Source organism: Schistocerca americana, chromosome X, assembly GCF_021461395.2.
Source record: "Schistocerca americana isolate TAMUIC-IGC-003095 chromosome X, iqSchAmer2.1, whole genome shotgun sequence".
NCBI classification, from domain to species: domain Eukaryota; kingdom Metazoa; phylum Arthropoda; class Insecta; order Orthoptera; family Acrididae; genus Schistocerca; species Schistocerca americana.
In genome coordinates, this window is record NC_060130.1 from 880,657,517 (window position 1) to 880,945,874 (window position 288,358).

The 288,358-nt window shown below is 44.4% G+C and overlaps 1 protein-coding gene across 1 annotated transcript; it reads left to right on the forward strand.

Moving 5' to 3' along the window:
- Positions 1–86,034: 86,034 nt before the first annotated feature.
- On the forward strand, positions 86,035–173,040 carry LOC124556368 (ice-structuring glycoprotein-like). Its single transcript, XM_047130332.1, has 3 exons — positions 86,035–86,140; positions 88,580–88,771; positions 172,556–173,040. Exons 1-3 carry the CDS (start codon positions 86,035–86,037, stop codon positions 173,038–173,040), a joined length of 783 nt encoding a protein of 260 aa, XP_046986288.1.
- Positions 173,041–288,358: the final 115,318 nt, after the last annotated feature.

Below are 288,358 nucleotides of genomic sequence, written 5' to 3' on the forward strand. Positions count from 1 at the left end.
GCTAAAGTAGTGAGGCAGTCAGTCGAGCCTGAGTAAGCCTGCAGGGTAGGTGGAAGGTGCTCACGTTACGCGCGTAAATGTGAATTAGCTTTGTGAACAGATTAATTGGTGACATGATATCGCTTCAGGGTTAAGTGAGTTATTTGGAGTCCCGTCTGAGCCTTCTTAAAGAGACAATCGCGAGACTTCGCCGATTTCAGTTTTAACCATCTCAAAACGTATGGAATATTAGTACAACAGAAACCAACCAATGTTGCAAATGTTACTTTTTTATTTACTTGATGATGAGTTCCGGGGCGGGACCCATTTTCAAATCATCCAGGTAGTCAAACTTGATTTTCCAAAAATACAATGCATGCAGATAACAGTTATCTGTATGCACTGTGACTGTTCATATGCACTTCGTGGCAATAAGGAAGCGTCCGATTCCACGCGTCTGCTTTGCCCCTTGACGTCACCAATATGGCGGAAACTACCATTCTCAAAGTTTGCAAAATGGCACCTATGACGTCATTACATAAACGACAACAAACACTAACATGCATATAGAACCAAGACAATCATCTCTCTCCAAAAATGCAATCAGACTAACGAGACCAGCGCGGGAAATTGGGGGTTTTTGGGTGGCGACAAACTAAATATAAACACATACAGACACACCACGATCACAAATCACACAAAACGACGACATAAAAACACCACAACATTCCCAAGGTCTGCTACACTTACAATATCGACAGGAATCGGTCACTTCCCTTCATCTACATAGCTCAACCGCAATTGTCGATACCACAAAATAAAAACCAACACCTAAAGCAACCTATATAGGTCAACAGCAACTGACCATACCAAAACACGTCAACAGCAACTCACGATACTAAAACACGTCAACAGCAACTCACGATACCAAAACACACAAGGCTACGACCACACATTGGAATCGAACACTTTCCTTGATCTATATAGGTCAACAACAGCTCACAATACCAAAACACACATAGCTACGACAACAAATTGCAGTCGGTCACTTCCCATGACGTATGCAGCTCAAATCCAACTGATGATACCAAAAAAATTGGAATCCAGTACTTCCCTTTAAGATACATAAATCAAACACAAGTGCCGATACCAAAACATCAACCACCAACACATGCAGTAAATAACACCGACCCAACAACACATAAAAACCCCATCGAACATCATAGCACGTGAACAATAGACCCAAAAACGACTACTTACCATAAAAAACTTCCGGCGCCACACACTACCCCCAACTCGCATATTCTGCTTGCATACACCGCATTTCACTATCTCCATCACAAGCTCAAAAAGTTACAGAAACTTAATGTTGGACAACATGTCGTGCCCCATTTCAGCCCGCAGACGCGCACTATTAAACTTAGAAGCCATATCCATATCTATCAAAAGAAGCCACAAATTGAATTAAACGACTTACCGTGTGACAAACAGCAAACCAGTAACATCAAACGACACCGCAATAACATAAACGCAACGGAAACTTAATTCTTAACTCACTGAAACTAATTTCCGTTCTTCTATAACACTCACGACCGATAAATGTACACTGCAAGCTACTACACCCAAATGAACAAAATACACCACCAGAGGACACCACCAACCGCAAGAAGACGACATCTACAAACATGGCACACTCATAAACTAAACTCCACACCGTCATGACGTCACACAACACAACACCCTTACGTCACTGCCCAAAGCCGACGGGTAGTATCGGACGCCTCCGTTGACCCCACTTTGAAAATGGATCTCATCTCGAAACTAGTCATCAAGTAAATAAATTAAAAAAGTGAAATTTACGACTTTGGCTGGTTTCAGTTGTACTGATTAATGGAAGTTGCTGACCTGCAATTATTCCAGCATGCTGGAAGTTCGTAAATATGGAATATTGTACTATCGCTTTCACCGGCGGACCACAAGCCATCCTCAAAATCCTTTACCGAGAGAATAACAAGAAAGGAATTGTTGTAATTCCTTCCTGAGAAGATTCAGGTAACAGTTATAAGGGCTTCTATCTGTTCCATTTATGTATGCAGCATGGAAGAATGACTGACTGAATGCGTCCGTTCGTGACGCAATTAATCTAGTCTTTTCATCACGATCCCTATGGGAGCAATAGGTAGGGGCTTGTGATGTATTCCCAGAGAAATATTTTATAGCCTGTTCTTGAAACTTTGTAAGTAGGCTTTCGCGGAATAGTTTGCATCTGTTTTCAAGTGTCTGCCAGGTCAGTTACTTCAGAGTTTCTGTGACACTCTCCCAAGAGTCAAATAAACCTGTGACCATTGATGCTGCCCTTTTCTGTATAAATTCAGTATCCACTGTTAGTCCCGTTTGTTACAGGTCCCATTCTTTTGAGCAATATTCTGGACTGGGTCGCATGAGTGATTTGTAAGGTATATCCTTTGTAGACTGATTGCATTTCCCTGGTATTCTACAATTAAAGCGAAGTCTGCCACTTGCTTTATCTGCGGGTGAGCTATATTTGATGATTTCGTTTTATATTGCTTAAAATTATTACGTCAAGGTATTTGTATGAGTTGACTGATCCAACCATAACTTGTTGATACCGCAGTCATAGAATACTATGTCTTTTCATTTTGTGAAGAGCACAATTTTACATTTTTGAATACTTAAAGCAAGTTGTTAGTATTTGCATCACTTTGGAATATCATTATAATCTGACTGACTATTTGTGCAGTTTTTTTTTTTCAGACGGTACTTCATTATAGATAACTGCATCATCTGTGAAAAGAGTGAGGTTAGTAGTAATATTGTCTGCAAGATCGTTATTACACGACATGAATGGAAAGGGCCCCAATGCAATTTCCTGGACGACGCTCGAAGTTACTGCTACATCTGTTGTTGACTCTCCACCCAACATGACGCACTGTGCCCTCCCTACAAATAAATCATCAAGCCAGTCACAAATTTCGCTTGATACCCCTTACAATCTTACATTTGATAAATAATCATGAATAGAAAAAATGAGGAGCATGGTACAATATGCTTTAAACAAGCACGTTCCAAGCACGGTCTTAAGGGATGGGAAAGACCTACCATATATTGTCTGTAAGATCGTTAATACACAACATGAAAAGCAATGGCCCCAATGCAATCGCCTGGGGCGCATTCGAAGTTATTGTTACATCCGTCGTTGACTCTCCATCCAACATAACATGCTCCCTACCAAGAAACCAATACACTAACAAGGGAACCTCCCCATCGCACCCCCCTCAGATTTAGTTATAACTTGGCACAGTGGATAGGCCTTGATAAACCGAACACAGATCAATTGAGAAAACAGGAAGAAGTTGTGTGAAACTGTGAAAAAATAAGCAAAATATACAAACTGAGTAGTCCATGGGCTACATAGGCAACATCAAGGAGCACGCGAGCTCAGGGACGCCGTGGTCTCGTGGTAGCGTGAGCAGCTGCAGGAGGAGAGGTCCTTGGTTCAAGTCTTCGCACAAGCGAATATTTTACTTTCATTATTTTTGAATAGTTATATCTGTCCGTTCGTTCATTGACGTCTCTGTTCACTGTAATAAGTTTAGTATCTGTGTTTTGCGACCGCATCGCAAAACCGTGCGATTAGTAGACGAAAGGACGTGCTTCTCCAATCGGAACCGAAAACATTTGATCGAAAGGTCATAGGTCAACCGATTCCTCCACAGGAAAACACATCTGATATATTCTATAGGACACTGGTGACGGCATGTGCGTCACATGACAGGAATATGTTGTCGACCCACCTAACTTGTACACTTGGCGAATGGGTAAAAAAGATTCTTCTACCTTGCCCGATTTAGGTTTTCTTGTGGATGTGATAAAATACGCGCTCATCTGGAGATAGATTGGTCGAAATCTGACGAAGGGTAGTGGTTTGAACGGCAGAGGAAAAAAAGTGCCAAGGCAAGGGCCAAGGGAAAAAAACCTCTGCGAAAGTTAGGTCGGGCGGCAAGAGCAGTAGCAGTTGTCTTGCTGCCTGCGATAGGTTGTGTAAGGATAGGCTTTGTTAGTAGTGGGTATCATGCTTGTCGATACCTTGACGTTGTGCGTTTGTGCTGCTCGGCGGCTGGCGCTGGGTGCTGGTACAGAGTCCTCGTTCAGCGTCAGCATCCTGCAACAGTTAGGTTTGTTATCGATCTTGTGTCTGATAGGTCATATACCGGAGGCACAGTGTGAGGGAATGTTGGCAGATTGTTTGCGCGTCTGTGGGCGAGCTCGTCGGTGTCCCTGCTGTGGCCTGTTGGTCGGCACTAATAGTAGCTGGTAGTTGCCAGTCAGTGTTGCTGATATGCAGGGGCTTGCCGACGTTTGTCGCTGTTTGCGTATGTTAGTTAACCAACCGTAGGTGGCTATGCCCTAGCTAGCAGTGTCTTTGGCCGCTTGTGTTTCCACCTGTGGTTGTGATCGTAGTTTCCCAGAGTGAGGATGAAAGGATTGTTCGAGTGTCTCGAGTTCCTGTATAGTCGTGTGGCGTGTTTTTTGAATACTTCCTTGAGGGTATCAAGGCGGTATTCATGGTGAAGATCCACGGTGCGTGTGTAGCGTGGAGCATCGCTAATGATTCGTAGCACCTTGTTCTGTGTGATCTGCAGGCGGCGCAGTCGTGTGGGAGCTGCATATCCACAGACGGGAGCTGCGTACGTCATCAGAGGTCTAATCAGTGTCATGTATAAGGACCTCGACACCCTCCTATTCAGTGTGCTTTCCCTGTTGAGCATTGGGTAGAGCTGTTTGAGCCTCGCGTGCGCTCGGTTGTCAACGTATTCGATGTGGTCCCCCCATGTAAGTTTCCGGTCCAGCCAGACACCAAGGTACCTGACTTTCTCTCGGAAACGTATTGGGCGTGTATGTAGTGTTATTGGTCTACAGTGTTGGTGTTTGCGCAGTAGTTTCAGTCTGCGTGTGAACAGATATGCTTCGCACTTGTCGACGTTTACTTTAATACGCCATCGCTCTAACCAAGGCTCAGCTGTTCTGAGTGCTGTCTGTATTCGTGAATTGATGTTCGACACTTTCCAGTCTTGCGCGAGGATGGCTGTGTCATCTGCGTAGACGGCTAACGTCGTGTTTTGTGTCGCTGGGAAGTCATTAATGTACAGGTTAAACAAGATGGGCCCTAGGATGCTCCCTTGGGGTACTCCAGCTTGGATACCGTGTTGTGTTGATTGTTTATCCTGCACGTTAGTGTTGAAACATCTGTTCGTGAGATATGAGTGTATGATACGTACGAGTCCGTCTGGGAATCCAGCTTCGCTTAGTTTGCGTATGAGTCCGTTGTGCCAGAGACGATCGAAAGCCTTTTCGATGTCTAGGAACACGGCCCCTGTGGCTTTGCTCATGTCGTAGCCGTGTGTTATATGTTCGACTACGCGGAGGAGTTGTTGTGTTGTCGAGTGGTGGTTCCTAAAGTCGAATTGCTCCGGTCTTAGGGTGTCGTTGGCGATGCAATGCCTAGTGATACATTTCAGTCTTACCTTCTCAACAATCTTGCTGAGCGAACACAGCAGACTGATGGGTTGGTAATTTTGTGGGAGGGAGTGGTTTTTCCCTGGCTTCCTGAACATCAGGACCTTGGCTGCCTTCCAAAAGTCAGGGAAGTGTTGGTGTGTCAGGATGGCATTCGTTAAGTGTGTGTGCAAAAAATGGTCAGAACAAATTTATCAGGAGTGGGTAACTGTTTTGCAGGGTATGAAAAGGAAATGCAAATTCAAATGTGCTTGTGGTGATATATATTCAGACGTTATGTTGCGTGATGCGATCATGTACAATGTGCCTGACGTCAAAATCAGAGAACGGATTTTGAAACAGTCAGGTCCATCATTTCAGCAGGTAGTACAAGTACTAGATCAGTACGATTCTGGTGCCTTGTCAGCTCATACATTTGAGCGGCCAGCTACTTGTCAGGTTGAGTTCCTTACTTGCGATCGCCCCATTACGCACCGACAGCGTGCGTTAGCCGTGCCAACTAAACAACGTTCCACGCCGCATAAGGAGTTTGCTAAACAGACAGCTATACAGGGTAACAAAATTAAGTCTTGCCCTAGGTGTTACGGCACAAACGCCAAGACTGCCCCTCCTGACAAGCTTAGTGTTACGCTTGTGGTAGGAAAGGACATGTACAATCCGTATTTGCAATGGAACAAACATAAGAATTCAGACTACTCACAAAACTCTTGCCACAAGGCCTATGTCATTAATGCAGTACACTCCAAGACTGCAACTAGCAAGCATGCATTTCGTTAGTGATACGCCAGTCAAAAAATGGTTCAAATGGCTCTGAGCACTATGGGACTTAACTTCTGAGGTCATCAGCCCCCTAGAACTTAGAACTACTTAAACCTAACTAACCTAAGGACATCACACACATCCATGCCCGAGGCAGGATTCGAACCTGCGACCGTGATACGCCAGTCAAACGAACTTTTTGCTCATTTACTCATTTGTGGCAAATTTCAATTGGACATGGGTGCCTCTGTCACATTGCTAAATCGTCACACATATGAACTGTTAGGCTCCCCAGGCCTGTCTAAAACCAGCACGCAACTGACGGCTTGTAATGGACAAAACCTTCCCGTTCTCAGAACATGTAATTTGCCTGCTATGTATCGCTCGCATACGCAAACAGTGCCTTTTACAGAGCTAAAATCACGCAAGTGTGAGAACATATTTGGTCTTGATTCATTTAATTTGTTTGGCTTTAACATTCAGGACAATGTTTTGTCAGTATCCACATGCAGTGCAATAGACAGTGTAGCTAGCTTGCTAAAAGGATTCCCAGAACTCTTTTCTGAAGGTTTAGGCAGAGCTAACAATTTTGTTGTCCATATTACTATGAAACACAATGATCAGCCGAAATTTTGCCGGGCCAGAACTGTTCCCATCGCATTACGGGACAAAGTCGCTGCTGAACTGAAAAGAATAGCAAGATTGTGGGGTTATTGCGCTCATACAAGCTAGTCAATGGGCAAGTCCACTGGGTTTGCTCCCCAAACCTTCAGGTCGCATTCACCTCTGTGTTGACTTCAAGTCTACAGTCAACCCACAAACAGTTATTGATACTTATCCATTGCCACACCCAGAAGATCTCATGGACAAATTAGGCGCTGGACGCTACTTTTCAAAAACTGATTTGCGTGACGCATATCTTCAGATACCACTCGATGAAGAATCTCAAAAAGTGTGTCTAGTAAATACTCATTTGGACTTGTTTAAATATTTGCATTTGCCTTTTGGCAGTGCTTGCACACCCGCCATTTTCCCAATGATATTTGGAACAGCTGACTGCACAAGTGCCAAACTGTTCAAACTTGGACGATATTGTAGTAGCAGGTCGGACACCTGAAGAACATATTGCAAATTTATGTGCTTTGTTTCGTGTGTTATCTGATGCCTGACTGAAGTGTAGACTGGACAAGTGCGATTTTTGTAAACCTAAGTTGCAGTATCTTGCTCATGTCATAAACAGTCAAGGTATGCATCCTTTTCAGTTGCATTGTTAGCCATACAAGACTTGCCAGTTCCTTGCAATGTCACAGAATTGCAGTCAGTCTTAGGGAAAATGAACAATTATATTCGGTTCATACCGAATGCTGCACAAATCATAGCTCCTCGCTTGCGCGACAAGTATGTCCCCTTTGTTTGGACAGATGAGTGCCAAGTAGCTTTTCAGAAACTTAAAGATACATTGTTCAGTGATTGATGCTTAGTTCACTTTGATCCTGACAAACCCGTTGTATTAAAAGCTGACGCTTCCTCTTAAGGAATCGGTGCAGTGCTTTCGCACAGAATTGGTGATAAAAACATGCCTATTGCTTTCCCATCAAAAGTGTTGTCCAAAGCTTGACGTAACTATTCACAAATTGAAAAAGAGGCATTGGCTATTGTGTATGGTGTCATCAAATTCCACCACTATTTGTACGGCAGAAAATTCTAGTTAGTAACGGATCACAAGACTTTGCAGTCCTTGTTTCATCCAACGAAACCGGTTCCTGTACAAACTGTCCAAAAAGTGCAAAGACGGGCTTTCTTCTTGTCTCAATACCAGTGTGATATTGTGTATCGTCCGACAGCTCAACATACTAATGCGGGCGCACTTTCACATCTTTTGATTGGCCCTGTCTTTGACGCTTCTGCTGCATCTTGATGTCACATCGATGCTCAGGATTCTGAATTGCTTCGGTCGTTTCCGCTGAAGTATAACAAAATTGCACAGGCCACGGACGCTGATTCAGATTTGAACATTTTGCTCAATTATAATCGCACATCTTGGCCTCACTCGTTGAATAGCATAAAAAGCTCTGTAGTGCGACTATACTTTGTACGTCAGCACAGCCTCGCTGAACAGAAAGGTGTGAATCTTGTTCAAAATGATAGTGGACAGTCATGTGTGTTGATCCCTAAAGCTTTGCAAAAAGAAGTGTTGCAGTTACTCCACCAAGGACACTGGGGGATTGTTTGTACGAAACAGTTGGTGCGTCGACACTGTACTTGGCAGGGTATGGACGTCCAAATAGAACAGATTACGTCACAGTGTCACGCATGTGCGGAAAATCAGTCCGCTCTGCCACAAAAATTCTCTGCTTCACCTAAGTGGCAATCGCCATGGTAACATGTGCACACAGACTTTGTGGCACCTTTTTGGAACACACGCTGGTTGACTGTGGTTGACTCATATAGCAAGTTTCCTTTTTCTGTCTCAACGAACTCGACAACGTCACGTAGCACAGTTCAGGTGTTATCATCGATTTCTTTTTTTTGCCTAGAACGTTTACCTGAAGTAATAGTGACAGGCAACGGCCCTCAGTTCAGGTGCAATGAATTTGAAACATCCTGTGAACGCAATGGCATACAGCATCTCACTAATGCACCATTCCATCCACAGTGAAACGGTGATGCGGATCGTTTTGTTAGAACCTTCAAGCAGCAGATGACCAAACTTCGCTCCGCTCACACTAGGGATCAAGCATTGCAACTGTTTCTTGCCTCATATCGTTCGTACCCACGAGATGGACCATCGCCAGTGGAATTGCTTCACGGCCGCCACCATCGGATACTGCTCCACCCTCCTCAGCATCTGAAGGAAGGTCGCAAGTATTGCTTCGCGCCGCATGATATTGTCTTTCACAGGGTTTTTAGCGGTAGCAGACGGTGGGCGCGAGGCGATATCGTCCGTCGACTTGGCGCTTACAAGTATCTTCTTTCAGGTCCCGATGGCTTGCAGTGCTACCATCAAAATAAACTTCGCCTCTGTCGTATACATGATGGTCTTTCAGTCCATCTTCCTCCAGATTCACAGGTCCAGAGGACAGCGCGGCCACAGCAGGTGCTAGAGGGTGTCATCACGACACCGAGGGACGACCACATTGAGATGGGGTATTCTCCTCCTCTGCGTCCTCTCGTCCTACCAATGGAGCCGGACCCACCCACACCGCAGCAGTCGCCGCCATCTTCATCTGCTTCATGGCAGCAGAAGGTGGACGCGTACCCTTCTGGTCGTTTTCCGGGGGACATTTCCGCCAGAGCGCAGGACAGATGGCGGGGTATGGCTGGAAGCTTGACCCCTGAGCCACAGCTTCTGGCCCAACGATGTGTCCACACTCCTGCCTCCCCCACCGTGGTCGCACTCCCTACACAACGATGGGCCATCGCTTTGGGGGGAAAGAATGTTCTGGCGTAACCACAAGCGCCGGAACGAAGAGGAAGAATGTAAGACCATAGAAGGCGGTGAGGCGACGTCAGCCAATTGCCCACTCACAAAGACCGGCCATGCCAGGGCCGACCTCTGCAAGAAGTAAATATAAGCGCTGCTCCTGCCAGCCGCAGGCTGACATTAGTGGAGTATTAGCTTCGCCTCGCAGAGAGTGCTATGAGAACAGTTATCAGTGATCCACAAACTGCGTGTCAAACTTGCAGGAACATTGCATATAGCCAGGGACTCTGAATTATATTGCCTGTCGTCCATCGCTTGTGACAACATGTAGTACATTCAAGTTAAGTATTGTCAAATCTGCTGTTTAGAAAAAAAAACTACTAATGGTATTTGCTTGAATTGTGGTATAGCATTCCGAGAATGCAGCATCCCTTTGGCACCCGATACGAGATGAGTGGGCAAGGCCCAATGGTTTTGGTCTTATGTAAAAACAGTAAGCGGTTCAAAACCATCTATTCAGTCACTTAGTGACAATATTGGCGACGAAACGTAATATAACAGACAGAAGGCTGAAATACTTAATTTGGTCTTTCAAAATTTTCACAGTGGGAGATTGTAATACGGGCCATCATACTAAGGCCTATATTGCTGACGTCAGTCTTTGGTTGAATTATGGAACATGTTTTATGTCAAAGAATTATGAAGTTTTTGCAGAACAAAAATCTCCTATATAGGAATCAAGAGAAGTGTGCAAACAAAGATTTTGTGAAACTCAGTTCGCTCTGTTCCTCCACGAGATACATAGTGCTGCGACATTTGCGACTGGTTTCAAGACTTCCTTGCAGATAGATCTCGACACGTCACTCTTAACGGAAGAAATCGACAGATGTACAAGCATTTTTGGTAGTACCCCAAGGACGTGTGATAGGACCGTTACTATTTACGATGCATGTAAATGATCTATTAAAAAGTGTTTGAAGCTTTTTAAGACCGTTCACAGGTGATGCGGTTCTCAACAAGAATTTAGCAACGCCAGTAGACAGTACCGATTTGTAGAACCACCTATAGATGATTGACAAATGACTCTGAATGTAAATAAATGTAACATATTTTGCATATATAGGAAAATAAATCCACTGCTGTAAAACTACACTATTGATGACAACTTGCTGGAAAAAGTATCTACAGTAACATATCTAGGGGTAAATATCCAGGGCAACTTTAAGTGGAATGACCACATAAAACAAATGGTAGGATCCTGATGCTAGAGTGAGATTCATAGGAAGAATCTATGTAACTCATCCACGAAGGGAGTGGCTAACAATGCGCTAGTTCGACTGATTGTAGAGTACTGTTTATCAGTTTGGGATACTTTTCAGATAGGAATGATAGAAGAGATAGAGAAGATCCAACGAGGACTGGTGGGTGTATCATGGGATTGTCTAGTCGGCAGATGCTCAACAAACTCCAGTGCAGACATTAAAAGAGAGGTGGTGTGCATCATGGAGAGGTTTACGAGTGAAATTTCGAGACAATACTCTCTGAGAAGAGTCGGACAACATACAATGAGGTGACGAAAGTCATGGACACCTCCTAATATCGGTTTGGGCCTCCCCTTGCCCAGCGTAGGACAGCAACTCGACATGGCATGGACTCAACACGTCGTTGATAGTCCCCTGTAGAAATACTGAGCCATCCTGCCTCTATTGTCATCCACAATGCGATAGCGTTGCTGGTGAGAGATTTAGTGCACAAATTGATCTCTCGATTATGTCACAAAAATGTTCGATGGGATTCATGTCAGGCGATCTGGGTGGCCAAACCATTCACTTAAAATTGTCCAGCATGTTGTTCAAACCAATTGCAAACAACTGTGGGCTGGTGACATGGTGGATTGTCATCCATAAAAATTCCCACCATTGTTTGGGAACACGACGTCCATGAATGGCTTCAAATGATATCCAAGTAGTTGAACAGAACCATTTCCAGTCAACAGTCAGTTCATCTGGATCAGAGGACGCAGTCGATTCCATGTAAACACAGCCCACACCATTATGGAGCCACTACCAGCTTGCGCACTGCCTTGCTGACAACTTGGGTCCATGGCTTTGTGGGGTCTGTGCCACACTCGAACTCTACAATGAGTTCTTACCAACTGAAATCAGGACTTATCTGACCAGGCCAGGGTTTTCCAGTCGCCTAGGGTCCAACATATATATAGTCACAAGCCTAGGAAAGGCGCTACAGCCGATGTCGTGCTATTACCAAAGGCACTCACATCAATCACCTGCTGCCATACCCCATTAACGCCAAATTTCGCTGCACTGTCCTAAAGGATGTGATCGTCATGTGCCCCATGTTGATTTTTGCTGTTACTGGCGCAGTGTTGATTGTCTGTTTACACTGACAACTCTAGGCAAATGCCGCTACTCTGTCATTAAGTGAAGGCTGTCGGCCACTGCGTTGTCTGTGGTGAAGGGTAATACCTGAAATTTGGTATTCTTGATACATTCTTGAAACTGTGTATCTCAGAATATTGAATTTGTTAATGAATGTCCCATGTGTCTAGCTCCAACTACCATTTCACGTTCAGAGTCTGTTTGTTCCTGTCGTGTGGTCATAGTCATGTCGATAACAATTCACTTGAAGCACTTGAGTGCAAATGACAGCTCTGTCAATGCACTACCCTTTAATGCTTCCTGTACACGATACTACTGCCATCTCCATGCAGCTGTCCCATGACTTTAGTCACCTCAGAGTATTACTTCCACTCAAATACATGTCACAAATGACCACGAGGAGAAAATTTGAAAAACTAGAGCTAATAATACAGGGGCTTACTGACAATCATTCTTCCCACATGCCATTTGCAAGTGAAATAGGGAAGGAGGCATCACAAGTACCCTCCACCACACACTGTTTTGTGCTGGAGTATGATGTAGATGTGCTATGGAGTCAAATACATTTCTGAAATATACTGCATTTACTTGACTGCGTTGATAAGTGGGTTTCAGCATGTCATGTTGGAAAAGTGCGAGTTGGGTTTCACATGATTGATGTTTTCGGAATCTATGCTGGTTGGCATGGAGGCAGCCATTCTGTTTGAGGTACCTCATTATGTTCTAAGAATCTAAAGCAAATGGATGATAAGGATACTAGATGGCACCATCACTTTAACTACTACTATTGTAGACAGGTGTGACCTGCGCTATCTTCCAACTACTGGGCAGAGTTTTTTTGTTCGAGGGACCTATACTAGATTATAGTTAAAAGAGGAGCTAGATCAGGCACAAATTTGATAGAGGATCCGATAGGGATTCCATTGGGGCCTGGAGCTTTGTTCAATTTTAGCGATTTCAGCTGTTTATCAACACTACTGATACTAACATCTATATCATTTATCTTTGCAGATGAGCGAGAACTAAATTACGGCAGTACCTATTGATTTTCATTTGCGAAGGAGCATTTGAAATGCGAGTTTCTGCTTTTGCTTTGCTAACCTCTATATCAATCCCCGTTTCATCCACGAGTATCTAGACATTAACTTTCATACTACTAACAGCCTAACAGCCTTTACACATGACCAAAATTTCGTGGGGTTTTGTGACAGATAATAATAAGCTACAGTAGTTGTTCAAGGTTTCACACATTGCCTCTAGAGTGCCAAACGTGTATCATTCAACATCTCCTTATCTCTAACCCTATGGTCTGTTTTATATCTATTGTATAGTAGTCTGTTTCTTTACAGAGACTGTATGCCATGGAGGGTCTCTCGCATCATGAACTATTCTGCTGGGTGCATATCTATCAAATGTACAGTGAACTACTCTTGTAAACCTGTACCATGTTCCTCTTACATGCTCCTCTCTGGAGCTAAATGTTTCAAGTTATTACTGAGGTACTACATTACTACATGCCCCTTTTACCTAGTTTGTTGAAAATATAACCCTTCTACTTGTGTTAGTTGCCCTGTGTACTTTAGTAATCATTGTAGCTACAGTTGTCTCATGGCCACTGGTACCAGTTTCTTTGTAGACATCCTCAAAGGGTTCAGGTCTATTGGTTGCTGTTAGATATTTCCATCATAAGTGGACTTCCGAGAAATCTGTTCTAGGTAGTTCTCAGAGAATCCATTTTATAGTGTTTTGCAGGATGTCTTGTCACAGCCACAATTGAAGTCTCCTCAATAACAATATGATTGGGAAACTTATGTACTACTGAAATTTGTTTTATTTTCTAAAGTTTTTGGATACATTTGGAGGTGCATCTGGAGGTCATTAGAAGGATCCAATTATGAGTTTATGCCCACTTGAGTGTAAACAAATCATCAGATGCTTTCCGTACTGTTTCTATGGTCAAAAGTATGTTTTTGAAATTATTTATTGTCTGGGAAAAGAAATACAGTCATTGTCAAAATTACACTTCTTTGTCTTTGGCTATCTACCCACTGCAGCCACATATCTATTATTAATGCAACATGGCACTCTTTTTGTGGTAGGCCTCTTGCAAGACGAGTTTTTAGGTTTCTTGTTTTTTCATTGCTTCTTTTTTATCTTGGCGATGTTTACCATGTGACTGTCAATATTTACCTATATTACTCACCTGGAAAGCAGATTTCTACGAATAATTACAGTTATTACAGGCAGTTTTTCCATTAATATCATTTCCGTGAAGTGACATATATCCTATGTACCAGTGTAAGTCATATTCCTCCATCAACTTTGTACCCTCATTACCACTACTCCCACATTCTGCGAGAGAGAACCTATGGTAGTAGTGTTCTGAAACTAAGAGTGGAATCAACAGTATCAACGAAAATTTGAAAAGCAGCGAATCTGGCTCTGAGTCTCTTCTGACACAAATTTTCATTAGTAATAACATATGCAGTTCTTTTTAGCTTTATCCATTATTAGTGGTAGCAGCTGTGTATGAGGTTAATGGCAATTTTAATATTCAATACAACCAAACCTTTGAGCTACAAAAATATTAAAAATGATGTCTCTCATCCTCAGGTATACAGTTCAGTACAACTAAGACTCCATGACTACATTACCCTGCATACTGTTGTGGGGCAGATACATACGTTTCACACCTGAACATTGCAGATGTAAACCAATTGAATGATGTCACAATCATATTTGGTGACCTCATGAGCAGGTCTTATGTGCTATTCTGCCAAGCCATAGTGCATCATACCACTCTATCAGTTCTGGCTCAAAGCAGACACAGGGACTGGGTGAGTTATACTGTCCTGGCATTCAGCTTGCACACAGGGATCATATCAGTGTTAAGAGAATTTTAGCAATGGAGTGGTCGTAGCATTAAATTTTATTCATGAAAATGGATTGTATACACCCTAACCACATAAAGTGTATGTTTTATTTATTTATTTTCTGATTGAAACAGACATTTGTATTCAATATATGAAACTTTTTTGATAAAGTGAATCTTGATATGGAATCTGATTCAGTCTAATCAGGTGAACGTTCTTGTCTTGTTCCCAGCTTTTGTGAAGGACTGAGACTTTAAAAAAAAATAAACACTGTTTTGACTCGTAACATTTCACTTTTAAGGTGATGTGGAAATTCTAATGAATTGCTAATACCCTGAGGCTTTTATTTTCTTATCGAAGGACCCCCAAGGTTTTATGCTCCATGAAATGCACATTGATATTTCAAAGCTTGTTACCACTTGCAGAGAGTGGCTGCAGGGTGTATATGGGGACAAGGAAAAACCATTCCCGGATTTCTCCCGGATATCCCGTTTAAAAAATATGCTTTTTCGCGGGCGAAAATACACTTTTTCTGTCCTAAGTGACAGTAGGTTTTCCGTAGATTTTCCCTCGGAACTGTAAAACTTATCAATCCTTTGAATGGTTAACGTTTTATACAATAGCTTAGAACTTCCCGGAAAAAAAGGAAAAGACGGGGCAAAGAAGTTTTGGAGAGACTTAAGAAGAAAAAAAAAAAAAAAAGGGAGAGAAGTTTTGGAAAGACCTTTGATTTGCAGCAACATATACGCTGCATATTTTCGTATTACGAAACTATAAATTCGAATTGCACCAAACACTGCGCGTTAGTTTCCGGAGCATTGAAACCGAGGTTCCGATGTCCTTTTGTAAGCGAGTCATATCTCAAGCCACGAGATCTCGTCAGCCGATGACAGCAGCTATTCAGAGCATAGGACACGTGTTATAGTCAGCCAATAGCAAGATCACTGGTTACATAGCACGAGCACGCAAGAGGAAAAGTTAACGATTTACATTAATGTACACAGTACCGTATATCTACAAGAAAAGCTAAGCTTTCACATACGTTAGTCTCTAAGACTAACACGCTACAACAGACGCTACGCTTTCACATGTAATATTTATCTTTTTTGCGTGTGTTATACTTTAAGACACATCACACAAATGTGCCAGTAAATTTAAAATTATGACATAAATGTCTCGGCTCGAAATTCTTGTAAGTGGCTGGTCCTCAAACTGTTCAGTTTCGAACGCTCTGTGATTTAGATATCCATCCCACTTTCTCACTCGTAACATAACTCATCTTGCGTAAAAAGAAATTTACTTTGAAAGTAACGCTTTTCTAACCACCATTCGCAATACTATCCGGAGACTGTTAGAAATAGGTTCAATTTACCGGTTGCCAGAGAGAGCCAGAAAACATGCATTATTGTGCGTGTGCAACTGCAGTGGTGTATGAAGCCCATATGTTCGTGTGTATAAAGCACTAAGAAAGCTTACATTACACAATAAAAGGAGCAGTGCATCAGAGGATACTCCAAAGAGGATCGGAATTTCGTAAAACATACTAAAATGCATAATTCGGCTTGAAGTGCAAATTGGCTTTTTCCAGAGTCACAATGAAGTCGGTCCCATCTGATATTAAGCTTTTCAGTGTGGTTTTTGGGATGGACATTTTCTTGGAGTACCAGTACTCTAGGATCTCATTTTTGGTTCTTTATTATGGCATAATGCCATATGTGGCAGAAGATGATAACGTGCACTTGAAATTCAGCGAACAGTTGGAACTAGCCAATGCTGTTGAATGAAACACTTCGTTTCAAATAAAATGATTGCCTCGGCGGAAAGATTAATAAAGCCAAATTTCTTTAGCAAACTTGCAAAAATAACTTCACTGTTCCGCAAGGCGATTTATGCTTGACTGCTACTAACTTGGAAATAAAATAAAATCAGAAAACTGAAATTAATAATATATTTTTGCCCTCCCTAATTATGTGGATGTATTTTAATTCACTTGACAGCTCCCGGCCACAGAAATCCGTTTTGTTTTCATTTGACGTGGGAGCTGCACACGAAGAGAAGCAGCGAAATCACTGAACGTAAACACGGGTCACGTGGAGGTTAACCCCCTCCCCACTACAACTCAGACAACTATGTGCAAGCGTGAATCTGCCAGCTATGGCGCGCGAGAAAAATTTTTCTCGTTTGCATCTGGCTGCTTGCTGCTACTACCGATACAGCTAACAGCCAAACTTCAAGTAGCGGGAGAAGGTACTGCTCATACGCGAGTCAAATGCGCATGCGCAACAGACCGCTGACAATTGGTCAAACGAACCTTATGTGAACAGTTGTGACGTCATGCTCATGGCAAGCAGTTTATTGTTACGAAGACATTTGACATATTTTTGCTATTTGCAGACGCTTGTGCGTGCACGGTTTTTTGTTGTTGTAAATTGCATATTTCCTTTTCCACTAAAGTTTTATTTTTTTTCCCTCTTATGTATGTTTTATTGCTTCAGTATCATTCTCCACTAGCAGAATACAATAACATTCTTTGCTAGAGAATCAATTCTGCAGTCAAAATTACAAACATTTAACTGAAAGCTAAAACAATGAAAAATTCCCGGAATTCCGAAAAATTCCCGGGTTTTTCCCGGTTTTCTCCCGGGTGAAACAATTCCCGGTTGTCCTGTGTCGTATGCACCCTGGGCTGTGACAGTTTCAGATTTCCCCATAATACACAATATATGATATGCTAGAACTGAAGGAAAAAAGGTAGGCTTCAGCCTGTATAAAGGCAGAACTACCACAGCATCATCAAGGTCCACGAACACTGGTCCCAGTAAGTCTACCTAGGTCATTAGCCTCAGGTTACTGACACAAGGCAAAGATATAAAATATCAAATTCTACAGGGCAACTAGTTTTTGTATGTAGTACGTTTAATATTCATCCCAGAATTTCACAAATAAGACTATGTTGTTATTTGAAATGTATGCCACCAGAAATTCTATCAATGCCACATCAAAATGTTAAACAAATATCTTTTACTAAGTGATTTCCTGTGAGTATTCAATTTCTCAAATGCCTGTTGTCACAAATATGTGATATACCTGATTATATCTGAGAGGTACAACACATCTTACATTTGACCTTATGTACTCTGTAATATTTCATTACTGGTTACAAAATATGATTTTTGATTTTTCTTTCTGGTAGCAATTTATTCAGGTATTAAGGGGCTGTTTCCAGAACTCAGGAAAAACACTTGTGGTCAAGGAGTGTTTGAAGATATCTGTTATAGTGGACAGTCATGGGTCAATAATAATATTCATCATTTGTACTGTGATGCCATCATGTCCTGTAGATGCTGGTCTGACATGCATGACAGTATTGCAAGAAACATGCTTCAGATAGAATTTTTTGTTGCTACAGTCATTTAACCTCATGAAGTAATCAATGGACCGATGACTGTAGCAGTCTGGTCCCTTAAATCCCACAAAACCACAAGTAATCAACATGTGTCTATTTCGTATGTGGTTCAATTGTGACTGTAGGTAACATGAAGTACTGCTTCAGTTCAACTGCGACAATGGGATCAGCTGCAGCTTTTACTTTGCCTGTACCAAGACCATGCAGGTTTTTCCACAGGACAGCTGGGCTATTTCTGTTCTTGATTAATGTATGGGAATACACTATTGCTTGTAAGCAATATGATTTTCAGATGCGGGACTTAGTTTGTATGTCCAATATGCAGGACCTCTGAGAATCAAAAGCTGGTTTAGTTATTCAGTTAACCAAGGTGCATGTTTCTTTCTTATTTTTCTGCTCGTCAGGGGAGCCTACTTGTCATATAGTTGAGTAAGTTTGTAAGTAGACCCATGGAGTTTTTTTTATGACTGAGAGAGGAATAGAGGATGTCCCCCAAACTATTTATTGTACCTTACTTGCAAGAACAGACGAATTAATGAGTCTGAAAACTCTAAAACTAAATTCCTCCCAAACAGGCCATGAAGGCCCAAGGTACTGACCAGCTGCCAAGTCATCCTCAGCTCATAGGCATCACTGGATGTGGATATGGATGATGATGATGATGATGATGATTGGTTTGTAGGGCACTCAACTGCTAAGTTATCAGCGCCCATACAAATTCCCAACCTTTACTCAGTCCAATCTTACCACTTTCATGAATGATAAGGACAACACAAACGTCCAGTCATCTTGAGGCAGGTGGAATTCCTTGACTCCGCCGAGAATTGAACCCGAGACCCACACCGCTCTCCCAGCTGTATGTCAGTTTGAGAGACCGGAACCGCTACTTCTCAATCAAGTAGCTCCTCTGTTTGCCTCACAGTCTGAAATCTTGGTAAGTAGTAAATTGCAGTCTCTTTCTGGACATTCTAGAGAGTATGTCATGGCTGGACATGCCAGGTGCAGATATTTGAGACATATGAATTACTCAGCCTGGGGATTTCATTGCAAATGTATCTATGAGAGCATGACTACTGTTCGTATGATGGATAGGAACAGGCTGAAGTAGCGACACATTTTAAGAAGAAAGCATTGGCTTAAATTTCATACTGAAAGGACTATTGTATAGAAAATTTGTTAGTGTCAACAGGTATAATTCTATGCTCATGCTTCAGTTTGAGACTTGAAAGACCAGTTTTGAACTTTAGGAAGTTTGTAGAGGACACGCATTAGGCACTTTCTATTAAGGGATTTGACCTCTATGAACATATATTCCACTTGCTTATTTTCATTATTGTTGGATGTGTAACACAGTACGTGATAAATCAAGGCATATGTAAACCCCTACTCCACCTCCTCATCTTTCGTGCCTAACAAAGATGTAACCGTCTAGATTTATTGAACTTGTGGGAATACTTGGTTTGAGCCAGGTGTCCGACAGAAGTCGACACCTGGCCAGATGATTTGCCAGAGACTGGACATTTGGGTGTGTAATATGGAGCTTAGTGTGCTCACTTGCAAAGCTTGCAAGGATGCCACTGCAGGGCTGGGCTGGGCTAGTGAGGGTGGGGGGACACTGCATCGCGGGGCACTCTGCAAAGGGGAACAAAGGTTCCCAGAAGTGAAAGGAGCATGTCTATTAAGGGAGAGGGGAGGCCAAGGCCAGTAGACTTTGGCAGTGGTCATTTAACAGCTGACTGGTATCAGGAACAGAACCTCACTAAACAGAGCTAGAATAATCTGTATGCAACAGTATGGTAAAGACGATAAACAAAATAAAAACAAAGTGTACATTTTGAATGGTTCGAGTGATGAGTAAAAACAGTGATTTGATAATAAGCTGCTAAATAGAACAGAAATAAGACAGTAAAATTAATCAGCTGAGTTAGAGCCCTGTCAGAAAAGTGAAGTAATGGTGAAATGATGAATTATATTGCTATTGGAAGTATGAAAATTGAACAGAAACTTTATAATTAGTAGTAAAAGTGAACCTAAACAGTCAATGATAACTGTTTAAGGAAAGTATTACAAAAATTTTTTCTTTACAAAATACACAAAAATAAACACACACACTTTAGGCATGTCTTTTAGCCTCTAAGGCACAGGCATTCAAGAGTTCATTGGCAATGCAGACTGAGCTTTATATACTAATTATTATGTTAACATCTGGTTTCCTTATCAGTGAAAACGTAGACAAAACTACGTGTTTTTATTAGCAGAAAAAACTTAGAGCAAAAATAGTTACAAAAAGTATATAAAACAACAATGAATCAAAAATTGAAGTTTCCAGTATGTTATATCTATGTAATTTTATTTACATATTATGATTTTGTATCAAATAAAAATGTTTTTGGTGAAGTTAACATTTTTCATAAAAGAAAGATGATTTACCTAATGAATAAAAAATTACAGTTTGCAACAATGCAAACAGAATTTCAAGATTTTGTAAGTATACATGGTATTTGTTGTTAATTGAGCAACTTAAATTATCAAGCTTACATTATTTTTGGCAACAATTTCTCTTCAAAACTATGTTCCCATTACCATTCTCTATTTTTAAAGTGAAACTGATAGGATGACTATTTTTCTGGGATTTTATGTTCACAAGTTGTAGCTTACAAAAATGTTCTCATTAGTTTCAAATAAGAAAAATATAATAGCTGAAAATGCTCCAGTGTATCAAATTCTTCCACAAAACCCATACATTGCATATTGTAAAATTAAGTTGGAACAAATACTTCACTAGTAAAAGTGAGATCAAACAGTCCACTTTTTCTAACTGGTCGAAATCTTGGTTCTTTACAAACTCTGATCGTACAGCTTCAGCTTTACCTCTGCCAGTACCTCTCCTCTACTTCCCAAACTTCACAGAAGCTCTCCTGCATACCATTTTGAATGAGCACTTAAGGAAGTAAGAGTTTCAAAAGTTGGGGGGAGGGACTGGAAGTAGTGAAGCTTTGAAGGACAGACTGTGAGTCATGCTCAGATAACTCAACTGGTAAGAACACTGCCTGTAAAAGCAGAGTTTTTGGATTGAGTTCCAGTCTGGTACAGGACTTGAATCTGCCTGGAAGTTACAAATGGCTCTGAGCACTATGGGACTTAACTTCTGAGGTCATCAGTCCTGGAAGTTACAGATCTAGTCTTACCATCAGACTGCTTTCGTTAGTTAGATACACGTGTATGTCTAGTAGCAGTGTTCCCTTCATACCATCACTCTCTCCAATCTTTCACACTTCCTAAATGTAATACAGATCCACATCCACTCTTCTGACCGAAGCTGGTATGAGGGCACCTACACTCCTTGTCAGCAGATTTTCATGTCAATATCATTGTTAACAATGGCAGTACATACCTGAATGAAAACTGAATGACTGTGTCATTAACTTCTTCATAATCTACCCCAAGTGAATCATTAATATAATGATCTTGCCTTCTGCTACCATTTACTCATTAACAGTATGCCTTGGAATTTGCGTGTATAACAATCTCCAACAATGATAAAAAATGTACACAGTATCTACGTCAATACAGTTAAATGTACTGCTGTTTTCCAGATGTCAATACTCTCAGTCTACGATTTGAAAAAAATTCTCTTCCAAAAGAAATGTAGTCACATCACCACTATGTTAAACAGAAAGAAGTGTACAATGAGTGCAGCGAAATACCTGTAATGTTATGACTAGGTCACTTATACTTCCAAGTTACAACAGAGCAGATTGAAACATTCTCAGGTGAATCATTGCGGCAACCTTTTAAAATATTTGGACTTCAGACCGATTTGTTATCATCAGTTAAGTTGTGGACTGATGCCAGCAGGCTAGCGCAGTTACGAACCAGCATTCTGTCGAATGTTCATATTCCAGCTCTTGGATCCTAACTGTTTCTATATATGTATTGTTGGTTGAAATTTGCTTTTTTTACTCTCATATTCTGGTATTAAGTTGATTTTTAATTTTTTTTTAAGGAGACCGTGGTCAGCATCACAATCTTTACTGACACTGTCTGTAAATCCTAAACTTACGTGCTGCTCATGTCCAGTGCAATATTTTTCCACAATTCAGATAGTTTACCATGTGTATGACAGACTGCATTGGCCAGAGATGTAGTAAAATTCTGACTTGCAGAAGCCCAAATCAGTTTTTACATTGCCCTCAAACAATCTAAAGCAGAATATGAGTTCACTGTATCATTTTCCTTAATACAGTCGATCCTAACAGGACACCAGTATATCGAAGAAAGGCTGTTGTTTCTCTGCAAAGGTTAAACAAAGAAATGAACATATGATGCTGGGGGTGTTGGATGGAGTTGTAATCGGCACAGTATTGTCCGCAGGCAGTGAATCTAGGTATGTAGATATTGCAGGTTTGTTGTGCAATACGAATATCTCCCCCCCCCCCCCCCCCCCCTGAGATGTTTATTAAGAGCTGGGTGTTCTTTGTTACCAGAATTAATAAAGAAGTTATTCATTTCATCGGGTGTGATACTGGTCATATCATATGCAGTTCTGTTAGTATTACCAAGATGATTTGATAATGTTCCAAGCAGCCTTGCATTTGTTTTGTGATTGCTGCATACAATTATCATTTTCCATCTGTCTCTGTTTTATAATTTCTGATCTGTACCTCTTCTATAGTTGAAAGTACTGAAGTACATCTTTTTCACTGTTCTTTGATCTGTTATAAAGATTAATGACGTGTTCTTAATTTTTTGAGGTCAGGTGTGTACCATTGATGTAAACTTCTATGATCACTTTTGATTGGTTTCCCCTTGTATCTTTTTAATATTTTGAATGCACTTATTACATGCAGTGGAAAGAAGATTGACAAAGGACATTTTTTAGCTTTAATTAATCCTGTCTAGTCCACCTTTTACATCAAACACAACATCTGGAGGAGAATGCAAACACTCATATTGGTCATCCCCCCAATAGTACTTCTCCGAAAGAGCTGCCTGGTGCCATGACTTCTTGTAGCATGGTACCTGGCCTGGGAGACTATCTAAAGCAAATAGAGAGTCAAGGGAAATTCCGTAACCCCAAATGAATGTAGTAGGCACAACTTAAGTGTGTCCTGTGTAACTCCCTTACAGTCCACTTTATGCAGATTAGGAAATCTCAACACATCAGGTGCAAGACTCAAAGTAAGCAACTCTATCTGACAAGGCTCTGGGAAACTCAAATGCCGGATTTTGCATTGCAGGACTGTCTATCAGGTAAGACTCAAAAAGCAAATAAAACTCCTGCCCCTACTAAAATCTGAATCTCATAACTATTCCTCTGGACCTTCATCCAAACATGTTCAGAAAAGATATGCTATGATCATTCAAATATTTACTGAAACAAAAAGCAAATTAACTTACAGTATGGTGGTATGACCACCTCTTGCACTTACACTAAACATTATTTTCAACTGACTCTTCTTGATTAATTTAATATCTTGTTCACAAGCAGTGATATTCATATAAATTTCTGAATAACTGAAAATAGTATCACTCAACATATTTCATCATACAGACTCCTAAGTCACTTGTACAACTTATTATTGAAATTTAATCAGTTTGACACAACAAATTAAGTAAGGTAAACTGTTTCCAGAAGAATTTAGGTAATTACAACCAAACAGTGCACATTAAATTTAAGTAGAATCCAACAATTAATAAACAAGTTTTAATTAGAGCTTTTCTTGTACTTCCTGCTACAAGTACGACACCATTTTTCTTTGGAATATTTTGAGTGTACACTTAATTTTAAATTTCTCACTATTTCTGCATGTTATATAAATTACATGACTTTCAAGTGATGGTGGCTCTACCAAACAAACTCAAGTTCAAATTACAGTTATACCTAATTAACAAATGAAAATAAAACAAAATAATGTACTGGACAATATGTCGTTTCATTGCCTGAAAGCACATCAGTTTTGACAAAAATTATCAGTTGATGACTTCTAAATGTGACACTTTACAACGTGAGCATTGTCCAAACCACTAATATTTTTGGAATTAGATTTTTTTCTTTTTCTTAAAAGCTGATGTCCAATGACAAAACAGTGGAAATATATCACAGAACTGCTGCTAAATTCTCATGTTTCTTCCCTACAACAGAAATGAACCATAAAGATTAAAAAAATTTACGTAAAAAGCATACAAAGTACTAAAAATTCTAAATCCAATGCAGCAAAACAGGTCAACTATCAAAAACCTGAGATGTTGAGAGGCATAAATGTTTCCCTTATCATTTGTAAAATATAACAATGAAACAGAAGACAAATATGTCAAATAATAGTTTAAACATTGAAAAGCTACAGAGAACATAAAACATTCATGGAACTAGGAAGACTATATAATGTAATACTGAAAATAATAAACATGGCCCCACACACGCTTGTATTTATAAAACCATGTTCACTGTGCAAGAGCTACTATTTCAGTTTATCTCAAATAGTGATAAACTCACATACGGTACACAATCCTACTTGCTGTCTCACTTGGGGATCCAGAGAGTAAATGCCTGTCCACAGAACTTTAAAGTTTGATCTCTGGTCATTTCTAGAAACACCTCCCAACAATATGAAGGCTAATACAATGTGTCATTAAGAGCAACAATTCACTTCATGCCTATTTTACTTTGAGTTGCTGTCTAAAGCTGCATATAACATAGAAAAATAGTAGGGAATCTGCTAGTATTATTGTGTGGTTGTAGAAGGATGATTTGCTAGTATTTACTATGTGCTATAAAAACAGAGATGAGGTCACATAAATCATTTACCCACTTATGATATTTAACTAACTAATGTATAAAATTTCCTTGCCCAACACTTAAAACACAACATATGCTAAAATAAAAATGTAAATAAAGACCATAAAATATTCTGCTTTATGTATTTACATAAGTACAGTTTTCCTAAAAGACTAAAGAGGTCCACCTTAAGTAAACTTAACGCATGGTATACTTTGCCAGCTACACCAGCATGCACATTTTTTTGAAATATAATGACACAGCAACACCAAAATCAAACACATTTGACACGAGAGGGAAAAATTTATTTGGATAAGGAACTATTGAAAATTCTGGTTTGTTTTGCACAAAGGAAAGGAAAGGCTGAAAAATAAAAATAACAGCAGAAATAGACAAATAATGAACTTCTGATATGTGTAGTTTTTCTCGGCTCACAAGGGGTATTTTTTCCTCTAGGCAAGATAATAACATAGATGAGAAAAACATGGGGAGATGTGCTGATATAGAAGCATTTAGAGACATAATATACCGTATAAGAATATTTGGAATAGCACTTATAAGAGCTTTAATTAAAAAAACAGAGAATACATAAATGACAACTTTCAGTACCATCAATCCTATTTTGGATTATGGTTACCAGCTTTATGACATTACAGAATTCCACAGTTACATGACCATGTAAATTCCTGAACATAATTATGACTCTTATTCCATATTTCATTATCTCTGCATTTATACGATGCAGAACTGGGCTTGTTCATGTCTCTTGTTGGACTTAGAGGCTCAAAACAGCCATTTATTTCAAATTTTGTGCCACTGACAGTAAATTAAGTCATACTCATAGAATTTCATCATACAGTGCCAGAAATTTAGGTATGAGGAACTTCACAGAAACTCTCCTCTTCCCAGAAAAGCTTCTGTGAAGTTTGGAAGTTAGGAGACGAGGTACTGGTGGAATTAAAGCTGTGAGGATGGGGCGTGAGTCATGCTTGGATAGCTCAGTCAGTAGAGCACTTGCCCGCGAAAGGCAAAGGTCCCGAGTTCGAGTCTCAGTCCGGCACACAGTTTTAATCTGCCAGGAAGTTTCATATCAGCGCACACTGCACTGCAGAGTGAAAATTTCATTCTAGAAACATCCCCAGGCTGTGGCTAAGCCGTGTCTCCGAAATATCCTTTCTTCCAGGAGTGCTAGTTCTGCAAGGTTCGCAGGAGAGCTTCTGTCAAGTTTGGAAGGTAGAAGATGAGGTACTGGCGGAATTAAAGCTGTGAGGACGGGGTGTAAGTCATGCTTGGGTAGCTCAGTCAGTAGAGCACTTGCCCGCGTAAGGCAAAGGTCCCGAGTTCGAGTCTCGGTCCGGCACATAGTTTTAATCTGCCAGGAAGTCTCAAAACGAGACTTGTTCAGGCAACAACTGGTAAGCAAACAAAATGACTTTTGCATAAAAAATTTAAGCAATTTATCCAGCAATTTATTGTGCAGAAACAGGACCCTTGTCAGTGATGGCTGATGCAGTGCATCTCAATTGTCCTACTCACCAATAATGCTGGATGTTACTGAAAAACTCTTCATGCTTTTGTGAAAGACCAATGAGGAAAAGTGTATGGCACTGTCAATTACAAGTACTTCAAATGAATAAGAGCACTACTCCCAGAGTAAAAAAACAGCTGTGTGTGCAGTTGGCATCACACTCGCCAACTGCCCAAACAGCGGTGAATAGACACAGAAACAAACTGGGTGATAACTAGTGAAAAATTGCTAGTAAGTCACGTAAATATTATGCTCAAAGAGAAAATTATTAATACATCCTCAAAGTATTCTTTATTACAACAACAATTTACTATCCATTACAGCAAGATCGTACTATGGAACACTGCAAGACAAAGTCAAAGAAAAAACCCTAACACTGGAGCACAAACTGAGCTCTTTCACCAAACATATCATGTGGCTAATCAGCTGTACGGGGGAGGGGCAGAGGGGGAAGCTTTACACATGTCCAAATCAAATATCCCAGTAGGTTCCTTGACCACTGAACTGTTTAGCACAACTGGAAATCACTTGTCAATATTCAAAGAAAAGATAAGTTCACAACGAATCAGGTAGCTAACGATTACCAAACGTAACAAAACAAAATCAGGTATCTCTTCTGTCCTACTCTCTGCAAGTACAACACAGTTTAAGATAACACACTGATGGTAACATGGAGGTCGTCACAACAAAAATGACTGTTCCAGAAACAAATGACAGCAGAGATCGCGAAGTACGTCCAGAGTGTAGCAAAGTCCTCTTAAGTGTATACAACAATCCAGAGAGCAATCCAAATCATGAATGTATATCAGCCAAGGTAAAAAGTCTACTATTCCATGGCACATGACTATAGGTTTCAGTGACTAAGTGAGAGACAGGTCAGCAATAGCCAGGCTGCAGTGTGTGCCGGTTAACACTTGTCAGAGGGTGGCAGCATCTTACATGCTTGCCATTCACATGGGTGAAATTCATGGCTGCTTTCTGGAGCCCAAGTATATCTGACATGTTCTTGCTATCGATACTCAGGCCAGGTGGGGTATCTGAATCACACCGGATACTAAAGTATCAAATTCTGAAAATGAAAATTGTCTATGAGGATTATAGTGCAAATATTACAGTCTGTTTCAGATAATAATATATTATTGTAAGAGATTAATAATACAATCCAGAGGAGAAGGATTTTTTAATAAATCCTTTTTATGAATTTAAGTTGGAGTGAACAAAATGAACAGTGAGAGGAAAAGTTTAGTGACACAAAGAACAGTATCAATTCCACAATTTTAGTTAGTTTTATAAACACAAAGTCTTTGGAAATCCGGTTCGAAAACATGTAGAGATTTTATGCAAATCCCTAAACTGATACATACAGACCCGGCAATGCACATATGCATATGAAGTATGCACCACATTACTGCATTGCTCAACATATAAAGCTTGAAAATCACTGTACTATGCATACCATAGAGTACTTTTTATTGTGTGTGTATTCAGGTTTCTTTTTGTCCCATTCCTAAGTGGGGGATGGAAAGACTGACTTTTTGTAAACCAGTCTCTACATGACAGAAACATAAGAGGGCAGAATGATATTAACACATCTGAAACAGGTTTTGGTATGCTCCTTCTAAGTGTTGACCAGCACAGATTATTAGCACACACATGAAATTTATCAATTGAAGACATGAAGTTTATAAATGAGGCCACAATCATGTTTGGCACTTTATTCATAAATTATTTACTGGCGATGGTAACTGGTTTTGATCCAAATGTGACCATCTTCAGACCATGTTACACCATTATGGCCTGCGTTGGTGAATGGAGCAGGTATCGTGGATCCACAATACCTGCTACGTGCACCACCTGCCATCATGGCGTAATATGAATTATTCGTAAATGTTCATCTTGATTGCACATTATTATAGAGTCTACAATGACCAGTTTCAGCTTGCTGACATCATCAGATCATTAAAAGTATACTGTCATGAGTATCAGTGTCACATAATTTGCACATGCAGGTACATGAGCACTTGCAACTCGTAAATAATGTTGTTTCATGTTCTAAGATAAAGATAAATTTACTTTCTTTGACATTTAGAGCTCGAGTCAATTTCTGCAATAGATTGATCTTTTCGGGGTGGGGTGGGGGAAGGGGTTTTGTAGGGGGGATGTTTAGATGGCACTTCCAAATGCAACGATAAGCCAAAACATTCTGACCACTTGCTTAATAGCATGTTGATCTACTTTTGGATGCAATACAGCAGTGATTATTCATGGTATGGATTTGAAAAGTCCTTGGTAGGTTTTTGGAGGTATGCAGCACTTGATGTCTACACACATCATGCAATTCCAGTAAATTACAGACCAGTGGTTTGTGGACAAGGATCTGGCACTCGATAGTATCCGGGATATGTTCCATAGGGTTCAAGTCAGGTGAAATTGGTGGACAAAACCTCAATGCGTGTTCACTATCTTGCTCCTCAAACCAATGTAGCATAATTCTGGCCTTGTGGTTTCAACAATTATACTGATGGAAGACGTCATTGCCATTGGAGAAGACATCATGCATGAAGGGGTGTAGATGGTCCACAATAATGTCTACATAGTCTACAGCCTTCATGATGAAACCAATTAGTACTGCAGGTTCCATGGGAGCCCAAATGAATGTCCCCCATAGTGTAATATTGCCACCTTTGGCCTCTATACATGGCTCTGTATATTGCGAGCACTCATTCACACAGATGACAGTGTATCCATACACAACTGTCAACCTGGAGAAACAATAATGTAATTCATCTTGTCAAGCGACACATTTCCACTGATTCATGGTCTCATCTTGATGCTCTCATGCCTACTGTAATCTTAACTGGCAATACCAATGGGTCAACATGGGAAAATGTAGAGGGGTCATCTGCTGTGGAGCCCCATGTTCAAGAATGTGCACTGAATGGTGTGCTCGTGTGCTCTAAAACATTTGTGCTTGCACCAGCATTGTATTCTGTCTTCAGATTTGCAACAGAGCACCATATACCCTGTTTTACAGAGTGGGCAAGCCCCTGATCTCCATGCCTCAGCACAGAACGAGGTGGTCAGAGGCCTGCACATCCTGTGATGAGGTGTGGACGACCAACATCTTGTTACGTAATTGTAGTTTCACTATCAACAACTTCCTGTGCATGTTCACAACAGTAGCAAACTAACAGCTGACAAGCTTTGCCATTACCGAGATGCTCATTCCAAGCTGTTGGGCCATAAAAATTTAGTCTTTGTCAAAGTCGCTTATGTCAGAGGATTTCACCATTTGTCACCATATCATCACAACAAAGATTGCCCATTCATCTCCGCTCCACTTACATAATTTTCTTACCACGTTATGTGCTCGAAACACCAACAGGTGGCATTCACTCTCCCATTGCGCAGCGGTCACAATAGACTGACTCACCACAGCATCTAATCAAAATAAGTAATAAGAGCTCTTGGAATCTATTCATGTGCAATAAAAGAGGTCATCGGGCACAATACAGTTCCTAAGATATCACTTCAGAAAATGTTCTAGATTCTACTATGGGCAGCAACATAACTGATGATGGCCAAGGTAGGGAGAATATAAAATGCAGACTGGCAATAGCAAGAAGAGCATTTCTGAGAAAGAGAAATCTGTTATTAAAAATAAAATAGAAACAGTCTAGACTCATAAAATATTTTATTTTAAAAACAGAGCAGTTGTTCTTCACACTAGACAACAGCAGTTAGTGTTCCACACCACCAGCTCCAGCAGTCAGTATGGAGTATGTAACGGTCTGAGTATGGTCAGATATTAGTTGAAACTGGTCACCCTTTTTTTAAAATAAAATGTTTTATGTAGTATAGACTGTGTTATGTTTTTAATCATTTTTATGACCACTGACATTTCCTAAAAATATGTTTCATGAAATTTGCTACCATCGAACTTAAATCTAAGTGTTTGGAAGTCTTTTCTGAAGGAAGAAAGGAGGAAAGATTAGAGTTTAACACACTGTCAAGGTCAAGGTCACTGGGAAAGAAATTGGCCATGCCATTACAAAGGAACCATGTTGGCATTTACTTGGGGCAATTTGGGGAAATCACCGAAAACCTAAATCTGAATGGCAGGAAACAGATTTGAACCATCATCCTCCCAAATGCAAGTTGTGTGTGCTAACCATTGTACCACTTGACTCAGTCTTTTCTGAAAGTATTTGTCTGGAGGATAGCCTTGCACTGAAGAGAATTATGGACAATCAACATTTCAGACAAGAGATCAGAAGCTTTTGAAATGTGGTGCTACAGAAAGATGCTGAAGAATAACTGGTAAATCAAATAACGAACGAGAATAGAGAGAAACTGGACCAACCACAGTATAATTTAAATTTACTGCAGGATCCTTCAATTGTCTTCTTATAGAAGCTGAGATTGAATGAGAAGCTACATCAGACTGATGATACAACAGTGGAAGTAGTGTATAAGACAATTGTGAGAGCTACTCATGATGCTGCCTTTGAAAGTCTTGGAGTACCTGAGAACATGTCTGGCAAATTTGAAATGATTGGTGGGATGATTATACCGCTGCAAAAGTGAAGGAGTATATGGAGGCCTATAACAGATGGCTTACAAGCAATAAGACTGATTATAGAAGCAGGTATGTAACACTGACATGAGGGGCAAAGAAAGCAGTAATCAGACAAAAAAATGCTGTGTGGGACTTTAAATGTATAGAAATTAATAACTGGACAGGAAGTTAAAAGTACAAATAAGTAAAGAAGATGATCAGACAGCTATGAATAAAGGACAGAAGTAGTATAAACTTACAGCTGATGAGTATAGATGGAGGGAAGACATACTACAAAGAACTGTTTTAGAAGATTGATCCAAATTTCATGATATATGCCCCTTTGCAGGCAATGTACATGACACAGAAATCCAGGAGATAACAACACTGGAAGTACAGGATACAGTTAAACAATTCAAAAATGACAAAGCACCAGGTTCTGGAGCTGTATATATGGAGTTATTGAAGACTAGGCCGAACATGTTGTTTGAACATCTTGCAAAGCTATTTAATCTCTGTCTTAGTGGAGAGGAAATCCCTATCAAGTTTAAAGAAGGGTTCATCACAAATGTATTTAAGAAGGGAAGCATCAATGATCGCTTTACTGAGGCATCACAGTTCTCAATTCTATACAGCCTCTATATGGTAATACCCTTTCAACTAGAAGTAAGAAAGAAACTGAGGATGTAGAAGAAAAGAGTGGCTTTCAGGCATGAAGGTTTTGTATCAATAATATCTGCGCCATTAGACAGGTGACTGGCGAGCAACTGGCCCGTGACTTGGAGAGAGATGGTTTTTACAGACTTGCAGAAGGCCTACAACAATGTACCACTTTGTAGAATGTGGGAAGCAAGGAACAACCAGAACATTCATAAATCTTATGTACAATGCTTTAGAAAGCTTACTTGTTGTGTTAAAGTTGGGAAGTTACTCTCACAGAAACTTAAGGTTAGCAAGAGATGCTGCTTAGTGCCTACCCTCTTTAAAATACAGGGTGTACATAAAGTCCAGGAACACTTTCAATTATTTTTTGCACAAGAACTAAACACTGTACAGATGTCATACAGATTGCATTTTGAAAAGAAACTCTGAAAGTTTTTTTTACAAACATTCGATATGCAAACCATGAGTGATTCGGCACACGTCAATAAGGTAACCGAATTCTTGCCATAGCCATGCCGGCATGGCATCATCGACTGTGACAGTCGCTTCCTGTATTCTCTCCTGGAGCTCTGCTACATCACGTGGTAGAGGCAGTACATACACCAGATTTTTAATGTGTCCCCACAGAAAAAAGTCACACAGAGTGAGATCTGGTGATCGGGGAGCCCATTTCGTGAAACAGCTGTCCCCTTCTGTAGCACGGCCGATCCATCGATGCGGCAGCTCCGTGTTCAGGTACCCACGAACTTCACATGCAGGACTTTCACACTGTCATTGGAACCATTTCGAGTTCACAGGATGCACAACACACCGATTTCTTTGGACTCCTTATGAATGTCCCTCCACATTCACTTCAGTCACACTGGGACATCCGCTTCTCTTTGCCGGGCACAAGCAACCTGACGTAATGAATTTGTTGTGCCAGTGGTAAATGGCCTTCCTTGTTGGTGGCTTCTTACCGTACTTGGTTCTCAATATCTGATGAACAGCTGTAGTATACTTTTTTTTGTCGAACTCCAACACACAGAAAGCTCGATCCACACCTGAACTCGCCATGTTTCCGCCAACAGTAAAATTTGGAGACAGTGGTGTTATGGTGTAGTCGCTCATTATTGGAAAATTACCAAACTAGTCTGTGGCAGTATACATGAAAAAAAAACTTTTCAGGGTTTCTTTTCAAAATGACATATGTATGCTATATGTATAATGTTTGGTTCTTGTGCAATAAATAATTGAAAGTGTTCCCGGACTTTATTTACTCCCTGTATTTTTGAAAATTGGATAAGAAAGTGCAAAAACATGGGAATTGAGTAGGTGATGACATCCTTTTCTCCCCATATTTCGCCGACAATCATGTCACTTTTGCTAAGGAAGATGAGGATGTGTCATACATGTTAAGAAAGCTTAAAGAAGAATATGAGCAGTGGGGCATGAAAATTAACTTTACAAAGACAGAATACTTCGTTGTCGGAGGCACAGGAAGGGATCTTGTTATGGATGATGGATCCACAGTAAAGTTTGGTCAATCATATAAATAATTATGGACAATCATTTTGGATAAAGGTGGAATCAATAAAGAAATAAAGCATAGAATAGGAAAGGGAAAGGTGTGAATTAAGCTGCTAAACTCTATTATTTGGAATCAAATTTTTTTTTTTTTTTTACTTTATTGTAAGTTTGATACCTGAACAACCAGGCAGGCTGGCAGCAGCACAATACGCCGCTCTTCAGCCGAAGAGAGTACATGGAGCTAAACAAAGAAGAGACATCACATAGAAAAATGGCGGGAAAGAATAGGAGACACAAGAATATAAAAGCACAAGAAGCCGTTCACACTTGAGGACAATCCACACTATGAACTGGAGACCCGACGCACAAACACTGAAGAAGACGATGTCACTGGTGAACAATGGAGCGTGACGGCGAAACTGAACACTAAACATGACGGCACACACGATACACTGATGGCGGTGATCTCCGGCGCGCGAATGTCCACTGAGCGTGTGCGAGTCCGGGGACCTGCCAAGAGGGGAACAGGGGTGAGGAGGGGGAGAGGGGAGGAAAAGAGGATGCCACGGCATAGGAGATAGGGACAGGAGGATAGGGACAGGGGAGGGGAGGCCCGGAGGACGAGGGATGAGAAAAGGAGGAGGGAGGGAAAAGGGAGAGAAGGGAGGGAGGGTGCCCAGTGGAGTAAGTACAGGAGGAGGTTGGGAGGATCAAAGTTGGTAGGAAGGGTAGATGGAGGGGAGGAGGGCATCATCAGGGAGAGGGAGCTGGCGGAAGCCACCTTGGGAGAGGGTAAGGAGGGTGGAGAGATGGAGACCGGGCGGGACGTGGGAATACAGGCGCGGCAGCGGGCGGGGGTGGGAGAGGAGCGGGGAGACGAGCGGGTGAGGAGGATCAAGTTAACGGGAGGTGTACAGGATCCGTATCCTTTCAAGGAAAAGGAGGAGGTGGGGGAAGGGGATGAGATCATACAGGATCCGTGTGGGGGAGGGGAGACGGATGCGGTAGGCGAGGCGGAGAGCATGGCGTTCCAGGATTTGGAGGGATTTATAAAAGGTAGGGGGAGTGGAGATCCACGCTGGATGGGCATAACAAAGGATAGGGCGGATGAGGGATTTATAGGTATGGGGGATGGTGGAGGGGTCCAGACCCCACGTGCGGCCGGAAAGGAGCTTGAGGAGACGGAGGCGGGAACGTGCCTTGGCTTGGATTGTCTGGAGATGGGGAGTCCAGGAGAGGCGACGGTCGAGGGTGACGCCAAGGTACTTAAGGGTGGGAGTGAGGGCGATGGGACGGCCATAGACGGTGAGATAGAAATCAAGGAGGCGGAAGGAAGGGGTGGTTTTGCCTACAAAGATCGCCTGGGTTTTGGAAGGATTGACCTTGAGCAACCACTGGTTGCACCAAGCGGTGAACCGGTCAAGATGGGATTGGAGAAGGCGTTGAGAGCGTTGCAGGGTGGGGGCAAGGGCAAGGAAGGCGGTGTCATCGGCAAACTGGAGAAGGTGGATGGGGGGTGATGGCGGTGGCATGTCCGCCGTGTACAACAGGTACAGAAGGGGGGAGAGGACGGAGCCTTGGGGCACACCGGCGGAGGGGAAAAAGGTGTAGGAATCAGTGTTATGGATGGTGACATAGGAAGGACGGCGGGAGAGAAAGGAACCGATCAGACGGACGTAGTTGATGGGAAGGGCAAAGGTTTGGAGCTTGAAGAGGAGACCGGAATGCCATACGCGGTCATAAGCGCGTTCGAGGTCAAGAGAGAGAAAGATTGCGGAGCGACGGGAATTGAGCTATTCGGAAAGGAGATGAGTGAGTTGAAGGAGAAGATCGGCGGAAGAGAAGGACGGCCGAAAGCCACACTGGGTAACGGGAAGGAGACGGTGCTGGCGGAGATGCTGGTGGATGCGGAGGGTGAGGATAGATTACAGGACCTTGCTGAAGACCGAGGTAAGGCTGATGGGACGGTAGGAGGAGACGGCGGACGGCGGTTTGCCTGGTTTAAGGAACATAAGGATACGAGATGTTTTCCACAGGTCGGGGTAGTAACCGGTGGACAGGACTACATTGTAGAGCCTGGCCAGGGTGGAGAGAAAAGAGACAGGAGCTTCACGAAGGTGACGGTAGGTGACACGATCGTGACCAGGAGCGGTGTTGCGTTTTGTGCGGAGTGTAGCAATGAGATCCTGTGTAGTGATAGGAGTATTGAGGTCCGTGTGTGCAATGTTGTCCAAGTACTGGAAACCAGGAGCGAGGGGAGGGACAGAGGTGTCAGTTCGATCTCGGATATCCGGGAAGAGGGAGTAGTCGAACTGGGGATCATCGGGGATGGAAAACACATCGGACAGGTAGGAGGCAAAGTGGTTAGCCTTACTAAGGGCGTCAGGGAAGGGGTGATCATCATGGAGAAGAGGATAGTAGGGGGAGGGCTTAGTTCCGGTAAGGCGACAGAAGGCGGACCAGAACTTGGACGAGTTTATAGGGAGGGTAGCATTTAAACGGGTGCATGTCTGTCGCCAGTCCCGGCGTTTCTTAGCCGCGAGCAAATTACGAATGTGTTGCTGGAGTTGCCGGTGGCGTCGTAGTGTGTCCGGGTCACGCGTGCCGAGGAAGGCACGGTAGAGACGACGGGATTCACGAAGGAGGAGGACGGCCTGTGGGGGTAAGGTAGGACGGTGGGGGTGGATGACAACAGTAGGGACGTGGGCCTCCACGGCCTCAGACAAGGTCTGCTGGAGAAAGGAGGCGGCACGGGTGACATCATCGGGAAGGCGATAGGTGAGAGGGTGGCTATCGACCTGGGTGGAGAGGGCATCCCGGTAGGCATTCCAGTTGGCACGGGAATAGTCATGGATGTACTTAGGGGGAGGGTCATTACGAGGGTCAGGGTGGGGGCGACGACCGCCTGAAACGGTGAGGAGGACAGGGAGATGGTCGCTACCAATAGGCTCCAGGACATCCACCGTAATGCGACCAAGGAGGTTGGGGGAAGAGAGAAGAACATCGGGAGTGGAGTTGGATTCGGGTCGGGTGTGCTGGGGGATGGGGATGAGGTCGCCTTGAAGGGAGGAGAGGAACCGATGCCACCGCCGTAACTGGGCAGCGGAGCGACTATGGATGTTGAGGTCGGCGGCAATCACGTAGGAGGAGAAGGTACGGTCGATGTGGGAGAGGAAGTCGAAAGGAAGAGGGGCATTGGGGCGGACATAGATGGTGGCACAGGTAATGGGAAGGCCGGGGAAGAAGAGACTAAGGATCAGGTGTTCGGTGGGGTCGGGAAGGAGAGGTTGGAGCCGAACGGGGATCTGGCGGTGGTGACCAATGGCCACTCCGCCACGCGCAACTGGGAGGGGATTATCGGAGCGGTGGAGGAGATAGGGGGATGTGTGGATGGAGTGGTGGGGTTGGAGGAAGGTTTCGTTGAGGAGGAAGGCATCCACACGGTGGGTAGCAAGGGTGTGCAGGAAGAGGTTCTTGTTGGCGGGAAGGGAGCGGATGTTGTTGAAAAGGATACGGTGCTGTCGCGCAATGACAGGGATTTAGGCGAGGGTGTCAAGACGGGAGAAGGTGAAATGGGCCTGGTTGTTGGAATAGGTGGCGTACATTTTAAGGTGAAAAATGGAACGGGCGGCGAGGGAGATTTGTTGGAGGGTGTGGGGGCGCTGAAAGGGATGAACATTCTGGAGGACGATGGTGAGGAACCTAATGATGTCCTCAGCAGTGGGTGGGGGACGAAGGGAATTGCCAGGAGGGGTGGGGGCGTCCAGAGGACGGACAGGTACGGTGAGTTCAGGAGTGGTTGGAGGGGGTCGGGCCTTACACTTTTGGGAGTAGGTGGGATGAGGGAGATTGCAAGTATTACAGGAGGGAGGGGATTGGAGGTTAGGGCACTGCCGGAGGAAGTGCGCCTGCCGACAATGCGGGAAGGTGGGGGCCTCGCGGCACTCAGCTGTGGGTTGCGCATTATAGCGCAGACACCTCTGGCAGCGCAGGGATTGAGGAGGGGAACGGGAGGGGTCGACCTTGTACCACTGGTGGAAGAGGAGGGCACCCTCCTTCAGGAGATGGTCAATGGAGGGGGCGTCCTCAGAGAAAACCCGCATAAGGCGGGTGGGGCCGGCCGAGTTGAAAATGCAGCGGACCGCCCGCACCTCCAGCGTGGGATGGGCCTTGAGCTCCGCCAACACCTCCTCCTCCGTGATCGACGGACTGAGCCACGTGATCACGGCGGTGAGGGTCGGCGGGCGACGCGGGGGTTGGGGTTGGCGGGTAGGAGATGGAGAAGGAGCAGGGGTAAGGGAGGCGTTGGGACCAAAACGGGTGATGGGGAGACGGGAGAGGATGTCAGAATGGAGGGTTGGGCTGGGGGAGGAGATGAGAACAGAATCCCGTCTGGGAGTAAGGAGAGAGATGGGGGCACCAGGGAAATGTTGGCGGAGGAGGAGGGAGAGGTTCCGGGCCTCGAGAAAGGAAGGATCGGGATGGGACAGGAGATATTTGTATAAACTGGGGGGGGAGGAGGAGGAGGAGGAGGAGGAGGTGGGAGCAGTGCCCGGCGGGGAGACATCCATGGCACCCTGGGGGGGGGATGGAGGTCGGGGCGGGGCCTTTTTGGGAGCGGAGGAGGTGGGGGTGCCACTAGGGCGTTTGACGGCGGCAGAAGGGCGGGTGGTGACCTGAGGGACGGGAGCGATGGGGAGGTGGTGGGAAGGGACAGGTCCCGGCGTGGACGCAGCAGTCTGCGCTGGAGACGGTGACGGTGAAGGCGATGGTGACGGCGACGATGATGACGGTGGTGGCGGTGATGGCGAAGGCGACGGGGAGAGCTGGGCGTGGACAGTGGCCCGACGGGCCACCACCCTAGCCGGAGCTGCAGTGACAGGCTGGGGGAGTGGGGGGAAAGGGTCAGAACGAGATGAGCGAGAGGAGGTGGGGGTGCCACTAGGGCGTTTGACGGCGGCAGAAGGGCGGGTGGTGACCTGAGGGACGGGAGCGATGGGGAGGTGGTGGGAAGGGACAGGTCCCGGCGTGGACGCAGCAGTCGGCGCTGGAGACGGTGACGGTGAAGGCGATGGTGACGGCGACGATGATGACGGTGGTGGCGGTGATGGCGAAGGCGACGGGGAGAGCTGGGCGTGGACAGTGGCCCGACGGGCCACCACCCTAGCCGGAGCTGCAGTGACAGGCTGGGGGAGTGGGGGGAAAGGGTCAGAACGAGATGAGCGAGAGGAAGACAGGGGGAGGGGGCGACAAACAGCGAGGGCGAAGGGAGAGTGAGGAGAGGTGGGATGGAAGGAGGGGGGTGTGACTGAGCACACCAAGTTATAGTAGTGGAGGCGGCGGAAGGTGAGGTATAGACGATGGCGGTGGTGGTAGTGGTGGCGGTGGTGGTGGGGGCGGACATGACGACAGGGAGAAAAAACGCACAGCACGAAAAGGGAAGGACACAATCTGGGAATAGACGAAGACGCAGACGAACGAAGACCAGGGTCGGACGACCAGGGTCGGACGGCGACGGCGACGGCGACGGCGACGGCGGGCGGCAGGAACGCCGCAGCTGCTGCTGCCGAGGACGGGACCGGGGCTGCTGCTGCTGCTGCTGCTGCTGCTGCTGCCACAGGAGGAGGACTGGCCGGCTGGCTGGGACGGCTGCTGCAGGCCGGGACCGGGAATGGGACGGCTGCTGCTGCTGCTGATGCTGATGCTGATGCTGCTGCTGCTGCTGCTGCTGCTACTACTGGACCGCGGCGGCTCTGCTGGCTGGCTGGCTGGCTGGCTGGCTGGCTGGCTGGCTGGCTGGCTGGCTGGCTGGCTGGCTGGCTGGCTGGCTGGCACCTGGATCACCTAGCACTTCGATAAGCGCGGGAATTGCACTATCGAAGGGCGGCAACCTTTCGGTGTACCGCCGGAGAGATGTTGGAATCAAACAACACCAAATAATTTGAAAAGTGGGATATACAAAACTATAGTTGAGAACATTGCTTTCTATGGTGCTCAACTGTGGAAAGTTTCCAGGATAAATGAGAAGAAATTACAAGAAATGGAAGTGGAGTATTGGTGATGAAGTTGTGAAGTACACTATGTGATCAAAAGTATCCGGACACCCACAAAAACATAAGTTTTTCATATTAGGTGCATTGTGCTGCCACCTACTGCCAGGTACTCCATATCAGTGATGTCAGTAGTCATTAGACTTAATGAGAGAGCAGAATGGGGCGCTCCGCGGAACTCACAGACTTCGAACGTCGTCACGCGTGATTGGGTGTCACTTGTGTCATACATCTGTATGTGACATTTCCACACCCCTAAGCATCCCTAGGTCGTTTCCAGTGTGATAGTGAAGTGGAAATGAGAAGGGACATGTACAGCACAAAAGCGTAAAGGCTGACACCATCTGTTGACTGACAGAGACCGCCGACAGTTGAAGGCGGTCACAATGTGTAATAGGCAGACATCTATCCAGACCATTCACACAGGAATTTCGAACTGCATCAGGATCCTATGACAGTTAGGCAGGAGATGAGAAAACTTGGATTTCATGGTTGAGTGGCTGCTCATAAGGCACACATCATACTGGCAAATGCCAAACAACACCTCACTTAGCGTAAGGAGCGTAAACATTGGATGACTGAACAGTGGAAAAGCATTGTGTGGAGTGACAAATGACAGTACACAATGTGGCGATCTGACAGCAGGGTGTGGGTTTGGCGAATGCTTGGTGAATGTCATCTGCCAGTGTGTGTAGTGCCAACAGTAAAATTTGGAGGCAGTGGTGTTATGATGTAGTTGCATTTTCCATGGAGGGGGCTTCCACCCCTTGTTGTTTTGTGTGGCATTATCACAGCACAGGCCTACATTGATGTTGTAAGTACCTTCTTGCTTCCCACTGTTGAAGAGCAATTCGAGGATGGCAATTGCACCTTTCAACACGATCGAGTACCTGTTCATAATGCACGGCCTGTGGGGGAGTGGTTACACGACCATAACATCCCTGTAATGGACTGGCCTGCAAAGAGTCCAGACCTGAATCCTATTGAACACCTTTGGGATATTTTGGAATGCCGACTTTGTGCCAAGCCTCACTGACCAACATTGACACCCTCTCCTCAGTGCAGAATTCCACGAAGAATGGGCTGTCATTCCCCAAGAAACCTTCCAGCACCTGATTGAATGTATGCCTGTGACAGTGGAAGCTGTCATCAAGGCTAAGGGTGGGTCAACAGCATATTGAATTCCAGAATTACCGATGGAGGGCGCCATGAACTTTTAAGTCATTTTCAGACAGGTATCCAGATACTTCTGCTCACATAGTGTAACAAGAAGTGGCAAAATAAGAAATGAAGTGTTACCAGAACAGATCAGAGTTACAACGGGTATTGTACAGACAAGTGAAAATAAATGGTTAACATGGTATGGACATCTTAGAAGGATGTCCAAGGAAAGATGGCCATCTAAAATATGGCACTGGAGACCTCCATGATGACAATAATGCCCACTTTACTCTTTACTCTCAGTCTGCATTTGGCTCTGTCTGGTTCTGTCTCAGGTTTGTTTTTCTGGCAGTGTTAGTTGTACGTGAACAGTGATTCACAGCAGTAGGGATATGTTTACTGAACTTTGTGAATGGGTTCACTGAACAAAATAGAAGAGTGCACGCAGATACTATGCTCAGCTGTTCCTACAGTGATGGCAACCAAATTTTAAAGTTTTTGCATCTTCATGTAGATGCCTATGAGAAACTTGAGTTTTGTATTGTTTATTTTAGTGAATTCATACTGTAGGCTTTTTTAATGTTATGAAGTTATTTCTGCAGAAACAAAAGTAAATGGGGTGACAAACAAAATACATCATAATTACATTATTACTCAGTAATGAGCTATCAAACATTGTGGATCCCTTATGAAAAAATGCTCAGAAAATATCCCTTAACAACTTACAAAATTTTGTTAGTAAAGTTGGGTTCATCATGTACAATTACAATGCTGAGCAATATAGGGTGTAGTTCCATGGGAGTGGTATTTAGTGTTTCCAGTCTCTGCCCAATGGATTTGTGGGTAATCATAGTTAAGGGCAAAGCTAATAACACACACAAATTTGGTACAGTACGAACTGCTAAGAACACATACAAATCTGGTACAGTAATAGCTTACAGATAGTTGTGAGTGATAACAGGCTGCTGGTTCTGTGGATTTGTTCTGTTGTCTCTATACAATTATTATTATTTCTTTTTCCTGTCTCAGACGTTATGTCTGGTTAAAAATGGAAAGTGACGCGGACCTTGATCAAGTGTGACTTCCTTTTAACTGTACGGTATATGATACATTGCATTTAGGAACTTTCGGGTAATTGAACATGTATCAATAATTACAGATTTCTGTAGTTGCATACATATGTTTGGATGAAGCTGTATCGCGTTGATGTACTGGTGGATACTGTGCGGTATGACTCCAGTAGTTGATAGTATAATTGGTACAATGTCAACTTTATCCTGATGCCACATGTCCTTGACTTACTCAGCCAGTTGGATGTATTTTTCAATTTTTTCTCCTGTTTTCTTCTCTATATTTGTCGTATCGGATATGGATATTTCGATTAGTTGTGTTAATGTCTTCTTTTTATTGGTGAGTATGATGTCAGGTTTGTTATGTGGTGTTGTTTTATCTGTTATAATGGTTCTGTTCCAGTATAATTTGTATTCATCATTCTCCAGTACATTATGTGGTGCATACTTGTATGTGGGAACATGTTGTTTTATTAGTTTATGTTGTATGGCAAGCTGTTGATATATTATTTTTGCTACACTGTCATGTCTTTTGGGGTATTCTGTACTTGCTAGTTTTGTACATCTGCTTGTGACGTGGTCTACTGTTTCTATTTGTTGTTTGCAAAGTCTGCATTTATCTGTTGTGGTATTGGGATCTTTAATAATATGCTTGCTGTAATATCTGGTGTTTATTGTTTGATCCTGTATTGCAATCATGAATCCTTCCATCTCACTGTATATATTGCCTTTTCTTAGCCATGCGTTGGATGCGTCTTGATCGCTGTGTGGCTGTGTTAGATGATACGGGTGCTTGCCATGTAGTGTTTTCTTTTTCCAATTTACTTTCTTCGTATCAGTTGATGTTATGTGATCTAAAGGGTTGTAGAAGTGGTTATGAAATTTCAGTGGTGTAGCTGATGTATTTATATGAGTGATTGCTTTGTGTATTTTGCTAGTTTCTGCTCGTTCTAGAAAGAATTTTCTTAAATTGTCTACCTGTCCATAATGTAGGTTTTTTATGTCGATGAATCCCCTTTCTCCTTCCTTTCTGCTTAATGTGAATCTTTCTGTTGATGAATGTATGTGATGTGTTCTATATTTGTGGCATTGTGAACGTGTAAGTGTATTGAGTGCTTCTAGGTCTGTGTTACTCCATTTTACTACTCCAAATGAGTAGGTCAATAGTGGTATAGCATAAGTATTTATAGCTTTTGTCTTGTTTCTTGCTGTCAATTCTGTTTTCAGTATTTTTGTTAGTCTTTGTCTATATTTTTCTTTTAGTTCTTCTTTAACATTTGTGTTATCTATTCCTATTTTTTGTCTGTATCCTAGTTATTTATAGGCATCTGTTTTTTCCATCGCTTCTATGGAGCCACTGTGGTTATTCAATATGTAATCTTCTTGTTTAATGTGTTTTCCCTTGATTATGCTATTTTTCTTACATTTTTCTGTTCCAAAAGCCATATTTATATCATTGCTGAATACTTCTGTTATCTTTAGTAATTGGTTGAGTTGTTGATTTGTTGCTGCCAGTAGTTTTAGATCATCCATGTATAGCAAATGTGTGATTTTGTGTGGGTATGTTCCAGTAATATTATAGCCATAATTTGTATTATTTAGCATGTTGGATAGTGGGTTCAGACAAGACAGAACCAGAAAGGCCTTAATGAGTCTCCTTGGTATATTCCACGCCTAATCTGTATTGGCTGTGACGTAATATTATCTGAATTTGTTTGGATATTAAGTGTGGTTTTCCAGTTTTTCATTACTATGTTTAGGAACTGTATCAATTTAGGATCTACTTTGTATATTTCCAATATCTGTAGTAACCATGAGTGAGGTACACTATCAGAAGCTTTTTGGTAATCAATGTATGCGTAGTGTAGCGACCTTTGTTTAGTTTTAGCTTGATATGTCACCTCTGTATCTATTATCAGTTGCTCATTACATCCTCACGCTCCTTTGCAGCAGCCTTTTTGTTCTTCATTTATAATTTTGTTCTGTGTTGTATGTGTCATTAAATTCTGTGTAATGACTGAAGTTAATATTTTGTAGATTGTTGGTAGGCATGTTATGGGGCGATATTTAGCTGGGTTTGCTGTGTTTGCTTGATCTTTAGGTTTCAGATAGGTGATTCCATGTGTAAGTGTATCAGGGACTGTGTATGGGTCTGCAACGTAACTGTTAAATAATTTAGTTCGATGTGAATGTGTTGAGGTGAACTTCTTTAGCCAGAAATTTGCTATTTTATCATTTCCAGGGGCTTTCCAATTGTGCGTAGAATTAATTGCTCGGGTGACTTCATGTTGCAAAATTATCACTTCAGGCATTTGTGGTATCATATTGTATGAGCCAGTTTCTGGTTGTATCCACCGTGCATGCCTGTTATGTTGTACCGGGTTTGACCATATGTTGCTCCAGAAGTTTTCCATGTCTGTTACGTTTGATGGATTGTCTATTTTAATGTGTGTGTTATCTATTGTTTGGTAAAATCTCTTTTGGTTTGTGTTGAATGTTTGGTTTTGTATCCTTCTATTTTCACTTTTCTTGTATCTTCTAAGTCGTTTGGCCAATACTTGTAATTTCTGCTTCTTTTCATCTAATTGCTCAATCGCTTCTTGTTGTGAGGTTTTACCTAACCTTTTTCGTTTTTTTCTGACATTTCATTTCTTATAAATTGTGTTAGCTGTCCGATGTCTTTTCTCAGTTTTTCTATTCTGATCTGTAGCCTGTGTTGCCGTGCTGGTTTTGTGGGTTTCTTCTGTGTGTTGGTTGGTTCTGATCTCTGCCTAGTGTGTATATTTAGTGTAGTGAGTGCTCCTATATAAACCAGTAGTTGTAACGCTTCCATAGTTGTTTTTTCATTTATTTTGCTGTGTATGATTGTGTTGATAGTTTTTATTGTTGTTTCGACTTGTGGGTTATTTGGTGGTCTATGCAAGAATGGTCTAATGTCTGTATTTGTGTCTTTGTATTCTATATATGTCAGCTGAAATTTTTTCTTCTATATCTAACCTGAGTGTCACTTCGTGTTCTATTTGTGCTTGTTCTGGTGGCTGTCTTAACATTTTGTTTTCCTCTGGTTGTTTAATTGACGCGTTTTGTTCTTTGTTTTTTTTCTCTGGGATGTTTGAGTCCACTACTGTATTTTCTTCTTCTTCTAATTGCACATTATTTTGTTCCACTATTTGTTGTACTTGTTGTTTTATGTTCTCTAATTCTGACTGGGATATCCCGTTACTTTTTATTATTACACGGATCTGATCAGCTAGTGGTAATAAATGTTGTGTATACTTGTGATCTGTATCCAGTTGAGTTGGTTCCTAGGTTTGTTGCTTGGTAATAACAGAACATGAGGTGTCGATTAACTTCATCTGACCATCTCATCCTCTGTCTTTGTTTTCCTTCTAGGGTTGTTGCAGGAAGCATATCCTGCAAAACACCTCTATTTGGATTTAAATCATTTTTCAGTTGGCTAGCAGTGTCGTTACCATTGTGGGCGGGCATAGGGTTCAAGCGTCGTCCCCGACCATGACGGCGCTTGTCCGAGGCTTCTTTAGTTCTGTCCTGAACCAAGTAATCACACTAAAAGGGGGGTTAGCCCTATTAGTGGTTTGTTCTTTTCGTCGCCTTTTACGACTGGCAGAACATACCGGAGGCCAATTCTTTTCTCGGGCCTCCACAGGAATTATTATTATTATTATTATTATTACTTCTTTCAGTCAGGGTAACACGTCCTCTCTATCAGTCAATGAAAATTACACACAGTATTTGACTTGGATTTGTCTGACTTGAAGACCCTGTCAAGTTTAACCAGAAGCAGAATTCTGTTTTCAACTAATATTTATCTGGTGTCAGTTTTGGACAAGTTTTAAAATATTAGATTTTATAATATAGTCAGACTTAAAAATGCTTTATGGTTTTGTGAGAGATTTGACAATAGAAGTCTGAAGACTAGACATTGCCCTTCTGGTAGCCATTTTTAGATCTGTCTGCAGTTCTACATTTTACTTTACATGGCATGTGCAAAAGGCATTATTTTATGGTATATCTTCATAATACTGTTTGTATACCTGTGGGATGGGGGATCCACTTAACTGTTTTGCTAGGTGTATGTTTCTGTAGAGTCTCATCAATTTTTACTTCATCCCAAGTTCCTTTACATTACTGACATGGTTAAAATCTCTTCTGATAGTAATATCTAGCCTGTGGAAACTATACATTATTGTACTGAGGTTTTCCTTCAAGTTATCCGTTACTTCTGAAGGTGTGTCTTGTGACTGGTTGAAATATTCAATTAAAACTACTAGTTTTTTTATTAAAGTTAATTTTGCTCCATTATTATTATTATTATTATTATTATTATTAAACAGTGGCATGTGAACAGTAATGAAGAATTCTCAGATCACCAATATTTTATTATTCTTAAATGTTTCAGAAGCCAGAGCCATTCCTTATCAGTGGGCTAAGGGCAGAAGACACTGACACTGAGTTTCCAGGTTCCAATCAATTTTATTATGACAGCCAATGGAAGTGAACCTCAATGGTTTCTATCAAACAGCATCATTGCAACTAGCCTCAGAAACCATGTACACAGGTTTTATCCAAAATCCTGGCCACCGGCTGCTAGAGGTGATCACTTTAAGTCAACAATTAACTTTCACAATTACGTCCTGCTTCCACATAAGCTGCAGACAGCAGCAGTCTGTACAGTTCTCTACCATCTGAACAGTGCACTGACATGACAAAAGTCATGGGAGAGTGATGTGCACATATACAGATGGCAGTAGTATCGCGTACACAAGGTATGAAAGGGTGAAGTAGTCATTTGCACTCAGGTGATTCATATGAAAAGGTTCCGATGTGGTGGTGGTGGTGGTGGTGGTGGTGGTGGTGGTGGTCAGTGTTTAACGTCCCGTCGACAACGAGGTCATTAGAGATGGAGCGCAAGCTCGGGTTAGGGAAGGATTGGGAAGGAAATCGGCCGTGCCCTTTCAAAGGAACCATCCCGGCATTTGCCTGAAATGATTTAGGGAAATCACGGAAAACCTAAATCAGGATGGCCGGAGACGGGATTGAACCGTCGTCCTCCCGAATGTGAGTCCAGTGTGCTAACCACTGCGCCACCTCGCTCGGTCGGTTCCGATGTGATTATAGCCACACGACAAGACTTAACAGAAGCTGAACGTGGAATGGTAGTTGGAGTTAGGTGCATGGGACATTCCATTTTGGAAATCGTTAGAGACTTCAATAGTCTGAAATCCACAGAATCAAGACTGTGTCAAGACTTCCAAATTTCATGCATTACCTATCACCACAGACAACGCAGTGGCCGATGGGCTTCACTTCACGACCATGAGCAGCAAGATATGTGTGGAGCTGTCAGTGTTAACAGATGAGACACACTGTGTGAAATAAACACAGAAATCAATGTGGGATGCGCGAAGAATGTATCCGTTAGGGCAGCACGGCCAAATTTGGCGTTAATGGGCTACGGCAGCAGACTGCCTTTGCTAAGGCAGCAGACTGATGCAAGTGCCTTTGCTAACAGCACATCGCCTGCAGTGCCTCTCCTGGGCTCATTACCATATTGGTTGGACCCAAGATGACTGGAAAGCCATAGCCTGGTCAGATGAGTCCCGAGTGCAGTTGGTACGAGCTGATGGCAGGGTTCAAGTGTGGTGCAGACCCCATGAAGCTATGGACCCAATTTGTCAGCAAGACACTGTGCAAGCTGGCGGTGGCTCCATAATGGGCTATGTTTACATGGAACGAACCAATCATTGACTGGAAATGGTTTTCATCTACTTGGAGACCATTTGCAGCCATTCAGAGACTTCATGTTCCCAAACAAGGATGGAATTTTTATGGATGACAATGCGCCATGTCACTGGCCCACAACTGTTTGCGATTGGTTTGAAGAAAATTCTGAACAATCTGAGAAAATGGTTTGGCCACCCAGATCACCCGATTTAAATCCCATCAAACATGTATGGGACATTATCGAGGGATCAGTTCAGTGCACAAAATCCTGCACTAGCTGCACTTTGGCTACACTCAGGATGGCTCAATATTACTGCAGGGGATTTCCAGTAACTTTGTGAGTCCATGCCATGTTGAGTTGCTGCACTACATTGGGCAAAAGGAAGACCAACACAACATTTGGGTGTACCCCATGACTTTTATCACCTCAGTGTATGCTATTGTGTATGTCAGTGATCTAGCAGTAAATGGAGTGTAGTATTAAACTTTCAAACCCAGTTTTTAAGACTGTTCATTCTTTAATGTTTTTGTGATGCAGTAGATCTGTTTGGAGTATCTCACTAAAGCAATGAAATAATTTACTTAACTTTTCGGCATGCTAACACTTCTGTCCAAAAACATTTTTGCAACAAAGGAAATAACTAGCTATCCATCTTGAGACAAGTTATGCACCAGAGCTGTTTGGGACATCCATCAACAATGTCATGCTCTTTGCATCACAGTAAATGCCTCTGATTCCTGCTTTTTTGTTGGGTGATTGTCTATGGAAAATCTATACTATAAACAGAATGAAGACTGTGTGGAGTGGAACACATGCAATAGAAATGATAATACATCATTAATGTTTGAGGTGTATGATTGAGTTCTTAAAGAAGTGGTATACCAGTGTTTCAAAAGTGGTATACCAGTATTTTCCCAGAACTGGAAGTTACCTCATGTGGAAATATCCAAGAACTTAGTGGCTGCTAATACCACCAATGTGACAACTTCCTATACAGGGCATGGCAGGAGAGATCTTAAAGTATAAAATCAGTTGTCAGATTCAACTTTACCTGAAATTCTAATGAATTACAGATTAACCATTATTAGCTTATATTGTAAATAACTGCGAAAGAAGCTTACCGCAAATGTCACAATGCAGTGAGATGTTGTGCAATTTTTATGTTGAAACAGACTGTGTTCAAATGCAATTTTGCATCATATATGAGTACCAGTTTAGATCATCTGTGCCAGTGAGGAAACATGGTGGCAGGAGAAAATGTATATTTCAACCTAATTAAAAATTATCTGATGCCACACCATAATCAATCAAAATGCACATTAAAAAAGAAACAAACAAAGAGACAGGTAATTACATCAATTGTTGCAGATATGAGCTAATTTCCACATTTTTTACTGCTTAATCTACTGAAAATAAGTGATATAAATCAGCATATTAATTGCTTTGTAATTTTTTATCACACCTTGTTTGTAATTGTCAAAGGAATTCAAAATTCTTGTCACTGATGTTATCGTATGACTTTATTTTAGCAAACTAGTTTTTACACATGAATCTTCATCTATACTCCACACAATCACTTTGAAGCACATGGCAGTAGGTACTTTTCATTGTATCGTACATTAAGGTATCTTCCTGTTTCATTCGTAGATAGAGCATGGGAGGAATGCCTGCTTGTAAACTTCTGTATGAGCTGATAGTTATTTAATTTCATCTGCATAATATCTTAGGGAAGTTTCAGAACATTCATAATTTCTACTCTGAAAGATGGTAGGTGAAGTTTTCTATGTATGGTTTGTAAGAGACCTTTCTTTTTCAAGCGTTTGTCAGTTATGATTTTTCATCAATTGTGTTACACACTCTTCCCAGTCAAATGAATTGACACAAGGTATAGCAATGTGCAATCAGATAAAAATACGTATTTTAGATTAAAGAAACACACTTGGTTTTGCCAAAAGCAGATACCTATGACTATGCCTAGCAGATACTGAATTGAGGTAGCCAGAAGACTTATGAATCATACTGGAAATTGAATGTTACAGTAGGAAAATACTTAGTATAGCACTTAGCTATTCTACTAGTTACTGTACCCAGTAACATGCAGCTAAGAAGAGTCCTCAAACTATAAAAACGAAGAACTTTTCATCTGTCTGCATTATTTCAACAGTTAAATTGACACAACAGTTGATGAAATCCACAGGACACTCAACATTCACAGTAGTTAGGAATTTATTCAGTATGTCATTAGTGGACTAACTGAAATTAATATTAGCATTCCCAATCTAAATCTACATCTACACTCCACAAGCCTCCTTAAGATGTGTGGCGTGGCTGAGGGTACTTTGTGTACCAGTGTCACTTCCCCCTTTTCCTGTTCCTGTTGCGTACAGTTTGTGGGAAGATAAATTGGTGGTATGCCTCCGTGTGGACTTGAATCTCTCCAATTTTACCTTGATGGATTTTTCGCGATATATACATAGGAGACAGCAATATGCTGACTGACTCTTCTAAGAATGTATGCACTCAGTACTTTAACAGCAGACAATACTGTGATGCAGAAAGCCTCACTTGCAGCATCTGCCACTGAAGTTGGCTGAGCATCTCCATGATGTTTCCACACTTGCTAAATGAATATGTAATGAAACATACTGCTCTTCTTTGATTGTGGTAATGGTCATGATGATGATGATGATGATGATGATGATGATGAATGGTGTTTGGGGCGCTCAACTGCGCGGTCATCAGACCCCGTACAAAGTCCCAATTTTTACACAGTCTGATCTAGCCACTGTCATGAAAGATGATGATGATGATGAAATGATGAGGACAACACAAGGACCCAGTTCCTGGGCAGAGAAAATCCCCAACCCAGCTGGGAATCGAACCCGGGACCCCGTGATTCAGAGGCAGCAACGCTAGCCGCTAGACCACAAACTGCAGGGGCCCTTCTTTGGGTCTCCTATGTTTCCTCTATCAGTCCAATCTGGTACGGGTTGCATATTGATGCTACTTCCTTTGTTGATGGACATTTCCTGAGGATTTTTCCAGTGACTCTCATTCTGGCATCTACCTTATGTGTGATTAATTTTATCATCACTTCCACTTCAAATTGCTCTGTAGCACTCTCCTAGGCTTTTAATGGAAGTAACTGCTTCCAGTGACTGTTCTCCAGTTTTGTAATCACACAATAAAGGATATTTCTGTCTATGTATTCACAATATGTTACATTTGTTGATGTCAAGGACCAATTTTCTACCATCGTGACTTTTTACACAAGAGTATCATCTGTGAAAAGCCTCATGGAACTTCCAATTATATACTAGGTCATTTATATATATTGTGAAAAGCAGTGGTCCTATAACACTGCTTTAGGGCACATCAAAAGTGCTTTTAGGTCTGAAGACTTCTCTCATTCGAAATGACATGATGTGTTCTGTTAGTTAAAAACCCTTCAACCCAATAACACACCAGGTCTGATTTCCATATGCTCGTATTTTGTTCATTTGGCAACAGTGTGGAACAGTATTAAATGCCTTCCAGAAGTTGAGGAACACGGCATCTACCTGGACATCTGTGTCTACTGTTTTCTGGGTCTCTTGGATGAACAAAGCAACTTGGGTTTCACTCGATCATTTTTGGAACCCATGTTGGTTCCTATAGAGGAGACTTTGGTTCCCAGAAATTTCACTTGTAGATGGAGTATGTTAGCAGTCAGTTCTAAGAATTACACCTCCTTGATAATTCTATGTAAATGTTCTGATAATCTACAAGACATTATTAATGTGAAACTATCAGAAACTAAATTAAGAATAAACTGAGCCTGCTGTGGGTTGCTGTATAGAAACCACAGGCCTTGTTCAGTTTGGTAAACCACCATCTCTTAATTTATGATGTAGGTTGCCATCAATGCATCTGAACATTATGTCTAGCCAGCTTTAGCCTCTTTTGTTATTTTGACACTCTTTCTTTTTTATGTTTGACTATCCCTCATCTCTGAGGACTGGACAACAATGGGCTATTCTTAGCAGCACAAGACTTCCGGATCTGCTCAATTACAATAGGTTGGCTATGGGAAGACATTCTCCCTGTTGTCAATGTAGTCAAGATATGGCAACATCCCACAAAAATTTAGAAACCCAATTGTCATTTCCTGTAGCGAACCTGATTTACCCAGACAAATTCATTTGAAATTTTGTTTGTTAACAATCTGTACTAATAATAAAACTGTAAAACAGTCATGTCTAACTGTCTGGACACACTTGTTTCCAAAACTATTAACTATACAAATTTTCATGGGGTAACTTGAATGTAGCTTCGGGCACTTAGGCTTTAGTTTAATCAAAATCAGATCACAGAAAAAAAAGATATTGTAATTTAAAATTTTATCCAAAACCATCACATCTTTCCATTTGAACATGCCAATTTCTGAAACTACTGGACAAATTTTCATGAGTTTTTCACAGGTGACTTGAGCATAGCTTGGGCAACATATAGGCTTTCTTTCATCAAAATCAGATCACAGAAAAACAAAAGATATCATAATTTAACATTTTACATAAAATTATTGACTCAGCTTAGTAGTACAGATGTTTAATCATCATAGATGGCACTGTTAGTTTTTTTTAAACTTAGTGACAGACACATTGTTGGAAGTTTATGTCAGTGATAGACTTAAGCACTGCAATCTGATTTTTATGAATAAAAACTAACAGAGAATTTACTCTGTTAGGATATATAGATTTACTGATTTGGCTTTGTGAATTAAAAACTCAATGATATTGCCTTATTTTCTTTGGTAGTTTTATTTGTATTTGACATCTTTCTTAGTGAGGGTTTTTTACTGCCCCGGGTAGCTGAGTGGTCAGTGTGACTGACTGTCAATCCTCAAGGCCCGGGTTCGATTCCCGGCTGGGTTGGAGATTTTCTCCGCTCAGGGACTGGGTGTTGTGTTGTCCTAATCATCATCATTTTAACCCCATCGATGCGCAAGTCGCCAAAGTGGCATCAAATCGAAAGACTTGCACCTGGCAAACGGTCTACCCAACAGGAGGCCCTAGTCACATGACATTTACATTTACCACAGTGGTAGAAGCATTTTCTGAAGTTTACGTCAGTGGCAGAATTAAGCACTGCAGTCTTATCTTTATGAATACAAACAAATATTGAATTTACTTGTCTAGGATGTACGGATTTACTGATTTCACTTTATATATTAAAAACTTGATGACACTGCTTTGTTTTGTTTGATAGGTTTTATTTATATTTTTTGCTAGAAAAAAATGAATTTATTAACTTTGCTCTGTGATTTGGGTGCCTACTCATTAGATTTTCATTGCTAAAAAAAAAATGCCTAGAAAACAGTCAAGTCTCTCTGAATGCCTCAGAACAGCTAAAAGACTGAGGACTATTTGGTCTCAAGAACTCAATGAAGACCCTGAGGCATGACCTTCTGTGGCTCGAGAACATCAGGCTTTAAACTGCTTTGGAAACTCCTTCTGAAATTGAGGCACAACATAACTCTGGTTGAGAGCATAAGGCATTTTTCACTCCTCAAAACACTTCACTCAGTGAGCTTATGTGATGCCATGACCATAAACAAAGCAAACGGCCAGATGCTGTGTGGTGTGGGCACAGGTCTTAGGGTCAGCCAGTTGCTGTTCGCATGGTCAGCTCTACATAGCTCTCTCCTCTGTCAGTGAAGCAAACAATTTCTTTGTTCGTGGCCCCACTCATACTACTCCAAATTTCATATACAAAGAAGCTTTACAAATCAAAAATAAATTCCATGCATTTGAAGTCTTGAGCACAGCTATAAATAAATACCTGGACAACACTGGGTTTCTCTGCTAGTTCACAAATAAGATTTGAAACTGAGCCTATAAATTTTAAATTTCTGACTCAAGGAAGATGGTCACATATGCACATTTCAAATGACTTTAAATCTCAGTTTATGAGCTATCTGCCTTAACCACCATTACAGTAAAATGAATATCTGCAACAGCAGTATCCTGTTAGCCATGTGGTACAATGTTTTCTCCACATATGATGGGTACTGTAATAGTCACTTCAAATATTGCTGCAGAACCAATATATTTAAGTCAGATATTTTCTCTTTCTGTAATCAAGCTGCAAAACGACCGAATGGAATTCAGTAACGAAATCATAGAAAAAAATCTTTTGTGTTATTATTGCTGCTGTTGCATAAACTGAATATCATCTTTTGGAAACCATCAACCTTTTGCTTAACTGTAATGAAATTCATATATTGTTAGTATATTATTCTTATTATAATTTCATTATTTTTTCCATATGCTGGAGCCACCTCACATTGGTTGTCTAACAGCAGAAATAGCTGCCAGTGAACTGCTAGACTGTTGCCAGTTTTACAAAAAGCTGTCAACAGAAATGAGCCTCCTCAATTTGTAGCCAACTTACCATTGCCTCTAGTGTTGGAAATTAAGTGTACATTATGGTATAAAAGGAATGTGTTCCACATAATGAGACATATTTGAGAAGCAGGGGCTATCTGCTTATACTTAAATACTGCCACCCCGGAACAAAGTATAATGAATGCAGTGCTCTCTACCAACTGTTTACAATGTCACAGAAGTCATTGTTTAGATTCAATGGTTGTTTGACATAGGGTGAAAGCAAAAAACAATGGCTTCAAAAATTGTTGTTCAAACAAGTTGTGAAATACGGGTGGCAATCTGATTTTTGCATGCAAAAGAAACTACAGACCAAATTCATCCAAAGTTCTGACTACTTTATAGGTCTACAATAATGAATGAAGAAAAGATAAGACAAAGGAACTAAGACTTAAAAAGTGGTGGTAAAAATGTGGATCATGAATAGCAGAGTGACAGGTTCAGTATCTAGACCGATGAAATCATTCAACACGTGAGCCAAATACTGCAGTTTGATTGATGAGTCACAATTGGTGCTCTGCCTGATGAGTATCCTTGTGTTGCACACACTCCTGTTTACGAGACTGTCAAGGGACTGCCTCAGATATTGCAAATTGTGTGCAGGATTAGTACCAAAAATGTTTAACCGACACAAAGGTCAAAGCATATCACGAGGGCAGGTGTTTTTGGAACACTATTGACAAGATGGAGATGATTTGTTTTCCACACAGTTGTGGGTAACAATATATGGATATCCTAAACCATTGCATAGTTGAAACAACAGGCAATGGAGTGGTGCCATTAAGCTTCACCAAAGCCAAAAAACTTAAAGTAATCCGCATACTCAAGAAATTATGGATAGTGTTTTTGGGATGAAAAGGACACTTCTTTGGTTGATTTCATATAACATGGGTTAATAGTTGTTGACACGTATTGCGAAGTGCTCACAAAGTTGAGATGTGCCATCAAAGATTGATGGTGTGGGAAACTGTCATCTGAGATAGGCCTTCTCCTTGATGTGTGTGCACACACTGTCCATATAACGGTAAAGATCCGGCATTTATGTTGGAGACTTTTCAAACAACCACTCTACAGTTCTGACCCACATCCAGCAATTACTAGCTCTTCTTGCACTTGGAACAATTGTTTGAAGATGATGAGGATCTCAAGATGGATATTGTCAACTGGTTCAATTTCCAGGCAAAGAACTTCTATGCAGAGGAGATGAAGAAGCTAGTAGAGCATTACAAAAAGTGCTTAGAAGTGGACAGTGTTTACATGGAGAAGTAGAGAAGATTTGTGGGAAATTAAAGCAAGCAACAAACACCAAACACTTTTTCTAATGAATACACATATTTTTATGAGCAAACAGCCCTTACTTCTGAATTTGCCTCATATTATTGTGGAAGATGTCAGACACAGTGGACTGTCAAAGGAAAGGAATGTGTGTCATAAGGAAAAATCAGGGAATCAAAATGGGAGTTGAACCTGCACTCCAATCAGCAGAAATTAATGATGTTATCCATTTAACTGAAAAGACCACCATCAGTAGCTATGTAGAGTATTTTTCTACAGTGACACTATATTCTGTTTACAGTTTTTTTTTAATAGAATATACAGGTCTAGAATAGTGACAGGACCAGTTTTCCATAATATTCCAAGCCATTTTTCCTCTTTAGAGTGGCCTCAAAATAAACTGAAAATGAAATGAGGTGACTTTAACCTTTGGAGATGACTAGTGACCTTGATATCAAAATAAACTGTGCAATTCACAGTCTTGGAAACATTTTAATTTTACTATATTTGAACAGATGACAAGTTTTGGAATTCCAGCAACTTGCACATCCTTGATGTCCTCACCTTATAAGATATGCTTCTAAAATATGATCAGTTCTATAATTTATAAAGTGAAAATGTGACATGCTTCATTTTGTTGTGGCAGTATCATACAGGACTTCACCTCTGGCCATAATTTCCTGTGGCCAGTTTTGGTGTTGTTAAGTGTACATGGTCACTCAACCACAGATAGTCCATCTATAAAGGTTATGTTGGATTATGATTTTATTGCCATCTTTTAGTTGTTGTTGTTGTTGTTGTTGTTGTTGTTGTCTTCAGTCTGAATACTGGTTTGTTGCATCTCTCCATGCTACCCTATACTGTCCGAGGTTCTTCATCCCCAATAACTACTGCAACATACATCCTTCTTAAACTGCTTACTGGGTCTCCCTCTACGATTTTTACTCCCCAAACTTTTGTCCAATTCTAAACTGGTGATCCCTTGATGTCACAGAATGTGTCCTATCAACCAATCCCATCCTTTGGTCAAGCTGTGCTACAAATTTCTTTTCTCATCAACTCCATTCAGTACCTCCTTAGTTACATGATTGACCCATCTAATCTTCAACATTCTTCTGCAGCACCACATTTCAAAAGCTTCTATCTCTTTTTGACTAAAGTGTTTATCGAACATGTTTCATTTCCATACATGGATGCACTCCAGACAAATACCTTTGGAAAAGTCTTTCTAACACTTAAATCTATATTCAATGTTAACACATTTCTCTTCTTCAGGAATGCTTTTCTCACCACTGCCAGTCTATCTTTTATATCCTCTCTACTTCTGACATCATCAGTTACTTTGCTGCACAGGTAGCAAAACTCATCTATTACTTTAAGCGTCCCATTTCCTAATCTAATCCTATTAGCATCATCTGATTTAATTCAACTACTCTCCTTTATCCATTTCACTTTTGTTGATGTTTACCGTATTTACTCGAATCAAAGCCGCACTCGAATCTAAGACGCACCTGAAAAATGAGACTGGAAATCAAGGGAAAAATAATTTCCAGAAACTAAGCTGCACCTGAAATTTGAGACTCGAAATTCAAGGGGAGAGAAATGTTTTAGACCGCACCTCCAAACTGAAACAAAGTTGGTCCATTGTAACATGATACACAACTGAAGTCGGAAGGATGAAGATACAGCTACAGTAGTTTGGCTCGAGTCATAAGTTTAACAGTTAAGCTTTACCAAGCAGCCATTGCTATGTGTCAGGTGCTCCGTCCGTATTTATACGGGTACCCTTCCTTTTTGACGTGCTTCGTCTGGTTAGAATTGGTTGCTTATTTTGATCTGATAAGTGCCGTTTTCTTTGTTATGGGTTTTTACATCACTCTAAGCGGAAAATGCATTATTGTACTGTGTCATGCATTGTTTGTTTACGACCTGTCGCTGCTCGCGGCATGGCTTGCTTTTGTGTGCGCTACTGCGGCTTACAATTAAAAAAAAAAAGAGAGAGAGGACATGTCTAATAAGCGAAACAATGGCAAGAGACTGCTATTTGTTGATACCAACACTGTTGCTTTCTTTGATAATGAGCAACAAGCACCGAATAATAGACTGCGTATTATAGATGATGTTCTGAACGAGAGTTTAGAGAAAATTTTTCTCCATTTGAAAATCTTTGGAGACGCCTCTTTAGTACATTACATTCTGCACAGAAATCAGATTCATCTTAGATTTAAAAATCTAGTCAATTGCCATGCTTCATTTCTGACTGTATCACTATTCAGCATAAGAATAATATAAATATAAACATGATTTGATATGTATATTTTTCTGCTTTTGCTGTTGTCTCGCTCTAGTTTCGTAGTTCATTAGGCAGGCAGGATTTAAATGAGATAGCAGCAAACACAAAAGAATACATGGCATAATGTTTACATTCTTCTACCCTTTCTTTTAATTTATTTACTGACACAGAGGTTTGGTGTGTCAGTACTTATCTTTGTGCCTGGAAAGCATGCCTGTATAGTGCTACATATAATTCGATGGCAGAAGTTAGTTGTTGTGGCACCTACCAACATTTTTCAGAAATTGTTCAAATGGCTCTGAGCATTATGGGACTCAACTGCTGAGGTCATTAGTCCCCTAGAACTTAGAACTAGTTAAACCTAACTAACCTAAGGACATCACAAACATCCATGCCCGAGGCAGGATTCGAACCTGCGACCGTAGCGGTCTTGCGGTTCCAGACTGCAGCGCCTTTAACCGCACGGCCACTTCGGCCGGCATTTTTCAGAACTTCCGCTTACTTTGCACTCGATTCTAAGCCACAGGCGGTTTTCTGCATTACAAAAACCAGAAAAAAAGTGCAGCTTAGATTCGAGTAAATACGTATTACATCCTCCATTCACGGCACTATCCATTCCATTTAACTGCTTTCCCAAGTCCTTTGCTCTCCCTGAGAGAATTATAAAGTCAGCAGGAAACCTCAAAGTTTTTATTTCTTCTCCCTAAAATGTAACTGCTACTCCACATTTTTTTTTGTTTCTTTTACTGTTTGTTCAATGTACAGATTGAAAACACTGAGGATAGGCTAAAACCCTTGTAGCGGTTCCACCTGCTTTTTTTTCTTTGTTTGTTGATTGTCCTTGGTGTTGACGTACTGTGTTGCTACACTGGCTGAAAAATGGGATCTGCAATTTGGATGCTGACTACGGTAAATAATGTAGCTGACAGATGCACAGTTCCTTTTCACTGACTTTTACTTTCACTTTGCACTATCCCCCAGTAACACACAGTTATATATGTATAGCCAGTGCACTACTGTTTAAACTTTCATAAACCTCATTAATAGTTTGCAGGCGAACCTCCACATACTGCTACAATAGTTTACTGTTGAACATCTACGAGCAGTAAAAACATAACCACATAATTCACACAGTTCTTGAAGAATAAATAGGTTCATATGGAAAGCAGACACTGTCATTGTTTTTACACACAGTCTAATTGTTTAACACTTATTCTACAGTTAACTTGAAGCATTGTTGTCATTCTAACCAACACAGGTTTCTCATCTGAAACTCAGCTGTGGACTGTCTCATGACCAAAAATGAGGCCCTTATATATCATCACAATAATAGGTACTGAAACTACACATTGTTTAAAGTTAAATATACAGAAATTGCAATTAAAACTTAACTCATTAAATTAACTGAATACATCAAAAGATTCATTTCTTTTAACAGTTTCTCCTACTACAGGGGTTAAGCCGAACTGTTTAAATCATGAAGACAACAAATATAGTTACACAAACAATACTTTTGATAAAACTGTTAATTACTTTGGAATTAATTCAGGGCTGGATTTGCTAATATGTTTTTGAAGAGAGCCAAATAGATACTTTAAGATTACTCGCATTTGTCTTCCAAATGTTACATTACATAATTGATATTTGTTTATACGTCAACAATAGAATTTAAGTCACAAAACAATTACTGATTTTTCCCTATAATGAAAGATACTAACTAGGAATAGTCAAAATTAGATCTGGTGTTATATTCTTTAAGACTAAGGGCCAACATTTCTCTTTTATGAAAATGCAATTTTTTTCGCTTATGTTAACGGTAACTAGTTAAAAGTGGAAAAATGAATTTAAGTAGGCAGATGGCAAAAAAAGAGGGTAATTAAAATTATCCCAGCTTGCTTTGTCACAACCTGTTTCATTGTCTTCTCAACTACTGCTTCCCTTTCATGCCCCTTGACTATTATAACTGCAGCCTGGTTTCTGGACAAGCTGTAAACAGCCTTTTGCTCCCTGTATTTTATTCCTGTTACCTTCAGAATTTCAAAGAGAGCATTCCAGTCCAATTTTAGTATAAAAGGAAAAACTTGAACACTTACATGAACAATTACCAATAAAAGCATTAATGAAACAAATATACTGTGGTAATAAGAAAAATAATCCAGTGCTTGAATCTCGAAAACAGCAAAATGTGTGTCTCTACCTCTTTAAAAAAGAAGTAGCGTGATGTCAGTGATTCATGTTTTATGCTTGTTAACAAAAGAAAGCAAAATGAAATCTAGCTTAGCATTTGCCTAGGCAAGTTGGAAAAATCTCAAAATGATTAACGTCAAATTTACATGTGTTCAACTAGATGTGCGTACCAGTTTGACAATGAAACCATGTAACACCTTCGCAACGTCAAGAAAAGTTGATATATATGAACAAACTGAAAAATGGATGGAGACACAACAGTCCATGACAAGTCACTCACATAACAGCCACAGTGAATAATCCACGTGCTCCAGAGGATAATAAGAAAGATGATAAAAAAAAGAAAGAAATGCAACAACCTCGAGACTTTGACTAAGTGAAACCCCTCTTTTACACAATTCCAGGAACTTGCAAAAAAATTGTGTGAATTGTGGGAAAATGTAAAAGACGGAAATAATATTTTAAGTGGTAAAAGTCACATATAGGACCCCCCCCCCCCCCCAACCATGGTACATTTCCGTAGTTTATGTATATTAAATGTACATAATATGCATGAAAATATTCATTGCAGATTTGTTTAATATCTAATAAATGTATTCTGAATTTGGTACTACGTTCAGCTGCTGATGTGACATTTCCCACCACTTCAACACAACAAGCTGTACTAAGAGTGAGTCATTTTGGTGAGAAGCAGATGGCAGTAAACCATGAAACCACCATATTTAAGTGTTTGCAAAGATAAAGCACTGTATTTGGCAATTTTCATATTTATATTATCATGCTACAAAAATATGCACTGCAAGTGTTACATTGGATTAAAGATCTCTCTAAAATGCATCCATTTGTCCTGCTACAATGTTGAGGAAAGTGACACCACTGGCTGTTTTACATTTTACAATGGAAAGTGAGACATACTGCAAAGAGCTTTAAATATGGTGTGCAAACATAGAGATTAGGCTGCACTACTGATCAGTCTGTCACCACAGCCTTTAATTCATATTCACATTCATTGGCTTCACAAACTCACAACCAAATTGTCACGTTGAAAACTAAGATACACCTTGGGCTACAATACAGATCAGTCTGCCAGCACTACCAAGATTCTGGGGGCTGTGGGTGGGTGGGTTACCAAATCTCTCTTTACCCTCTTACGTTGATGCTTTATAAAAGATAAATAAGCCATTTTGTTTATCACACTGACTTTTAATTTGAATGGTCTTACATAAATGTGGCATAATGAAAAAACAGGTTCAGCAGTCCCTACTTTTTAAGGAAAAAAATCTGAAATTGTAGATTGCTTTAATTTTTTGGTGAATTGTTACAATTTTCAGTTCATAAACACAATGAACAGCTCTGACATCTACATCTGCAGCAAAAATCAATTTTTTATTGTCCTCACTGCCGCATTTAGGAGGGGTACAGTCGGTGAGAGGCGAGGGGAAGGTAGCGTCAGCTGCTTCCTGCAGTGCTCACATCATTACCAGCGACTATTTGTGGAGTTATACTTCGTGTCTACGGGTAAGCTACCGTTGGCAGTGCTTGCAGACAAATGAATATTAAAATACAAACGAAGAGGCTGGCTGTGTGAGCACGCACAGCCAACATGAAAATAAAATGCTTACCTTGTGAGTCTGGAACTGAAGCATGCGTGGAATCCACGCTTGAAAGATTATCGTTCATGTAGGAATGTTTATCTCGTACACATTATTGAAAAAATTACACTAAATGTCAATTTGAGGATTGTCCTAATTAAATTTTTTAAAAAATACACATATATATTTATGAATAAACATCAACGGATTTGGTGAATCTTCAGAGATTTCCGTTTAAAAACATAATTTGTTCCACTTTTTTCCCTGTCAGGCGATTTCTTCTGTCAGTTATAAGGTGTCCTGCCTTCGAGAACACTCTTTCACACGGCGTGGAGGTTGCGACAATACACAGTCGTATTTTTGCAAGTTCAAAGAGCGAGAGGTATACTGACAGTCGTTCAGACCACCACTGAAGTGGATTGCCTTGTCTCTGTAGCAGGGGCTCTTGTAAATATTTGTCCACTTCCACTATTGCAGCAGCTCTCGGGTGTGGATTACTCTGCAGCCTGGAAAACACTTCATCAAATTCGAGCCAGAGACTGGAAGTTGATTCAGTGGTTGCAACTGAGATTGTTGCAGTAGCAGTGGATGTGTTCGTCACAAATTTCTCACAGTGCCTGATCAGGTTTAATGTCACCTTCTCAGCAGAATTTTTATCAGAAAAACCATGTTTTTGAACCGGGGATCCAATGCAGTTGCTTCTGCGAAAATGGAATTTTCCTCTATATTTCTAAATCGTCGTTTTAGGTCTTCAGCTAACTTTTCGGCCATCTGTTGCACGTCTACATGAATTCCAGTGTTATTAACAAACCGGCAACACCATTTTTTCAACGAGCGACTAAGTAGCATAACATTAGAAGCAGTGACAACATTTTCACTTGACATTTCCTCAGTGCAGTCTTTGAAAACTTTCAACAGGTCACAGGCTTGTGTTACACTTGCAATGTCCTCTGCAGTCAGATTTGGAAGATCTGGATAATTCAGAGTGATAACTGTCATTAGGGAATTCTTAACCTCGATTATTCTTCGCAGGATATCATAGGTTGAATTCCATCTTGTAACAGTGTCCTGTTTTAGTGTCAGAACTGGCTCTTTTAACTGTTCCTGCATCTTTTTCAGTTTCGTGCAAGCATGCGAACTTCTTTTAAAAAATTCAACATTTTTTTTTTACTTTATTCAGAATGGGTTGAATGTGCGGAAGCCCATTCTGAACAATTAAATTGAGTGTGTGCGCAAAGCAGGGGATGTGTTTCCAGGCTGTGAGTCTTATAGCTGCCACAATGTTAGCAGCGTTGTTGCTGACAACACAGACGACTTTTTCTTGAATGCCCCATTCCCTTGTGACACGTAGCAGTTCTTCCGAGAGTTTTTCTGACGTGTGCCTTTCGTCGTATTTAAAGCACTCTAGGAGGGAAGACGCCAGCTCCAGGTCTTTAACGTAGTGTGCTGTCACCGACAAATAACTCTCATTTGTAGTTGAGGTCCACCCATCCATTGTCAGCACAACCGCTTCCGCAGAATTAATTTTGGTTCTCACAATTTCTTTCATCATGGCGTACTGTTGCTGTAGCAGCGTATTGGAAATGGTCTTCCGAGATGGCATTCTATAAGCACCATTCAGTTTGCCTAAAAAACTTTGGAAATGTTTACTTTCCACTATGTTGAAGGGCAAATAATCCTTTACAACAGTCTGCAGAAGTGCGAAATCTATCTCCTGATTTCTTTTGTTAGAAAGAGGTTTCGGAAAATACATGGGTAATGTTCCGTGATATGGAGGTCTGCTTTCTGATACTGAAGTGGTACTGTTATTTTCTGGCACCAACTGCTGTTCGCTTCTGGCATTTGCTGATGTTAGTTCCGGATTGTGCGGGTTTTTTATCCAAGAAATATCGGAAGATGCAGGAGCAGGGGGCGCTAAGCGTCTGACTGACAATGGCACTGTTGGATGCAGCACTCGAACATGACGCGCTAGGTTAAATGTATTTCCTCCTTTATATGAAATACACTTAGAACAATAATTGCACTTTGCTTTCCCATCACCTAAATCGGCGAAGAAACCCCAAATTTCACTACTTTTACGCGATCGCGAGTTGCTAGCCATTGTATAAGAGTGAACAGACACAAAAACTGCTTTCCAAAGAAAATAAAGAGGGATTTTATCTGAAATCGTACCAATGACTACAGGTGACAGTTTACGTTTTGAATTTGGAGGGTTATTATTCTCAACAAAAATAAAATCTACAGGAAAACTTCTGAATAATTACTTAACGTAGGTATATAGACTTTGTAACAGTGGTAAACATACTCATTCTATTTTGGTTTAAATTTTAAAAGGAACAAAATTGGACTGCATTTCGTTGGTAGCCCTAGTTTTCAGTCCATGAATACAACAAATAAGGTTTCACTTGGCGGATAAAGACTTTTTTGGGCGCTTCATGAGAAAATGTCGAGCAAGATTAAATGTAATCCCTTCTTTATATGTGACAGATTTCTCTGTTTATCTTTCCGTTGTCCCCTTTGACCATGCTCTATTTAACTCTCAGACACTGTAAGAGCGTAATGACGACAATTCACTATCGTTTAAATTCAATGTATGAGAGGATCTTTCATCCTCTCTCCAAAAATTGTTTTCCAAATAGCTTTCCCAAACAAAACGTTCGGGTTTAGCTGGATGTCACTTTTACACCCATTCAACCGCTGAATCCGATCCCTTTTTTTTTTTTTTTTTTTTTTATTATTTATTGAATTTCAATTCCCCCCGAAGGGGGCGGGCTGGCAGCAGCTTAGTATGCCGCTCTTCAGCCGACAGATTTTGTGACAAAGATCAAGAGAACAAATAATAAAAAACAGGCAATAAAATCGGAGACTTAGAGAGTAACAAGGCGAAAAGAAAACGTGGAACTTAAAACAACAACACATGGATGATGACGCTAATAAAAATACATACGAAGCAGACAGGGAAAACAATAGACAATTAAAAAAAACACGGCGACAGTATGGATTCTGTTCGCAAAGGACATAAAATTCACACCTAGCGACAGCATGTTTTCTGTTCGCAACACGAGAAAGACAAACAACACTGAATAGTCACTGGAACACTGCACTAAAAAGTTGGCAAATGTGACACCACAGTCGAGAGCAGGTGGGGGGAAACTGGACAGAAGATGGGAAAACAAAAAAGGGGGGAAAGGAGAGTAAAAGTGAAGGGGGGAGCCGGGAAAGGAGCTGAAGGAGGATGAGGACCCATAAGAGGGGTGGGGGGCAGACACGACAGGGAGTGGGGTAGGCAGAGGAGGGGAGTACAACAGGACTGGGGGGAGAAGGGAGGTAGGGAGAGGTTTAGTGGGGAGAAAACAGGACGGAAGGGGGGGGGGGAAGAGGGAGCCCAGGGAAAGGACAGAGGAAAGGAGGGGGATTGAGGATCAGAGTTGATAGGAAGTATAAATGGAGGGAGAGAGGGCATCATCCGGGAGGGGGAGTTGACGGAAGCCACCTTGGGAAAGGAGATGGAGGGTGTAGAGATGGAGGGTAGGGGGGACACAACGGTGAAGACGTGGCAGGGGGCGGGGATGGGAGAGGAGAGGAGCAACCAGGGGGTGAAGGGGTTCAAGACGGCGGGAGGTGTAGAGGATGCGGGCTGGCAGCAGCATATGCGCTGCTCTTCAGCCGAAAGACATAGAACAAAACAATAGAAGACATTCAAAAACAGCAAAGGAGAGAAGAAGGCGAACATAGATATAAAAAGGGAGAACATCATGGAAGGCAATAGACAAAGAAAAACACGGGGTGACTGTAAAATGGAGATAAAAAACTGTTTAAAAGTAGCACACACAAAAAGCCACACACTGCGACGATTAAAAGAACACAAGGCACAGTATGACTGGAGCATAAAGGTGTTGACGGATGGCATAGCACACAACGTAACACTGACGGCGAACCTCAAGGCAGTACACAATTAAAATCACACCTCTTGACGCACACGAGAAACAGCACTAAACACAACACTGATGTGGCACACGGATGAGGATCAATACAGAGGATCTGCCAGGTTCAAGGAGATGAGGGAGACCTGAAGAAGGGAGGGAGGGGAAGAGATGGGGGAGGGGAATGGGGGGCGCGCGGAAGAGGGCCAGGTAAGGAGGGATGTGGGAAGGAGAGAGGCAAGTATGTGGTGCAGGGTCTCAGGGGGGGGGGATGGAGGAAAATCCGCTCTGGGAGAAGGAGGAAAGAGGAGAAGTGGGGCCCTGGGGAGGGGGGCGGGGAACAAGGCCGGGTTATAGTTGGAAGGAAGGGTATATGTCACGGCGAAGTTCGTCATCCGGGAGGGGGAGGCGTTGGAAATTGCCCTGATGAAGGAGATGGAGGGTGTGGAGGTGGAGAGAGGGAGGGATACAGCGAAAGAGGCGCGGCAACGGGCGGGGGGTGGAGAGGAAGGAGGAAACCAGAGGGTGGGGGGGATCAACCCTGCGAACAATGTAAAGGATGCGGGGATGTTGGAGGAACAAGAGGAGGTGGGGGAAGGGGATCAGTTCATACAGGAGCCGTGTGGGGGATGGAAGGCGGATATGGAAGGCAAGGCGGAGCGCATGGCGTTCAAGGATTTGGAGGGCCGTGTAAAAGCGGGTGGGGGCGGAGATCCAGGCGACGCTGGCATAACAGAGGATAGGACGGATGAGGGATTTGTAGGTGTGGAGGATGGTAGAAGGATGCAATCCCCATTTCCGGCCGGACAGGAGTTTCAGCAGGCGGAGGCGGGAATGGGCTTTCTGCTGGATGGTCAGGAGATGAGGGGTCCAGGTGAGGTGTCGGTCAAGGGTGAGGCCAAGGTATTTCAGGGTGGGGGTGAGTTGGATAGGACGACCATAAAGGGTGAGGTAGAAATCATGGAGGCGAAAGGAGCGAGTGGTGTGGCCTATGATGATTGCCTGGGTTTTGGAGGGGTTGAGACGGAGGAGCCACTGGTTACACCAAGTGGTGAACTGGTTAAGGTAGGTTTGGAGGGTGCATTGAGACCGTTGAAGGGTAGGATAGAGAGCCAGGAAGGCGGTGTCATCAGCATATTGGAGAAGGTGGAATGGTGGGGGTGGCTTGGGCATATCAGCTGTATACAAGAGATAAAGGAGAGGGGAGAGGACAGAACCCTGGGGGACACCAGCCGTGGGATAAAAGATACGGGAGTTGGTGTTGTGGAGGGTGACATAGGAAGGACGGTGCGAGAGGAAGGAAGCGACCAGACGGACAAAATTGATAGGTGGGGCGTAGGTTTGGAGTTTAAAGAGGAGACCGGGATGCCATACACAGTCATAGGCATTTTGGAGGTCAAGGGAAACAAAAATGGCGGAGCGACGGGAGTTGAGCTGGAGGGACAGAAGGTGAACAAGGTTGAGGAGTTGGTCGTCAGCAGGAGAAGGAGGGTCGGAAGCCACACTGGGTAAGGGGGAGGAGGTGGTGTTGAGCAAGGTGCTGATGGATACGGTGGGAGAGGATGGATTCAAAGACCTTACTGAAGACGGAGGTGAGGTAGATGGGACGATAGGAAGAGGCGGCAGAAAGGGGTTTGTTGGGTTTGAGGAATAGGAGGACGCGGGAGGTCTTCCACAGGTCAGGGTAGAAGCCTGTAGAGAGGATGACATTATAGAGATGGGCGAGGACAGTTAGGAAGGAATAGGGGCTTTCTCGAAGGTGACGGTAGGTGACACAGTCGTGACCAGGGGCCGTGTTGCGTTTGGACTGGAGGAGAAGTTTAATGTCTTGTGCTGTGATGGGAGTGTTGACGTCGGAGGGGGGCAACTGCCCCAAGTACTGGAGACTAGGAGCAAGTGGAGCGACTGAGGTATCAGCACGTTCCATGACGGTGGGGAAAACAGAATAATCAAAGTGGGGATCATCGGGGATGGAGAAGACCTCGGAAAGGTGGGAAGCGAAGTGGTTGGCCTTACTGAGGTTGTCTGGAAGGGGGCGATCGTTATGGAGAAGGGGGTAGTGGGGAGCGGAAAGGGAACCAGTAAGACGATGGAAGGTGGACCAGTACTTGGAGGAGTTGATAGGGAGGGTGGCATTGAGTCGTGTGCAGGTCTGGCGCCAGTCCCGGCGTTTCGTTGCTGTAATAAGGTTCCGTACGTGTCGCTGTATTTGCCGGTGGCGTTGGAGTGTATCCCTGTCACGAGTGCGGAGGAAGGAGCGATAGAGGCGGCGTGATTCGCGGAGGAGGAGGACAGCCCGCGGAGGGAGAGTGGGACAGTGTGGGTGAATGGTTTTAGTAGGAACATGGGCCTCCACGGCGTCAGTAATTACCGTCTGAAGGATGGACGAGGCGCGGATGATGTCGTCAGGATGGTGATAGGTAAGAGGGTGGCTTTCGACCTGGGTGGAGATGGAGTCCCGGTAGGCATCCCAGTTGGCACGGCGATAGTCATGGACGACCTTGGGAGGGGGTGCAGGTTGCGGAGCCGGAGGGGGGCGGTTTGCAGACGTTATGGTGAGAAGGACATGGAGGTGATCGCTACCTGTGGGGTCAAGGACGGCGACAGTGATACGCCCAAGGAGGTTGGCAGAGGCAATGACAACATCGGGGGTGGTGTTACTTTCGGGTCGGGTGTGCTGGGGAATGGGAACAAGGTCACCCTGGATTGTGGAGAGGAACTGATGCCACCGCCGAAGGGCAGCAGGAGTGCGGCTATGGATGTTGAGGTCGGCGGCAATCACATAGGTGGAGAAGGTGTGGTCAATGTGTGAGATGAAGTCATAAGGAAGAGGAGCAGTGGAGCGGACATAGATGGTGGCACAGGTAATGGTGAGGGAGGGGAAGAAGACGCTAAGGATAAGGTGTTCAGTGGGGTCATTGAGGAGAGGTTGTGGCCGGACGGGGATATGCTTAAGGTGGCCAATCGCGACTCCACCCTGCGCACGAGGACCAGGAGCATCAGTGCGGTGGAGGATATAGGGGGAGGTGCGGATAGAATGGTGGGGCTGGAGAAAAGTTTCGTTCAAGAGGAAGGTGTCGACCTGGTGGTGGGAGAGGGTGTGCATGAGGAGGTATTTGTTGGAGCGGAAGGAGCGAATGTTCTGGAAGAGGATGCGAGACTCGTGCCGCGCCATGACGGGAAGGAGGGGGGGGAAGAGGGGGAAGGGAAGAGACTTAAACTAGGGTGTCGAGGCGGGTGAAGGTGAAGTGGGCGTGGTTGTGGGAGTGAGTGGCGAAGGTGTTCAGGTGGAAAACAGAGCGAGCAGCAAGGGATATTTGCTGGAAGGTGTGCGGGCGCTGAAAAGGGTGAATGTTTTGGAGTACAACGGTAATGAACCGGATGATGTCCTCGGCCATGGGAGGTGGACGGAGGGAATTGTTAGGATGGACAGGAGGATCGACGGGACGAACTGGGACTGTAAGTTCAGGGGTGGCTGGAGGGGGTTTAGCTTTACACTTGTGAGAGTATGTGGGATGGGGGCCATTGCAGGTATTACAGGAAGGAGGAGCAGCGAGGTTGGGGCAGTTCCTGAGAAAGTGGGATGCCTTGCAATGGGGACAGGTGGGGGGGTTTTTGCAGTTGGGAGTCAGGTGGTCATTGTACATCAGGCACCGCTGGCAACGGTAGGATTGGGGAGGGGATTTGGAGGATTCAACACGGTGGCGACGGTGGTATATCAGGGCACCCTGGGTGAGGAGATGGTCTATGGATGGGGCGGACTCTGAGAATACCCGCATGAGGTAGGTGGGACCAGAGGCATTGTGGATACGGCGGGCAGAGCGGATTTCCAAGTCCGGGTGGGAGTTCAGTTCTACCAACACTTCATCCTCTGTGATCACCGGGCTGAGCTTGGTGATGACAGCGGTGTAGGTGGGGGGGCGACGGGGAGGCTGGGGCTGACGAGGAGTGGAAGCGGAAAGGAAGGGTGTCAGAGAGGCGTGGGGGCCAAACATAACTCGTGGGAGTTTTCGCAGGAGGTGTGTGTGAAAGGATGGGGACGGGGACTTGATAAGGACTGAGTCCCTGCGGGGAATGAGTTGGGAGATGGGAGCACCAGGTAAGTACTTTCGTATTTCCTTGGTGAGGGTACGAGCATCGAGGAACTTAGGATCGGGAGTTGACAGGACAAAGGTGTGGAGGGTGGGGGGCAAGGTACGGGTGGCAGGAGGAGGGGTGGTGTCCGTGGTGACGGCAGGGGGAGGGGGAGGTGGCGTTGATTTTTTGTGGGAAGTGGCGGGAGCAGAGTCGGTAAGGACGCGCTTTTGGGGTTTTTTGGATACTGGAGGCTGGGAGGAGGGGAGAGGGACGGGGAGGAGAGGGAGGTGGCGGGTGGCAGATCCCTGTGGCGTAGTGGAGGCACCGGGAGAAGCAGCTGGTTCAGTGGTGGCGATGGTGGCTCAGCGTGACGTGATGCGTGCGGGAGATGCAGAAGACGAAGCGACGGGGTCGGTGAGAGAGGGGAAGTCAACCACCTGAGGGGCGGCAGCAGAGGCGGCAACAGAGGCGTACGTGAGGGCGAGGATAGTAGTGGGAGCTGTTGAGGGTGTGGAGGCTGGAGGAAGGGTGTAGAGGTGTGGGTATACAGCAGGGGATGAGATAGGGGGGTGGGTAAGTGGGGGAAGGGAAGGGGAGGTGGAAGGAGGGAGGCCAGAGGCGGCACTCCAGGAAGTGACTGTGGGAGAGGGGGAGGGGGAGGTGTAGATGACGGTGGAGGTGGGAGTACTCATTGCAGACGAACGGCGTCGGCGTCGGCGATGGGCAGCGGAGAAACGGACGGACGAACAGCAGGCGGCGTCGGCGTCGGCGGCGAACAGACGGACGAACAGCAGGCGGCGGCGGCGGCGGCGGCGGCAGCGGCAGCGGTTACGACGACGGCGATGGACAGCCAGCAGGCGGACCCAGGCTTTGCAATCTGACGCTTTCGAAGGAGGGGATCCAACCCTCTAGATGGTGAATCCGATTTTTTTTTTTTTTCTTTATTGTATTTCAATTCCCCATCAGGGCGGGCTGGCAGCAGCATATGCGCTGCTCTTCAGCCGAAAGACATAGAACAAAACAATAGAAGACATTTAAAAACAGCAAAGGAGAGAATAAGGCGAACATAGATATAAAAAAGGGGGAACAACATGGAAGGCATTAGACAAAAAATGGGGTGACTAAAATGGAGATAAGAAACTGTTTAAAAGTAGCACACACAAAAAGCCACACACTGCGACGATTAAAAGAACACAAGGCACAATATGACTGGAGCATAAAGGTGTTGACGGGTGGCATAGCACATAACGTAACACTGACGGCGAACCTCAAGGCAGTACACAATTAAAATCACACCTCTTGACGCACACGAGAAACAGCACGAAACACAACACTGATGTGGCACACTGATGATGATCAATACAGAGGATCTGCCAGGTTCTAGGAGATGAGGGAGACCTGAAGAAGCGAGGGAGGGAAGAGATGGGGGAGGGGAATGGGGGGTGCGCGGAAGAGGGCCAGGTAGGGAGGGATGTGGGAAGGAGAGAGGCAAGTATGGGGTGCAGGGTCTTAGGGGAGGGGGGGATGGAGGAAAATCCGCTCTGGGAGAAGGAGGAAAGAGGAGAAGGGGGCCCTGGGGACGGGGGGGGGGGGGAACAAGCCGGGTTATAGTTGGAAGGAAGGGTATATGTCACGGCGAAGTTCGTCATCCGGGAGGGGGAGGCGTTGGAAATTGCCCTGATGAAGGAGATGGAGGGTGTGGAGGTGGAGAGAGGGAGGGATACAGCGATAGAGGCGCGGCAACGGGCGGGGGGTGGAGAGGAAGGAGGAAACCAGAGGGTGGGGGGGATCAACCCTGCGAACAATGTAAAGGATGTGGAGATGTTGGAGGAACAAGAGGAGGTGGGGGAAGGGGATCAGTTCATACAGGAGCCGTGTGGGGGAAGGAAGGCGGATACGGAAGGCAAGGCGGAGCGCATGGCGTTCAAGGATTTGGAGGGCCTTGTAAAAGCGGGTGGGGGCGGAGATCCAGGCGACGCTGGCATAACAGAGGATAGGATGGATGAGGGATTTGTAGGTGTGGAGGATGGTAGAAGGATGCAATCCCCATGTCCGGCCGGACAGGTGTTTCAGCAGGCGGAGGCGGGAATGGGCTTTCTGCTGGATGGTCAGGAGATGAGGGGTCCAGGTGAGGTGTCGGTCAAGGGTGAGGCCAAGGTATTTCAGGGTGGGGGTGAGTTGGATAGGACGACCATAAAGGGTGAGGTAGAAATCTTGGAGGCGAAAGGAGCGAGTGGTACGGCCAATGATGATTGCCTGGGTTTTGGAGGGGTTGAGACGGAGGAGCCACTGGTTACACCAAGTGGTGAACTGGTTAAGGTGGGTTTGGAGGGTACGTTGAGACCGTTGAAGGGTAGGGTAGAGAGCCAGGAAGGCGGTGTCATCAGCATATTGGAGAAGGTGAACTGGTGGGGGTGGCTTGGGCATATCAGCTGTATACAAGAGATAAAGGAGAGGGGAGAGGACAGAACCCTGGGGGACGCGCGCCGTGGGATAAAAGAGACGGGAGTTGGTGTTGTGGAGGGTGACATAGGAAGGACGGTGCGAGAGGAAGGAAGCGACCAGACGGACAAAATTGATAGGCAGGGCGTAGGTTTGGAGTTTAAAGAGGAGACCGGGATGCCATACACGGTCAAAGGCATTTTGGAGGTCAAGGGAAACAAAAATGACGGAGCGACGGGAGTTGAGCTGTATTTGCCGGTGGCGTTGAAGTGTATCCCTGTCACGAGTGCGGAGGAAGGAGCCATAGAGGCGGCGGGAATCACGGAGGAGGTGGACAGCCCGCGGAGGGATGAATCCGATTTTTTTTTTTTTTTCCTTTATTGTAATTTTCAGCACCTCATACAAGGCGGGCTGGCAGCAGCTTAATACGCCGCTCTTTAGCCTTATGGGGTACAATAATATGAGATAGGTGACACAGAAAATACAAAAAATGGCGGGCAAAGAAAGTAGTTACAAAAAAACAAAAAACAAGAAGCCGTTCACGTTGGACGATAAAAACACTAACACTCGTTGACACGGCGCACAAAACACGGAGAACTGCGACGGCACATGTGAACAGTTGAGTTGTAACGGCACGAAACACAAAACGAAGCACACACACTAGACACTGACGGCGATGATCTCCGGCGCGCGAATGTTCACTATGCGTGTGCGAGTCCGGGGACCTGCCAAGAGAGGAGGATGAGGAAGGGGAGTGGGAGAGGGAGAGGGGAGAGCAGAGATGCCACGGGCAGGGGAGAAAGGGGGGGTGGAAGGGGGAGGGGAAGCCCTGGGGGGGGGGAAGAGTGATGGAGGGAGGGGACGTTGGAAAAGGAAAGAGAAGGGGTGGGAAGGAAAGAGAAGGGAGTGAGGGAGGGTGCCTAAAGGAAAGGACACCGGAAGTGGGGGGGGCAGGGTCAAACTGATAGGAGGGGTAGATGGAGGGGAGGAGGACATCATCAGGGAGGGGGAGCTGGCGGAGGCCACCTTGGGAGAGAGTAAGGAGGGTGGAGAGATGGAGACCGGGCGGGACGTGGGAATACAGGCGCGGCAGCGGGCACAGGCGCGGCAGGGCACAGGCGCGGCAGCGGGCGGGGATGGGAGAGGATCGGGCATACGAGCAGGTGAGGAGGGTAAAGTTTACGGGAGGTGTACAGGATCCGTATCCTTTCAAGGAAAAGGAGGAGGTGGGGGAAGGGGATGAGATCATACAGGATCCGCGTGGGGGAGGGGAGACGGATGCGATGAATCCGTTTTTTTTTTTTTTTTTCTTTTATTGAATTTCAATTCCCCCCGAAGGGGGCGGGCTGGCTGCAGCTTAGTACGCCGCTCTTCAGCCGACAGATTTTGTGACAAAGAGCAAGAGCACAAATAATAAAAAAAAAACAGGCGATAAAATCGGAGACTTAGAGAGTAACAAGGCGAAAAGAAATCGTGGAACTTAAAACAACAACACAGGAATGATGACGCTAATAAAGATACATACGAAGTAGACCGGGAAAACAATAGACAATAAAAAAACACGGCGACAGTCTGGATTCTGTTCGCAACACGAGAAAGAAAAACAACACTGAATAGTCACTGGAACACTGCACTAAAAAGTTGGCAAATGTGACACCACAGTCGAGAGCAAGTGGGGGGAAACTGGACAGAAGATGGGAAAACGAAAAGGGGGGGGGGGGGAAAGGAGAGTAAAAGCGATGGGGGGAGCCGGGAAAGGAGCTGAAGGAGGATGAGGACCCATAAGATGGGTGGGGGGGCAGACGTGACAGGGAGTGGGGTAGGCAGAGGAGGGGAATACAAAAGGACTGGGGGGGAGAAGGGAGGTAGGGAGTGGTTTAGTGGGGAGAAAAACAGGACAGAAGGGGGGGGGGGGAGAGGGAGCCCAGGGAAAGGACAGAAGACAGGAGGGGGATGGAGGATCAGAGTTGATAGGAAGGATAAATGGAGGGAGAGAGGGCATCATCCGGGAGGGGGAGTTGACGGAAGCCACCTTGGGAAAGGAGATGGAGGGTGTACAGATGGAGGGTAGGGGGGACACAACGGTGAAGACGTGGCAGGGAGTGGAGACGGGAGAGGAGAGGAGCAACCAGGGGGTGAGGGGGTTCAAGACGGCGGGAGGTGTAGAGGATGCGGATATGTTCGAGGAATAGGAGCAGATGGGGGAAAGGAATGAGATCATAGAGGATCCGCGTGGGGGACGGTAGGTGGATACGGAAGGCGAGGCGGAGAGCATGACGCTCAAGGATCTGGAGGGACTGATAGAGTTTGGGGGCGGGCAGATATCCAGGCAGGACTGGCATAACAGAGGATGGGACAGATGAAGGATTTGTAGGTGTGGAGGATGGTAGAGGGGTGCAACCCCCATGTCCGGCCAGAGAGGAGTTTGAGGTGTCGGAGGCGGTTGTGGGCTTTGGATTGGATGGAGCGGAGATGAGGTATCCGGGTGAGGTGACGGTCAATGGTGAGGCCAAGGTAGGTGAGGGTGGGGGTGAGGCGAACAGGACGTGCGCAGACAGTAAGGGAGAAATCCAGGAGGCGGAAGGAGCGAGTGGTACGACCTACGATGATTGCCTGGGTCTTGGAAGGATTGAGTTTCAGGAGCCATTGGTTACACCATGCAGCAAAAAGGTCAAGGTGATTCTGGAGAAGGCGTTGGGACCGTTGGAGGGTAGGAGCGAGGGCGAGGAATGCGGTGTCATCAGCATATTGCAAGAGATGTACTGGAGGGGGGGGTTGGGGCATATCTGCCGTGTACAGGAGGTAGAGGAGAGGGGAGAGGACAGAGCCCTGGGGCACACCGGCAGAGGGGTAGCAGGTGTGGGAATTGGCATGATGGACGGTAACATAGGAGGGGCGGTGGGAGAGGAAGGAGGCCACCAGACGGATGTAGTTGATAGGAAGGGCGTAGGTTTGGAGTTTAAACAGGAGACCGGGATGCCAGACACGGTCGTAGGCCTTTTCGAGGTCAAGTGAGACAAAAATGGCTGAGCGACGGGAGTTAAGCTGGAGGGAGAGGAGATGAGTGAGGCGGAGGAGTTGGTCATCAGCAGAGAAGGAGGGTCGAAAGCCACATTGGGTGTTTGGGAGGAGGTGGTTTTGGTGGAGGTGGAGATGGATGCGCCGGGAAAGGATGGATTCCAAGAGCTTGCTAAACACCGATGTGAGACAGATAGGACGATAGGAAGAGGCATCAGATGGAGGCTTATTGGGTTTGGAGAACATCAGGATACGGGAGGTTTTCCACAGGTCGGGATAGAAGCCAGTGGCAAGGATGACATTGTAGAGGGTGGCAAGGAGGGAAAGGAAGGAGGGAGGGCAGTGTTTGAGGTGGCGGTAGGTAACGCAGTCGTGGCCGGGAGCAGTGTTGCGTTTAGTGCGGAGTGTGAGGCTGATGTCCTGTGTAGTGATGGGAGTGTTAAGTGCAGAAGGTGGGGTGTTGCCCAAGTACTGGAAGCTAGGAGCAAGGGGAGGAACAGAGGTATTCGTACGGTCCATGACATCAGGGAAGAGGGAATAATCAAAGTGGGGATCATCTGGGATGGAAAAAACATCAGAGAGGTGGGAGGCAAAGTGGTTGGCCTTACTGAGGTTGTCAGGAAAGGGACGGTCATTAAGGAGGAGAGGGTACTGGGGGGTGGGGCGGTTCCCAGTAAGGCGGTGGAAGGCAGACCAATACTTGGAAGAGTTGATGGGGAGTGTGGTGTTGAGTCGTGTACATGTCTGGCGCCAGGCTCGGCGTTTCTTCGCAACAAGCAGGTTGCGGATGTGTCGCTGTAATTGCCGGTGGCGGGTAAGTGTATCCCGGTCACGAGTGTGGAGAAAAGAGCGGTAGAGGCGGCGGGACTCTCGAAGGAGAAGGACGGCCTGTGGAGGCAGGGCGGGGCAGTGAGGGTGGATGGCTTTGGTGGGGATATGGGTGGCGACGGCGTCAGACAATGTCTGGTGCAGGAAGGCAGCAGCGCGAGCGATGTCATCAGGAGACTGGAGGGTAGGGTCGTGGCCGTCAACCTGGGTGTGAATGGAATCCCGGTAGGCATCGCAGTTGGCACGGGAGTAATCATGGACAAGTTATGAATCCGATTTTTTTTTTCTTTATTGTGATTTTAACACCTTATACAAAGGCGGGCTAGCAGCAGCACAATACGACGCTCTTCAGCCTTGAGTGTTACAACAAGTAGACAGTAAAAACGGTGGGCAAAAAAATGTAGACACTAAAAATCGAAAAAACATGTAGCCGTTCACGCTGGACGAGAAACATCACTAACACTGGGCGACACGATGCACAGAACATGGATGATGGCGACGGCACGTGAACGGTGGGGGCGTGACGGCGAACAACACCACACACAAACGAGGGCACACACACGAAACACTGACGGCGATGATCTCCGGCGCGCGAATGTTCACTATGCGTGTATGAGTCTGGGGACCTGCCACTAGAGGAGGTGGAGGAGGAGGAATGGGAAGGGGAATGGGAGAGGGGGGAGCAGAGATGCCATGGGCAAAGGAGAGAGGGGGAGGGTGGGAGGGGGAGGGGAAGCCTGGTGGAGAGGAGAGGAGGGAGGGGGGAAAGGAAAGAGGAGGGAAGGGAAGGGAGTGAGGGAGGGTGCCTGAAGGAGAGGACACAGGAGGTGGGGGGGGAGGATCAAAGTTGATAAGAGGGGTAGATGGAGGGGACGAGGACATCATCAGGGAGGGGGAGCTGGCGGAAGCCACCTTGGGAGAGGGTAAGGAGGGTGGAGAGATGGAGACCGGGCGGGACGTGGGAATACAGGCGCGGCAGCGGGCGGGGATGGGAGAGGATCGGGGATACGAGCAGGTGAGGAGGATCAAGTTTACGGGAGGTGTACAGGATCCGTATCCTTTCAAGGAAAAGGAGGAGGTGGGGGAAGGGGATGAGATCATACAGGATCCGCGTGGGGGAGGGGAGACGGATGCGATATGGCGAGGCGGAGAGCATGGCGTTCAAGGATTTGGAGGGATTTATAAAAGGTAGGGGGGGCGGAGATCCAGGCTGGATGGGCATAACAAAGGATAGGGCGGATGAGGGATTTATAGGTGTGGAGGATTGTGGAGGGGTCCAGACCCCACGTACGGCCGGAAAGGAGCTTGAGGAGACGGAGTCAGGAACGTGCCTTGGCTTTGAATTGAACGCAGATGGGGAGTCCAGGAGAGGCGACGGTCGAGGGTGACGCCAAGGTACTTAAGGGTGGGAGAGAGGGCGATAGGACGGCCATAGACGGTGAGATAGAAATCAAGGAGGCGGAAGGAAGGGGTGGTTTTGCCTACAATGATCGCCTGGGTTTTGGAGGGATTGACCTTGAGCAACCACTGGTTGCACCAAGCGGTGAACCGGTCAAGATGGGATTGGAGAAGGCGTTGGGAGCGTTGCAGGGTGGGGGCAAGGGCGAGGAACGCGGTGTCATCGGCAAACTGGAGGAGGTGGACGGGGGGCGACGGCGGCGGCATGTCCGCCGTGTACAAAAGGTACAGATGGGGGGAGAGGACGGAGCCTTGGGGCACACCGGCGGAGGGGAAAAAGGTGTAGGAATCGGTGTTATGGATGGTGACATAGGAAGGACGGCGGGAGAGAAAGGAACCGATCAGACGGACGTAGTTAATGGGAAGGGCAAAGGTTTGGAGCTTGAAGAGGAGACCGGAATGCCAGACGCGGGCATAAGCGCGTTCGAGGTCAAGGGAGAGGAAGACTGCGGATCGACGGGAATTAAGCTGTTCGGAAAGGAGATGAGTGAGGTGAAGGAGAAGATCGTCGGAAGAGAAGGATGGCCGAAAGCCACACTGGGTGACGGGAAGGAGGCGGTGCTGGCGGAGATGCTGGTGGATGCGGCGGGTGAGGATAGATTCCAGGACCTTGCTGAAGACCGAGGTAAGGCTGATGGGACGGTAGGAGGAGACGGCGGACGGCGGTTTGCCAGGTTTAAGGAACATGAGGATACGGGAGGTTTTCCACAGGTCGGGGTAGTAACCGGTGGACAGGACTTCATTGTAGAGCCTGGCAAGGGTGGAGAGGAAAGAGACAGGAGCTTCATGAAGGTGACGGTAGGTGGCACGATCGTGACCAGGAGCGGTGTTGCGTTTGGTGCGGAGTGTATCAATGAGATCCTGGGTAGTGATAGGGGCATTGAGTTCCGTGTGTGTAATGTTGTCCAAGTACTGGAAACCAGGAGCGAGGGGAGGGACAGAGGTGTCAGTTCGATCGCGGATATCCGGGAAGAGGGAGTAATCGAACTGGGGATCATCGAGGATGGAGAAAACATCGGAGAGGTAGGAGGCAAAGTGGTTGGCCTTACTAAGGGTGTCAGGGAAGGGGTGATCATCGTGGAGAAGAGGATAGTAGGGGGATGGTTTAGTTCCGGTAAGGCGACGGAAGGCCGACCAGAACTTGGACGAGTTGATTGGTAGGGTTGCATTTAAATGGGTGCATGTCTGTCGCCAGTCCCGGCGTTTCTTAGCTGCGAGCAAATTACGAACGTGTCGCTGGAGTTGCCGGTGGCGTCGTAGTGTGTCCGGGTCACGCGTGCGGAGGAAGGCACGGTAGAGACGACGGGATTCATGGAGGAGGAGAACGGCCTGTGGGGGTAAGGTAGGACGGTGGGGGTGGATGGCGACAGTAGGAGCGTGGGCCTCCATGGCCTCAGACAAGGTCTGCTGGAGAAAGGAGGCGGCATGGGTGACATCGTCAGGGTGGTGGTAGGTGAGAGGGTGGCTATCGACCTGGGTGGAAAGGGTATCCCGGTAGGCATTCCAGTCGGCTCGGGAATAGTCGTGGACATACTTAGGGGGAGGATCCGTACGAGGATCGGGACGAGGGCGACGACCGTCTGAAATGGTGAGGAGGAGAGGGAGATGGTCGCTACCAATAGGTTCCAGGACATCCACCGTTATGCGGCCAAGGAGGTTGGGGGAGGAGAGGATAACATCAGGAGTGGAGTTGGATTCGGGACGGGTATGCTGGGGGATGGGGACCAGGTCGCTTTGAAGGGTGGAGAGGAACCGATGCTACCGCCGTAACTGGGCAGCGGAACGACTATGGATGTTGAGGTCGGCAGCGATCACGTAGGAGGAAAAGGTACGATCGACGTGGGAGAGGAAGTCGAAGGGAATAGGAGCGTTGGGGCGGACATAGATGGTGGCGCAGGTGACGGTAAGGCCGGGGAAGAAGAGACTAAGGATCAGGTGTTCGGTGGGGTCGGGAAGGAGAGGTTGGAGCCGAACGGGGATCTGGCGGTGGTGACCAATGGCAACTCCGCCACGCGCAATTGGGAGGGGATTATCGGAGCGGTGGAGGAGGTAGGGCGAAGTGTGAACGGTATGGTGGGGTTGGAGGAAGGTTTCATTAAGGAGGAAGGCATCCACGCGGTGGGTGGCAAGGGTGTGCAGGAAGAGGTTCCTGTTGGCGGGTAGGGAGCGGATGTTGTTGAAAAGGATACGTTGCTGGCGCGCCATGATAGGAATTTAGACGAGGGTGTCAAGGCGGGAGAAGGTGAAATGGGCCTGGTTGTTGGAGTAGGTGGCGTACATCTTGAGTTGGAAGATGGAACGGGCAGCGAGGGAGATCTGCTGGAGGGTGTGAGGGCGCTGAAAGGGATGAACATTCTGGAGGACGATGGTAAGGAACCTGATGACGTCCTCAGCGGTGGGGGGGGGGGGACAAAGGGAATTGCCAGGAGGGGTGGGGGCGTCTAGGGGACGGACAGGGACGGTGAGTTCAGGAGTGGTTGGAGGGGGTCGGGCTTTACACTTTTGGGAGTAGGTGGGATGGGGGAGATTTCAGGTATTGCAGGAAGGAGGGGATTGGAGGTTAGGGCACTGCCTGAGGAAGTGCGCTTGCCGACAATGCGGGCAGGTGGGGGCCTCGCGGCACTCAGCTGTGGGGTGCGCGTTATAGCGCAGACACCTCTGGCAGCGCAGGGATTGAGGAGGGGAACGGGAGGGGTCGACCTTGTACCGCTGGTTAAAAAGGAGGGTACCCTCCTTCAGGAGATGGTCAATGGAGGGGCGTGCTCAGAAAAAACGCGCATAAGGCGGGTGGGGCCGGCAGCGTTATGTATGCGGCGAACTGCACGCAGCTCCAAATGGGGATGCGCCTTGGGCTCCGCCAACACTTCCTCCTCCGTGATCACTGGACTAAGCCGAGTGATCACGGCGGTGAGAGATGGCGGGCGACGCGGTGGTTGGGGTTGGCGGGAGGGAGGTGGTGAAGGAGCAGGAGTGAGAGAGGCATGAGAGCCAAAGCGGGTGACAGGGATGCGGGAAAGGAGGTATGTGTGGAGGGTTGGGCTGGGGGAGGTGATGAGGACCGAATCACGGCGAGGAGTGAGGAGGGAGATGGGGGCACCAGGACAATGCTGGCGAAGGAAGAGGGTGAGGTTCCGGGCTTCAAGGAGAGAGGGATCAGGACGGGAGAGGAGGTAGCGGTAGGAGGAGGGGGTAGAGGAGGTGGATGAGGGGGTAGGGAGGGGCGAGGAGACATCCATGGCATCATGGGTGGGGGAAGGAGGACGAGGCGGAGCCTTTTTGGAAGCAGAGGAAGCAGGGGTGCCACTGGGGCGCTTGACGGCGGTGGAGGAGGTGTGCGGGATGGGAACAATGGGAATGTGGCGGGGAGGGGCAGGTCCCGGGGCCGGAGTCGGCGCCGGAGATGGTGACGGTGACGGTGAAGGCGAAGGCGACGGCGACGATGACGATGACGGTGGCAGTGGCGGTGGTGATGGTGATGGCGAAGGTGACGGCGAGAGCTGGGCGTGGACAGTGGCCCGACGGGCCACCACCCGAGCCGGAGTTGCAGTGACAGGCTGGGGGAGTGGGGGGAAAGGATCAGAACGAGAGGAGCGAGAGGAAGAAGCGGGAGAGGGGGCGACAAAGATAGAGGGTGAAGGGAGAGTGAGGAGAGGTGGGATGGAAGGAGGGGGGTGGGACTGGGCACACCAAGTTATAGTGGTGGAGGCGGCGGAAGGGGATGTATAGACGATGGCGGTGGTGGTAGTAGTGACTGTGGTGGTGGGGGCGGACATGACGACAGGAAGAAAAAATCGCGCGGCACGAAAAGGAAAGGACACAAACTGGGAAACGGCGAAGACGCAGACGGACGAGGACCGGCGAAGACGCAGACGGACGCAGACCAGGGTTGGACGACCAGGGCGGACGGCGGCGGCGACGGCAGCGGCGATGGCGAGCACCGGCTGGTGGCGGCGGCGACGGCGGCGGCGACGGTGGCGGCGGCGAGCACCGGTTGGCGGCGGCGGCGGCAGCGGCGGCGGCAGCGGCGGCGAACACCGGCTGGCGGCGGCGGCGGCGGCGGCGGCGGCGGCGAACAGACGGACGGACGGACGGACGGACGGACAGCAGGCGGCGGCGGCGAACAGACGGACGGACGGACGGAGGGACGGACAGCAGGCGGCGGCGGCGAACAGACGGACAGCGAGCAGGCGGCCGGCAGGCGGACGGACGGACGGACGGACGAACAGCTACAACAGTAAGCGGCGGGCAGACAGACAGACAGACAGACAGACACAATCTTCGAACGCGAAGATTCCAACCAGGGAGTAGCCCAGGCCTTGGAAACTGGCGCCTTCGAATGAGGGAATCCAACCCTCTGATGGAATCCGATTTTTTTTTTCATTTATTGAATTTCAATTCCCCCCGAAGGGGGCGGGCTGGCAGCAGCGTAGTACGCCGCTCTTCAGCCGACAGATTTTGTGACAAAGATCAAGAGAACAAATAATAAAAAAACAGGCGATAAAATCGGAGACTTAGAGAGTAACAAGGCGAAAAGAAATCGTGGAACTTAAAACAACAACACAGGGATGATGACGCTAATAAAAATACATACGAAGTAGACAGGGAAAACAATAGACAATAAAAAAAACACGGGGGCAGTCTGGATTCTGTTCGCAAAGGAAATAAAATTCACACCGAGCGACAGCATGGTTTCTGTTCGCAACACGAGAAAGACAAACAACACTGAATAGTCACTGGAACACTGCACTAAAAAGTTGGCAAATGTGACACCACAGTCGAGAGCAGGTGGGGGGGAAACTGGACAGAAGATGGGAAAACAAAAAAGGGGGGGAAAGGAGAGTAAAAGCGAAGGGGGGAGCCGGGAAAGGGGCTGAAGGAGGATGAGGACCCATAAGAGGGGTGGGGGGCAGACGCGACAGGGAGTGGGGTAGGCAGAGGAGGGGAATACAAAAGGACTGGGGGGGAGAAGGGAGGTAGGGAGAGGTTTAGTGGGAAGAAAAACAGGACAGAAGGGGGGGGGAGGGAGCCCAGGGAAAGGACAGAGGAAAGGAGGGGGATTGAGGATCAGAGTTGATAGGAAGGATAAATGGAGGGAGAGAGGGCATCATCCGGGAGGGGGAGGTGACGGAAGCCACCTTGGGAAAGGAGATGGAGGGTGTAGAGATGGAGGGTAGGGGGGACACAACGGTGAAGACGTGGCAGGGGGCGGGGACGGGAGAGGAGAGGAGCAACCAAGGGGTGAGGGGGTTCAAGACGGCGGGAGGTGTAGAGGATGCAGATATGTTCGAGGAATAGGAGCAGATGGGGGAAAGGAATGAGATCATAGAGGATCCGCGTGGTGGACGGGAGGCGGATACGGAAGGCGAGGCGGAGTGCATGATGCTCAAGGATCTGGAGGGACTGATAGAATTTGGGGGGGGGCAGATATCCAGGCAGGACTGGCATAACAGAGGATGGGATGGATGAAGGATTTGTAGGTGTGGAGGATGGTAGAGGGGTGCAACCCCCATGTCCGGCCAGAGAGGAGTTTGAGGAGTCGGAGGCGGTTGTGGGCTTTGGATTGGATGGAGCGGAGATGAGGTATCCAGGTGAGGTGACGGTCAATGGTGAGGCCAAGGTAGGTGAGGGTGGGGGTGAGGCGGACAGGATGTGCGCAGACAGTAAGTGAGAAATCCAGGAGCCGGTAGGAGCGAGTGGTACGACCTACGATGATTGCCTGGGTCTTGGAAGGGTTGAGTTTCAGGAGCCATTGGTTACACCATGCAGCAAAAAGGTCAAGGTGATTCTGGAGAAGGCGTTGGGACCGTTGGAGGGTAGGAGCGAGGGCGAGGAATGCGGTGTCATCAGCATATTGCAAGAGGTGTACTGGAGGGGGGGGGGGTTGGGGCATATCTGCCGTGTACAGGAGGTAGAGGAGAGGGGAGAGGACAGAGCCCTGGGGCACACCGGCAGAGGGGTAGAAGGTGTGGGAATTGGCATGATGGACGGTAACATAGGAGGGGCGGTGGGAGAGGAAGGAGGCCACCAGACGGATGTAGTTGATAGGAAGGGCGTAGGTTTGGAGTTTAAACAGGAGACCGGGATGCCAGACACGGTCGTAGGCCTTTTCGAGGTCAAGTGAGACAAAAATGGCTGAGCGACGGGAGTTAAGCTGGAGGGAGAGGAGATGAGTGAGGCGGAGGAGTTGGTCATCAGCAGAGAAGGAGGGTCGAAAGCCATATTGGGTGTTTGGGAGGAGGTGGTTTTGGTGGAGGTGGAGATGGATGCGCCGGGAAAGGATGGATTCCAAGAGCTTGCTGAACACTGATGTGAGACAGATAGGTCGATAGGAAGAGGCATCAGAAGGAGGCTTATTGGGTTTGGAGAACATCAGGATACGGGAGGTTTTCCACAGGTCGGGATAGAAGCCAGTGGCAAGGATGACATTGTAGAGGGTGGCAAGGAGGGAAAGGAAGGAGGGAGGGCAGTGTTTGAGGTGGCGGTAGGTAACGCAGTCGTGGCCGGGAGCAGTGTTGCGTTTAGTGCGGAGTGTGAGGCTGATGTCCTGTGTAGTGATGGGAGTGTTAAGTGCAGAAGGTGGGGTGTGGCCCAAGTACTGGAAGCTAGGAGCAAGGGGAGGAACAGAGGTATTCGTACGGTCCATGACATCAGGGAAGAGGGAATAATCAAAGTGGGGATCATCTGGGATGGAAAAAACATCAGAGAGGTGGGAGGCAAAGTGGTTGGCCTTACTGAGGTTGTCAGGAAAGGGACGGTCATTTAGAAGGAGAGGGTACTGGGGTGTGGGGCGGTTCCCAGTAAGGCGGTGGAAAGCAGACCAATACTTGGAAGAGTTGATGGGGAGTGTGGTGTTGAGTCGTGTGCATGTCTGGCGCCAGGCTCGGCGTTTCTTCGCAACAAGCAGGTTGCGGATGTGTCGCTGTAATTGCCGGTGGCGGGTAAGTGTATCCCGGTCACGAGTGTGGAGAAAAGAGCGGTAGAGGCTGCGGGACTCTCGAAGGAGAAGGACGGCCTGTGGAGGCAGGGCACGGCGGTGAGGGTGGATGGCTTTGGTGGGGATATGGGTGGCGACGGCGTCAGACAATGTCTGGTGCAGGAAGGCAGCAGCGCGAGCGATGTCATCAGGAGACTGGAGGGTAAGGTCGTGGCCATCAACCCGGGTGTGAATGGAATCCCGGTAGGCATCCCAGTTGGCACGGGAGTAATCATGGACAAGTTTATGAGGGACGTCAGGGCGAGGAGCGTGGCGGGGATGGCGACCGTTAGAGATAGTGAGGAGGACAGGAGCATGGTCACTGCCAATGAGGTCAAGGACATCCGCGGTGATGCGCCCAAGGAGGTTTGGAGAGGCAAGGACCACATCAGGAGTGGTGTTGGATTCGGGCCGGGTGTGCTGAGGCAGGGGAACCAGGTCTCCCTGGAGAGTGGTGAGAAACTGATGCCACCGCCGGAGGTCGGCAGGATCACGGCTGTGGATATTGAGGTCGGCGGCAATCACGTAGGTGGAGAACGTGCGGTCAATGTGGGCCAGGAAATCGTACGGGATGGGGGTGCGAGGGCGGACATAAATGGTGGCACAGGTGATGGTAAGGGTGGGGAAGAAGAGGCTGAGGGTGAGATGCTCGGCAGGATTGTTAAGGAGAGGTTGGGGCCGGCCAGGGAGGTGCTTGAGGTGGCCTATAGCAACTCCGCCACGCGCGAGAGGGTACGGGTTATCGGTGCAGTGTAGAGTATAAGGAGCCGTGGAGACGGAGAGACAGGGTTGAAGGAAGGTTTCATTTAGGACGAAGGCATCCACGCGGTGCTGACGTAGGGTGTGGAGGAAGAGGAGTTTGTGGGTGGGCAGGGAGCGAATGTTGTGGTACAGGATACGGTACGGTTGTTGTGCCATGGGAGTGGAGAGTTAGACAAGGGTGGTGGGGGGGGTGAAGGTGAAGTGGGCCTGGTTGTGGGAGTATGTGGCGTAGGTGGTAAGATGGAAGATGGAACGGGCAGCGAGGGCGATCTGGGAAAGAGTGTGTGAGCGCTGGAAGGGGTGGATGTTTTGGAGCACAATGGTGGTGAAACGGATGATGTCCTCAGCAGTAGGGGGAGGGTGGAGCGAGTTGTTGGGGTGGATGGGGTCATCAACAGGACGGACAGGCACGGTGAGCTCAGGGGTTACTGGTGGAGGTTTCGCTTTACACTTCGAGGAGTAGGTAGGATGTGGTTCGTTGCAAGTGTTGCAGGAGGGGGGAGAGGTGAGGTTGGGGCAATGCTTGAGGAAGTGGGAAGCTTTGCAGTGGGGACAAGTAGGGGGGTTCCTGCAGGCAGAGGTAACGTGGTCGTTGTAGGTGAGACAGCGTTGGCAGCGGTAGGATTGGACGGGGGAACGGGAGGGGTCCACCTTATGGCGCTGATTGTAGATGAGGGCTCCCTCGGTGAGGAGGCGGTCAATGGAGGAGGAGGATTCGGTGAATATCCGCATGAGAAAAGTCGGCCCGGCATCATTGAAGATGCGACGGGCCGAGCGGATTTCAATGTCGGGCCGGGAGTTGAGTTCCGCCAACACCTCAGCCTCCGTGATCACGGGGCTAAGCTTCGTGATCACAGCGGTGAAGGTTGGCGGACGCCGGGGAGGTTGAGGCTGACGGGGAGAGGACGGGGTGTGGTAGGGGGTGAGGGTTGCACGTTGGCCAAATTGGATACGGGGGATGCGGGAGAGGAGATCGGTGTGGAGGGAAGCACTGGGGGATTTGATGAGGACCGAGTCCTTGCGAGGAATCAGTTGGGAGATGGGAGCATTGGGGTAGTATTTCCGGATGGCGAGGGTGAGGGAGCGGGCATCAAGGAATTGAGGGTCAGGATTGGAGAGGACAAAGGTGTGGGTGGCAGGCGGGGTGGGGGCGGGGGTCGGAGCCGCGTCCATGGGGGTGGGTGGGTCACGGGGGCTGGGGGTTTTTTTGGAGGAGACTGCAGGGGAAGGGTCAACATTCGGGCGCTTTGAAGGTTTCGTGGGCACGACTGGGTGGAGAGGGGGCAGGGGTACGGGTTGCAGGGGGAGATGGCGGGGGGCAGGACCACCCTGAGCAGCGGATGACGCAGACGGAGGGGGCGTGGGTGTCACTGAGACTGTGGAACGTCGAGCAGAGATCCTTGCTGGCTTGGAGCCTGTCGGAGGCGGTGCGGGGAGCGGCGGAAAGTCAGTAGCTGTCGATGGGGCGACAGTGATAGGGGAGGAGGAGTTGGGGGTGGTTACAAGCGAAAGTGGTGCAGGGGTGGGGTGGACAGGGAGGGAAGGAAGGACGGGAAGTGGGGTGGAGGAGGAGCTCCATGTGATGGTGGTTGGAGCAGCGGAGGGAGAGGTGAAAATGATAGTGGTGGTGGTGGTGGGTTGGGACATGGCGGCGGCGCGCGAGAAGGGCGGCGGTGGCGACCAGACGGCGGCGGCGGCGACCAGACGGCGACGGCGGCGACCGGCAGGCGGCGGCGGCGGCGGCGGCAGGCGACGGCGGCGGCGAGCCCCGGCGGGCGGCGACGGCGGCGGCGGCGGCGGCGGCGGCGAGGACCGGCGGGCGGCGACCAGGCGGCGGCGGCGGCGAGGACCGGAAGGCGGCGACCAAGCGGCGGCGGTGGTGGCGGCGAGCACCGGCAGGCAGTATGGACGGCAAGCAGACGACACGGCAGGGAAACGGCGGGAATCTTCCACGTCGAAGGTGCACCCTGAGAGTAACCTAGGCAGTAAAACTCTTCGATGAAGAAGAGAGGGAATCCAACCCTCGAATGTGGTGAATCCGATTTTTTTTTTTTACTTTATTGTTATTTTAAAACCTGTACAACAGGCAGGCTGTCAGCAGCACACTACGCTGCTCTTCAGCCATAGAAGACACAAGCAGCAAAAACAGGGAGAAGACACATAAGTCACAGAGCGGCGGGCAATAAAACAGGAGACACATAGAGACAATCACGGAGCCGTTCACACTCGTCGATAATCCACACTGCTAGCTGATGAGACGACGCACAACCACTGAAGATGATGATGGCACTGGTGAACGATGGAGGGGACGGTGACCACTAAACACTAAACACTAAACACACAAAACACTGATGGCGGCGACCTCCGGCGCGCGAATGTCCACGTAACGTGTGCGAGTCCGGGGACCTGCCAAGAGGGGTAGAAGGGGGAGGTGGGGGAGAGGAGAGAAAAAGGATGCCAATGGCTGAGGAGTCGGGGGCAGGAGGAGAGGAACAGGGGAGGGGAGGCCCGGGGGAGGAGGGCGGGAGAGAAGGAGGAGGGAGGGAAAAGGGAGAGGAGGGAGGGAGGGTGCCCGGGGGAAGAAGTACAGGAGGAGGGCGGGAGGATCAAAGTTGGTAGGAGGGGTAGATGGAAGGGAGGAGGGCATCATCAGGGAGGGGGAGCTGGCGGAAGCCACCTTGGGAGAGGGTAAGGAGGGTGGAGAGGTGGAGACCGGGTGGGACATGCGAATACAGGCGCGGCAGCGGGCGGGGGTGGGAGAGGATCGGGGACACGAGCGGGTGAGGAGGATCGAGTTTGCGGGAAGTGTACAGGATCCGTATCCTTTCAAGGAAAAGGAGGAGGTGGGGGAAGGGGATGAGATCGTAGAGGATCCGCGTGGGGGAGGGGAGACGGATGCGATAGGCGAGGCGGAGAGCATGGCGTTCAAGGATGTGGAGGGATTTATAAAAGGTAGGGGGAGCGGAGATCCATGCTGGATGGGCATAACAAAGGATAGGGCGGATGAGGGATTTATAGGTGTGGAGGATGGTGGAGGGGTCCAGACCCCACGTACGGCCGGAAAGGAGCTTGAGGAGATGGAGGCGGGAACGTGCCTTGGCTTGGATTGTCTGGAGATGGGGAGTCCAGGAGAGGCGACGGTCGAGGGTGATGAATCCGATTTTTTTTTTTTCTTTATTGAATATCAATTCCCCCCAAAGGGGGCGGGCTGGCAGCAGCTTAGGACGCCGCTCTGCAGCCTACAGATTTTCTGACAAAGAGCAGGAGAATAAATAATAATAAAAAAACAGGCTATAAAATCGGGGACTTAGTGAGTAACAAGGTGAAAAGAAAATGGGGAAATTAAAACAAGCAACAGAGGGATGATGAAGCGAATAAAAATACATACGGAGCAGACAGGGAAAACAATAGACAGTTAAAAAAACACGGCGACAGTCTGGATTCTGTTCGCAAAGTATATAAAAGTCACACCCAGCGACAGCATGGTTTCTGCTGTCGCTGTTTGTTCGTCCGTTCGTCCGTCCGTCCGTCTGCTGGCTGTCCATCGCCGTCGTCGCAACCGCTGCCGCCGCCGCCGCCGCCGCCGCCTGCTGTTCGTCCGTCTGTTCGCCGCCGACGCCGACGCCGACGCCGCCTGCTGTTCGCCGCTGCCCATCGCCGACGCCGACGCCGCCTGCTGCACGTCCGTCTGTCCGTCGCCGTTCGTCTGCAATGAGTATTCCCACCTCCACCGTCATCTACACCTCCCCCTCCCCCTCTCCCACAGTCACTTCCTGGAGTGCCGCCTCTGGCCCCCTCCTTCCACCTCCCCTTCCCTTCCTCCACTTACCCACCCCCCTATCTCCTCCCCTGCTGTATACCTACACCTCTACACCCTTCCTCCAGCCTCCACACCCTCAACAGCTCCCACTACTACCCCCGCCCTCACGTACGCCTCTGTTGCCGCCTCTGCTGCCGCCCCTCAGGTAGTTGGCTTCCCCTCTCTCACCGACCCCGTCACGTCGTCTTCTGCATCTCCCGCACGCATCACGTTGCGCCGAGCCACCATCGCCACCACTGAACCAGCTGCTTCCCCCGGTGCTTCCACTACGCCACAGGGATCTGCCACCCGCCACCTCCCTCTCCTCCCCGTCCCTCTCCCCTCCTCCCAGCCTCCAGTCTCCAAAAAACCCCAAAAGCGCGTCCTTACCGACTCTGCTCCCGCCACTTCCCACAAAAAATCAACGCCACCTCCCCCTCCCCCTGCCGTCACCATGGACACCACCCCTCCTCCTGCCACCCCTACCTTGGCCCCCACCCTCCACACCTTTGTCCTGTCAACTCCCGATCCTAAGTTCCTCGACGCTCGTACCCTCACCAAGGAAATACTAAAGTATTTACCTGGTGCTCCCATCTCCCAACTCATTCCCCGCAGGGACTCAGTCCATATCAAGTCCCCGTCCCCATCATTTCACACAGACCTCCTGCAAAAACTCCCACGAGTTATGTTTGGCCCCCACGCCTCTCTGACACCCTTCCTTTCCGCTTCCACTCCTCGTCAGACCCAGCCTCCCCGTCGCCACCCCACCTACACCGCTGTCATCACCAAGCTCAGCCCGGTGATCACAGAGGATGAAGTGTTGGTAGAACTGAACTCCCACCCGGACTTGGAAATCCGCTCTGCCCGCCGTATCCACAATGCCTCTGGTCCCACCTACCTCATGCGGGTATTCTCAGAGTCCGCCCCGTCCATAGACCATCTCCTCACCCAGGGTGCCCTGATATACCACCATCTCCACCCTGTTGAATCCTCCAAATCCCCTCCCCAATCCTACCGTTGCCAACGGTGCCTGATGTACAATGACCACCTGACTCCCAACTGCAAAAACCCCCCCACCTGTCCCCATTGCAAGGCCTCCTACTTTCTCAGGAACTGCCCCAACCTCGCTGCTCCTCCTTCCTGTAATACCTGCAATGGCCCCCATCCCACATACTCCCACAAGTGTAAAGCTAAACCCCCTCCAGCCACCCCTGAACTTACAGTCCCAGTTCGTCCCGTCGATCCTCCTGTCCATCCTAACAATTCCCTCCGTCCACCCCCCTCGGCCGAGGACATCATCCGGTTCATTACCGTTGTACTCCAAAACATTCAGGCTTTTCAGCGCCCGCACACCTTCCAGCAAATATCCCTTGCTGCTCGCTCTGTTTTCCACCTGAACACCTTCGCCACTCACTCCCACAACCACGCCCACTTCACCTTCACCCGCCTCGACACCCTAGTTTAAGTCTCTTCCCTTCCCTCTCTTCACCCACTCCTTCCCGTCATGGCGCAGCACGAGTCTTGCATCCTCTTCCAGAACATTCGCTCCTTCCAATCCAACAAATACCTCCTCATGCACACCCTCTCCCACCACCAGGTCGACACCTTCCTCTTGAACGAAACCTTTCTCCAGCCCCACCATTCTATCCGCACCTCCCCCTATATCCTCCACCGCACTGATGCTCCTGGTCATCGTGCGCAGGGTGGAGTCGCGATTGGCCACCTTAAGCATATCACCGTCCGGCCACAACCTCTCCTCAATGACCCCACTGAACACCTTATCCTTAGCGTCTTCTTCCCCTCCCTCACCATTACCTGTGCCACCATCTATGTCCGCTCCACTGCTCCTCTTCCTTATGACTTCATCTCACACATTGACCACATCTTCTCCACCTATGTGATTGCCGCCGACCTCAACATCCATAGCCGCACTCCTGCTGCCCTTCGGCGGTGGCATCAGTTCCTCTCCACAATCCAGGGTGACCTTGTTCCCATTCCCCAGCACACCCGACCCGAAAGTAACACCACCCCCGATGTTGTCATTGCCTCCGCCAACCTCCTTGGGCGTATCATTGTCGCCGTCCTTGACCCCACAGGTAGCGATCACCTCCCTGTCCTTCTCACCATAACGTCTGCAAACCGCCCCCCTCCGGCTCCGCAACCAGCACCCCCTCCCAAGGTCGTCCATGACTATCGCCGTGCCAACTGGGATGCCTACCGGGACTCCATCTCCACCCAGGTCGAAAGCCACCCTCTTACCTATCGCCATCCTGACGACATCATCCGCGCCTCGTCCTTCCTTCAGACAGTAATTACTGACGCCGTGGAGGCCCATGATCCTACTAAAACCATCCACCCAAACCGTCCCACTCTCCCTCCGCGGGCTGTCCTCCACCTCCGTGAATCCCGCCGCCTCTATCGCTCCTTCCTCCGCACTCGTGACAGGGATACACTCCAACGCCACCGGCAAATACAGCGACACGTACGGAACCTTATTACAGCAACGAAACGCCGGGACTGGCGCCAGACCTGCACACGACTCAATGCCACCCTCCCTATCAACTCCTCCAAGTACTGGTCTGCCTTCCATCGTCTTACTGGTTCCCTTTCCGCTCCCCACTACCCCCTTCTCCATAACGATCGCCCCCTTCCAGACAACCTCAGTAAGGCCAACCACTTCGCTTCCCACCTTTCCGAGGTCTTCTCCATCCCCGATGATCCCCACTTTGATTATTCTCTTTTCCCCACCGTCATGGGACGTGCTGATACCTCAGTCGCTCCACTTGCTCCTAGTCTCCAGTACTTGGGGCAGTTGCCCCCCTCCGACGTCAACACTCCCATCACAGCACAAGACATTAAACTTCTCCTCCAGTCCAAACGCAACACGGCCCCTGGTCACGACTGTGTCACCTACTGTCACCTTCGAGAAAGCCCCTATTCCTTCCCAACTGTCCTCACCCATCTCTATAATGTCATCCTCTCTACTGGCTTCTACCCTGACCTGTGGAAGACCTCCCGCGTCCTCCTCTTCCTCAAACCCAACAAACCCCCTTCTGCCGCCTCTTCCTATCGTCCCATCTGCCTCACCTCCATCTTCAGTAAGGTCCTTGAATCCATCCTCTCCCACCGTATCCATCGGCACCTTGCTCAACACCACCTCCTCCCCCTTACCCAGTGTGGCTACCGACCCTCCTTCTCTGCTGACGACCAACTCCTCAACCTTGTTCACCTTCTGTCCCTCCAGCTCAACTCCCGTCGCTCCGCCATTTTTGTTTCCCTTGACCTCCAAAATGCCTATGACCGTGTATGGCATCCCGGTCTCCTCTTTAAACTCCAAACCTACGCCCTGCCTCTCAATTTTGTCCGACTGGTCGCTTCCTTCCTCTCGCACCGTCCTTCCTATGTCACGCTCCACAACACCAACTCCCGTATCTTTTATCCCACGGCTGGCGTCCCCCAGGGTTCTGTCCTCTCCCCTCTCCTTTATCTCTTGTATACAGCTCATATGCCCAAGCCACCCCCACCAGTTCACCTTCTCCAATATGCTGATGACACCGCCTTCCTGGCTCTCTATCCTACCCTTCAACGGTCTCAACGTACCCTCCAAACCCACCTTAGCCAGTTCACCACTTGGTGTAACCAGTGGCTCCTCCATCTCAACCCCTCCAAAACCCAGGCAATCATCATAGGCCGTACCACTCGCTCCTTTCGCCTCCAAGATTTCTACCTCACCCTTTGTGGTCGTCCTATCCAACTCACCCCCACCCTGAAGTACCTTGGCCTCACCCTTGACCGACACCTCACCTGGACCCCTCATCTCCTGACCATCCAGCAGAAAGCCCATTCCCGCCTCCGCCTGCTAAAACTCCTGTCCGGCCGGACATGGGGATTGCATCCTTCTACCATCCTCCACACCTACAAATCCCTCATCCGTCCTATCCTCTGTTATGCCAGCGTCGCCTGGATCTCCGCCCCCACCCGCTTTTACAAGGCCCTCCATATCCTTGAACGCCATGCGCTCCGCCTTGCCTTCCGTATCCGCCTTCCTTACCCCACACGGCTCCTGTATGAACTGATCCCCTTCCCCCACCTCCTCTTGTTCCTCCAACATCTCCGCATCCTTTACATTGTTCGCAGGGTTGATCCCCCCCACCCTCTGGTTTCCTCCTTCCTCTCCACCCCCAGCCCGTTGCCGCGCCTCTATCGCTGTATCCCTCCCTCTCTCCACCTCCACACCCTCCATCTCCTTCATCAGGGCAATTTCCAACGCCTCCCCCTCCCGGATGACGAACTTCGCCGTGACATATACCCTTCCTTCCAACTATAACCCGGCCTTGTTCCCCCCCCCCCTCCCCAGGGCCCCCTTCTCCTCTTTCCTCCTTCTCCCAGAGCGGATTTTCCTCCATCCCCCCCTCCCCTGAGACCCTGCACCCCATACTTGCCTCTCTCCTTCCCACATCCCTCCCTACCTGGCCCTCTTCCGAGCGCCCCCCATTCCCCTCCCCCATCTCTTCCCCTCCCTCCCTTCTTCAGGTCTCCCTCATCTCCTTGAACCTGGCAGATCCTCTGTATTGATCATCATCAGTGTGCCACGTCAGTGTTGTGTTTCGTGCTGTTTCTCGTGTGCGTCAAGAGGTGTGATTTTAATTGTGTACTGCCTTGAGGTTCGCCGTCAGTGTTACATTGTGTGCTATGCCATCCGTCAACACCTTTATGCTCCAGTCATACTGTGCCTTGTGTTCTTTTAATCGTCGCAGTGTGTGGCTTTTTGTGTGTGCTACTTTTAAACAGTTTTTTATCTCCATTTTACAGTCACCCCGTTTATTTGTATATTGCCTTCCATGATGTTCTCCCTTTTTTATATCTATGTTCGCCTTCTTCTCTCCTTTGCTGTTTTTAAATGTCTTCTATTGTTTTGTTCTATGTCTTTCGGCTGAAGAGCAGCGCATATGCTGCTGCCAGCCCGCCCCGATGGGGAATTGAAATACAATAAAGAAAAAAAGAAAAAAAAAAATTGAAACTACGATACGTTTCTGTTACTTAATTTTACTGATTCACGGTGTTCTACATCATCGACGACAATTCACTAACGCTTAAATTACATATATGAGAGGATCTTTCGTCCTCACACTCAGACTTATTTTACTATGTACTCAGCAAATTATTATAAACTGCATTACAGAGCAGGGGGAGAAGAGTGTGTTGGAGAGAAACTGTTGTGTGTTTTAATACTGATGCAACCCTCGAGTTCGCAAGTGCAATAACATGTTGCTTCGGCATTGAAACTACAATACGTTTCTGTTACTTCGTTTTACTAATTCACGGTGTTCTACACCATCGACTAGTGATGGGGAGCTCGTGAATGAGTCGTTCAAATGAACGCTTCACTCCAGTGAAGTGTGAATTAACCACTCAATTTCAATGAACTGGTACTTCAAACTCTTCACAGATAGCACACTCCACACTTTTTTCTAGTTCACTCACTCTCTTCCCCTCTCCCTCCCCCAGTACATCGGCGCTACGTCACTCATTCTCCCTTGGTTCCTTCACTTCAGTCCTCCCTCTACTGTCGACTTCGACGAATCGCGCGGTGTTTCTGGGGAACGATAGGGTTAGGAGGGGTACAGTCGATGAGGGGCGAGGGGAAGGTAGCGTCAGCTGCTTCCTGCAGTGCTCACATCATTACCAGCGACTATTTGTGGAGTTATACATCGCGTCTACGGGTAAGCTACCGTTGGCAGTGCTTGCAGACAAATGAATATTAAAATACAAACGAAGAGGCTGGCTGTGTGAGCACGCACAGCCAACATGAAAATAAAATGCTTACCTTGTGAGTCTGGAACTGAAGCATGCGTGGAATCCACGCTTGAAAGATAATCGTTCATGTAGGAATGTTTATCTCGTACACATTATTGAAAAAATTACACTAAATGTCAATTTGAGGATTGTCCTGAATAAATTTTTTAAAAAATACACATATATATTTATGAATAAACATCAACGGATTTGGTGAATCTTCAGAGATTTCCGTTTAAAAACATAATTTGTTCCACTTTTTTCCCTGTCAGGCGATTTCTTCTGTCAGTTATAAGGTGTCCTGCCTTCGAGAACACTCTTTCACACGGCGTGGAGGTTGCGACAATACACAGTCGTATTTTTGCAAGTTCAAAGAGCGAGGGGTATACTGACAGTCGTTCAGACCACCACTGAAGTGGATTGCCTTGTCTCTGTAGCAGGGGCTCTTGTAAATATTTGTCCACTTCCACTATTGCAGCAGCTCTCGGGTGTGGATTACTCTGCAGCCTGGAAAACACTTCATTAAATTCGAGCCAGAGACTGGAAGTTGATTCAGTGGTTGCAACTGAGATTGTTGCAGTAGCAGTGGATGTGTTCGTCACAAATTTCTCACAGTGCCTGATCAGGTTTAATTTCACCTTCTCAGCAGAATTTTTATCAGAAAAACCATGTAATTTGAACCGGGAATCCAATGCAGTTGCTTCCGCGAAAATGGAATTTTCCTCTATATTTCTAAATCGTCGTTTTAGATCTTCAGCTAACTTTTCGGCCATCTGTTGCACGTCTACATGAGTTTCAGTGTTATTAACAAACCTGCAACACCATTTTTTCAACGAGCGACTAAGTAGCATAACTTTAGAAGCAGTGACAACATTTTCACTTGACATTTCCTCAGTGCAGTCTTTGAAAACTTTCAACAGGTCACAGGCTTGTGTTACACTTGCAATGTCCTCTGCAGTCAGATTTGGAAGATCTGGATAATTCAGAGTGATAACTGTCATTAGGGAATTCTTAACCTCGATTATTCTTCGCAGGATATCATAGGTTGAATTCCATCTTGTAACAGTGTCCTGTTTTAGTGTCAGAACTGGCCCTTTTAACTGTTCCTGCATCTTTTTCAGTTTCGTGCAGGCATGCGAACTTCTTTTAAAAAATTCAACATTTTTTTCTACTTTATTCAGAATGGGTTGAATGTGCGGAAGCCCATTCTGAACAATTACATTGAGTGTGTGCGCAAAGCAGGGGATGTGTTTCCAGGCTGTGAGTCTTATAGCTGCCACAATGTTAGCAGCATTGTTGCTGACAACACAGACGACTTTTTCTTGAATGCCCCATTCCCTTGTGACACGTAGCAGTTCTTCCGAGAGTTTTTCTGACGTGTGCCTTTCGTCGTATTTAAAACACTCTAGGAGGGAAGACGACAGCTCCAGGTCTTTAACGTAGTGTGCTGTCACCGACAAATAACTCTCATTTGTAGTTGAGGTCCACCCATCCATTGTCAGCACAACCGCTTCCGCAGAATTAATTTTGGCTCTCACAATTTCTTTCATCATGGCGTACTGTTGCTGTAGCAGCGTATTGGAAATGGTCTTCCGAGATGGCATTCTGTAAGCACCATTCAGTTTGCCTAAAAAACTTTGGAAATGTTTACTTTCCACTATGTTGAAGGGCAAATAATCCTTTACAACAGTCTGCAGAAGTGCGAAATCTATCTCCTGATTTCTTTTGTTAGAAAGAGGTTTCGGAAAATACATGGGTAATGTTCCGTGATATGGAGGTCTGCTTTCTGATACTGAAGTGGTACTGTTGTTTTCTGGCACCAACTGCTGTTCGCTTCTGGCATTTGCTGATGTTAGTTCCGGATTGTGCGGGTTTTTTATCCAAGAAATATCGGAAGATGCAGGAGCAGAGGGCGCTAAGTGTCTGACTGACAATGGCACTGTTGGATGCAGCACTCGAACATGACGCGCTAGATTAAATGTATTTCCTCTTTTATATGAAATACTCTTAGAACAATAATTGCACTTTGCTTTCCCATCACCTAAATCGGCGAAGAAACCCCAAATTTCACTACTTTTACGCGATTGCGAGTTGCTAGCCATTGTATAAGAGTGAACAGACACAAAAACTGCTTTCCAAAGAAAATAAAGAGGGATTTTACCTGAAATCGTACCAATGACTACAGGTGACAGTTTACGTTTTGAATTTGGAGGGTTATTATTCTCAACAAAAATAAAATCTACAGGAAAACTTCTGAATAATTACTTAACGTAGGTATATAGACTTTGTAACAGTGGTAAACATACTCATTCTATTTTGGTTTAAATTTTAAAAGGAACAAAATTGGACTGCATTTCGTTGGTAGCCCTAGTTTTCAGTCCATGAATACAACAAATAAGGTTTCACTTGGCGGATAAAGACTTTTTTGGGCGCTTCATGAGAAAATGTCGAGCAAGATTAAATGTAATCCCTTCTTTATATGTGACAGATTTCTCTGTTTATCTTTCCTTTGTCCCCTTCGACCATGCTCTATTTAACTTTCAGACACTGTAAGAGCGTAAAGACGACAATTCACTATCGATTAAATTCAATGTATGAGAGGATCTTTCATCCTCTCTCCAAAAATTGTCATCCAAATAGCTTTCCCAAACAAAACGTTCGGGTTTAGCAGCAAGCCACGTTTACGTCCCATCCGCTGAATCCGATTTTAGGAAAGTGGTACTTGATAGGCGTATTTGTACGTACCCATTGTGAGAACACTCATATTTTTGCCAATTTTGAGGAAAATCATCTACTTTTCCTTGTTACGGGTGTAACTTTAAGTAAATTTAATTTGTTTTTAATAGTATAACAATCCTTCGTTTCTGAAATTTATATCCAGAAGTCAAATAGCGCAGTTCAGGGTGACAGCTGTCGGCAGGTAAGTTAACCGCCAACCTACTCTACCACATGATCGGCAGACGTTTGAAGCTGACATCTGTCGGCAGCTAAGTGTACCGCCAACCTGTTTTACCGCATAATCAGCAGATGGCAGTGTGAACACTTGTTGCATGATGTCTGCTGCTTTAAACGTGTTCCATTGCGATCAGTGCCGGACAAAGTATCACACTCAGACCTATTTTAATATGTACTCATCAAATTATTATAAACTGCATTACAGAGCAGGGGGAGAAGAGTGTGTCAGAGAGAAACCGTTGTGTGTTTTCATACTGGTGCAACCCTTGAGTTCGCAAGTGCAATAAAATGTTGCTTCGGCATTGAAACTACACAATTTCGAGGGTTGGATTCCCTCTCCTCTTCATCGAAGAGTTTCACTGCCTGGGCTACTCTCAGGGTGCGCCTTCGACGTGGAAGATCCCTGCCGTGTCGTCTGCTTGCCGTCACCGCCGCCGCCGCTTGGTCGCCGCCTTCCGGTCCTTGCAGCCGCCGCAGCCGTCGCCGCCTGCTGGGGCTCGCCGCCCCCGCCTGGTCGCCGCCTGCCGGTGCTTGCCGCCGCCGCCGCCGCCGCCGCCGCCGCCGCCTGCCGGGGCTCGCCGCCAACGCCGCCGCCGCCGCTGCCGCCGCCGCCGCCGGTGCCCGCCGCCGCCGTCCGGTGCCGCCGTCCTGACCCTGGTCTACGGCCGTCTTCGTCTTCATCCGTCTTCGTCTTTGTCTGTCCCCACTTTCTGTCCTCTCCTCTTCGTTCTGTTCATTGTTGTTTCTCTCTCCCGTCATGTCCACCCCCACCACCACTGTCACTACTACCACCACCGCCATTGTCTATACCTCCCCTTCCGCCGCCTCCACCACTATAACTTGGTGTGCCCAGTCCCACCCCCCTCCTTCCATTCCACCTCTCCTCACTCTCCCTTCACCCTCTATCTTTGTCGCCCCCTCTCCCGCTTCTTCCTCCCGCTCCTCTCGTTCTGATCCCTTCCCCCCACTCCCCCAGCCTGTCACTGCAGCTCCAGCTCGGGTGATGGCCCGTCGGGCCACTGCCCACGCCCAGCTCTCCCCGTCACCTTCGCCATCACCGCCGCCACTGCCACCGTCATCGTCATCGTCGCCGTCGCCTTCACCGTCACCGTCACCATCTCCGGCGCCGACTCCGGCCCCGGGACCTGCCCCTCCCCGCCACATTCCCGTTGTTCCCATCCCCCACACCTCCTCCACCGCCGTCAAGCGCCCCGGTGGCACCCCTGCTTCCTCTGCTTCCAAAAAGGCTGCGCCTCGTCCTCCTTCCCCCACCCATGATGCCATGGAAGTCTCCCCGCCTGTCCCTGCCCCCTCATCCTCCTCCTCTCCCCCTTCCTCCTACCGCTACCTCCTCTCCCGTCCTGATCCCTCTCTCCTTGAAGCCCGGAACCTCACCCTCTTCCTTCGCCAGCATTGTCCTGGTGCCCCCATCTCCCTCCTCACTCCTCGCCGAGATTCTGTTCTCATCTCCTCCCCCAGCCCAACCCTCCATACTGACATCCTCTCCCGTCTCCCCATCACCCGTTTTGGTCCCAACCCCTCCCTTACCCATGCTCCTTCTCCATCTCCTACCCGCCAACCCCAACCCCCGCGTCGCCCGCCGACCCTCACCGCCGTGATCACACGGCTCAGTCCGTCGATCACGGAGGAGGAGGTGTTGGCGGAGCTCCAGGCCCATCCCACGCTGGAGGTGCAGGCGGTCCGCCGCATTTTCAACTCGGCCGGCCCCACCCGCCTTATGCGGGTTTTCTCTGAGGACGCCCCCTCCATTGACCGTCTCCTGAAGGAGGGTGCCCTCCTCTTCCACCAGCGGTACAAGGTCGACCCTTCCCGTTCCCCTCCTCAATCCCTGCGCTGCCAGAGGTGTCTGCGCTATAATGCGCACCCCACAGCTGAGTGCCGCGAGGCCCCCACCTGCCCGCATTGTCGGCAGGCGCACTTCCTCCGGCAGTGCCCAAACCTCCAATCCCCTCCCTCCTGTAATACCTGCAATCTCCCTCATCCCACCTACTCCCAAAAGTGTAAAACCTGACCCCCTCCAACCACTCCTGAACTCACTGTACCTGTCCGTCCTCTGGACGCCCCCACCCCTCCTGGCAATTCCCTTCGTCCCCCACCCACCGCTGAGGACATCATCAGGTTCCTCACCATCGTCCTCCAGAATGTTCATCCCTTTCAGCGCCCTCACACCCTCCAGCAGATCTCCCTTGCTGCCCGTTCCATCTTCCAACTCAAGATCTACGCCACCTACTCCAACAACCAGGCCCATTACACCTTCTCCCGTCTTGACACCCTCGTTTAAATCCCAGTCATGGCGCGACAGCAACGTATCCTTTTCAACAACATCCGCTCCCTTCCCGCCAACAAAAACCTCTTCCTGCACACCCTTGCCACCCACCGCGTGGATGCCTTCCTCTTCAATGAAACCTTCCTGCAACCCCACCACACAGTCCACACTTCGCCCTACCTCCTTCACCGCTTCGATAATCCCCTCCCGATTGCGCGTGGCGGAGTTGCCATTGGTCACCACCGCCAGATCCCCGTTCGGCTCCAACCTCTCCTTCCCGACCCCACCGAACACCTGATCCTTAGTCTCTTCTTCCCCGGCCTTACCGTTACTTGCGCCACCATCTATGTCCGCCACAACGCTCCTATTCCCTTCGACTTCCTCTCCCACGTCGATCGTACCTTTTCCTCCTACGTGATCGCCGCCGACCTCAACATCCATAGTCGTTCCGCTGCCCAGTTACGGCGATGGCATCGGTTCCTCTCCACCCTTCAAGGTGACCTCGTCCCCATCCCCCGGCATACCCGTCCTGAATCCAACTCCACTCCTGATGTTATCCTCTCCTCCCCCAACCTCCTTGGCCGCATAACGGTGGATGTCCTGGAGCCTATTGGTAGCGACCATCTCCCTGTCCTCCTCACCGTTTCAGACGGTCGTCGCCCTCGCCCCGACCCTCGTACTGACCCTCCCCCTAAGTATGTCCACGACTATTCCCGAGCCGACTGGAATGCCTACCGGGATACCCTTTCCACCCAGGTCGATAGCCACCCTCTCACCTACCACCACCCTGACGATGTCACCCATGCTGCCTCCTTTCTCCAGCGGACCTTGTCTGAGGCCGTGGAGGCCCACGTTCCTACTGTCGCCATCCACCCCCACCGTCCTACCTTACCCCCACAGGCCGTTCTCCTCCTCCGTGAATCCCGTCGTCTCTACCGTGCCTTCCTCCGCACGCGTGACCCGGACACACTACGACGCCACCGGCAACTCCAGCGACACGTTCGTAATTTGCTCGCGGCTAAGAAACGCCGGGACTGGCGACAGACATGCACCCGTTTAAATGCAACCCTACCAATCAACTCGTCCAAGTTCTGGTCGGCCTTCCGTCGCCTTACCGGAACTAAACCCTCCCCCTATTATCCTCTTCTCCATGATGATCACCCTTTCCCTGACTCCCTTAGTAAGGCCAATCACTTTGCCTCCTACCTGTCCGATGTATTTTCCGTCCCCGATGATCCCCAGTTCGATTACTCCCTCTTCCCGGATATCCGCGATCGAACTGACACCTCTTCCCCTCCCCTCGCTCCTGGCTTCCGGTACTTGGACAACATTACACACACAGAACTCAATGCCCCTATCACTACACAGGATCTCATTGCTACCCTCCGCACAAAACGCAACACCGCTCCTGGTCACGATCGTGCCACCTACCGTCACCTTCGTGAAGCTCCTGTCTCTTTCCTCTCCACCCTGGCCAGGCTCTACAATGTAGTCCTGTCCACCGGTTACTACCCCGACCTGTGGAAAACCTCCCGTATCCTCATGTTCCTTAAACCTGGCAAACCGCCGTCCGCCGTCTCCTCCTACCGTCCCATCAGCCTTACCTCGGTCTTCAGCAAGGTCCTAGAATCTATCCTCACCCGCCGCATCCACCAGCATCTCCGCCAGCACCGCCTCCTTCCCGTCACCCAGTGTGGCTTTCGGCCATCCTTCTCTTCCGACGATCTTCTCCTTCACCTCACTCATCTCCTTTCCGAACAGCTTAATTCCCGTCGCTCCGCCATCTTCCTCTCACTTGACCTCGAACGCGCTTATGACCGCGTCTGGCATTCCGGTCTCCTCTTCAAGCTCCAAACCTTTGCCCTTCCCATTAACGACGTCCGTCTGATCGGTTCCTTTCTCTCCCGCCGTCCTTCCTATGTCACCATCCATAACACCGATTCCTACACCTTTTTCCCCTCCGCCGGTGTGCCCCAAGGCTCCGTCCTCTCCCCCCTTCTGTACCTTTTGTACACGGCGGACATGCCGCCACCGTCGCCCTCCGTCCACCTCCTCCAGTTTGCCGATGGCACCGCCTTCCTCGCCCTTGCCCCCACCCTGCAACGCTCCCAACGCCTTCTCCAATCCCATCTTGACCGGTTCACCGCTTGGTGCAACCAGTGGTTGCTCAAGGTCAATCCCTCCAAAACCCAGGCGATCATTGTAGGCAAAACCACCCCTTCCTTCCGCCTCCTTGATTTCTATCTCACCGTCTATGGCCGTCCTATCGCCCTCACTCCCACCCTTATGTACCTTGGCGTCACCCTCGACCGTCGCCTCTCCTCGACTCCCCATCTCCAGACAATCCAAGCCAAGGCACGTTCCCGACTCCGTCTCCTCAAGCTCCTTTCCGGCCGCACGTGGGGTCTGGACCCCTCCACAATCTTCCACACCTATAAATCCCTCATCCGCCCTATCCTTTGTTACGCCCATCCAGCCTGGCTCTCCGCCCCCCCTACCTTCTATAAATCCCTCCAAATCCTTGAACGCCATGCTCTCCGCCTTGCCTATCGCATCCGTCTCCCCTCCCCCACGCGGATCCTGTATGATCTCATCCACTTCCCCCACCTCCTCCTTTTCCTTGAAAGGATACGTATCCTGTACACCTCACGTAAACTTGATCCTCCTCACCCGCTCATTTCCCCGATCCTCTCCCACCCCCGCCCGCTGCCGCACCTGTATTCTCTCGTCCCACCCGGTCTCCATCTCTCCACCCTCCATACCCTCTCCCAAGGTGGCTTCCGCCAGCTCCCTCTCCCTGATGATGTCCTCGTCCCCTCCATCTACCCCTCCTATCAACTTTGACCCTGCACCGCCCCCCACTTCCCGTGTCCTTTCCTTTCGGCACCCTCCCTCCCTCCCTTCTCTTCTCTTCCCTTCTTTTTCCGTCTCCCCGTCCCCTCCCTTCCCCCTCTTCCCCCGGGCTTCCTCTCCCCCTTCCTCCCTCCCCCCTATCTCCCCTGCCCGTGGCATCTCTGCTCTCCCCTCTCGCTCTCCCACTCCCCTTCCTCCTCCTCCTCTCTTGGCAGGTCCCCGGACTCGCACACGTATAGTGAACATTCGCGCGCCGGAGATCGTCGCCTTTTGTGTCTCGTGTGTGTGACGTCGTATAGTGTTTTTGGTGTCCGCCGTCCCACTCCTACGTTCACTTGTGCCGTCGGACTCATCAGTGTTTTGTGCGCCGTGCCGACGTGTTTTCCGTGTTGTTCTCGTCACATGTGAACGACTCCGTGTTTTTTATGTCTCTGTGACCTCTCTCTTTTGCCCGTCACTTTGTTCTTTGTCATTCACCATGTTTTATACTCTTGTAAAACGCTATGGCTGAAGAGCGGCGTAGTGTGCCGCTGCCAGCCTACCTGACTTGTACAGGTTTTAAAATAACAATAAAGTAAAAAAAAAAAAAAAAAATTGAAACTACACCTTCTCCGGCGGTACACCGCAAGGTTACCGCCCTTCGATAGTGCCATTTTCGCGCTAATCGAAGTGCTAGGGGTTACAGGTGCCAGCCAGCCAGCCAGCCAGCCAGCCAGCCAGCAGCAGCAGCAGCAGCAGTAGTAGCAGTTCCCGGTCCCGGCCTGCAGCAGTGGTCCCGCAGCCAGCCAGCCAGCCAGCCAGCCAGCCAGCCCTCCGGTGGCAGCAGCTGTCCAGCCAGCAGCAGTCCTGCCAGCAGCAGCAGGAGCAGCAGCAGCAGCAGCAGCCGCCGCCGCCGCCGCCGCCGCCGCCGCCGCCCCGGCCCCGTCCGCGGCAGCAGCGTCCCTGCCTCTCGCCGTCGCCGTCGCCGTCGCCGTCGCCGTCGCCGTCGCCGTCGCCGTCGCCGTCGCCGTCGCCGTCCGTCGTCTCCCAGTGTGTGTCCTGTCGTTTTAGTGCTGTGTTTTTCTTTCTTCTTCTTGTCGTCATGTCCGCCCCCACCACCACCGTCACTACTACCACCACCGCCATCGTGTATACGTCCCCTTCTGCCGCCTCCACCACTATCACTTGGTGTGCCCAGTCCCACCCCCCTCCTTCCATCCCTCCCCTCCTCTCTATCCCTTCGCCCTCGCTCTTTGTCGCCCCCTCTCCCGCCTCTTCCTCTCGTTCTGATCCTTTCCCCCCACTCCCCCAGCCTGTCACTGCAGCTCCGGCTAGGGTGGTGGCCCGTCGGGCCACTGCCCACGCCCAGCTCTCCCCGTCGCCATCGCCATCGCCATCACCGCCGCCACCGCCACCGCCACCACCGTCATCATCGTCACCATCACCATCACTGCCACATTCGCCTGCACCGTCACAGTCACTATCTCCGGCGCCGACTGCTGCGTCCGTGCCGGGACCTGTCCCTTCCCGCCACCTCCCCATCGTTCCCGTCCCTCATGTCACCACCCGCCCATCTGCCGCTGTCAAACGCCCTAGTGGCGCCTCCACTTCCTCTGCTCCTAAAAGAGCTCCACCCCGCCCCCCATCCCCACCCCAAAATGCCATGGACGTCTCCCCACCAGGGCCCGCTCCCTCCTCCTCCTCCTCCCCACCCAGTCTCTACAAATATCTCCTGTCCCGTCCCGATCCTTCCTTCCTCGAGGCCCGGAATCTCTCCCTCCTCCTCCGCCAACATTTCCCTGGCGCCCCCATCTCTCTCCTTACTCCCAGACGGGATTCTGTTCTTATCTCCTCCCCCAGCCCAACCCTCCATACTGACATCCTCTCCCGCCTCCCCATCACCCGTTTTGGTCCTCACGCCTCCCTCAACCCTGCTCCCTCCCCATCTCCTACCCGCCAACCCCAACCCCCGCGTCGCCCGCCGACCCTCACCGCCGTGATCACTCGGCTTAGCCCGTCGATCACGGAGGAGGAGGTGCTGGTGGAGCTGAAGGCCCATCCCACCCTGGAGGTGCGGGCAGTCCGCCGCATTTTCAACGCGACCGGCCCCACCCGCCTTATGCGGGTTTTCTCTGAGGACGCCCCCTCCATTGACCGTCTCCTGAAGGAGGGTGCCCTCCTCTTCCATCAACGGTACAAGGTCGACCCCTCCCGTTCCCCCCCTCAATCCCTGCGCTGCCAGAGATGTCTGCGCTACAATGCACATCCAACAGCAGAGTGCCGCGAGGCCCCCACCTGCCCGCATTGTCGGCAAGCGCACTTCCTCCGGCAGTGCCCCAACCTCCAATCCCCTCCCTCCTGTAATACCTGCAGCCTCCCCCACCCCACCTACTCCCAAAAGTGTAAAGCCCGACCCCCTCCCACCACTCCTGAACTCACCGTACCTGTCCGTCCCCTGGACGACCCCACCCCTCCTGGCAATTCCCTTCGTCCCCCCCCCCCCCCCCCCCCACTGCTGAGGACATCATCAGGTTCCTCACCATTGTCCTCCAAAACGTCCATCCCTTTCAGCGCCCCCACACCTTACAACAGATCTCCCTCGCCGCCCGTTCCATATTCCACCTTAAAATGTACGCCACCTTTTCCAATAACCAGGCCCATTTCACCTTCTCCCGCCTTGACACCCTCGTATAAGTCCTTATCATGGCGCGACAGCATCGTATCCTTTTCAACAATATCCGCTCCCTTCCCGCCAACAAGAACCTCTTCCTGCACACCCTTGCTACCCACCGCGTGGATGCCTTCCTCCTCAATGAAACCTTCCTCCAACCCCACCACTCCATCCACACCTCCCCCTATCTGCTCCACCGCTCCGATAATCCCCTCCCAGTTGCGCGTGGCGGAGTTGCCATTGGCCACCACCGCCAGATCCCCGTTCGGCTCCAGCCTCTCCTTCCCGACCCCACCAAACACCTGATCCTTAGTCTCTTCTTCCCCGGCCTTACCGTTACCTGTGCCACCATCTATGTCCGCCCCAACGCCCCTCTTCCTTTCGACTTCCTCTCCCACATCGACCGTACCTTCTCCTCCTATGTGATCGCCGCTGACCTCAACATCCATAGTCGCTCCGCTGCCCAGTTACGGCGGTGGCATCGGTTCCTCTCCTCCCTTCAAGGCGACCTCATCCCCATCCCCCAGCACACCCGTCCCGAATCCAACTCCACTCCCGATGTTATCCTCTCCTCCCCCAACCTCCTTGGTCGCATTACGGTGGATGTCCTGGAGCCTATTGGTAGCGACCATCTCCCTGTCCTCCTCACCGTTTCAGACGGCCGTCGCCCCCGCCCCGACCCTCGTCATGACCCTCCCCCTAAGTACATCCATGACTATTCCCGTGCCAACTGGAATGCCTACCGGGATACCCTCTCCACTCAGGTCGATAGCCAGCCTGTACTCCCATGTCCCACCCGGTCTCCATCTCTCCACCCTCCTTACCCTCTCCCAAGGTGGCTTCCGCCAGCTCCCCATCCCTGATGATGTCCTCCTCCCCTGCATCTACCCCTCCTATCAACTTTGATCCTCCCCCCCCCCTCCTGTGTCCTTTCCTTCAGGCGCCCTCCTCCCCCCCCCTTTTCCCTTCCCTTCTCTTTCCTTTCCCCCCTCACTCCTACCCTCTCCTCTGGGCTTCACTCCCCCTTCCTCCCTCCCCCTCTCTCCTTTGCCCATGGCATCTCTGCTCTCCCCTCTCCCATTTCCCCTTCCTCCTCCTCCACCTCCTCTCTTGGCAGGTCCCCGGACTCGTACACGCTGAGTGGACATTCGCGCGCCGGAGATCGTCGCCATCAGTGTCTCGTGAGTGCCGTCGTGTTTTCGTGTTCAGTGTTCCCGTCATACTCCATCGTTCACCTGTGCCATCGCCATCTTCAGTGTTAGTGCGTCGTGACAACAGTTTGTAGTGAATTTTCGTCAAGTGTGAACGGCTCCGTGTTTGTCTTTATGTGTCTACTGTTTTATTACCCACCGTTATGTCACATTTGTGTATTCTTTCTGTTCTATCTTTATCTCCTCTACGGCTGAAGAGCGGCGTACCATGCTGCTGACAGCCTGCCTGTTTGTACGGGTTTGAAAATAACAATAAAGAAAAAAAAAAAAAATTGAAACTACAATACGTTTCTGTTACTTCGTTTTACTGATTCACGGTGTTCTACACCATCGACTAGTGATGGGGAGCTCGTGAATGAGTCGTTCAAATGAACGCTTCACTCCAGTGAAGTGTGAATTAACCACTCAATTTCAATGAACTGGTACTTCAAACTTTTCACAGATAGCACACTCCACACTTGCCGACGTTGCTCCTGCTTTGTTATTGTTACAAAGTAGCGTTTTAATTACAATTTTACCCATCGATAGTACAAGGGAAGTAGAAGATTTAACAGTCGTCGCATGTGCAGCATTTATTTTACTACAAAAAGCTGGTCATCAGAAAAGAAGAAGAAATGACGCCGATGGACGACCTCTCTTTTAAAAAGTAGGGAGCAGTGTGGTGGGACAGAGTAATGTCTACCTTAAAGCTGAATTGGAATATGGACTACTTCATATATATATATTTTTTTTTTCCAAATGAAGGCTATAGATTTCTAGTTGTTATTGAATTGTGTATGCCCTGAAATTCCCAGAGATAACGCTTCCTTTAGGGAAGCTCTACCTGCAGCAGAAAGATAATAGTCACTCCCAATGTTGCTTATTTCCACAGTCTAACGTAACAGTCGCGATACTCATTGCTGTAAAAGTTGTAAAAGTTGTTACCGTTTGACAGATGAGGCGACACTAGCGCTCCAAGCGGCAAATAAGGTGAACATCAGACGCGTCTTAAGAATAATGTTTGTTTTGCTTCCATTTCCTACGTAATTGACGAAATTAGTAGTATCAGAAGGCATATGTATTTCTAAAAATGATTTTAAAATAAGCGCAAGTATGGAGAAAAACCATGAATCGTGTGGCTAGCTACAACACATTCGTGAAGAAACACTTGTGATGTTGGATAGAATTGCAGCTTACCTCGTTGATATCAAAAGAATATAAACACACATATTCACACATAAGAAGCACAGACATGTACCTCTACATGCAAAAGCGATTGACAACTCATTTATCGTTCGGTAGGCCTACTGTGTTTGTCATTGTCGCCTGTTACCACAAGTACGACCTTCATCTTGGGGACTAGCAACTACCAAATAGCGGATGAAATATGTTGAAAACATTATAATGAGGTGATTACATTACATTTCACGCAAAACCAAATATTTGAATAATTTTCAAACAATCTGTCAGTGAACAAGGTGCTAACAAAATAATGTCATCACACGAAGGAAGCAAAGAAAATTAAGTGACTAACAACAGAAGTGAATGAAATACATACCAAACATTACACTTTTGTAATACACGAATAACTGCACTTAATCTAACCACTTCATCGTCAAAGCAGGTCCGTGTTGACGATTCACACGAATCTAGCACTGATACACGGAGAGCTGAACTGGCTGCTTCTGTGTCAAAGGACTGTTTTACAGCTTTAGAGATGGATTGTCGAATCTTTGTGGCAGTTTCCTCTTCATCGTCAGCTGAGGCGGCTTATTGGGGATGTCAAACGGTGTGGGCACTGCATTCCACACGAGTTTATTATTGTCTGCGTTCATGAACTGGTTTTGTTCGAAATGTAACGAACAGAACCTAATATTATTATACAGGTAAACTGGGTCTTTTTTCATAAGGTCTTCTCGTCTGCTATTAACTATCCATTTTCTGCTCCTAAAACGAAACATTAATCATTAATACACATGTAGTTTGCAAGTAAATCCTGGCGATACAGTTTAGTAACATGATGGTATATACGAGGGCAGTTCAATAAGTAATGCAACACATTTTTTTTCTCGGCCAATTTTGGTTGAAAAAACCGGAAATTTCTTGTGGAATATTTTCAAACATCCCGCTTCGTCTCGTATAGTTTCATTGACTTCCGACAGGTGGCAGCGCTGTACAGAGCTGTTAAAATGGCGTCTGTAACGGATGTGCGTTGCAAACAATGGGCAGTGATCGAGTTTCTTTCGGCGGAAAACCAGGGCATCTCAGATATTCATAGGCGCTTGCAGAATGTCTACGGTGATCTGGCAGTGGACAAAAGCACGGTGAGTCGTTGGGCAAAGCGTGTGTCATCATCGCCGCAAGGTCAAGCAAGACTGTCTGATCTCCCGCGCGCGGGCCGGCCGTGCACAGCTGTGACTCCTGCAATGGCGGATCGTGTGAACACACTCGTTCGAGATGATCGACGGATCACTATCAAACGACTCAGTGCTCAACTTGACATCTCTGTTGGTAGTGCTCTCACAATTGTTCACCAGTTGGAATATTCAAAGGTTTGTTCCCGCTGGGTCCCTCGTTGTCTAACCGAACACCATAAAGAGCAAAGGAGAACCATCTGTGCGGAACTGCTTGCTCGTCATGTGGCTGAGGGTGACAATTTCTTGTCAAAGATTGTTACAGGCGATGAAAGACGGGTTCATCACTTCGAACCTGAAACAAAACGGCAATCAATGGAGTGGCGCCACACCCACTCCCCTACCAAGAAAAAGTTTAAAGCCATACCCTCAGCCGGTAAAGTCATGGTTACAGTCTTCTGGGACGCTGAAGGGGTTATTCTGTTCGATGTCCTTCCCCATGGTCAAACGATCAACTCTGAAGTGTTTTGTGCTACTCTTCAGAAATTGAAGAAACGACTTCAGCGTGTTCGTAGGCACAAAAATCTGAACGAACTTCTCCTTCTTCATGACAACGCAAGACCTCACACAAGTCTTCGCACCCGAGAGGAGCTCACAAAACTTCAGTGGATTGTTCTTCCTCATGCACCCTACAGCCCCGATCTCGCACTGTCAGATTTCCATATGTTTGGCCCAATGAAGGACGCAATCCGTGGGAGGCACTACGCGGATGATGAAGAAGTTATTGATGCAGTACGACGTTGGCTCCGACATCGACCAGTGGAATGGTACCGTGCAGGCATACAGGCCCTCATTTCAAGGTGGCGTACGGCCGTAGCATTGAATGGAGATTACGTTGAAAAATAGTGTTGTGTAGCTAAAAGATTGGGGAATAACCTGGTGTATTTCAATGCTGAATAAACCAACCCCTGTTTCAGAAAAAAAATGTGTTGCATTACTTATTGAACTGCCCTCGTACCTTTCAGGATCCTTAGGAAACGTAAAAAAAGACAGTTATGGTGTCTTCTTCCTGTTGTTGCTGCAATTTATTGTGCTACAAACTGTCCCGCTTGTAAAAACCATTGTAGAAAGCAAAATAAACAACCACTATTCGCTTTCACGAACGCACCGAACTCACAGTTTAATTTACTGGCCGTCTGGCGCGCTGCTGGCGCGGTAGGCAACAAAATCGAGGCGAAGTGCCGCGACTGTTATGTTAGACTGTGTTTATTTCTGCTTATCGTCAATAAAGACAGCTCTTTCTTTTTCACTTTCTAATAGTTGTGTTATGTCTGTCCAAGCGTCTCGCCTTTTCAGTTTGTTCTTATAATCGCAGTTCGTAGGGGGCCACAAACATTCCCGTTCACGATAAAACTTTAGCTTTAATGCTCTCTACATATTCCACTCTGTGCTCCAGTATATCCATTTCAATCCTTGCCACCCTCTACAATGTCATCCTTGCCACTGGCTTCTATCCCGACCTGTGGAAAACCTCCCGTATCCTGATGTTCTCCAAACCCAACAAGCCTCCATCTGATGCCTCTTCCTATCGTCCTATCTGTCTCACATCTGTGTTCAGCAAGCTCTTGGAATCCATCCTTTCCCGGCGCATCCATCACCACCTCCACCGCAACCACTTCCTCCCAAACACCCAATGAGGCTTTCGACCTTCCTTCTCTGCTGATGACCAACTCCTCCCCCTCACTCATCTCCTCTCCCTCCAGCTTAACTCCCGTCGCTCTGCCATTTTTGTCTCCCTTGACCTCGAAAAGGCCTACGACCGTGTCTGGCATCCCGGTCTCCCGTTTAAACTCCAAACCTACGCCCTTCCTATCAACTACATCCGTCTGGTGGCCTCCTTCCTCTCCCACTGCCCCTCCTATGTTACCATCCATAATGCCAATTCCCACACCTTCTACCCCTCTGCAGGTGTGCCCCAGGGCTCTGTCCTCTCCCCTCTCCTCTACCTCCTGTACACGGCAGATATGCCCCAACCCCCCCTCCTCCAGTACACCTCTTGCAATATGCTGATGACACCGCATTCCTCGCCCTCGCTCCTACCCTCCACCGGTCCCAACGCCTTCTCCAGAATCACCTTGACCTTTTTGCTGCATGGTGTAACCAGTGGCTCCTGAAACTCAACCCTTCCAAGAACCAGGCCATCATCGTAGGTCGTACCACTCGCTCCTTCCGGCTCCTGGATTTCTCCCTTACTGTCTGCGCCCGTCCTGTCCACCTTACCCCCACCCTCACCTACCTTGGCCTCACCATTGACTGTCACCTCACCTGGATTCCTCATCTCCGCTCCATCCAATCCAAAGCCCACAACCGCCTCCGACTCCTCAAACTCCTCTCTGGCCGGACATGGGGGTTGCACCCCTCTACCATCCTCCACACCTACAAATCCTTAATCTGTCCCATCCTATGTTATGCCAGTCCTGCCTGGATATCTGCCCCCCTCCCCAAATTCTATAAGTCCTTCCAGATCCTTGAGCGTCATGCACTCCGCCTCGCCTTCCGTATATGCCTCCCGTCCCCCATGCAGATCCTCTATGATCTCATTCCTTTCCCCCATCTGCTCCTATTCCTCGAACATATCAGCATCCTCTACACCTCCTGCCGACTTGAACCCCCTCACCGCCTGGTTGCTCCGCTCCTCTCCGATCCCCGCCCCCTGTTACGTCTTCACCGTTGTGTCCCCCCTACCCTCCATCTCTACACCCTACATCTCGTTTCCCAAGGTGGCTTCCATCAACTCCCCCTCCCGGATGATGCCCTCTCTCCCTCCATTTATCCCTCCTATCAACTCTTATCCTCACTCCCCCTCCTTTCCTCTGTCCTTTTCCCGGGCTCCCTCTCCCCCACTTCCATCCTCGTTCTTCCCCCCCTCCCCTCTCTCTGCCCCCTTCCCTCCCTCGAGTCCTTTTACATTTCCCTCCTCTGCCTCCTCTCATTCCCTCTCGCGTCAGCCCTTCTCCCCCTTTATTAGTCCTCTCCCTCCTTGGTTCCCCCCCCTTTTCGTTTTTTCCTCTCCTCCCTCCTTGTTTTTCCCCCCTTCTCCGAGTCCCCCCCCCCCTCATCTGCCTCTTGATTGGGAGTGCCATATTTGTGCAGTGTTTTACGGTGTGTTTTTCCAGTGAGTGTTCCGTGTTGTGTCTTTTGGGAAGTATAGCGAACAGCCATCATACTGTCGCTGAGTGTGATTTTTTATCTCTTGCGAACAGAAACCAGACTGTCGCCATGTTTTTTTTAATTGTGTGTCTACTATGTTACTTGTCTAATTCCTGTGTATTTTATCAACATTGCCTACCACTTTTGCTTTCTGTTTTAATTTTCCGCATTTTTACGCCATTTTACACTTTAAGTCACCATTTTATCGCCTGTTTTTCCTTGTTTCTTTCTTCTTCCTTTTTTTAAACAAAAGTCTGTAGGCTGTAGAGCAGCGTAGTAAGCTGCTGCCAGCCCGCCCCCTTTGGAAGGAATTGAAAATCAATAAAGAAAAAAAAACTCCAATATACACAATACATGCACACCCTTAGCGAGAGCACGCATTGCCTGCAGGGGAGACAGCGACTGTTGAAATTCAGTTTTTCTGGATAGCCACAAGTCGCGCTCAGTATGTTTTATTGAATGGTTGCGCTCTTTGATTTAATTAGTGTAATTTAATCAGTAAATTTCCGAATTTCTGGTGATGCTCGTGTTAAATTAAAGAACGAAATCGGTCAATAAAACATACTAAGTGCGACTTGTGTGTGCCCTGAAAAATTTAAGTACACACCTGTTGCAAAGACACGACTAATCGCCTACGAACATTCGACCGGGCGTCCACACCAGGAAGGAGTCCCAACGGCAACCAACCGTCAACGCATTGATGTTACCGCCATTAGATCGAAACGCAAACAAGGCCAACAGCGGCTCCAATCTGCCGCCCATACACACTAACTAGGGAAACTCTCCATCACACTTATCTCAGATTTAGTGGTAACATGACCCAGCGGATAACCCGTCAAAAACTAAACACAGATCAAGCACGAAAACAAGTAGAAGGCATACTGAACTGTGAAAAAAGAAGCAAAATCGAATCACTGAACGGCCCAAGCATTTTCCATAAAAATGTGTAGCATTGAACATATTATATTTTATAGCCATGGCATGTGGACACGGTGTTGGATTGCGAAGGTGGAGAGCCATGTTCCAATCTACCTCGTGCCCTTTTTTTCACAAAATTATGAAATGTGCGTCTGGCCACTGATGTGTCTGTACTCTGTATCCAAATCTGTGTCGTGGTGTAACGTCCGTTTGCAACAGCGGGATGTAAGGAAGTTACCTCCAAATGTACGTACCTCCTATTTGTTCTACAGAAGTACCATGCGTTATGACTCTTGCGTTCCGTTTTGGAAGTTTTTGGTCTTGAACTCCTTTTTTGCTACATAGTTCACACCCGTTTATTTGTTGTTTCCATTCCTGAGAGAGATCTATGCGGCGTATCGCCTGCTCTCATTATTCATCGCATTTACTTGCGATGGTAATGTATTCTTACTACATGACTTATATTCTACACTGAAGAGCCTAACTGGTACACCTGCCTAATATCGTGTAGGGCCCCCGCGAGCACGCAGAAGTGCCGCAACACGACGTGGCATAGAGTACACTAACATCTGAAGAAGTGCTGGAGGGAACTGACACCATGAATCCTGCAGGACTGCCCATCAATCCGTAAGAGTACGAGGGGTGGAGATATCTTCTGAACAGCGCGTTGCAAGGCGACCCAGATATGGTCAACAATGTTCATGTCTGGGGAGTTTGGTGGCCAGCGGAAGAGTTTAAACTCAGAAGAGTGTTCCTGGAGACATGCTGTAGCAGTTCTGGACGTGTAGGGTGTCGCATTGTCCTGCTGGAATTGTCCAAGTCCGTCGGAATGCACAATGGACATGAATGAAAGCGGGTGATCAGACAGGGTGCTTACGTACGTGTCGCCTGCCGGAGTCGTATCCAGACGTATCAGAGGTCCCATATCACTCCATCTGCACACGCCCCTCGCCATTACAGAGCCTCCACCAGCTTGAACAGTCCCCTGCTGACATGCAGAGTTCATGGATTCGTGAGGTTGTCTCCACACCCGTATACGTCCATTCGCTCGATACAATTTGAAACGAGACTAGTCCGACCAGGCAACATGATTCCAGTCGTCAACAGTCCAACGTCGGAGATGATGGGCCCAGTCGAGACGTCAGGCTTTGTGTCATGCAGTCATCAAGAGTATGCAAGTGGGCATTCGGCTCCGAAAGCCCATATCGGCGATGTTCCGTAAATGGTTCGCACACTGACACTTGCTGATGGCTCAGCATTGAAATCTGCAGCAATTTGCGGAAGGGTTGCACTTCTGTCACATTGAACGATTCTCTTCAGTCGTCGTTGGTCCTGTTCTTGCAGAATCTTTATCCGGCTGCAGCAATGTCAGAGATTTGATATTTTACTGGGATTCCTGATATTCACGGTACGCATTTGAAAAGGTCGTACGGGAAAATCTCCACTTCATCGCTACCTCGGAGATGCTGTGTCTCATCGCTCGTGCTCCAACTATAGCACAACGTTGAAACTCACTTAAATCTTGATAACCTGCCATTGTAGCAGCGGTAACCGATCTAACAATTGCGCCAGACACTTGTCTCATATAGGCGTTGCCGACCGCAGCGCCGTATTCTGCCTGTTTACACATCTATGTACTTGAATACGCATGGCTATACCAGTTTCTTTGGCCTTTCAGTGTATATTCTTACCACATGAATCATATTGTATAACCAATGTATAGTATGATAACTGACAAAACTACAGAAGGAGAACAGAGCCTGACTGGGAGGAAAGTTGATAATTTTGTGGAAAAAAATGGGACACAAGGGAGATTTGAGCACAGATCTCCAGTATCACAGTCCAACGGTGACCGACAACCACGACGCCATGATACTTGCTATTCGCTTGATGCTGCACATCTTGAGCTTGGATCGATCATTGTTTCGATTTTGCTTCTTTTTCACAGGTCGGTAGACCTTCTTCCTGTTTTCATGCTTGATGTTTGTTCAGTTTTTGACGGGCTATCCTCTGAGCCATTTGACCATTAAATCTGAGCGGGTACAATGGGCAGTTTTCCTTGTAAGCAAATCTCGCCCAAGGAAGCGGTTGGCAATCGTTGGCAGTGTTCCGAGCTTCGGTAGCCCTGGAGGAAAGTAGTGGAAAGAGGAGAAATCGAACCAGCCGGACGCCTTGGGAGGACGACGTGGATCAGTTGAGCGGAGCAGCGAACAGCCTCGGCGCTGCAGTTGCGCAGTATAGCGCCATACCTAGTGGCGTGCGAAGAGGGGCATAGGAAGCATAGATCCAGAAGGGCATAGCATGCCACAGATTATTTTTCCAGGTAGCTTAATATCTTCATCACATTTCACTCGAAAATAGAATTGTTCAATCCAGTATTTATCATCATTTGGAAACTGCAATGAAAGTACTCCTGCAAATTTTTAAATGTGTCGAAAGTAAATGTCAACCGAGTAATGTAACAAAACTTTGCGTTTTACTGATGTAAAGGACCATTTGCACAAATTGTCAGCTCGGTATAGTCACTTGAAACTGGCATTTGAGAAAAAAGCTGTTTGGTCGCGTATTTTTAGTAGAAATTCTGCACTTGGCACACAGAAAGGAAATCTCGAAACTGTTCAAATGGTTCAAATGGCTCTGAGCACTATGCGACTTAACTTCTGAGGTCATCAGTCGCCTAGAACTTAGAACTAATTAAACCTAACTAACCTAAGGACATCACACACATCCATGCCCGAGGCAGGATTCGAACCTGCGACCGTAGCGGTCACGCGGTTCCAGACTGCAGCGCCTAGAACCGCACGGCCACTCTGGCCGGCCTCGAAACTGTGTTTATAGGTCAGATTCAATAATCCTTACTAATAAACTAAAGGTATTGGGACAACTTCAGACACACTGATGCAGTTCTTCAATTATATTTGTGATTGGTTGAGAACATGGTGGATACTATGTATTCAATCATTAATTTTAACAACTGAATTTCTGAAGGTAATTCCCTACTTACGTCGAGTTTAACGTGGACTCCGTACGACGTTGCTACTAGGCGTCAATTTTCGCATTTAAAAAGAAATATACTGTTGACAGTGCAGATTGTGAGCTCTTTTTTTCTAAAAGTTGGCAGGTTCGCATTTTCAAAGAAAATAAAGACATCAATAGCTTCCAAAATAGCAGTGAATATACCAATTGAGGATATAATGTGCTGTTCCTTTAATTCATCTGCAAAAACGACTACTGCAGTTTAGCGTTTCGAACGATTACTAAAGTCGATTCGCCGCCAATGTCGTCTTCGATATAGGGTGTACACGTGACTTCGCGTGCAATAAGACTCATCAGTGCGAGAAGGTAAGTAAATTGCCAAATTGACAGTGCAGCAATGGTGGCGTGTTCCGTGTGTGTGGCTCCCATAGTAACCGGTAGTGTCTCCCTGCGCATAAAGTTTTCAGTGAAAAGATGTGCTACTAAATGCACGAAATGGCTGGTGTTTCTTTCTTGAATATCCTTCCAGCAATACTGAGTTTTTCAAATCCTTTCATGTTGTCAAATCTTGTCTTAAATGTTTGCTTAATATGCAACTATTACACTAAGTAAGGGTGCTTGGAAAGCACCAGACTAATGCCTTTGCACATAAACAGAAATACTTTACTGCTAGTGTGAACTGTTTCTGATGTTTGCTAATTTCATCAGTATCTGCTTTTGAATTTTTATATATGTGTTTAATGTGTTTTTAAAACAATATTCCAAGAGATTTGGAAATGGACTGAATTTAAATACGATTGTAAAATTTATGGTATTTCTTAAAGAGTTTATGTAGTTTATGTCATGTATAAACAAACAGTGTAAGAATTATCACTTGGTAGGGGTTGATGCGATGTGTGTGCTCTTGCAAGATATTGTCTGTAATTCAAACGACTGATATGAAAACGAGGTGGCCGTTGCAATCCATTACTATATTTCTATTTCTGGAATATTTCCATTACGTTGCCGGACAATTCTGTTGTTTTCTTCTTCTTTTCATTAAGGTGGAGGATTCTCCTTATATTTCCGAAAATCCTTAATTCTTGCAGATTTCGGAAACATGTAGTGAGAAGATGTAAGGGTGCAGATATCGATACTATCCTGAACTAATGGTATCTACCTTTATGCATCTTTGAGCCAGCGAGTTAGAGTCACTGACAGGAAGCACCATCTTATTAGAAGAGTACAGCTTGGCACCCACCGTCCGGTTTGGCGCTAAAGTAGTGAGGCAGTCAGTCGAGCCTGAGTAAGCCTGCAGGGTAGGTGGAAGGTGCTCACGTTACGCGCGTAAATGTGAATTAGCTTTGTGAACAGATTAATTGGTGACATGATATCGCTTCAGGGTTAAGTGAGTTATTTGGAGTCCCGCCTGAGCCTTCTTAAAGAGACAATCGCGAGACTTCGCCGATTTCAGTTTTAACCATCTCAAAACGTATGGAATATTAGTACAACAGAAACCAGCCAATGTTGCAAATGTTACTATTTTATTTACTTGATGATGAGTTCCGGGGCGGGACCCATTTTCAAATCATCCAGGTAGTCAAACTTGATTTTCCAAAAATACAATGCATGCAGATAAGTTATCTGTATGCACTGTGACTGTTCATATGCACTTCGTGGCAATAAGGAAGCGTCCGATTCCACGCGTCAGCTTTGACCCATGACGTCACCAATATGGCGGAAACTACCATTCTCAACGTTTGCAAAATGGCGCCTGTGACGTCATTACATAAACGACAACAAACACGAAAATGCATATAAAACCAAATATAAACACATACAGACACACCACGATCACAAACCACACAAAACGACGACATAAAAACACCACAACATTCCCAAGGTCTGCTACACTTACAATATCGACAGGAATCGGTCACTTCCCTTCATCTACATAGCTCAACCGCAATTGTCGATACCACAAAATAAAAACCAACACCTAAAGCAACCTATATAGGTCAACAGCAACTGACGATACCAAAACACGTCAACAGCAACTCACGATACCAAAACACACAAGGCTACGACCACACATTGGAATCGAACACTTTCCTTAATCTATATGGGTCAACAACAGCTCACAATACCAAAACACACATAGCTACGACAACAAATTGCAGTCGGTCACTTCCCATGACGTATGCAGCTCAAATCCAACTGACGATACCAAAAAAATTGGAATCCAGTACTTCCCTTTAAGACACATAAATCAAACACAAGTGCCGGTACCAAAACATCAACCACCAACACATGCAGTAAATAACACCGACCCAACAACACATAAAAACCCCATCGAACATCATAGCACGCGAACAATAGACCCAAAAAACGACTACTTACCATAAAAAAGTTCCGGCGCCACACACTACCCCCAACTCGCATATTCTGCTTGCATACGCTGCATTTCACTACCTCCATCACAAGCTCAAAAAGTTACAGAAACTTAATGTCGGACAACATGTCGTGCCCAATTTCAGCCCGCAGACGCGCACTATTAAACTTAGAAGCCATATCCATATCTATCAAAAGAAGCCACAAATTGAATTAAACGACTTACCGCGTGACAAACAGCAAACCAGTAACATCAAACGACACCGCAATAACATAAACGCAACGGAAACTTAATTCTTAACTCACTGAAACTAATTTCCGTTCTTCTGTAACAGTCACGACCGATAAATGTACACTGCAAGCTGCTACACCCAAATGAACAAAATACACCACCAGAGGACACCACCAACCGCAAGAAGACGACATCTACAAACATAGCACACTCATAAACTAAACTCCGCACCGTCATGACGTCACACAACACAACACCCTTAGGCTAGGCGCAAATTGAGAAGCGTATAGCACGTGTGACGTGACACTAGACTACAGCGCGACACGCACGTGCCGCACGGGTCGCGCGGGTCCACCGCATATTGCGACGCGTACACCATACTTCGCACGCGCCGACTGGCGACGCTCTGCGCTGACTGAACCGAAGCGCGCGCAACCTCTTATCTTTCTCAAACGACTTTACAGAAACTATTCTCTGAAAATATATGATTTTTTCCTTACTTGTAGCGTTTATATGTCAGTTTCGTGACGAAGTGCCCATCACCTCGCTACTGACCATTCTTATTGTGATGTACACATTTTAGTGAGACACTACGCAAAACTCAAAAAGTTTGCAACGAAAATTAGGGGTCGTTATGATTTTGCGTTTGGTGCGTGTTACACCATATGTTGCTGCGTATGAAATTCAGCTAACATGCTGAATTTTTGTTTAGACTTTGGAGGAGATCTCTATCTGCCTCAGGTCTCAAGAAAATGGATCCCATGTAGCGCGCTCACTTCCGATCTCGCGCCCACGAGAATGAAATACCCGCAACATTTCTCATATCTCCTAAACCGCTCGAGACATCGAAACGAAAGTTTGGCGAATGATAGCACACAGGGAGGAGAGTATTTTGCGAATTATTAAACACACGAAACTTTCTTATCTGTGGCGATATATCACTACTTATACTTCTTTTTTTATTTATTTCACTCCAGTGACTGTAATTTTTTAAGAGTTATCGACAGCTAGCGAAACAAGAGCTTCCTAGTATGAAAATAAACATAAAATTTTTTCCTTTCTGTTACTGCAAACCGATACTACGAGGTTTTTCGTAAACTATTGAGCTCTGTGATTGCCAATTACTTGTTTAATGAGTCCCTCCGTTTCGGAATTCTGTCTCAATAGCTGATGTGAGATGAGTTTGGCAAATTACATTGTGACAAAGGAAGTACAATTAAACCAGTCACCAAGAGAAATGTGGCCTTTACTCATAAATGATGATGCTTCTTCGATTGAGAAAAAGTTAACAACTCACACAAAAACAGATTGGCAATTCTGTTGGAATTTTGGTGGAATCCCCGTAACCCATCGTATTTTTAACACTGAGCGACTGGAATGGAAACTTACCAAAGGATTTTATTCCTTCTCTTGATCTGAGCAGTATTAAAATAGTGACGAGCGTTCCTTCAGACGGAATGATAGGCACGTGCCAGATACTGTTTACTCACCTAGGGCTTGCCAAACTGACAATGCGTGATCGCGAATAAAATAGTTGTTACTGAGAAAAGTAAATAATTGATCTGTCGCACAACACAATGGTGAGTGTATTGTCAGCAGCGAAGGACAATGCGCGTGACAGGAATGCACAAGCTAGCCATGTGTGCCTTGTGAGATGGAGTTCGAAAAACATTGTCATGAAAGTAGATCCGCCTTTGTCAGCAGCACATTTCAACAAATTAAGTACATCTAATCATAACACTCTTTTAGGATATTCCTACTTTCGTAATAATACCAACCATTTTCTTCATTTGTGTAGACTGTTGTATAATTAGTTTATTAATGCTGATAATGTCCATGCAACAATTGAAATGCTTTTTCTCATCACGGCGAACCAATTAAAACATTGTTATTTGTGACTGCTTTTCGACTGTTTCTAGCTTGCAGTGGAAATATGTTGCTCACATGCATGTAGTACAGTGTGTCGTATTACATTATTACATCCATATCAGAGTAATCACAGTGAAACTTCTATACTTCAGATTTTGGACGCTTTTTACCAGATGCACAAAGGGATCACACCTGTGGAGATTATCCCTTTCTAAATTTTTGTAACAGATCGTACAGATACGCTAGCTTACTAGGCAGCGAGAAGATAACCTTGCTTTACTTCCCTGCCTTGATTCTTAATCACTAGATTTTATAATATTCCTTGCTTCCTTATTCACTACCTTCTGTCCCTTCTTGCGATCTGAAAACATCGCGGAGGCAATATGGTGCAATTCCAGTGGCCACTGGCTCATCAGTTACTGGAGTATACATTTTTTTTGACAGAAGAAAAACAAAACAAAACTATGCACATATAAGTAACAGAAAATTATAACGTGCTAACTAAGAAAGCTGGAGCGTTTAAATGGCGAAAAACGAAATACTACACAAAGGCAATAAAATTCAGTACACAGTAAGGCAAAATTTATCGTATGGGCAATATTACCACTGCTCATATGCGCCGTTCCGATGTGAGCATATGGCCGTGCTACTTTTCCGCTCCCCGCCTCAAATTTCCCACGGTGCTAGCGAGGCAAGCGCGACCCGCGGCGCGAGAAACTGTGCCTCAACCACAACGCCGCGCGACCTGGCGCAGGCGCGTGTCGCGTCCCAGTCGCGTCGCGTCGCAATTTGCGCGTTCCCATTTGAACCTGTAATGTTACAAAAACACGCGCTGCGCTGCGTCGCGTCACACGCGCTATACGCGTCTCAATTTGCGCCTAGCCTACGTCACGGCCCAAAGCCGACGGGTAGTATCGGACGCCTCCGTTGACCCCACTTTGAAAATGGATCTCATCTCGAAACTAGTCATCAAGTAAATAAATAAAAAAAGTGAAATTTACGACTTTGGCTGGTTTCAGTTGTACTGATTAATGGAAGTTGCTGACCTGCAATTATTCCAGCATGCTGGAAGTTCGTAAATATGGAATATTGTACTATCGCTTTCACCGGCGGACCACAAGCCATCCACAAAATCCTTTACCGAGAGAATAACAAGAAAGGAATTGTTGTAATTCCTTCCTGAGAAGATTCAGGTAACAGTTATAAGGGCTTCTATCTGTTCCATTTATGTATGCAGCATGGAAGAATGACTGACTGAATGCGTCCGTGCGTGACGCAATTAATCTAGTCTTTTCATCACGATCCCTATGGGAGCAATAGGTAGGGGCTTGTGATATATTCCCAGAGAAATATTTTATAGCCTGTTCTTGAAACTTTGTAAGTAGGCTTTCGCGGAATAGTTTGCATCTGTTTTCAAGTGTCTGCCAGGTCAGTTACTTCAGAGTTTCTGTGACACTCTCCCAAGAGTCAAATAAACCTGTGACCATTGATGCTGGCCTTTTCTGTATAAATTCAGTATCCACTGTTAGTCCCGTTTGTTACAGGTCCCATTCTTTTGAGCAATATTCTGGACTGGGTCGCATGAGTGATTTGTAAGGTATATCCTTTGTAGACTGATTGCATTTCCCTGGTATTCTACAATTAAAGCGAAGTCTGCCACTTGCTTTATCTGCGGGTGAGCTATATTTGATGATTTCGTTTTATATTGCTTAAAATTATTACGTCAAGGTATTTGTATGAGTTGACTGATCCAACCATAACTTGTTGATACCGCAGTCATAGAATACTATGTCTTTTCATTTTGTGAAGAGCACAATTTTACATTTTTGAATACTTAAAGCAAGTTGTTAGTATTTGCATCACTTTGGAATATCATTATAATCTGACTGACTATTTGTGCAGTTGTTTTTTTCAGACGGTACTTCATTATAGATAACTGCATCATCTGTGAAAAGAGTGAGGTTAGTAGTAATATTGTCTGCAAGATCGTTATTACACGACATGAATGGAAAGGTCCCCAATGCAATTTCCTGGACGACGCTCGAAGTTACTGCTACATCTGTTGTTGACTCTTCACCCAACATGACGCACTGTGCCCTCCCTACAAATAAATCATCAAGCCAGTCACAAATTTCGCTTGATACCCCTTACAATCTTACATTTGATAAATAAGCATGAACAGAAAAAATGAGAAGCATGGTACAATATGCTTTAAACAAGCACGTTCCAAGCACGGTCTTAAGGGATGGGAAAGACCTACCATATATTGTCTGTAAGATCGTTAATACACAACATGAAAAGCAATGGCCCCAATGCAATCCCCTGGGGCGCATTCGAAGTTATTGTTACATCCGTCGTTGACTCTCCATCCAACATAACATGCTCCCTACCAAGAAACCAATACACTAACAAGGGAACCTCCCCATCGCACCCCCCTCAGATTTAGTTATAACTTGGCACAGTGGATAGGCCTTGATAAACCGAACACAGATCAATTGAGAAAACAGGAAGAAGTTGTGTGAAACTGTGAAAAAATAAGCAAAATATACAAACTGAGTAGTCCATGGGCTACATAGGCAGCATCAAGGAGCACGTGAGCTCAGCAACGATGTGGTCTCGTGGTAGCTTGAGCAGCTGCAGAAGAAGAGGTCCTTGGTTCAAGTCTTCGCACAACCGAAAATTTTACTTTCATTATTTTTGCATAGTTATATCTGTCCGTTCGTTCATTGACGTCTCTGTTCACTGTAATAAGTTTAGTATCTGTGTTTTGCGACCGCATCGCAAAACCGTGCGATTAGTAGACGAAAGGACGTGCTTCTCCAATCGGAACCGAAAACATTTGATCGAAAGGTCATAGGTCAACCGATTCCTCCACAGGAAAACACATCTGATATATTCTATAGGACACTGGTGACGGCATGTGCGTCACATGACAGGAATATGTTGTCGACCCACCTAACTTGTACACTTGGCGAATGGGTAAAAAAGATTCTTCTACATTGCCCGATTTAGGTTTTCTTGTGGATTTGATAAAATACGCGCTCATCTGGAGATAGATTGGTCGAAATCTGACGAAGGGTAGTGGTTTGAAGGGCAGAGGAAAAAAAGTGCCAAGGCAAGGGCCAAGGGAAAAAAACCTCTGCGAAAGTTAGGTCGGGCGGCAAGAGCAGTAGCAGTTGTCTTGCTGCCTGCGATAGGTTGTGTAAGGATAGGCTTTGTTAGTAGTGGGTATCATGCATGTCGATACCTTGACGTTGTGCGTTTGTGCTGCTCGGCGGCTGGCGCTGGGTGCTGGTACAGAGTCCTCGTTCAGCGTCAGCATCCTGCAACAGTTAGGTTTGTTATCGATCTTGTGTCCGATAGGTCATATACCGGAGGCACAGTGTGAGGGAATGTTGGCAGATTGTTTGTGCGTCTGTGGGCGAGCTCGTCGGTGTCCCTGCTGTGGCCTGTTGGTCGGCACTAATAGCAGCTGGTAGTTGCCAGTCAGTGTTGCTGATATGCAGGGGCTTGCCGACGTTTGTCGCTGTTTGCGTATGTTAGTTAACCATAGGTGGCTATGCCCTAGCTAGCAGTGTCTTTGGCCACTTGTGTTTCCACCTGTGGTTGTGATCGTAGTTTCCCAGAGTGAGGATGAAAGGATTGTTCGAGTGTCTCGAGTTCCTGTATAGTCGTGTGGCGTGTTTTTTGAATACTTCCTTGAGGGTATCAAGGCGGTATTCATGGTGAAGATCCACGGTGCGTGTGTTGCGTGGAGCATTGCTAATGATTCGTAGCACCTTGATCTGTATGATCTGCAGGCGGCGCAGTCGTGTGGGAGCTGCATATCCCCAGAAGGGAGCTGCGTACGTCATCAGAGGTCTAATCAGTGTCATGTATAAGGACCTCGACACCCTCCTATTCAGTGTGCTTTCCCTGTTGAGCATTGGGTAGAGCTGTTTGAGCCTCGCGTGTGCTCGGTTGGCAACATATTCGATGTGGTCCCCCCATGTAAGTTTCCGGTCCAGCCAGACACCAAGGTACCTGACTTTCTCTCGGAAACGTATTGGGCGTGTATGTAGTGTTATTGGTCTACAGTGTTGGTGTTTGCGCAGTAGTTTCGGTCTGCGTGTGAACAGAACTGCTTCGCACTTGTCGACGTTTACTTTAATACGCCATCGCTCCAACCAAGGCTCAGCTGTTCTGAGTGCTGTCTGTATTCGTGAATTGATGTTCGACGCTTTCCAGTCTTGCGCGAGGATGGCTGTGTCATCCGCGTAGACGGCTAACGTCGCGTTTTGTGTCGCTGGGAAGTCATTAATGTACAGGTTAAACAAGATGGGCCCTAGGATGCTCCCTTGGGGTACTCCAGCTTGGATACCGTGTTGTGTTGATTGTTTATCCTGCACGTTAGTGTTGAAACATCTGTTCGTGAGATATGAGTGTATGATACGTACGAGTCCGTCTGGGAATCCAGCTTCGCTTAGTTTGCGTATGAGTCCGTTGTGCCAGGGACGATCGAAAGCCTTTTCGATGTCTAGGAACACGGCCCCTGTGGCTTTGCTCATGTCGTAGCCGTGTGTTATATGTTCGACTACGCGGAGGAGTTGTTGTGTTGTCGAGTGGTGATTCCTAAAGCCGAATTGCTCCGGTCTTAGGGTGTCGTTGGCGATGCAATGCCTAGTGATACATTTCAGTCTTACCTTCTCAACAATCTTGCTGAGCGAACACAGCAGACTGATGGGTCGGTAATTTTGTGGGAGGGAGTGGTTTTTCCCTGGCTTCCTGAACATCAGGACCTTGGCCGCCTTCCAAAAGTCAGGGAAGTGTTGGTGTGTCAGGATGGCATTCGTTAAGTGTGTGTGCAAAAAATGGTCAGAACAAATTTATCACGAGTGGGTAACTGATTTGCAGGGTATGAAAAGGAAATGCAAATTCAAATGTGCTTGCGGTGATATATATTCAGACGTTATGTTGCGTGATGCGATCATGTACAATGTGCCTGACGTCAAAATCAGAGAACGGATTTTGAAACAGTCAGGTCCATCATTTCAGCAGGTAGTGTAAGTACTAGATCAGTACGATTCTGGTGCCTTGTCAGCTCATACATTTGAGCGGCCAGCTACTTGTCAGGTTGAGTTCCTTGCTTGTGATCGCCCCATTACGCACCGACAGCGTGCGTTAGCCGTGCCAACTAAACAACGTTCCACGCCGCATAAGGAGTTTGCTAAACAGACAGCTATACAGGGTAACAAAATTAAGTCTTGCCCTAGGTGTTACGGCACAAACGCCAAGACTGCCCCTCCTGACAAGCTTAGTGTTACGCTTGTGGTAGGAAAGGACATGTACAATCCGTATTTGCAATGGAACAAACATAAGAATTCAGACTACTCACAAAACTCTTGCCACAAGGCCTATGTCATTAACGCAGTATACTCCAAGACTGCAACTAGCAAGCATGCATTTCGTTAGTGATACGCCAGTCAAAAAATGGTTCAAATGGCTCTGAGCACTATGGGACTTAACTTCTGAGGTCATCAGTCCCCTAGAACTTTGAACTACTTAAACCTAACTAACCTAAGGACATCACACACATCCATGCCCGAGGCAGGATTCGAACCTGCGACCGTGATACGCCAGTCAAACGAACTTTCTGTTCATTTACTCATTTGTGGCAAATTTCAATTGGACATGGGTGCCTCTGTCACATTGCTAAATCGTCACACATATGAACTGTTAGGCTCCCCAGGCCTGTCTAAAACCAGCACGCAACTGACGGCTTGTAATGGACAAAACCTTCCCGTTCTCAGAACATGTAATTTGCCTGCTATGTATCGCTCGCATACGCAAACAGTGACTTTTACAGAGCTAAAATCACGCAAGTGTGAGAACATATTTGGTCTTGATTCATTTAATTTGTTTGGCTTTAACATTCAGGACAATGTTTTGTCAGTATCCACATGCAGTGCAATAGACAGTGTAGCTAGCTTGCTAAAAGGATTCCCAGAACTCTTTTCTGAAAGTTTAGGCAGAGCTAACAATTTTGTTGCCCATATTACTATGAAACACAATGATCAGCCGAAATTTTGCCGGGCCAGAACTGTTCCCATCGCATTACGGGACAAAGTCGCTGCTGAACTGAAAAGAATAGCAAGATTGTGGGGTTATTGCGCTCATACAAGCTAGTCAATGGGCAAGTCCACTGGGTTTGCTCCCCAAACCTTCAGGTCGCATTCACCTCTGTGTTGACTTCAAGTCTACAGTCAACCCACAAACTGTTATTGATACTTATCCATTGCCACACCCAGAAGATCTCATGGACAAATTAGGCGCTGGACGCTACTTTTCAAAAACTGATTTGCGTGACGCATATCTTCAGATACCACTCGATGAAGAATCTCAAAAAGTGTGTCTAGTAAATACTCATTTGGACTTGTTTAAATATTTGCATTTGCCTTTTGGCAGTGCTTGCACACCCGCCATTTTCCCAATGATATTTGGAACAGCTGACTGCACAAGTGCCAAACTGTTCAAGCTTGGACGATATTGTAGTAGCAGGTCGGACACCTGAAGAACATATTGCAAATTTATGTGCTTTGTTTCGTGTGTTATCTGATGCCTGACTGAAGTGTAGACTGGACAAGTGCGATTTTTGTAAACCAAAGTTGCAGTATCTTGCTCATGTCATAAACAGTCAAAGTATACATCCTTTTCAGTTGCATTGTTAGCCATACAAGACTTGCCAGTTCCTTGCAATGTCACAGAATTGCAGTCAGTCTTAGGGAAAATGAACAATTATATTCGGTTCATACCGAATGCTGCACAAATCATAGCTCCTCGCTTGCGCGACAAGAATGTCCCCTTTGTTTGGACAGATGAGTGCCAAGTAGCTTTTCAAAAACTTAAAGATACATTGTTCAGTGATCGATGCTTAGTTCACTTTGATCCTGACAAACCCGTTGTATTGCAAGCTGACGCTTCCTCTTAAGGAATCGGTGCAGTGCTTTCGCACAGAATTGGTGATAAAAACATGCCTATTGCTTTCCCATCAAAAGTGTTGTCCAAAGCTCGACGTAACTATTCACAAATTGAAAAAGAGGCTTTGGCTATTGTGTATGGTGTCATCAAATTCCACCACTATTTGTACGGCAGAAAATTCTAGTTAGTAACGGATCACAAGGCTTTGCAGTCCTTGTTTCATCCAACGAAACCGGTTCCTGTACAAACTGTCCAAAAAGTGCAAAGACGGGCTTTCTTCTTGCCTCAATAGCAGTGTGATATTGTGTATCGTCCGACAGCTCAACATACTAATGCGGGCGCACTTTCACATCTTTTGATTGGCCCTGTCTTTGACGCTTCTGCTGCATCTTGATGTCACATCGATGCTCAGGATTCTGAATTGCTTCGGTCGTTTCCGCTGAACTATAAGAAAATTGCACAGGCCACGGACGCTGATTCAGATTTGAACATTTTGCTCAATTATAATCGCACATCTTGGCCTCACTCGTTGAATAGCATAAAAAGCTCTGTAGTGCGACGATACTTTGTACGTCAGCACAGCCTCGCTGAACAGAAAGGTGTGAAACTTGTTCAAAATGATAGTGGACAGTCATGTGTGTTGATCCCTAAAGCTTTGCAAAAAGAAGTGTTGCAGTTACTCCACCAAGGACACTGGGGGATTGTTTGTACGAAACAGTTGGTGCGTCGACACTGTACTTGGCAGGGTATGGACGTCCAAATAGAACAGATTACGTCACAGTGTCACGCATGTGCGGAAAATCAGTCCGCTCTGCCACAAAAATTCTCTGCTTCACCTAAGTGGCAATCGCCATGGTAACATGTGCACACAGACTTTGTGGGACCTTTTTGGAACACTCGCTGGTTGACTGTGGTTGACTCATATAGCAAGTTTCCTTTTTCTGTCTCAACGAACTCGACAACGTCACGTAGCACAGTTCAGGTGTTGTCATCGATTTTTTTTTTTTTTTTTGCCTAGAACGTTTACCTGAAGTAATAGTGACAGGCAACGGCCCTCAGTTAAGGTGCAATGAATTTGAAACATCCTGTGAACGCAATGGCATACAGCATCTCACTAATGCACCATTCCATCCACAGTGAAACGGTGATGCGGATCGTTTTGTTAGAACCTTCAAGCAGCAGATGACCAAACTTTGCTCCGCTCACACTAGGGATCAAGCATTGCAACTGTTTCTTGCCTCATATCGTTCGTACCCACGAGATGGACCATCGCCAGTGGAATTGCTTCACGGCCACCACCATCGGATACTGCTCCACCCTCCTCAGCATCTGAAGGAAGGTCGCAAGTATTGCTTCGCGCCGCATGATATTGTCTTTCACAGGGTTTTTAGCGGTAGCAGACGGTGGGCGCGAGGCGATCTCGTCCGTCGACTTGGCGCTTGCATGTATCTTCTTTCAGGTCCCGATGGCTTGCAGTGCTACCATCAAAATAAACTTCGCCTCTGTCGTATACATGATGGTCTTTCAGTCCATCTTCACAGGTTCAGAGGACAGCGCGGCCACAGCAGGTGCCAGAGGGTGTCATCACGACACCGAGGGACGACCACATTGAGATGGGGTATTCTCCTCCTCTGCGTCCTCTCGTCCTACCAATGGAGCCGGACCCACCCACAACGCAGCAGTCGCCGCCATCTTCATCTGCTTCATGGCAGCAGAAGGTGGACGCGTACCCTTCTGGTCGTTTTCCGGGGGACATTTTCGCCAGAGCGCAGGACAGATGGCGGGGTATGGCCGGAAGCTTGACCCCTGAGCCACAGCTTCTGGCCCAACGATGTGTCCACACTCCTGCCTCCCCCACCGTGGTCGCACTCCCTACACAACGATGGGCCATCGCTTTGGGGGGAAAGAATGTTCTGGCGTAACCACAAATGCTGGAACGAAGAGGAAGAATGCAAGACCATAGAAGGCGGTGAGGCGACGTCAGCCAATTGCCCACTCACAAAGACCGGCCGTGCCAGGGCCGACCTCTGCAAGAAGTAAATATAAGCGCTCCTCCTGCCAGCCTCAGGCTGACATTAGTGGAGTATCAGCTTCGCCTCGCAGAGAGTGCTATGAGAACAGTTATCAGTGATCCACAAACTGTGTGTCAAACTTGCAGGAACATTGGATATAGCCAGGGACTCTGAATTATATTGCCTGTCGCCCATCGCTTGTGACAACATGTAGTACATTCAAGTTAAGTATTGTCAAATCTGCTGTTTAGAAAAAAAAAACTACTAATGTTATTTGCTTGAATTGTGGTATAGCATTCCGAGAATGCAGCATCCCTTAGGCACCCGATACGAGATGAGTGGGCAAGGCCCAACAGTTTTGGTCTTATGTAAAAACAGTAAGCGGTTCAAAACCATCTGATTGTAGAGTACTGTTTATCAGTTTGGGATACTTTTCAGATAGGAATGATAGAAGAGATAGAGAAGATCCGACGAAGACTGGTGGGTTTATCATGGGATTGTCTAGTCGGCGGATGGTCAACAAACTCCAGTGCAGACATTAAAAGAGAGGTGGTGTGCATCATGGAGAGGTTTACGAGTGAAATTTCGAGACAATACTCTCTGAGAAGAGTCGGACAACATACAATGATGTGACGAAAGTCATGGACACCTCCTAATATCGTGTTGGGCCTCCCTTTGCCCAGCGTAGGATAGCAACTCGACATGGCATGGACTCCTCTTAAGTGTATACAACAATCCAGAGAGCAATCCAAATCATGAATGTATATCAGCCAAGGTCAAAAGTCTACTATTCCATGGCACATGACTATAGGTTTCAGTGACTAAGTGAGAGACAGGTCAGTAATAGCCAGGCTGCAGTGTGTGCTGGTTAACACTTGTCAGAGGGTGGCAGCATCTTACATGCTAGCCATTCATGTGGGCGAAATTCATGGCTGTTTTCTGGAGCCCAAGTATATCTGACATGTTCTTCCTATCGATACTCAGGCCAGGTGGGGTATCTGAATCACACCGGATACTAAAGTATCAAATTCTGAAAATGAAAATTGTCTATGAGGATTATAGTGCAAATATTACTGTCTGTTGCAGATAATACTATATTATTGTAAGAGATTAATAATAAAATCCAGAGGAGAAGGATTTTTTAATAAATCCTTTTTATGAATTTAAGTTGGAGTGAACAAAATGAACAGTGAGAGGAAAAGTTTAGTGACACAAAGAACAGTATCAATTCCACAATTTTAGCTAGTTTTATAAACACAAAGTCTTTGGAAATCCATTTTGAAAACATGTAGAGATTTTATGCAAATCCCTAAACTGATGCATAAAGACCCGGCAATGCACATATGCATATGAAGTATGCACCACATTACTGCATTGCTCAACATATAAAGCTTGAAAATCACTGTACCTTGCATACCATAGAGTACTTTTTATTGTATGTGTATTCAGGTTTCTTTTTGTCCCATTCCTAAATGGGGGATGGAAAGACTGACTTTTTGTAAACTAGTCTCTACATGACAGAAACATAAGAGGGCAGAATGATATTAACACATCTTAAACAGGTTTTGGTATGCTCCTTCTAAGTGTTGACCAGCACAGATTATTAGCACACACATGAAATTTATCAATTGAAGACATGAAGTTTATAAATGAGGCCACAATCATGTTTGGCACTTTATTCATAAATTATTTACTGGCGATGGTAACTGGTTTTGATCCAAATGTGACCATCTTCAGATCATGTTACACCATAATGGCCTGCGTTGGTGAATGGAGCAGGTATCGTGGATCCACAATACCTGCTATGTGCACCACCTGCCATCATGGCGTAATATGAATTATTCATAAATGTTCATCTTGATCGCACATTATTATAGAGTCTACAGTGACCAGTTTCAGTTTGCTGACATCATCAGATCATTAAAAGTATACTGTCATGAGTATCAGTGTCACATAATTTGCACATGCAGGTACATGAGCACTTGCAACTCATAAATAATGTTTCATGTTCTATGATAAAGATAAATTTACATTCTTTGACATTTAGAGCTCGAGTCAATTTCTGCAATAGATTGATCTTTTCGGGGTGGGGTGGGGTGGGGGAAGGGGTTTTGTAGGGGGGATGTTTAGATGGCACTTCCAAATGCAACGATGAGCCAAAACATTCTGACCACTTGCTTAATAGCATGTTGATCTACTTTTGGATGCAATAGAGCAGTGATTATGCATGGTATGGATTTGAAAAGTCCTTGGTAGGTTTTTGGAGGTATGCAGCACTTGATGTCTACACACATCATGCAATTCCAGTAAATTACAGACCAGTGGTTTGTGGACAAGGATCTGGCACTCGATAGTATCCGGGATATGTTCCATAGGGTTCAAGTCAGGTGAAATCGGTGGACAAAACCTCAATGCGTGTTCACTATCTTGCTCCTCAAACCAATGTAGCATAATTCTGGCCTTGTGATGTCAACAATTATACTGATGGAAGACGTCATTGCCATTGGAGAAGACATCATGCATGAAGGGATGTAGATGGTCCACAATAATGTCTACATAGTCTACAGCCTTCATGATGAAACCAATTAGTACTGCAGGTTCCATGGGAGCCCAAATGAATGTCCCCCATAGTGTAATATTGCCACCTTTGGCCTCTATACATGGCTCTGTATATTGCGAGCACTCATTCACACAGATGACAGTGTATCCAGACACAACTGTCAACCTGGAGAAACAATAATGTGATTCATCTTATCAAGCGACACATTTCCACTGATTCATGGTCTCATCTTGATGCTCTCATGCCTACTGTAATCTTAACTGGCAATACCAATGGGTCAACATGGGAAAATGTAGGGGGTCATCTGCTGTGGAGCCCCATGTTCAAGAATGTGCACTGAATGGTGTGCTCGTGTGCCCTAAAACATTTGCGCTTGCACCAGCATTGTATTCTGTCTTCAGATTTGCAACAGAGCACCATATACCCTGTTTTACAGAGTGGGCAAGCCCCTGATCTCCATGCCTCAGCACAGAACGAGGTGGTCAGAGGCCTGCACATCCTGTGATGAGGTGTGGACGACCAACATCTCGTTACGTAATTGTAGTTTCACTATCAACAACTTCCTGTGCATGTTCACAACAGTAGCAAACTAACAGCTGACAAGCTTTGCCATTACAGAGATGCTCATTCCAAGCTGTTGGGCCATAAAAATTTAGTCTTTGTCAAAGTCACTTATGTCAGAGGATTTCACCATTTGTCACCATATCATCACAACAAAGATTGCCCATTCATCTCTGCTCCACTTACATAATTTTCTTACCATGTTATGTGCTCGAAACACCAACAGGTGGCATTCACTCTTCCGTTGCGCAGCGGTCACAATAGACTGACTCACCACAGCATCTAATCAAAATAAGTAATAAGAGCTCTTGGAATCTATTCATGTGCAATAAAAGAGGTCATCGGGCACAATACAGTTCCTAAGATATCACTTCAGAAAATGTTCTAGATTCTACTATGGGCAGCAACATAACTGATAATGGCCAAGGTAGGGAGAATATAAAATGCAGACTGGCAATAGCAAGAAGAGCATTTCTGAGAAAGAGAAATCTGTTATTAAAAATAAAATAGAAACAGTCTAGACTCTTGTTCTTCACACTAGACAAGAGCAGTTAGTGTTCCACGCCACCAGCTCCAGCAGTCAGCATGGAGTATGTAACGGTCTGAGTATGGTCAGGTATTAGTTGAAACTGGTCACCCTTTTTTTAAAATAAAATGTTTTATGTAGTATAGACTGTGTTATGTTTTTAATCATTTTTATGACCACTGACTTTTGCTAAAAACATGTTTCATGAAATTTGCTACCATCGAACTTAAATCTAAGTGTTTGGAAGTCTTTTCTGAAGGAAGAAAGGAGGAAAGATTAGAGTTTAACACACTGTCAAGGTCAAGGTCACTGGGAAAGAAATTGGCTATGCCATTTCAAAGGAACCATGTTGGCATTTACTTGGGGCAATTTGGGGAAATCACCGAAAACCTAAATCTGAATGGCTGGAAACAGATTTGAACCATCATCCTCCCAAATGCAAGTTGTGTGTGCTAACCATTGTGCCAGTTCACTCAGTCTTTTCTGAAAGTATTTGTCTGGAGGATAGCCTTGCACTGAAGAGAATTATGGACAATCAACATTTCAGACAAGAGAACAGAAGCTTTTGAAATGTGGTGCTACAGAAAGATGCTGAAGAATAACTGGTAAATCAAATAACGAACGAGAATAGAGAGAAACTGGACCAACCACAGTATAATTTAAATTTACTGCAGGATCCTTCAATTGTCTTCTTATAGAAGCTGAGATTGAATGAGAAGCTACATCAGACTGATGATACAACAGTGGAAGTAGTGTATAAGACAATTGTGAGAGCTACTCATGATGCTGCCTTTGAAAGTCTTGGAGTACCTGAGAACATGTCTGGCAAATTTGAAATGATTGGTGGGATGATTATACTGCTGCAAAAGTGCAGGAGTATATGGAGGCCTATAACAGATGGCTTAGAAGCAATAAGACTGATTATAGAAGCAGGTATGTAACACTGACATGAGGGGCAAAGAAAGCAGTAATCAGACAAAAAAATGCTGTGTGGGACTTTAAATGTATAGAAATTAATAACTGCACAGGAAGTTAAAAGTACAAATAAGTAAAGAAGATGATAAGACAGCTATGAATAAAGGACAGAAGTAGTATAAACTTACAGCTGATGAGTATAGATAGAGGGAAGACATACTACAAAGAACTGTTTAAGAAGATTGATCCAAATTTCATGATATATGCCCCTTTGCAGGCAATGTACATGACGCAGAAATCCAGGAGATAACAACACTGGAAGTACAGGATACAGTTAAACAATTCAAAAATGACAAAGCACCAGGTTCTGGAGCTGTATATATGGAGTTATTGAAGACTAGGCCAAACATGTTGTTTGAACATCTTGCAAAGCTATTTAATCTCTGTCTTAGTGGAGAGGAAATCCCTATCAAGTTTAAAGAAGGGTTCATCACAAATGTATTTAAAAAGGGAAGCATCAATGATTGCTTTACTGAGACATCACAGTTATCAATTCTATACAGACTCTATATGGTAATACCCTCAAAACTAGACGTAAGAAAGAAACTGAGGAAGTAGAAGAAAAGAGTGGCTTTCAGGCATGAAGGTTTTGTATCAATAAAATCTGCGCCATTAGACAGGTGATTGGCGAGCAACTGGCCCGTGACTTGGAGAGAGACGGTTTTTACAGACTTGCAGAAGGCCTACAACAATGTACCACTTTGTAGAATGTGAGAAGCAAGGAATAACCAGAACATTCATAAATTTTATGTACAATGCTTTAGAAAGCTTACTTGTTGTGTTAAAGTTGGGAATTACTCTCACAGAAACTTAAGGTTAGCAAGAGATGCTGCTTAGTGCCTACCCTCTTTAAAATACAGGGTGTACATAAAGTCCAGGAACACTTTCAATTATTTTTTGCACAGGAACTAAACATTGTAAAGATGTCATACATATTGCATTTTGAAAAGAAACTCTGAAAGTTTTTTTTACAAACATTCGATATGCAAACCATGAGTGATTTGGCACACGTCAATAAGATAACCAAATTCTTGCCATAGCCATGCCGGCATGGCATCGTCGACTGTGACAGTCGCTTCCTGTATTCTCTCCTGGAGCTCTGCTACATCACGTGGTAGAGGCAGTACATACACCAGATTTTTAATGTGTCCCCACAGAAAAAAGTCACACAGAGTGAGATCTGGTGATCGGGGAGCCCATTTCGTGAAACAGCTGTCCCCTTCTGTAGCACGGCCGATCCATCGATGCGGCAGCTCCGTGTTCAGGTACCCACGAACTTCACATGCAGGACTTTCACACTGCCATTGGAACCATTTCGAGTTCACAGGATGCACAACACATCGATTTCTTTGGACTCCTTATGAATGTCCCTCCACATTCACTTCACTCACACTGGGACGTCTGCTTCTCTTTGCCGGGCACAAGCAACCTGACGTAATGAATTTGTTGTGCCAGTGGTAAATGGCTTCCTTGTTGGTGGCTTCTTACCGTACTTGGTTCTCAATATCTGATGAACAGCTGTAGCATACTTTTTTTTGTCGAACTCCAACACACAGAAAGCGCGATCCACACCTGAACTCGCCATGTTTCTGCCAATAGTAAAATTTGGAGGCAGTGGTGTTATGGTGTAGTCGCTCATTATTGGCAAATTACCAAACTAGTCTGTGGCAGTATACATGGAAAAAAACCTTTCAGGGTTTCTTTTCAAAATGACATATTTATGCTATATGTATAATGTTTGGTTCTTGTGCAATAAATAATTGAAAGTGTTCCCGGTCTTTATGTACTCCCTGTATTTTTGAAAATTGGATAAGAAAGTGCAAAAACATGGCAATTGAGTAGGTGATGACATCCTTTTCTCCCCATATTTCGCTGACAATCATCTCACTTTTGCTAAGGAAGATGAGGATGTGTCATACATGTTAAGAAAGCTTAAAGAAGAATATGAGCAGTGGGGCATGAAAATTAACTTTACAAAGACAGAATACTTCCTTGTCGGAGGTACAGGAAGGGATCTTGTTATGGATGATGGATCCACAGTAAAGTGTAGTCAATCATATAAATAATTATGGACAATCATTTTGGATAAAGGTGGAATCAATAAAGAAATAAAGCATAGAATAGGAAAGGGAAAGGTGTGAATTAAGCTGCTAAACCCTATTATTTGGAATCAAACAACACCAAATAATTTGAAAAGTGGGATATACAAAACTATAGTTGAGAACATTGCTTTCTATGGTGCTCAACTGTGGAAAGTTTCCAGGATAAATGGGAAGAAATTACAAGAAATGGAAGTGGAGTTTTGGTGATGAAGTTGTGAAGTACACTATGTGATCAAAAGTATCCGGACACCCACAAAAACATATGTTTTTCATATTAGGTGCATTGTGCTACCACCTACTGCCAGGTACTCCATATCAGTGATGTCAGTAGTCATTAGACTTAATGAGAGAGCAGAATGGGGCGCTCCGCGGAACTCACAGACTTCGAACGTCGTCACGCGTGATTGGGTGTCACTTGTGTCATACATCTGTATGTGAGATTTCCACACCCCTAAGCATCCCTAGGTCGTTTCCAATGTGATAGTGAAGTGGAAATGAGAAGGGACATGTACAGCACAAAAGCGTACAGGCTGACATCATCTGTTGACTGACAGAGACCGCCGACAGTTGAAGGCGGTCACAATGTGTAATAGGCAAACATCTGTCCAGACCATTCACACAGGAATTTCGAACTGCATAAGGATCCTATGACAGTTAGGCAGGAGATGAGAAAACTTGGATTTCATGGTTGAGTGGCTGCTCATAAGGCACACATCATGCTGGCAAATGCCAAACAACGCCTCACTTGGCGTAAGGAGCATAAACATTGGATGACTGAACAGTGGAAAAGCATTGTGTGGAGTGACAAATGACAGTACACAATGTGGCGATCTGACAGCAGGGTGTGGGTTTGGCGAATGCGCGGTGAATGTCATCTGCCAGTGTGTGTAGTGCCAACAGTAAAATTTGGAGGCAGTGGTGTTATGATGTAGTTGCATTTTCCATGGAGGGGGCTTCCACCCCTTGTTGTTTTGTGTGGCACTATCACAGCACAGGCCTACATTGATGTTGTAAGTACCTTCTTGCTTCCCACTGTTGACGAGCAATTCGAGGATGGTAATTGCACCTTTCAACACGATCGAGTACCTGTTCTACATCTACATCTACATTTATACTCCGCAAGCCACCCAATGGTGTGTGGCGGAGGGCATTTTACATGCCACTGTCATTACCTCCCTTTCCTGTTCCAGTCGCGTATGGTTCGCGGGAAGAACGACTGTCTGAAAGCCTCCGTGCGTGCTCTAATCTCTCTAATTTTACATTCGTGATCTCCTCGGGAGGTATAAGTAGGGGGAAGCAATATATTCTATACCTCATCCAGAAACGCACCCTCTCGAAACCTGGCGAGCAAGCTACACCGCGATGCAGAGCGCCTCTCTTGCAGAGTCTGCCACTTGAGTTTATTAAACATCTCTGTAACGCTATCACGGTTACCAAATAACCCTGTGACGAAACGCTCCGCTCTTCTTTGGGTCTTCTCTATCTCCTCCGTCAAACCGATCTGGTACGGATCCCACACTGATGAGCAATACTCAAGTATAGGTCGAACGAGTGTTTTGTAAGCCACCTCCTTTGTTGATGGACTACATTTTCTAAGGACTCTCCCAATGAATCTCAACCTGGTACCCGCCTTACCAACAATTAATTTTATATGATCATTCCACTTCAAATCGTTCCGCACGCATACTCCCAGATATTTTACAGAAGTAACTGCTACCAAGTGTTTGTTCCACTATCATATAATCATACAATAAAGGATCCTTCTTTCTATGTATTCACAATACATTACATTTGTCTATGTTAAGGGTCAGTTGCCACTCCCTGCACCAAGTGCCTATCCGCTGCAGATCTTCCTGCATTTCGCTGTCGATTAGTTGTGTTAATTTCCTCTTTTTATTGGTGAGTATGATGTCAGGTTTGTTATGTGGTGTTGTTTTATCTGTTATAATGGTTCTGTTCCAGTATAATTTGTATTCATCATTCTCCAGTACATTATGTGGTGCATACTTGTTCATAATGCACGGCCTGTGGGGGAGTGGTTACACGACCATAACATCCCTGTAATGGACTGGTCTGCACAGAGTCCAGACCTGAATCGTATTGAACACCTTTGGGATGTTTTGGAATGCCGACTTTGTGCCAAGCCTCACTGACCAACATTGACACCCTCTCCTCAGTGCAGAATTCCATGAATAATGGGCTGTCATTCCCTAAGAAACCTTCCAGCACCTGATTGAATGTATGCCTGCGACAGTGGAAGCTGTCATCAAGGCTAAGGCTGGGCCAACAGCATATTGAATTCCAGAATTAGCGATGGAGGGCGCCATGAACTTTTAAGTCATTTTCAGACAGGTGTCCGGATACTTCTGCTCACATAGTGTAACAAGAAGTGGCAAAATAAGAAATGAAGTGTTACCAGAACAGATCAGAGTTACAACGGATATTGTAGAGACAAGTGAAAATAAATGGTTAACATGGAATGGACATCTTAGAAGGATGCCCAAGGAAAGATGGCCATCTAAAATATGTCACTGGAGACCTCCATGACGACAGTAATGCCCACTTTACTCTTTACTCTCAGTCTGCATTTGGCTCTGTCTGGTTCTGTCTCAGGTTTGTTTTTCTGGCAGTGTTAGTTATACATGAACAGTGATTCACAGCAGTAGGGATATGTTTACTGAACTTTGTGAATGGGTTCACTGAACAAAATAAAAGAGTGCACGCAGATACTATGCTCAGCTGTTCCTGCAGTGATGGCAACCAAATTTTAAAGTTTTTGCATCTTCATGTAGATGCCTATGAGAAACTTGAGTTTTGTATTGTATATTTTAGTGAATTCATACTGTAGGCTTTTTTAATGTTATGAACTTATTTCTGCAGAAACAAACGTAAATGGGGTGACAAACAAAACACATCATAATTACATTATTACTCAGTAATGAGCTATCAAACATTGTGGGTCCCTTATGAAAAAATGCTCAGAAAATATCCCTTAACAACTTACAAAATTTTGTTAGTAAAGTTGGGTTCATCATGTACAATTACAATGCTGAGCAATATAGGGTGTAGTTCCACGGGAGTGGTATTTAGTGTTTCCAGTCTCTGCCCAATGGATTTGTGGGTAATCATGGTTAAGGGAAAAGCTAATAACACACACAAATTTGGTACAGTACGAACTGCTAAGAACACATACAAATCTGGTACAGTATGAACTTACAGATAGTTGTCAGTGATAACAGGCTGCCGGTTCTGTGGATTTGTTCTGTTGTCTCTATACAATTATTATTATTTCTTTTTCCTGTCTCAGACGTTATGTCTGGTTAAAAATGGAAAGTGACACGGACCTTGATCAAGTGTGACTTCCTTTTAACTGTACGGTATATGATACATTGCATTTAGGAACATTCGGGTAATTGAACATGTATCAATAATTACAGATTTCTATAGTTGCATACATATGTTTGGATGTAGCTGTATCGCATTGATGTACTGCTGGATACTGTGTGGTATGACTCCTGTAGTTGATAGTATAATTGGTATAATGTCAAATTTATCCTGATGCCACATGTCCTTGACTTCCTCAACCAGTTGGATGTATTTTTCAATTTTTTCTCCTGTTTTCTTCTGTATATTTGTTGTATCGGATATGGATATTTCAATTAGTTGTGTTAATTTCTTCTTTTTATTGGTGAGTATGATATCAGGTTTGTTATGTGGTGTTGTTTTATCTGTTATAATGGTTCTGTTCCAGTATAATTTGTATTCATCATTCTCCAGTACATTTTGTGGCGCATACTTGTATGTGGGAACATGTTGTTTTATTAGTTTATGTTGTATGGCAAGCTGTTGATATATTATTTTTGCTACATTGTCATGTCTTTTGGGGTATTCTGTACTTGCTAGTATTGTACATCCGCTTGTGACGTGGTCTACTGTTTCTATTTGTTGTTTGCAAAGTCTGCATTTATCTGTTGTGGTATTGGGACCTTTAATAATATGCTTGCTGTAATATCTGGTGTTTATTGTTTGATCCTGTATTGCAATCATGAATCCTTCCATCTCACTATATATATTGCCTTTTCTTAGCCATGCGTTGGATGCGTTTTGATCGATGTGTGGCTGTGTTGGATGATACGGGTGCTTACCATATAGTGTTTTCTTTTTCCAATTTACTTTCTTCGTATCTGTTGATGTTATGTGATCTAAAGGGTTGTAGAAGTGGTTATGAAATTGCAGTGGTGTAGCCGATGTATTTATATGAGTGATTGCTTTGTGTATTTTGCTAGTTTCTGCTCATTCTAGAAAGAATTTTCTTAAATTGTCTACCTGTCCATAATGTAGGTTTTTTTATGTCGATGAATCCCCTTCCTCCTTCCTTTCTGCTTAATGTGAATCTTTCTGTTGCTGAATGTATGTGATGTATTGTATATTTGTGGCATTGTGAACGTGTAAGTGTATTGAGTGCTTCTAGGTCTGTGTTACTCCATTTCACTACTCCAGATGAGTAGGTCAATATTGGTACAGCATAGGTATTTATAGTTTTTGTCTTGTTTCTTGCTGTCAATTCTGTTTTCAGTATTTTTGTTAGTCTTTGTCTATATTTTTCTTTTAGTCCTTCTTTAATATTTGTATTATCTATTCCTATTTCTTGTCTGTTTCCTAGATATTTATAGGCATCTGTTTTTTTCCATCGCTTTTATGTAGTCGCTGTGGTTATCCAACATGTAATCTTCTTGTTTAGTGTGTTTTCCCATGACTATGCTATTTTTCTTACATTTGTCTGTTCCAAAAGCCATATTTATATCATTGCTGAATACTTCTGTTATCTTTAGTAATTGGTTGAGTTGTTGATTTGTTGCTGCCAGTAGTTTTAGATCATCCATGTATAGCAAATGTCTGATCTTGTGTGGGTATGTTCCAGTAATATTATAGCCATAATTTGTATTATTTAGCATGTTGGACAGTGGGTTCAGAGCAAGGCAGAAGCAGAGAGGACTTAATGAGTCTCCTTGGTATATTACACGCATAATCTGTATTGGCTGTGACGTGATATTATCTGAATTTGTTTGGATATTAAGTGTGGTTTACAAATTTTTCATTACTATGTTTAGGAACTGTATTAATTTAGGATCTACTTTGTATATTTCCAATATCTGTGGTAACCATGAGTGGGGTACACTATCAAAAGCTTTTTGGTAATCAATGTATGCGTAGTGCAGCGACCTTTGTTTAGTTTTAGCTTGATATGTCACCTCTGTATCTATTATCAGTTGCTCTTTACATCCTCGTGCTCCTGTGCAGCAGCCTTTTTGTTCTTCATTTATAATTTTGTTCTGTGTTGTATGTGTCATTAATTTCTGTGTAATGACTGAAGTTAATATTTTGTAGATTGTTGGTAGGCATGTTATAGGGCGATATTTTGCTGGGTTTGCTGTGTCTGCTTGATCTTTAGGCTTCAGATAAGTTATTCCATGTGTAAGTGTATCAGGGACTGTGTATGGGTCTGCAATGTAACTGTTAAATAATTTAGTTAGATGTGAATGTGTTGAGGTGAACTTCTTTAGCCAGAAATTTGCTATTTTATCATTTCCAGGGGCTTTCCAATTGTGCGTAGAATTAATTGCTCGGGTGACTTCATGTTGCAAAATTATCGCTTCAGGCATTTGTGGTATCATCTTGTATGAGTCTGTTTCTGCTTGTATCCACCATGCATGTCTGTTATGTTGTACCGGGTTTGACCATATGTTGCTCCAGAAGTGTTCAATGTCTGTTATGTTTGGTGGATTGTGTATTTTAATGTGTGTGTTATCTATTGTCTGGTAAAATTTCTTTTGGTTTGTGTTGAATGTTTGGTTTTGTTTCCTTCTATTTTCACTTTTTTTGTATCTTCTAAGTCGTTTGGCCAATGCTTGTCATTTCTGCTTCTTTTCATCTAATTGCTCTATTGCTTCCAACCTTTTTCGTTTTTTGTCTGATATTTCATTTCTTATAAATTGTGTTAGCTGTCCGATGTCTTTTGTCAGTTTCCCTATTCTGATCTGTACCCTGTGATGCCATGCTGGTTTTGTGGGTTTCTTCTGTGTGTTGGTTGGTTCTGATCTCTGCCTAGTGTGTTTATTTAGTGGTGGTGGTGGTGGTTAGTGTTTAACGTCCCGTCGACAATGAGGTCATTAGAGACTGAGCGCAAGCTCGGGTTAGGGAAGGATTGGGAAGGAAATTGGCCGTGCCCTTTCAAAGGAACCATCCCGGCATTTGCCTGAATGTTTATTTAGTGTAGTGAGTGCTCCTACATAAACCAGTAGTTGTAACTCTTCCATAGTTGTATTTTCATTTATTTTGTTGTGTATGATTGTGTTGATAGTTGTTATTGTTGTTTCGAATTGTGGGTTATTTGGTGGTCTATGCAAGAATGGTCTAATGTCTGTATTTGTGTCTTTGTATTCTATATATGTCAACCGAAATTTTTCTTCTATATCTAACATGTGTGTCACTTCATGTTCTACTATTATTATTATTTCTATTTTTCTCAGACCTTAGGTCTGGTTAAAAATGGAAAGTGACGCGGACCTTGATCAAGTGTGACTTCCTTTTAACTGTACGGTATATGTTACATTGTATTTAGGAACTTTCGGGTTATTGAACACATATGAATAATTATGGATTTCTGTAGTTGTACAGGATGTTTCAAAAATGACCGGTATATTTGAAACGGCAATAAAAACTAAACGAGCAGCGATAGAAATACACCGTTTGTTGCAATATGCTTGGGACAACAGTACATTTTCAGGCAGACAAACTTTCGAAATTACAGTAGTTACAATTGTCAACAACAGATGGCGCTGCGGTCTGGGAAACTTTATAGTACGATATTTTCCACATATCCACCATGCGTAGCAATAATATGGCGTAGTCTCTGAATGAAATTACCCGAAACCTTTGACGTGTCTGGCGGAATGGCTTCACATGCAGATGAGATGTACTGCTTCAGCTGTTCAATTGTTTCTGGATTCTGGCGGTACACCTGGTCTTCCAAGTGTCCCCACAGAAAGAAGTCACAGGGGTTCATGTCTGGCGAATAGGAAGGCCAATCCACGCCGCCTCCTGTACGTTTCGGATAGCCCAAAGCAATAACACGATCATCAAAATATTCATTCAGGAAATTAAGGACGTCGGCCGTGCGATGTGGCCAGGCACCATCTTGCATAAACCACGAGGTGTTCGCAGTGTCATCTAAGGCAGTTTGTACCGCCACAAATTCACGAAGAATGTCCAGATAGCGTGATGCAGTAATCGTTTCGGATCTGAAAAATGGGCCAATGATTCCTTTGGAAGAAATGGCGGCCCAGACCAGTACTTTTTGAGGATGCAGGGACGATGGGACTGCAACATGGGGCTTTTCGGTTCCCCATATGCGCCAGTTCTGTTTATTGACGAAGCCATCCAGGTAAAAATAAGCTTCGTCAGTAAACCAAATGCTGTGCACATGCATATCGCCGTCATCAATCCTGTGCACCATATCGTTAGCGAATGTCTCTCGTGCAGCAATGGTAGCGACGCTGAGGGGTTGCCGCGTTTGAATTTTGTATGGATAGAGGTGTAAACTCTGGCGCATGAGACGATACGTGGACATTGGCGTCATTTGGACCGCAGCTACAACATGGCGAACGGAAACCTGAGGCCGCTGCTGGATCACTTGCTGCACTAGCTGCGCATTGCCCTCTGTGGTTGCCGTACGCGATCGCCCTACCTTTCCAGCACATTCATCCGTCACGTTCCCAGTCCGTTGAAATTTTTCAAACAGATCCTTTATTGTACCGCTTTTCGGTCCTTTTGTTACATTAAACCTCCGTTGAAAACTTCGTCTTGTTGCAACAACACTGTGTTCTAGGCGGTGGAATTCCAACACCAGAAAAATCCTCTGTTCTAAGGAATAAACCATGTTGTCTACAGCACACTTGCACATTGTGAACAGCACACGCTTACAGCAGAAAGACGACGTACAGAATGGCGCACCCACAGACTGCGTTGTCTTCTATATATTTCACATCACGTGCAGCGCCATCTGTTGTTGAAAATTGTAACTACTGTAATTTCGAAAGTTTGTCTGCCTGAAAATGTACTGTTGTCCCAAGCATATTGCAACAAACGGTGTATTTCTATCGCTGCTCGTTTAGTTTTTATTGCCGTTTCAAATATACCAGTCATTTTTGAAACACCCTGTATGTATACGTTTGGATGTAGCTGTATTGCGTTGATGTACTGGTGGATACTGTGTGGTATGACTCCTGCAGTTGATAGTATAATCGGTATAATGTCAACTTTATCCTGATGCCACATGTCCTTGACTTCGTCAGCCAGTTGGATGTATTTTTCAATTTTTTCTACTGTTTTCTTCTGTATATTTGTTGTATCGGATATGGATATTTCGATTAGTTGTGTTAATTTCTTCTTTTTATTGGTGAGTATGATGTCAGGTTTGTTATGTGGTGTTGTTTTATCTGTTATAATGGTTCTGTTCCAGTATAATTTGTGTTCATCATTCTCCAGTACATTATGTGGTGCATACTTGTTCATAATGCACGGCCTGTGGGGGAGTGGTTACACGACCATAACATCCCTGTAATGGACTGGTCTGCACAGAGTCCAGACCTGAATCGTATTGAACACCTTTGGGATGTTTTGGAATGCCGACTTTGTGCCAAGCCTCACTGACCAACATTGACACCCTCTCCTCAGTGCAGAATTCCATGAAGAATGGGCTGTCATTCCCTAAGAAACCTTCCAGAACCTGATTGAATGTATGCCTGCGACAGTGGAAGCTGTCATCAAGGCTAAGGCTGGGCCAACAGAATATTGAATTCCAGAATTAGCGATGGAGGGCGCCATGAACTTTTAAGTCATTTTCAGACAGGTGTCCGGATACTTCTGCTCACATAGTGTAACAAGAAGTGGCAAAATAAGAAATGAAGTGTTACCAGAACAGATCAGAGTTACAACGGATATTGTAGAGACAAGTGAAAATAAATGGTTAACATGGAATGGACATCTTAGAAGGATGCCCAAGGAAAGATGGCCATCTAAAATATGTCACTGGAGACCTCCATGACGACAGTAATGCCCACTTTACTCTTTACTCTCAGTCTGCATTTGGCTCTGTCTGGTTCTGTCTCAGGTTTGTTTTTCTGGCAGTGTTAGTTATACGTGAACAGTGATTCACAGCAGTAGGGATATGTTTACTGAACTTTGTGAATGGGTTCACTGAACAAAATAAAAGAGTGCACGCAGATACTATGCTCAGCTGTTCCTGCAGTGATGGCAACCAAATTTTAAAGTTTTTGCATCTTCATGTAGATGCCTATGAGAAACTTGAGTTTTGTATTGTATATTTTAGTGAATTCATACTGTAGGCTTTTTTAATGTTATGAAGTTATTTCTGCAGAAACAAACGTAAATGGGGTGACAAACAAAACACATCATAATTACATTATTACTCAGTAATGAGCTATCAAACATTGTGGGTCCCTTATGAAAAAATGCTCAGAAAATATCCCTTAACAACTTACAAAATTTTGTTAGTAAAGTTGGGTTCATCATGTACAATTACAATGCTGAGCAATATAGGGTGTAGTTCCACGGGAGTGGTATTTAGTGTTTCCAGTCTCTGCCCAATGGATTTGTGGGTAATCATGGTTAAGGGCAAAGCTAATGGTTCAAATGGTTCAAATGGCTCTGAGCACTATGGGACTTAACATCTTAGGTCATCTGTCCCCTAGAACTTAGAACTACTTAAACCTAACTAACCTAACGACATCACACAACACCCAGCCATCACGAGGCAGAGAAAATCCCTGACCCTGCCGGGAATCGAACCCGGGAACCCGAGGAGTGGGAAGCGAGAACGCTACCGGGCAAAGCTAATAACACACACAAATTTGGTACAGTACGAACTGCTAAGAACACATACAAATCTGGTACAGTATGAACTTACAAATAGTTGTGAGTGATAACAGGCTGCCGGTTCTGTGGATTTGTTCTGTTGTCTCTATACAATTATTATTATTTCTTTTTCCTGTCTCAGACGTTATGTCTGGTTAAAAATGGAAAGTGACATGGACCTTGATCAAGTGTGACTTCCTTTTAACTGTACGGTATATGATACATTGCATTTAGGAACTTTCGGGTAATTGAACATGTATCAATAATTACAGATTTCTGTAGTTGCATACATATGTTTGGATGTAGCTGTATCGCATTGATGTACTGCTGGATACTGTGTGGTATGACTCCTGTAGTTGATAGTATAATCGGTATAATGTCAAATTTATCCTGATGCCACATGTCCTTGACTTCCTCAACCAGTTGGATGTATTTTTCAATTTTTTCTCCTGTTTTCTTCTGTATATTTGTTGTATCGGATATGGATATTTCAATTAGTTGTGTTAATTTCTTCTTTTTATTGGTGAGTATGATATCAGGTTTGTTATGTGGTGTTGTTTTATCTGTTATAATGGTTCTGTTCCAGTATAATTTGTATTCATCATTCTCCAGTACATTTTGTGGCGCATACTTGTATGTGGGAACATGTTGTTTTATTAGTTTATGTTGTATGGCAAGCTGTTGATATATTATTTTTGCTACATTGTCATGTCTTTTGGGGTATTCTGTACTTGCTAGTATTGTACATCCGCTTGTGACGTGGTCTACTGTTTCTATTTGTTGTTTGCAAAGTCTGCATTTATCTGTTGTGGTATTGGGACCTTTAATAATATGCTTGCTGTAATATCTGGTGTTTATTGTTTGATCCTGTATTGCAATCATGAATCCTTCCATCTCACTATATATATTGCCTTTTCTTAGCCATGCGTTGGATGCGTCTTGATCGATGTGTGGCTGTGTTGGATGATACGGGTGCTTACCATATAGTGTTTTCTTTTTCCAATTTACTTTCTTCGTATCTGTTGATGTTATGTGATCTAAAGGGTTGTAGAAGTGGTTATGAAATTGCAGTGGTGTAGCCGATGTATTTATATGAGTGATTGCTTTGTGTATTTTGCTAGTTTCTGCTCATTCTAGAAAGAATTTTCTTAAATTGTCTACCTGTCCATAATGTAGGTTTTTTTATGTCGATGAATCCCCTTCCTCCTTCCTTTCTGCTTAATGTGAATCTTTCTGTTGCTGAATGTATGTGATGTATTGTATATTTGTGGCATTGTGAACGTGTAAGTGTATTGAGTGCTTCTAGGTCTGTGTTACTCCATTTCACTACTCCAGATGAGTAGGTCAATATTGGTACAGCATAGGTATTTATAGTTTTTGTCTTGTTTCTTGCTGTCAATTCTGTTTTCAGTATTTTTGTTAGTCTTTGTCTATATTTTTCTTTTAGTCCTTCTTTAATATTTGTATTATCTATTCCTATTTCTTGTCTGTTTCCTAGATATTTATAGGCATCTGTTTTTTTTCCATCGCTTCTATGTAGTCGCTGTGGTTATCCAACACATAATCTTCTTGTTTAGTGTGTTTTCCCTTGACTATGCTGTTTTTCTTACATTTGTCTGTTCCAAAAGCCATATTTATATCATTGCTGAATACTTCTGTTATCTTTAGTAATTGGTTGAGTTGTTGATTTGTTGCTGCCAGTAGTTTTAGATCATCCATGTATAGCAAATGTGTGATTTTGTGTGGGTATGTTCCAGTAATATTATAGCCATAATTTGTATTATTTAGCATGTTGGACAGTGGGTTCGGAGCAAGGCAGAAGCAGAGAGGGCTTAATGAGTCTCCTTGGTATATTACACGCATAATCTGTATTGGCTGTGACGTGATATTATCTGAATTTGTTTGGATATTAAGTGTGGTTTACAAATTTTTCATTACTATGTTTAGGAACTGTATTAATTTAGGATCTACTTTGTATATTTCCAATATCTGTGGTAACCATGAGTGGGGTACACTATCAAAAGCTTTTTGGTAATCAATGTATGCGTAGTGCAGCGACCTTTGTTTAGTTTTAGCTTGATATGTCACCTCTGTATCTATTATCAGTTGCTCTTTACATCCTCGTGCTCCTGTGCAGCAGCCTTTTTGTTCTTCATTTTTAATTTTGTTCTGTGTTGTATGTGTCATTAATTTCTGTGTAATGACTGAAGTTAATATTTTGTAGATTGTTGGTAGGCATGTTATAGGGCGATATTTTGCTGGGTTTGCTGTGTCTGCTTGATCTTTAGGCTTCAGATAAGTTATTCCATGTGTAAGTGTATCAGGGACTGTGTATGGGTCTGCAATGTAACTGTTAAATAGTTAAGATAGATGTGAATGTGTTGAGGTGAACTTCTTTAGCCAGAAGTTTGCTATTTTATCATTTCCAGGGGCTTTCCAATTGTGCGTAGAATTAATTGCTCGGGTGACTTCATGTTGCAAAATTATCACTTCAGGCATTTGTGGTATCGTCTTGTATGAGTCTGTTTCTGCTTGTATCCACCGTGCATGTCTGTTATGTTGTACCAGGTTTGACCATATGTTGCTCCAGAAGTGTTCAATGTCTGTTATGTTTGGTGGATTGTGTACTTTAATGTGTGTGTTATCTATTGTCTGGTAAAATTTCTTTTGATTTGTGTTGAATGTTTGGTTTTGTTTCCTTCTATTTTCACTTTTTTTGTATCTTCTAAGTCGTTTGGCCAATGCTTGTAATTTCTGCTTCTTTTCATCTAATTGCTCTATTGCTTCAGATCTTTTTCGTTTTTTGTCTGATATTTCATTTCTTATAAATTGTGTTAGCTGTCCGATGTCTTTTGTCAGTTTTTCTGTTCTGATCTGTACCCTGTGATGCCATGCTGGTTTTGTGGGTTTCTTCTGTGTGTTGGTTGGTTCTGATCTCTGCCTAGTGTGTTTATTTAGTGGTGGTGGTGGTGGTTAGTGTTTAACGTCCCGTCGACAATGAGGTCATTAGAGACTGAGCGCAAGCTCGGGTTAGGGAAGGATTGGGAAGGAAATCGGCCGTGCCCTTTCAAAGGAACCATCCCGGCATTTGCCTGAATGTTTATTTAGTGTAGTGAGTGCTCCTACATAAACCAGTAGTTGTAACTCTTCCATAGTTGTATTTTCATTTACTTTGTTGTGTATGATTGTGTTGATAGTTGTTATTGTTGTTTCGAATTGTGGGTTATTTGGTGGTCTATGCAAGAATGGTCTAATGTCTGTATTTGTGTCTTTGTATTCTATATATGTCAACCGAAATTTTTCTTCTATATCTAACATGTGTGTCACTTCATGTTCTACTATTATTATTATTTCTATTTTTCTCAGACCTTAGGTCTGGTTAAAAATGGAAAGTGACGCGGACCTTGATCAAGTGTGACTTCCTTTTAACTGTACGGTATATGTTACATTGTATTTAGGAACTTTCGGGTTATTGAACACATATGAATAATTATGGATTTCTGTAGTTGTACAGGATGTTTCAAAAATGACCGGTATATTTGAAACGGCAATAAAAACTAAACGAGCAGCGATAGAAATACACCGTTTGTTGCAATATGCTTGGGACAACAGTACATTTTCAGGCAGACAAACTTTCGAAATTACAGTAGTTACAATTGTCAACAACAGATGGCGCTGCGGTCTGGGAAACTTTATAGTACGATATTTTCCACATATCCACCATGCGTAGCAATAATATGGCGTAGTCTCTGAATGAAATTACCCGAAACCTTTGACGTGTCTGGCGGAATGGCTTCACATGCAGATGAGATGTACTGCTTCAGCTGTTCAATTGTTTCTGGATTCTGGCGGTACACCTGGTCTTTCAAGTGTCCCCACAGAAAGAAGTCACAGGGGTTCATGTCTGGCGAATAGGAAGGCCAATCCACGCTGCCTCCTGTACGTTTCGGATAGCCCAAAGCAATAACACGATCATCGAAATATTCATTCAGGAAATTAAGGACGTCGGCCGTGCGATGTGGCCAGGCACCATCTTGCATAAACCACGAGGTGTTCGCAGTGTCATCTAAGGCAGTTTGTACCGCCACAAATTCACGAAGAATGTCCAGATAGCGTGATGCAGTAATCGTTTCGGATCTGAAAAATGGGCCAATGATTCCTTTGGAAGAAATGGCGGCCCAGACCAGTACTTTTTGAGGATGCAGGGACGATGGGACTGCAACATGGGGCTTTTCGGTTCCCCATATACGCCTGTTCTGTTTATTGACGAAGCCATCCAGGTAAAAATAAGCTTCGTCAGTAAACCAAATGCTGTGCACATGCATATCGCCGTCATCAATCCTGTGCACCATATCGTTAGCGAATGTCTCTCGTGCAGCAATGGTAGCGACACTGAGGGGTTGCCGCGTTTAAATTTTGTATGGATAGAGGTGTAAACTCTGGCGCATGAGACGATACGTGGACATTGGCGTCATTTGGACCGCAGCTACAACATGGCGAACGGAAACCTGAGGCCGCTGTTGGATCACCTGCTGCACTAGCTGCGCGTTGCCCTCTGTGGTTGCCGTACGCGATCGCCCTACCTTTCCAGCACATTCATCCGTCACGTTTCCAGTCCGTTGAAATTTTTCAAACAGATCCTTTATTGTATCGCTTTTCGGTCCTTTGGTTACGTTAAACCTCCGTTGAAAACTTCGTCTTGTTGCAACAACACTGTGTTCTAGGCGGTGGAATTCCAACACCAGAAAAATCCTCTGTTCTAAGGAATAAACCATGTTGTCTACAGCACACTTGCACATTGTGAACAGCACACGCTTACAGCAGAAAGACGATGTACAGAATGGCGCACCCACAGACTGCGTTGTCTTCTATATCTTTCACATCACGTGCAGCGCCATCTGTTGTTGAAAATTGTAACTACTGTAATTTCGAAAGTTTGTCTGCCTGAAAATGTATTGTTGTCCCAAGCATATTGCAACAAACGGTGTATTTCTATCGCTGCTCGTTTAGTTTTTATTGCCGTTTCAAATATACCGGTCATTTTTGAAACACCCTGTATGTATACGTTTCGATGTAGCTGTATTGCGTTGATGTACTGGTGGATACTGTGTGGTATGACTCCTGCAGTTGATAGTATAATCGGTATAATGTCAACTTTATCCTGATGCCACATGTCCTTGACTTCGTCAGCCAGTTGGATGTATTTTTCAATTTTTTCTACTGTTTTCTTCTGTATATTTGTTGTATCGGATATGGATATTTCGATTAGTTGTGTTAATTTCTTCTTTTTATTGGTGAGTATGATATCAGGTTTGTTATGTGGTGTTGTTTTATCTGTTATAATGGTTCTGTTCCAGTATAATTTGTATTCATCATTCTCCAGTACATTTTGTGGCACATACTTGTATGTGGGAACGTGTTTTTTTATTAGTTTATGTTTTATGGTAAGTTTTTGATGTATTATTTTTGCTACATTGTCATGTTTTCTGGGGTATTCTGTATTTGCTAGTATTGTACAACCACTTGTGATGTGATCTACTGTTTCTATTTGTTGTTTGCAAAGTCTGCATTTATCTGTTGTGGTATTGGGATCTTTAATAATATGCTTGCTGTAATATCTGGTGTTTATTGTTTGATCCTGTATCGCAATCATTAATCCTTCTGTCTCACTGTATATATTGCCTTTTCTTAGCCATGTGTTGGATGCGTCTTGATCAATGTGTGGCTGTGTTTGATGGTACGAGTGCTTGCCATGTAGTGTTTTCTTTTTCCAATTTACTTTCTTCATATCTGTTGATGTTATGTGATCTAAAGGGTTGTAGAAGTGGTTATGAAATTGCAGTGGTGTAGCCGATGTATTTATATGAGTGATTGCTTTGTGTATTTTGCTAGTTTCTGCTCATTCTAGAAAGAATTTTCTTAAATTGTCTACCTGTCCATAATGTAGGTTTTTTATGTCGATGAATCCCCTACCTCATTCCTTTCTGCTTAATGTGGATCTTTCTGTTGCTGAATGTATGTGATGTATTCTATATTTGTGGCATTGTGAACGTGTAAGTGTATTGAGTGCTTCTAGGTCTGTGTTACTCCATTTCACTACTCCAAATGAGTAGGTCAATATTGGTATAGCACAAGTATTTATAGTTTTTGTCTTGTTTCTTGCTGTCAATTCTGTTTTCAGTATTTTTGTTAGTCTTTGTCTATATTTTTCTTTTAGTCCTTCTTTAATATTTGTATTATCTATTCCTATTTTTTGTCTGTATCCTAGATATTTATAGGCATCTGTTTTTTCCATCGCTTCTATTGAGTCACTGTGGTTATTCAATATGTAATCTTCTTGTTTAATGTGTTTTCCCTTGACTATGCTATTTTTCTTACATTTGTCTGTTCCAAAAGCCATATTTATATCATTGCTGAATACTTCTGTTATCTTTAGTAATTGGTTGAGTTGTTGATTTGTTGCTGCCAGTAGTTTTAGATCATCCATGTATAGCAAATGTGTGATTTTGTGTGGGTATGTTCCAGTAATATTATAGCCATAATTTGTATTATTTAGCATGTTGGACAGTGGGTTCAGAGCAAGGCAGAAGCAGAGAGGACTTAATGAGTCTCCTTGGTATATTACACGCATAATCTGTATTGGCTGTGACGTGATATTATCTGAATTTGTTTGGATATTAAGTGTGGTTTACAAATTTTTCATTACTATGTTTAGGAACTGCATCAATTTAGGATCTACTTTGTATATTTCCAATATCTGTAGTAACCATGAGTGGGGTACACTATCAAAAGCTTTTTGGTAATCAGTGTATGCGTAGTGTAGCGACCTTTGTTTAGTTTTAGCTTGATATGTCACCTCTGTATCTATTATCAGTTGCTCTTTACATCCTCGTGCTCCTTTGCAGCAGCCTTTTTGTTCTTCATTTATAATTTTGTTCTGTGTTGTATGTGTCATTAATTTCTGTGTAATGACTGAAGTCAATATTTTGTAGATTGTTGGTAGGCATGTTATGGGGCAATATTTAGCTGGGTTTGCTGTGTTTGCTTGAACTTTAGGTTTCAGATAGGTTATTCTATGTGTAAGTGTATCAGGGAATGTGTATGGGTCTGCAATGTAACTGTTAAATAATTTAGTTAGATGTGAATGTGTTGAGGTGAACTTCTTTAGCCAGAAATTTGCTATTTTATCATTTCCAGGGGCTTTCCAATTGTGCGTAGAATTAATTGCTCGGGTGACTTCATGTTGCAAAATTATCACTTCAGGCATTTGTGGTATCATCTTGTATGAGTCTGTTTCTGCTTGTATCCACCGTGCATGCCTGTTATGTTGCTCCAGAAGTGTTCCATGTCTGTTATGTTTGATGGATTGTCTATTTTAATGTGTGTGTTATCTATTGTTTGGTAAAATCTCTTTTGGTTTGTGTTGAATGTTTGGTTTTGTTTCCTTCTATTTTCACTTTTTTTGTATCTTGTAAGTCGTTTGGCCAATGCTTGTAATTTCTGCTTCTTTTCATCTAATTGCTCAATCGCTTCTTGTTGTGAGGTTTTACCTAACCTTTTTCGTTTTTTTTTCTGACATTTCATTTCTTATAAATTGTGTTAGCTGTCCGATGTCTTTTCTCAGTTTTTCTATTCTGATCTGTAGCCTGTGTTGCCATGCTGGTTTTGTGGGTTTCTTCTGTGTGTTGGTTGGTTCTGATCTCTGTCTAGTGCGTATATTTAGTGTAGTGAGTGCTCCTATATAAACCAGTAGTTGTAACTCTTCCATAGCTGTTTTTTCATTTATTTTGTTGTGTATGATTGTGTTGATAGTTTTTATTGTTGTTTCGACTTGTGGGTTATTTGGTGGTCTATGCAAGAATGGTCTAATGTCTGTATTTGTGTCTTTGTATTCTATATATGTCAGCTGAAATTTTTTCTTCTATATCTAACATGAGTGTCACTTCGTGTTCTATTTGTGCTTGTTCTGGTGGCTGTCTTAAGATCTTGTTTTCCTCTGGTTGTTTAATTGACACGTTTTGTTCTTTGTTTGTTTTCTCTGGGATGTTTGAGTCCACTACTGTGTTTTCTCCTTCTCCTAATTGCACATTATTTTGTTCCAGTATTTGTTGTACTTGTTGTTTGATGTTTTCTAATTCTGACTGAGGTATCCTGTTATTTTTTATTATTACACGGATCTGATCAGCTAGTCGTTGTTCTGTTAAAAATTTTAATTCCGGGTATCTGGTAATAAATGTTGTGTATACTTGTGATCTGTATCCAGTTGTGTTGGTTCCTAGGTTTGTTGCTTGGTAATAACAGAACATGAGGTGTCGATTAACTTCATCTGACCATCTCATCCTCTGTCTTTGTTTTTCTTCTAGGGTGGTTGCAGGAAGCATATCCTGCAAAACACCTCTATTTGGATTTAAATCATTTTCCAGTTGGCTAGCAGTGTCGTTACCATTGTGGGCGGGCATAGGGTTCAAGCGTCATCCCCGACCATGACGGCGCTTGTCTGAGGCTTCTTTAGTTCTGTCCTGAACCAAGTAATCACACTAAATGGGGGGTTAGCCCTATTAGTGGTTTGTTCTTTTCGTCGCCTTTTACGACTTGCAGAACATACCGGAGGCCTATTCTTTTCCCGGGCCTCCACGGGAATAATAATAATAATAATAATTATTATTATTATTACTTCTTTCAGTCAGGGTAACATGTCCTCTCTATCAGTCAATGAAAATTACACACAGTATTTGACTTGGATTTGTCTGACTTGAAGACCCTGTCAAGTTTAACCAGAAGCAGAATTCTGTTTTCAACTAATATTTATCTGGTGTCAGTTTTGGACAAGTGTTAAAATATTAGATTTTATAATATAGTCAGACTTAAAAATGCTTTATGGTTTTGTGAGAGATTTGACAATAGAAGTCTGAAGACTAGATATTGCCCTTCTGGTAGCCATTTTTAGATCTGTCTGCAGTTCTACATTTTACTTTACATGGCTTGTCTAAAAGGCATTATTTTGTGGTATATCTTCATAATACTGTTTGTATACCTGTGGGATGGGGGATCTACTTGACTGTTTTACTAGGTGTATATTTCTGTAGAGTCTCATCAATTTTTACTTCATCCCAAGTTCCTTTACATTACTGACATGGTTAAAATCTCTTCTGATAGTAATATCTCGCCTGTGGAAACTATACATTATTGTACTGAGGTTTTCCTTCAAGTTAACCGTTACTTCTGAAGGTGTGTCTTGTGACTGGTTGAAATATTCAATTAAAACTACTAGTTTTTTAATTAAAGTTAATTTTGCTCCATTATTATTATTATTATTATTATTAAACAGTGGCATGTGAACAGTAATGAAGAATTCTCAGATCACAAATATTTTATTATTCTTAAATGTTTCAGAAGCCAGAGCCATTCCTTATCAGTGGGCTAGGGGCAGAAGACACTGACACTGAGTTTCCAGGTTCCAATCAATTTTATTATGACAGCCAATGGAAGTGAACCTCAATGGTTTGTATCAAACAGCATCATTGCAACTAGCCTCAGAAACCATGTACACAGGTTTTATCCAAAATCCTGGCCACCGGCCGCTAGAGGTGATCACTTAATTCAACAATTAACTTTCACAATTAAGTCCTGCTTCCACATAAGCTGCAGACAGCAGCAGTCTGTACAGTTCTCTACCATCTGAACAGTGCACTGACATGACAAAAGTCATGGGATAGTGATGTGCACATATACAGATGGCAGTAGTATCGCGTACACAAGGTATGAAAGGGTGAAGTAGTCATTTGCACTCAGGTGATTCATATGAAAAGGTTCCGATGTGATTGTAGCCACACGACAAGACTTAACAGACGCTGAACGTGGAATGGTAGTTCGAGTTAGGTGCACGGGACATTCCATTTTGGAAATCGTTAGAGACTTCAATAGTCTGAAATCCACAGAATCAAGACTGTGTCAAGACTTCCAAATTTCATGCATTACCTATCACCACAGACAACGCAGTGGCCGATGAGCTTCACTTCACAACCATGAGCAGCAAGATATGTGTAGAGCTGTCAGTGTTAACAGATGAGCCACACTGTGTGAAATAAACACAGAAATCAATGTGGGATGCGCGAAGAATGTATCCGTTAGGGCAGCACGGCCAAATTTGGCGTTAATGGGCTACGGCAGCAGACTGCCTTTGCTAAGGCAGCAGACTGATGCAAGTGCCTTTGCTAACAGCACATCGCCTGCAGTGTCTCTCCTGGGCTCATTACCATATTGGTTGGACCCAAGATGACTGGAAAGCCATAGCCTGGTCAGATGAGTCCCGGGTGCAGTTGGTACGAGCTGATGGCAGGGTTCAAGTGTGGTGCAGACCCCATGAAGCTATGGACCCAATTTGTCAGCAAGACACTGTGCAAGCTGGTGGTGGCTCCATAATGGGCTATGTTTACATGGAACGAACCAATCATTGACTGGAAATGGTTATTTTCATCTACTTGGAGACCATTTGCAGCCATTCAGAGACTTCATGTTCCCAAACAATGATGGAATTTTGATGGATGACAATGCGCCATGTCACCGGCCCACAACTGTTTGCGATTGGTTTGAAGAAAATTCTGAACAATCTGAGAAAATGGTTTGGCCACCCAGATCACCCGATTTAAATCCCATCAAACATTTATGGGACATCATCGAGGGATCAGTTCTGTGCACAAAATCCTGCACTAGCTGCACTTTGGCTACAAAGGCAGGATGGCTCAATATTACTGCAGGGGATTTCCAGTAACTTTGTGAGTCCATGCCATGTTGAGTTGCTGCACTACATTGGGCAAAAGGACAACCAACACAACATTTGGGTGTACCCCATGACTTTTATCACCTCAGTGTATGCTATTGTGTATGTCAGTGATCTAGCAGTAAATGGAGTGTAGTATTAAACTTTCAAACCCAGTTTTTGGGACTGTTCATTCTTTAATGTTTTTGTGATGCAGTAGATCAGTTTGGAGTATCTCAATAAAGCAATGATATAATTTACTTAACTTTTCGGCATGCTAACACTTCTGTCCAAAAACATTTTTGCAACAAAGGAAATAACTAGCTGTCCATCTTGAGACAAGTTATGCACCAGAGCTGTTTGGGACATCCATCGACAATGTCATGCTCTTTGCATCACAGTAAATGCCTCTGATTCCTGCTTTATTGTTGAGTGATTGTCTATGGAAAATCTATACTATAAACAGAATGAAGGCTGTGTGGAGTGGAACACATGCAATAGAAATGATAATACATCATTAACATTTGAGGTGTATGATTGAGTTCTTAAAGAAGTGGTATACCAGTGTTTCAAAAGTGGTATACCAGTATTTTCCCAGAACTGGAAGTTACCTCATGTGGAAATACCCAAGAACTTAGTGGCTGCTAATACCACCAATGTGTCAACTTCCTATACAGGGCATGGCAGGAGAGATCTTAAAGTATAAAATCAGTTGTCAGATTCAACTTTACCTGAAATTCTAATGAATTACAGATTAACCATTATTAGCTTATATTGTAAATAACTGCGAAAGAAGCTTACCGCAAATGTCACAATGCAGTGAGATATTGCGCAATTTTTATGTTGAAACAGACTGTGTTCAAGTGCAATTTTGCATCATATATGAGTACCAGTTTAGATCATCTGTGCCAGTGAGGAAACATGGTGGCAGGAGAAAATGTATATTTCAACCTAATTAAAAATTATCTGATGCCACACAGTAATCAATCAAAATGCACATCAAAAAAGAAACAAACAAAGAGACAGGTAATTACATCAATTGTTGCAGATATGAGCTAATTTCCACATTTTTTACTGCTTAATCTACTGAAAAGAAGTGATATAAATCAGCCTATTAATTGCTTTTGTAATTTTTTATCACACCTTGTTTGTAATTGTCAAAGGAAATCAAAATTCTTGTCACTGATGTTATTGTAAGACTTTATTTTAGCAAACTAGTTTTTACACATGAATCTCCATCTATACTCCACACAATCACTTTGAAGCACATGGCAGTAGGTATTTTTCATTGTATCGTACATTAAGGTTTCTTCCTGTTTCATTCGTAGATAGAGCATGGGAGGAATGCCTGCTTGTAAACTTCTGTACGAGCTGATAGTTATTTAATTTTATCTGCATAATATCTTAGGGAAGTTTCAGAACATTCATAATTTCTACTCTGAAAGATGGTAGGTGAAGTTTTCTATGCATGGTTTGTAAGAGACCTTTCTTTTTCAAGCGTTTGTCAGTTATGATTTTTCAACAATTGTGTTACACACTCTTCCCAGTCAAATGAGTTGACACAAGGTATAGCAATGTGCAATCAGATAAAAATACGTATTTTAGATTAAAGAAACACACTTGGTTTTGCCAAAAGCAGATACCTATGACTATGCCTAGCAGATACTGAATTGAGGTAGCCAGAAGACTTATGAATCATACTGGAAATTGAATGTTACAGTAGGAAAATACTTAGTATAGCACTTAGCTATTCTACTAGTTACTGTACCCAGTAACATGCAGCTAAGAAGAGTCCTCAAACTATAAAAACGAAGAACTTTTCATCTGTCTGCATTATTTCAACAGTTAAATTGACACAACAGTTGATGAAATCCACAGGACACTCAACATTCACAGTAGTTAGGAATTTATTCAGTATGTCATTAGTGGACTAACTGAAATTAATATTAGCATTCCCAATCTAAATCTACATCTATACTCCACAAGCCTCCTTAAGATGTGTGGCGTGGCTGAGGGTACTTTGTGTACCAGTGTCACTTCCCCCTTTTCCTGTTCCTGTTGCGTACAGTTTGTGGGAAGATAAATTGGTGGTATGCCTCCATGTGGACTTGAATCTCTCCAATTTTATCTTGATGGATTTTTCGCAATATATACATAGGAGACAGCAATATGCTGACTGACTCTTCTAAGAATGTATGCTCTCAGTACTTTAACAGCAGACAATACTGTGATGCAGAAAGCCTCACTTGCAGCATCTGCCACTGAAGTTGGCTGAGCATCTCCATGATGTTTCCACACTTGCTAAATGAATATGTAATGAAACATACTGCTCTTCTTTGATTGTGGTAATGGTCATGATGATGATGATGATGATGATGATGATGATGATGAATGGTTTTTGGGGTGCTCAACTGCGCGGTCATCAGACCCCATACAAAGTCCCAATTTTTACACAGTCTGATCTAGCCACTGTCATGAAAGATGATGATGATGATGAAATGATGAGGACAACACAAGGACCCAGTTACTGGGCAGAGAAAATCCCCAACCCAGCTGGGAATTGAACCCGGGACCCCGTGATTCAGAGGCAGCAACGCTAGCCGCTAGACCACAAACTGCAGGTGCCCTTCTTTGGGTCTCCTCTGTTTCCTCTATCAGTCCAATCTGGTACGGGTTGCATATTGATGCTACTTCCTTTGTTGATGGACATTTCCTGAGGATTTTTCCAGTGACTCTCATTCTGGCATCTACCTTATGTGTGATTAATTTTATCATCACTTCCACTTCAAATTGCTCTGTAGCACTCTCCTAGGCTTTTAATGGAAGTAACTGCTTCCAGTGACTGTTCTCCAGTTTTGTAATCACACAATAAAGGATCTTTCTGTCTATGTATTCACAATATGTTACATTTGTTGATGTCAAGGACCAATTTTCTACCATTGTGACTTTTTACACAAGAGTGTCATCTGTGAAAAGCCTCATGGAACTTCCAATTCTATACTAGGTCATTTATATATATTGTGAAAAACAGTGGTCCTATAACACTGCTTTAGGGCACATCCAAAGTGCTTTTAGGTCTGAAGACTTCTCTCATTCGCAATGACATGATGTGTTCTGTTAGTTAAAAACCCTTCAACGCAATAACACACCAGGTCTGATATTCCATATGCTCGTATTTTGTTCATTTGGCAACAGTGTGGAACAGTATTAAATGCCTTCCAGAAGTTGAGGAACACGGCATCTACCTGGACATCTGTGTCTACTGTTTTCTGGGTCTCTTGGATGAACAAAGCAACTTGGGTTTCACTCGATCATTTTTGGAACCCATGTTGGTTCCTATAGAGGAGACTTTGGTTCCCAGAAATTTCACTTGTAGATGGAGTATGTTAGCAGTCAGTTCTAAGAATTACACCTCCTTGATAATTCTATGTAAATGTTCTGATAATCTACAAGACATTATTAATGTGAAACTATCAGAAACTAAATTAAAAATAAACTGAGCCTGCTGTGGGTTGCTGTATAGAAACCACAGGCCTTGTTCAGTTTGGTAAACCACCACCTCTTAATTTATGATGTAGGTTGCCATCAATGCATCTGAACATTATGTCTAGCCAGCTTTAGCCTCTTTTGTTATTTTGACACTCTTTCTTTTTTATGTTTGACTATCCCTCATCTCTGAGGACTGGACTACAATGGGCTATTCTTAGCAGCACAAGACTTCTGGATCTGCTCAATTAAAATAGGTTGGCTATGGGAAGACATTCTCCCTGTTGTCAATGTAGTCAAGATATGGCAACATCCCAAAAAAATTTAGAAACCCAATTGTCATTTCCTGTAGCGAACCTGATTTACCCAGACAAATTCATTTGAAATTTTGTTTGTTAACAATCTGTACTAATAATAAAACTGTAAAACAGTCATGTCTAACTGTCTGAACACACTTGTTTCCAAAACTATTAACTATACAAATTTTCACGGGGTAACTTGAATGTAGCTTCCGGCACTTAGGCTTTAGTTCTATCAAAATCAGATCACAGAAAAAAAAGATATTGTAATTTAAAATTTTATCCAAAACCATCACATCTGTCCATTTGAACATGCCAATTTCTGAAACTACACGACAAATTTTCATGAGTTTTTCAAAGGTGACTTGAGCATAGCTTGGGCAACATATAGGCTTTCTTTCATCAAAATCAGATCACAGAAAAACAAAAGATATCATAATTTCACATTTTACATAAAATTGTTGACTCAGCTTAGTAGTACAGATGTTTAATCATCATTGATGGCACTGTTAGTTTTTTTAGTGACAGACGCATTGTTGGAAGTTTATGCCAGTGATAGACTTAAGCACTGCAATCTCATCTTTATGAATAAAAACTAACAGAGAATTTACTCTGTTAGGGTATATAAATTTACTGATTTGGCTTTGTGAATTAAAAACTCAATGATATTGCCTTATTTTCTTTGGTAGTTTTATTTGTATTTGACATCTTTCTTAGAGAGGGTTTTTTACTGCCCCAGGTAGCTGAGTGGTCAGTGTGACAGACTGTCAATCCTCAGGGCCCGGGTTCGATTTCCGGCTGGGTTGGAGATTTTCTCCGCTCAGGGACTGGGTGTTGTGTTGTCCTAATCATCATCATTTTATCCCCATCAATGCGCAAGCCGCCAAAGTGGTATCAAACCGAAAGACTTGCACCTGGCGAACGGTCTACCCAACGGGAGGCCCTAGTCACATGACATTTACATTTACCACAGTGGTAGAAGCATTTTCCGAAGTTTACGTCAGTAGCAGAATTAAGCACTGCAGGCTTATGTTTATGAATACAAACAAATATTGAATTTACTTGTCTAGGATGTACAGATTTACTGATTTCACTTTATATATTAAAAACTTGATAACACTGCTTTGTTTTGTTAGATAGGTTTTATTTATATTTTTTGCTAGGAAAAAATGAATTTATTAACTTTGCTCTGTGATTTGGGTGCCTACTCATTACATTTTCATTGCTACAAAAAAAGCCTAGAAAACAGTCAAGTCTCTCTGAATGCCTCAGAACAGCTACAAGACTGAGGACTATTTGGTCTCAAGAACTCAATGAAGACCCTGAGGCATGACTTTCTGCGGCTCGAGAACATCAGGCTTTAAACTGCTTTGGAAACTCCTTCTGAAATTGAGGCACAACATAACTCTGGTTGAGAGCATAAGGCATTTTTCGCTCCTCAAAACCCTTCACTCAGTGAGCTTATGTGATGCCATGACCATAAACAAAGCAAACGGCCAGATGCTGTGTGGTGTGGGCACAGGTCTTAGGGTCAGCCAGTTGCTGTTCGCATGGTCAGCTCTACATAGCTCTCTCCTCTGTCAGTGAAGCAAACAATTTCTTTGTTCGTGGCCCCACTCATACTACTCCAAATTTCATATACAAAGAAGCTCTACAATTCAAAAATAAATTCCATGCATTTGAAGTCTTGAGCACAGCTATAAATAAATACCTGGACAACACTGGGTTTCTCAGCTAGTTCACAAATAAGATTTGAAACTGAGCCTATAAATTTTAAATTTCTGACTCAAGGAAGATGGTCACATATGCACATTTCAACTGACTTTAAATCTCAGTTTATGAGCTATATGCCTTAACCACCATTACAGTAAAATGAGTATCTGCAACAGCAGTATCCTGTTAGCCATGTGGTACAATGTTTTCTCCACATATGATGGGTACTGTAATAGTCACTTCAAATATTGCTGCAGAACCAATATATTTAAGTCAGATATTTTCTCTTTCTGTAATCAAGCTGCAAAACGACCGAATGGAATTCAGTAACGAAATCATAGAAAAAAATCTTTTGTGTTATTATTGCTGCTGTTGCATAAACTGAATATCATGTTTTGGAAACCATCAACCTTTCACTTAACTGTAATGAAATTCATATATTGTTAGTATATTGTTCTTATTATAATTTCATTATTTTTTCCATATGCTGGAGCCACCTCACATTGGTTGTCTAACAGAAGAAATAGCTGCCAGTGAACTGCTAGACTGTTGCCAGTTTTACAAAAAGCTGTCAACAGAAATGAGCCTCCTCAATTTGTAGCCAACTTACCATTGCCTCTAGTGTTGGAAATTAAGTGTACATTATGGTATAAAAGGAATGTGTTCCACATAATGAGACATATTTGAGAAGCAGGGGCTATCTGCTTATATTTAAATACTGCCACCCCGGAACAAAGTAGAATGAATGCAGTGCTCTCTACCAACTGTTTACAATGTCACAGAAGTCATTGTTTAGATTCAATGGTTATTTGACACAGGGTGAAAGCAAAAAACAATGGCTTCAAAAATTGTTGTTCAAACAAGTTGTGAAATATGGGTGGCAATCTGATTTTTGCATGCAAAAGAAACTACAGACCAAATTCATCCGAAGTTCTGACTACTTTATAGGTCTACAATAATGAATGAAGAAAAGATAAGACAAAGGAACTAAGACTTAAAAAGTGGTGGTAAAAATGTGGATCATGAATAGCAGAGTGACAGGTTCAGTATCTAGACCGAGGAAATCATTCAACACGTGAGCCAAATACTGCAGTTTGATTGATGAGTCACAATTGGTGCTCTGCCTGATGAGTATCCTTGTGTTGCACACACTCCTGTTTATGAGACTGTCAACGGACTGCCTCAGATATTGCAAATTGTGTGCAGGATTAGTACCAAAAATGTTTAACCAACACAAAGGTCAAAGCATATCATGAGGGCAGGTGTTTTTGGAACACTATTGACAAGATGGAGATGATTTGTTTTCCACACAGTTGTGGGTAACAATATATGGATATCCTAAACCATTGCATAGTTGAAACAACAGGCAATGGAGTGGTGCCATTAAGCTTTACCAAAGCCAAAAAACTTAAAGTAATCCGCATACTCAAGAAATTATGGATAGTGTTTTTGGGATGAAAAGGACACTTCTTTGGTTGATTTCATATAATATGGGTTAATAGTTGTTGACACGTATTGCGAAGTGCTCACAAAGTTGAGATGTGCCATCAAAGATTGATGGTGTGGGAAACTGCCATCTGAGATAGGCCTTCTCCTTGATGTGTGTGCACACACTGTCCATATAACGGTAAAGATCCGGCATTTATGTTGGGGACTTTTCAAACAACCACTCTACAGTTCTGACCCACATCCAGCAATTACTAGCTCTTCTTGCACTTGGAACAATTGTTTGAAGATGATGAGAATCTCAAGATGGATATTGTCAACTGGTTCAATTTCCAGGCAAAGAACTTCTATGCAGAGGAGATGAAGAAGCTAGTAGAGCATTACAAAAAGTGCTTAGAAGTGGACAGTGTTTACATGGAGAAGTAGAGAAGATTTGTGGGAAATTAAAGCAAGCAACAAACACCAAACACTTTTTCGAATGAATACACATATTTTTATGAGCAAACAGCCCTTACTTCTGAATTTGCCTCATATTATTGTGGAAGATGTCAGACACAGTGGACTGTCAAAAGAAAGGAATGTGTGCCATAAGGAAAAATCAGGGAATCAAAATGGGAGTTGAACCTGCAGTCCAATCAGCAGAAATTAATGATGTTATCCATTTAACTGAAAAGACCACCATCAGTAGCTATGCAGAGTATTTTTCGACAGTGACACTATATTCTGTTTACAGTTTTTTTTTAAAAGAATATACAGGTCTAGAATAGTGACAGGACCAGTTTTCCATAATATTCCAAGTAATTTTTCCTCTTCAGAGTGGCCTCAGAATAAACTGAAAATGAAATGAGATGACTTTAACCTTTGGAGATGACTAGTGACCTTGATGTCAAAATAAACTGTGCAATTCACAGTGTTGGAAACATTTTAATTTTACTATATTTGAACAGATGAGAAGTTTTGGAATTCCAGCAACTTGCACATCCTTGATGTCCTCACCTTATAAGATATGCTTCTAAAATATGATCAGTTCTATAATTTATAAACTGAAAATGTGACATGCTTCATTTTGTTGTGGCAGTATCATACAGGACTTCACCTCTGGCCATAATTTCCTGTGGCCAGTTTTGGTGTTGTTAAGTGTACATGGTCACTCAACCACAGATAGTCCATCTATAAAGGTTATGTTGGATTATGATTTTATTGCCATCTTTTAGTTGTTGTTGTTGTCTTCAATCTGAATACTGGTTTGAAGCAGCTCTCCATGCTACCCTATCCTGTCCGAGGTTCTTCATCCCCAATAACTACTGCAACATACATCCTTCTTAAACTGCTTACTGGGTCTCCCTCTACGATTTTTACTCCCCAAACTTTTGTCCAATACTAAACTGGTGATCCCTTGATGTCACAGAATGTGTGCTATCAACCAATCCCATCCTTTGGTCAAGTTGTGCTACAAATTTCTTTTCTCATCAACTCCATTCAGTACCTCCTTAATTACATGATTGACCCATCTAATCTTCAACATTCTTCTGCAGCACCACATTTCAAAAGCTTCTATCTCTTTTTGACTAAAGTGTTTATCGAACATGTTTTATTTCCATACATGGATGCACTCCAGACAAATACCTTTGGAAAAGTCTTTCTAACACTTAAATCTATATTCAATGTTAACACATTTCTCTTCTTCAGGAATGCTTTTCTCACCACTGCCAGTCTATCTTTTCTATCCTCTCTACTTTTGACATCATCAGTTACTTTGCTGCACAGGTAGCAAAACTCATCTACTACTTTAAGCGTCCCATTTCCTAATCTAATCCTATTAGCATCATCTGATTTAATTCAACTACTCTCCTTTATCCATTTTGCTTTTGTTGAAGTTTACCGTATTTACTCAAATCAAAGCCGCACTCGAATCTAAGATGCACCTGAAAAATGAGACTCGAAATCAAGAGAAAAATAATTACCAGAAACTAAGCTGCACCTGAAATTTGAGACTCAAAATTCAAGGGGAGAGAAATGTTTTAGACCGCACCTCCAAATTGAAACAAAGTTGGTCCATTGTAACATGATACACATCTGAAGTCGGAGGGATGAAGATACAGATACAGTAGTTTGGCTCGAGCCATAAGTTTAACAGTTAAGCTTTACCAAGCAGCCATTGCTATGTGTCAGGTGCTCCGTCCGTATTTATATGGGTACCCTTCCTTTTTAACGTGATTCGTCTGGTTAGAATTGGTTGCTTATTTTGATCTGGTAAGTGCCGTTTTCTTTGTTATAGGTTTTTACATCACTCTAAGCGGAAAATGCATTATTGTACTGTGTCATGCATTGTTTGTTTATGACCTGTCGCTGCTCGCGGCATGGCTTGCTTTTGTGTGCGCTACTGCAGCTTACAAAAAAAAAAAAAAAAAAAAAAAAAAAAGAGAGAGAGGACTTGTCTAATAAGCGCAACAATGGCAAGAGACTGCTATTTGTTGATACCAACACTGCTGCTTTCTTTGATAATGAGCAACAAGCACCGAATAATGGACTGCGTATTATAGATGATGTTCTGAACGAGAGTTTAGAGAAAATTTTTCTCCATTTGAAAATCTTTGGAGACGCCTCTTTAGTACATTACATTCTGCACAGAAATCAGATTCATCTTAGATTTAAAAATCTAGTCAATTGCCATGCTTCATTTCTGACTGTATCACTATTCAGCATAAGAATAATATAAATATAAACATGACTTGATATGTATATTCTTCTGCTTTTGCTGTTGTCTCGCTCTAGTTTCGTAGTTTATTAGGCAGGCAGGATTTAAATGAGATAGCAGCAAACACGAAAGAATACATGGCATAATGTTTACATTCTTCTACCCTTTCTTTTAATTTATTTACTGACACAGAGGTTTGGTGTGTCAGTACTTATCTTTGTGCCTGGAAAGCATGCCTGTATAGTACTACATATATTCGATGGCAGAAGTTAGTTGTAGCATCAGAGGGTTGGATCCCCTCAGTCGACGACGTCTGGTTGCAACGCTGGGCTACTCTCAGGTCGTAATCTCCGTCTTCGACGGTTGTGTCTGTCTGTCTGTCTGTCTGCCTGCCCGTCGCTTCCTGCTGTAGCTGTTCGTCCGTCTGTCCGCCTGCCCACTCGCTGTCCGCCGCCGCCGCTGCTGCCTGCTGTCCGTCCGTCCGTCCGTCCGTCTGCCTGTTCGCCGCCGTCTGCTGTCCGTCCGTCCGTCTGTTCGCCGCCGCCGCCGGCCGGTGCCCGCCGCCGCCGCCGCCGCCTCCGCCGCCTGCTGTCCGTCCGTCCGTCTGTTCGCCGCCGTCCGTCGGTTCGTCGCCGCCGCCAGCCGGTGCCCGCCGCCACCGCCGCCGCCGCCGCCAGCCGGTGCCCGCCGCCGCCGCCGCCGCCGCCGCCGCCAGCCGGTGCCCGCCGCCGCCGCCGTTGCCGCCTGGTCGCCGCCGTCGCCGCCGTCCTGACCCTGGTCTACGGCCGTCTTCGTCTTCTTCCGTCTTCGTCTTTGTCTGTCCCCAGTTTCTGTCCTTTCCTCTTCGTTCTGTTCGTTATTGTTTCTCCCTACCGTCATGTCCGCCCCCACCACCGCTGCCACCGCTACCACCACCGCCATAGTTTATACTTCCCCTTCCGCCGCCTCCACCACTATCACCTGGTGTGCCCAGTCCCACCCCCCTCCTTCCATCCCTCCTCTTCTCACTCTCCCTTCACCCTCACTCTTTGTCGCCCCCTCTCCAGCTTCTTCCTCTCGATCTGATCCTTTCCCCCCACTCCCCCAGCCTGTCACTGCAGCTCCGGCTCGGGTGGTGGCCCGTCGGGCCACTGTCCATGCGCAGCTCTCCCCGTCGCCTTCGCCATCGCCGCCGCCCCTGCCACCGCCGTCTTCACCGTCGCCTTCGCCTTCACCGTCACCGTCACCATCTCCGGCGCCGACTCCGGCCCTGGGACCTGCCCCTCCCCGCCACATTCCAGTTGTTCCCATCCCCCACACCTCCTCCACCGCCGTCAAGCGCCCCAGTGGCACCCCTGCCTCCTCTGCTTCCAAAAAGACTCCGCCTCGTCCTCCTTCCCCCACCCATGATGCCATGGATGTCTCCCCACCCGTCCCTGCCCCCTCATCCTCCTCCTCTACCCCCTCCTCCTACCGCTACCTCCTCTCCCGTCCTGATCCCTCTCTCCTTGAAGCCCGGAACCTCACCCTCTTCCTTCGCCAGCATTGTCCTGGTGCCCCCATCTCCCTCCTCACTCCTCGCCGTGATTCGGTCCTCATCTCCTCCCCCAGCCCAACCCTCCACACATACCTCCTTTCCCGCATCCCTGTCACCCGCTTTGGCCCTCATGCCTCCCTTACCCCTGCTCCTTCTCCATCTCCTACCCGCCAACCCCAACCCCCGTGTCTCCCGCCGACCCTCACCGCAGTGATCACTCGGCTCAGTCTGTCGATCACGGAGGAGGAGGTGTTGGCGTAGCTCAAGGCCCATCCCACGCTGGAGGTGCGGGCGGTCCGCCGCATTTTCAACTCGGCCGGCCCCACCCGCCTTATGAGGGTTTTCTCTGAGGATGCCCCTCCATTGACCGTCTCCTGAAGGAGGGTACCCTCCTTTTTAACCAGCGTTATAAGGTTGACCCCTCCCGTTCCCCTCCTCAATCCCTGCGCTGCCAGAGGTGTCTGCACTATAACGCGCACCCCACAGCTGAGTGCCGCGAGGCCCCCACCTGCCCGCATTGTCGGCAAGTGCACTTCCTCAGGCAGTGCCCTAACCTCCAATCCCCTCCTTCCTGCAATACCTGCAATCTCCCCCATCCCACCTACTCCCAAAAGTGTAAAGCCCAACCCCCTCCAACCACTCCTGAACTCACCGTCCCTGTCCGTCCCCTGGACGCCCCCACCCCTCCTGACAATTCCCTTCGTCCCCCCCCACTGCTGAGGACATCATCAGGTTCCTTACCATCGTCCTCCAGAATGTTCATCCCTTTCAGCGCCCCCACACCCTCCAGCAGTTCTCCCTTGCCGCCCATTCCATATTCCAACTCAAGATGTATGCCACCTACTCCAAACACCAGGCCCATTTCACCTTCTCCCGCCTTGACACCCTCGTCTAAATGCCTATCATGGCGCAACAGCACCGTATCCTTTTCAATAACATCCGCTCCCTACCCGCCAACAGGAACCTGTTCCTGCACACCCTTGCCACCCACCGCGTGGATGCCTTCCTCCTTAATGAAACCTTCCTCCAACCCCACCACACCATTCCCACTTCACCCTACCTCCTCCACCGCTCCGATAATCCCCTCCCAATTGCGTGTGGCAGAGTTGCCATTGTTCACCACCGCCAGATCCCCGTTCGGCTCCAACCACCCCTTCCCGACCCCACCGAACACCTGCTCCTTAGTCTCTTCTTCCCCGGCCTTACCGTTACCTGCGCCACCATCTATGTCCGCCCCAACGCTCCTATTCCCTTCGACTTCCTCTCCCACGTCGATCGTACCTTCTCCTCCTACGTGATCGCCGCTGACCTCAACATCCATAGTCGTTCCGCTGCCCGGTTACGGCGGTGGCATCGGTTCCTCTCCACCCTTCAAGGCGACCTCGTCCCCATCCCCCAGCATACCCGTCCCGAATCCAACTCCACTCCTGATGTTATCCTCTCCTCCCCCAACCTCCTTGGCTGCATAACGGTGGATGTCCTGAAGCCTATTGGTAGCGACCATCTCCCTGTCCTCCTCACCGTTTCAGACGGTCGTCGCCCTCGCCCCGACCCTCGTACTGACCCTCCCCCTAAGTTTGTCCACGACTATTCCCGTGCCGACTGGAATGCCTACCGGGATACCCTTTCCACCCAGGTCGATAGCCACCCCTTCCCCTATCACCACCCTGATGATGTCACCCATGCCACCTCCTTCCTCCAGCAGACCTTGTCTGAGGCCGTGGAGGCCCACGTCCCTACTGTCGCCATCCACCCCCACCTTCCTACCTTACCCCCACAGGCTGTTCTCCTCCTCCGTGAATCCCGTCGTCTCTACCGTGCCTTCCTCCGCACGCGTGACCCGGACACACTACGACGCCACCGGCAACTCCAGCGACACATTCGTAATTTGCTCGCGGCTAAGAAACGCCGTTACTGGCGACAGACATGCACCCGTTTAAATGCTACCCTGCCAATCAACTCGTCCAAGTTCTGGTCGGCCTTCCGTCGCCTTACCGGAACTAAACCCTCCCCCTATTATCCTCTTCTCCATGATGATCACCCTTTCCCTGACACCCTTAGTAAGGCCAATCACTTTGCCTCCTACCTCTCCGATGTATTTTCCATCCCCGATGATCCCCAGTTCGATTACTCCCTCTTCCCGGATGTCCGCGATCGAACTGACACCTCCGTCCCTCCCCTCGCCACGGGTTTCCAGTACTTGGACAACATTGCACACACGGAACTCAATGCCCCTATCGCTACACAGGATCTCATTGCTACACTCCGCACAAAACGCAACACCGCTCCTGGTCACGATCGTGTCACCTACCGTCACCTTCGTGAAGCTCCTGTCTCTTTCCCCTCCACCCTGGCCAGGCTCTACAATGTAGTCCTGTCCACCGGTTACTACCCCGACCTGTGGAAAACCTCCCGTATCCTCATGTTCCTTAAACCTGGCAAACCGCCGTCCGCCGTCTCATCCTACCGTCCCATCTGCCTTACCTCGGTCTTCAGCAAGGTCCTGGAATCTATCCTCACCCGATGCATCCACCAGCATCTCCGCCAGCACCGCCTCCTTCCCGTTACCCAGTGTGGCTTTCGGCCGTCCTTCTCTTCCGACGACCTTCTCCTTCACCTCACTCATCTCCTTTCTGAACAGCTTAATTCCCGTCGCTCCGCAATCTTCCTCTCCCTGGACCTCGAACGTGCATATGACCGCGTATGGCATTCCGGTCTCCTCTTCAAGCTCCAAACCTTCGCCCTTCCCATTAACTGCGTCCGTCTGATCGGCTCCTTTCCCTTCCGCCGTCCTTCCTATGTCACCATCCATAACACAGATTCCTACACCTTTTTCCCCTCCGCCGGTGTGCCCCAAGGCTCCGTCCTCTCCCCCTCCTGTATCTTTTGTACACGGCGGACATGCCGCTGCCGTCACCCCCCATCTACCTTCTCCAGTTTGCCGATGACACTGCCTTCCTTGCCCTTGCCCCCACCCTGCAACGCTCCCAACGCCTTCTCCAATCCCATCTTGACCGATTCACCGCTTGGTGTAACCAGTGGTTGCTCAAGGTCAATCCTTCGAAAACCCAGGCGATCATTGTAGGCAAAAACCACCCCTTCCTTCCGCCTCCTTGATTTCTATCTCACCGTCTATGGCCGTCCCATCGCCCTCACTCCCACCCTTAAGTACCTTGGCGTCACCCTCGACCGTCGCCTCTCCTGGACTCCCCATCTCCGTACAATCCAAGCCAAGGCACGTTCCCGACTCCGTCTCCTCAAGCTCCTTTCCGGCCGAACGTGGGGTTTGGACCCTTCCACAATCCTCCACACCTATAAATCCCTCATCCGCCCTATCCTTTGTTATGCCCATCCAGCCTGGATCTCCGCCCCCCTACCTTTTATAAATCCCTCCAAATCCTTGAACACCATGCTCTCCGCCTTGCCTATCGCATCCGTCTCCCCTCCCCCACGCGGATCCTGTATGATCTCATCCCCTTCCCCCACATCCTCCTTTTCCTTGAAAGGATACAGATCCTGTACACCTCCCGTAAACTTGATCCTCCTCACCCGCTCGTATCCCCGATCCTCTCCCATCCCCGCCCGCTGCCGCGCCTGTATTCCCACGTCCCGCCCGGTCTCCATCTCTCCACCCTCCTTACTCTCTCCCAAGGTGGCTTCCGCCAGCTCCCCCTCCCTGATGATGTCCTCCTCCCCTCCATCTACCCCTCCTATCAACTTTGACCCTGCCCCACCCCCCACTTACGGTGTCCCTTCCTTTAGGCACCCTCCCTCCCTCCCTTCTCTTCCCTTCCCTCCCCTTCTCTTTCCTCTTCCCCCGTCCCCTCGCTCCACCCCTCTAACCCCCAGGCTTCCCCTCGCCCTTCCTCCCCCCCCCCTTTCTCCCCTGCCCGTGGCATCTCTGCTCTCCCCTCTCCCTCTCCCACTCCCCTTCCTCCTCCTCCTCTCTTGGCAGGTCCCCGGACTCGCACACGCATAGTGAACATTCGCGCGCCGGAGATCATCGCCCTCGGTTTAGTGTCTGTGCCGTCGTGTTTGTGCATCAGTGTTTTTCGCCGTCCACGCTCCTTCGTTCACATGTGTCGTCTAACTCGTCAGTGTTTGTGCATAGTGCCGACAGTTTTCTTGTTTGTTTGGTCGAGTGTGAACGGCTTCATGTTTTTTAATTATTGTATCTACTGTTTTTTAAGCCACCAGTCTGTTACTTTTCTGTCTCCATTTCACTTTTATTGTACTACTTATGGCTGAAGAGCGGAGTACACTTTTCCGCTGCCAGCCCACCTTGTATGGGGTGTTCAAATTACAATAAAGAAAAAAAAAAATCTTGAGGGTTGGATCCCCTCCTTCGAAAGCGTCAGATTGTAATGCCTGGGCTACTCTCAGGGTGGAATCTCCGTCTTCGAAGATTGTGTGTGTTTGTCTGTCTGTCTGTCTGTCTGCCCGCCGCTTGCTGCTGTCGCTGTTCGTCCGTCCGTCCGTCCGTCCGTCCGTCCGTCCGCTTGCCTGCTGGCTGTCCATCGCCGTCGTCGTAACCGCTGCCGCCGCCGCCGCCTGCTGTTCGTCCGTCTGTTCGCCGCCGACGCCGACGCCGCCTGCTGTTCGTCCGTCTGTTCGCCGCTGCCCATCGCCGACGCCGACGCCGCCTGCTGCACGTCCGTCTGTCCGTCGCCGTTCGTCTGCAATGAGTACTCCCACCTCCACCGTCATCTACACCTCCCCCTCCCCCTCTCCCACAGTCACTTCCTGGAGTGCCGCCTCTGGCCTCCCTCCTTCCACCTCCCCTTCCCTTCCCCCACTTACCTGCCCCCCTATCTCCTCCCCTGCTGTATACCCACACCTCTACACCCTTCCTCCAGCCTCGACACCCTCAACAGCTCCCACTACTGCCCCCGCCCTCACGTACGCCTCTGTTGCCGCCTCTGCTGCCGCCCCTCAGGTGGTTGGCTTCCCCTCTCTCACCGACCCCGTCGCTTCGTCTTCTGCATCTCCCGCACGCATCACGTCGCGCCGAGACACCATCGCCACCACTGAACCAGCTGCTTCTCCCGGTGCCTCCACTACGCCACAGGGATCTGCCACCCGCCACCTCCCTCTCCTCCCCGTCCCTCTCCCCTCCTCCCAGCCTCCAGTCTCCAAAAAACCCCAAAAGCGCGTCCTTACCGACTCTGCTCCCGCCACTTCCCACAAAAAATCAACACCACCTCCCCCTCCCCCTGCCGTCACCATGGACACCACCCCTCCTCCTGCCACCGCTACCTTGGCCCCCACCCTCCACACCTTTGTCCTGTCAACTCCCGATCCTAAGTTCCTCGACGCTCGTACCCTCACCAAGGAAATATGAAAGTACTTTCCTGGTGCTCCCATCTCCCAACTCATTCCCCGCAGGGACTCAGTCCTTATCAAGTCCCCGTCCCCGTCCTTTCACACAGACCTCCTGCGAAAACTCCCACGAGTTATGTTTGGCCCCCACGCCTCTCTGACACCCTTCCTTTCTGCTTCCACTCCTCGTCAGCCCCAGCCTCCCCGTCGCCCCCCCCAACCTACACTGCTGTGATCACCAAGCTCAGCCCGGTGATCACAGAGGATGAAGTGTTGGTAGAACTGAACTCCCACCCGGACTTGGAAATCCGCTCTGCCCGCCGTATCCACAATGCCTCTGGTCCCACCTACCTCATGCGGGTATTCTCAGAGTCCGCCCCATCCATAGACCATCTCCTCACCCAGGGTGCCCTGATATACCACCGTCGCCACCCTGTTGAATCCTCCAAATCCCCTCCCCAATCCTACCGTTGCCAGCGGTGCCTGATGTACAATGACCACCTGACTCCCAACTGCAAAAACCCCCCCACCTGTCCCCATTGCAAGGCCTCCCACTTTCTCAAGAACTGCCCCAACCTCGCTGCTCCTCCTTCCTGTAATACCTGCAATGGCCCCCATCCCACATACTCCCACAAGTGTAAAGCTAAACCCCCTCCAGCCACCCCTGAACTTACAGTCCCAGTTCGTCCCATCGATCCTCCTGTCCATCCTAACAATTCCCTCCGTCCACCCCCCACGGCCGAGGACATCATCCGGTTCATTACCGTTGTACTCCAAAACATTCACCCTTTTCAGCGCCCGCACACCTTCCAACAAATATCCCTTGCTGCTCGCTCTGTTTTCCACCTGAACACCTTCGCCACTTACTCCCACAACCAAGCCCACTTCACCTTCACCCGCCTCGACACCTTAGTTTAAGTCTCTTCCCTTCCCTCTCTTCCCCCCCTCCTTCCCGTTATGGCGCGGCATGAGTCTCGCATCCTCTTCCAGAACATTCGCTCCTTCCGCTCCAACAAATACCTCCTCATGCACACCCTCTCCCACCACCAGGTCGACACCTTCCTCTTAAACGAAACCTTTCTCCAGCCCCACCATTCTATCCGCACCTCCCCCTATATCCTCCACCGCACTGATGCTCCTGGTCCTCGTGCGCAGGGTGGAGTCGCGATTGGCCACCTTAAACATATCCCCGTCCGGCCACAACCTCTCCTCAATGACCCCACTGAACACCTTATCCTTAGCGTCTTCTTCCCCTCCCTCGCCATTACCTGTGCCACCATCTATGTCCGCTCCACTGCTCCTCTTCCTTATGACTTCATCTCACACATTGACCACACCTTCTCCACCTATGTGATTGCCGCCGACCTCAACATCCATAGCCGCACTCCTGCTGCCCTTCGGCGGTGGCATCAGTTCCTCTCCACAATCCAGGCTGACCTTGTTCCCATTCCCCAGCACACCCGACCCGAAAGTAACACCACCCCCGATGTTGTCATTGCCTCCGCCAACCTCCTTGGGCGTATCACTGTCGCCGTCCTTGACCCCACAGGTAGCGATCACCTCCCTGTCCTTCTCACCATAACGTCTGCAAACCGCCCCCCTCCGGCTCCGCAACCAGCACCCCCTCCCAAGGTCGTCCATGACTATCGCCGTGCCAACTGGGATGCCTACCGGAACTCCATCTCCACCCAGGTCGAAAGCCACCCTCTTACCTATCGCCATCCTGACGACATCATCCGCGCCTCATCCTTCCTTCAGACGGTAATTACTGACGCCGTGGAAACCCATGTTCCTACTAAAACCATCCACCCACACCATCCCACTCTACCTCCGCGGGCTGTCCTCCTCCTCCGTGAATCCCGCCGCCTCTATCGCTCCTTCCTCCGCACTCGTGACAGGGATACACTCCAACGCCACCGGCAAATACAGCGACACGTACGGAACCTTATTACAGCAACGAAACGCCGGGACTGGCGCCAGACCTGCACACGACTCAATGCCACCCTCCCTATCAACTCCTCCAAGTACTGGTCCACCTTCCATCGTCTTACTGGTTCCCTTTCCGCTCCCCACTACCCCCTTCTCCATAACGATCGCCCCCTTCCAGACAACCTCAGTAAGGCCAACCACTTCGCTTCCCACCTTTCCGAGGTCTTCTCCATCCCCGATGGTCCCCACTTTGATTATTCTCTTTTCCCCACCGTCATGGAACGTGCTGATACCTCAGTCGCTCCACTTGCTCCTAGTCTCCAGTACTTGGGGCAGTTGCCCCCCCCTCCGACATCAACACTCCCATCACAGCACAAGACATTAAACTTCTCCTCCAGTCCAAACGCAACACGGCCCCTGGTCACCACTGTGTCACCCACCGTCACCTTCGAGAAGGCCCCTATTCCTTCCTAACTGTCCTCGCCCATCTCTATAATGTCATCCTCTCTACTGGCTTCTACCCTGACCTGTGGAAGACCTCCCGCGTCCTCCTATTCCTCAAACCCAACAAACCCCCTTCTGCTGCCTCTTCCTATCGTCCCATCTGCCTCACCTCCGTCTTCAGTAATGTCTTTGAATCCATCCTCTCCCACCGTAACCATCGGCACCTTGCTCAACACCACCTCCTCCCCCTTACCCAGTGTGGCTTCTGACCCTCCTTTTCTGCTGACGACCAACTCCTCAACCTTGTTCACCTTCTGTCCCTCCAGCTCAACTCCCGTCGCTCCGCCATTTTTGTTTCCCTTGACCTCCAAAATGCCTATGACCGTGTATGGCATCCCGGTCTCCTCTTTAAACTCCAAACCTACGCCCTGCCTATCAATTTTGTCCGTCTGGTCGCTTCCTTCCTCTCGCACCATCCTTCCTATGTCACCCTCCACAACACCAACTCCCGTATCTTTTATCCCATGGCTGGCGTCCCCCAGGGTTCTGTCCTCTCCCCTCTGCTGTATCTCTTGTATACAGCTGATATGCCCAAGCCACCCCCACCAGTCCACCTTCTCCAATATGCTGATGACACCGCCTTCCTGGCTCTCTATCCTACCCTTCAACGGTCTCAACGTACCCTCCAAACCCACCTTAACCAGTTCACCACTTGGTGTAACCAGTGGCTCCTCCGTCTCAACCCCTCCAAAACCCAGGCAATCATCATAGGCCGCACCACTCGCTCCTTTCGCCTCCATGATTTCTACCTCACCCTTTATGGTCGTCCTATCCAACTCACCCCCACCCTGAAATACCTTGGCCTCACCCTTGACCGACACCTCACCTGGACCCCTCATCTCCTGACCATCCAGCAGAAAGCCCATTCCCGCCTCCGCCTGCTGAAACTCATGTCCGGCCGGACATGGGGATTGCATCCTTCTACCATCCTCCACACCTACAAATCCCACATCCGTCCTATCCTCTGTTATGCCAGTGTCGCCTGGATCTCCGCCCCCACCCGCTTTTACAAGGCCCTCCAATTCCTTGAACGCCATGCGCTCCGCCTTGCCTTCGTATCCGCCTTCCTTCCCCCACACGGCTCCTGTATGAACTGATCCCCTTCCCCCACCTCCTCTTGTTCCTCCAACATCTCCGCATCCTTTACATTGTTCGCAGGGTTGATCCCCCCCACCCTCTGGGTTCCTCCTTCCTCTCCATCCCTCGCCCGTTGCCGCGCCTCTATCGCTGTATCCCTCCCTCTCTCCACCTCCACACCCTCCATCTCCTTCATCAGGGCAATTTCCAACGCCTCCCCCTCCCGGATGATAGGCAGGGCGTCATCCTTGAGCGTCATGCACTCCGCCTCGCCTTCCGTATATGCCTCCCGTCCCCCACGCAGATCCTCTATGATCTCATTCCTTTCCCCCATCTGCTCCTATTCCTCGAACATATCAGCATCCTCTACACCTCCTGCCGACTTGAACCCCCTCACCCCCTGGTTGCTCCTCTCCTCTCCGATCCCCACCCCCTGTCATGTCTTCACCATTGTGTCCCCCCTACCCTCCATCACTACACCCTACATCTCCTTTCCCAAGGTGGCTTCCATCAACTCCCCCTCCCAGATGATGCCCTCTCTCCCTCCATTTATCCCTCCTATCAACACTGATCCTCACTCCCCCTCCTTTCCTCTGTCCTTTTCCCGGGCTCCCTCTCCCCCCCTTCCATCCTCTTTCTTCCCCCCCTCCCCTCTCTTTGCCCCCTTCTCTCCCTCGAGTCCGTTTACATTTCCCTCCTCTGCCTCCTCTCATTCCCTCTCGCGTCTGCCCTTCTCCCCCTTTATTAGTCCTCTTCCTCCTTGGTTCCCCCCCCCTTTTCGTTTTTTCCTCTCCTCCCTCCTTGTTTTTCCCCCTTCTCCGAGTCCCCCCCCCATCTGCCTTTTGATTGGGAGTGCCATATTTGTGCAGTGTTTTACGGTGTGTTTTTCCAGTGAGTGTTCCATGTCGTGTCTTTTGGGAAGTGTAGTGAACATCCATCATACTGTCGCTGGGTGTGATTTTTTATCTCTTGCGAACAGAAACCAGACTGTCGCCATGTTTCTTTTAATTGTGTGTCTACTATGTTACTTGTCTAATTCCTGTGTATTTTATCAACATTGCCTACCCCTTTTGCTTTCTGTTTTAATTTTCCGCATTTTTACGCCATTTTACACTTTAAATCACCATTTTATCGCCTGTTTTTCCTCGTTTCTTTCTTCTTCCTTTTTTTAAACAAAAGTCTGTAGGCTGTAGAGCAGCGTAGTAAGCTGCTGCCAGCCCGCCCCCTTTGGGGGGAATTGAAAATCAATAAAGAAAAAAGAAAAACTCCAATATACACAATACATGCACACCCTTAGCGAGAGCACGTATTGCCTGCAGGGGAGACAGCGACTGTTGAAATTCAGTTTTTCTGGATAGCCACAAGTCGCGCTCAGTATGTTTTATTGAATGGTTGCGCTCTTTGATTTAATTAGTGTAATTTAATCAGTAAATTCCAGAATTTCTGGTGATGCTCGTGTTAAATTAAAGAACGAAATCGGTCAATAAAACATACTAAGTGCGACTTGTGTGTGCCCTGAAAAATTTAAGTACACACCTGTTGCAAAGACACGACTAATGGCCTACGAACATTCGACCGGGCGTCCACACCAGGAAGGAGTCCCAACGGCAACCAACCGTCAACGCATTGATGTTACCGCCATTAGATCGAAACGCAAACAAGGCCTACAGCGGCTCCAATTTGCCGCCCGTACACACTAACTAGGGAAACTCTCCATCACACTTATCTCAGATTTAGTGGTAACATGACCCAGCGGATAACCCGTCAAAAACTAAACACAGATCAAGCACGAAAACAAGTAGAAGGTATACTGAACTGTGAAAAAAGAAGCAAAATCGAAACACTGAACGGCCCAAGCATTTTCCATAAAAATGTGTAGCATTGAACATATTATATTTTATAGCCATGGCATGTGGACACGGTGTTGGATTGCGAAGGTGGAGAGCCATGTTCCAATCTACCTCGTGCCCTTTTTTTCACAAAATTATGAAATGTGCGTCTGGCCACTGATGTGTCTGTTCTCTGTATCCAAATCTGTGTCGTGGTGTAACGTCCGTTTGCAACAGCGGGATGTAAGGAAGTTACCTCCAAATGTACGTACCTCCTATTTGTTCTACAGAAGTACCATGCGTTATGACTCTTGCGTTCCGTTTTGGAAGTTTTTGGTCTTGAACTCCTTTTTTGCTACATAGTTCACACCCGTTTATTTGTTGTTTCCATTCCTGAGAGAGATCTATGCGGCGTATCGCCTGCTCTCATTATTCATCGCATTTACTTGCGATGGTAATGTATTCTTACTACATGACTTATATTCTACACTGAAGAGCCTAACTGGTACACCTGCCTAATATCGTGTAGGGCCCCCGCGAGCACGCAGAAGTGCCGCAACACGACGTGGCATAGACTCCACTAACATCTGAAGAAGTGCTGGAGGGAACTGACACCATGAATCCTGCAGGACTGCCCATCAATCCGTAAGAGTACGAGGGGTGGAGATATCTTCTGAACAGTGCGTTGCAAGGCGACCCAGATATGGTCAACAATGTTCATGTCTGGGGAGTTTGGCGGCCAGCGGAAGAGTTTAAACTCAGAAGAGTGTTCCTGGAGACATGCTGTAGCAATTCTGGACGTGTGGGGTGTCACATTGTCCTGCTGGAATTGTCCAAGTCCGTCGGAATGCACAATGGACATGAATGGAAGCGGGTGATCAGACAGGGTGCTTACGTACGTGTCGCCTGCCAGAGTCGTATCCAGACGTATCAGAGGTCCCATATCACTCCATCTGCACACGCCCCTCGCCATTACAGAGCCTCCACCAGCTTGAACAGTCCCCTGCTGACATGCAGAGTTCATGGATTCGTGAGGTTGTCTCCACACCCGTATACGTCCATTCGCTCGATACAATTTGAAACAAGACTAGTCCGACCAGGCAACATGATTCCAGTCGTCAACAGTCCAACGTCGGAGATGATGGGCCCAGTCGAGACGTCAGGCTTTGTGTCATGCAGTCATCAAGAGTATGCAAGTGGGCATTCGGCTCCGAAAGCCCATATCGGCGATGTTTCGTAAATGGTTCGCACACTGACACTTGCTGATGGCTCAGCATTGAAATCTGCAGCAATTTGCGGAAGGGTTGCACTTCTGTCACATTGAACGATTCTCTTCAGTCGTCGTTGGTCCTGTTCTTGCAGAATCTTTATCCGGCTGCAGCAATGTCAGAGATTTGATATTTTACTGGGATTCCTGATATTCACGGTACGCATTTGAAAAGGTCGTACAGGAAAATCTCCACTTCATCGCTACCTCGGAGATGCTGTGTCTCATCGCTCGTGCTCCAACTATAGCACAACGTTGAAACTCACTTAAATCTTGATAACCTGCCATTGTAGCAGCGGTAACCGATCTAACAATTGCGCCAGACACTTGTCTTATATAAGCGTTGCCGACCGCAGCGCCGTATTCTGTCTGTTTACACATCTCTGTACTTGAATACGCATGGCTATACCAGTTTCTTTGGCCTTTCAGTGTATATTCTTACCACATGAATCATATTGTATAACCAATGTATAGTATGATAACTGACAAAACTACAGAAGGAGAACAGAGCCTGACTGGGAGGAAAGTTGATAATTTTGTGGAAAAAAATGGGACACAAGGGAGATTTGAGCACAGATCTCCAGTATCACAGTCCAACGGTGACCGACAACCACGACGCCATGATACTTGCTATTCGCTTGATGCTGCACATCTTGAGCTTGGATCGATCATTGTTTCGGTTTTGCTTCTTTTTCACAGGTCGGTAGACCTTCTTCCTGTTTTCATGCTTGATGTTTGTTCAGTTTTTGACGTGCTATCCTCTGAGCCATTTGACAATTAAATCTGAGCGGGTACAATGGGCAGTTTTCCTTGTAAGCAAATCTCGCCCAAGGAAGCGGTTGGCAATCGTTGGCAGTGTTCCGAGCTTCGGCAGCCCTGGGGGAAAGTAGTGGAAAGAGGAGAAATCGAACCAGCCGGACGCCTTGGGAGGACGACGTGGATCAGTTGAGCGGAGCCTCGGCGCTGCAGATGCGCAGTATAGCGCCATACCTAGTGGCGTGCGAAGAGGGGCATAGGAAGCATAGATCCAGAAGGGCATAGCATGCCACAGATTATTTTTCCAGGTAGCTTAATATCTTCATCACATTTCACTCGAAAATAGAATTGTTCAATCCAGTATTTATCATCATTTGGAAACTGCAATGAAAGTACTCCTGCAAATTTTTAAATGTGTCGAAAGGAAATGTCAACCGAGTAATGTTAACAAAACTTTGCGTTTTACTGATGTAAAGGACCATTTGCACAAATTGTCAGTTCGGTATAGTCACTTGAAACTGGCATTTGAGAAAAAAACTGTTTGGTCGCGTATTTTTGGTAGAAATTCTGCACCTGGCACACAGAAAGGAAATCTCGAAACTGTTCAAATGGTTCAAATGGCTCTGAGCACTATGCGACTTAACTTCTTAGGTCATCAGTCGCCTAGAACTTAGAACTAATTAAACCTAACTAACCTAAGGACATCACACACATCCATGCCCGAGGCAGGATTCGAACCTGCGACCGTAGCGGTCATGCGGTTCCAGACTGCAGCGCCTAGAACCGCACGGCCACTCTGGCCGGCCTCGAAACTGTGTTTATAGGTCAGATTCAATAATCCTTAGTAATAAACTAAAGGTATTGGGACAACTTCAGACACACTGATGCAGTTCTTCAATTATATTTGTGATTGGTTGAGAACATGGTGGATACTATGTATTCAATCATTAATTTTAACAACTGAATTTCTGAAGGTAATTCCTTACTTACGTCGAGTTTAACGTGGACTCCGTACGACGTTGCTACTAGGCGTCAATTTTCGCATTTAAAAAGAAATATACTGTTGACAGTGCAGATTGTGAGCTCTTTTTTTCTAAAAGTTGGTAGGTTCGCATTTTCAAAGAAAATAAAGACATCAATAGCTTCCAAAATAGCAGTGAATATACCAATTGAGGATATAATGAGCTGTTCTTTTAATTCATCTGCAAAAACGACTACTGCAGTTTAGCGTTTCGAACGATTACTAAAGTCGATTCGCCGCCAATGTCGTCTTCGATATAGGGTGTACACGTCATAACGACGTCACGCGTGACTTCGCGTGCAATAAGACTCATCAGTGCGAGAAGGTAAGTAAATTGCCAAATTGACAGTGCAGCAATGGTGGCGTGTTCCGTGTGTGTGGCTCCCATAGTAACCGGTAGTGTCTCCCTGCGCATAAAGTTTTCAGTGAAAAGATGTGCTACTAAATGCACGAAATGGCTGGTGTTTCTTTCTTGAATATCCTTCCAGCAATACTGAGTTTTTCAAATCCTTTCATGTTGTCAAATCTTGTCTTAAATGTTTGCTTAATATGCAACTATTACACTAAGTAAGGGTGCTTGGAAAGCACCAGACTAATGCCTTTGCACATAAACAGAAATACTTTACTGCTAGTGTGAACTGTTTCTGATGTTTGCTAATTTCATCAGTATCTGCTTTTGAATTTTTATATATGTGTTTAATGTGTTTTTAAAACAATATTCCAAGAGATTTGGAAATGGACTGAATCTAAATACGATTGTAAAATTTATGGTATTTCTTAAAGAGTTTATGTAGTTTATGTCATGTATATACAAACAGTGTAAGAATTATCAGTTCGTAGTGGTTGATGCGATGTGTGTGCTCTTGCAAGATATTGTCTGTAATTCAAACGACTGATATGAAAACGAGGTGGCCGTTGCAATCCATTATTATATTTCTATTTCTGGAATATTTCCATTACGTTGCCGGACAATTCTGTTGTTTTCTTCTTCTTTTCATTAAGGTGGAGGATTCTCCTTATATTTCCGAAAATCCTTAGTTCTTGCAGATTTCGGAAACATGTAGTGAGAAGATGTAAGGGTGCAGATATCGATACTATCCTGAACTAATGGTATCTACCTTTATGCATCTTTGAGCCAGCGAGTTAGAGTCACTGACAGGAAGCACCATCTTATTAGAAGAGTACAGCTTGGCGCCCACCATCCGGTTTGGCGCTAAAGTAGTGAGGCAGTCAGTCGAGCCTGAGTAAGCCTGCAGGGTAGGTGGAAGGTACTCACGTTACGCGCGTAAATGTGAATTACCTTTGTGAACAGATTAATTGGTGACATGATATCGCTTCAGGGTTAAGTGAGTTATTTGGAGTCCCGCCTGAGCCTTCTTAAAGAGACAATCGCGAGACTTCGCCGATTTCAGTTTTAACCATCTCAAAACGTATGGAATATTAGTACAACAGAAATCAGCCAATGTTGCAAATGTTACTTTTTTATTTACTTGATGATGAGTTCCGGGGCGGGACCCATTTTCAAATCATCCAGGTAGTCAAACTTGATTTTCCAAAAATACTATGCATGCAGATAACAGTTATCTGTATGCACTGTGACTGTTCATATGCACTTCGTGGCAATAAGGAAGCGTCCGATTCCACGCGTCTGCTTTGCCCCTTGACGTCACCAATATGGCGGAAACTACCATTCTCAACGTTTGCAAAATGGCACCTATGACGTCATTACATAAACGACAACAAACACGAAAATGCATATAAAACCAAGACAATCATCTCTCTCCAAAAATACAATCAGACTAACGAGACCAGCGCGGGAAATTGGGGGTTTTTGGGTGGCGACAAACTAAATATAAACACATACAGACACACCACGATCACAAACCACACAAAACGACGACATAAAAACACCACAACATTCCCAAGGTCTGCTACACTTACAATATCGACAGGAATCGGTCACTTCCCTTCATCTACATAGCTCAACCGCAATTGTCGATACAACAAAATAAAAACCAACACCTAAAGCAACCTATATAGGTCAACAGCAACTGACCATACCAAAACACGTCAACGGCAACTCACGATACCAAAACACGTCAACAGCAACTCACGATACCAAAACACACAAGGCTACGACCACACACTGGAATCGAACACTTTCCTTAATCTATATAGGTCAACAACAGCTCACAATACCAAAACACACATAGCTACGACAACAAATTGCAGTCGGTCACTTCCCATGACGTATGCAGCTCAAATCCAACTGACAATACCAAAAAAATAGGAATCCAGTGCTTCCCTTTAAGATACATAAATCAAAAACAAGTGCCGATACCAAAACATCAACCACCAACACATGCAGTAAATAACACCGACCCAACAACACATAAAAACCCCATCGAATATCATGGCACGCGAACAATAGACCCAAAAAACGACTACTTACCATAAAAAAGTTCCGGCGCCACACACTACCCCCAACTCGCATATTCTGCTTGCATACGCCGCATTTCACTATCTCCATCACAAGCTCAAAAAGTTACAGAAACTTAATGTCGGACAACATGTCGTGCCCCATTTCAGCCCGCTGACGCGCATTATTAAACTTAGAAGCCATATCCATATCTAACAAAAGAAGCCACAAATTGAATTAAACGACTTACCGCGTGACAAACAGCAAACCAGTAACATCAAACGACACCGCAATAACATAAACGCAACGGAAACTTAATTCTTAACTCACTGAAACTAATTTCCGTTCTTCTATAACAGTCACGACCGATAAATGTACACTGCAAGCTGCTACACCCAAATGAACAAAATACACCACCAGAGGACACCACCAACCGCAAGAAGACGACATGTACAAACATAGCACACTCATAAACTAAACTCCGCACCGTCATGACGTCACACAACACAACACCCTTACGTCACGGCCCAAAGCCGACGGGTAGTATCGGACGCCTCCGTTGACCCCACTTTGAAAATGGATCTCATCTCGAAACTAGTCATCAAGTAAATAAATAAAAAAAGTGAAATTTACGACTTTGGCTGGTTTCAGTTGTACTGATTAATGGAAGTTGCTGACCTGCAATTATTCCAGCATGCTGGAAGTTCGTAAATATGGAATATTGTACTATCGCTTTCACCGGCGGACCACAAGCCATCCACAAAATCCTTTACCGAGAGAATAACAAGAAAGGAATTGTTGTAATTCCTTCCTGAGAAGATTCAGGTAACAGTTATAAGGGCTTCTATCTGTTCCATTTATGTATGCAGCATGGAAGAATGACTGACTGAATGCGTCCACGCGTGACGCAATTAATCTAGTCTTTTCATCACGATCCCTATGGGAGCAATAGGTAGGGGCTTGTGATATATTCCCAGAGAAATATTTTATAGCCTGTTCTTGAAACTTTGTAAGTAGGCTTTCGCGGAATAGTTTGCATCTGTTTTCAAGTGTCTGCCAGGTCAGTTACTTCAGAGTTTCTGTGACACTCTCCCAAGAGTCAAATAAACCTGTGACCATTGATGCTGGCCTTTTCTGTATAAATTCAGTATCCACTGTTAGTCCCGTTTGTTACAGGTCCCATTCTTTTGAGCAATATTCTGGACTGGGTCGCATGAGTGATTTGTAAGGTATATCCTTTGTAGACTGATTGCATTTCCCTGGTATTCTACAATTAAAGCGAAGTCTGCCACTTGCTTTATCTGCGGGTGAGCTATATTTGATGATTTCGTTTTATATTGCTTAAAATTATTACGTCAAGGTATTTGTATGAGTTGACTGATCCAACCATAACTTGTTGATACCGCAGTCATAGAATACTATGTCTTTTCATTTTGTGAAGAGCACAATTTTACATTTTTGAATACTTAAAGCAAGTTGTTAGTATTTGCATCACATTGGAATATCATTATAATCTGACTGACTATTTGTGCAGTTTTTTTTTCAGACGGTACTTCATTATAGATAACTGCATCATCTGTGAAAAGAGTGAGGTTAGTAGTAATATTGTCTGCAAGATCGTTATTACATGACATGAATGGGAAGGCCCCCAATGCAATTTCCTGGACGACGCTCGAAGTTACTGCTACATCTGTTGTTGACTCTTCACCCAACATGACGCACTGTGCCCTCCCTACAAATAAATCATCAAGCCAGTCACAAATTTCGCTTGATACCCCTTACAATCTTACATTTGATATATAAGCATGATTAGAAAAAATGAGAAGCATGGTACAATATGCTTTAAACAAGCACGTTCCAAGCACGGTCTTAAGGGATGGGAAAGACCTACCATATATTGTCTGTAAGATCGTTAATACACAACATGAAAAGCAATGGCCCCAATTCAATCCCCTGGGGCACATTCGAAGTTATTGTTACATCCGTCGTTGACTCTCCATCCAACATAACATGCTCCCTACCAAGAAACCAATACACTAACAATGGAACCTCCCCATCGCACCCCCCTCAGATTTAGTTATAACTTGGCACAGTGGATAGGCCTTGATAAACCGAACACAGATCAATTGAGAAAACAGGAAGAAGTTGTGTGAAACTGTGAAAAAATAAGCAAAATATACAAACTGAGTAGTCCATGGGCACTTATTTGGGTTATCTTATTTCTAATTTTGAATTTTCTCAAAATTTATTTTCTTTAAGTATGCTTTCTTTTGTTAGATTTGCTGGTTCTATGTGGTTTATACCTTTCATTTCAACTAAGTTTATTAGATATTTTCCTTTAAAATTGGGTTATTATTCCTCAAAGTCATTTGATTATGGTTGAGGTGAATTATTTGGTGGTCAAGGTTTATATAGACTATTTATTTATTTAATTAGTTATATACAGGGTTGATATGATTCTAATTTTAAGATTTATCTTTTAACTTTTATTTTTTGAATATTTATTTTGGTGGTATTATTTTTCGTTTACTTAAATAGCTTATAATTAGAGCGTGACACTGAAGATGTTAAGGAAGTATTTTTACTTTTAGGTATTTATAAATATACATATATTATTTTTACAGTGAAAATGTAATGTTTTATTTAAACTATATAAATTTTAGAAATGTTAACGGAGTTTAACCGCTAATATAAAAAGTTAGCAGCTTTCATATTGGCTTTACATTTCCTTAATTGGAACTTTATAGTTCAATTATATTATTAACAGCAATACGCCTCTTTTTGGCTTCAATTAATAAGAATAAGGGTATTTTATTTACCAATCTTCCAGGTCGAAACTGACTGCAATACTTCGCTTCTTATTCTATTTAAGGTTGATTGATTATATCAATACTTTTTGAATGCAACCCAAATGTTATAGTTAACTACAACCCTTTATTCTGCTCATTGTAAGGCTCCTTGATTTCATTCATGGTATAGTCCGCCTAATAATACTATAATAAAAAATATTGTTGATACTGTTCAGATTATAATGTCTGAAGTTTTAAAAATAATTACAATTGGAAGGATTAATGCGATTTCTACATCAAAAATTAAGAAAATTACTGCAATTAAGAAGAATCGAAGTGAGAATGGTATTCGTGCTGACCTTTTTGGGTCAAATCCACACTCAAATGGTGATCTTTTTTCTCGGTCATTAATTAATTTTTTTGATAATGTTGTTGCAAGGATTATAACAATTATTGGAATAATAAATCTAATAAAAATTCTTGTAGATAAAATTAGGATTGTTTTTCTTGATTTATATCAAGCTTTTTGATTGGAAGTCAAATGTACTATTTATACTAGAAAAACAATTATCTACCTCATCAATAAATAGAAATATATAAGAATAATCATACTACGTCTACAAAGTGTCAGTATCATGCTGCTGCTTCAAACCCAAAGTGGTGTCTTGGTGAGAATTGATTTATTGAATGTCGTAGTAGACATGTTGATAAGAAAATTGTTCCGATAATTACATGTAGACCATGAAATCCTGTTGCAACAAAGAATGTTGATCCATAAACTGCATCTGCAATGGTGAAGGGTGCTTCTCAATATTCATATGCTTGAAGTATAGTGAAGTATAGTCCTAGTAGTACTGTGAAGAATAATCCTTGTAATGCTTGAGTATGATTAGATTCTATTAGACTATGATGTGCTCATGTTACTGTTACTCCTGACGCTAAAAGAATAGCTATATTAAGTAATGGAATTTGTATAGGATTGAAAGGTTGAATTCCTATTGGGGGTCATAATATTCCTAGTTCAATAGTAGGTGCTAGTCTTCTTCTAAAAAATGCTCAGAAAAATGAAACAAAGAATAGTACTTCTGATGCAATAAATAAAATTATTCCTCATCGTAATCCAATTGATACAAATCCCGTATGTAGTCCTTGGTATGTTCCTTCTCGGACTACATCTCGTCATCATTGGATTATAGTTAGAAGTGTAATTCCAAATCCAATTATAAATAAGTTAATGTTAAATAGGTGAAATCATTTTGCTAATCCTAATACTAGAACTATTGCTCCAATTGCTCCTGTTAATGGTCAAGGTCTGTAATCTACTAAGTGGAATGGGTGGTTTGAGTGAGTTGTTAACATAAGTTTAGTATACTTCTCTAGAATATAAAGTTCTTAAAATTGAGAAAACATAGGCCTGAATTATTGCTACTGCTGATTCTAGAATTAATAGAAGTATTTGTCCAATAATTAATAGTGAAATTAAGTTTATTGCTATAGATGGTCCTGTATTTCCTAGTAACGTTAATAGTAAGTGCCCTGCAATTATATTTGCTGCTAGTCGTACTGCTAGTGTACCTGGTCGAATGACATTTCTAATTGTTTCAATTAATACTATAAATGATATTAATGCAGGTGGTGTTCCTTGTGGAACAAGGTGTGCAAATATGTGATTTGTATGATTAATTCATCCAAATAATATAAATCTTAATCATATAGGTAGAGCAATTGCAAATGTTAATGCTATAGGTCTTGTTCTAGTAAAGATGTAAGGGAATAATCCTATGAAATTATTAAATAGTATTATAATAAAGATTGAAATGAAGATGAATGTTGTTCCATTAAATGATTTTGGTCCTAGCAATGTTTTAAATTCATTGTGTAAGGTTAAGTTTAGTTTATTTCAAATAATATTAATTCGTGATGGTGTAAGTCAAAATATTGATGGGATTAATAATAATCCTAGGAATGTTCTAGTTCAATTTAATGATAAATTGAAGATATTAGTTGATGGATCAAATGTTGAAAATAAGTTTGTTATCATTTTCAATTCAAGTTCTTTATATCAATTGTTCTTTTTTCTGCTCTTTTAATAAGGTTTGGTTTAAATGAGAAAAAGTTTATTTGATAAAATAAAATTAATGTAGTCGAAAATATAATAAATAGGGAGAATCATATGAGAGGGGATATTTGAGGGATTTGGATTGAATTCCCCATCAGAAGTAGTCGTTAATTTACTATTTTTTGGTTTAAGAGACCATTACTTACTTTCAGTCATCTGATGTATTTCAAGGTGTACTAATTATTTAGTTACTTTAGATTGACACTCTAATGTTATATATTTTAACTAACTCCTTAGATTATCTTAGATAATCACTTGATAAATAAGTTTACTGAAGTTCTTTCAATTACAATTGGTATAAATCTGTGGTTTGCTCCACAGATTTCTGAGCATTGTCCAAAGAATAGTCCAGGCCGGTTTATTGTAAATGTTCCTTGGTTTAGTCGACCTGGCGTTGCGTCAATTTTAACTCCTAATGCAGGCACTGCTCATGAATGTAGAACGTCTGATGCTCTTGTTAATACTCGTACTTCTGTATTTATTGGTAAAATTGTTCGGTTATCTACATCTAGAAGTCGAAATCCGTCGTTTTCTAGGTCTTGTTCTGGTGTTATATAAGTGTCAAATTCTACATCTATAAAGTCTGAATATTCATATCTTCAATATCATTGTCGTCCAATTGTTTTAATCGTAATTATTGCGTCTACTGAATCATCAAGTAAATATAGAAGTCGTAATGATGGTAGTGCAATAAAAATTAGTGTAATTGCTGGTAGTGCTGTTCAGATTGTTTCAATTAAATGCCCGTGAAGTATGTTTCGGTTTGTATAGGCAATGAATAATATGTAACTTAGGGCATAGCCTATAATTACTGTAATTAATAATAATACGACCATAGTATGATCATGGAAGAATGATAGTTGCTCCATTAATGGTGAAGCTCCATCTTGAAGGGATAAATTTGATCATGTTGCCATTAATTAATTTTTCTAATAAAAGGTCAAACCTTTATTTGTAGAGCTTAAATCTACTGCACTAATCTGCCATATTAGAATCTAGAAATTAATGGTAGCTCTGAGTAACTGTGTTCCGCAGGTGGGTTATTTTGTAGTCATTCTGTTGATCTTCTTATATTAGCTCTAAATATGATTGCCCGGTTTGTAACCATTCTTTCTCATATAATTACAATGAATATAATGATTCCTACAATAGAAATTGTGGACCCAATTCTTGATACTACATTTCATGATGTATATGCGTCTGGGTAGTCTGAATACCGTCGTGGTATTCCTGCTAGTCCTAGGAAGTGCTGAGGGAAAAATGTTAAGTTTACTCCAATAAATATAATTGTAAATTGGATTTTTAATCATGTATTATTTATAGTTAATCCTGTAAATAATGGGTATCATTGAATAACACCTCCTATGATTGCAAATACTGCTCCTATGGATAACACATAATGGAAGTGGGCTACTACATAATATGTATCATGTAATACGATGTCAAGTGATGAATTTGCTAATACTAATCCTGTTAGTCCACCAATTGTAAATAGAAAAATAAATCCTAAAGCTCATAATAACGGTGGATTGAATTTGAATTTAGTTCCATATAGTGTAGCTATTCATCTGAATACCTTGATTCCTGTAGGTACAGCAATAATTATTGTTGCTGATGTAAAGTATGCTCGTGTATCAACGTCTATTCCTACTGTGAATATATGATGTGCTCATACAATAAATCCTATTAGTCCAATTGATAATATAGCATAAATTATACCTAATGTTCCAAATGATTCAATTTTTCCTCTTTCTTGACATACAATGTGAGAAATAATCCCGAACCCCGGTAGAATTAAAATGTAAACTTCTGGGTGCCCAAAGAATCAGAATAGGTGTTGATATAAAGTACCAATATCCTTATGGTTTGTTGAGAATAATCATTTTTGCGGTAAGATGGCTGAATTTAAGGTGGTAGACTGTAAATCTACTTAGGAGATGTTTCTCTCTTACCATACTTTAGGTCTTATATTCAATTATGATTCTAGACTGCAATTCTAGAGGTGTAAAATTTTACTAAGGCCTAAAAGATTATTCTTTTAATTATAACTTTGAAGGTTATTAGTTTGTTTAACTTAAGTCCTTACTATAATGAGATTAAGGTTGATGTTGAGATTAATCCTATTGTTGAAATTATTACTGTTATAGGAAGAATAATTCTTGATTTTTGAGACTTTATTTTTATAGATCACGAATTTTCTGTGTATGATATAATTAGGGCTGAGAATCTAATACGTATATAATAATAAAGTGTGATTGTAGTTAATACAACCATAATTGTTATAATAGTTGTTATGTTATTTTCCATCAATGATTGTATTACAATTCATTTTGGTAGAAATCCAAGAAATGGTGGTAAACCACCTAATGATGAAAGGGATAAGAATATTATGAATTTAATTTCAGTTTTTATATTTCTAGCTGAATAGATCTGATTTATAAAAAATAGATTTATTTGCTTAAATAATAGGACCATAATTAATCTTAATAGTGAATAAATAATAAAGTATAGTTCTCAAATGTTTTCTCTAACTGTTAGGGATCTAATTATTCACCCTAAATGTCTAATTGAGGAATATGCTAGAAGTTGTCGTAGCGATGTTTGATTTAAACCACCTATTGCCCCAATAATAATTCTTAGAATAATAATTGTTCAAATGAAAGTTCTTAGTTGAATACAATAAGATAATACTATTATTGGGGCAATTTTTTGTCATGTTATTAGTGTTAAACAGTTATTTCATCTTGAAGCTCCTATTACTTCTGGAAATCAGAAATGAAAGGGTGCAGCCCCAATCTTTAATGATAATCTAGATCTAATTATTATTGATGGAATAAATTCTGTTTCTCATCCTATTGGATACTTTATTTGAATCAGCAAAATTGAAAATAATAGTATTGTCGATGCTATTGCTTGGACAATAAAATATTTAATTGATGATTCATTTATTATTATATTTTTATTTCTTGTTAGGAGCGGAATAAATGAAAGTAAGTTGATCTCAAGTCCTATTCAAACTCCGAATCAGGAGTTTGATGAAATGGACAGGATCGTTCCTATCATTAATGTTGATAGGAAGAGAAGTTTTGTAGAGTTGTTGGTCATTAAAAAGGAGAGGATTGATACCTCTATAAATGGGGTATGAACCCATTAGCTTGTTTAGCTTACCTTTTTACATTAAGGTGTATGATGCACGTTAGTTTTTGATACTAAAGGAGGTAGTTTAATTCTGTCTTATGTAATTTTTAATGAAGGTAATTTTATTTACTTGATTTACCCTATCAAGGTAACCCTTTAATCAGGCACTTCATTTATATTTAATATATAAATTAAAAATTTTTTTTAGAAATTTGTTTATGTATTATTTTGGTTATTTCTAATTAATTTATCTCGGTTAGGATAATCTGAATATATATCATATATAATAAATAATTTATATTAATATATTACATTTAATTAAATTTAAATACTTATAATGTTATTTTATAATTATTAAATGATTATTCTAATACATTTATTTACCTAGGATTATAGCTACTTATGTTTTTTGCTTAAAATAGGTTATTATATTATAAATTATATAATAATATGTAAATTAATATTAAATATTATTATAATTGGATATAATAAATATAATTAATATTATTAAATATAAAATTTTATATTAATATAATTAATTATATTAATTATAATAATATAATTTAATATATTATCTATAATTAAATTATTTAACTAATTAATATTTAAGTTAACTTAATATAAAGTTAATTTTATATTAATAACATATTACATTAATTTACATAATTATATTAAATATATTTATTATATTATTTAATCTTTCTTTATTATTAGTGAAAAGAAAGATTAAATAAGAAAGAATATAATACATTTATCGGTATACATGTTCCATATTAATCTTTATTTATATATAATAGAGAAGTTGTTGTGGTCATTCTAGGGTGCGTTTCTTTTTTTTTTTGTTATTTTTGTGTTTCTTTTCTTTTGTTTTTCTTTAAATATTTGAATCGTTTATTTTTTCTTATTTTTATAAATTTTTAAATTTCTTATTTTGTTTCCAAAAGTTTTATTCTTGCTTATTTATTCACTTTTTCTTTGTATTATATGTAAGTTTTGTTAAACTAAATGTTCTATTTTGCAGAAATTTATTTAATTATCAAGTGATTTTGGATTTAGCAATTGATTTAGTATCGGCATAATTCGTGCCAGCAGCCGCGGTTTTACGATTGATACAAGTGAATATTATTGGTTAAAACAGTTATTTATATTTTTAGGGTTAAAATATAAATTTGTAAGGTGAAATGTTAAAATTTATTTATAGCTCTTTTTATGAATCTGTGAAATTTGAATAATAAACTAGGATTAGATACCCTATTATTTTAAATGTTAATTATATTTACCTGGGTACTATTAGTTAAGGTCTTTAAACCCAAAGAATTTGGCGGTATCTCATTCCATTCAGAGGAACCTACCTCATGATTGATAATACACGATTTACTCTACTTAATTTATTTGTTTGTATATCTCCGTTATCAGAGAATCTTTTTAGAGTTATAATTCTCAAGATTTATAATTATAAAGTATTTCAGGTCAAGGTGCAGCTTATAATTAAGAGGAGGTGGGTTACAATAGATTTTTGTTTATAACGGATTTGATGGTGAAATACTATTAATGAAGGTGGATTTGATAGTAATTTAATTTATTTAATTTAACTGATATTGGCTCTGAGGTGTGTACACATCGCCCGTCGCTCTCATTATTGATTATTCTATTTTATTACTTTAATTTAGCTTCAATTTAGATGAGATAAGTCGTAACATAGTAGATGTACTGGAAAGTGTATCTAGGAAGAGTTTCAAGATATAACTTATTAGTAAAGTGTTTCATTTACACTGAAAATTTTTCTGTGCAAATCAGGATATCTTGATTATTTATTTTATTATATTTATTTTTTGTTTATTTAATTATTTAATAAAAATAATTTTGTTGAATTTTGTCTTAGTATATTTTGTAGAATTGTTTTTTTATATTATAGTTTATTGGTAATGTAATTGCTTTATGAAATATTATTTTAAATTTTAAAAGTAGATTTTATTTATTGTACCTTTTGTATCAGGGTTTATCAAAATTTTAGTATTTTCTTTACTTGTCTCGATTTGGGTTGATTTATAAATAATTTATAGTTAATGTATCATAATTATTATTAAATTATTTATAGAAATGAGATGTTAATCGTTTCCCAAGATATCTAGTTTCTTAAGAAAAAATTTAATTTTTTGAAGTTAATTGTTTTTATTTAATTTTTTAGGTATAAATATTAACTTATTTATTCTTTAAGGGATAAGCTTTCAAGTTAATAACCTATAATTTGTTTTAATAAAATATAATAGTAAGCTTTAAACCAGCTATCTTTAAGATTACGTTTTAGTTCATTATTTTTATTTTTGATTTTATAATTATTTTAGGTTTTTTATTAAGATTATAAATTTAATTTTGAAATTTTTGTAATAATGATAGAATTAGTATATTTATTTGTATATAATTTTTACCTTGTTAATTTATTATAAGGAACTAGGCAAAATTGATACCCGCCTGTTTATCAAAAACATGTCCTCTAGAAAATACTTTGAGGTCTGGCCTGCTCACTGAGCAAATTTTTAAAGAGCCGCGGTATTTTGACCGTGCAAAGGTAGCATAATCATTAGTCTCTTAATTAGTGGCTGGAATGAATGGCTTGACGAGAAATCAACTGTCTCTTAACAAATTTTTGAATTTAACTTTTGAGTCAAAAGGCTTAAATTTTTCTTTAGGACGAGAAGACCCTATAGAGCTTAACATTTTATTTTTATATAGTTTTTTGTTTGTCTTTCTATATTTAATGATGATGTTTTGTGGGGTGACATGAAGAATAAACAAACTCTTCATTATTATATCATTTATTTATGTTTGTTGTTTTGATCCATAATTTATGATCATAAGATTAAGTTACCTTAGGGATAACAGCGTAATTGTTTTTGAGAGCTCATATCAACAAAGCAGATTGCGACCTCGATGTTGGATTAAGAAAAATTTTGGGTGCAGTAGCCCAGTAATTAGGTCTGTTCGACCTTTAAATTCTTACATGATCTGAGTTCAGACCGGCGTGAGCCAGGTCGGTTTCTATCCTAAGATTATTAATTCATATTAGTACGAAAGGACCATATGGTTGAAATATTTTTTATTTTATTGATTAATACTAATTAAATTACTATTTTGACAGAATAATGTGTTGAATTTAGAATTCATTTATGTAGATTTTTTCTACAAATAGTATTGATACTTTCTGATTTATTTATGTTTATTTTGAATTTTCTTTTATTAGTTATTTGTGTTTTAATTAGTGTTGCTTTTTTAACTTTATTAGAGCGTAAGGTTTTAGGTTATATTCAAATTCGAAAGGGTCCAAATAAAGTAGGTTTTGTCGGAATTCCTCAACCCTTTAGTGATGCTATCAAGTTAATTTGTAAGGAGCAGCCAATTCCTATTATATCTAATTATTTACTTTATTACTTTTCTCCTGTTTTTAATTTAATAATTTCCTTGGCTGTTTGAGTGATTTTCCCCTACTTAACTTATATATGTTCTTTTTCTTATGGATTTTTGTTTTTTTTATGCTGTACTAGATTAGGTGTTTATACTGTTATAATTGCTGGTTGGTCTTCTAATTCAAATTATTCTTTACTAGGTTCTCTTCGTTCTGTTGCTCAAACAATTTCATATGAAGTTAGTTTGGCTTTAATTTTATTATCTTTAATTATTTTAATTGGTAGTTTTAACATGTTTGATTTTATAAACTATCAGCTTTATTGTTGATTTATTATTATTTCTTTTCCTTTAGCTTTAGCTTGTTTTGCTTCTTGTTTAGCTGAAACTAACCGTACTCCTTTTGACTTTGCCGAGGGTGAATCTGAGTTAGTTTCAGGTTTTAATATTGAATATGGTGCAGGAGGTTTTACTTTAATTTTTTTAGCTGAGTATACTAGAATTGTTTTTATAAGAATGTTATTAGCTTTAATTTTTTTAGGTGGTGATTTTTATTCTTTTATATTTTTTATTAAGCTTGCTGTTATGTCCTTTGGTTTTATTTGAGTTCGTGGTACATTACCACGTTTTCGTTACGATAAGTTAATGTACTTAGCTTGAAAAAGTTTTTTGCCATTATCTTTAAATTTTTTTATTTTCTTTGTTGGTTTAAAGATTTTATTTATTTCATTTATTTAGTGAAATTTTTTAAGAAAAGTTAATAGAAGAGTTAAACTTCTAGTTTTATGTTTTCAAAACATATGCTTTTCCTAAGCTAATTAACTTATTATTCCTTAATTAGTTTATCTCATGCGTTTGCAACATGCACATTAATTAAGAAGTATGTAAAGTAAATAATTGTTAAGATTTGTCCTGTTATAATATAAGGTTCTTCAACAGGCCGTTTTCCAATTCATGTTAATAAGCATACAACAACTACTATAATTCAGAATAAAATCTGGTTGATAGGATAGAATTGAATACCTCGGAATGGTGTTTTATTATAAAATGGTAAAATTATTAAGATTCTAATTGATAAGAATAATGCAATAACACCTCCGAGTTTATTAGGGATTGACCGAAGAATTGCATATGCAAATAAGAAGTACCATTCTGGTTGAATATGGACAGGAGTTACTAATGGGTTGGCAGGTACAAAATTATCCGGATCCCCTAGGAGGTAAGGATTAATCAAGCACAATATAATTAATAATGATGTTATTAATACAAATGTAATAGAGTCCTTGAAAGTAAAGTATGGGTGAAATGGAATTTTTTCAATATCTCCATTTAGTCCTAAAAGGTTATTAGACCCTGTTTGGTGAAGGAAAAATAAATGAATTGCTGCTATTGCAGCAATAATAAATGGTAGTACAAAATGAAATGTAAAGAATCGATTTAATGTTGCATTATCAACAGCAAATCCTCCTCACACTCATTGAACTAAATCTGTTCCTAAGTATGGGATTGCTGATAATAAATTAGTAATTACTGTTGCACCTCAGAATGATATTTGACCTCAAGGTAAAACGTATCCTATAAATGCAGTTGCTATAACTAAAAATAGGATTACTGTACCAATTATTCAGGTGTGTATGTATATATAAGATCCGTAGTAAATTCCTCGTCCTACATGCAAATAAATACAAATAAAAAATATAGAAGCTCCATTTGCATGTAAGGTTCGAATAATTCAGCCATTATTTACATCTCGGCAGATGTGAACTACACTACTAAATGCTATTTCAATATTTGATGTATAATGTATAGCTAAAAATAGTCCAGTTACAATTTGAATTACCAAACATAGCCCTAGTAGGGACCCAAAATTCCATCAAAATGAAATATATGTTGGTGCGGGTAAATCAACTAAAGAGTTATTAATGATTTTAATTAAAGGATGTCTCAATCGTAAGGGTTTATTCATTAGTAAATTATCTTATTTTACGAATAGGACCCTGGTTAATGTTGGTGATTTTAACAACTGCTAATAGTGCTAAAAATAAATAAATTATTATTATTATTGTAATAATGAATGTTGGTCTATTATATAGTTTTTCTAAAGATATTGTTATTTCTTGATAATTGATTGAATTATCAATATTTATAGTTTCAGTATTTTTGAAAAAGTCTATTAATATTGTTATATCTAAAATAATTAATGTTGATATGATAAATATTCATATTGTTAAGGTAATAATTATTGTAATTGATTTAGGTTGAAATATTTCGTTTGATGCAATTCTCGTAATATAAATAAATAGAACTAATATACCACCAAGAAATGTTAAAAATAAAATATATGATAACCAATATCTTTCCATTATTGTTCCTGTTATTAGTCCAACTAAAAAAGTTTGTAGGATAATGAAAAGCATTATTGAAATTGGGTATCTTAATTTAATAAAATTAATATTTATTACGTTTGATAGTGATATAATTATTATTTTGATCATTTCAGGGGTTAGTTTATTTAAAATATCGGTTTTGGGGACCAATGATGGAAAGCTTTCCACCTCTGAAGTTTTAAAAGCAGGGGCCAGACTTATTTCCGGTTTACAAGACCGGCGTTTTTTTTAAACTATTAAAACTAATGTTTATATTCTCTGTCTTTACTTCTTTATTAATTTATTTTGCTGGTGTTTCTGTTTTTTCTTCTAAACGTAAGCATTTATTAATGGTTCTTTTGAGATTAGAATATATTGTTCTTTCTTTATTTATGTTGGTTATTGTTTTTCTTATTGAGTTTGATTATGATTATTTTTTTCCTGTTATTTTTTTGGTTTTTTCTGTTTGTGAAGGTGCTTTAGGCCTTTCTATTTTAGTTTCAATAATTCGTTCTCATGGTAATGATTTTTTTAATTCTTTTGGTTTATCTTTATGTTAAAGTATTTATTTATAACTATTTTTTTGATCGCTCTTTGTTTAGTTAATAATTGTTGATGGTTGGTTCATTCTTTAATGTTTCTGTCTAGTTTTGTTTTTATGATTTGTGTTTATTCATATGCAGATTTAAATATGATTAGATATTATTTTGGTATTGATTATTTTTCTTTTAGTTTGATTCTACTTAGTTTTTGAATTTGTTCTTTAATAATTACTGCTAGAGGTTCAGTTTATTTAAGTTCTTATCATTCTAATTTTTTTGTTTTTATAGTTTTAATTTTAATGTTTATGCTTTATTGTTCATTTGCTAGATTGAGTCTTCTTTCTTTTTATATTTTTTTTTGAGGCTAGATTGGTTCCTACTTTACTTTTGATTTTGGGTTGGGGCTATCAACCTGAACGGTTGCAGGCTGGTGTTTATTTAATTTTTTATACTTTGGTTGCTAGATTGCCTTTATTATTAGTGTTATTTAGGGTTTATGATTTTTCTAATACTTTATACTTTCCTTTATTGGTTGATTTTGGTTCTTATTATTTTATGTTTTATGTTTTTATAATTCTTGCTTTTTTAGTTAAGATGCCAATATTTTTGGTTCATTTGTGGCTTCCTAAGGCCCATGTTGCGGCCCCTATTTCAGGTAGAATAATTCTTGCTGGTGTTTTATTAAAGTTAGGTGGTTATGGTATTTTTCGTGTTATAAAGGTTATTTCTTATTTGGGTTTAAAGTTTAATTATTTTTGATTGTCTTTAGGCTTATCCGGTGGGGTTATTGTTAGATTTATTTGTTTTCGTCAGGTTGATTTAAAGTCTTTAATTGCTTATTCTTCTGTTGCTCATATAAGAATGGTTATTGGAGGATTGATAACTATGAATTGATGAGGTTGTATAGGTTCTCTTTCTTTAATGGTTGGTCATGGTTTGTGTTCTTCTGGTTTATTTTGTCTATCTAATATTATTTATGAGCGTTTAGGTAGACGAAGATTATTAATTAACAAGGGTATAATTAATTTAATGCCAAGAATGGCTTTATGATGATTTCTTTTGAGATCTTCTAATATAGCCGCTCCTCCTTCTTTAAATTTGGTAGGTGAACTTAGATTATTAAATAGAATTATGTCTTGATCTTCTTTTAGATTTCTTGCTTTAATTTTTTTGTCTTTTTTTAGAGCTGTTTATACTTTATATATGTATTCTTATTCTCAGCATGGTAATTATTATTCTGGTGTTTATACTTGTTCTCTTGGTTATTTTCGTGAATATCATCTTTTACTTTTACATTGATTGCCTTTAAATATTCTTTGTTTAAAGGGGGAGTATTTTTTTGTTTAGTTTGCTTAAGTATTTTAATTAAAAATGTTGTTTTGTGGAATCAATGATATGAATTTTTTCATCTTAGGCCGTGAATTTGTTTTCAATTTGTTCTTTGAGTTTTTTTTCTTTATTTTTTTCTAGAACTATAATTTTTATTTTGGGTATTTATTATTTAATAATTGATTATAGAGTTTTTGTTGAATGAGAGCTTTTTAATTTAAATGGTTCTATGGTTGTTATGACTTTAATTTTGGATTGAATGTCTCTTATTTTTATATCTTTTGTTATGTATATTTCTTCTTTGGTTATTTATTATAGAGAGGATTATATATCAGGAGAAAAGAATATAAATCGTTTTATTATTATTGTTTTAATATTTATTCTTTCTATAGGGTTTTTAATTATTAGTCCTAATTTGATTAGAATTTTATTAGGATGGGATGGTTTAGGTTTAGTTTCTTATTGTTTAGTTATTTATTATCAAAATGTAAAATCTTATAGTGCGGGTATGTTAACTGCACTTTCTAATCGTATTGGTGATGTTGCTATTTCAATTTCTATTGCTTGAATATTGAATTTTGGCGGTTGAAATTATATTTATTATTATGATTTTATTTCTAATTCTTTTGAAATAAAGCTTATTACTATATTAATTGTTTTAGCAGCTATAGCTAAAAGAGCTCAAATTCCCTTTTCTTCTTGACTTCCTGCTGCTATGGCTGCCCCTACTCCTGTTTCTGCTTTGGTTCATTCTTCTACTCTTGTTACTGCTGGGGTTTATTTATTAATTCGTTTTAGACCAATATTAGATACTTATAATTGTGGTTGATTCTTACTTTTAATTGGTTGTATAACTATGTTTATGGCCGGTTTGGGTGCAAATTTTGAATTTGATTTGAAGAAAATTATTGCTCTTTCTACTTTAAGACAACTTGGTTTAATAATAAGAATTTTGGCTATGGGCTATCCAAAACTTGCATTTTTTCATTTATTAGCTCATGCTTTATTTAAGGCTTTATTGTTTATGTGTGCAGGTTCAATAATTCATAATTTAAAGGATTCTCAGGATATTCGTTTTATAGGTTCAATTGTTAATTTTATGCCTTTAACTTCAGTTTGTTTTAATGTTTCTAGTTTATCTTTGTGTGGTATACCATTTTTAGCAGGTTTTTATTCAAAGGATTTAATTCTTGAGATGGTTTGTTTAAGATGAATTAATTGTTTGATTTTTTTTCTTTATTTCTTTTCTACTGGTTTAACTGCTTCTTATTCTTTTCGTCTTTTTTATTATTCAATATCTGGTGACAATAATTTTTATTCTACGTTTTCTTTTGACGATAAGGGTTATTATATTTCTTTTGGTATAATTGGTTTATTGTTTGTTGCTGTTTTTGGTGGTAGTCTTTTGTCTTGGTTAATGTTTCCTGTTCCTCATGTGATTGCCTTGCCTTATTATTTGAAGTTTTTAACTATTACTCGTGGTAGCGCGAGCAGCTGTGGATGTAGAGGTCCTTGGTTCAAGTCTTCGCACAACCGAAAATTTTACTTTCATTATTTTTACGTAGTTATATCTGTCCGTTCGTTCATTGACGTCAATGTTCACTGTAATAAGTTTAGTATCTGTGTTTTGCGACCGCATCGCAAAACCGTGCGATTAGTAGACGAAAGGACGTGCTTCTCCAATCGGAACCGAAAACATTTGATCGAAAGGTCATAGGTCAACCGATTCCTCCACAGGAAAACACATCTGATATATTCTATAGGACGCTGGTGACGGCATGTGCGTCACATGACAGGAATATGTTGTCGACCCACCTAACTTGTACACTTGGCGAGTGGGTAAAAAAGATTCTTCTACCTTGCCCGATTTAGGTTTTCTTGTGGATGTGATAAAATACGCGCTCATCTGGAGATAGATTGGTCGAAATCTGACGAAGGGTAGTGGTTTGAACGGCAGAGGAAAAAAAGTGCCAAGGCAAGGGCCAAGGGAAAAAAACCTCTGCGAAAGTTAGGTCGGGCGGCAAGAGCAGTAGCAGTTGTCTTGCTGCCTGCGATAGGTTGTGTAAGGATAGGCTTTGTTAGTAGTGGGTATCATGCTTATCGATACCTTGACGTTGTGCGTTTGCGCTGCTCGGCGGCTGGCGCTGGGTGCTGGTACAGAGTCCTCGTTCAGCGTCAGCATCCTGCAACAGTTAGGTTTGCTATCGATCTTGTGTCCGATAGGTCATATACTGGAGGCACAGTGTGAGGGAATGTTGGCAGATTGTTTGTGCGTCTGTGGGCGAGCTCGTCGGTGTCCCTGCTGTGGCCTGTTGGTCGGCACTAATAGCAGCTGGTAGTTGCCAGTCAGTGTTGCTGATATGCAGGGGCTTGCCGACGTTTGTCGCTGTTTGCGTACGTTAGTTAACCATAGGTGGCTATGCCCTAGCTAGCAGTGTCTTTGGCCGCTTGTGTTTCCACCTGTGGTTGTGATCGTAGTTTCCCAGAGTGACGATGAAAGGATTGTTCGAGTGTCTCGAGTTCCTGTATAGTCGTGTGGCGTGTTTTTTGAGTACTTCCTTGAGGGTATCAAGGCGGTATTCATGGTGAAGATCCACGGTGCGTGTGTAGCGTGGAGCATTGCTAATGATTCGTAGCACCTTGTTCTGTATGATCTGCAGGCGGCGCAGTCGTGTGGGAGCTGCATATCCCCAGACGGGAGCTGCGTACGTCATCAGAGGTCTAATCAGTGTCATGTATAAGGACCTCGACACCCTCCTATTCAGTGTGCTTTCCCTGTTGAGCATTGGGTAGAGCTGTTTGAGCCTCGCGTGCACGCGGTTGGCAACGTATTCGATGTGGTCCCCCCCATGTAAGTTTCCGGTCCAGCCAGACACCAAGGTACCTGACTTTCTCTCGGAAACGTATTGGGCGTATATGTAGTGTTATTGGTCTACAGTGTTGGTGTTTGCGCAGTAGTTTCGGTCTGCGTGTGAACAGAACTGCTTCGCACTTGTCGACGTTTACTTTAATACGCCATCGCTCCAACCAAGGCTCAGCTGTTCTGAGTGCTGTCTGTATTCGTGAATTGATGTTCGACGCTTTCCAGTCTTGCGCGAAGATGGCTGTGTCATCCGCGTAGACGGCTAACGTCGTGTTTTGTGTCGCTGGGAAGTCATTAATGTACAGGTTAAACAAGATGGGCCCTAGGATGCTCCCTTGGGGTACTCCAGCTTGGATACCGTGTTGTGTTGATTGTTTATCCTGCACGTTAGTGTTGAAACATCTGTTCGTGAGATATGAGTGTATGATACGTACGAGTCCGTCTGGGAATCCAGCTTCGCTTAGTTTGCGTATGAGTCCGTTGTGCCAGAGACGATCGAAAGCCTTTTCGATGTCTAGGAACACGGCCCCTGTGGCTTTGCTCATGTCGTAGCCGTGTGTTATATGTTCGACTACGCGGAGGAGTTGTTGTGTTGTCGAGTGGTGATTCCTAAAGCCGAATTGCTCCGGTCTTAGGGTGTCGTCGGCGATGCAATGCCTAGTGATACATTTCAGTATTACCTTCTCAACAATCTTGCTGAGCGAACACAGCAGACTGATGGGTCGGTAATTTTGTGGGAGGGAGTGGTCTTTCCCTGGCTTCCTGAACATCAGGACCTTGGCCGCCTTCCAAAAGTCAGGGAAGTGTTGGTGTGTCAGGATGGCATTCGTTAAGTGTGTGTGCAAAAAATGGTCAGAACAAATTTATCACGAGTGGGTAACTGATTTGCAGGGTATGAAAAGGAAATGCAAATTCAAATGTGCTTGCGGTGATATATATTCAGACGTTATGTTGCGTGATGCGATCATGTACAATGTGCCTGACGTCAAAATCAGAGAACGGATTTTGAAACACTCAGGTCCATCATTTCAGCAGGTAGTGCAAGTACTAGATCAGTACGATTCTGGTGCCTTGTCAGCTCATACATTTGAGCGGCCAGCTACTTGTCAGGTTGAGTTCCTTGCTTGTGATCGCCCCATTACGCACCGACAGCGTGCGTTAGCCGTGCCAACTAAACAACGTTCCACGCCGCATAATGGTATTTGCTTGAGTTGTGGTATAGCATTCCGAGAATGCAGCATCCCTTAGGCACCCGATACGAGATGAGTGGGCAAGGCCCAACGGTTTTGGTCTTATGTAAAAACAGTAAGCGGTTCAAAACCATCTATTCAGTCACTTAGTGACAATACTGGCGACGAAACGTAATATAACAGACAGAAGTCTGAAATACTTAATTTGGTCTTTCAAAATTTTCACAGTGGGAGATTGTAATACGGGCCATCATACTAAGGCCTATATTGCTGACATCAGTCTTTGGTTGAATTATGGAACATGTTTTATGCTTAAGAATTATGAAGTTTTTGCAGAACAAAAATCTCCTATATAAGAATCAAGAGAATTGTGCAAACAAAGATTTTGTGAAACTCAGTTCGCTCTGTTCCTCCACGAGATACATAGTGCTGCGACATTTGCGACTGGTTTCAAGACTTCCTTGCAGATAGATCTCGACACGTCACTCTTAACGGAAAAAATCGACAGATGTACAAGCATTTTTGGTAGTACCCCAAGGACGTGTGATAGGACCGTTACTATTTACGATGCATGTAAATGATCTATTAAAAAGTGTTTGAAGCTTTTTAAGACCATTCACAGGTGATGCGGTTGTCGACAAGAATTTAGCAACGCCAGTAGACAGTACCGATTTGTAGAATGACCTATAGATGATTGACAAATGACTCTGAATGTAAATAAATGTAACATATTTTGCATATATAGGAAAAAAAATCCACTGCTGTAAAACTACACTATTGATGACAACTTGCTGGAAAAAGTATCTACAGTAACATATCTAGGGGTAAATATCCAGGGCGACTTTAAGTGGAATGACCACAGAAAACAAATAGTAGGATCCTGATGCTAGAGTGAGATTCATAGGAAGAATCTATGTAACTCATCCACGAAGGGAGTGGCTAACAATGCGCTAGTTTGACTGATTGTAGAGTACTGTTTATCAGTTTGGGATACTTTTCAGATAGGAATGATAGAAGAGATAGAGAAGATCCAACGAAGACTGGTGGGTTTATCATGGGATTGTCTAGTCGGCGGATGCTCAACAAACTCCAGTGCAGACATTAAAAGAGAGGTGGTGTGCGTCATGGAGAGGTTTACGAGTGAAATTTCGAGACAATACTCTCTGAGAAGAGTCGGACAACATACAATGAGGTGACGAAAGTCATGGACACCTCCTAATATCGTGTTGGGCCTCCCTTTGCCCGGCGTAGGACAGCAACTCGACATGGCATGGACTCAACACGTCGTTGATAGTCCCCTGTAGAAATACTGAGCCATCCTGCCTCTATTGTCATCCACAATGCGATAGCGTTGCCGGTGAGAGATTTAGTGCACAAATTGATCTCTCGATTATGTCACAAAAATGTTCGATGGGATTCATGTCAGGCGATCTGGGTGGCCAAACCATTCACTTAAATTGTCCAGCATGTTGTTCAAACCAATTGCAAACAACTGTGGGCTGGTGACATGGTGGATTGTCATCCATAAAAATTCCCACCATTGTTTGGGAACACGACGTCCATGAATGGCTTCAAATGGTATCCAAGTAGTTGAACAGAACCATTTCCAGTCAACAGTCGGTTCATCTGGATCAGAGGACGCAGTCGATTCCAAGTAAACACAGCCCACACCATTATGGAGCCACTACCAGCTTGCGCAGTGCCTTGCTGACAACTTGGGTCCATGGCTTTGTGGGGTCTGTGCCACACTCGAACTCTTCAATGAGTTCTTACCAACTGAAATAAGGACTTATCTGATCAGGCCAGGGTTTTCCAGTCGCCTAGGGTCCAACATATATATAGTCACAAGCCTAGGAGAGGCGCTACAGCCGATGTCGTGCCATTACCAAAGGCACTCACATCAATCACCTGCTGCCATACCCCATTAACGCCAAATTTCGCTGCACTGTCCTAAAGGATGCGATCGTCATGTACCCCATGTTGATTTTTGCTGTTATTGGCGCAGTGTTGATTGTCTGTTTACACTGACAACTCTAGGCAAATGCCGCTACTCTGTCATTAAGTGAAGGCTGGCGGCCACTGCGTTGTCTGTGGTGAAGGGTAATACCTGAAATTTGGTATTCTTGATTCATTCTTAAAACTGTGTATCTCAGAATATTGAATTTGTTAATGAATGTCCCATGTGTCTAGCTCCAACTACCATTTCACGTTCAGAGTCTATTAGTTCCTGTCGTGTGGTCATAGTCATGTCGATAACAATTCACTTGAAGCACAAATGACAGCTCTGTCAATGCACTACCCTTTAATGCTTCCTGTACACGATACTACTGCCATCTCCATGCAGCTGTCCCATGACTTTAGTCACCTCAGAGTATTACTTCCACTCACATACATGTCACAAATGACCACAAGGAGAAAATTTGAAAAACTAGAGCTAATAATACAGGGGCTTACTGACAATCATTCTTCCCACATGCCATTTGCAAGTGAAATAGGGAAGGAGGCATCACAAGTACTCTCCACCACACACTGTTTTGTGCTGGAGTATGATGTAGATGTGCTATGGAGTCAAATACGTTTCTGAAATATACTGCATTTACTTGACTGCATTGATAAGTGGGTTTCAGCATGTCATGTTGGAAAAGTGCGAGTTGGGTTTCACATGATTGATGTTTTCGGAATCTATGCTGGTTGGCATGGAGGCAGCCATTCTGTTTGAGGTACCTCATTATGTTCTAAGAATCTACAGCAAATGGATGATAAGGATACTAGATGGTACCATCACTTTAACTACTACTCTTGTAGACAGGTGTGACCTGCGCTATCTTCCAACTACTGGGCAGAGTTTTTTTGTTCGAGGGACCTATACTAGATTATAGTTAAAAGAGGAGCTAGATCAGGCACAAATTTGATAGAGGATCCGATAGGGATTCCATTGGGGCCTGGAGCTTTGTTCAATTTTAGCGATTTCAGCTGTTTATCAACACTACTGATACTAACATCTATATCATTTACCTTTGCAGATGAGCGAGAACTAAATTAGGGCAGTACCTATTGATTTTCATTTGCAAAGGATCATTTGAAATGCGAGTTTCTGCTTTTGCTTTGCTAACCTCTATTTCAATCCCCGTTTCATCCATGAGTATCTAGACATTAACTTTCATACTACTAACAGCCTTTACACATGACCAAAATTTCGTGAGGTTTTGTGACAGATAATAATAAGCTACAGTAGTTGTTCAAGGTTTCACACATTGCCTCTAGAGTGCCAAACATGTATCATTCAGCATCTTCTTATCTCTAACCCTATGGTCTGTTTTATATCTATTGTATAGTAGTCTGTTTCTTTACAGAGACTGTATGCCATGGAGGGTCTCTCGCATCATGAACTATTCTGCTGGGTGCATATCTATCAAATGTACAGTGAACTACTCTTGTAAACCTGTACCATGTTCCTCTTACATGCTCCTCTCTGGAGCTAAATGTTTCAAGTTATTACTGAGGTACTACATTACTGCATGCCCCTTTTACCTAGTTTGTTGAAAATATAACCCTTCTACTTGTGTTAGTTGCCCTGTGTACTTTAGTAATCATTGTAGCTACAGTTGCCTCATGGCCACTGGTACCAGTTTCTATGTAGACATCCTCAAAGGGTTCAGGTCTATTTGTTGCTGTTAGATATTTCCATCATAAGTGGACTTCCGAGAAATCTGTTCTAGGTAGTTCTCAGAGAATCCATTTTATAGTGTTTTGCAGGATGTCTTGTCACAGCCACAATTGAAGTCTCCTCAATAACAATAATATGATTGGGAAACTTATGTACTACTGAAATTTGTTTTTTTTTCTAAAGTTTTTGGATACATTTGGAGGTGCATCTGGAGGTCATTAGAAGGATCCAATTATGAGTTTATGCCCACTTGAGTGTAAACAAATCATCAGATGCTTTCCGTACTGTTTCTATGGTCAAAAGTATGTTTTTGAAATTATCTATTGTCTGGGAAAAGAAATACAGTCATTGTCAAAATTACACTTCTTTGTCTTTGGCTATCTACCCACTGCAGCCACATATCTATTATTAATGCAACATGGCACTCTTTTTGTAGTAGGCCTCTTGCAAGACGAGTTTTTATGTTTCTTGTTTTTTCATTGCTTCTTTTTTATCTTGGCGATGTTTACCATGTGACTGTCGATAGTTACCTATATTACTCACCTGGAAAGCAGATTTCCACGAATAATTACAGTTATTACAGGCAGTTTTTCCATTAATATCATTTCCGTGAACTGACATATATCCTATGTACCAGTGTAACTCATATTCCTCCATCAACTTTGTTCCCTCATTACCACTACACCCACATACTGCGAGAGAGAACCTACGGTAGTAGTGTTCTGAAACTAAGAGTGGAATCAACAGTATCAATGAAAAATTGAAAAGCAGCAAATCTGGCTCTGAGTCTCTTCTGACACAAATTTTCTTTTTAGCTTTATCCATTATTAGTGGTAGCAGCTGTGTATGAGGTTAATGGCAATTTTAATATTGAATACAACCAAACCTTTGAGCTACAAAAATATTAAAAATGATGTCTCTCATCTTCAGGTTTACAGTTCAGTACAACTAAGACTCCATGACTACATTACCCTGCATACTGTTGTGGGGCAGATACATAAGTTTCACACCTGAACATTGCAGATGTAAACCAATTGAATGATGTCACAATCATATTTGGTGACCTCATGAGCAGGTCTTATGTGCTATTCTGCCAAGCCATAGTGCATCATACCACTCTATCAGTTATGGCTCAAAGCAGACACAGGGACTGGGTGATTTATACTGTCCTGGCATTCAGCTTGCACACAGGGATCATATCAGTGTTAAGAGAATTTTAGCAATGGAGTGGTCGCAGCATTAAATTTTAGTCATGAAATTGGATTTTATACACCCTAACCACATAAAGTGTATGTTTTATTTATTTATTTTCTGATTGAAACAGACATTTGTATTCAATATATGAAACTTTTTTGATAAAGTGAATCTTGATATGGAATCTGATTCAGTCTAATCAGGTGAACGTTCTTGTCTTGTTCCCAGCTTTTGTGAAGGACTGAGACTTTAAAGCCGGCCGAAGTGGCCGTGCGGTTAAAGGCGCTGCAGTCTGGAACCGCAAGACCGCTACGGTCGCAGGTTCAAATCCTGCCTCGGGCATGGATGTTTGTGATGTCCTTAGGTTAGTTAGGTTTAACTAGTTCTAAGTTCTAGGGGACTAATGACCTCAGCAGTTGAGTCCCATAGTGCTCAGAGCCATTTTTTGAGACTTTAAAAAAAAAATAAACACTGTTTTGACTCGTAACATTTCGCTTTTAAGGTGATGTGGAAATTCTAATGAATTGCTAATACCCTGAGACTTTTATTTTCTTATCGAAGGACCCCCAAGGTTTTATGCTCCATGAAATGCACATTGATATTTCAAAGCTTGTTACCACTTGTAGAGTGGCTGCAGGGTGTATATGGGGACAAGGTAAAAAAAAATTCCCGGATTTCTCCTGGAACTGTAAAACTTATCAATCCTTTGAATGGTTAACGTTTTATACAATAGCTTAGAACTTCCCGGAAAAAAAGGAAAAGACGGGGCAAAGAAGTTTTGGAGAGACTTAAAAAAAAAAAAAGAGAGAGAGAGAAGTTTTGGAAAGACCTTTGATTTGCAGCAGCATATACGCTGCATATTTTCGTATTACGAAACTATAAATTCGAATTGCACCAAACACTGCGCGTTAGGTTCCGGACCGTTGAAACCGAGGTTGCGATGTCCTTTTGCAAGCGAGTCATATCTCAAGCCACGAGATCTCGTCAGCCGATGACAGCAGCTATTCAGAGCATAGGACACGTGCTATAGTCAGCCAATAGCAAGATCACTGGTTACATAGCACGAACACGCAAGAGGAAAAGTTAACGGTTTACATTAATGTACACAGTACCGTATATCTACAAGAAAAGCTAAGCTTTCACATATGTTAGTCTCTAAGATTAACACGCTACAACAGACGCTACGCTTTCACGTGTAATATTTATCTTTTTTGCGTATGTTATACTTTAAGACACATCATACAAATGTGCCAGTAAATTTAAAATCATGACATAAATGTCTCGGCTCGAAATTCTTGTAAGTGGCTGGTCCTCAAACTGTTCAGTTTCGAACGCTCTGTGATTTAGATATCCATCCCACTTTCTCACTCGTAACATAACTCATCTTGCGTAAAAAGAAATTTACTTTGAAAGTAACGCTTTTCTAGCCACCGTTCGCAATACTATCCGGAGACTGTTAGAAATAGGTTCAGTTTACCGGTTGCCAGAGAGAGCCAGAAAACAGGCATTATTGTGCGTGTGCAACTGCAGTGGCGTAGGAAGCCCATATATTCGTGTGTATAAAGCACTAAGAAAGCTTACATTACACAATAAAAGAAACAGTGCATCAGAGGATACTCCAAAGAGGATCGGAATTTCGTAAACCATACTAAAATGCATAATTCGGCTTGAAGCGCAAATTGGCTTTTTCCAGATTCACAATGAAGTCGGTCCCATCTGATATTAAGCTTTTCAGTGTGGTTTTTGGGATGGACATTTTCTTGGAGTACCAGTACTCTAGGATCTCATTTTTGGTTCTTTATTATGGCATAATGCTATATATGGCAGAAGATGATAACGTGCACTTGAAATTCAGCTAACAGTTGGAACTAGCCAATGCTGTTTAATGAAACACTTCGTTTCAAATAAAATGATTGCCTCGGCGGAAAGGTTAATAAAGCCAAATTTCTTTAGCAAACTTGCAAAAATAACTTCACTGTTCTGCAAGGCGATTAATGCTTGACTGCTACTAACTTGGAAATAAAATCAAATCAGAAAACTGAAATTAATAATATATTTTTGCCCTCCGTAATTATGTGGATGTATTTTAATTCACTTGACAGCTCCCGGCCACAGAAATCCGTTTTGTTTTCATTTGACGTGGGAGCTGCACACGAAGAGAAGGAGCGAAATCACTGAATGTAAACACGGGTCACGTGGAGGTTAACCCCCTCCCCACTACAACTCAGACAACTCTGTGCAAGCGTGAATCTGCCAGCTACGGCGCGCGAGAAAATTTTTTCTCTTTTGCATCTGGCTGCTTGCTGCTACTAACGATACAGCTAACAGCCAAACTTCAAGTAGCGGGAGAAGGTACTGCTCATACGCGAGTCAAATGCGCATGCGCAACAGACCGCTGGCAATTGGTCAAACGAACCTTATGTGAACAGTTGTGACGTCATGCTCATAGCAAGGAGTTTATTGTTAGGAAGAATTACAGTCTTCGCCCTAAGACCTTTGACATATTTTTGCTATTTGTAGACGCTTGTGCGTGCACGGTTTTTTGTTGTTGTAAATTGCATACTTCCTTTGCCACTAAAGTTTAATTTTTTCCCTCTTATGCATGTTTTATTGCTGCAGTCATTCTCCACTAGCAGAATACAATAACATTCTTTGCTAGAGAATCAATTCTGCAGTCAAAATTACAAACATTTAACTGAAAGCTAAAACAATGAAAAATTCCCGGAATTCCGAAAAATTCGCGGGTTTTTCCCAGATGAAAAAATTCCCGGTTGCCCTGGGTCGTACGCACCCTGGGCTGTGACAGTTTCAGATTTACCCATAATACGCAATATATGATATGCTAGAACTGAAGGAAAAAAAGGTAGGCTTCAGCCTGTATAAAGGCAGAACTACCACAGCATCATCAAGGTCCACGAAAACTGATCCCAGTAAGTCTACCTAGGTCATTAGCCTCAGGTTACTGACACAAGGCAAAGAGATAAAATATCAAATTCTACAGGGCAACTTGTTTTTGTATGTAGTAGTTTAATATTCATCCCAGAATTTCACAAATAAGACTATGTTGTCATTTGAAATGTATGCCACCAGAAATTCTATCAATGTAACATCAAAATGTTAAATAAATATCTTTTAACTAAGTGATTTCCTGTGAGTATTCAATTTCTCAAATGCCTGTTGTCGCAAATATGTGATATACCAGATTATATCTGAGAGGTACAACACATCTTACATTTGACCTTATGTACTCTGTAATATTTCATTACTGGTTACAAAATATGATTTTTGATTTTTCTTTCTGGTAGCAATTTATTCAGGTATTAAGGGGCTGTTTCCAGAACTCAGGAAAAACACTTGTGGTCAAGGAGTGTTTGAAGATATCAGCTATAGTGGACAGTCATGGGTCAATAATAATATTCATCATTTGTACTGTGATGCCATCACATCCTGTAGATGCTGGTCTGACATGCATGATAGTATTGCAAGAAACATGCTTCAGATAGAATTTTTTGTTGCTACAGTCATTTACCCTCATGAAGTAATCAATGGACCGATGACCGCAGCAGTCTGGTCCCTTCAATCCCACAAAACCACAAGTAATCAACATGTGTCTATTTCGTATGTGGTTCAATTGTGACTGTAGGTAACATGAAGTACTGCTTCAGTTCAACTGTGACAATGGGATCAGCTGCAGCTTTTACTTTGCCTGTACCAAGACCATGTAGGTTTTTTCACAGGACAGCTGGGCTATTTCTGTTCTTGATTAATGTATGGGAATACACTATTGCTTGTAAGCAATATGATTTTCAGATGCGGGACTTAGTTTGTATGTCCAATATGCAAGACCTCTGAGAATCAAAAGCTGGTTTAGTTATTCAGTTAACCAAGGTGCATGTTTCTTTCTTATTTTTCTGCTCGTCAGGGGAGCCTACTTGTCATATAAATGAGTAAGTTTGTAAGTAGACCCATGGAGTTTTTTGTTTATGACTGAGAAAGGAATAGAGGATGTCCCCCAAACTATTTATTGTACCTTACTTGCAAGAACAGACGAATTAATGAGTCTGAAATCTCTAAAACTAAATTCCTCCCAAACAGGCCATGAAGGCCCAAGTTACTGACCAGCCGCCAAGTCATCCTCAGCTCATAGGCATCACTGGATGCAGATGTGGATGATGATGATTGGTTTGTAGGGCACTCAACTGCTAAGTTATCAGCGCCCATACAAATTCCCAACCTTTGCTCAGTCCAATCTTACCACTTTCATGAATGATAAGGACAACACAAACGTCCAGTCATCTCGAGGCAGGTGAAAATCCCTGACTCCGCCGAGAATTGAACCCGAGACCCACACCGCTCTCCCAGCTGTATGTCAGTTTGAGAGACTGGAACCGCTACTTCTCAATCAAGTAGCTCCTCTGTTTGCCTCACAGTCTGAAATCTTGGTAAGTAGTAAATTGCTGTCTCTTTCTGGACATTCTAGAGAGTATGTCATGGCTGGACATGCCAGGTGCAGATATTTGTGACATATAAATTACTCAGCTTGGGGATTTCATTGCAAATGTATCTATGAGAGCATGACTACTGTTCATATGATGGATAGGAACAGGCTGAAGTAGCGACACATTTTAAGAAGAAAGCATTGGCTTAAATTTCATACTGAAAGGACTATTGTATAGAAAATTTGTTAGTGTCAACAGGTATAATTCTATGCTCATGCTTCAGTTTGAGACTTGAAAGACCAGTTTTGAACTTTAGGAAGTTTGTAGAGGACACACATTAGGCACTTTCTATTAAGGGATTTGATCTCTATGAACATATATTCCACTTGCTTATTTTCATTATTGTTGGATGTGTAACACAGTACGTGATAAATCAAGGCAAAGTATATAAAACAACAATGAATCAAAAATTGAAGTTTCCAGTATGTTATAACTATGTAATTTTATTTACATATTATGATTTTGTATCAAATAAAACTGTTTTTGGTGAAGTTAACATTTTCATAAAAGAAAGATGATTTACCTAATGAATAAAAAATTACAGTTTGCAACAATGCAAATAGAATTTCAAGATTTTGTAAGTATACATGGTATTTGTTGTTAATTGAGCAACTTAAATTATCAAGCTTACATTTTTTTTGGCAACAATTTCTCTTCAAAACTATGTTCCCATTTACCATTCTCTATTTTTAAAGTGAAACTGATAGGATGACTATTTTTCTGCGATTTTATGTTCACAAGTTGTAGCTTACAAAAATGTTCTCATTAGTCTCAAATAAGAAAAATATAATAGCTGAAAATGCTCCAGTGTATCAAATTCTTCCACAAAACCCATACATTGCATATTGTAAAATTAAGATGGCAACAAATACTTCACTAGTAAAAGTGAGATCAAACAGTCCGCTTTTTCTAACTGGTCGAAATCTTGGTTCTTTACAAACTCTGATCATACAGCTTCAGCTTTGCCTCTGCCAGTACCTCTCCCATACTTCCCAAACTTCACAGAAGCTCTCCTGCATACCATTTTGAATGAGCACTTAAGGAAGTAAGAGTTTCAAAAGTTGGGGGGAGGGACTGGAAGTAGTGAAGCTTTGAAGGACAGACTGTGAGTCATGCTCAGATAACTCGACTGGTAAGAACACTGCCTGTAAAAGGAGAGTTTTTGGATTGAGTTCCAGTCTGGTACAGGACTTGAATCTGCCTGGAAGTTACAAATGGCTCTGAGCACTATGGGACTTAACTTCTGAGGTCATCAGTCCTGGAAGTTACAGGTCTAGTCTCACCATCAGACTGCTTTCGTTAGTTAGATACACGTGTATGTCTGGTAGCAGTGTTCCCCTTCATACCATCACTCTCTCCAATCTTTCACACTTCCTAAATGTAATGCGGATCCAGATCCACTCTTCTGACTGAAGCTGGTATGAGGGCACCTACACTCCTTGTCAGCAGATTTTCATGTCAATATCATTGTTAACAATGGCAGTACATACCTGAATGAAAACTGAATGACTGTGTCATTAACTTCTTCATAATCTACCCCAAGTGAATCATTAATATAATGGTCTTGCCTTCTGCTACCATTTACTCATTAACAGTATGCCTTGGAATTTGCGTGTATAACAATCTCCAACAATGATAAAAAATGTACACAGTATCTACGTCAATACAGTTAAATGCACTGCTGTTTTCCAGATGTCAATACTCTCAGTCTACGATTTGAAAAAAAGTCTCTTCCAAAAGAAATTTAGTCACATCACCACTATGTTAAACAGAAAGAAGTGTACAATGAGTGCAGCGAAATACCTGTAATGTTATGACTAGGTCACTTATACTTCCAAGTTACAACAGAGCAGATTGAAACATTCTCAGGTGAATCATTGCGGCAAACTTTTAAAATATTTGGACTTCAGGAGGAGGAGGAGATTAGTGTTTAACGTCCCGTCGACAACGAGGTCATTAGAGACGGAGCGCAAGCTCGGGTGAGGGAAGGATGGGGAAGGAAATCGGCTGTGCCCTTTCAAAGGAACCATCCCGGCATTTGCTTGAAGAGATTTAGGGAAATCACAGAAAACCTAAATCAGGATGGCCGGAGACGGGATTGAACCGTCGTCCTCCCGAATGCGAGTCCAGTGTGCTAACCACTGCGCCACCTCGCTCGGTGTATTTGGACTTCAGACCGATTTGTTATCATCAGGTAAGTTGTGGACTGATGCCAGGAGGCTAGCGCAGTGACGAAGCAGCATTCTGTCGATGGTTCATATTCCAGCTCTTGGATCCTAACTGTTTCTATATATGTATTGTTGGTTGAAATTTGCTTTTTTTACTCTCATTTTCTGGTATTAAGTTTATTTTTAATTTTTTTTAAGGAGACCGTGGTCAGCATCACAATCTTTACTGACACTGTCTGTAAATCCTAAACTTACGTGCTGTTCATGTCCAGTGCAATGTTTTTCCACAATTCAGACAGTTTACCATGTGTATGACAGACTGCATTGGCAAGAGATGTAGTAAAATTCTGACTTGCAGAAGCCCAAATCAGTTTTTACATTGCCCTCAAACAATCTAAAGCAGAATATGAGTTCACTGTATCATTTTCCATAATACAGTCGATCCTAACAGGACACCAGTATATGGAAGAAAGGCTGTTGTTTCTCTGCAAAGGTTAAACAAAGAAATGAACATATGATGCTGGGGGTGTTGGATGGAGCTGTAATGGGCACAGTATTGTCCACAGGCAGTGAATCTAGGTACCCCACCCCTGAGATGTTTATTAAGAGCTGGGTGTTCTTTGTTACCAGAATTAATAAAGAAGTTATTCATTTCATCGGGTGTGATACTGGTCATATCATATGCAGTTCTGTTAGTATTACCAAGATGATTTGATAATGTTCCAAGCAGCCTTGCATTTGTTTTGTGATTGCTGCATACAATTATCATTTTCCATCTGTCTCTGTTTTATAATTTCTGATCTGTACCTCTTCTATAGTTGAAAGTACTGAAGTACATCTTCTTCACTGTTCTTTGATCTGTTATAAAGATTAATGACGTGTTCTTAATTTTTTGAGGTCAGGTGTGTACCATTGATGTAAACTTCTATGATCACTTATGATTGGTTTCCCCTTGTATCTTTTTAATATTTTGAATGCACTTATTACATGTAGTGGAAACAAGATTGACAAAGGACATTTTTTAGCTTTAATTAATCCTGCCTAGTCCACCTTTTCCATCAAACACAACATCTGGAGGAGAATGCAAACACTCATATTGGTCATCCCCCCAATAGTACTTCTCTGAAAGAGCTGCCTGGTGCCATGACTTCTTGTAGCATGGTACCTGGCCTGGGAGACTATCTAAAGCAAATAGAGAGTCAAGGGAAATTCCGTAACCCCAAATGAATGTAGTAGGCACAACTTAAGTATGTCCTGTGTAACTCCCCTACAGTCCACTTTATGCAGATTAGGAAACACCAACACATCAGGTGCAAGACTCAAAGTAAGCAACTCTATCTGACAAGGCTCTGGGAAACTCAAATGCCGGATTTTGCATTGCAGGACTGTCTATCAGGTAAGACTCAAAAAGCAAATAAAACTCCTGCCCCTACTAAAATCTGAATCTCATAACTATTCCTCTGAACCTTCATCCTAACATGTTCAGAAAAGATATGCTATGAACATTCAAATATTTACTGAAACAAAAAGCAAATTAACTTACAGTATGGTGGTATGACCACCTCTTGCACTTACACTAAACATTATTTTCAACTGACTCTTCTTGATTAATTTAATATCTTGTTCACAAGCAGTGATATTCATATAAATTTCTGAATAACTGAAAACAGTATCACTCAACATATTTCATCATACAGACTCCTAAGTCACTTGTACAACTTATTATTGAAATTTAATCAGTTTGACACAACAAATTAAGTAAGGTAAACTGTTTACAGAAGTATTTAGGTAATTACAACCAAACAGTGCACATTAAATTTAAGTAGAATCCAACAATTAATAAACAAGTTTTAATTAGAGCTTTTCTTGTACTTCCTGCTATAAGTACGACACCATTTTTCTTTGGAATATTTTGAGTGTACACTTAATTTTAAATTTCTCACTATTTCTGCATGTTACATAAATTACATGACTTTCAAGTGATGGTGGCTCTACCAAACAAACTCAAGTTCAAATTACAGTTATACCTAATTAACAAATGAAAATAAAACCAAATAATGTACTGGACAATATGTCATTTCATTGCCTGAAAGCACATCAGTTTTGTTTGACAAAAATTATCAGTTGATGACTTCTAAATGTGACACTTTACAATGTGAGCATTGTCCAAACCACTAATATTTTTGGAATTAGATTTTTTTCTTTTTCTTAAAAGCTGATGTCCAATGACAAAACAGTGGAAATATATCACAGAACTGCTGCTAAATTCTCATGTTTCTTCCCTACAACAGAAATGAACTATAAAGATTAAAAAAATTTACGTAAAAAGCATACAAAGTACTAAAAATTCTAAATGCAATGCAGCAAAACAGGTCAACTATCAAAAACCTGAGATGTTGAGAGGCATAAATGTTTCTCTTATCATTTGTAAAATATAACAATGAAACAGAAGACAAATATGTAAAATAATAGTTTAAACATTGAAAAGCTACAGAGAACATAAAACATTCATGGAACTAGGAAGACTATATAATGTAATACTGAAAATAATAAACATGGCCCCAAACACACTTGTATTTATAAAACCATGTTCACTGTGCAAGAGCTACTATTTCAGTTTATCTCAAATAGTGATAAACATACATACGGTATACAATCCTACTTGCTGTCTCACTTGGGAATCCAGAGGGTAAAAGCCTATCCACAGAACTTTGAGTCTAAATTTTGATCTCTGGTCATTTCTAGAAACAGCTCCCAACAATATGAAGGCTAATACAATGTGGCATTAAGAGCAACAATTCACTTCATGCCTATTTTACTTAGAGTTGCTGTCTAAAGCTACATACAACATAGAAAAATAGTAGGGAATCTGCTAGTATTATTGTGTGGTTGTAGAAGGATGATTTGCTAGTATTTACTATGTGCTATAAAAACAGAGATGAGGTCACATAAATCATTTACCCACTTATGATATTTAACTAACTAATGTATAAAATTTCCTTGCCCAACACTTAAAACACAACATATGCTAAAATAAAAATGTAAATGAAGACCATAAAATATTCTGCTTTATGTATTTACATAAGTACAGTTTTCCTAAAAGACTAAAGAGGTCCACCTTAAGTAAACTTAACGCCTGGTATACTTTGCCAGCTACACCAGCATGCACATTTTTTGAAATATAATGACACAGCAACACCAAAATCAAACACATTTGACATGAGAGGGAAAAATTTATTTGGATAAGGAACTATTGAAAATTCTGGTTTGTTTTGCACAAAGGAAAGGAAAGGATAGGAAAGGAAAGGCTGATAAATATAAATAACAGCAGAAATAGACAAATAATGAACTTCTGATATGTGTAGTTTTTCTTGGCTCACAAGGGGTATTTTTTCCTCTAGGCAAGATAATAACATAGATGAGAAAAACATGGAGAGATGTGCTGATATAGAAGCATTTAGAGACATAATATACCGTATAAGAATATTTGGAATAGCACTTATAAGAGATTTAATTAAAAAAACAGAGAATACATAAATGACAACTTTCAGTACCATCAACCCTATTTTGGATTATGGTTACCAGCTTTATGACATTACAGAATTCCACAATTACATGACCATGTAAATTCCTGAACATAATTATGACTCTTATTCCATATTTCATTATCTCTGCATTTATATGGTGCAGAACTGGGCTTGTTCATGTCTCTTGTTGGACTTAGAGGCTCAAAACAGCCATTTATTTCAAATTTTGTGCCACTGACAGTAAATTAAGTCATACTCACAGAATTTCATCATACAGTGCCAGAAATTTAGGTATGAGGAACACTGTCAGGAAAACAAGACTTAGAATGAAATTTTCACTCTACAGCGGAGTGTGCACTGATATGAAACTTCCTGGCACATTAAAACTGTGTGCTGGACCAAGACTCAAACTCGGAACCTTGCCTTTCGCGGGCAAGTGCTCTACCGACTGAGCTACCCAAGCACGACTCAGGCCCCGTCCTCACAGCTTTAATTCCACCAGTACCTCGTCTCCTACCTTCCAAACTTCACAGAAACTCTCCTCTTCCCAGGAAACCTTCTGTGAAGTTTGGAAGTTAGGAGACGAGGTACTGGTGGAATTAAAGCTGTGAGGATGGGGCGTGAGTCGTGCTTGGGTAGCTCAGTCGGTAGAGCACTTGCCCGCGAAAGGCAAAGGTCCCGAGTTCGAGTCTCAGCCCGGCACACAGTTTTAATCTGCCAGGAAGTTTCATATCAGCGCACACTGCACTGTAGAGTGAAAATTTCATTCCAGAAACATCCCCAGGCTGTGGCTAAGCCATGTCTCCGCAATATCCTTTCTTCCAGGAGTGCTAGTTCTGCAAGGTTCGCAGGAGAGCTTCTGTCAAGTTTGGAAGGTAGGAGATGAGGTACTGGCGGAATTAAAGCTGTGAGGACGGGGTGTAAGTCATGCTTGGGTAGCTCAGTCAGTAGAGCACTTGCCCGCGTAAGGCAAAGGTCCCGAGTTCGAGTCTTGGTCCGGCACATAGTTTTAATCTGCCAGGAAGTTTCAAAACAAGACTTGTTCAGGCAACATCTGGTAAGCAAACAAAATGACTTTTGCATAAAAAGTTTAAGCAATTTATCCAGCAATTTATTATGCAGAAACAGGACCCTTGTCAGTGATGGCTGATGCAGTGCACCTCAATTGTCCTACTCACCAATATAGCTGGATGTTACTGACAAACTCTTCATGCTTTTGTGAAAGACCAATGAGAAAAAGTGTATGGCACTGTCAATTACAAGTACTTCAAATGGATAAGAGCACTACTCCCAGAGTAAAAAAACAGCCGTGTGTGCAGTTGGCATCACACTCACCAACTGCCCAAACAGTAGTGAATAGACACAGAAACAAACTGGGTGATAACTAGTGAAAATTTGCTAGTAAGTCAAGTAAATATTACGCTGAAAGAGAAAATTATTAATACATCCTCAAAGTATTCTTTATTACAACAACAATTTACTATCCATTACAGCAAGATCATACTATGGAACACTGCAAGACAAAGTGAAAGAAAAAACCCTAACACTGGAGCACAAACTGAGCTCTTTCACCAAGCATATCATGTGGCTAATCAGCTGTAAGGGGGAGGGGCGGAGGGGGAAGCTTTACACATGTCCAAATCAAATATCCCAGTAGGTTCCTTGACCACTGAACTGTTTAGTACAACTGGAAATCACTTGTCAATATTCAAAGAAAAGATAAGTTCACAACGAATCAGGTAGCTAACGATTACCAAACGTAACAAAACAAAATCAGGTATCTCTTCTGTCCTACTCTCTGCAAGTACAACACGGTTTAAGATAACACACTGATGGTAACATGGAGGTCGTCACAACAAAAATGACTGTTCCAGAAACAAATGACAGCAGAGATCGCGAAGTACGTCCAGAGTGTAGCAAAGTCCTCTTAAGTGTATACAACAATCCAGAGAGCAATCCAAATCATGAATGTATATCAGCCAAGGTCGAAAGTCTACTATTCCATGGCACATGACTATAGGTTTCAGTGACTAAGTGAGAGACAGGTCAGCAATAGCCAGGCTGCAGTGTGTGCTGGTTAACACTTGTCAGAGGGTGGCAGCATCTTACATGCTTGCCATTCACGTGGGTGAAATTCATGGCTGCTTTCTGGAGCCCAAGTATATCTGACATGTTCTTCCTATCGATACTCAGGCCAGGTGGGGTATCTGAATCACACCAGATACTAAAGTATCAAATTCTGAAAATGAAAATTGTCTATGAGGATTATAGTGCAAATATTACAGTCTGTTGCAGATAATAATATATTATTGTAAGAGATTAATAATACAATCCAGAGGCGAAGGATTTTTTAATAAATCCTTTTTATGAATTTAAGTTGGAGTGAACAAAATGAACAGTGAGAGGAAGAGTTTAGTGACACAAAGAACAGTATCAATTCCACAATTTTAGTTAGTTTTATAAACACAAAGTCTTTGGAAATCCTTTTTGAAAACATGTAGAGATTTTATGCAAATCCCTAAACTGATACATACAGACCCGGCAATGCACATATGCATATGAAGTATGCACCACATTACTGCATTGCTCAACATATAAAGCTTGAAAATCACTGTACTATGCATACCATAGAGTACTTTTTATTGTATGTGTATTCAGGTTTCTTTTTGTCCCATTCCTAAGTGGGGGATGGAAAGACTGACTTTTTGTAAACCAGTCTCTACATGACAGAAACATAAGAGAGCAGAATGATATTAACACATCTTAAACAGGTTTTGGTATGCTCCTTCTAAGTGTTGACCTTCTCAGATTATTAGCACACACATGAAATTTATCAATTGAAGACATGAAGTTTATAAATGAGGCCACAATCATGTTTGGCACTTTATTCATAAATTATTTACTGGCGATGGTAACTGGTTTTGATCCAAATGTGACCATCTTCAGACCATGTTACACCATTATGGCCTGCGTTGGTGAATGGAGCAGGTATCGTGGATCCACAATACCTGCTACGTGCACCACCTGCCATCATGGCGTAATATGAATTATTCATAAATGTTCATCTTGATTGCACATTATTATAGAGTCTACAATGACCAGTTTCAGCTTGCTGACATCATCAGATCATTAAAAGTATACTGTCATGAGTATCAGTGTCACATAATTTGCACATGCAGGTACATGAGCACTTGCAACTCATAAATAATGTTGTTTCATGTTCTATGATAAAGATAAATTTACATTCTTTGACATTTAGAGCTCGAGTCAATTTCTGCAATAGATTGATCTTTTCGGGGTGGGGTGGGGTGGGGGAAGGGGTTTTGTAGGGGGGATGTTTAGATGGCACTTCCAAATGCAACGATGAGCCAAAACAATCTGACCACTTGTTTAATAGCATGTTGATCTACTTTTGGATGCAATACAGCAGTGATTATGCATGGTATGGATTTGAAAAGTCCTTGGTAGGTTTTTGGAGGTATGTAGCACTTGATGTCTACACACATCATGCAATTCCAGTAAATTACAGACCAGTGGTTTGTGGACAAGGATCTGGCACTCGATAGTATCCGGGATATGATCCATAGGGTTCAAGTCGGGTGAAATTGGTGGACAAAACCTCAATGCGTGTTCACTATCTTGCTCCTCAACCCAATGTAGCATAATTCTGGCCTTGTGATGTCAACAATTATACTGATGGAAGATGCCATTGCCATTGGAGAAGACATCATGCATGAAGAGATGTAGATGGTCCACAATAATGTCTACATAGTCTACAGCCTTCATGATGAAACCAATTAGTACTGCAGGTTCCATGGGAGCCCAAATGAATGTCCCCCATAGTGAAATATTGCCACCTTTGGCCTCTATACATGGCTCTGTATATTGCGAGCACTCATTCACATAGATGACAGTGTATCCAGACACAACTGTCAACCTGGAGAAACAATAATGTGATTCATCTTATCAAGCGACACATTTCCACTGATTCATGGTCTCATCTTGATGCTCTCATGCCTACTGTAATCTTAACTGGCAATACCAATGGGTCAACATGGGAAAATGTAGGGGGTCATCTGCTGTGGAGCCCCATGTTCAAGAATGTGCACTGAATGGTGTGCTCGTGTGCTCTAAAACATTTGCGCTTGCACCAGCATTGTATTCTGTCTTCAGATTTGCAACAGAGCACCATATACCCTGTTTTACAGAGTGGGCAAGCCCCTGATCTCCATGCCTCAGCACAGAACGAGGTGGTCAGAGGCCTGCACATCCTGTGATGAGGTGTGGACGACCAACATCTCGTTACATAATTGTAGTTTCACTATCAACAACTTCCTGTGCATGTTCGCAACAGTAGCAAACTAACAGCTGACAAGCTTTGCCATTACCGAGATGCTCATTCCAAGCTGTTGGGCCATAAAAATTTAGTCTTTGTCAAAGTCGCTTATGTCAGAGGATTTCACTATTTGTCACCATATCATCACAACAAAGATTGCCCATTCATCTCTGCTCCACTTACATAATTTTCTTACCACGTTATGTGCTCGAAACACCAACAGGTGGCATTCACTCTCCCGTTGCGCAGCGGTCACAATAGACTGACTCACCACAGCATCTAATCAAAATAAGTAATAAGAGCTCTTGGAATCTATTCATGTGCAATGAAAGAGGTCATCGGACACAATACAGTTCCTAAGTGTGCTCCCTGCCGCCGTTGGATAAGCAGCTGCAGCAGCAAGTCGTATACTCCTAGCTCACTCATTTGTTACATAGTTTAATTCTTAATTTCTTTGCGTGTTTTTGGTACTTGCATTGTTTAATTCATAAATTTCGAGCGTATTATAGTATTTGAGAGTTGTAGCATCGCGTTTTAGTACCTGAATAGTGTAAATTCGCGTAGTCGTTTGTCTACTGTTTTGTTTTGAACGGCCAGTGTCGGTTGGTCGCAGTCAGTGTGCTCCCTGCCGCCGTTGGATAAGCAGCTGAGCAGCAAGTCGTATACTCCTAGCTCACTCATTTGTTACATAGTTTAATTCTTAATTTCTTTGCGTGTTTTTGGTTCTTGCATTGTTTAATTCATAAATTTCGGGCGTATTATAGTATTTGAGAGTGTAGCATCGTGTTTTAGTACCTGAATAGTGTAATTTCGCTTAGTCTCCTTCCGCCGCCGAGCAGTGTCAGCAGTGCGCAAGTAGCAGCATTACTGCATTTACTAGGCAATCTTGTATTTTAATAACCGTTTAAATTTTGTCGATTTGTTTGCGCTCTCTGTAGATTAGTTCAGACGTTCTTAGCAAAACAGTTTTTAGCATGGATAGGGACTGCAACTGCTGTGTTCGGATGCAGGCTGAGTTGGCATCCCTTCGCTCCCAGCTTCAGGCAGTGTTTGCTTCGGTCACACAGCTTGAGGCTGTTGCCAATGGGCATCACTGTGGGGGTCGGGATGGGGGTTTGTCGGGGACGGCCAGCTCGTCCCACGCATCCCCTGATCGGACTACGACTGTGGTTGCCCGGGATACTGCCCGCATTGAGGCTGATCCCTCATCTGTGGTGGAGTGGGAGGTCGTTTCAAGGTGTGGCAGGGGGCGAAAGACATTCCGGAGGGCTGAACGGAAAGCCTCTCCAGTTTGCCTGACGAACCGGTTTCAGGCTCTGTCTCAGGCTGATACTGATCTTCGGCCTGACATGGCTGCTTGTCCTGTTCCAGAGGTTGCCCCTCAGTCTGCAAGATCTGGGCAGTCGCAGAGGGTGGGCTTACTGGTAGTTGGGAGCTCCAACGTCAGGCGCGTAATGGGGCCCCTTAGGGAAATGGCAGCAAGAGAGGGGAAGAAAACCAATGTGCACTCCGTGTGCATACCAGGGGGAGTCATTCCAGATGTGGAAAGGGTCCTTCCGGATGCCATGAAGGGTACAGGGTGCACCCATCTGCAGGTGGTCGCTCATGTCGGCACCAATGATGTGTGTCGCTATGGATCGGAGGAAATCGTCTCTGGCTTCCGGCGGCTATCCGATTTGGTGAAGACTGCCAGTCTCGCTAGCGGGATGAAAGCAGAGCTCACCATCTGCAGCATCGTCGACAGGACTGACTGCGGACCTTTGGTACAGAGCCGAGTGGAGGGTCTGAAATAGAGGCTGAGACGGTTCTGCGACCGTGTGGGCTGCAGATTCCTCGACTTGCGCCATAGGGTGGTGGGGTTTCGGGTTCCGCTGGATAGGTCAGGAGTCCACTACACGCAACAAGCGGCTACACGGGTAGCAGGGGTTGTGTGGCGTGGGCTGGGCGGTTTTTTAGGTTAGATGGCCTTGGGCAAGTACAGAAAGGGCAACGGGTGCGGGGCAAAGTCAGGACATGCGGGGACCAAGCAGCAATCGGTATTGTAATTGTCAACTGTCGAAGCTACGTTGGTAAAGTACCGGAACTTCAAGCGCTGATAGAAAGCACCGAAGCTGAAATCGTTATAGGTACAGAAAGCTGGCTTAAGCCAGAGATAAATTCTGCCGAAATTTTTACAAAGGTACAGACGGTGTTTAGAAAGGATAGATTGCATGCAACCGGTGGTGGAGTGTTCATCGCTGTTAGTAGTAGTTTATCCTGTAGTGAAGTAGAAGTGGATAGTTCCTGTGAATTATTATGGGTGGAGGTTACACTAAACAACCGAACTAGGTTAATAATTGGCTCCTTTTACCGACCTCCCGACTCAGCAGCATTAGTGGCAGAACAACTGAGAGAAAATTTGGAATACATTTCACATAAATTTTCTCAGCATGTTATAGTCTTAGGTGGAGATTTCAATTTACCAGATATAGACTGGGACACTCAGATGTTTAGGACGGGTGGTAGGGACAGAGCATCGAGTGACATTATACTGAGTGCACTATCCGAAAATTACCTCGAGCAATTAAACAGAGAACCGACTCGTGGAGATAACATATTGGACCTACTGATAACAAACAGACCCGAACTTTTCGAATCTGTATGTACAGAACAGGGAATCAGTGATCATAAGGCCGTTGCAGCATCCCTGAATATGGAAGTTAATAGGAATATAAAAAAAGGGAGGAAGGTTTATCTGTTTAGCAAGAGTAATAGAAGGCAGATTTCAGACTACCTAACAGATCAAAACGAAAATTTCTGTTCCGACACTGACAATGTTGAGTGTTCATGGAAAAAGTTCAAGGCAATCGTAAAATGCGTTTTAGACAGGTACGTGCCGAGTAAAACTGTGAGGGACGGGAAAAACCCACCGTGGTACAACAACAAAGTTAGGAAACTACTGCGAAAGCAGAGAGAGCTCCACTCCAAGTTTAAACGCAGCCAAAACCTCTCAGACAAACAGAAGCTAAACGATGTCAAAGTTAGCGTAAGGAGGGCTATGCGTGAAGCGTTCATTGAATTCGAAAGTAAAATTCTATGTACCGACTTGACAGAAAATCCTAGGAAGTTCTGGTCTTACGTTAAATCAGTAAGTGGCTCGAAACAGCATATCCAGACGCTACGGGATGATGATGGCATTGAAACAGAGGATGACACGCGTAAAGCTGAAATACTAAACACCTTTTTCCAAAGCTGTTTCACAGAGGAAGACCGCACTGCAGTTCCTTCTCTAAATCCTCGCACAAACGAAAAAATGGCTGACATCGAAATAAGTGTCCAAGGAATAGAAAAGCAACTGGAATCACTCAATAGAGGAAAGTCCACTGGACCTGACGGGATACCAATTCGATTCTACACAGAGTACGCGAAAGAACTTGCCCCCCTTCTAACAGCCGTGTACCGCAAGTCTCTAGAGGAACGGAGGGTTCCAAATGATTGGAAAAGAGCACAGATAGTCCCAGTCTTCAAGAAGGGTCGTCGAGCAGATGCGCAAAACTATAGACCTATATCTCTTACGTCGATCTCTTGTAGAATTTTAGAACATGTTTTTTGCTCGCGTATCATGTCATTTCTGGAAACCCAGAATCTACTATGTAGGAATCAACATGGATTCCGGAAACAGCGATCGTGTGAGACCCAACTCGCCTTATTTGTTCATGAGACCCAGAAAATATTAGATACAGGCTCCCAGGTAGATGCTATTTTTCTTGACTTCCGGAAGGCGTTCGATACAGTTCCGCACTGTCGCCTGATAAACAAAGTAAGAGCTTACGGAATATCAGACCAGCTGTGTGGCTGGATTGAAGAGTTTTTAGCAAACAGAACACAGCATGTTGTTATCAATGGAGAGACGTCTACAGACGTTAAAGTAACCTCTGGCGTGCCACAGGGGAGTGTTATGGGACCATTGCTTTTCACAATATATATAAATGACTTAGTAGATAGTGTCGGAAGTTCCATGCGGCTTTTCGCGGATGATGCTGTAGTATACAGAGAAGTTGCTGCATTAGAAAATTGTAGCGAAATACAGGAAGATCTGCAGCGGATAGGCACTTGGTGCAGGGAGTGGCAACTGACCCTTAACATAGACAAATGTAATGTATTGCGAATACATAGAAAGAAGGATCCCTTAATGTATGATTATATGATAGCGGAACAAACACTGGTAGCAGTTACTTCTGTAAAATATCTGGGAGTATGCGTACGGAACGATTTGAAGTGGAATGATCATATAAAACTAATTGTTGGTAAGGCGGGTACCAGGTTGAGATTCATTGGGAGAGTGCTTAGAAAATGTAGTCCATCAACAAAGGAGGTGGCTTACAAAACACTCGTTCGACCTATACTTGAGTATTGCTCATCAGTGTGGCATCCGTACCAGGTCGGGTTGACGGAGGAGATAGAGAAGATCCAAAGAAGAGCGGCGCGTTTCGTCACTGGGTTATTTGGTAACCGTGATAGCGTTACGGAGATGTTTAATAAACTCAAGTGGCAGACTCTGCAAGAGAGGCGCTCTGCATCGCGGTGTAGCTTGCTCGCCAGGTTTCGAGAGGGTGCGTTTCTGGATGAGGTATCGAATATATTGCTTCCCCCTACTTATACTTCCCGAGGAGATCACGAATGTAAAATTAGAGAGATTAGAGCGCGCACGGAGGCTTTCAGACAGTCGTTCTTCCCGCGAACCATACGCGACTGGAACAGGAAAGGGAGGTAATGACAGTGGCACGTAAAGTGGCCTCCGCCACACACCGTTGGGTGGCTTGCGGAGTATCAATGTAGATGTAGATGTAGATATCACTTCAGAAAATGTTCTAGATTCTACTATGGGCAGCAACATAACTGATGATGGCCAAGGTAGGAAGAATATAAAATGCAGACTGGCAATAGCAAGAAGAGCATTTCTGAGAAAGAGAAATCTGTTATTAAAAATAAAATAGAAACAGTCTAGACTCATAAAATATTTTATTTTAAAAACAGAGCAGTTGTTCTTCACACTAGACAAGAGCAGTTAGTGTTCCACGCCACCAGCTCCAGCAGTCAGTATGGAGTATGTAATGGTCTGAGTATGGTCAGATATTAGTTGAAACTGGTCACCCTTTTTTTAAAATAAAATGTTTTATGTAGTATAGACTGCGTTATGTTTTTAATCATTTTTATGACCACCGACATTTCCTAAAAACATGTTTCATGAAATTTGCTACCATCGAACTTAAATCTAAGTGTTTGGAAGTCTTTTCTGAAGGAAGAAAGGAGGAAAGATTAGAGTTTAACATACTGTCAAGGTCAGGGTCACTGGGAAAGAAATTGGCCATGCCATTTCAAAGGAACCATGTTGGCATTTACTTGGGGCAATTTGGGGAAATCACCGAAAACCTAAATCTGAATGGCTGGAAACAGATTTGAACCATCATCCTCCCAAATGCAAGTTGTGTGTGCTAACCATTGTGCCACTTCACTCAGTCTTTTCTGAAAGTATTTGTCTGGAGGATAGCCTTGCACTGAAGAGAATTATGGACAATCAACATTTCAGACAAGAGAACAGAAGCTTTTGAAATGTGATGCTACAGAAAGATGCTGAAGAATAACTGGTAAATCAAATAACGAAAGAGAATAGAGAGAAACTGGACCAACCACAGTATAATTTAAATTTACTGCAGGATCCTTCAATTGTCTTCTTATAGAAGCTGAGATTGAATGAGAAGCTACATCAGACTGATGATACAACAGTGGAAGTAGTGTATAAGACAATTGTGAGAGCTACTCATGATGCTGCCTTTGAAAGTCTTGGAGTACCTGAGAACATGTCTGGCAAATTAGAAATGATTGGTGGGATGATTATACTGCTGCAAAAGTGAAGGAGTATATGGAGGCCTATAACAGATGGCTTAGAAGCAATAAGACTGATTATAGAAGCAGGTATGTAACACTGACATGAGGGGCAAAGAAAGCAGTAATCAGACAAAAAAATGCTGTGTGGGACTTTAAATGTATAGAAATTAATAACTGCACAGGAAGTTAAAAGTACAAATAAGTAAAGAAGATTATAAGACAGCTATGAATAAAGGGCAGAAGTAGTATAAACTTACAGCTGATGAGTATAGATGGAGGGAAGACATACTACAAAGAACTGTTTAAGAAGATTGATCCAAATTTCATGATATATGCCCCTTTGCGGGCAATGTACATGACACAGAAATCCAGGAGATAACAACACTGGAAGTACAGGATACAGTTAAACAATTCAAAAATGACAAAGCACCAGGTTCTGGAGCTGTATATATGGAGTTATTGAAGACTAGGCCGAACATGTTGTTTGAACATCTTGCAAAGCTATTTAATCTCTGTCTTAGTGGAGAGGAAATCCCTATCAAGTTTAAAGAAGGGTTCATCACAAATGTATTTAAAAAGGGAAGCATCAATGATTGCTTTACTGAGGCATCACAGTTCTCAATTCTATACAGACTCTATATGGTAATACCCTTAAACCTAGAAGTAAGAAAGAAACTGAGGAAGTAGAAGAAAAGAGTGGCTTTCAGGCATGAAGGTTTTGTATCAATAATATCTGCGCCATTAGACAGGTGACTGGTGAGCAACTGGCCCATGACTTGGAGAGAGATGGTTTTTACAGACTTGCAGAAGGCCTACAACAATGTACCACTTTGTAGAATGTGGGAAGCAAGGAACAACCAGAACATTCATAAATGTTATGTACAATGCTTTAGAAAGCTTACTTGTTGTGTTAAAGTTGGGAAGTTACTCTCACAGAAACTTAGGGTTAGCAAGAGATGCTGCTTAGTGCCTACCCTCTTTAAAATACAGGGTGTACATAAAGTCCAGGAACACTTTCAATTATTTTTTGCACAAGAAATAAACATTGTACAGATCTCATACAGATTGCATTTTGAAAAGAAACTCTGAAATTTTTTTTTACAGAAATTCGATATGCAAACCATGCGTGATTCGGCACACGTCAATAAGATAACCGAATTCTTGCCATAGCCATACCGGCATGGCATCGTCGACTGTGACAGTCGCTTCCTGTATTCTCTCCTGGAGCTCTGTTACATCACGTGGTAGAGGCAGTACATACACCAGATCTTTAATGTGTCCCCACAGAAAAAAGTCACACAGAGTGAGATCTGGTGATCGGGGAGGCCATTTCGTGAAACAGCTGTCCCCTTCTGTAGCATGGCCGATCCATCGATGCGGCAGATCCGTGTTCAGGTACCCATGAACTTCACATGCAGGACTTTCACAGTGTCACTGGAACCCTTTCGAGTTCACAGGATGCACAACACACCGATTTCTTTGGACTCCTTATGAATGTCCCTCCACATTCACTTCACTCACACTGGGACGTCCACTTCTCTTTTCCGGGCACAAACAACCTGACGTAATGAATTTGTTGTGCCAGTGGTAAATGGCCTTCCTTGTTGGTGGCTTCTTACCGTACTTGGTTCTCAATATCTGATGAACAGCTGTAGCATACTTTTTTTTGTCGAACTCCAACACACAGAAAGCTCGATCCACACCTGAACTCGCCATGTTTCCGCCAACAGTAAAATTTGGAGGCAGTGGTGTTATGGTGTAGTCGCTCATTATTGGCAAATTACCAAACTAGTCTGTGGCAGTATATATATATTATATTTAAAAAAAAAACTTTCAGGGTTTCTTTTCAAAATGACATATGTATGCTATATGTATAATGTTTGGTTCTTGTGCAATAGATAATTGAAAGTGTTCCCGGTCTTTATGTACTCCCTGTATTTTTGAAAATTGGATAAGAAAGTGCAAAAACATGGGAATTGAGTAGGTGATGACATCCTTTTCTCCCCATATTTCGCCGACAATCATGTCACTTTTGCTAAGGAAGATGAGGATGTGTCATACATGTTAAGAAGGCTTAAAGAAGAATATGAGCAGTGGGGCATGAAAATTAACTTTACAAAGACAGAATACTTCGTTGTCGGAGGTACAGGAAGGGTTCTTGTTATGGATGATGGATCCACAGTAAAGTGTAGTCAATCATATAAATAATTATGGACAATCATTTTGGATAAAGGTGGAATCAATAAAGAAATAAAGCATAGAATAGGAAAGGGAAAGGTGTGAATTAAGCTGCTAAACTCTATTATTTGGAATCAAACACCACCAAATAATTTGAAAAGCGGGATATACAAAACTATAGTTGAAAACATTGCTTTCTTTGGTGCTCAACTGTGGAAAGTTTCCAGGATAAATGAGAAGAAATTGCAAGAAATGGAAGTGGAGTTTTGGTGATGAAGTTGTGAAGTACACTATGTGATCAAAAGTATCCGGACACCCACAAAAACATAAGTTTTTCATATTAGGTGCATTGTGCTGCCACCTACTGCCAGGTACTCCATATCAGTGATGTCAGTAGTCATTAGACTTAATGAGAGAGCTGAATGGGGCGCTCCGCGGAACTCACAGACTTCGAACGTCGTCACGCGTGATTGGGTGTCACTTGTGTCATACATCTGTATGTGAGATTTCCACACCCCTAAGCATCCCTAGGTCGTTTCCAATGTGATAGTGAAGTGGAAATGAGAAGGGACATGTACAGCACAAAAGCGTACAGGCTGACATCATCTGTTGACTGACAGAGACCGCCGGCAGTTGAAGGCGGTCACAATGTGTAATAGGCAGACATCTATCCAGACCATTCACACAGGAATTTCGAACTGCATCAGGATCCTATGACAGTTACACAGGAGATGAGAAAACTTGGATTTCATGGTTGAGTGGCTGCTCATAAGGCACACATCATGCTGGCAAATGCCAAACAACGCCTCACTTGGCGTAAGGAGTGTAAACATTGGATGACTGAACAGTGGAAAAGCATTGTGTGGAGTAACAAATGACAGTACACAATGTGGCGATCTGACAGCAGGGTGTGGGTTGGCGAATGCTCGGTGAATGTCATCTGCCAGTGTGTGTAGCGCCAACAGTAAAATTTGGAGGCAGTGGTGTTATGATGTAGTTGCATTTTCCATTGAGGGGGCTTCCACCCCTTGTTGTTTTGTGTGGCACTATCACAGCACAGGCCTACATTGATGTTGTAAGTACCTTCTTGCTTCCCACTGTTGAAGAGCAATTCGAGGATGGCAATTGCACCTTTCAACACGATCGAGTACCTGTTCATAATGCACGGCCTGTGGGGGAGTGGTTACATGACCACAATATCCCTGTAATGGACTGGCCTGCACAGAGTCCAGACCTGAATCCTACTGAACACCTTTGGGATGTTTTGGAATGCCGACATTGTGCCAAGCCTCACTGACCAACATTGACACCCTCTCCTCAGTGCAGAATTCCATGAAGAATGGCCTGTCATTCCCCAAAAAATCTTCCAGCACCTGATTGAATGTATGCCTGGGACAGTGGAAGCTGTCATCAAGGCTAAGGGTGGGCCAACAGCATATTGAATTCCAGAATTACCGATGGAGGGTGCCATGAACTTTTAAGTCATTTTCAGACAGATGTCCGGATTCTTCTGCTCACATAGTGTAACAAGAAGTGGCAAAATAAGAAATGAAGTGTTACCAGAACAGATCAGAGTTACAATGGATATTGTAGAGGCAAGTGAAAATAAATGGTTAACATGGTATGGACATCTTAGAAGGATGCCCAAGGAAAGATGGCCATCTAAAATATGGCACTGGAGACCTCCATCACGACAGTAATGCCCACTTTACTCTTTACTCTCAGTCTGCATTTGGCTCTGTCTGGTTCTGTCTCAGGTTTGTTTTTCTGGCAGTGTTAGTTATACGTGAACAGTGATTCACAGCAGTAGGGATATGGTTACTGAACTTTGTGAATGGGTTCACTGAACAAAATAAAAGAGTGCACGCAGATACTATGCTCAGCTGTTCCTGCAGTGATGGTAACCAAATTTTAAAGTTTTTGCATCTTCATGTAGATGCCTATGAGAAACTTGAGTTTTGTATTGTATATTTTAGTGAATTCATACTGTAGGCTTTTTTAATGTTATGAAGTTACTCCTGCAGAAACAAAAGTAAATGGGGTGACAAACAAAATACATCATAATTACATTATTACTCAGTAATGAGCTATCAAACATTGTGGGTCCCTTATGAAAAAATGCTCAGAAAATATCCCTTAACAACTTACAAAATTTTGTTAGTAAAGTTGGGTTCATCATGTACAATTACAATGCTGAGCAATATAGGGTGTAGTTCCACGGGAGTGGTATTTAGTGTTTCCAGTCTCTGCCCAATGGAATTGTGGGTAATCATGGTTAAGGGCAAAGCTAATAACACACACAAATTTGGTATAGTACGAACTGCTAAAAACACATACAAATCTGGTACAGTACGAACTTGCAGATAGTTGTGAGTGATAACAGGCTGCTGGTTCTGTGGATTTGTTCTGTTGTCTCTATACAATTATTATTATTTCTTTTTCCTGTCTCGGACATAATGTCTGGTTAAAAATGGAAAGTGATGCAGACCTTGATCAAGTGTGACTTCCTTTTAACTGTACGGTATATGATACATTGCATTTAGGAACTTTCGGGTAATTGAACATGTATCAATAATTACAGATTTCTGTAGTTGCATACATATGTTTGGATGTAGCTGTATTGTGTTGATGTACTGCTGGATACTGCGTGGTATGACTCCTGTAGTTGATAGTATAATTGGTACAATGTCAACTTTATCCTGATGCAACATGTCCTTGACTTCCTCAGCCAGTTGGATGTATTTTTCAATTTTTTCTCCTGTTTTCTTCTGTATATTTGTTGTATCGGATATGGATATTTCGATTAGTTGTGTTAATTTCTTCTTTTTATTGGTGAGTATGATGTCAGGTTTGTTATGTGGTGTTGTTTTATCTGTTATAATGTTTCTGTTCCAGTATAATTTGTTTTCATCATTCTCCAGTACATTATGTGGTGCATACTTGTATGTGGGAACATGTTGTTTTATTAGTTTATGTTGTATGGCAAGCTGTTGATATATTATTTTTGCTACATTGCCATGTCTTTTGGGGTATTCTGTACTTGCTAGTATTGTACATCCGCTTGTGACGTGGTCTACTGTTTCTATTTGTTGTTTGCAAAGTCTGCATTTATCTGTTGCGGTATTGGGATCTTTAATAATATGCTTGCTGTAATATCTGGTGTTTATTGTTTGATCCTGTATTGCAATCATGAATCCTTCCATCTCACTGTATATCTTGCCTTTTCTTAGCCATGCATTGGATGCGTCTTGATCGATGTGTGGCTGTGTTAGATGATACAGGTGCTTACCATGTAGTGTTTTCTTTTTCCAATTTACTTTCTTCGTATTTGTTGATGTTATGTGATCGAAAGGGTTGTAGAAGTGGTTATGAAATTGCAGTGGTGTAGCCGATGTATTTATATGAGTGATTGCTTTGTGTATTTTGCTAGTTTCTGCTCATTCTATAAAGAATTTTCTTAAATTGTCTACCTGTCCATAATGTAGGTTTTTTATGTCGATAAATCCCCTTCCTCCTTCCTTTCTGCTTAATGTGAATCTTTGTGTTGCTGAATGTAGGAATAGAAAAGCAACTGGAATCACTCAATAGAGGAAAGTCCACTGGACCTGACGGGATACCAATTCGATTCTACACAGAGTACGCGAAAGAACTTGCCCCCCTTCTAACAGCCGTGTACCGCAAGTCTCTAGAGGAACGGAGGGTTCCAAATGATTGGAAAAGAGCACAGATAGTCCCATTCTTCAAGAAGGGTCGTCGAGCAGATGCGCAAAACTATAGACCTATATCTCTTACGTCGATCTCTTGTAGAATTTTAGAACATGTTTTTTGCTCGCGTATCATGTCATTTCTGGAAACCCAGAATCTACTATGTAGGAATCAACATGGATTCCGGAAACAGCGATCGTGTGAGACCCAACTCGCCTTATTTGTTCATGAGACCCAGAAAATATTAGATACAGGCTCCCAGGTAGATGCTATTTTTCTTGACTTCCGGAAGGCGTTCGATACAGTTCCGCACTGTCGCCTGATAAACAAAGTAAGAGCCTACGGAATATCAGACCAGCTGTGTGGCTGGATTGAAGAGTTTTTAGCAAACAGAACACAGCATGTTGTTATCAATGGAGAGACGTCTACAGACGTTAAAGTAACCTCTGGCGTGCCACAGGGGAGTGTTATGGGACCATTGCTTTTCACAATATATATAAATGACTTAGTAGATAGTGTCGGAAGTTCCATGCGGCTTTTCGCGGATGATGCTGTAGTATACAGAGAAGTTGCTGCATTAGAAAATTGTAGCGAAATACAGGAAGATCTGCAGCGGATAGGCACTTGGTGCAGGGAGTGGCAACTGACCCTTAACATAGACAAATGTAATGTATTGCGAATACATAGAAAGAAGGATCCCTTAATGTATGATTATATGATAGCGGAACAAACACTGGTAGCAGTTACTTCTGTAAAATATCTGGGAGTATGCGTACGGAACGATTTGAAGTGGAATGATCATATAAAACTAATTGTTGGTAAGGCAGGTACCAGGTTGAGATTCATTGGGAGAGTGCTTAGAAAATGTAGTCCATCAACAAAGGAGGTGGCTTACAAAACACTCGTTCGACCTATACTTGAGTATTGCTCATCAGTGTGGCATCCGTACCAGGTCGGGTTGACGGAGGAGATAGAGAAGATCCAAAGAAGAGCGGCGCGTTTCGTCACTGGGTTATTTGGTAACCGTGATAGCGTTACGGAGATGTTTAATAAACTCAAGTGGCAGACTCTGCAAGAGAGGCGCTCTGCATCGCGGTGTAGCTTGCTCGCCAGGTTTCGAGAGGGTGCGTTTCTGGATGAGGTATCGAATATATTGCTTCCCCCTACTTATACTTCCCGAGGAGATCACGAATGTAAAATTAGAGAGATTAGAGCGCGCACGGAGGCTTTCAGACAGTCGTTCTTCCCGCGAACCATACGCGACTGGAACAGGAAAGGGAGGTAATGACAGTGGCACGTAAAGTGCCCTCCGCCACACACCGTTGGGTGGCTTGCGGAGTATCGATGTAGGTGTAGATGTAGATGTATGTGATGTATTCTATATTTGTGGCACTGTGATCGTGTAAGTGTATTGAGTGCTTCTAGGTCTGTGTTACTCCATTTCACTACTCCAAATGAGTAGGTCAATATTGGTACAGCATAGGTATTTATAGTTTTTGTCTTGTTTCTTGCTGTCAATTCGTTTTCAGTATTTTTGTTAGCCTTTGTCTATATTTTTCTTTTTGTTCTTCTTTAATATTTGTATTATCTATTCCTATTTTTTGTCTGTATCCTAGATATTTATAGGCATCTGTTTTTTCCATCGCTTCTATGTACTCGCTGTAGTTATCCAACATGTAATCTTCTTGTTTAGTGTGTTTTCCCTTGACTATGCTATTTTTCTTACATTTGTCTGTTCCAAAAGCCATATTTATATCATTGCTGAATACTTCTGTTATCTTTAGTAATTGGTTGTGTTGTTGATTTGTTGCTGCCTGTAGTTTTAGATCATCCATGTATAGCAAATGTGTGATTTTGTGTGGGTATGTTCCAGTAATATTATAGTCATAATTTGTATTATTTAGCATGTTGGACAGTGGGTTCAGACAAGACAGAAAGAGAAAGGCCTTAATGAGTCTCCTTGGTATATTCCACGCTTAATCTGTATTGGCTGTGATGTGATATTATCTGAATTTGTTTGCATATTAAGTGTGTTTTTCCAGTTTTTCATTACTATGTTTAGGAACTGTATCAATTTAGGATCTACTTTGTATATTTCCAATATCTGTAGTAACCATGAGTGGGGTACACTATCAAAAGCATTTCGGTAATCAATGTATGCATAGTGTAGCGACCTTTGTTTAGTTTTAGCTTGATATGTCACCTCTGTATCTATTATCAGTTGCTCTTTACATCCTCGTGCTCCTTTGCAGCAGCCTTTTTGTTCTTCATTTATAATTTTGTTCTGTGTTGTATGTGTCATTAATTTCTGTGTAATGACTGAAGTTAATATTTTGTAGATTGTTGGTAGGCATGTTATGGGGCGATATTTAGCTGGGTTTGCTGTGTCTGCTTGATCTTTAGGTTTCAGATAGGTTATTCCATGTGTAAGCGTATCAGGGAATGTGTATGGGTCTGCAATGTAACTGTTAAATAATTTAGTTAGATGTGAATGTGTTGAGGTGAACTTCTTTAGCCAGAAATTTGCTATTTTATTATTTCCAGGGGCTTTCCAATTGTGCGTAGAATTAATTGCTCGGGTGACTTCATGTTGCAAAATTATCACTTCAGGCATTTGTGGTATCATCTTGTATGAGTCTGTTTCTGCTTGTATCCACCGTGCATGTCTGTTATGTTGTACCGGGTTTGACCATATGTTGCTCCAGAAGTGTTCCATGTCTGTTATGTTTGATGGATTGTCTATTTTAATGTGTGTGTTATCTATTGTTTGGTAAAATCTCTTTTGGTTTGTGTTGAATGTTTGGTTTTGTTTCCTTCTATTTTCACTTTTTTTGTATCTTGTAAGTTGTTTGGCCAATGCTTGTAATTTCTGCTACTTTTCATCTAATTGCTCAATCGCTTCTTGTTGTGAGGTTTAACCTAACCTTTTTCAATTTTTTTCTGACATTTCATTTCTTATAAATTGTGTTAGCTATCCGATGTCTTTTCTCAGTTTTTCTATTCTGATCTGTAGCCTGTGTTGCCATGCTGGTTTTGTGGGTTTCTTCTGTGTGTTGGTTGGTTCTGATCTCTGCCTAGTGTGTATATTTAGTGTAGTGAGTGCTCCTATATAAACCAGTAGTTGTAACTCTTCCATAGTTGTTTTTTCATTTATTTTGTTGTGTATGATTGTGTTGATAGTTTTTATTGTTGTTTCGACTTCTGGGTTATTTGGTGGTCTATGCAAGAATGGTCTAATGTCTGTATTTGTGTCTTTGTATTCTATATATGTCAGCTGAAATTTTTTCTTCTATATCTAACATGAGTGTCACTTCGTGTTCTACTTGTGCTTGTTCTGGTGGCTGTCTTAAGATTTTGTTTTCCTCTGGTTGTTTAATTGACGCGTTTTGTTCTTTGTTTGTTTTCTCTGGGATGTTTGAGTCCACTACTGTATTTTCTTCTTCTTCTAATTGCACATTATTTTGTTCCAGTATTTGTTGTACTTGTTATTTGATGTTTTCTAATTCTGACTGGGGTATCCTGTTATTTTTTATTATTACACGGATCTGATCAGCTAGTCGTTGTTCTGTTAAAAATTTTAATTCCGGGTATCTGGTAATAAATGTTGTGTATACTTGTGATCTGTATCCAGTTGTGTTGGTTCCTAGGTTTGTTGCTTGGTAATAACAGAACATGAGGTGTCAATTAACTTCATCTGACCATCTCATCCTCTGTCTTTGTTTTCCTTCTAGGGTGGTTGCAGGAAGCATATCCTGCAAAACACCTCTATTTGGATTTAAATCATTTTCCAGTTGGCTAGCAGTGTCGTTACCATTGTGGGCTGGCATAGGGTTCAAGCGTCGTCCCTGACCATGACGGCGCTTGTCCGAGGCTTCTTTAGTTCTGTCCTGAACCAAGTAATCACACTAAAAGGGGAGTTAGCCCTATTAGTGGTTTGTTCTTTTCGTCGCCTTTTACGACTGGCAGAACATACCGGAGGTCTATTCTTTTCCCGGGCCTCCACGGGAATTATTATTATTATTATTATTATTATTACTTCTTTCAGTCAGGCTAACACGTCCTTTCTATCAGTCAATGAAAATTACACACAGTATTTGACTTGGATTTGTCTGACTTGAAGACCCTGTCAAGTTTAACCAGAAGCAGAATTCTGTTTTCAACTAATATTTATCTGGTGTCAGTTTTGGACAAGTGTTAAAATATTAGATTTTATAATATAGTCAGACTTAAAAATGCTTTATGGTTTTGTGAGAGATTTGACAATAGAAGTCTGAAGACTAGACATTGCCCTTCTGGTAGCCATTTTTAGATATGCCTGCAGTTCTACATTTTACTTTACATGGCTTGTGCAAAAGGCATTATTTTATGGTATATCTTCATAATACTGTTTGTATACCTGTGGGTTGGGGGATCTACTTAACTGTTTTGCTAGGTGTGTATTTCTGTAGAGTCTCATCAATTTTTACTTCATCCCAAGTCCCTTTACATTACTGACATGGTTAAAATCTCTTCTGATAGTAATATCTCGCCTGTGGAAACTATACATTATTGTACTGAGGTTTTCCTTCAAGTTATCCATTACTTCTGAAGGTATGTCTTGTGACTGGTTGAAATATTCAATTAAAACTACTAGTTTTTTTATTAAAGTTAATTTTGCTCCATTTTTATTATTATTATTATTATTATTATTATTATTAAACAGTGGCATGTGAACAGTAATGAAGAATTCTCAGATCACCAATATTTTATTATTCTTAAAAGTTTCAGAAGCCAGAGCCATTCCTTATCAGTGGGCTAAGGGCAGAAGACACTGACACTGTCCAGGCAAATGCCAGGATGGTTCCTCTGAAAGGGCACGGCCGACTTCCTTCGCCATCCTTCCCTAATCCGATGAGACCGATGACCACGCTGTCTGGTCTCCTTCCCCAAAACAACCAACCAACACTGACACTGAGTTTCCAGGTTCCAATCAATTTTATTATGACAGCCAATGGAAGTAAACCTCAATGGTTTCTATCAAACAGCATCATTGCAACTAGCCTCAGAAACCATGTACACGGGTTTTATCCAAAATCCTGGCCACTGGCTGCTAGAGGTGATCACTTAATTCAACAATTAACTTTCACAATTAAGTCCTGCTTCCACATAAGCTGCAGACAGCAGCAGTCTGTACAGTTCTCTACCATCTGAACAGTGCACTGACATGACAAAAGTCATGGGATAGTGATGTGCACATATACAGATGGCAGTAGTATCGCGTACACAAGGTATTAAAGGGTGAAGTAGTCATTTGCACTCAGGTGATTCATATGAAAAGGTTCCGATGTGATTATAGCCATACGACAAGACTTAACAGACGCTGAACGTGGAATGGTACTTGGAGTTAGGTGCATGGGACATTCCATTTTGGAAATCGTTAGAGACTTCAATAGTCTGAAATCCACAGAATCAAGACTGTGTCAAGACTTCCAAATTTCATGCATTACCTATCACCACAGACAACGCAGTGGCCGATGGGCTTCACTTCACGACCATGAGCAGCAAGATATGTGTAGAGCTGTCAGTGTTAACAGATGAGCCACACTGTGTGAAATAAACACAGAAATCAATGTGGGATGCACGAAGAATGTATCCGTTAGGGCAGCACGGCCAAATTTGGCGTTAATGGGCTACGGCAGCAGACTGCCTTTGCTAAGGCAGCAGACTGATGCAAGTGCCTTTGCTAACAGCACATCGCCTGCAGTGCCTCTCCTGGGCTCATTACCATATTGGTTGGACCCAAGATGACTGGAAAGCCATAGCCTGGTCAGATGAGTCCCGAGTGCAGTTGGTACGAGCTGATGGCAGGGTTCAAGTGTGGTGCAGACCCCATGAAGCTATGGACCCAATTTGTCAGCAAGACACTGTGCAAGCTGGAGGTGGCTCCATAATTGACTATGTTTACATGGAACGAACCAATCATTGACTGGAAATGGTTATTTTCATCTACTTGGAGACCATTTGCAGCCATTCAGAGACTACATGTTCCCAAACAATGATGGAATTTTTATGGATGACAATGCGCCATGTCACCGGCCCACAACTGTTTGCGATTGGTTTGAAGAAAATTCTGAACAATCTGAGAAAATGGTTTGGCCACCCAGATCACCCGATTTAAATCCCATCAAACATTTATGGGACATCATCGAGGGATCAGTTCTGTGCACAAAATCCTGCACTAGCTGCACTTTGGCTACAAAGGCAGGATGGGTCAATATTACTGCAGGGGATTTCCAGTAACTTTGTGAGTCCATGCGATGTTGAGTTGCTGCACTACATTGGGCTAAAGGGTGACCAACACAACATTTGGGTGTACCCCATGACTTTTATCACCTCAGTGTATGCTATTGTGTATGTCAGTGATCTAGCAGTAAATGGAGTGTAGTATTAAACTTTCAAACCCAGTTTTTGAGACTGTTCATTGTTTAATGTTTTTGTGATGCAGTAGATCTGTTTGGAGTATCTCAATAGAGCAAGGATATAATTTACTTAACTTTTCGGCATGCTAACACTTCTGTCCAAAAACATTTTTGCAACAAAGGAAATAACTAGCTATCCATCTTGAGACAAGTTATGCACCAGAGCTGTTTGGGACATCCATCGACAATGTCATGCTCTTTGCATCACAGTAAATGCCTCTGATTCCTGCTTTTTTGTTGAGTGATTGTCTATGGAAAATCTATACTATAAACAGAATGAAGACTGTGTGGAGTGGAACACATGCAATAGAAATGATAATACATCATTAACGTTTGAGGTGTATGATTGAGTTCTTAAAGAAGTGGTATACCAGTGTTTCAAAAGTGGTATACCAGTATTTTCCCAGAACTGGAAGTTACCTCATGTGGAAATATCCAAGAACTTAGTGGCTACTAATACCACCAATGTGACAACTTCCTATACAGGGCATGGCAGGAGAGATCTTAAAGTATAAAATCAGTTGTCAGATTCAACTTTACCTGAAATTCTAATGAATTACAGATTAACCATTATTAGCTTATATTGTAAATAACTGCGAAAGAAGCTTACCGCAAATGTCACAATGCAGTGAGATATTGTGCAATTTTTATGTTGAAACAGACTGTGTTCAAGTGCAATTTTGCATCATATATGAGTACCAGTTTAGATCATCTGTGCCAGTGAGGAAACATGGTGGCAGGAGAAAATGTATATTTCAACCTAATTAAAAATTATCTGATGCCACACAGTAATCAATCAAAATGCACATCAAAAAAGAAACAAACAAAGAGACAGGTAATTACATCAATGGTTGCAGATATGAGCTAATTTCCACATTTTTTACTGCTTAATCTACTGAAAAGAAGTGATATAAATCAGCCTATTAATTGCTTTTGTAATTTTTTATCACACCTTGTTTGTAATTGTCAAAGAAATCAAAATTCTTGTCACTGATGTTATTGTAAGACTTTATTTTAGCAAACTAGTTTTTACACATGAATCTTCATCTATACTCCACACAATCACTTTGAAGCACATGGCAGTAGGTACTTTTCATTGTATCGTACATTAAGGTTTCTTCCTGTTTCATTCGTAGATAGAGCATGGGAGGAATGCCTGCTTGTAAACTTCTGTACGAGCTGATAGTTATTTAATTTCATCTGCATAATATCTTAGGGAAGTTTCAGAACATTCATAATTTCTACTCTGAAAGATGGTAGGTGAAGTTTTCTATGCATGGTTTGTAAGAGACCTTTCTTTTTCAAGCGTTTGTCAGTTATGATTTTTCAACAATTGTGTTACACACTCTTCCCAGTCAAATGAGTTGACACAAGGTATAGCAATGTGCAATCAGATAAAAATACGTATTTTAGATTAAAGAAACACACTTGGTTTTGCCAAAAGCAGATACCTATGACTATGCCTAGCAGATACTGAATTGAGGTAGCCAGAAGACTTATGAATCATACTGGAAATTGAATGTTACAGTAGGAAAATACTTAGTATAGCACTTAGCTATTCTACTAGTTACTGTACCCAGTAACATGCAGCTAAGAAGAGTCCTCAAACTATAAAAACGAAGAACTTTTCATCTGTCTGCATTATTTCAACAGTTAAATTGACACATCAGTTGATGAAATCCACAGGACACTCAACATTCACAGTAGTTAGGAATTTATTCAGTATGTCATTAGTGGACTAACTGAAATTAATATTAGCATTCCCAATCTAAATCTACATCTACACTCCACAAGCCTCCTTAAGATGTGTGGCTGAGGGTACCTTGTGTACCAGTGTCACTTCCCCCTTTTCCTGTTCCTGTTGCGTACTGTTTGTGGGAAGATAAATTGGTGGTATGCCTCCGTGTGGACTTGAATCTCTCCAATTTTATCTTGATGGATTTTTCGCGATATATACATAGGAGACAGCAATATGCTGACTGACTCTTCTAAGAATGTATGCTCTCAGTACTTTAACAGCAGACAATACTGTGATGCAGAAAGCCTCACTTGCAGCATCTGCCACTGAAGTTGGCTGAGCATCTCCATGATGTTTCCACACTTGCTAAATGAATATGTAATGAAACATACTGCTCTTCTTTGATTGTGGTAATGGTCATGATGGTGATGATGATGATGATGATGATGATGATGATGATGAATGGTTTTTGGGGTACTCAACTGCGCGGTACAAAGTCCCAATTTTTACACAGTCTGATCTAGCCACTGTCATGAAAGATGATGATGATGATGATGAAATGATGAGGACAACACAAGGACCCAGTTCCTGGGCAGAGAAAATCCCCAACCCAGCTGGGAATCGAACCCGGGACCCCGTGATTCAGAGGCAGCAACGCTAGCCGCTAGACCACAAACTGCAGGTGCCCTTCTTTGGGTCTCCTCTGTTTCCTCTATCAGTCCAATCTGGTACGGGTTGCATATTGATGCTACTTCCTTTGTTGATGGACATTTCCTGAGGATCTACATCTACATCTACATCTATACTCCACGAGCCACCTTAAGGTGTGTGGCGGAGGGTACTTATTGTACCACTATCTGATCCCCCCTTGCCTGTTCCATTCACGAATTGTGCGTGGGAAGAACGACTGCTTGTAAGTCTCCGTATTTGCTCTAATTTCTCGGATCTTTTCGTTGTGATCATTACGCGAGATATATGTGGGCGGTAGTAATATGTTGCCCATTTCTTCCCGGAATGTGCTCTCTCGTAATTTCGATAATAAACCTTTCCGTATTGCGTAACGCCTTTTTTGAAGTGTCCGCCACTGGAGCTTGTTCAGCATCTCCGTAACGCTCTCGCGCTGACTAAATGTCCCCATGACGAATCGCGCTGCTTTTCGCTGGATCATGTCTATCTCTTCTATTAATCCAACCTGGTAAGGGTCCCATACTGATGAGCAATACTCAAGAATCGGACGAACAAGCGTTTTGTAAGCTACTTCTTTCGTCGATGAGTCACATTTTCTTAGAATTCTTCCTATGAATCTCAACCTGGCGCCTGCTTTTCCCACTATTTGTTTTATGTGATCATTCCACTTCAGATCGCTCCGGATAGTAACTCCTAAGTATTTTACGGTCGTTACCGCTTCCAATGATTTACCACCTATGGCATAATCGTACTGGAATGGATTTCTGCTCCTATGTATGCGCATTATATTACATTTATCTACGTTTAGGGAAAGCTGCCAGCTGTCGCACCATGCATTAATCCTCTGCAGGTCCTCCTGGAGTACGTACGAGTCTTCTGATGTTGCTACTTTCTTGTAGACAACCGTGTCATCTGCAAATAGCCTCACGGAGCTACCGATGTTGTCAACTAAGTCATTTGTGTATATTGTAAACAATAAAGGTCCTATCACGCTTCCCTGCGGTACTCCCGAAATTACCTCTACATCTGCAGATTTTGAACCGTTAAGAATGACATGTTGTGTTCTTTCTTCTAGGAAATCCTGAATCCAATCACAAACCTGGTCCGATATTCCGTAAGCTCGTATTTTTTTCACTAAACGTAAGTGCGGAACCGTATCAAATGCCTTCCTGAAGTCCAGGAATACGGCATCAATCTGCTCGCCAGTGTCTACGGCACTGTGAATTTCTTGGGCAAATAGGGCGAGCTGAGTTTCACATGATCTCTGTTTGCGGAATCCATGTTGGTTATGATGAAGGAGATTTGTATTATCTAAGAACGTCATAACACGAGAACACAAAACATGTTCCATTATTCTACAACAGATTGACGTAAGCGAAATAGGCCTATAATTATTCGCATCTGATTTATGACCCTTCTTGAAAATGGGAACGACCTGCGCTTTCTTCCAGTCGCTAGGTACTTTACGTTCTTCCAGCGATCTACGATAAATTGCTGATAGAAAGGGGGCAAGTTCTTTAGCATAATCACTGTAGAATCTTAAGGGTATCTCGTCTGGTCCGGATGCTTTTCCGCTACTAAGTGATAGCAGTTGTTTTTCAATTCCGATATCGTTTATTTCAATATTTTCCATTTTGGCGTCCGTGCGACGGCTGAAGTCAGGGACCGTCTTACGATTTTCCGCAGTGAAACAGTTTCGGAACACTGAATTCAGTATTTCTGCCTTTCTTCGGTCGTCCTCTGTTTCGGTGCCATCGTGGTCAACGAGTGACTGAATAGGGGATTTAGATCCGCTTACCGATTTTACATATGACCAAAACTTTTTAGGGTTCTTGTTTAGATTGTTTGCCAATGTTTTATGTTCGAATTCGTTGAATGCTTCTCTCATTGCTCTCTTTACGCTCTTTTTCGCTTCGTTCAGCTTTTCCTTATCAGCTATGATTCGACTACTCTTAAACCTATGATGAAGCTTTCTTTGTTTCCGTAGTACCTTTCGTACATGATTGTTATACCACGGTGGATCTTTCCCCTCGCTTTGGACCTTAGTCGGTACGAACTTATCTAAGGCGTACTGGACGATGTTCCTGAAATTTTTCCATTTTTGTTCCACATCCTCTTCCTCAGAAATGAACGTTTGATGGTGGTCACTCAGATATTCTGCGATTTGTGCCCTATCACTCTTGTTAATCAAATATATTTTCCTTCCTTTCTTGGCATTTCTTATTACACTTGTAGTCATTGATGCAACCACTGACTTATGATCACTGATACCCTCTTCTACATTCACGGAGTCGAAAAGTTCCGGTCTATTTGTTGCTATGAGGTCTAAAACGTTAGCTTCACGAGTTGGTTCTCTAACTATCTGCTCGAAGTAATTCTCGGACAAGGCAGTCAGGATAATGTCACAAGAGTCTCTGTCCCTGGCTCCAGTTCTGATTGTGTGACTATCCCATTCTATACCTGGTAGATTGAAGTCTCCCCCTATTACAATAGTATGATCACGAAACTTCTTCACGACGTTCTGCAGGTTCTCTCTGAGGCGCTCAACTACTACGGTTGCTGATGCAGGTGGTCTATAGAAGCATCCGACTATCATATCTGACCCACCTTTGATACTTAACTTAACCCAGATTATTTCACATTCACATTCGCTAATAACTTCACTGGATATTATTGAATTCTTTACTGCTATAAATACTCCTCCACCATTGGCGTTTATCCTATCCTTGCGGTATATATTCCATTCTGTGTCTAGGATTTCGTTACTGTTCACTTCCGGTTTTAACCAACTTTCCGTTCCTAATACTATATGCGCACTATTTCCTTCAATAAGAGATACTAATTCAGGAACCTTGCCCTGGATACTCCTGCAGTTTACCAATATTACGTTAACTTTTCCTGTTTTTGGTCTCTGAGGACGGACGTTCTTTATCAACGATGATAATGTCCTCTCTGGTAAGCCGTCAGGTATTTTATCGTTTCGCCCAAGGGGGGGTCCCTCTAACCAAAAAAACCCCCGTGTGCACGCCACACATACTCTGCTACCCTAGTAGCTGCTTCCAGTGTGTAGTGCACGCCTGACCTGTCTAGGGGGGCCCTACAGTTCTCCACCCAATAACGGAGGTCGATGAATTTGCAACCATTATAGTCGCAGAGTCGTCTGAGCCTCTGGTTTAGACCCTCCACACGGCTCCAAACCAGAGGACCGCGATCGACTCTGGGCACTATGCTGCAGATATTAAGCTCAGCTTGCACTCCGCGTGCGATGCTGGTTGTCTTCACCAAATCAGCCAGCCGCCGGAAGGAACCAAGGATGGCCTCAGAACCCAAGCGGCAGGCGTCATTCGTTCCGACATGTGCTACTATCTGCAGCCGGTCACACCCAGTGCGTTCAATAGCTGCCGGAAGGGCCTCCTCCACATTACGGACGAGACCCCCCGGCAAGCACACCGAGTGCACACTGGCATTCTTCCCCGACCTACCCGCTATTTTCCTGAGGGGCTCCATAACCCGCCTAACGTTGGAGCTCCCTATAACTAATAGGCCCGCCCTCTGTGACTGTCGGAACCTTGCCGGAGAATCGGCCACTGGCCCAACAGGCGAGGCATCCTGTGGTGGGTCGGAAACGATGTCATCACCACTAGGAAGCACCCCGTACCTGTTGGAAAGGGGTAAGGCAGCTGCCACGCGGCCAGATCCCACCTTCGCCTTTCGGCCAGACACGCGCGAGCCCACCACTGTCCGCCATTCACCCTGGAGTGATGGCTGACCGGTAAGATGCTCACTGCCGGAAGACGCAGCGACATCAGGGGTTCCATGTGATTCCAAGGCCACCGAAGTAGGCATAGGTCTCACCACAGCTGCCCCAACGCCACTACGAGCCGACGCCTGCGCCTCGAGCTCGATGAGCCTAACAGACAAAGCCTCCACCTGCCCCCGAAGAGTGGCCAATTCTCCTTGCGTCCGCTCACAACAACCACAGTCCCTACACATGACTATGTTTACCCTACTCTATACGGTGACAAATTCCCAAGATAATCTTCTGATAAGCTACTCTGATAATCAAGAAACACTCACTGAAATACGAGACGCGAAAACTACGCTAGGTTTTCCCAGAAAAACTATTTAAAAGCTAAGCGCAGCAAATAAGTACAAAAACGCTTTATACAAACAGTACTCGCTGCTGCTGGTGCTCTCGCTCTGGCTGTCACAAGACAACTGCTGATTCAAGTGACTAGTGGCTAACTGCCGCGAAACAAACAAAAGACGGTTTTAGGGCGTTTTCTGTTCTAAACGATCAAGAAAACACTAAGTAATCTAACACGAAAACTACGTAAAGTTTTATCAAGAACTGTTAGTTACTATGCAGAGCAGATAAACACAAATAGAATCCCTTCCTTAGTGGAAGGTCGTAAACAAAATGCAAAATAAACGCTTTATACAAACAGTACTCGCTGCTGCTGGTGCTCTCGCTCTGGCTGTCACAAGACAACTGCTGATTCAAGTGACTAGTGGCTAACGGCCGCGAAACAAACAAAAGACGGTTTTAGGGCGTTTTCTGATCTAAACGATCAAGAAAACACTAAGAAATCTAACACGAAAACTACGTAAAGTTTTATCAAGAACTGTTAGTTACTATGCAGAGCAGATAAACACAAATAGAATCCCTTCCTTAGTGGAAGGTCGTAAACAAAATGCAAAATAAACGCTTTATACAAACAGTACTCGCTGGTGCTGGTGCTCTCGCTCTGGCTGTCACAAGACAACTGCTGATTCAAGTGACTAGTGGCTAACGGCCGCGAAACAAACAAAAGACGGTTTTAGGGCGCTTTCTGTTCTAAACGATCAAGAAAACACTAAGAAATCTAACACGAAAACTACGTAAAGTTTTATCAAGAACTGTTAGTTACTATGCAGAGCAGATAAACACAAATAGAATCCCTTCCTTAGTGGAAGGTCGCAAACAAAATGCAAAATAAACGCTTTATACAAACAGTACTCGCTGCTGCTGGTGCTCTCGCTCTGGCTGTCACAAGACAGTGACAGTGACTCTCATTCTGGCATCTACCTTATGTGCGATTAATTTTATCATCATTTCCACTTCAAATTGCTCTGTAGCACTCTCCTAGGCTTTTAATGGAAGTAACTGCTTCCAGTGACTGTTCTCCAGTTTTGTAATCACACAATAAAGGATCTTTCTGTCTATGTATTCACAATATGTTACATTTGTTGATGTCAAGGACCAATTTTCTACCATCGTGACTTTTTACACAAGAGTGTCATCTGTGAAAAGCCTCATGGAACTTCCAGTTATATACTAGGGCATTTATATATATTGTGAAAAGCAGTGCTCCTATAACACTGTTTTAGGGCACATCCAAAGTGATTTTAGGTCTGAAGACTTCTCTCATTCGGAATGACATGATGTGTTCTGTTAGTTAAAAACCCTTCAACCCAATAACACACCAGGTCTGATATTCCATATGCTCGTATTTTGTTCATTTGGCAACAGTGTGGAACAGTATTAAATGCCTTCCAGAAGTTGAGGAACACGGCATCTACCTGGACATCTGTGTCTACTGTTTTCTGGGTCTCTTGGATGAACAAAGCAACTTGGGTTTCACTCGATCATTTTTGGAACCCATGTTGGTTCCTATAGAGGAGACTTTGGTTCCCAGAAATATCACTTGTAGATGGAGTATGTTAGCAGTCAGTTCTAAGAATTACACTTCCTTGATAATTCTATGTAAATGTTATGATAATCTACAAGACATTATTAATGTGAAACTATCAGAAACTAAATTAAGAATAAACTGAGCCTGCTGTGGGTTGCTGTATAGAAACCACAGGCCTTGTTCAGTTTGGTAAACCACCACCTCTTAATTTATGATGTAGGTTGCCATCAATGCATCTGAACATTATGTCTAGCCAGCTTTAGCCTCTTTTGTTATTTTGACACTCTTTCTTTTTTATGTTTGACTATCCCTCATCTCTGAGGACTGGACAACAATGGGCTATTCTTAGCAGCACAAGACTTCTGGATCTGCTCAATTAAAATAGGTTGGCTATGGGAAGACATTCTCCCTGTTGTCAATGTAGTCAAGATATGGCAACATCCCAAAAAAATTTAGAAACCCAATTGTCATTTCCTGTAGCAAACCTGATCTACCCAGACAAATTCATTTGAAATTTCGTTTGTTAACAATCTGTACTAATAATAAAACTGTAAAACAGTCATGTCTAACTGTCTGAACACACTTGTTTCCAAAACTATTAACTATACAAATTTTCATGGGGTAACTTGAATGTAGCTTCGGGCACTTAGGCTTTAGTTCTATCAAAATCAGATCACAGAAAAAAAAGATATTGTAATTTAAAATTTTATCCAAAACCATCACATCTGTCCATTTGAACATGCCAATTTCTGAAACTACTCGACAAATTTTCATGAGTTTTTCACAGGTGACTTGAGCATAGCTTGGGCAACATATAGGCTTTCTTTCATCAAAATCAGATCACAGAAAAACAAAAGATATCATAATTTAACATTTTACATACAATTGTTGACTCAGCTTAGTAGTACAGATGTTTAATCATCATTGATGGCACTGTTAGTTTTTTTAGTGACAGACGCATTGTTGGAAGTTTATGTCAGTGATAGACTTAAGCACTGAATCTGATCTTTATGAATAAAAACTAACAGAGAATTTACTCTGTTAGGATATATAGATTTACTGATTTGGCTTTGTGAATTAAAAACTCAATGATATTGCCTTATTTTCTTTGGTAGTTTTATTTGTATTTGACATCTTTCTTAGAGAGGGTTTTTTACTGCCCCGGGTAGCTGAGTGGTCAGTGTGACAGACTGTCAATCCTCAGGGCCCGGGTTCGATTCCCGGCTGGGTTGGAGATTTTCTCCACTCAGGGACTGGGTGTTGTGTTGTCCTAATCATCATCATTTTACCCCATCGATGCACAAGTCGCCAAAGTGGCATCAAATCGAAAGACTTGCACCTGGCGAACGGTCTACCCAACGGGAGGCCCTAGTCACACGACATTTACATTTACCACAGTGGTAGAAGCATTTTCCGAAGTTTACGTCAGTGGCAGAATTAAGCACTGCAGTCTTATCTTTATGAATACAAACAAATATTGAATTTACTTGTCTAGGATGTACGGATTTACTGATTTCACTTTATATATTAAAAACTTGATGACACTGCGTTGTTTTGTTTGATAGGTTTTATTTATATTTTTTGCTAGAAAAAATGAATTTATTAACTTTGCTCTGTGATTTTGGTGCCTACTCATTACATTTTCATTGCTACAAAAAAATGCCTAGAAAACAGTCAAGTCTCTCTGAATGCCTCAGAACAGCTAAAAGACTGAGGACTATTTGGTCTCAAGAACTCAATGAAGACCCTGAGGCATGACTTTCTGCGGCTCGAGAACATCAGGCTTTAAACTGCTTTGGAAACTCCTTCTGAAATTGAGGCACAACATAACTCTGGTTGAGAGCATAAGGCATTTTTCGCTCCTCAAAACCTTTCACTCAGTGAGCTTATGTGATGCCATGACCATAAACAAAGCAAACGGCCAGATGCTGTGTGGTGTGGGCACAGGTCTTAGGGTCAGCCAGTTGCTGTTTGCATGGTCAGCTCTACATAGCTCTCTCCTCTGTCAGTGAAGCAAACAATTTCTTTGTTCGTGGCCCCACTCATACTACTCCAAATTTCATATACAAAGAAGCTTTACAAATCAAAAATAAATTCCATGCATTTGAAGTCTTGAGCACAGCTATAAATAAATACATGGACAACACTGGGTTTCTCAGCTAGTTCACAAATAAGATTTGAAACTGAGCCTATAAATTTTAAATTTCTGACTCAAGGAAGATGGTTACATATGCACATTTCAACTGACTTTAAATCTCAGTTTATGAGCTATATGCCTTAACCACCATTACAGTAAAATGAGTATCTGCAACAGCAGTATCCTGTTAGCCATGTGGTACAATGTTTTCTCCACATATGATGGGTACTGTAATAGTCACTTCAAATATTGCTGCAGAACCAATATATTTAAGTCAGATATTTTCTCTTTCTGTAATCAAGCTGCAAAACGACCGAATGGAATTCAGTAACGAAATCATAGAAAAAAATCTTTTGTGTTATTATTGCTGCTGTTGCATAAACTGAATATCATGTTTTGGAAACCATCAACCTTTCACTTAACTGTAATGAAATTCATATATTGTTAGTATATTGTTCTTATTATAATTTCATTATTTTTTCCATATGCTGGAGCCACCTCACATTGGTTGTCTAACAGCAGAAATAGCTGCCAGTGAACTGCTAGACTGTTGCCAGTTTTACAAAAAGCTGTCAACAGAAATGAGCCTCCTCAATTTGTAGCCAACTTACCATTGCCTCTAGTGTTGGAAATTAAGTGTACATTATGGTATAAAAGGAATGTGTTCCACATAATGAGACATATTTGAGAAGCAGGGGCTATCTGCTTATATTTAAATACTGCCACCCCAGAACAAAGTAGAATGAATGCAGTGCTCTCTACCAACTGTTTACAATGTCACAGAAGTCATTGTTTAGATTCAATGGTTATTTGACACAGGGTGAAAGCAAAAAACAATGGCTTCAAAAATTGTTGTTCAAACAAGTTGTGAAATATGGGTGGCAATCTGATTTTTGCATGCAAAAGAAACTACAGACCAAATTCATCCGAAGTTCTGACTACTTTATAGGTCTACAATAATGAATGAAGAAAAGATAAGACAAAGGAACTAAGACTTAAAAAGTGGTGGTAAAAATGTGGATCATGAATAGCAGAGTGACAGGTTCAGTATCTAGACCGATGAAATCATTCAACACGTGAGCCAAATACTGCAGTTTGATTGATGAGTCACAATTGGTGCTCTGCCTGATGAGTATCCTTGTGTTGCACACACTCCTGTTTACGAGACTGTCAAGGGACTGCCTCAGATATTGCAAATTGTGTGCAGGATTAGTACCAAAAATGTTTAACCGACACAAAGGTCAAAGCATATCATGAGGGCAGGTGTTTTTGGAACACTATTGACAAGATGGAGATGATTTGTTTTCCACACAGTTGTGGGTAACAATATATGGATATCCTAAACCATTGCATAGTTGAAACAACAGGCAATGGAGTGGTGCCATTAAGCTTCACCAAAGCCAAAAAACTTAAAGTAATCCGCATACTCAAGAAATTATGGATGGTGTTTTTGGGATGAAAAGGACACTTCTTTGGTTGATTTCATATAACATGGGTTAATAGTTGTTGACACGTATTGCGAAGTGCTCACAAAGTTGAGATGTGCCATCAAAGATTGATGGTGTGGGAAACTGCCATCTGAGATAGGCCTTCTCCTTGACGTGTGTGCACACACTGTCCATATAATGGTAAAGATCCGGCATTTATGTTGGGGACTTTTCAAACAACCACTCTACAGTTCTGATCCACATCCAGCAATTACTAGCTCTTCTTGCACTTGGAACAATTGTTTGAAGATGATGAGGATCTCAAGATGGATATTGTCAACTGGTTCAATTTCCAGGCAAAGAACTTCTATGCAGAGGAGATGAAGAAGCTAGTAGAGCATTACAAAAAGTGCTTAGAAGTGGACAGTGTTTACATGGAGAAGTAGAGAAGATTTGTGGGAAATTAAAGCAAGCAACAAACACCAAACACTTTTTCTAATGAATACACATATTTTTATGAGCAAACAGCCCTTACTTCTGAATTTGCCTCATATTATTGTGGAAGATGTCAGACACAGTGGACTGTCAAAAGAGAGGAATGTGTGTCATAAGGAAAAATCAGGGAATCAAAATGGGAGTTGAACCTGCACTCCAATCAGCAGAAATTAATGATGTTATCCATTTAACTGAAAAGACCACCATCAGTAGCTATGCAGAGTATTTTTCGACAGTGACACTATATTCTGTTTACAGTTTTTTTTAAAGAATATACAGGTCTAGAATAGTGACAGGACCAGTTTTCCATAATATTCCAAGTAATTTTTCCTCTTTAGAGTGGCCTCAGAATAAACTGAAAATGAAATGAGGTGACTTTAACCTTTGGAGATGACTAGTGACCTTGATATCAAAATAAATTGTGCAATTCACAGTCTTGGAAACATTTTAATTTTACTATATTTGAACAGATGAGAAGTTTTGGAATTCCAGCAACTTGCACATCCTTGATGTCCTCACCTTATAAGATATGCTTCTAAAATATGATCAGTTCTATAATTTATAAACTGAAAATGTGACATGCTTCATTTTGTTGTGGCAGTATCATACAGGACTTCACCTCTGGCCATAATTTCCTGTGGCCAGTTTTGGTGTTGTTAAGTGTACATGGTCACTCAACCACAGATAGTCCATCTATAAAGGTTATGTTGGATTACGATTTTATTGCCATCTTTTAGTTGTTGTTGTTGTTGTTGTTGTTGATGTCTTCAGTCTGAATACTGGTTTGTTGCAGCTCTCCATGCTACCCTATACTGTCCGAGGTTCTTCATCCCCAATAAATACCGCAACATACATCCTTCTTAAACTGCTTACTGGGTCTCCCTCTACGATTTTTACTCCCCAAACTTTTGTCCAATTCTAAACTGGTGATCCCTTGATGTCACAGAATGTGTCCTATCAACCAATCCCATCCTTTGGTCAAGTTGTGCTACAAATTTCTTTTCTCATCAACTCCATTCAGTACCTCCTTAGTTACATGATTGACCCATCTAATCTTCAACATTCTTCTGCAGCACCACATTTCAAAAGCTTCTATCTCTTTTTGTCTAAAGTGTTTATCGAACATGTTTCATTTCCATACATGGATGCACTCCAGACAAATACCTTTGGAAAAGTCTTTCTAACACTTAAATCTATATTCAATGTTAACACATTTCTCTTCTTCAGGAATGCTTTTCTCACCACTGCCAGTATATCTTTTATATCCTCTCTACTTCTGACATCATCAGTTACTTTGCTGCACAGGTAGCAAAACTCATCTACTACTTTAAGCGTCCCATTTCCTAATCTAATCCTATTAGCATCATCTGATTTAATTCAACTACTCTCCTTTATCCATTTCGCTTTTGTTGATGTTTACCGTATTTACTCGAATCAAAGCCGCACTCGAATCTAAGACGCACTTGAAAAATGAGACTCGAAATCAAGGGAAAAATAATTTCCAGAAACTAAGCTGCACCTGAAATTTGAGACTCGAACATCAAGGGGAGAGAAATGTTTTAGACCGCACCTCCAAATTGAAACAAAGTTGGTCCATTGTAACATGATACACAACTGAAGTCGGAGGGATGAAGATACAGCTACAGTAGTTTGGCTCGAGTCATAAGTTTAACAGTTAAGCTTTACCAAGCAGCCATTGCTATGTGTCAGGTGCTCCGTCCGTATTTATACGGGTACCCTTCCTTTTTGACGTGCTTCGTCTGGTTAGAATTGGTTGCTTATTTTGATCTGGTAAGTGCCGTTTTCTTTGTTATAGGTTTTTACATCACTCTAAGCGGAAAATGCATTATTGTACTGTGTCATGCATTGTTTGTTTACGACCTGTCGCTGCTCGCGACATGGCTTGCTTTTGTGCGCGCTACTGCGGCTTACAATTAAAAAAAAAAAGAGAGAGAGGACTTGTCTAATAAGCGAAATAATGGCAAGAGACTGCTATTTGTTGATACCAACACTGCTACTTTCTTTGATAATGAGCAACAAGCACCGAATAATAGACTGCGTATTATAGATGATGTTCTGAACGAGAGTTTAGAGAAAATTTTTCTCCATTTGAAAATCTTTGGAGACGCCTCTTTAGTACATTACATTCTGCACAGAAATCAGATTCATCTTAGATTTAAAAATCTAGTCAATTGCCATGCTTCATTTCTGACTGTATCACTATTCAGCATAAGAATAATATAAATATAAACATGACTTGATATGTATATTCTTCTGCTTTTGCTGTTGTCTCGCTCTAGTTTCTAGTTTCTAGTCTCGCTCGCCTGCCTTAGGCAGGCAGGATTTAAATGAGATAGCAGCAAACACAAAAGAATACATGGCATAATGTTTACATTCTTCTACCCTTTCTTTTAATTTATTTACTGACACAGAGGTTTGGTGTGTCAGTACTTATCTTTGTGCCTGGAAAGCATGCCTGTATAGTGCTACATATATTCGATGGCAGAAGTTAGTTGTAGCGGCACCTACCAACATTTTTCAGAACTTCCGCTTACTTTGCACTCGATTCTAAGCCACAGGCGGTTTTCTGCATTACAAAAACCAGAATACCTCTGTTTCTCCCCTTGCTCCTAGCTTCCAGTACTTGGGCCACACCCCACCTTCTGCACTTAACACTCCCATCACTACACAGGACATCAGCCTCACACTCCGCACTAAACGCAACACTGCTCCCGGCCACGACTGCGTTACCTACTGCCACCTCAAACACTGCCCTCCCTCCTTCCTTTCCCTCCTTGCCACCCTCTACAATGTCATCCTTGCCACTGGCTTCTATCCCGACCTGTGGAAAACCTCCCGTATCCTGATGTTCTCCAAACCCAATAAGCCTCCATCTGATGCCTCTTCCTATCGTCCTATCTGTCTCACATCGGTGTTCAGCAAGCTCTTGGAATCCATCCTTTCCCGGCGCATCCATCTCCACCTCCACCAAAACCACCTCCTCCCAAACACCCAATGTGGCTTTCGATCTTCCTTCTCTGCTGATGACCAACTCCTCCGCCTCACTCATCTCCTCTCCCTCCAGCTTAACTCCCGTCGCTCCGCCATTTTTGTCTCACTTGACCTCAAAAAGGCCTACGACCGTGTCTGGCATCCCGGTCTCCTGTTTAAACTCCAAATCTACGACCTTCCTCTCAACTACATCCGTCTGGTGGCCTCCTTCCTCTCCCACCGCCCCTCCTATGTTACCATCCATCATGCCAATTCTCACACCTTCTACCCCTCTGCCGGTGTGCCTCAGGGCTCTGTCCTCTCCCCTCTCCTCTACCTCCTGTACACGGCAGATATGCCCCAACACCCCCCTCCAGTACACCTCTTGCAATATGCTGATGACACCGCATTCCTCGCCCTCGCTCCTACCCTCCAACGTTCCCAACGCCTTCTCCAGAATCACCTTGACCTTTTTGCTGCTTGGTGTAACCAATGGCTCCTGAAACTCAATCCTTCCAAGGCCCAGGCAATCATCGTAGGTCGTACTATTCGCTCCTTCCGGCTCCTGGATTTCTCCCTTACTGTCTGCGCACATCCTGTCCGCCTCACCCCCACCCTCACCTACCTTGGCCTCACCATTGACCGTCACCTCACCTGGATACCTCATCTCCGCTCCATCCAATCCAAAGCCCACAACTGCCTCTGACTCCTCAAACTCCTCTCTGGCCGGACATGGGGGTTGCACCCCTCTACCATCCTCCACACCTACAAATCCTTCATCCGTCCCATCCTCTGTTATGCCAGTCCTACCTGGATATCTGCCCCCCCCAAATTCTATCAGTCCCTCCAGATCCTTGAGCGTCATGCACTCCGCCTCGCCTTCCGTATCCGCCTCCCGTCCCCCACGCGGATAATCTATGATCTCATTCCTTTCCCCCATCTTCTCCTATTCCTCGAACATATCCGCATCCTCTACACCTCCCGCCGTCTTGAACCCCCTCACCCCCTGGTTGCTCCTCTCCTCTCCCATCCCCACCCACTGCCACGTCTTCACCATTGTGTCCCCCCTACCCTCCATCTCTACACCCTCCATCCCCTTTCCCAAGGTGGCTTCCGTCAACTCCCCCTCCCGGATGATGCCCTCTCTCCCTCCATTTATCCTTCCTATCAACTCTGATCCTCAATCCCCCTCCTTTCCTCTGTCCTTTCCCTGGGCTCCCTCTTCCCCCCCCCTTCCGTCCTGTTTTCTCCCCACTACACCTCTCCCTACCTCCCTTCTCCCCCCCAGTCCTTTTGTATTCCCCTCCTCTGCCTACCCCACTCCCTGTCGCGTCTGCCCCCACCCCTATTATGGGTCCTCATCCTCCTTCAGCTCCTTTCCCGGCTCCCCCCTTCGCATTTCCTCTCCTTTCCCCCCTTTTTTGTTTTCCCATCTTCTGTCCAGTTTCCCCCCACCTGCTCTCGACTGTGGTGTCACATTTGCCAACTTTTTAGTGCAGTGTTCCAGTGACTATTCCGTGTTGTTTGTCTTTCTCGTGTTGCGAACGGAAACCATGCTGTCGCTCGGTGTGAATTTTATGTCCTTTGCGAACAGAATCCAGACTGTCGCCGTGTTTTTTTTAATTTCTCTATTGTTTTCCCTGTCTGCTTCGTATGTATTTTTATTAGCGTCATCATCCCTGTGTTGTTGTTTTAAGTTCCACGATTTCTTTTCGCCTTGTTACTCTCTAAGTCTCCGATTTTTTCGCCTGTTTTTTATTATTTGTTCTCTTGATCTTTGTCACAAAATCTGTCGGCTGAAGAGCGGCATACTAAGCTGCTGCCAGCCCGCCCCCTTCGGGGGGAATTGAAATTCAATAAATGAAAAAAAAAAAAAAATTGTTGTAGCGGCACCTACCAACATTTTTCAGAACTTCCGCTTAATTTGCACTCGATTCTAAGCCACAGGCGGTTTTCTGCATTACAAAAAACCAGAAAAAAAGTGCGGCTTAGATTCGAGTAAATACGTATTACATCCTCCTTTCACGGCACTATCCATTCCATTTAACTGCTTTCCCAAGTCCTTTGCTCTCCCTGAGAGAATTATAAAGTCAGCAGGAAACCTCAAAGTTTTTATTTCTTCTCCCTAAAATTTAATTGCTACTCCACATTTTTCTTTGGTTTCTTTTACTGTTTGTTCAATGTACAGATTGAAAACACTGAGGATAGGCTAAAACCCTTGTAGCGGTTCCACCTGCTTTTTTTTCTTTGTTTGTTGATTGTCCTTGGTGTTGACGTACTGTGTTGTTACACTGGCTGAAAAATGGGATCTGCAATTTGGATGCTGACTACGGTAAATAATGTAGCTGACAGATGCACAGTTCCTTTTCACTGACTTTTACTTTCACTTTGCACTATCCCCCAGTAACACACAGTTATATATGTATAGCCAGTGCACTACTGTTTAAACTTTCCATAAGCCTCATTAATAGTTTGCAGGCGAACCTCCACATACTGCTACAATAGTTTACTGTTGAACATCTACGAGCAGTAAAGACATAACCACATAATTCACACAGTTCTTGAAGAATAAATAGGTTCATATGGAAAGCAGACACTGTCATTGTTTTTACACACAGTCTAATTGTTTAACACTTATTCTACAGTTAACTTGAAGCATTGTTGTCATTCTAACCAACACAGGTTTCTCATCTGAAACTCAGCTGTGGACTGTCTCATGACCAAAAATGAGGCCCTTATATATCATCACAATAATAGGTACTGAAACTACACATTGTTTAAAGTTAAATTTACAGAAATTGCAATTAAAACTTAACTTATTAAATTAACTGAATACATCAAAAGATTCATTTCTTTTAACAGTTTCTCCTACTACAGGGGTTAAGCCGAACTGTTTAAATCATGAAGACAACAAATATAGTTACACAAACAATACTTTTGATAAAACTGTTAATTACTTTGGAATTAATTCAGGGCTGGATTTGCTAATATGTTTTTGAAGAGAGCCAAATAGATACTTTAAGATTACTCGCATTTGTCTTCCAAATGTTACATAACATAATTGATATTTGTTTATACGTCAACAATAGAATTTAAGTCACAAAACAATTACTGATTTTTCCCTATAATGAAAGATACTAACTAGGAATAGTCAAAATTAGATCTGGTGTTATATTCTTTAAGACTAAGGCCCAACATTTCTCTTTTATGAAAATGCAATTTTATTCGCTTATGTTAATGGTAACTAGTTAAAAGTGGAAAAATGAATTTAAGTAGGCAGATGGCAAAAAAAGAGGGTAATTAAAATTATCCCAGCTTGCTTTGTCACAACCTGTCTCATTGTCTTCTCAACTACTGCTTCCCTTTCATGCCCCTTGACTATTATAACTGCAGTCTGGTTTCTGGACAAGCTGTAAACAGACTTTTGCTCCCTGTATTTTATTCCTGTTACCTTCAGAATTTCAAAGAGAGCATTCCAGTCCAATTTTAGTATAAAAGGAAAAACTTGAACACTTACATGAACAATTACCATTAAAAGCATTAATGAAACAAATATACTGTGGTAATAAGAGAAATAATCCAGTGCTTGAATCTCGAAAACAGCAAAATGTGTGTCTCTACCTCTTTAAAAAAGAAGTAGCTTGATGTCAGTGATTCATGTTTTATGCTTGTTAACAAAAGAAAGCAAAATGAAATCTAGCTTAGCATTTGCCTAGGCAAGTTGGAAAAATCTCAAAATGATTAACGTCAAATTTACATGTGTTCAACTAGATGTGCATACCAGTTTGACAATGAAGCCATGTAACACCTTCGCAACGTCAAGAAAAGTTGATATATACGAACAAACTGAAAAATGGATGGAGACACAACAGTCTATGACAAGTTACTCACATAACAGCCACAGTGAATAATCCACGTGCTCCAGAGGATAATAAGAAAGATGATAAAAAAAAGAAAGAAATGCAACAACCTCGAGACTTTGACTAAGTGAAACCCCTCTTTTACACAATTCCAGGAACTTGCAAAAAAATTGTGTGAATTGTAGGAAAATGTAAAAGACGGAAATAATATTTTAAGTGGTAAAAGTCACATATAGGACCTCCCCCCCCCCCCCCCATCCGCAGTACATTTCCGAAGTTTATGTATATTATATGTACATAATATGCATGAAAATATTCATTGCAGATTTGTTTAATATCTAATAAATGTATTCTGAATTTGGTACTATGTTCAGCTGCTGATGTGACATTTCCCACCACTTCAACACAACAAGCTGTACTAAGAGTGACTCATTTTGGTGAGAAGCAGATGGCAGTAAACCATGAAACCACCATATTTAAGTGTTTGCAAAGCTAAAGCACTGTATTTGGCAATTTTCATATTTATATTTTCATACTACAAAAATATGCACTGCAAGTGTTACATTGGATTAAAGATCTCTGTAAAATGCATCCATTTGTCCTGCTACAATGTTGAGGAAAGTGACACCACTGGCTGTTATAAATTTTATAATGGAAAGTGTGAAATATTGCAAAGAGCTTTAAATATGGTGTGCAAACATAGAGATTAGGCTGCACTACTGATCAGTCTGTCACCACAGCCTTTAATTCATATTCACATTCATTGGCTTCACAAACTCACAACCAAATTGTCACGTTCAAAACTAAGATACACCTTGGGCTACATTACAGATCAGTCTGCCACCACTACCAAGATTTTGGGGGCTGTGGGTGGGTGGGTTACCAGATCTCTCTTTACCCTCTTACGTTGATGCTTTATAAAAGATAAATAAGCCATTTTGTTTATCACACTGACTTTTAATTTGAATGGTCTTACATAAATGTGGCATAATGAAAAAACATGTTCAGCAGTCCCTACTTTTTAAGGAAAAAAATCTGAAATTGTAGATTGCTTTAATTTTTTGGTGAATTGTTACAATTTTCAGTTCATAAACACAATGAACAGCTCTGACATCTACAACTGCAGCAAAAATCAATTTTTTATTGTCCTCACTGCCGCATTTAGGAGGGTCACAGTCGGTGAGGGGCGAGGGGAAGGTAGCGTCAGCTGCTTCCTGCAGTGCTGACATCATTACCAGCGACTATTTGTGGAGTTATACTTCGTGTCTACGAGTAAGCTACGGTTGGCAGCGCTTGCAGACAAATGAATATTAAAATACAAACGAAGAGGCTGGCTGTGTGAGCACGCACATCCAACATGAAAATAAAATTCTTACCTTGTGAGTCTGGAACTGAAGCATGCGTGGAATCCACGCTTGAAAGATAATCGTTCATGTAGGAATGTTTATCTCGTACACATTATTGAAAAAATTACACTAAATGTCAATTTGAGGATTGTCCTAATTAAATTTAAAAAAAAATACACATATATATTTATGAATAAACATCAACGGATTTGGTGAATCTTCAGAGATTTCCGATTAAAAACATAATTTGTTCCACTTTTTTCCCTGTCAGGTGATTTCTTCTGTCAGTTATAAAGTGTCCTGCCTTCGAGAACACTCTTTCACACGGCGTGGAGGTTGCGACAATACACAGTCGTACATTTGCAAGTTCAAAGAGCGAGGGGTATACTGACAGTCGTTCAGACCACCACTGAAGTGGATTGCCTTGTCTCTGTAGCAGGGGCTCTTGTAAATATTTGTCCACTTCCACTATTGCAGCAGCTCTCGGGTGTGGATTACTCTGCAGCCTGGAAAACACTTCATCAAATTCGAGCCAGAGACTGGAAGTTGATTCAGTGGTTGGAACTGAGATTGTTGCAGTAGCAGTGGATGTGTTCGTCACAAATTTCTCACAGTGCCTGATCAGGTTTAATTTCACCTTCTCAGCAGAATTTTTATCACAAAAACCATGTAATTTGAACCGGGGATCCAATGCAGTTGCTTCCGCGAAAATGGAATTTTCCTCTATATTTCTAAATCGTCGTTTTAGGTCTTCAGCTAACTTTTCGGCCATCTGTTGCACGTCTACATGAATTTCAGTGTTATTAACAAACCGGCAACACCATTTTTTCAACGAGCGACTAAGTAGCATAACTTTAGAAGCAGTGACAACATTTTCACTTGACATTTCCTCAGTGCAGTCTTTGAAAACTTTCAACAGGTCACAGGCTTGTGTTACACTTGCAATGTCCTCTGCAGTCAGATTTGGAAGATCTGGATAATTCAGAGTGATAACTGTCATTAGGGAATTCTTAACCTCGATTATTCTTCGCAGGATATCATAGGTTGAATTCCATCTTGTAACAGTGTCCTGTTTTAGTGTCAGAACTGGCTCTTTTAACTGTTCCTGCATCTTTTTCAGTTTCGTGCAGGCATGCGAACTTCTTTTAAAAAATTCAACATTTTTTTCTACTTTATTCAAAATGGGTTGAATGTGCGGAAGCCCATTCTGAACAATTAAATTGAGTGTGTGCGCAAAGCAGGGGATGTGTTTCCAGGCTGTGAGTCTTATAGCTGCCACAATGTTAGCAGCATTGTTGCTGACAACACAGACGACTTTTTCTTGAATGCCCCATTCCCTTGTGACACGTAGCAGTTCTTCCGAGAGTTTTTCTGACGTGTGCCTTTCGTCGTATTTAAAGCACTCTAGGAGGGAAGACGCCAGCTCCAGGTCTTTAACGTAGTGTGCTGTCACCGACAAATAACTCATTTGTAGTTGAGGTCCACCCATCCATTGTCAGCACAACTGCTTCCGCAGAATTAATTTTGGCTCTCACAATTTCTTTCATCATGGTGTACTGTTGCTGTAGCAGCGTATTGGAAATGGTCTTCCGAGATGGCATTCTGTAAGCACCATTCAGTTTGCCTAAAAAACTTTGGAAATGTTTACTTTCCACTATGTTGAAGGGCAAACAATCATTTACAACAGTCTGCAGAAGTGCGAAATCTATCTCCTGATTTCTTTTGTTAGAAAGAGGTTTCGGAAAATACATGGGTAATGTTCCGTGATATGGAGGTCTGCTCTCTGATACTGAAGTGGTACTGTTATTTTCTGGCACCAACTGCTGTTCGCTTCTGGCATTTGCTGATGTTAGTTCCGGATTGTGTGGGTTTTTTATCCAAGAAATATCGGAAGATGCAGGAGCAGGGGGCGCTAAGCGTCTGACTGACAATGGCACTGTTGGATGCAGCACTCGAACATGACGCGCTAGATTAAATGTATTTCCTCCTTTATCTGAAATACACTTAGAACAATAATTGCACTTTGCTTTCCCATCACCTAAATCGGCGAAGAAACCCCAAATTTCACTACTTTTACGCGATCGCGAGTTGCTAGCCATTGTATAAGAGTGAACAGACACAAAAACTGCTTTCCAAAGAAAATAAAGAGGGATTTTACCTGAAATCGTACCAATGACTACAGGTGACAGTTTACGTTTTGAATTTGGAGGGTTATTATTCTCAACAAAAATAAAATCTACAGGAAAACTTCTGAATAATTACTTAACGTAGGTATATAGACTTTGTAACAGTGGTAAACATACTCATTCTATTTTGGTTTAAATTTTAAAAGGAACAAAATTGGACTGCATTTCGTTGGTAGCCCTAGTTTTCAGTCCATGAATACAACAAATAAGGTTTCACTTGGCGGATAAAGACTTTTTTGGGCGCTTCATGAGAAAATGTCGAGCAAGATTAAATGTAATCCCTTCTTTATATGTGACAGATTTCTCTGTTTATCTTTCCTTTGTCCCCTTCGACCATGCTCTATTTAACTCTCAGACATTGTAAGAGCGCAAAGACGACAATTCACTATCGTTTAAATTCAATGTATGAGAGGATCTTTCATCCTCTCTCCAAAAATTGTTTTCCAAATAGCTTTCCCAAACAAAACGTTCGGGTTTAGCTGGATGTCACTTTTACGTCACATTCAACCGCTGAATCCGATTTTTTTTTTTTTTTTCTTTATTGTGATTTCATGCCCCTGCCCCATATGGGCAGGGCAGGGCTGTCAGCAGCACAATCCGCCGCTCTTCAGCCGAGTGACATGACAACTAAAACAAGAATAAAATAATACATACATAAGGAGGTAAAAAAGGGGAACATAAAACAGAGTAAGGGGAGAAAATGGAGGTAAAAGTACACTGACATGTAGACATTCATTGGGGACAGTTAAAAACGTCACCAGAAAGTTAAAAAAAAAAAAACACAGTTGGCGATTCGTAAAACATAGAGAAGACACTGGATGTGCATGCACAGGTTAAAAGTTGACCACAGTATTAAAAACACTCCGAAACAACACACTTAAAACCCACTGGGAGCACACACGACGAAGAATAAAACTACCAGGCGGGACCTGCCGAGGGAAAGGTCAGAGGGGATGGAAAAGGAGGGGAGAGCATGGGGCAGCTGGGGAAGCGGCGGGATGAAGAAAGGAGGGGCAACCGTGGGTTCACGAAGAGGCAGGAGACACATGGGGCGGGAGAGGAAAAGGGAAGACAGGGCAGGAGGGAGCACAGAGACACTGAAAGATGGCACGAGAGATGGACGGGGAGTAGGACGGGAAATCCGCTCAGAAGGAGGGAGGGGGAGGAAAGGGAGCCCTGAGGAGGAGGCAGGAAGAGGGGGTTAGAGTTGGTAGGAAGGGTAGATGTCAGGGCGAAGCTCATCATCCGGGAGTGGTAGACGGTGGAAGTTGTGTTGGGAAAGGAGATGGAGGGTGTGGAGATGGAGAGAGGGAGGGACACAACGGTAAAGGCGCGGCAACTGGTTGGGAGTGGAGAGGAAGGGAGACACCAGGGGGTGAGGGGGATCAAGGCGGCGGACAATATATAGTGTGCAGATGTGTTCAAGGAAAAAGAGAAGGTGGGGGAAGGGGATGAGGTCATAGAGGATGCGCGTGGGGGACGGAAGACGGATGCGGAAGGCGAGGCGGAGTGCATGGCGTTCGAGGATTTGGAGGGCTGTATAGAACCGGGGAGGGGCAGAAATCCAAGCGATGCTGGCATAACAAAGGATGGGGCGGATCATGGATTTGTAGGTGTGAAGGATGGTGGAAGGATGCAGACCCCACATCCGGCCGGACAGGAGTTTCAGGAGGCGGAGGCGGTTGTGAGCTTTGTTTTGGATGGTAAGGAGATGGGGAGTCCAGGTGAGGTGGCGGTCGAGTGTGAGGCCAAGGTATTTGAGGGTAGGAGTGAGGTGGATAGGACGGCCGTAAATGGTGAGGTAGAAATCATGGAGGCGGAAGGAGCGGGTGGTGCGGCCTATGATGATCGCCTGGGTCTTGGAGGGATTAACACGGAGGAACCACTGGTTGCACCAAGCGGTGAATTGGTCAAGGTGGGTTTGGAGGGTACGTTGGGACCGTTGAAGGGTAGGATAAAGGGCTTGGAAGGCGGTGTCATCAGCGAACTGGAGAAGATGAACAGGAGGGGGAGGTTTGGGCATATCAGCAGTGTACAGGAGATAGAGGAGAGGGGAAAGGACAGAACCTTGGGGCACGCCGGCAGAGGGGTAGAAAGTACGGGAGTTGGAATTGTGGATAGTCACATAGGAGGGACGATGGGAGAGGAAGGAAGCAACGAGACGGACGAAGTTGATGGGGAGAGCATAGGTCTGGAGTTTGAAAAGGAGCCCGGGATGCCAGACACGGTCATAGAAGTTCTGGAGATCAAGGGAAACAAAGATAGCAGAGCGACGGGAGTTAAGTTGGAGGGAAAGAAGATGGGTAAGGTTAAGGAGCTGGTCGTCAGCAGAGAAGGAAGGCCGGAAGCCACATTGGGTAAGAGGAAGGAGGCGGTGCTGGTTAAGGTGGCGGTGGATACGGCGAAAGAGGATGGCCTCAAAGACCTTACTGAACATGGAGGTGAGGCAGATGGGACGATAGGAAGAGGTAGCAGAGGGGGGTTTGTTAGGCTTAGGGAACAGCAGGACACGGGAAGTCTTCCACAGGTCAGGGTAAAATCCAGTGGAGAGGAGGACATTGTACAGGGTAGCAAGGACAGACAGGAAGGATGGAGGGGATTCCTTGAGGTGACGGTAGGTGACACCATCATGACCAGGGGCGGTGTTGCGATTGGAGCGGAGGACGAGTGTGATATCTTGCATGGTGATGGGAGTGTTGATGTCGGAGGGGGGTAGCCGATCCAAGTACTGGAAGCTAGGGGCGAGCGAGGGGACAGAAGTGGCAGTGCGGTCAAGGACAGTGGGGAAGAGGGAGTAATCAAAATGGGGATCGTCAGGAATGGAGAAGACCTCGGACAGGTGGGAAGCAAAATGGTTAGCCTTACTGAGGTTGTCGGGAAAGGGTCGATCGTCTTGGAGGATGGGGTAATGTGGGGTGGGATGGTTACCAGTAAGGCGGTGGAAGGCAGACCAGTACTGGGAGAAGTTGACAGGGAGGGTGGAGTTGAGGCGCGTGCATGTCTGACGCCAGTCCCGGCGTTTCTTTGCTGTAAGGAGGTTCTGGATATGTTGCTGTAATTGCCGGTGGCGGGTGAGAGTATCCCGGTCACGAGTGCAGAGGAAGGAGCGGTAGAGCCTGCGGGATTCACACAGAAGAAGGATGGCCTGTGGAGGAAGCGTAGGGCGGTGAGGGTGGATGAGTTTGGTAGGGACATGAGCCTCCACAGCGTCAGTGATGGTCTTCTGAAGGAAGGAAGAGGCATGGGTGATGTCATCAGGGTGGTGGAAAGTGAGGGGGTGGCTTTCGACCTGTAAGGCAATGGATTCCCGGTAGGCATCCCAATTGACACGGTGGTAGTCATGGACAGATTTTGGAGGGGCAGGTGGGCGGGTGGCTGCAGTGGCAGGACGGGTAGAGGAGATGGTGAGAAGGACAGGGAGATGGTCACTACCGACGGGATCAAGGACATCAACGGCAATGCGACCAAGGAGTTTGGGGGAAGCGAGGATAACATCGGTGGTGGAGTTACTTTCAGGACGGGTGTGCTGTGGGAGAGGAACAAGGTCACCATGGAGGGTGGCAAGGAACTGATGCCACCGCCGAAGGGTGGCAGGGTCATGGCTGTGGATGTTGAGGTCAGCGGCGATCACATAGGTGGAGAAGGTACGGTCAACATGGGAAATGAAGTCAAAGGGGAGAGGAGCTGCGGGGCGAATATAGATAGTGGCACAGGTGACGTTGAGGGAGGGAAAAAAGAGGCTGAGGAGAAGGTGTTCAGTTGGGTCATTGAGGAGGGGTTGTGGCCGGACAGGGAGATGCCTGAGGTGGCGGATAGCGACCCCGCCTCGAGCTAGGGGAAGGGGAGTGTCAGTGCGGTGAAGGAGATAAGGGGAGATGCGGACCACATGGTGGGGTTGGAGGAAGGTTTCATTAAGGATGAAGGAGTCAACCTGGTGCTGGGAGAGGGTATGCATGAAGAGGCATTTGTTTGCAGGGAGGGAGCGAATGTTGAGGTAGAGGAGACGTGACCAGCCATGGCGTTGGGTGTGGGAAGGGTGTGGGAAGGGGAGAGAGGGGCTTAAACGAGGGTGTCTAGGCGGGTGAAGGAAAAGTGGGCCTGGTTGTGGGAGTGTGTGGCGTACGTGTTTAAGTGGAAAACAGAGCGGGCAGTGAGGGAAATCTGCTGGAGTGTGTGGGGGCGCTGGAAGGGGTGGATGTTCCGCAGGACGACGGTGAGGAACCGTGAATCCGATTTTTTTTTTTTTTCATTTATTGAATTTCAATTCCCCCCGAAGGGGGCGGTCTGGCAGCAGCTTAGTATGCCGCTCTTCAGCCGACAGATTTTGTGACAAAGATCAAGAGAACAAATAATAAAAAACAGGCGATAAAATCGGAGACTTAGAGAGTAACAAGGCGAAAAGAAATCGTGGAACTTAAAACAACAACAGAGGGATGATGATGCTAAGAAAAATACATACGAAGCAGACAGGGAAAACAATAGACAATTAAAAAACACGGCGACAGTCTGGATTCTGTTCGCAAAGGACATAAAATTCACACCTAGCGACAGCATGGTTTCTGTTCGCAACACGAGAATGACAAACAACACTGAATAGTCACTGGAACACTGCACTAAAAAGTTGGCAAATGTGACACCACAGTCGAGAGCAGGTGGGGGGAAACTGGACAGAAGAGGGGAAAACAAAAGAGGGGGGAAAGGAGAGTAAAAGTGAAGGGGGGAGCTGGGAAAGGAGCTGAAGGAGGATGAGGACCCATAAGAGGGGTGGGGGGCAGCAGACGCGACAGGGAGTGTGCATCCGATTTCTTTTTTTTTTTTTTTCCTTTATTGTATTTCAATTCCCCATCGGGGCGGGCTGGCAGCAGCATATGTGCTGCTCTTCAGCCGAAAGACATAGAACAAAACAATAGAAGACATGTAAAAACAGCAAAGGAGAGAAGAAGGCGAACATAGATATAAAAAAGGGAGAACATCATGGAAGGCAATAGACAAAAAACGGGGTGACTGTAAAATGGAGATAAAAAACTGTTTAAAAGTAGCACACACAAAATGCCACACACTGCGACGATTAAAAGAACACAAGGCACAGTATGACTGGAGCATAAAGGTGTTGACGGATGGCATAGCACACAACGTAACACTGACGGCGAACCTCAAGGCAGTACACAATTAAAATCACACCTCTTGACGCACACGAGAAACAGCACTAAACACAACACTGATGTGGCACACTGATGATGATCAAGACAGAGGATCTGCCAGGTTCAAGGAGATGAGGGAGACCTGAAGAAGGGAGGGAGGGGAAGAGATGGGGGAGGGGAATGGGGGGCGCGCGGAAGAGGGCCAGGTAGGGAGGGATGTGGGAAGGAGAGAGGCAAGTATGCGGTGCAGGGTCTCAGGGGAGGGGGGGATGGAGGAAAATCCGCTCTGGGAGAAGGAGGAAAGAGGAGAAGGGGGCCCTGGGGAGGGGGGGGGGGGAACAAGGCCGGGTTATAGTTGGAAGGAAGGGTAGATGTCACGGCGAAGTTCGTCATCCGGGAGGGGGAGGCGTTGGAAATTGCCCTGATGAAGGAGATGGAGGGTGTGGAGGTGGAGAGAGGGAGGGATACAGCGATAGAGGCGCGGCAATGGGCGGGGGGTGGAGAGGAAGGAGGAAACCAGAGGGTGGGGGGGATCAACCCTGCGAACAATGTAAAGGATGCGGAGATGTTGGAGGAACAAGAGGAGGTGGGGGAAGGGGATCAGTTCATACAGGAGCCGTGTGGGTGAAGGAAGGCGGATACGGAAGGTAAGGCGGAGTGCATGGCGTTCAAGGATTTGGAGGGCCTTGTAAAAGCGGGTGGGGGCGGAGATCCAGGCGACGCTGGCATAACAGAGGATAGGACGGATGAGGGATTTGTAGGTGTGGAGGATGGTAGAAGGATGCAATCCCCATGTCCGGCCGGACAGGAGTTTCAGCAGGCGGAGGCGGGAATGGGCTTTCTGCTGGATGGTCAGGAGATGAGGGGTCCAGGTGAGGTGTCGGTCAAGGGTGAGGCCAAGGTATTTCAGGGTGGGGGTGAGTTGGATAGGACGACCATAAAGGGTGAGGTAGAAATCATGGAGGCGAAAGGAGCGAGTGGTGCGGCCTATGATGATTGCCTGGGTTTTGGAGGGGTTGAGACGGAGGAGCCACTGGTTACACCAAGTGGTGAACTGGTTAAGGTGGGTTTGGAGGGTACGTTGAGACCGTTGAAGGGTAGGATAGAGAGCCAGGAAGGCGGTGTCATCAGCATATTGGAGAAGGTGGACTGGTGGGGGTGGCTTGGGCATATCAGCTGTATACAAGAGATAAATGAGAGGGGAGAGGACAGAACCCTGGGGCACGCCAGCCGTGGGATAAAAGATACGGGAGTTGGTGTTGTGGAGGGTGACATAGGAAGGACGGTGCGAGAGGAAGGAAGCGACCAGACGGACAAAATTGATAGGCAGGGCGTAGGTTTGGAGTTCAAAGAGGAGACCGGGATGCCATACACGGTCATAGGCATTTTGGAGGTCAAGGGAAACAAAAATGGCGGAGCGACGGGAGTTGAGCTGGAGGGACAGAAGGTGAACAAGGTTGTGGAGTTCGTCGTCAGCAGAGAAGGAGGAGATAGGGGGATGGGTAAGTGGGGGAAGGGAAGGGGAGGTGGAAGGAGGGAGGCCAGAGGCGGCACTCCAGGAAGTGACTGTGGGAGAGGGGGTGGGGGAGATGTAGATGAAGGTGGAGGTGGGAGTACTCATTGCAGACGAACGGCGACGGACAGACGGACGTGCAGCAGGCGGCGGCGGCGGCGTCGTCGGCGTCGTCGGCATCGGCAATGGGCAGCGGCGAATAGACGGACGAACAGCAGGCGGCGTCGGCGTCGGCGGCGAACAGACGGACGAACAGCAGGCGGCGGCGGCGGCGGCGGCGGCGGCAGCGGTTACGACGACGGCGATGGACAGCAAGCAGGCAGGCAGGCGGACGGACGGACGGACAGACGGACGACAGCAGCGGGCAGGCATACAGACAGACAGACAGACAGACAGACAAACACACACAGTCTTCGAAGACGGAGATTCCACCCTGAGAGTAGCCCAGGCTTTGCAATCTGACGCTTTCGAAGGAGGGGATCCAACCCTCTAGATTTGCATCCGATTTTTTTTTTTTTTTTCATTTATTGAATTTCAATTCCCCCCGAAGGGGGCGGGCTGGCAGCAGCTTAGTACGCCGCTCTTCAGCCGACAGATTTTGTGACAAAGATCAAGAGAACAAATAATAAAAAACAGGCGATAAAATCGGAGACCTAGGCGACAAGGCGAAAAGAAATCGTGGAACTTAAAACAACAACACAGGGATGATGACGCTAATAAAAATACATACGAAGTAGACAGGGAAAACAATAGACAATTAAAAAACACGGCGACAGTCTGGATTCTGTTCGCAAAGGACATAAAATTCACACCTAGCGACAGCATGGTTTCTGTTCGCAACACGAGAAAGACAAACAACACTGAATAGTCACTGGAACACTGCACTAAAAAGTTGGCAAATGTGACACCACAGTCGAGAGCAGGTGGGGGGAAACTGGACAGAAGAGGGGAAAACAAAAAAGGGGGGAAAGGAGAGTAAAAGCGAAGGGCGGAGCCAGGAAGGGAGCTGAAGGAGGATGAGGACCCATAAGAGGGGTGGGGGGCAGACGCGACAGGGAGTGGGGTAGGCAGAGGAGGGGAATATAAAAGGACTGGGGGGAGAAGGGAGGTAGGGAGAGGTTTAGTGGGGAGAAAAACAGGACGGAAGGGGGGGGGGGGGGAGAGGGAGCCCAGGGAAAGGACAGAGGAAAGGAGGGGGATTGAGGATCAGAGTTGATAGGAAGGATAAATGGAGGGAGAGAGGGCATCATCCGGGAGGGGGAGTTGACGGAAGCCACCTTGGGAAAGGAGATGGAGGGTGTAGAGATGGAGGGTAGGGGGGACACAACGGTGAAGACGTGGCAGGGGGCGGGGAAGGGAGAGGAGAGGAGCAACCAGGGGGTGAGGGGGTTCAAGACGGCGGGAGGTGTAGAGGATGCGGATATGTTCGAGGAATAGGAGCAGATGGGGGAAAGGATGAGATCATAGAGGATCCGCGTGGGGGACGGGAGGCGGATACGGAAGGCGAGGCGGAGTGCATGACGCTCAAGGATCTGGAGGGACTGATAGAATTTGGGGGGGGCAGATATCCAGGCAGGACTGGCATAACAGAGGATGGGACGGATGAAGGATTTGTAGGTGTGGAGGATGGTAGAGGGGTGCACCCCCATGTCCGGCCAGAGAGGAGTTTGAGGAGTCGGAGGCGGTTGTGGGCTTTGGATTGGATGGAGCGGAGATGAGGTATCCAGGTGAGGTGACGGTCAATGGTCAGGCCAAGGTAGGTGAGGGTGGGGGAGAGGCGGACAGGATGTGCGCAGACAGTAAGGGACAAATCCAGGAGCTGGAAGGAGCGAGTGGTATGACCTACGATGATTGCCTGGGTCTTGGAAGGATTGAGTTTCAGGAGCCATTGGTTACACCATGCAGCAAAAAGGTCAAGGTGATTCTGGAGAAGGCGTTGGGACCGTTGGAGGGTAGGAGCGAGGGCGAGGAATGCGGTGTCATCAGCATATTGCAAGAGGTGTACTGGAGGGGGGGGTTGGGGCATATCTGCCGTGTACAGGAGGTAGAGGAGAGGGGAGAGGACAGAGCCCTGGGGCACACCGGCAGAGGGGTAGAAGGTGTGGGATTTGGCATGATGGATGATAACATAGGAGGGGCGGTGGGAGAGGATGGAGGCCACCAGACGGATGTAGTTGATAGGAAGGGCGTAGATTTGGAGTTTAAATAGGAGACCGGGATGCCAGACACAGTCGTAGGCCTTTTCGAGGTCAAGTGAGACAAAAATGGCGGAGCGATGGGAGTTAAGCTGGAGGGAGAGGAGATGAGTGAGGGAGAGGAGATGAGTGAGGCGGAGGAGTTGGTCATCAGCAGAGAAGGAAGGTCGAAAGCCACATTGGGTGTTCGGGAGGAGGTGGTTTTGGTGGAGGTGGAGATGGATGCGCCGGGAAAGGATGGATTCCAAGAGCTAACTGAACACTGATGTGAGACAGATAGGACGATAGGAAGAGGCATCAGATGGAGGCTTATTGGGTTTGGAGAACATCAGGATACGGGAGGTTTTCCACAGGTCGGGATAGAAGCCAGTGGCAAGGATGACATTGTAGAGGGTGGCAAGGAGGGAAAGGAAGGAGGGAGGGCAGTGTTTGAGGTGGCGGTAGGTAAAGCAGTCGTGGCCGGGAGCAGTGTTGCGTTTAGTGCGGAGTGTGAGGCTGATGTCCTGTGTAGTGATGGGAGTGTTAAGTGCAGAAGGTGGGGTGTGGCCCAAGTACTGGAAGCTAGGAGCAAGGGGAGGGACGGAGGTATTCATACGGTCCATGACATCAGGGAAGAGGGAATAATCAAAGTGGGGATCATCTGGGATTGAAAAACCATCAGAGAGGTGGGAGGCAAAGTGGTTGGCCTTACTGAGGTTGTCAGGAAAGGGACGGTCATTAAGGAGGAGAGGGTACTGGGGGGTGGGGCGGTTCCCAGTAAGGCGGTGAAACGCAGACCAATACTTGGAAGAGTTGATGGGGAGTGTGGTGTTGAGTCGTGTACATGTCTGGCGCCAGGCTCGGCGTTTCTTCGCAACAAGCAGGTTGCGGATGTGTCGCTGTAATTGCCGGTGGCGGGTAAGTGTATCCCGGTCACGAGTGTGGAGAAAAGAGCGGTAAAGGCGGCGGGACTCTCGAAGGAGAAGGACGGCCTGTGGAGGCAGGGCGGGGCGGTGAGGGTGGATGGCTTTGGTGGGGATATGGGTGGCGACGGCGTCAGAAAAGGTCTGGTGCAGGAAGGCAGCAGTGTGAGCGATGTCATCAGGAGACTGGAGGGTAAGGTCGTGGCCGTCAACCTGGGTGTGAATGGAATCCCGGTAGGCATCCCAGTTGGCACGGGAGTAATCATGGACAAGTTTAGGAGGGACGTCAGGGCGAGGAGCGTGGCGGGGATGGCGACCGGTAGAGATAGTGAGGAGGACAGGAGCATGGTCACTGCCAATGAGGTCAAGGACATCCGCGGTGATGCGCCCAAGGAGGTTTGGAGAGGCAAGGACCACATCAGGAGTGGTGTTGGATTTGGGCCGGGTGTGCTGAGGCAGGGGAACCAGGTCTCCCTGGAGAGTGGTGAGAAACTGATGCCACCGCCGGAGGTCGGCAGGATCACGGCTGTGGATATTGAGGTCGGCGGCAATCACGTAGGTGGAGAAGGTGCGGTCAATGTGGGCCAGGAAATCGTACGGGATGGGGGTGCGAGGGCGGACATAAATGGTGGCACAAGTGACGGTAATGGCGGGGAAGAAGAGGCTGAGGGTGAGATGCTCGGCAGGATTGTTAAGGAGAGGTTGGGGCCGGACAGGGAGGTGCTTGAGGTGGCCTATAGCAACGCCGCCACGCGCAAGAGGGTACGGGTTATCGGTGCGGTGTAGAGTGTAAGGAGCCGTGGAGACGGAGATATGGGGTTGAAGGAAGGTCTCATTTAGGACGAAGGCATCCACGCGGTGCTGACGTAGGGTGTGGAGGAAGAGGAGTTTGTGGGTGGGCAGGGAGCGAATGTTGTGGTACAGGATACGGTACGGTTGTTGTACCATGGGAGTGGAGAGTTAGACAAGGGTAGTGAGGGGGGTGAAGGTGAAGTGGGCCTGGTTGTGGGAGTATGTGGCATAGGTGGTAAGATGGAAGATGGAACGGGCAGCGAGGGCGATTTGGGAAAGAGTGTGTGAGCGCTGGAAGGGGTGGATGTTTTGGAGCACAATGGTGGTGAAACGGATGATGTCCTCAGCAGTAGGGGGAGGGCGGAGCGAGTTGTTGGGGTGGATGGGGTCATCAACAGGACGGACAGGCACGGTGAGCTCAGGGGTTACTGGTGGAGGTTTCGCTTTACACTTCGAGGAGTAGGTAGGATGTGGTTCATTGCAAGTGTTGCAGGAGGGGGGAGAGGTGAGGTTGGGGCAATGCTTGAGGAAGTGGGAAGCTTTGCAGTGGGGACAAGTAGGGGGGTTCCTGCAGGCAGAGGTAATGTGGTCGTTGTAGGTGAGACAGCGTTGGCAGCGGTAGGATTGGACGGGGGAAAGGGAGGGGTCCACCTTATGGCGCTGATTGTAGATGAGGGCTCCCTCGGTGAGGAGGCGGTCAATGGAGGACGAGGATTCGGTGAATATCCGCATGAGAAAAGTCGGCCCGGCATCATTGAAGATGCGACGGGCCGAGCGGATTTCAATGTCGGGCCGGGAGTTGAGTTCCACCAACACCTCAGCCTCCGTGATCACGGGGCTAAGCTTCATGATCACAGCGGTGAAGGTTGGCGGACGCCGGGGATGTTGAGGCTCACGGGGAGAGGACGGGGTGTGGTAGGGGGTGAGGGTTGCACGTTGGCCAAATTGGATACGGGGGATGCGGGAGAGGAGATCGGTGTGGAGGGAAGCACTGGGGGATTTGATGAGGACCGAGTCCTTGCGAGGAATCAGTTGGGAGATTGGAGCATTGGGGTAGTATTTCCGGATGGCGAGGGTGAGGGAGCGGGCATCAAGGAATTGAGGGTCAGGATTGGAGAGGACAAAGGTGTGGGTGGCAGGCGGGGTGGTGGCGGGGGTCGGAGCCGCGTCCATGGGGGTGGGTGGGTCACGGGGTTGGGGTTTTTTTTGGAGGAGACTGCGGGGGAAGGGTCAACATTCGGGCGCTTTGAAGGTTTCGAGGGCACGACCGGGTGGAGAGGGGGCAGGGGTACGGGTTGCAGGGGGAGATGGCGGGGGGCAGGACCACCCTGAGCAGCGGATGACGCAGACGGAGGGGGCGTGGGTGTCACTGAGACTGTGGAACGTCGAGCAGAGATCCGTGCTGGCTTGGAGCCTGTCGGAGGCGGTGCGGGGAGCGGCGGAAAGTCAGTAGCTGTCGATGGGGCGACAGTGAGAGGGGAGGAGGAGTTGGGGGTTGTTACAGCCGAAAGTGGTGCAGGGGTGGGGTGGACAGGGAGAGAAGGAAGGACGGGAAATGGGGTGGAGGAGGAGCTCCATGTGATGGTGGTTGGAGCAGCAGAGGGAGAGGTGAAAATGATAGTGGTGGTGGTGGTGGGTTGGGACATGGCGGCGGCGCGCGAGAAGGGCGGCGGCGGCGACCAGACGGCGACGGCGGCGACCGGCAGGCGGCAGGCGGCAGGCGGCAGGCGACGGCGGCGGCGAGCAACGGCAGGCGGCAGGCGACAGCGGCGGCGAGCCCCGGCAGGCGGCGACGGCGGCGGCGGCGGCGGCGGCGGCGGTGGAGGCGAGGACCGGAAGGCGGCGACCAAGCGGCGGCGGCGGCGAGAAGGGACGGACGGCGAGCAGTATGGACGGCAAGCAGACGACACGCCAAGGAAACGGCGGGAATCTTCCACGTCGAAGTTGCACCCTGAGGGTAGCCCAGGCAGTGAAACTCTTCGATGAAGAAGAGAGGGAATCCAACCCTCGAATCTGCATCCGATTTCTTTTTTTTTTTTTCTTTATTGTGATTTTAACACCTTATACAAAGGCGGGCTGGCAGCAGCACAATACGCCGCTCTTCAGCCTTGAGTGTTACAACAAGTAATACATAAAGGTGGCACAGAGTAGACAGTAAAAGTGGTGGGCAAAAGAATGTAGACACTAAAAATCGAAAAAACACGTAGCCGTTCACGCTGGACGAGAAACATCACTAACACTGGGCGACACGATGCACAGAACATGGATGATGGCGACGGCACGTGAACGGTGGGGGCGTGACGGCGAACAACACTACACACAAACGAAGGCACACACACGAAACACTGACGGCGATGATCTCCGGCGCGCGAATGTTCACTGAGCGTGTACGAGTCCGGGGACCTGCCAAGAGAGGAGGTGGAGGAGGAGGAATGGGAAGGGGAATGGGAGAGGGGGGAGCAGAGATGCCATGGGCAAAGGAGAGAGGGGGAGGGAGGAAGGGGGAGGGGAAGCCCGTTGGAGAGGGGAGGAGGGAGGGGGGAAAGGAAAGAGGTGGGAAGGGAAGGGAGGGAGGCAGGGTGCCTAAAGGAGAGGACACAGGAGGTGGGGGGGAGGATCAAAGTTGATAAGAAGGGTAGATGGAGGGGACGAGGACATCATCAGGGAGGGGGAGCTGGCGGAAGCCACCTTGGGAGAGGGTAAGGAGGGTGGAGAGGTGGAGACCGGGTGGGACGTGGGAATACAGGCGCGGCAGCGGGCGGGGGTGGAAGAGGATCGGGGACACGAGCGGGTGAGGAGGATCACGTTTACGGGAGGTGTACAGGATCTGTATCCTTTCAAGGAAAAGGAGGAGGTGGCGGAAGGGGATGAGATCATACAGGATCCGCGTGGGGGAGGGGAGACGGATGCGATAGGCAAGGCGGAGAGCATGGCGTTCAAGGATTTGGAGGGATTTATAGAAGGTAGGGGGGGCGGAGATCCAGGCTGGATGGGCATAACAAAGGATAGGGCGGATGAGGGATTTATAGGTGTGGAGGATTGTGGAGGGGTCCAGACCCCACGTGCGGCCGGAAAGGAGCTTGAGGAGACGGAGTCGGGAACGTGCCTTGGCTTGGATCGTCTGGAGATGGGGAGTCCAGGAGAGGCGACGGTCGAGGGTGACGCCAAGGTACTTAAGGGTGGGAGTGAGGGCGATAGGACGGCCATAGACGGTGAGATAGAAATCTGCATCCGATTTTTTTTTTTTTTTTTCTTTATTGTGATTTTAACACCTTATACAAAGGCGGGCTGGCAGCAGCACAATACGCCGCTCTTCAGCCTTGAGTGTTACAACAAGTAGTACATAAAGGTGGCACAGAGTAGACAGTAAAAGCGGTGGGCAAAAAAAAAATGTAGACACTAAAAATCGAAAAAACATGTAGCCGTTCACGCTGGACGAGAAACATCACTAACACTGGGCGACACGATGCACAGAACATAGATGATGGCGACGGCACGTGAACGGTGGGGGCGTGACGGCGAACAACACTACACACAAACGAAGGCACACACACGAAACACTGATGGCGATGATCTCCGGCGCGCGAATGTTCACTGAGCGTGTACGAGTCCGGGGACCTGCCAAGAGAGGAGGTGGAGGAGGAGGAATGGGAAGGGGAATGGGAGAGGGGGGAGCAGAGATGCCATGGGCAAAGGAGAGAGGGGGAGGGAGGAAGGGGGAGGGGAAGCCCGGTGGAGTGGGGAGGAGGGAGGGGGGAAAGGAAAGAGCAGGGAAGGGAAGGGAGGGAGGCAGGGTGCCTAAAGGAGAGGACACAGGAGGTGGGGGGGAGGATCAAAGTTGATAAGAGGGGTAGATGGAGGGGACGAGGACATCATCAGGGAGGGGGAGCTGGCGGAAGCCACCTTGGGAGAGGGTAAGAAGGATGGAGAGATGGAGACCGGGTGGGACGTGGGAATGCAGGCGCGGCAGTGGGCGGGGGTGGGAGAGGATCGGGGACACGAGCGGGTGAGGAGGATCAAGTTTACGGGAGGTGTACAGGATCCGTATCCTTTCAAGGAAAAGGAGGAGGTGGGGGAAGGGGATGAGATCATACAGGATCCGCGTGGGGGACGGGAGGCGGATGCGATAGGCAAGGCGGAGAGCATGGCGTTCAAGGATTTGGAGGGATTTATAGAAGGTAGGGGGGCGGAGATCCAGGCTGGATGGGCATAACAAAGGATAGGGCGGATGAGGGATTTATAGGTGTGGAGGATTGTGGAAGGGTCCAGACCCCACGTACGGCCGGAAAGGAGCTTGAGGAGGCGGAGTCGGGAACGCGCCTTGGCTTGGATTGTACGGAGATGGGGAGTCCAGGAGAGGCGACGGTCGAGGGTGACGACAAGGTACTTAAGGGTGAGAGTGAGGGCGATGGGACGGCCATAGATGGTGAGATAGAAATCAAGGAGGCGGAAGGAAGGGGTGGTTTTGCCTACAATGATCGCCTGGGTTTTCGAAGGATTGACCTTGAGCAACCACTGGTTACACCAAGTGGTGAATCGGTCAAGATGGGATTGTAGAAGGCGTTGGGAGCGTTGCAGGGTGGGGGCAAGGGCAAGGAAGGCGGTGTCATCGGCAAACTGGAGAAGGTGGACGGGGGGTGACGGCGGCGGCATGTCCGCCGTGTACAAAAGATACAGGAGGGGGGAGAGGATGGAGCCTTGGGGCACACCGGCGGAGGGGAAAAAGGTGTAGGAATCCGTGTTATGGATGGTGACATAGGAAGGACGGCGGGAGGGAAAGGAGCCAATCAGACGGACGTAGTTAATGGGAAGGGCGAAGGTTTGGAGCTTGAAGAGGAGACCGGAATGCCATACGCGGTCATATGCACGTTCGAGGTCCAGGGAGAGGAAGATTGCGGAGCGACGGGAATTAAGCTGTTCAGAAAGGAGATGAGTGAGTTGAAGGAGAAGGTCGTCGGAAGAGAAGGACGGCCGAAAGCCACACTGGGTAATGGGAAGGAGGCGGTGCTGGCGGAGATGCTGGTGGATGCGTCGGGTGAGGATAGATTCCAGGACCTTGCTGAAGACCGAGGTAAGGCAGATGGGACGGTAGGAGGAGACGGCGGATGGCGGTTTGCCAGGTTTAAGGAACATGTGGATATGGGAGGTTTTCCACAGGTCGGGGTAGTAACCGGTGGACAGGACTACATTGTAGAGCCTGGCCAGGGTGGAGAGGAAAGAGACAGGAGCTTCACGAAGATGACGGTAGGTGACACGATCGTGACCAGGAGCGGTGTTGCGTTTTGTGCGGAGTGTAGCAATGAGATCCTGTGTAGTGATAGGGGCATTGAGTTCCGTGTGTGCAATATTGTCCAAGTACTGGAAACCCGCGGCGAGGGGAGGGACGGAGGTGCCAGTTCGATCGCGGACATCCGGGAAGAGGGAGTAATCGAACTGGGGATCATTGGGGATGGAAAAGACATCGGAGAGGTAGGAGAGTGTACTAAGGGTGTCAGGGAAAGGGTGATCATCATGCAGAAGAGGATAATAGGGGGAGGGTTTAGTTCCGGTAAGGCGACGGAAGGCCGACCAGAACTTGGACGAGTTGATTGGCAGGGTAGCATTTAAACGGGTGCATGTCTGTCGCCAGTCCTGGCGTTTCTTAGCCGCGAGCAAATTACGAATGTGTCGCTGGAGTTGCTGGTGGCGTCGTAGTGTGTCCGGGTCATGCGTGCGGAGGAAGGCACGGTAGAGACGACGGGATTCACGGAGGAGGAGAACAGCCTGTGGGGGTAAGGTAGGACGGTGGGGGTGGATGGCGACAGTAGGGACGTGGGCCTCCACGTCCTCAGACAAGGTCTGCTGGAGAAAGGAGGCGGCATGGGTGACATCGTCAGGGTGGTGGTAGGGGAAGGGGTGGCTATCGACCTGGGTGGAAAGGGTAGCCCGGTAGGCATTCCAGTCGGCACGGGAATAGTCGTGGACAAACTTAGGGGGAGGGTCAGTACGAGGGTCGGGGCGAGGGCGACGACCGTCTGAAACAGTGAGGAGGACAGGGAGATGGTCTCTACCAATAGGGTCCATGACATCCACCGTTATGCGGCCAAGGAGGTTGGGGGAGGAGAGGATAACATCAGGAGTGGAGTTGGATTCGGGACGGGTATGCTGGGGGATGGGGACCAGGTCGCCTTGAAGGGTGGAGAGGAACCGATGCCACCGCCGTAACTGGGCAGCGGAACGACTATGGATGTTGAGGTCGGCGGCGATCACGTAGGAGGAAAAGGTACGATCGACGTGGGAGAGGAAGTCGAAGGGAATAGGAAGGTTGGGGCGGACATAGATGGTGGCGCAGGTAACGGTAAGGCCGGGGAAGAAGAGACTAAGGATCAGGTGTTCGGTGGGGTCGGGAAGGAGAGGTTGGAGCCAAACGGGGATCTGGCGGTGGTGACCAATGGCAACTCCGCCACGCGCAATTGGGAGGGGATTATCGGAGCGGTGGAGGAGGTAGGGCGAAGTGTGAATGGTGTGGTGGGGTTGGAGGAAGGTTTCATTAAGGAGGAAGGCATCCACGTGGTGGGTGGCAAGGGTGTGCAGGAAGAGGTTCCTGTTGGCGGGTAGGGTGCGGATGTTGTTGAAAAGGATACGTTGCTGTCGCGCCATGATAGGGATTTAGACGAGGGTGTCAAGGCGGGAGAAGGTGAAATGGGCCTGGTTGTTGGAGTAGGTGGCGTACATCTTGAGTTGGAATATGGAATGGGCGGCAAGGGAGATCTGCTGGAGGGTGTGGGGGCGCTGAAAGGGATGAACAATCTGGAGGATGATGGTAAGGAACCTGATGATGTCCTCAGCGGTGGGGGGGGGAGGGACGAAGGGAATTGCCAGGAGGGGTGGGGGCGTCCAGGGGACGGACAGGGACGGTGAGTTCAGGAGTGGTTGGAGGGGGTCGGGCTTTACACTTTTGGGAGTAGGTGGGATGGGGGACATTGCAGGTATTGCAGGAAGGAGGGGATTGGAGGTTAGGGCACTGCCTGAGGAAGTGCGCTTGCCGACAATGCGGGCAGGTGGGGGCCTCGTGGCACTCAGCTGTGGGGTGCGCGTTATAGCGCAGACACCTCTGGCAGCGCAGGGATTGAGGAGGGGAACGGGAGGGGTCGACCTTGTACCGCTGGTTAAAAAGGAGGGCACCCTCCTTCAGGAGACGGTCAATGGAGGGGGCGTGCTCAGAAAAAACCCGCATAAGGCGGGTGGGGCCGGTAGCGTTATGTATGCAGCGAACCGCACGCGCCTCCAAATGGGGATGCGCCTTGAGCTCCGCCAACACCTCCTCCTCCGTGATCGACGGACTAAGCCGAGTGATCACGGCGGTGAGAGTTGGTGGGCGACGCGGAGATTGGGGTTGGCGGGAGGGAGGTGGTGAAGGAGCAAGGGTGAGAGAGGCATGAGGGCCAAAGCAGGTGACAGGGATGCGGGAAAGGAGGTATGTGTGGAGGGTTGGGCTGGGGGAGGAGATGAGGACCGAATCACGGCGAGGAGTGATGAGGGAGATGGGGGCACCAGGACAATTCTGGCGAAGGAAGAGGGTGAGGTTCCGGGCTTCAAGGAGAGAGGGATCAGGACGGGAGAGGAGGTAGCGGTAGGAGAAGGGGGTAGAGGAGGAGGATGAGGGGGCAGGGACAGGCGGGGAGACATCCATGGCATCATGGGTGGGGGAAGGAGGACGAGAATGAGCCTTTTTGGAAGCAGAGGAAGCAGGGGTGCCACTGGGGCGCTTGAAGGCGGTGGAGGAGGTGTGGGGGATGGGAACAACGGGAATGTGGCGGGGAGGGGCAGGTCCCGGGGCTGGAGTTGGCGCCGGAGATGGTGACGGCGACGGTGAAGGTGAAGGCGACGGCGTCGATGACGATGACGGTGGCAGTGGCGGCGGTGATGGCGAAGGTGACGGGGAGAGCTGGGCGTGGGCAGTGGCCCGACGGGACCACCCGAGCCGGAGCTGCAGTGACAGGCTGGGGGAGTGGGGGGAAAGGATCAGAACGAGAGGAGCGAGAGGAAGAAGCGGGAGAGGGGGCGACAAAGATAGAGGGTGAAGGGAGCGTGAGGAGAGGTGGGATGGAAGGAGGGGGGTGGGACTGGGCACACCAAGTTATAGTGGTGGAGGCGGCGGAAGGGGAAGTATAAACTATGGCGGTGGTGGTAGCGGTGGCAGCGGTGGTGGGGGCGGACATGACGGTAGAGAGAAACAATAACGAACAGAACGAAGAGGAAAGGACAGAAACTGGGGACAGACAAAGACGAATGAAGACGAAGACGGCCGTAGACCAGGGTCAGGACGGCGGCGACGGCGGCGATCAGGCGGCAACGGCGGCGGCGGCGGCGGCGGCGGCGGCGGCGGGCACCGGATGGCGGCGGCGGCGGCGGCGGGCACCGGCTGGCGGCGGCGGCGGCGGCGGCGGCGGCGGCGGCGGGCACCGGCGGCGGCGGGCACCGGCTGGCGGCGGCGACGAACAGACGGACGGACGGACAGCAGACGGCGGCGAACAGGCAGACGGACGGACGGACGGACGGACAGCAGGCAGCAGCGGCGGCGGCGGACAGCGAGCAGGCAGGCGGACAGACGGACGATCAGCGACAGCAGGAAGCGACGGGCAGGCAGACAGACAGGCAGACAGACACAACCGCCGAAGACGGAGATTACAACCTGAGAGTAGCCCAGGCGTTGCAACCTGACGTCGTCGACTGAGGGGATCCAACCCTCTGATGAATTGGAATATGGACTACTTCATATATATATATATATATATTTTCCAAATGAAGGCTATAGATTTCTAGTTGTTGTTGAATTGTGTATGCCCTGAAATTCCCAGAGATAACGCTTCCTTTAGGGAAGCTCTACCTGCAGCAGAAAGATAATAGTCACTCCCAATGTTGCTTATTTCCACAGTCTAACGTAACAGTCGCGATACTCATTGCTGTAAAAGTTGTAAAAGTTGTTACCGTTTGACAGATGAGGCGACACTAGCGCTCCAAGCGGCGAATAAGGTGAACATCAGACGCGTCTTAAGAATAATGTTTGTTTTGCTTCCATTTCCTACGTAATTGACGAAATTAGTAGTATCAGAAGGCATATGTATTTCTAAAAATGATTTTAAAATAAGCGCAAGTATGGAGAAAAACCATGAATCGTGTGGCTAGCTACAACACATTCGTGAAGAAACACTTGTGATGTTGGATAGAATTGCAGCTTACCTCGTTGATATCAAAAGAATATAAACACACATATTCACACGTAAGAAGCACAGACATGTACCTCTACATGCAAAAGCGATTGACAACTCATTTATCGTTCGGTAGGCCTACTGTGTTTGTCATTGTCGCCTGTTACCACAAGTACGACCTTCATCTTGGGGACTAGCAACTACCAAATAGCGGATGAAATATGTTGAAAACATTATAATGAGGTGATTACATTACATTTCACGCAAAACCAAATATTTGAATAATTTTCAAACAATCTGTCAGTGAACAAGGTGCTAACAAAATAATGTCATCACACGAAGGAAGCAAAGAAAATTAAGTGACTAACAACAGAAGTGAATGATATACATACCAAACATTACACTTTTGTAATACACGAATAACTGCACTTAATCTAACCACTTCATCGTCAAAGCAGGTCCGTGTTGACGATTCACACGAATCTAGCACTGATACACGGAGAGCTGAACTGGCTGCTTCTGTGTCAAAGGACTGTTTTACAGCTTTAGAGATGGATTGTCGAATCTTTGTGGCAGTTTCCTCTTCATCGTCAGCTGAGGCGGCTTATTGGGGATGTCAAACGGTGTGGGCACTGCATTCCACACGAGTTTATTATTGTCTGCGTTCATGAACTGGTTTTGTTCGAAATGTAACGAACAGAACCTAATATTATTATACAGGTAAACTGGGTCTTTTTTCATAAGGTCTTCTCGTCTGCAATTAACTATCCATTTTCTGCTCCTAAAACGAAACATTAATCATTAATACACATGTAGTTTGCAAGTGAATCCTGGCGATACAGTTTAGTAACATGATGGTATATACGAGGGCAGTTCAATAAGTAATGCAACACATTTTTTTTCTCGGCCAATTTTGGTTGAAAAAACCGGAAATTTCTTGTGGAATATTTTCAAACATTCCCGCTTCGTCTCGTATAGTTTCATTGACTTCCGACAGGTGGCAGCGCTGTACGGAGCTGTTAAAATGGCGTCTGTAACGGATGTGCGTTGCAAACAACGGGCAGTGATCGAGTTTCTTTTGGCGGAAAACCAGGGCATCTCAGATATTCATAGGCGCTTGCAGAATGTCTACGGTGATCTGGCAGTGGACAAAAGCACGGTGAGTCGTTGGGCAAAGCGTGTGTCATCATCGCCGCAAGGTCAAGCAAGACTGTCTGATCTCCCGCGTGCGGGCCGGCCGTGCACAGCTGTGACTCCTGCAATGGCGGAGCGTGCGAACACACTCGTTCGAGATGATCGACGGATCACCATCAAACAACTCAGTGCTCAACTTGACATCTCTGTTGGTTGTGCTCTCACAATTGTTAACCAGTTGGGATATTCAAAGGTTTGTTCCCACTGGGTCCCTCGTTGTCTAACCGAACACCATAAAGAGCAAAGGAGAACCATCTGTGAGGAACTGCTTGCTCGTCATGTGGCTGAGGGCGACAATTTCTTGTCAAAGATTGTTACAGGCGATGAAACATGGGTTCATCACTTCGAACCTGAAACAAAACGGCAATCAATGGAGTGGCGCCACACCCACTCCCCTACCAAGAAAAAGTTTAAAGCAATACCCTCAGCCGGTAAAGTCATGGTTACAGTCTTCTGGGACGCTGAAGGGGTTATTCTGTTCGATGTCCTTCCCCATGGTCAAACGATCAACTCTGAAGTGTTTTGTGCTACTCTTCAGAAATTGAAGAAACGACTTCAGCGTGTTCGTAGGCACAAAAATCTGAACGAACTTCTCCTTCTTCATGACAACGCAAGACCTCACACAAGTCTTCGCACCCGAGAGGAGCTCACAAAACTTCAGTGGATTGTTCTTCCTCATGCACCCTACAGCCCCGATCTCGCACCGTCAGATTTCCATATGTTTGGCCCAATGAAGGACGCAATCCGTGGGAGGCACTACGCGGATGATGAAGAAGTTATTGATGCAGTACGACGTTGGCTCCGACATCGACCAGTGGAATGGTACCGTGCAGGCATACAGGCCCTCATTTCAAGGTGGCGTAAGGCCGTAGCATTGAATGGAGATTACGTTGAAAAATAGTGTTGTGTAGCTAAAAGATTGGGGAATAACCTGGTGTATTTCAATGCTGAATAAAACAACCCCTGTTTCAGAAAAAAAATGTGTTGCATTACTTATTGAACTGCCCTCGTACCTTTCAGGATCCTTAGGAAACGTAAAAAAAGACAGTTATGGTGTCTTCTTCCTGTTGTTGCTGCAATTTATTGTGCTACAAACTGTCCCGCTTGTAAAAACCATTGTAGAAAGCAAAATAAACAACCACTATTCGCTTTCACGAACGCACCGAACTCACAGTTTAATTTACTGGCCGTCTGGCGCGCTGCTGGCGCGGTAGGCAACAAAATCGAGGCGAAGTGTCGCGACTGTTATGTTAGACTGTGTTTATTTCTGCTTATCGTCAATAAAGACAGCTCTTTCTTTTTCACTTTCTAATAGCTGTGTTATGTCCGTCCAAGCGTCTCGCCTTTTCAGTTTGTTCTTATAATGGCAGTTCGTAGGGGGCCATAAACATTCCAGTTCACGATAAAACTTTAGCTTTAATGCTCTCTACATATTCCACTCTATGCTCCAGTATATTCCTTTCAATCCTTGCCACCCTCTACAATGTCATCCTTGCCACTGGCTTCTATCCCGACCTGTGGAAAACCTCCCGTATCCTGATGTTCTCCAAACCCAACAAGCCTCCATCTGATGCCTCTTCCTATCGTCCTATCTGTCTCACATCTGTGTTCAGCAAGCTCATGGAATCCATTCTTTCCCGGCGCATCCATCACCACCTCCACCGCAACCACTTCCTCCCAAACACCCAATGAGGCTTTCGACCTTCCTTCTCTGCTGATGACCAACTCCTCCCCCTCACTCATCTCCTCTCCCTCCAGCTTAACTCCCATCGCTCCACCATTTTTGTCTCCCTTGACCTCGAAAAGGCCTACAACCGTGTCTGGCATCCCGGTCTCCCGTTTAAACTCCAAACCTACGCCCTTCCTATCAACTACATCCGTCTGGTGGCCTCCTTCCTCTCCCACCGCCCCTCCTATGTTACCATCCATAATGCCAATTCCCACACCTTCTACCCCTCTGCAGGTGTGCCCCAGGGCTCTGTCCTCTCCACTCTCCTCTACCTCCTGTACACGGCAGATATGCCCCAACCCCCCCTCCTCCAGTACACCTCTTGCAATATGCTGATGACACCGCATTCCTCGCCCTCGCTCCTACCCTCCACCGGTCCCAACGCCTTCTCCAGAATCACCTTGACCTTTTTGCTGCATGGTGTAACCAGTGGCTCCTGAAACTCAACCCTTCCAAGACCCAGGTCATCATCGTAGGTCGTACCACTCGCTCCTTCCGGCTCCTGGATTTCTCCCTTACTGTCTGCGCCCGTCCTGTCCACCTTACCCCCACCCTCACCTACCTTGGCCTCACCATTGACCGTCACCTCACCTGGATTCCTCATCTCCGCTCCATCCAATCCAAAGCCCACAACCGCCTCCGACTCCTCAAACTCCTCTCTGGCTGGACATGGGGGTTGCACCCCTCTACCATCCTCCACACCTACAAATCCTTAATCTGTCCCATCCTATGTTATGCCAGTCCTGCCTGGATATCTGCCCCCCCTCCCCAAATTCTATAAGTCCCTCCAGATCCTTGAGCGTCATGCACTCCGCCTTGCCTTCCGTATATGCCTCCCGTCCCCCACGCAGATCCTCTATGATCTCATTCCTTTCCCCCATCTGCTCCTATTCCTCGAACATATCAGCATCCTCTACACCTCCTGCCGACTTGAACCCCCTCACCCCCTGATTGCTCCTCTCCTCTCCGATCCCCGCCCCCTGTCACGTCTTCACCGTTGTGTCCCCCCTACCCTCCATCTCTACACCCTACATCTCGTTTCCCAAGGTGGCTTCCATCAACTCCCCCTCCCGGATGATGCCCTCTCTCCCTCCATTTATCCCTCCTATCAACTCTGATCCTCACTCCCCCTCCTTTCCTCTGTCCTTTTCCCGGGCTCCCTCTCCCCCCCTTCCATCCTCTTTCTTCCCCCCCTCCCCTCTCTCTGCCCCCTTCTCTCCCTCGAGTCCTTTTACTTTTCCCTCCTCTGCCTCCTCTCATTCCCTCTCGCGTCTGCCCTTCTGCCCCTTTATTAGTCCTCTCCCTCCTTGGTCCCCCCCCCTTTTCTTTTTTCCTCTCCTCCCTCCTTGTTTTTCCCCCTTCTCCGAGTCCCCCCCCCCATCTGCCTTTTGATTGGGAGTGCCATATTTGTGCAGTGTTTTACGGTGTGTTTTTCCAGTGAGTGTTCCGTGTTGTGTCTTTTGGGAAGTGTAGCGAACAGCCATCATACTGTCGCTGGGTGTGATTTTTTATCTCTTGCGAACAGAAACCAGATTGTCGCCATGTTTTTTTAAATTGTGTGTCTACTATGTTACTTGTCTAATTCCTGTGTATTTTATCAACATTGCCTACCCCTTTTGCTTTCTGTTTTAATTTTCCGCATTTTTACGCCATTTTACACTTTAAATCACCATTTTATCGCCTGTTTTTCCTTGTTTCTTTCTTCTTCCTTTTTTTAAACAAAAGTCTGTAGGCTGTAGAGCAGCGTAGTAAGCTGCTGCCAGCCCGCCCCCTTTGGGGGGAATTGAAAATCAATAAAGAAAAAAAAACTCCAATATACACAATACATGCACACCCTTAGCGGCAGCACGCATTGCCTGCAGGGGAGACAGCGACTGTTGAAATTCAGTTTTTCTGGATAGCCACAAGTCGCGCTCAGTATGTTTTATTGAATGGTTGCGCTCTTTGATTTAATTAGTGTAATTTAATCAGTAAATTCCAGAATTTCTGGTGATGCTCGTG

Excerpts from the sequence above, each read along its gene's own strand:
- LOC124556368 (XM_047130332.1), top strand. The coding sequence starts at position 86,035 with ATGACGCAGACGGAGGGGGCGTGGGTGTCACTGAGACTGTGGAACGTC. Across the intron at positions 86,141-88,579 it reads GGTGCGGGGAGCGGCGGAAA|CCTCCACACCCTCAACAGCT; the intron begins GTCAGTAGCTGT and ends CCCTTCCTCCAG. Across the intron at positions 88,772-172,555 it reads TGAACCAGCTGCTTCCCCCG|CCTCGACACCCTCAACAGCT; the intron begins GTGCTTCCACTA and ends CCCTTCCTCCAG.